This window comes from Rhinoderma darwinii, chromosome 4, assembly GCF_050947455.1.
Source record: "Rhinoderma darwinii isolate aRhiDar2 chromosome 4, aRhiDar2.hap1, whole genome shotgun sequence".
NCBI classification, from domain to species: Eukaryota; Metazoa; Chordata; class Amphibia; order Anura; family Rhinodermatidae; genus Rhinoderma; species Rhinoderma darwinii.
Window position 1 is genome coordinate 379,213,675 of NC_134690.1, and position 288,358 is coordinate 379,502,032.

The following is a 288,358-nucleotide window of genomic DNA, read 5'->3' on the forward strand; positions in this document are numbered from 1 at the left end:
TATGTTACGCTCACACAACGACTCCACCAAAACATAATTGTAATAAAGCCATTTCAAACTTTGATCCACCATGTACATAACAATTATACTACATTTACTGCTAGTGACAACCACTTACAGGTGAACAGAAGGTTGTCACAGCCCCGCCTCTTTCTGAGCTTCAAAGCAGTGGTATCGCTAGGTCCGAGCACTAGGGACAGGTCGTTTGTCATGTCAGATATAACCACTTAATTGTGTTCTTAGGACACCGATACAATTGAGAAGTCGCAGGGAAGCAGCCACGACTAATAGGATGCAGCGGTTTTCCTGTCTGTAAATAACTAACGTAACTGTCTGACATGTGGATGTCAGTGTTGCACATCCGTCAAAAACCCCACTAGGGCCAGCAGGGAAACGTAGGGGTAAGGTAGGTCATGGTTGATGCCTTGGGGAGCATTGTGGCTGCAACGGGGGGAATCAGTGGGGTACGTGTTGTAAAACTGAGGAGATAAAGAAGCTATGGCAGCAAACTGCAGCGGCATGTCATGGCTGGAAGTCCTCTTTATGCTGGTCTGGGACAGATGGAAAGGACAGGGAACGACTACATTAGACAATATGTGAACTTTGAGTCATTGGATTTAATTGTTGTTTATTCTCCCCTCTGACTGCGACTGATCAGTACTATATTTACCGGTCCTGTAAACGGTGGCAATAATTGGTCATGGTATGTAGTTACTATCTATATTTTGATGTACATATTTAGGATAGGGAAAAATATGTGAGGGGGTGGGGAATGTTGTATGTTGCACATTACTAGATAGTGGTCCCTTGCAGCATGACTAACTCAACCGGCGACCCGTACCCCCCCCCCCCTGGTAATCCAGTTCCTGTTTTCAGAGACTAGCAACACCTCTGCTATAAAGGACAACTCCACCCAATACACACATTGCTCAATGATGAGACATCCACATTTGGAGAGAGTAACATTTCGTTATTTCACTACATTCAAAACCAAGAAAGTGGGCGAGTCAAAACGGTCTATAATGACTGGGTTGGGTTTTGCCAATCCTGATGACAAGCTCCTCGGAAGATTGAAGTGTTGACTTAATAAAGTGGGAGTACATTTGTTAATTTTTTTTTTTTTCAAAGTGTGGCATGAGTTTAGAAAAACATGGCTGTTTTCTTCCAAAACCAGCACAACTCTTGTCCACTTAAATGAGGCTGTAATACCAGTTACAGCCTGTAGACAAGAGTGGTGCTGTTTCTGGAAGAAAGTAGCCTTGTTTTTAAAATCTTACACAATTTCTTTAACCCTAGGGTTCAGGCTAGATGTGACTTTAAAATAATACAAGGCAATAATTTGTAGCAGTTTAGAGAGTAACAAATCATAAAAGTACAAAAATATCTTTATTTTTCCCCCTACAGTAGAGATGCACAAAGCATTTTCCGATAATCTGCAGTATTACAAGGAGCTGTGACATCACTTCCCCAGAACCGGAGATTTCCCTTCTGACGTTCAGGACGCTGCCTTTGCGCGGGAAATAACTTCATTAACAAAACGGTTATTCTTCGCCAGAACATCTGCCTTCAGCCGATTCAGTTGGAGTTTTAGGTCTTTCTCAGACATTTCAGTAAGTGGCAGAGTTTTCACTTTGGATACAAAGTCCTGGATGATCTTCTCACCTTCCTGTCAAGAAAGACATGATGCTTTTATTATACCAGCATATATATCCACTGCCTACAACCTGTGGCTCTACAGATGCTGCTAAACTACAACCCCCAGCATGCACCAACAGGTCGATGTATATTTTATTTAAACAGGCTAGATGGAGCTCGCAGCATTTTATACAGAGAATCGGAGAGTGAAGGGTGGACAGAAGAAGCAGGACTCCGACTCATTCTGCGAGTTCAAGCAGCATGGACACAGGTTATTACACTGCACCAAATCCTTATCATGGCCACGCTCAGCCCACATTCTGTGCTGCTCTCACGTCGAATTTTTTCTGTATGTTCATGTATTTTACAGTTTGCATATGGTCATTTTGTACATAAATTGCATCACTTTTCTTGGTACTGATGCAGAGTTACAACCTGTATTATAGCTTAGAGCTACATTCACAATTCTCCAGGCTTCAGAGCTGAAATCTCTCAGTATTCCTTAATGGTTCAATGTCTGCACAGAGCTTGCTCTGTTGATTTGCATTCTGGGAAGTGTTCTGTTTATACCAGACATGAACAGTATACTGACTGTACCACTACATTATAGGAACTCTGCTTAGCTGATAAGGGCCTGTCCTTCAAACAATCTTGTTGCCTCTATCCAAAAATATTCATTATATTATTTAAGGTAATTGGTGAATAGCGTTATAAAAATGTAACAGAGAAAATATACAGTATATTTTTTGCATATCAGTACAAATAAAAATGTATCATTATAGAGTACCTCCATTTTCAGTAAAAAAAACAAACTATTATAGTGCAGGAGGGTGCACTATAATAGTTTATAAATCCCTCGTATTATCAATTTAGCTTCTAGAAGCAGCACGGAGTGTGTAACGTCCATGCTGCCGAACGCTCATAACTCCTCAGTAGGAGACAGTGCATCCTGCTAGTCTCCATATCCAGAACAGCCACCAGCGCTATAGAATCCTCATTTTCATCCCCAGGATGGCACCACTCATTCTTCATCCCCAGCATGCCTCCCCCTTCATTCCTAGTCCCCAGCATGCCTTCCCTCTCATTCCTAGTCCCCAGCATGGCTCTCCCACTTATTCCTAGTCCCCAGCATGGCTCCCTCTCATTCCTAGTCCCCAGCATGGCTCCTCATTCCTAGTCCCCAGAATCGCTCCCCCCTCAGTCTCGCTCCCCAGCATGGTTTCCCTCTCAGTCTTATACAGTACACTAGCATGGTTCCCCTCATTTTTAGATTCCAGACAAGCTCCGCTCTCTCTTCTAACCTTGACACCTCAGTGGCAGAAGGCAGGCTCCCTAACTCAGCAATTACTCAGGCTGTTTAGTGCAGTATGACACGTTCTGCACCCTTCTCTTCTCCGATAGCCTCGTCCTCCTACCCACTGCTCCCTCCTTTCCTATAGCTTGCATAGACTATAATGGTGGGGAAAAATCTGACACAGAACAATCCGGTCTGGGGATTCGGGGGGGGGGGGGGGGGCTGGTCTTTTCAAAGAAATGGTCTTCTGGGGATATTTTGCTGTATTTACAAAGTTGCTTTTCAGGTTTGTCGTAAACTTGCGATTAAACTTCGAGTGGAGCACTAGACAATCTGCAAACATTAGGAAATTGTATCTCCAGTAGAGGAAAGTAATGAACTTAAATATAAACAATGCCACAAACCTCTTTCTCTTCGTAACGTTTCTTACAGGCTGGTTCATCCTCACAGTCCCCACCGGTCCCAACAAACTGGAATTCTTCCAGCTCCAAGGCCTTTGCCTTGGCATTTTCAATCACATGCTTTGGAAAGTTAGCCAGCTCTGCAACATGTATCCCAAAACTCTGGTCGCAAACCCCTACAAAATAAAGAAATTAGAAAATCATACAGGAGAAAAAAGTGCCCATACTCTAATATAACGTCACTATTTCATTCTCTTTTATATTCTGCTTAATACAGTAAACAAACATTTTCAGAGGAAGGCAATGATTGCTAAATGTTAACAAGCCCACGTATGGGTAGATTACACAATATCCAAAAAAATAGTACTGGGCTCGTCCAGCCAACTAGAAATGTCCATGCGTGTGTGGATTTACATGACCCAAAGGCAGAGAATTTCAAATAAATTATTCATATGGCGGCTAGACTACTGAAACACCCACATTTGTGTTCTATTAACAGATTAACACCTCTCCAATCTGTCCTCAGAGGTTGTATAGGATTAGGAATACATGGCTTTTTATCCAGAAACAACGCCACACCTGTTCACAGGATGTGTGTGGCATTGCAGCTCAGTGCTATTTATTTCAATGTACGTACGAGTGCTGCGGCACCTTCAAAACAGCTGATCGGCAGTGGTCCCGGGAGTCGGACCCCGACTCATCTGCTATTGATGGCCTATCCTGAAGATAGGCCATCAATTTTTATTGCCTGGAAAACCATTTAAACACTGTTCCCTCGTTCCTCGGATACCCCCCTCTCCCTGACTCCACTGTCCGCCCATCACATACAGTATCCAAAATTTTCACTTGAACCTGAAAAGTCCAGTCTAATTCTGCTTTAATTCCCAGATAGCAGCCAACGTGCAACCTCTGCTCTGCCAATGACAGCCTCCTCTCTACTACACAAATCACTTTCTAAAACTCAAACTCCCTCGTTCTGTCCGTTATTCTCCAATCGCTCACTGAACTTACCTCTACCGACAAGCGTATATACTGTAAATAATCTGCTACACACTTTTGCAGTTGTTAAAATGTGTTACCCCAGTATTTATTGTGTTTTTGAAGCGGATGGCACTATATACATTTTTTTTTTTTTTTTTTTTTTTAAAGATTTGTATAACGTTTATAGAGAAGAAAGAAAAAAAACAGACCTTACAATTATATAGCCTTATAGTGGGGTATTCATGAACATGGAAACACTCACTGGCTTGTTACCTGTAGGAACTGTGCATTCTCTTTGGTCAATCAGTAAAACAGTCTACACTCCATATAGAAGTACACTTGGTACCACAGATGCTATAACCCTGTGACATTTAATTATATGGCCGGCTAGCTAGTGCCGCAGCAATAAATCATCAATATCATCCTTGGAGTCAGAGGAGACCTGAGACTTGTTCTAATAAAATGCACCTTCCCCACTAGAGCTTGTAATGCTCACCTTCCTGATTTCACTCCACCAAACGTATAAGTTATGAAAACCTTTGAAGACTTTTCTTAAACCGTGTATTTGCATTTAGCGCAGCTTTGTAATTTGTTTTTATTAAATATGTTTTTTACTTTTTCAGATACAGCTTCTAAGTATCCTGGATATCTAGAAGCTGTATCTTGCGCTGAAACCTGAATCCGTCTGTTCAGAGGGACTAACTGCTTCATTGACAAGGGGTCCTGCGTGTTCATAACTTAGATGCGATTGATAACAGGTGGATCCTGCATGTCAGAGACAAGCAGGACCCGCTGTCACCGGAGCAGTCAGTCCCACGGACCTGTATACAGGATGCTTAGAGGCTGTATCTCAAAAGGTAAAAATAATGTAATAAAAACAAAATCACAAAGTTGCACTAAACCCCAAAATACTGATTTTTGTGTTTTTTTTTTGCACATGTAATAACTCACCAGAAATATTCTAGTAGTGTCATTGGTTTCTCCCCAGCTCAGATGCATCTATACATTTTGAACCATTTCATTATGGGCAGCAGTGTCCTGTCAGTCTAACCACCACAATAGTCCATGCTCTCATGTGTAGACAGGAGGGCACTCTCCCCTGTGTAGAGGACTTCCTGTGAACTACAGGAGATCATCAACTATCAAATCCCCCCTGGAATCAGAGAGACACCTTCCCTCCCCACCCAGCTCTACCCTCCTGGTTCCTCTGTATGTTCCCCCATGCATATAGTGTTGCTGAAGAGATTATTTCTGCCCTAAGGGAGCAGAAGTGCAGTGATATAATGAGAGTCCATTCAATGATTAGCTACATACAATCATAAAACTACCCTGCTCACACTCCTTGTCTATAGTATGTGTGTGATGTATGCAGAGCGCTCAGTGTATTTATACGAGATGCTGCTTCTCACCGTCTCCTGTGTAAAAACCGACAGAAAAATCTATCACAAGCAGGAGGCAGAGGAGATCGGCTAAAGCTGCATTGTATAGGAATACACAGACTCTGTATTGTGAGTACAGAAATTCTGTCACTACATATTGCTTGATGCACTTAGATAGGACTCCGAGCAAAGCAAGTACAGTGTGATGAGACTATGCCCACGCTCCAAAGCCAGAAGCTTCATGGGAAATGTAGGCTGTATTAAGGGAACTATATCAGAGGGGAAGGAGGAACCAGGGTGGCAGACAACCCATAAATGGCACATCAACTAAAACAGGTGTCACCAGATATTCACAAGAGCCTCTACAGTACTGTATTCTGTAGTAGCCTATGCTGTACTATATAGGCAAAAAAAAATGCTACGGTGCTGCTTTAAGTCTGAAACATTGTTAGCATTTACCTTGCCTGCAGCTAAGCGATTATGTGTCCCAGATACGCCCCTAGGGCAAACTCTAGGAGAGCCAAACAAATCCATTGGTAGAATTTTATTTTGGTAATTCTATGTAGAAGCAGCAGCAGATCAGCATAAGCCAATAAATAAATAGTCTAGTCACAATGAGATCCAGAACAGACTGTACAAGGAAATAGATATTTTAGGAAAAGTATACTGGAGAGAAATACAGATCGTAGAACAATACAGCTGGGAACACAATACTAAGCATTTAGATACCGATATTGGTCTTAAAGTGTACCACCAGCTATAGCGCCCATCATTGTCACACACCACCTGCTTTCTATGGTGTGTAGAGAGAAATAAAAGCAGAACCCACACTATGCAAGAATGGATACAGCCCCCACACCAAGGCATGCAGGGAAATGTAGTTTTATGGTGATGTCATGGAGGAAGGTCCTGGCATGGCTGTACCTAGATATCTCCTGTTACAACTTCTGGGGGAAATCAGCAAAGCTTACAACGAAATCACGTAAAACACAGGTTAGGCCCACGGGCTCTTATAAACCAATATAAAATACTTTTATTAAAACGGCCTGTTGACCAGATGCCAGTGGACGTCTGCTATAAATCTGTGTATAAGTGCCAATTGGAAATCCTAGACTACACAGCCCTATGCAGCCACAATTTCCCATTACAATAATTGGTATTAGTTTAATGAAGTCAAATTTAATCACAACCATTAGTAACAAAGTTCAAGATTTCGATTAAGGTGTGATAAATAAATAATAATTATTACCTCCTAATATTCAGCGCCTTTGTGATAAAGGATTTCTATTAAGCCATGGCTATCACTGACTGATGTATGTTTGAGATTTGCACTGTTTTACAGGCTGCTGCGGTACTGGGAAAACTCAATTACCAGCAGGTCACTAAACAAACAGATCAATGACCACCGCACCGGCATGACTTTATTTTAATGTCATCAAAACCCTTAACACCAGTAAAATATAACGGAGCAGAACGTAATATACTTATAACAAAGCAAACACTTCAACGCTATTGATATTTCAAGGATCATCATTGCAATATTTCAGTATTACAGCGCAGTTCCAAAGAGAATAAACTACAGCTGAAAGTTTGCAAGACAAGCTTAAGAATAATGGATATCATGTACAAATAACCAAAGAACCCAAATTCCACGGAGGACAAGAAGTTCACAGTTGCCCATAGATAAAAGTTGGCTAAACTGGGCATTTTAGGCTATGTTCACACGGGGTATTTTGCCGAGTTTTTTGACGCGGAAACCGCGTCGCAAAACTCGGCAGAAACGGCCCGAGAACGCCTCCCATTGACTTCAATGGGAGGCGTCGGCGTCTTTTTCCCGCGAGCAGTAAAACTGCCTCGCGGGAAAAAGAAGCGACATGCCCCATCTTCGGGCGCTTCCGCCTCTGACCTCCCATTGACTTCAATGGGAGGCAGGAGAAAGCGTATATCTCGCTGTTTTATGCCCGCGGCGCTCAATGGCCGCGGGCGAAAAACGGCGCGATAATTGCCGCGAAAATCGGCGTGCAGGGAGAGGAATATCTGCCTCAAAGTTCCAAACGGAATTTTGAGGCAGAGATTCCTCCCCCAAAATACTCCGTGTGAACATAGCCTTAGTCCTCTTCAGCTAGCCCTATGTGCCAGACTGCAGTGCTGCTGTATATTTACGGTTATAATGTATTCAAAAAGTTATTCATTTTTGGGTAGTAGAATGGAGAAAAAAAAACCTGCAATTCTGCCATCTTTTTATTGGATTTACCATGAAGTATAAACATAACTTTTCTCGGCGGGTCGGTACGATTACGGCGATAGCAAATTTATATAGTTTTTTGTTTTACTACTTTTGCACAGAATTAATTTTTTTCAAAAACATTCGCCGTTTTCTGAGGACCATCATTTTAATAACGGTGTGAGGGCTTGTTTTTCATCTGTACCCCTTTGGGGGTACATACGACTTTTAGAACCGCAATTTTGGTATAGTTTTGTATTGTGCTTTTGGTTTTCTAGAGTGTTCACCATCCGGTGATAATTTTAAAGTGCAAGTCATTACGTATGCGGCGATTCCAATTAGGTGCATTCTATTATTCTTTTTACATTTTCTTCAATAATAAAGCATTGTGTAAGAGGTATAATTGCGCACAAATGGGTTAAAACTATGTAAAAAAAAAAGAAAAAAATTTAATTCTGTTTGGGTAAGATATTCAAGTTATTTTAGCAGTATCTGTCTCTGCTCCTGCAGCCGAAATCAACAGGGAGGTCGTGAAGGGCTGCAGAAATTAAAAGTTTCCTCCGATATAAATTGAAATGAACGAAATATGTAGCCTGCAAGTGAATGAAGCTACTAAACAGCATTGTGCACCAAATTTTTAATTATCGATTAGAAACTTGAATTTGTACACTGTGGATCACTGCCAGGCCTCATTGGCCCTTCTCTGGCATCAGTTCAGTGGTAGTTCTGCCATAAGCGCAAACCTGAGTAGTCTGAGACAGACTTGTTGCTAGGGATGTGCTACCTGACAACCCATAAGCAGGCTCTTGCTGATAGGCAGTCCCTCCTTAGCAACCAGTCTATAGCAAATGACTCCAAGCTGTTCAGTTCAAAGATTGACTAAACGGACAGCAGTAAAGCAGCCATATCGCCGTTCCCAACCATGGGCTCTATTCCCAGCTGTGTTCGTTATTTTCCTTCATGTTTCCATCGCTTTCTAACACCGCGCTAATCTATCCAGTAAAAAATAAAAATCTGTCATGGAATCCGTTAAAAACAAAGGCCTACATTTATTTAGCAATTTACGACTGTTTTTACCATAAACCGAGGGAAAAAAGTTGCAAACGGTGACATGAAACAAATTTGAGTTAAGACTTGCGACTTTTCTCATCACTCGCCAAATGTTAAAGTAACAAGAAAAGTCGGCATAGACATAGTTTAGGCCACATTTATTAGGTAATCTAAGTGAAAGAACGTGGAAATTTTGGAGCAAATCTGAGCCAGTACATTGCAAATTATTCCAACTAAATAACTCCTTTACTTAGACTGGTGTAAGATATGCCAATCTTCATTAATGAGGGCCAAAGTGTTTAGAGCCGGGACGCATCTCTGTCAAGTCGCCTTGTGGTAGCGGCTGGGCTTACACAATGATTAAAATGAGATCTAGGAAGCTCAGACTTATTAAAGTATAGTAAATATAGCAGTATAAAAATGAAAAAATTCAATGTTTGCACATATCTCCGCTGCTATGTTTGTTTGCCATGGATTCTGTAAAAGAAGCCACGCCGCCTGTGTGGATAGAGCCGAATGCAAATGTACAATTGAGATTTTTGTACAGGCTACAACCTCTTTAATAAACTCCTTACATCGAAAATAGCCCTTTAAATAGCACATTTAACGAACAGTCATCAAATCACTGGATCTGAAGAGGTGAAAAGTGTACCATAAAATTGTTTCCAGTCCGTCTTCATCAATCGTGCACTCCCACAGACCATTAAATGGCGCATTACTGGGTAATATGTACAATATGAAAAGGAAGACAAACAACATATGTCTAAACCAAAATTAAATTGGTAAGAGCATGTCACATAATTTTACTTCCTACCACAGGGGAGGAGAAGACGTCCAGAACATAAAACCAACGTTATTAGATAAATAATGTGTGCGGAGCTGTGACTCAAGCCTATGAAAGAGAATTACACCCTAAAATAAAAAATGAAATCTCTAGTATATATAAGTACTCGAGTCATCCTCCTGTTATGTGAAACGCAATGTTCACCTTTTAAACCATTTTTTAAATTGTTACAAGAATGAAAAACGATGTCGAATGAACTTTGCAAATATTTATCAAAAATCTCCTAGCGTTTTGTGTTTACAGCTTCTATGCAAATGTATGTTTCCATGGTAACAGACTACAAACAGACCATGTGCAGTCTGTCCCTTAATTCTTACTAACTTAACTTCGGTAAGGACAGATGGATAACAATATGACTGCAAGATTAGACTACACACAAAACGATACGAGATTTTTAATTAAGACTATTTGCCAAGTTGCTTGGTTGTGAAGGTTATCCTTTTATTTTACCAGTGTATAAGGTTTTATTGCCATTGCTCCTGGAAACCATTGCATGACAGCCAATATGCCCACCATTACAGCTCCCACAGGGATGGCCATCCAGCTTTTCCATACTGCTATACAGCAAATCTACCTAGTTTTGCAAGGATATACAAAACTGGTGAAGTCTCACTGCGGATCTGCAGTTCAGGAGAGCCGGATGCAAGACCTGTGGGAGATGTACCGGTGGCCGCAGTGGTTGCCGACAAGTTTTCCAAGAAGGAATGGCTGAATACAACTCAGGGATTTCTAAAACCACCAGTAATAATAGAGAAGTTTTGTCACATCATTGTAATATCTAGCTCTCCGCTTTATATTCTATCATTGAGAGATATGACTATTTTGGATGGTCCTGTGCACGCAGCAGAATTTTCACGCAGATTTCGACGTGTTTTCCATGTCGGAATCAGCATGAAAATGCTTGTAAAAAGCCTCCCATTATCATCAATGGGAAACCGGACTAATCTGTGTAGAGCACCGCGGCTGGTCTTACGGCAAAACTAGGGTAAAAAAACGGAGGATCAGCATCGGATTTCTGCCACAAATTCTCGGCCAATTCCACATACAATTATTTCTCAGGAAAAATTTGTCGTGCGTAGATCGCTTATAAAATGCAGGGTAGGCAGTGTCACAGTTTCTGACCTGTCTTGATCTGGTAGAGCATGGTGAGCGTTTCATCGGTCGTAAGAGCCGTAACATGTAGATTGTTCACTGTAGGCACTTGGTCCGCCAATGCAGTCAGTTCATGGAAGTGAGTGGCAAACATACAAAATGCCTGAATTTTAGTAGAGATGTACTCTGAGATAGCCCATGCCAGTCCAAAGCCGTCATAGGTTGAGGTCCCTCTACCCAGTTCATCAATGATAATGAGGGAGTTCTCTGTGGCTGATCTGCAATAAAAAAAGGAATAAAACCAAACTGAACAAAAAAAGCATCTAAGAAGCAGGTCAAAGACAAAAGGTTAAAACAACCCAAGCATGGGGCACGTCATCATGGAAACCTTGATAGCAAAGGGAGATGCATGGAAAAAGCAAGGATGTCTTTCCAGCAATTCTCTGTATACAGCCCTCATCAGTTACCATTACACCACTTATATACAAAGAAATTAAGTGAACAAACAAGAGTCCCTTGAATAAAAAAACTAAAATAAAAAAAATTAAAATAGTTTTTTTTTTACTGGTCCTTGGCCCCTAAGGGCAAGAGCCATATACCAGCAAGACAAAAACAACCTAAACTGAGAAAGTTTTTTTTCTTATAGCTGTAAGTACAATAGACCTTCGGTTAGGGCTACATGGCATTTTGGTTGTGAAACATCAAGTCGCGAAAACAAAAAGTTTATAATCTGCCTGTGACTTGCTGTCCACGACTATTTTAGGATACCATTTGATTGCGAGTTGCATGTGATTTACTGTAGGCTTTGCGACATCCTCAAAAAAAAAAAAAATCACTAACAAGTTGCAAATGAATTGCAGTCATGCAGGACTTCCATTAAAGTCTATGCATTCAAACTCGTGTGAATTGCGATCTGCGGCTAAAGTCCATCAGGTTTGGATTTCTTGCAACTGAGGTTTCGCGTTAAGTCGCATTACTTGCAATGCGGCATTGCGATTTTCATGTCATGCAACCAAAGTCGCCGTGCAGCCTTATAGGCATTAATAAGATCCTATAGGCATTGTAGCTTGGATAGATATGGACATAATGCACAATTATAAAACAGGAAAATCTGAAAATTTTGCTGAAAATGTTATTGATTGAACCAATTATATTATATTGTAAATGTTTCGTTCATATATCTGCACATCTACCTCTAGAACGGTCTTACAAAACGAAAAAAATACCGGTGCTACGATAAAACTCCAACCGTTCCAGAAAGATTTCAGATTTCTTGCGTTTCTGTAGTCGGTCGATGCCAATTGCTTTAATTAAGGCAACGCAATGAACAGCAATAAGGAGGCCGACAAGAAGCTCCAGACAGATGCAAACATTAAAGTGTAATATGAAATGTCAGAGCTTAACGTACACCTATCCCTTTTTCCCTGCAGAAGAAACCAGCAGCATAAACCTAATATACAGTGCTGTGAAAAAGGGTTTGACTCTCATCCGATTTTTTCAAATTTTGCGGATTTGTCACTAAAATTTTTCAGATCCAAGTAATTTTAATATAAGATCAAGACAACACGAGTAAACACAAAATGTAGCTTGTAAAGGATTATTCCATTTATTGAGGATGAAGATGTATTCAAAACCTATATTACCCATGTGAAAAAGTAATTGCCCCCCAAACCTAATAACTGGTTGTGCCACCCTTGGCATTAACTGCAATCGAACATTTGTGATAACTTGTGATAAGTTTTTTACTTCACTGTGGAGAAATCTTGGCCCACTCTTCTTTGCAGCATTGTTGTAATTTGTCTACATGGGGGGGTTTCGAGGATAAACTGTCCGTTTAGGTCTTGCCACAGCATCGCAATGGGATTCAAGTCAGGACTTTGACTCGGCCACTCCAAAACCCTCATTTTGTTTCTTTTGAGCCATTCAGAGGTGGACTTGCTTTTGCGCTTCGGATCATTGTCCTGTGTTTGAGCTTTAGATCACAAACTAATGGGCGGACATTCAACTTCAAGATTTTCTGATAGAGAAGTCATAATTGATGGGACCATAAATTCAAGTCATCCAGGTCCTGCAGAAGCAAAGCAGTCCCAGACCATCACACCACCACCACCACGTTTGACTGTTGGTATGATGTTCTTATGGTGGACTGCAGTGTCCGCTTTACTCCAGATGCACAGAGACATGTCTTCCAAAAAATTCTACCTTTGACTCATCAGTCCACGGATTATTATCCAAAAAGACTTTGAGGTCATCTAGACTGTTTTTGGCAAATGCGAGACGAGCCTGTATGTTCTTTTTGGTCAGCTGTGGTATACGCCTGGCTAAATCTTCCATGGGTGCCATTATTGCCCGGTGTCTTTCTTATTGTGGAATATTGTACAGTAACCTTAACTGAGACAGGTGAGTTCTGCAGTTCTTTAGATGTTTTTCTGGGTTCTTTTGTGAACTCTTGGATGAGTATTTGATGCGCTCCTAGTGAAATTTTAGTAGGTCGGCCACTCCTGGGAAGGTTCACCACTGTTCCAAGTTTTCTCCATTGTGGATAGTGGCTCTCGCCGTTGTTCACTTGAGTCCCGGAGCCTTAGCACTGGCTTTGTAACCCTTTCTAGATGGATAATTTTCAATGGCTTTGTTTGGCACCTGTATTTGAATCTCTTTAGGATGTGGCATTGTGTACTTCTTGAGACTACCTCGCCTACTTCACATTGGCAAACAGCTTCTCTAAGAGGGATGTTAAGATTCAACATGTCCGGCAGGAATCATGCCTGGTTGCGGCTAGTGAAATGGAATTTAGATAACTGATTTAGTAGCGAAGGGGGTAATTTACTTTTTCACATAGGGCCAGGTAGGGTTGAACAGCATTTTTCTTTCAATAAATGAAATAATTCAAAACCAGCATTTTGTGTTTATTTGGGTTATCTTTGTCGAATATTAAAAGTAGTTTGATGATTTGAAACACTCAAGTGTGACAAATATGCAAAAATAGAATAAACGGGGAAGGGGGTAAATACGTTTTCACAGCACTGTGCTGAATATGCTGCCCCGTTTCTATAGTACAGAGCGTTATTCTCTTGTTCCCTCACACATATTCTTATAAAAATAAGCTGCCACTAGGAGGTTGAGGTTAATCTGGCTACTATTGAGCTAAATACGAGCCGCATACAGATCAGCCGCCTAGCGGTGGTAATATGCAGCAGGTTTTTTTTTTTTTTCTCTTTATGGGAAGGGAGACCAGAGCTCCGTATTACAGAAAGAGAGCAGCATAGCCACAAAGCGAATTCACATGACCATTTTTTTTTTTTTATCTCCGTGTAGCATCCTAGTCTACAAACAGCACAATACGGTCTGCACACTGACCCTGCAATAGTAAATGGTTCAATTCCCCATAACATTTTCCTGCACGGACACATGCAGTCGGTTGCTATAGAAAAAAAAAAAAACACATGTATCATCAGATGCCGATTTGCAGACGAGAATTTCCAATAGAAGGCAATGGAGAGAAAAGAATTGCATCCGTTATACAGATCTAAAAAAAAACATCTTATTAAAATGCATATTATGCATTTGGGACAATCGAGAATTGTATTTTTGATGATTTTTAAGAATATGTATGGACGTAAAAAATAGATCCAATACAGACATGCTTACAGAACTCCATACAGATGAAAATATGATGTTTTTTCTGAACGCAATACAGCCGTTTTTCTTACAGATGTGTGAATTGGTGCTTAAAGGGGTTTTCACATAAGACACATTTATGACATATCCACAGGTTATGTCATAAAAGTCAGATAGGTGGGACCCGCACCTATCTCTAGAACGGGGCCCCCTAAACCCTGTTCTACCACTCTGTTGTGGCTGAAGTGAATTTCCTACCATGAATTACGGAAACAGCGTAGCTCGCTGAGCTACGCGGTTTCCGTAACTCCCATAGTAGTGAATAGCAGTTATGGAAGCAACGTAGCATGCGAGCTACGCGGTTTCCGTAACTACCATTCAGTTTTATGGGAGTTACGCGGTTTCCGTAACTCAAGGTCGGACATCACACGCTTCAGCCACTATAAAGCAGTAGAATGGGGTTTAGGTGGCCCCGTTCTAGAGATAGGTGCGGGTCCCAGAGATGGGACCTGCATTTCTCTGACATTTATGACATATCCGGTTTACAGGAGGTCAGTGGCGTGACTGTATAAGCTGATCTCGTGTTACCCAAGTTCGCCTCCCATTTGCTTCAACAGCGCATTTGTGCTCTGACATCATTAGTCCTCGGCTGGGTTCACACTGCATTTTTGTTGTGTTTTTAACAGGCTTTTTTTTTTGTTTTGTTAGATAAATCCCATCTCTCTCAATAGGTGTTAATCAACAAAACAAAATACGCATATTAAAACCGCAAACAAAAAAAACGTGTGACGCCATCCTTATTAAGTCCAGCATTTTACATCACCTCACTTAATTATTGGATTCTGACATGATGCAGGAGTGGGAAGCCGGCACACAATATACTGAGCTGCATAATGCCGAGTATAGATGGAAGCTGCTCGACGGTCGTCTCTGATATGCGGCAGACCTTCCTTCATGCGGAACTGTCTGCTGGTAGAACAACATCAATCATCCATAATTGATACAACTATTGGCCGTGCGGGAGGAACGTCTGCTGTGGCTGGTTATTAACACCGAGTCATGTTTCATCAAAATACAATAGGTAGAGTAACCTAAAGTAATAACCGTTAAAGCTAATGTTATGTTAGGAGCGTCCGTGCAGCAAGTGCAGAGAATCCAGCTTCACCAGTCTGCAGTGATGGCATCTTCCAGCCCCGTGTGCAATAGGAAAGTCACTGGTTCTCCACCTGCGGTTTTATGAGAAGCTTTAGCTGTTAATTCCACTGGGGTTGCCAATGTTTTGTTAATAAAGCTTAATAATTGAAAAGTGAAACGTTATGTAACGCTCTAACACATCGGCGGCTCCAATAATCACTATTTTCAAGCTCTGTTTGCGGTCAGTGAACGTTAACATTTTTTTTTTTTTACATCCAAAAGGTTAAAAACATGTCCTGATCACGTCTAAGTGACACAGGTGAGGGACTCTTACTAGACAGATCTGATACACTAATACCCTGTCCACACGGAGTTTTATGTAGGCGGAAAAATCTGCTTCAAAATTTGAGTCAGATTTTGAGCGGCCTCTACTCTTTGCCGTGTTTTTTGTGGCTTTTTCGGCCACGGCCATTGAGTGCCGCAGGCGAAAACCGCTTACTCTGCCTCCCTTTGATACCAACGGGAAGTCAGAGACGAAAACGCCTGTAGGGCTTGACCTTTTTTTCCGTTCATGGGGAAAAAAACACGCCTCCGCCTCCCATTGAAATCAATGGGAGGCTATTTTTGGCGCGGTTTCCACGTCAAAAACAGTGTGAACTAGGCCTAAAAGGGGTATTCTAGTTTGAGCCAAAAAAATCTCATCAAGGGTCCAGTCACACGTTGCAGTTGAGCTCCAGATTAAACCGCAATATAAAATGCATTCAAAAGCATATGCGTTTTATCGCGGTTTGAATAGTTTTTAAACAGGGCAACGATCAGCGGACGAACGTGCAAACGCTTGATCATCGGCTGATTGTATCGTTTATGCTGCAAGAAATATTATCGTTGTCGGCAGCCCATGATAATGTATGAGGATGAGCGATCGGAGTAACGAGTGCTCTTCTCCATACTAGCTCCTTGTGAAAGGCGCAAACTGGCGCCGATCTCCGAGCTGTCATTGATTGGCGCTCGTTTACACGGCCATGTAAGAAGACCCTTAGTTTACTCCAGCGTTTTCTTCATTCTTCAGCTCACTAACACACAGGTTTTACAAGACACAGGACAAGATTTCACCTTGTACGACTAAAGCATGATACCTGAGAATAGAAGCGGTTTCCAGCATCTCAGCCATGAACGTAGACACTCCTTTAAGTTGACTGTCTCCAGCTCCGACTCGGGCGAGAATGCAGTCCACTACGCTCACTTCTGCAGAGTCACATGGTACAAAGCAGCCAATCTGAGCCATAAGCACAATCACTCCGGTCTGGCGAATATATGTGGACTTACCACCCATGTTTGGACCTGGCAGGAAAATAAAATGAATAGTTATTTTTGCACAATCTTCCTCCACAAGTGACTATGTCTACAGCCAGTATACCAATGATAAACCTGGGTCTATACCCTGAAACCTTATTCCATATGGCACTAACAGGCTAAAATATAGACTACCTGATTGTTATATAAAGCATAGGTTCACCACTGGTTAACTTATATCTGTATACTTACCACAGTTCCCCAATATACTATTTACTATCCGCATTGCGCCGCCTCAAAGGAATCACTTGCCCAGAAAATATTTCCCTGCCCCATTTCAGCCTACAAAATTTTTCACCGATCCACTGGATAGGTGAAAACTGCTAGATTGGTGGGGGTCTGACCGCTGGGATCGGAGTCCCCCGTCTTCCCCAGTTGCAAGTGGAAGCTCGGCTGTTTCCGTCAGTCCAATAAACTTTGAATGGTGCTGCACGGCGCGGGTCCGGCCTCCGCTACATTCAAACTACTACTTGCCGCCATCTAGTGGATAGGTGAGAAATGCTGGAATACACCTTTAAGGAATAGTAATATTAAGAACTGCCTAATATACAAATGTAGGTTATCAGTGGTGAAACGATGCTTTAACCCCTTCAGGACGGAGTCATTTTTTTTTTTTTCACTCCCTTCCTTCAAAGAGCCAAAACATATTTCTTTTTCCGTCAATCGAGTGGTGTGAGTGCTATTTTTTGCGGGAGGATTTTTCGTTTCTATTGGTAGCATTTAAAAGGACCATATAATGTACTGGGAAACTGAAAAAAAAAATATTTGCGGGCTGATATTGGAAGAAACTGATTATGCCATTGTTTTTTGGGTTTCCTTTTAATAGTTCAGATTTTTATGGAGGCAGCGATACCAAATTTACTTTTTGCATTACTTTAGAGGAAAAATGGGAAAAGGTTTTGTTTTTGCACTACTAAAAACTTAATTTCACTTCTTTTTTTTTTTTACAAATTATATTAGTCCCCCTAGGGGACTTGAACCAGTGATCGTTAGATCGCTGGTACAATACGCTGCAATACTAATGTACTGCAGAGTATAGTCATTTTTACAGGCTCCTGTTAAGCCCTGCAATTAGCATTGCACCATGCGACAAAATAGCAATTTCCCCATATATTACATAAATGAACACTTAAAAACAACACAAAGATGCAGAAGTACTGCTGGTGTAGAGGTATCGGGCTATACTATAGACAAACATTGAAAAAGTGTAATAATATTGTAAATTACGTTATAAGAAGTTCACTTGACAGGATATCAGAGTAGAGCGTTTTCAAGTTAAAATCGAATGAGTGACTTTTTTTTTTTTTTTAAACGTACGATACCCCTTTAAAATCCTCCAACACACATCTTTCTGGTTACTCTATTACATTAATATTGTATCCTTGAGATTGCGGACTATATATCGTTCAGCCATAACATAAAACCACCGACAGGTGAAGTGAACATTGATTATCTGGTAACAAAGGCGCCTGAAGAAGATATATTAGGCAGCAAGTGATCAGTCAGGTCTTGATGTTCATGTGATGGAAGCAGGAAAAATGGGTAAGGATCTGAGGGACTTTGGTTTTTATACTAATATGTTTTATATCAATATAGCTAGAGAAATGGAGACTAAGCTAAGGAGTATTTACAGACCTGCATATGTCCGACACCAATGCTTGCCCTCAGACCTACGATATCATCCGTCCTTGTATGAGTAGTGACAATGACTGAACATCACCGATTTTATGTTGGACAATATGTTGGAAGCGAATCTGGTTACAGGAGTACGAATCATAACAAGCACTCATGTCACATGGCCCGATAATAAGGCGATGACACAAGGGCCGTGAATAGCCACTCAGACAAGGGGTAAACATTTTTAGTGGAACCTACGTTTTGAAAATTACAAAACAAAGAGGGTATAAGAGGGAATGTATCATCAGAAAACAATATATAGATTTGTTTTGTATTATTATTATTTGTTTCTATGTAAATTGGTGTGGTTTCTTTTTATAAAGACCATGCAAATAAAAAAATAATCCTTAAATACTCTGGATTTCACACTGACACCGACACACACGGCCTTATTTCTCCAAAAATGTCTAAGGGTATATTCACACGGCATTTGTTGAGGAAATGTCTGCAACGGTCCCATCTATCTGAATAAGGCATGCAGAAATCTATGCACATGCTGCGAAAAAAAACAAAACACCATTCACATGTATTCTAAATAAAGAGAAAAAAGGGAGATGCACGGCGCCACATAGTGAGATAAATCCGGGATAGCTGGACATCTAGGAAGAGAAAAATATATATGCTCACCAATAATGGTTGTGCTCAAACAGACAACTCTGATGTAGGTTTCATTACCTTAAAGGAATAGTGTCACCAAAAATTTTTTTTTTATATCAGTTTGATGTTAGGGTTTTATTAAAAACTTTTATATTTATTTGTGTGTTTGTGTTTTACTTTTTTTACTTTTTCTTCCCTATGGGGGCTGCCATTTTTTTTTCCATTTCTGTATGTGTCGATTAACGACACATACAGACATGGAATACGGCAGCTCCAGTCCCATAGTGAATGCGAACAGGGCCCGTTCCATCCACTATGCTGTACGCCATCTGTGTGGGAACGGCGCATGCGCCGCTCCCACACAGTCCAAGTTGAACTGTGCGCCGTCCGGCGCCATTTTCCTGTGGACCGGAAGTCGCGGCCGGACAGTAAGATTACTACTTCCGGTCGCGGCTTCCGGACTTGTGCACATGGAGCAGCGGCAGCAGACGGAGCGGACGGACCGGAGGGAGCGGCGGCGACTGGAGCAGGTAAGAGATTTCTATGTATGTTCGTGTTTCAGTGTGTGTTTACTAGTGTATGTAAACCTACTACACTGTGTGTTAGCTCAAAAAATGGCGACACACAGTGTAGGAGGTTAGACCGTTCAATCCCCTCGTTTCTCCCGGCACTAGCCAGGATAAAGGAGGGGGGGGATTCTGAGAGCTCACTAGAGCGAGTGAGTTTTTTCCAATTTTGAAGCATAAAGCAATGTGGTTGCTTTAGCACATGCAATTTTGGGAATTGCTCTATCTAGTGACCAGCACTGGGAAATATTATAAATTAGAATCTAATTTATAATATTTCCTGACTCTTGAAAAAAATAAAAAAAATTAGAACAATGTTTAATCACCTACACACTAATTGTTTAACTAAAAAACTCCCTTGATTTCATGTGTAGCAGCGCCGTATATTGTTCATTTTTTCTGTATATTGTTCCATTCACATGTATGGAACGGATTTTTAGTCTCTGAAAAATCTGCCGCGTTTTAACATAACCGAATAGAAAAACGGTCCTTGCTGCTCATAGCATCCAATCACAACGTAGCCATAATTTTTCCAAAGCAAGATAGAAATGAAAGCGGAGCTCTGATAGGCCGCTGCGGTCAGGACAGTTTTTCTACAAGGTAGTTTTGACAAATGGGGACCTTTGTGTTTTTTGCAGCTCACTGATCAGCTTTGCTGTGTAGACTGGTTCAGGGTAAGCAGAGAATTTAATGACAGCTGTATTGTAAAGCTGGAGGCCTAGATAAGGCATATACACTATACACACACAGATAAGGCTCTGTATACAGCTCCCCGGTCTCTCCTTGGTCTTTAGGGGTGGCAGCTGTACTCCATATATTCCTGGAGACTAATTGTCTATTAGATTTCTGCATCAATTGACTTCCATTCATTGCAGCAGCCATAAAGCGCACACACCCTGCTGCACGGCCTATACAGAAAATACAGGAAGAAAATGGGCACCAACAACCCTCCGGGTGAGTTTTTAAACATAAAAAATAGTTCGTTATAAGATTCAATATTAAAAAAAACAACAATCACAAATTAAATATATGCGACATTCCCTTTAAGTTTTAGGGCAAAATTTCTAATATTGGTAGAAAAAATTAATAAAAAATATATATAAAAACGACCACAAAAAACCGGCACAGCTAAAAAAAATAAGCGCTAGTAGCACAGAATAAATTCATTACAACAATGTGAGGGAGGTAAACAAATTAACTTCTCTTTTAAGAAAATAAATAATGAAGACCACTTTGTATCAGGTCATATTGAATCATGTTCACTGCTAATTTGCAGCTCATTGAATTAAAATCCAAAAGACGCCGACAAATTACCAGTAATGATATGGAACATCTGCTTCTCCTTCGCGAACGTTATGTCATTGGGGATGAACGCCACATCATCCTGCATTTCAATACAAGGATGTCTGGCAGATTTCAGCACGATTTTTCCATGTCCCTTTTCCAAGATGACTGGGCGAACATACGGCACTGGTGCTCCATTAGAAACATGAGCAAAGCTGACAACGGCGTCCAACTGAGCAATTACATCGTTCAGCGTCTGCATTGGATCCACGTATCCTGTGTGAAGACGGAGGCCGTAACAAATTTATACGAGGTTGTTTCAATATGCAAAAAAACAGTTCCAGTTTAGGATTTCTATGTAGGTTTATAACGTAACAGTTATAATGAAGACATTTTATCAGATGGTTGTTGGAAACAGATTATCAATGTACAGGTTTATTATTTCACTGTGGACATATTACAGGGGTCTTCCATCCATAAGACTATATTTTTACAGGTTCACAATTTAAAAAAACAAAAACAAACACACAAAAACGTCATAATATAAATTATTTTTAAAGGGTAACTAAACGTTCTCTCGCGCTCAAATTTTAAATAATGCAGTTTGACAAATAATATAAAATAAATGTATCCACTGAACTGTATCAAGATTTGAGAACATGCAAATTAAAAAATGAACCACTTAGAATACTAAAATCAATTTACTCTTTTAAAAATCAGCTGCCTTAGGCCTGTACCGCATAAGAAATAGCCCGAAACCCATCATATATTAAAAGTGCCAAACGATTTTACCCCAATGTATATATGTTCTATTGCATGTGGTAAAGTATTAAGCTTGCGAGTCAGGGCCCCGGGACTTTACTGACATCTTAAGACACAGCTGGAATGAGATCATTAGTGAAACATAACCCACATCTCAATCACTCAGCGCGTCTCCAACAGGGAGACCACAAACCACTTGACAGCAATTTACAGCAAGGATAAAGTCATCGATGGCGCAACCCTATTGGTGATTTGCCCTCATTTAATACCGGCTGCTTTTACCTTTATAATTTGCAACAGACATTGCAACTTTTTAGAATTCCATTTTTCTAATTAGGGAGCAAATTCGAACATGATTGACTGGTGTTTTTTGTTTTTTTTAAAGAAGCCATTTATAAATTGGTCTAATCTTTGGTAAACCAGAACCCAAAATGGTAAATTAAACATTTAAAGGGGTTTCCTGGGCGACAGAAATACATGATTGGCTTCATCTTAAGCTGGCCTTACACTAGGGATTTTTGGCGTCCGTTAGTTGCTATTGGTCAGCCTTATTTTAGTGACACAAATACCTAGTCAGACACCAAAGAAAGATTTCTGTGGAAAAGTTAATCTGTAGTCGTTCGCAATATTGGAAAGTTGTCAGAAGTCTGTTCAGAAGAAATCTCTAGTGTATGGCTAGCTTAAGACCTAGGTAAAATACAAAGACCTAAGTAGATAACCAATAGATTGTGATCTACCGGTAGCTCCCGAATAGATTACGGATGCCTTAACCCCTTAACGCTCCAGGACATACTATTATGTCATGGTAAGTGCATCGTTCGCGCTCCATGACATAATAGTATGTCATGGAGTAAACACGGCGCCGTTCGCGCGGGGCGCGTTCATGAGCTGTGATAGCTGCTGTTTCCGACAGCAGACTATCACTGCTCAATGTGCCGGGATCGATCGCGGTGGTCCCCGCAGATTTAACCCCTCAGAAGCCGCGTTCAATAGCCGATCGCGGCTTCTTAGGGGTTAATCCGCCATCGCCGGCCTGCTACACGATAGCGGCCGGCGATGGTGACTATGGCAACCGGACACCAAAAAATGGCGTCCGGCTATGCCATAGACGGAAGCCTAGTGGGTCCTGACAGAGTCAGGACCCACTATGCTTGCTGTCAGTGAGTAGCTGACAGTTCTAATACACTGCACTACGCATGTAGTGCAGTGTATTAGAATAGCGATCAGGGCCTCCTGCCCTCAAGTCCCCTAATGGGACAAAGTAAAAAAGTTAAAAAAAAGTAAAAAAAAGTTGTGTAAAAATAAGAAAATAAAAGTTTTCAAAGTAATAAAAGTAAAAATCCCCCTTTTTCCCTTGTCAGTCTTTATTATTAAAATAAATAAATAAACAAACAAATAAACTATACATAATTGGTATCGCCGCGTCCGTAACGGCCTGAACTACAAAATTATTTCGTTATTTATCCCGCTCGGTGAACGCCGTAAAAAAAATAATAAACCGCACCACAATCACAATTGTTTGGTCACTTGACCGCCTAAAAAATGGAATAAAAAGAGATCAAAAAGTCGCATGTACCTAAAAATGGTAATGATCAAAACTACAGTTCGTTACGCAAAAAATAAGTCCTTGCACAACTTTCCTGATGGAAAAATAAAACAGTTATGGCTCTTAGAATAAGGTAACACAAAAAGTGAATGATTTATTACAACAAGTATTTTATTGTGCAAACGCCATAAGACATAAAAAAACTATAAACATCTGGTACCGCCGTAATCGTATCGCCCCGCAGAATAAAGTGAATATGTCATTTATAGCGCACGGTGAACGCTGTGAAAAAAATAGAACAAAAAAACAATAGTAGAATTGCGGTTTTTTAGTCACCGCGCCACATAAAAATAGAATAAAAACTGATCAAAAAGTCGCATGCACCCCAAGAAAACTACAATGAATTGCTCAAGGGGTCTAGTTTCCAAATTGGGGGTTTTCCACTGTTTTGGCACCACAAGACCACTTCAAACCGGACATGGTGCCTAATAAAAAAAGAGGCCTCAAAATCCACTAGGTGCTCCTTTGCTTCGGAGGCCGGCACTTCAGTCCATTACCGCCCGAGGGCCACATGTGGGATATTTCTCTAAACTGCAGAATCTGGGCAATACGTATTAAGTTGCGTTTCTCTGATAAATCCTTTTGTGTTATAAAAAAAATGGTATAAAGAGGATTTTCTGACAAAAAAAAAAGAAGAAAATGTCACCTCTACTTTGCTCTAAATTCCTGTGAAACACCTAAATGGTTCATAAACTTTCTAAATGCTGTTGTGAATACTTTGAGGGGTCTAGTTTCTAAAATGGGGTGTTTGATAGGGGTTTCTAATATATGGGCCCCTCAAAGCAACTTCAGAACTGAACTGGAACCTAAAAAAATAAATAAATGAGGCAATACTTCGCTTCTTACATTATACTGATAATGAGCCGTGCCCACCCCGAGATTACCCCAGTTTTGACCGTTTGTATAAACGGAGACCCCTATTAGACCGTTTCAGTGCCCGGTTTTCCCAAGCATACACCCCCGAGAAGTGTATTTCTATTGATGAGTCCCTGGTACATTTTAAAGGGAGGGTTCAATTCCGCCAGTACCTGCCGGGTAAGAGGGCAAGGTATGGCGTGAAGATGTATAAGCTGCGAGAGTGCATCAGGGTATACCTACAGGTTTAGGATATATGAAGGAAAGGCCACCCCCAAACCAGACTGCATCCTGGACTACAATAGGTACATGGGAGGGAAGGACTTGTCAAATCAAGTCCTGAAGCCCTACAGCGCCATGCGGTGTGGTATAAGAAGCTGGCCGTGCACATCATACAGATGGCTTTGTACAATACGTCGATGTGCAGGCCAGAGGGGAACTTTCCTGGAATTTCAAGATCTAATCTTTAGGGACCAGGAAGGGGGGGCACCCAGTACTTCTGGAAGCGAGGCCACACGCATCGTACCAGGGCAACACTTTCCAAGAGAAGTTCCCCAAACCGGTGGAAAGGGAAAGAGTCAAAAGAGGTGCAGAGTCTGCTATAAGAGGGGGATAAGGAAGAACACAATATACCAATGTGACACGTGTCCCGAAAAACCAGGGCTCTGTATAAAAGATTGTTTTAAAATGTATCATACATCCCTTGATTTTTAATTTACCCTGATGCACTCCGCACAGCTTACCACCCTCATCTTTCCCTTCTGAGCCCTGCTGTGTGCCCAGGCAGCTGATAACAGCCACATGTAGGGTATTGCCGTACCCAGGAGAACACACTACAATTTAAGGGGTGTATATCTCCGGTGGCGCATGCTGGGCACACTATATCGGACACTGACATGCCATATATATATATATAAAATTGCAAATCTCACTCTGCACCATCTGCTGCGCATTATCTTTTACACAGTACCTGTGGGGTCAAAATGCTCACTACACCTCTAGATGAATGTCTTAACAGGTGTAGTTTTTAAAATGGGGTCACTTCTCGGGGGTTTCAACTCTACTGGTACCTCAGGGGCTTCTGCATACATGACTTAGCACCAGAAAAGCTCCAGTAGGCCAAATGGTGGTCCTTTCCTTCTGAGCCCTCCCATGGGCCCAAACGGCAGTTTATCACCACAAATGGGGTATTGCCGCACTAAGGACAAATTGGGCAACAAAATGGGGTATGTTGTTCCCTGTGAAAATAAGAAATTTTGATCAAAAATTACATCTTATTGGAAAAAATATCTTTTTTTTCATTTCACAGCCCAATTCAAATAGGTGCTGTGAAAAAACTGTGCGGTCAAAATGATAACAAAAACCATAAATGAATTCCTTGAGGGGTGTAGTTTCCAAAATGGGGTCACTTCTGGTGGGTTTCCATTGCTTTGATACCTCTGGGGCTCTGTAAATGCGACATGGCACCCGAAAACCAATCCAGCAAAATCTGGACTCCAACAAACACATAGCGCTCCTTTCCTTCTGAGCCCTCCCATGGGCCCAAACGGCAGTTTATCACCACAAATGGGGTATTGCCGCACTAAGGACAAATTGGGCAACAAAATGGGGTATGTTGGTCCTTGTGAAAATAAGAAATTTTGATCAAAAATGACATCTTATTGGAAAAAATATCATTTTTTTCATTTCACAGCCCAATTCAAATAGGTGCTGTAAAAAAACTGTGCGGTCAAAATGATAACAAAAACCATAAATGAATTCCTTGAGGGGTGTAGTTTCCAAAATGGGGTCACTTCTGGTGGGTTTCCATTGTTTTGATACCTCAACACCTCTTCAAACCTGGCATGCTGCCTAAAATATATTCTAATAAAAAAGAGGCCTTAAAATGCACTAGGTGCTTCTTTGCTTCTAGGGCTTGTGTTTTAGTCCACGAGCGCAGTAGGGCCACATGTGGGACATTTCTAAAAACTGCAGAATCTGGACAATACATATTTAGTAGTATTTCTCTGGTAAAACCTTCTCTGTTACAGAAAAAAATTGAATAAATTTGAAATTCAGCAGAAAAAATGAAATTTGCAAATTTCATTTCCACTTTGCTTTAATTCCTGTGAAATGCCTGAAGGGTTAAAAAAACTTTCTATATGCTGTTTTGAATACTTTGAGGGGTCTAGTTTTTAAAATGGGGTGTTTTATGGGGGTTTCTAATACATAGGCCCCTCAAATCCACTTCAGAACTGAACTGGTACCTTCAAAAAAAGGCTTTTGAAATTTACTTAAGAATATGAGAAATTGCTGTTTATGTTCTAAACCTTGTAACGTCCAAGAAAAATAAAATAATGTTCAAAAAACGATGCCAATCTTAAGTAGACATATCGGAAATGTGAACTAGTAACTATTTGGGGTGGTATAACCGTCTGTTTTTCAAGCAGATGCATTTAAATTCTGAAAAATGCTATTTTTTGTAAATTTTCTCTAAATTTTGCAATTTTTCACAAATAAAGACTGAATATATCGACCAAATTTTACCACGAACATGAAGCCCAAAGTGTCACGAGAAAACAATCTCAGAATCGCTTGGATAGGTTTAAGCATTCCGACGTTATTACCACATAAAGTGAAATGTCAGATTTGAAAAATGGGCTCTGAGCCTTAAGGCCCAAACTAGGCTGCGTCCTTAAGGGGTTAAGTTCAATGATAAGGAACCTTCTGTCCGATCTTGAACTAAAAGCACCTGTAATTGTTACTATAGTCCATGGACGCATCTGTTTATATATCCATTATCATATAGACTGACACGTCGTCCTCTCCTCTGCTGAAGCGGATATGCTGAAAACATGCGGTGTCCGTGCTGCATTTTAGAAACTATACAGTATGTGAAATAAAATGCATGTGCTTTTTTCTTCATTAAAAAGGCACAGAAATGTATTCTTAAATTATCGGTCAACTGTTTCTTAATTGGTGACCACCTAGTAAAAGATTGTGGCTTCCATTCTGTGTGAACCATAAACCTTCTCTACTATGACAGTAGTTCTGCGGCTCACTATGGTTGTCCATAGCCTAGGTCAAACGCCGGCTATAGATACTAGGTAGTAGTTGGCACTCTCCGGACTCGTCCATATGTCCAGTTTCAGCTTGGTAATACAAATATACCCAGTGTTATCCACATTAGCTATGCATGTATGCATTGTTCCAGTATCCCTTCCCTCCTAAACAATAATCTATAGTAATAATATAACGAAAAATGTCTAATGGACTTCTACCACAATGGCACTGTACTCACCAGAGGAGATGTTGATGATTTCTTTTACAATCGCATTCTGAGCCTCCTCATACTCTTCCCTGTGTCTAACGTACTCCTCGTTAAAAGAGCTCAATTTACTAGAATAAAACAGAAAATAGATCAATATCAAAATAAAATATTTTAGAAATCCAAATCCCTAATGTACAAAACCTAAAAAAAACAAAAACAATTTTTCAGTTTTAATAAAGATCAGAATTAAAAAGTAGAACTCCACTCCAGCTATTTTGCAGAAAATATTTGCGAATATAATGTAACTTCTGTGAACTATTCCTTTCAGCAGTGACAACAAGCAGCATATATATACAAAACGTCATATTCCCTATGGCTTTCCGTCGTGTCAGCAGACAACAGGCTGCTTACAACACTTTGTAAATAGGATTCTCACCAGTCATGATTCTGTAGCCTTCTGATGGACAGCAAGGTAACCTAAGGGTACGAAGCATTTGCCCACACCGTCCTGCAGATTATCACATCCCTGCAGCAGTTAGTAGAGCCAAATTGGACACTCTGTTCACACCTGCCAGAATAGACACAGATTTCTGTATGGATTCTGGACCTATATCCCCTTGAAATCAGACAATCCGCAACCTTGAATGTAATAACCTGTAGATCCCCCTTTAGTAGAAAATCACCTCTACCAATTATTTTCCTGTAGCTGCAAATAAGATTTCCACAACGTTGAGAGGGATTTTGAACCATTGTTCTCTGTAAATGTATTTCAGCAATATTTCTGGGATCCCTGGTCTCCACAGCATCTCCATAGGGTTAAGGTCAGGAATCGGACTTGGCCATTCCGAATAAATAAATGTTTTTTTAACCATTTCTTGTTGATTAACTTGTGTGCTTTGGGTTATCTTGTTACATCACCCAACAGCTCTTCAGATTGAGGTCCTGTAAAATCTTTGAATTTATTGTTCCCTTAATGATCGCAAGGCGTCCTAGGTCTTAACAGCAACAAACCATGATCCTCCCTCCGACAACGCTTCACAGTTGGGATGAGGTTTTGGTGTTGATCTGCTGTGTTCTTTTTCCTCCAGTGTTGTGCATTTGTGCTAAAAAGTTCCACTTTTGTCTCATCGGTCCATAGAGCATTTCCTCAGAAGCATTGTGGAACATCCAGGTGGTTTTAGGTAAACCTGACATGGGCTGCAAAGCTCTTTTTTTGGATAAGTCTTCCTTCGTGGTGTCCTTCCATAAACACCATTCTTATTCAGTGATTTTCTAATAGTGGACACATGAGGATTTTGCCGTTTGCAAATACTTCAGTAGATCATTTGCGGTTACCCTTTGGTTTTTTCTTACCTCTTTCAGGATTGACCATTGTTCTCTTGGAGTGACCTTAACAGGACGCCCACTCCTAGGGAGAGTAGCAACTCCATTTGTAGACCATTTGTCTAACCGTGGATTGATGTACACCGATGTCTTTAGCAATGCTTTTGTAGCCTTTTCCAGCTCCATGTGTGTCTATAACGTGTCTTCTGAAAGTGGTTTGCCTCGAGGAATGGTTTATACTAACCAATCTTTCTTAAGAACAGATTTGTCAGTAACCAGGGTTGCGTGCCTTTATTTAATGGGCAAAGCACCCGTGAAACCCACACTTCCAATATCAACTCAAATGAAACACCTTTTGCCAATTTGCTCTTGGAGAAGTCATTAACAGAGAGGTTCAATTACTTTCTCTTTCTGCACTCTGGATGTTTACTCTGTGCTCAATAAAAGACATGAACAAGACAACTGTTTGTGTGCTTGCTCAGGGGTCCTCAACTGGAGGACCATGGTCCAAACCCGGACCGCAGATGCCAGTTGTCCGGACCCCTGGTACATGGACCGGCAAGCAGCACATCCGGTTTCGTCCTGACAGTACAGCGGTGAAGGAGGGAGGTCCCTTCTCTGGTGCAGCAACAGAACATAAGCGAGCTTTTAGGTCAAAATCACACAAATGCTGCTGGAGCAGGAGGGACGTAGACCACTGCCACAAGCACGGTGAAATCCTCACCGCAGGCAAGGATTGCCTACAACTGTGTCAGTGGCGCGTTCCCACTATGTCTGTGCCTCGGTCAGTGGTCCACTGTGAAGACAGTAAATATTTTAATGGTAATAAAGAAAGTATGACATGTTAAGGCACAAGTGGTTACTAATTTAGTATCTCCATGCGCCGCACATTAGCAAAATAGCAACACGTGTTCTTACTCTGTTTGGTTCTACATAATCTTGTGAATCTGCATTCTCCACTGTGAATCTGGTGAACAACAGATACCGCACTCTGATACAAATGCTGATCTGTGATCCGTCTGTTCGAATGGCAGTCACTCGCCATGTACCTAATTACAAAGGGCTGGTGAAAGAGAAGAGATGCCAGTTTTCCCACTAACAAACAATAAATCTGGATGTAAACAGTTCGACAAATTTGAAAGACAACATCTTTACTACTGGTTCAGCTCGGACCTTCACCTGACGACAGACCCTGGTAAGGGGATCTTTGCTAAAAAGTACTTGGGTACCCCTGGCTTAGTTACATTGTGTTTATTTTATAGAAGTCAAAATGATAAGCAAACAATCACTACACATTTTACTAGTAATCAATGCAGAGATCCAGGTAATTTATTGAAACCGTAAGGACAAAACAATAACACTGTATGTAAATTACCAGAGAAGAGTCCTGAGAGGAGTCTGGGTGTACAAGCCTTGGCTTCATCTGAGCACTGAGCATGTGCAGGATGCCGTTGGACACATCTCAAGACTTCACTGGTATTTTGAATATAGCGCATGTTGTATTAGAGCGTCTTAAAATGCTAAAACGGACAGATGTGAGAGGGCATGTTCAAGATGCTAAAATCCAGGAATACAACATGCTGGAGGTTTAGTTCCCTTACATCTAGTCACAGATTTCCTTTCAAAGGAATTGCCTACTTTGGACAGCTTTTTTTTTTTTTTTTTTTTCATTATTAGAAGGGTCGCGGGGACTTAGAGCTATTTGCAGGGTGTGCCACTGTTGGGACCCTCAGTCATCAGCTGTAACCGGTAGAAGAACTAAGCAGCAGGTGATTAGTTCTTCTGCAGCGCCACCACAGGTGAAAAAGCATTAGACAGTTCTTATTGAACGGTTTACAGCTGCTCTCCACTCTAGCAAATACATGAGGGTCCTGAATGGTGGTACCCGCTCTATTAACTCAGAAATCCCTCAAATTATTTAAAAATGGATTTTCTAAACCAGACAACTCCATTATAAAAGAGACTAGCATAAAATAAAATCAGCTCTCACCAGATAGATCAGATGAGCTGGCCAAATGATATATTTTTAGCCAAAAAGTAACCCTTTACTTTCAGAGTAGCATATGGCCTGCCCCAGTTATTTTTGTACAAGATGATAGTTATATTTAACTAGAAATATACGGTACAATAAAATAACATTTCAATTCACGGATGAGAATTAATTCCGCGCCTTGAATTAAATTTCTCACATGATTATTTATTCATTGTTGTGTCACTCAGATAATTAAATTATATTGGGCCTTAAAAATTATTTTGTCAAATGTGGCGGCTCTGTCTAATTCAGGCCCGATAATTATTGCAAAAATTTAAGCAGCAGCCGGGTAAAAAAAGGACACTTATTTTTCCTCGGAAACTCGTTATTGATAAATATCCGATATCTTAAAGAGCATTAGGACTAATGCACAAGCGCACGGCTCTAGTATGATGGCACATGGAGTCATTATGGGTCATATTACAGGTGCTGACTTACTTGTACGTCCCTATAAATAATAATTACAAGGGACAATACCTTTGTAATAACGCACGTGATCGAGCATTATTATTAAGCTAGAGGCACATGGGATACAGTATGCGCCCACAGCAGCCTATGGGAGTCACATTACAGATCTGTACAACAGCGATCAAGTTAAATTCCCATGTGCACGAGAGTCCTTGGATTATCAAGAACATGGTTTTATTTGGTCAGATGGTAAACTTCATTAGACTTTGTTTTTGTGTGTTCCCATCCTTCCTGCTGGAATCCAAAGATAAAAAAATGAAGTAACATGGCGCAAAATGTCTGTCAAAAAGCCCTATTAGAAAAGTCAGATTGGTGAGGGACTGGTCGCATGGATTCTCACTAGTATCAAGAATAGTGCCATAGTGCCACATTGCCCATATTATATATATATATATATATATATATATATATATAGTGCCAGTGCCCACATAGATAGTGCCCATTGCAAATGGTGCCACAGCGCCGACATAGTGCCACTGTTCTCCCTGTAGGTAGTACAAATATAATGCCACAGTGCCCATGTCGACAGTGCCACACCCCCTGTAGATAGCACCATACCCCCTGTATGTAGTGCCACTCCTTGTAAATAGCGCCAGCCCCTCTGTAGATGGCAACATCAACATCCCCCCTGCAGATAGCGCCACCCCCCCTGTAAATGGCACCCCCTTCTTGTAAGTAGCACCACTGTAGCTCCCTGTAGGAGCGGAATCCCTCTAGCCAGTGACGTCAGGGGTTAAATCAAAAAACGGAATCCCCTGCCAGAGCGAGGGGGGATTCCGATCCTGGAGGGAGCTTAGGTGGTGCTATCTACAAAGGGTTTTGGGTGGCACTATCTATAGTGGGGGGTGTATTCCGGGGCTCTCAAAGCCCCGTCCGACATAAGAGTGCAGCGCTGCTCACACTGAAGCAGCACTGCACTCAAACCCGTTCCAGGGCTGTCAACATCTATACACATGCGAACTGCGCAGAGCATCGGCAGTTGGAACGTATATAGCCGTATGGCAGTTGTGAAGGCGTTCATGACAAGAGGACGTAAAGCCACCTTATAATTACAATTTATTTTTTTAATATTCACTTTCATTACCCTCCACCTCACAGGTCTTGGTATGATGACAAAAGTCTTCAGACAAGAGCGGCAGGTGGGACCAATGCAGTTAGTCAGACTTTCCTGAGGAAAACATGCATTTGTTTCATTTTAATAATTCAGCCATTGCGGTCATCGCTCTGTTCCATTGTTGCGTTACCATAACACCATCTCGTTTCTGCTTTGTGGACATATTGTGTAAATAACTATTGAGATAACACAAGAAGAGCTCAGTAATACACAGCGCACCTGGCATCGGAACAAAGCAAGCATGGTCAGAGCAGGTGGCTGTGCAACGCTTGGGAATAATAACACCAACCTCAATACATGCTCATCTGGAGAGAAATAACCTGAAAAGATACATTAATCAGCTATTTACACATTGTAGAACTATCAGCCTTGTTTTATTTGTAAGCAGACAAATAAGCCTATATATTATATAGTGTTATCCGTAACCATCCTCCACTCCATGGCTAATCCCAACTATTATCAGAGACTCACACAGGAGTAGCTGAAGCAATGAGGAGGAACAGCCGGCTGTCTAGAGACAATCAGAATCCACAAGCAAACAAACTTTTAGGAATGTTTTTGTTTTTTCCACATTATTAAATCTCTGAATCCTCTAAGGCCCTGTTCAGTTTTTTTTGGCAGAAAAAAAAAAAAACTGTCAATTCCTTCAGGAATTTTGAGGCAAAGTTTGAACTACAAGCGTGTTTTTTTTTGCAGCGTTTTTTCACCCATGCCCATTGAAGCTAATGCAAGTACCGCGGGCAAAAAAACGTCACGAAAAACGCTCAGAAAAGAGCACCGTTGTTCTTTCTGCCCCCCATTGATTTTAATGGGAGGTGAGAGGCGGAAGCCATGGCCAGAAAGAACAGGTCGCTTTTTTTTCCCCACTGGGTGACCAAAAGCCGCTAATGGGGAAAAAAACAAAATTCCCGTGTCTCCAATTGAAATCAGTGGGGGACGATTTCCCTGATAAAATACTGACTAGTTTTACAACGGATGTCTGAATACGGCCTAAGGCCTCATGCACACAACCGTGCTTTTGAATCCGCAATTTATCCGCATTATTGCGAATACTTTTGCGGACCCATTAATTTCTAAGGTCCCAAGTATCCGTGCTGGGCTGTGAATCTGGACTGCAAAAACTCACGACAAGTTATTTTACAGTCCGGATTTGCAGGCTTCACGAACTGGTGAAATTAATTTTATTTTTTTGTGAATCCTGAGGAGAGACAGATGCACAACAAAAAGTTTTTTTTAACGGACAAATGGACTGTAAACGAATACGTTGTTTTGCAACCCGCAAAGCACTACGGCAGTGCGCATGAGGGTTAGGGTTTCCATGAAAGCGGTGGCCAAGTTGTCGCATTCCCTGAAAAACCCCTACTTTTTTGTGTCAGTGACTCATCACATCTCGGCCACAATAAGATTGGGGTTAGAAATTGAGGTGTTGCATCAGCAGAAACATGTGCTATGCTCTGAAATCCAGTTGGACAACTTCCCCCATGGCATAACATGAACTGTGCCAATAAACCAAAATCTACCGACAGTGGCCTATCTACATCTTACCTTGCTGAAGAGACACGGACAACACTTATGTTTATTACTATTCTGATGCAACAGTTTCCCTTGCTACTGATAAGCCTAAATTCACACTGGCGTTAGTATACGTTTACCTCGCTTCCGTCAGAGGAAGAGAAGATCGAAACATTAAACGTAAAGCAACGGCTGCGTTAGAATTACCATTGATTTCAATGGTAATTCTTTTGTTTCAGCTGCTTTCCGTTTGTCTCCGTTCTCTAGGTTTCCGTTTATTGGACAGAAGCAAAAGTGCAGTCTGCAGGACTTTTGTTTTAGTGAGAAAAAAAAACGAAAACCTAGCAAACAGACAAATGGAAAGTAAATGAAACAAAAGAATTACCATTTAAATCAATGGTAATTCTAACGAAGCCGTTGCTTTCCATTTAATGTTCGATCCTCTCTTCCTCTGACAGAAGAGAGGTAAACGTATAGAAAGAAGCCTTATCCATAATATATTTTGGGTTTCTGGGACGGGGTGGGAAAAGAAATTGGCTTGGATTGCATGTTGGGGGAGGGGGGGGGGCTCAATAAAAAAAAAGGTACTACATTTAAAAAGAAAAAAAATTCAGTTAAAACTTCAGCGTAGTATTATTTTGTTAGGATAGACTGTCAATATACGATTGTTGGGGGGGGGGTTCGTAGAGTGAAGGGGCAGTGTGTTACGTCCTCTTGTCATGAACACCATCGCAAATCTTCTGACAAGTTTTTTTGATTACCACGGGGATAATGCTACAGTTACCCTGAAGTGTATCCTGTATGTGCCAATTGAACTCTGTGTGCGTATACAATTAATTAGATCCTAGTCTACAGCCAGCATAACCATCCATAAATGATCAAAATAAAGGGGTCTTATTCTGGACATATGATAAGACATTCAAATTCATTGGTAAAGAATTATGCTCAGATGAGATGGAGAAAGAAGAGGATGGTCAGGAACCAGATGGGTGAATGCATCACAGAAATCCTGAGAACATCATTAAGAAGCCTGAAAACCATACACAAGACTGGGGAAAGATTACTTGTTCAGTCTCAGGAGTTGATGGTACTTCTGATTACTACCCTAAAAGCTCCATAACGTACCAAAAGGTGACGTACTGGGGAGTAAGAGGTTGTCAGTAGTGGAGAGTCCAATTTTGTTATAAGGGTCCGCCAAAGATAAGCCCATTTTGAGGTGGCGCGCTGCTGGGGCCTAAGGCCATCAGCGGTGACCATAGGAGACATGGAGAATTACATTGCCTAATAAAAATCAATGGGCTGTCCGTGTATTGCCTGAACAAGCTGGGCGCTCCAGAGCGGTTTGTAGCCAATGGCTAATTGAAGGGGTTTTTGTGTTGTTCTTTCATGACCGAATTCTGCCATTTACACGGTTACATAAAGCAATAAAGGGGTTATTTAGGACTTTCCTAGGGCAGGGAATACTAAAAAATAATAAACTATCCGGCAATCACCCCTGAAATGGCTCCCTCCTCCCATAGCCGCTCCGATACCAGAAGCGGTCAGATGCCGCGGCAGTCAATCACTGTCCTCAGCAGAACCGCCGCTGGAGCTAGGCGGACTCATGTGGCATCCCATTATTTCTAAGCAATATTAGAGATTTTACCATACAAGCGATTAGTTCATGTTTGGAAAGCTATATATACTCTATTCCAGTTTCTCTGCCAGGCAAACCGTTTTGACAACCTGCTCAGTAGATCCTTTAGAAATGTGTAAATGAGATATCAGGTCGGAACGATAGCATGACGCACCAAATGACCTGCGGATGATTCATAAGCAGGAAACAGCCTAGTTACAATTTGTAAAACTAGATCAATGAAACTTCACCCTGTAACGTCTCTTTTTTTTGATTTGTACTACCAATTTCCTACAATGACTCATTTTAGATACAACTCCAAAAAGAGCAAAGTCTACAAAAGCAAGTGGTGGGCTGTGTGAACATCCAGATGCGAAACTTTCAGTAACGCTCACAATCTTTCTATAGAGTGGACATTTCTTAAGAAGTTTGTAAAATCTAAACGTGCCCTGCAACTTGAAACTTGTCAAAACTTGAAGCTTTTATCTTCAGATAAGAGGAAAAAAATTGCTAAAATGAAAAGCGATGCTTGTTATTGAACACAAGGGATGAGGAAAAGGTTATTGTGGTTATTTCCATTGCTTCTTTTATTGTTATCTTCTATATTAGTTGTTGGAGTGCATTGTGCAAAGTTCTACATTTGGATGGAGAGAAAATGATAAAATCGGATAAATCAACATATAAGTCAGATCTATTATTATTGGAGGATAGATTTTTCTGCAGCTGGGGATGAAATTTTACCATTGGTGCAAAAAAAAAAAAAAAAAAAGCCTATAAAAAGAATATTACCAATTTAAAAAGTCTAGTAAAACAACAATCCTCTGCACCCCAGAATTAAAACTCAAGCTTCTAATCTACAATTATAAAATAAAAAAATGTAATGCTGTTAACTAGGTTCAGATACGGAGCCCTTTACTTCCCGCCTGCTGTCAACTGCATGGACAAGAGACAGATTTATGCCTTATTCAGACGAACATTGTATACGTCAGTGTGCGGTCCGTTAAAAATAACCAGATGGTACGTCTGACTTTATCGTAGACTGATACGATTTGCGTAAAATTAAAAAATTTAAAAAAAATTATGAAATCTTGTAAAAAAATTGTCCCTATTTGGAACTGCAATATACCACATGTATATACTCTACATTTTTTTTTAATTAAATAAATATTTCCATCTCTTTACTCTATTTTAGCAGCACTTTTGAACAAATAAAACACATTTTAAGCAATTTAGAAGACTTACAAATGTATTTTTTAAGTACATTTCGTTTTCCTGCACCAAGCCAGGTTTTCAGGGCCTCATATGTGTCAGAATGATGGAAACCCCCAGAAATGACCCCATTTTGAAAACTACACCTCTTAAAAGTTATTTATCTAGGGGTCTAGTGAGTATTTTGACCCCATCGTTTTGTTTGTAAGAATTCATGAAAAGCAGAATTTTGAGACAGAGTTTTCTGCCTGCAAAAAAATCAGTGTGAACACACCCTAACCGGCCCCTGCCCAGCAAGGTAGGAACCGCTATGTGCACAAAACAACCAATCGGTTAAAGTACATGTAGTAAAAAGCCCATTGTGTATGGAGAATTATCGATTATTAGTGACCCTCCATTATTAGTGACCCTCCAAATTTAAAAAATAAAATAAAATAAAATCATGCCCGTATCACCATACAGAAATATTAATAAAAATCACAGCTTTGTTCGACAGGACAGTCATAAAAACAGTCAAAAGAAACAAAATGATCAAAAATATGAAAGGGGTCAAATATTTTTCTGAAAAAATAAACTCTACTACCACTCCCAAAGTAATTCTTCCCCAACTGGAAAGCCCACAAACTAAAATATAAAATTGACTTCCTAAAAAGACTAATAATTGTAAACTGTGCGGTACGTTTCCAAAGATGGGTAGATGGGTAGTTGCAGAGTCCTGGTTGAGATGGGCACATCGGGCAGTAGAAGCGACTATCCCTGCTCCTTCCATGCTTACTGCAAACCCGGCACCTTTTTTGGGGATATCTTGGCGCCTCGGTGGAAGGGACGGGGTGAAGAAAGTGGCGCTCTGCAAGTCTTTGCACATCAGACCCGTAGGGTTGTGCAGGGGCATTGGAGTCAAATAAGAGACTCAATAACCTTCTCCTGGAACTGAGCACTACTTGATTTTTTATTTTTTTTATACAGTACAAACCCATTATAGGTAGCAATCTGAATTAGGTAGATCCTACCTTTTTGTACCATGCCCTGGTCTTACGCTTCACAAAATACGGTTGAAGCCCCCGGTTCCGACAGATCTACACCCCCCATGAACTTATTGTCGTCTGTCTTTAAAATGCATGAAGCGCATTATGGTTTCATATCGGTGTCGGTGACATAACTGCTGCAAATACAGATGCTGACAAATACAGACGCTATCAACAGGCACCAGATGCTTTCTACTGTGTTTACAGCGGATTGTCGGGAGTTCCAGTTGCCGCAATAGACTGGTTAGTGGGGCGCCTTGTCATGCAAAGGGCGAAATCCTTGGGCGAAAATCCATTGCATGCCCTAAAAGATTTTTACCGCTAAATGTGGATGGGGTTTCGAAAACTCTAGTCAAACGTATTGTACTACAATTATGGATTTTTGGTACGGAATCCACACCGAAAGCCACAACAAATCTGCTGGTCTGAGCAGACCGGTCTTAAATCGAAACCTAGCAGATCCCGTTGACTAAGGGCATGACCACACGTGGCGGATTTCCTCCGCAACTGTCCGCATCAATGCCGCACAGAATCTGCGTTGCAGATTCTGCTGCGGATCTGCACAAAATGTGCAGAAAATTGATGCGGACTGCGGGAAAAGTGCTTCCCTTCTCCCTATCAGTGCAGGATAGAGAGAAGGGACAGCACTTTCCCTAGTGAAAGTAAACGAATTTCATACTTACCGGCCGTTGTCTTGGTGACGCGTCCCTCTTTCGGCATCCAGCCCGACCTCCCTGGATGACGCGCCAGTCCATGTGACCGCTGCAGCCTGTGCTTGGCCTGTGATTGGCTGCAGCCGTCACTTACACTGAAACGTCATCCTGGGAGGCCGGACTGGAGACAGACGCAGGGAGTTCTCGGTAAGTATGAACTTATATGGTTTTTTACAGATACATGTATATTGAGATCGGTAGTCACTGTCCCGGGTGCAGAAACAGTTACTGCCGATCGCTTAACTCTTTCAGCACCCTGGACAGTGACTATTTACAGACGTCTCCTAGCAACGCTCCCGTCATTACGGGAGCCCCATTGACTTCCTCAGTCTGGCTGTAGACCTAGAAATACATAGGTCCAGCCAGAATGAAGAAATGTCATGGTAGTAAAACCAATACGCTCCGCAGCACACATAAGATCTGCGGACTTCATTGCGGAATTTTGACTCTCCATTGAAGTCAATGGAGAAATTCCGCCATGAGTCCGCCACTGCTCCGCAACAGACAGAGCATGCTGCGGACACCAAATTCCGCTCCGCAGCCTATGCTCCGCAGCGGAATTGTACGCATCGTCTAAACGAACACTGCTAAATTAAAGTGAAAGTCAATGGAGAAACGGCTCCGCTGCGGATTAACGCTGCGGAGTGTCCGCAGCGGAATTTAAGTGAAATTCCGCCACGTGTGAACCCGCCCTTAAAGACAGATCCATTAGATCAGACATTCTAAACAGAAGCCGTGATGACCATATGAGCACAGCCTAATACATAGAAAAGGACAGAGATAAAACACATCCATACCTGTTTGTGAATCTCACTCCATTCTTCTGAATATCAATTGTAGTGAACTTCTTGTTGTTCCTCAGAGCCTTTTCCTCCTTGCAGGTCACGCGAAAATAGTGACCGAGCTGTGAATTGGATTCCAATTTAATACTTTTTCCAGGGTCCAGGCCTATTTGTGGGAGACAAAAAGAAAGAAAGAATATAAAATCGGGATAAGTTCTTGCCGCTGTCATACAAAGAGCCAGACTTGTTAACGCCGGTTAATGACGTTTCTACCAGACGTATTACCACCATAACTCATTTTTCTCATGTCTTAGGTTTTAAAGAGGCTCTGTCACCAGATGATAAGTGTCCTATCTCCTACATAATCTGATCGGCGCTGGAATGTAGATAACAACAGTGGTTGTTATTTTGAAAAATGATAATTTTTGAGCAAGTTATGAGCAATTTTAGATTTATGCCAATTAGTTTCTTAATAGACAACCGCAATAAGACGGTCTAGAAAGCTACGACAATGCCTGCGCTGACCAGGCAAGCTGATGTACACATATTCATACCCTCTATTAATCGACATTAGTTAGTGGACTATGAAAGCCATAATTCAACTGGATAAGCAGTGAATTCTGAATAGCTACAGAGCAGCTGGCAATGAAAGAGCTTGGGGGGGGGGGGGGGTGAAGCTGGTGTCAATGTGCGAGGCGGCAGATATAGACTCATTAATAGGAAAAGCAGGAGGGGTGGAGTTGGGGTGATGTCCACCACACCCATCGTATTACCAACCCATCAATTAAAAGGTGTTGTCCACCATCAGAACCAATTTGTTAAGTGTATTAAACCCTTTAGATCTTACCCTGCCGGACACTGGAGAGACTGCTTTTTTTTACATAGGCAGCCATCTACATTGAAAGGGAATTGCGATCCCGGTTACTGCTGCGGAAAAGAACGTAGAAAAAAAAATGGGTAATTTTTTTTTCCCCCCATTATACAATGGTTAAGCTTTATTTACATTAGGCTGGAAAAACTCTTTAGTGTTCCGCGGTTCTTGCAGTGGCCAATGAACGCACGTTTTAGTGGTAATAGCGGAAAAATCGCATGCGGACAACACTAAGTGGGATTGTACCATTAAACGATAGGTGGATGTTTTTCTTTTTTTTTTATTACATTTTTATTTTTATTATATCAAATACAACATTCAAAAATTGGTACTATATAAGCCATTTCATTATACATGGTTTATAACCCCATATACCCCAACCAGACTGCGAGGGGAAAAAAAAATTAATTTAAAATGCACCGTCCACGTATACCATATCGCATCAAATTTGAGAACACCGATATCCTTTTTTTTTTTTTTTTTTTCAAACCCTATGTCTTGTATGAGCTTATTTTCCCAGTCAGTTATTGTGGGACCCTCAGATGATACCCGTTGCATGAATAGGATTCTAGCAAAAAAATAGGTCCATATTTACTAGGAAATCACCACTAGAGCTCTCCGCACACTAAGGCCAAGTTCATACATAGCAAATTTACGATGTGGATTCTGCACCGCAAATCTGCAGCACAATACAGTACAATACATGTGAGTAGGGTTTTCAAAACCCCAGCCACTAGTAGCGGAAAAAATCTATGCGGAATGGAGGTGATGAAGCGGATTTAAAAAAAATAACATGTCAATTATGTCATGGATTTTCACCGCGGATTTCAAGTACGAGGTGAAATCCACGAGTCAATTCCACACGTCTATGTTCACAAGTAGCGGAAACACTGCAGATTTTCCGAAACGGATGTCATTGCGGAAAATCCGCAGCGTATCACAGTAGCAGCAGAATGAATGAGATTTACAGAAATCTCATCCACACGTCCGTAAAAAGTCCGACCTGTAGTGCGCTGTTTTTTTGTTTGTTTTTTAATCCATAGCATGTCTATTTATGCTTCGGAATTGCTTCTTTTCTGTTGCGTGTTTTCCCAATTTAATCCAATGGGGTGGTAAAACCCACAACAAATGTAACGATTTTTGCAGCAGAAACGTAATTCAGAAAAAAAATAAATAATTTTTCGTACACAATGAATGAAAAAAAAAAAAAAGGTTTATACTTCCTACCCGGCCATTGTCACATCAGCACTTTCTTCTGTTCTCTGTCCAGGACAGCCTCCTGGGTTAACGTTTCACCCCATGTGACTGCTTCTGCCAATTACAGGCTGCAGCGGTCACATGGGCTACAGCATCATCCGAGGAGGCCACGGATGACAGGGTCGCCATGACTACGGAGAACAGGGTAAGCATAAACTTTTTATTCCCCAACCACTGTTTTCCGCAGTGGACATTCCACCCGAAAAACTGTACCACAATTTGGTGCGGTTATCGGGTAAAGTTCCCTGCCGGTTCCAGGATGGATACGCGGTGTACTTTTTACGCAGCGTATCCACCATGTGTGGCCGTACATAAGATTGCTATTTCTCCAGACTCCACCATAAACACACACGCCAAGCAAACATGATTATTTTTTTTTTTTTAATGTTAAGGCAAATAAGTTGCTGCCAGGTCCCTTTTTTCCACCGACATCTGCCTTTGGGGGAAGAGTTGCTAGACCCCATATACACAAGATAACCAGCCAATTATGCCGGAATAGGCAGGTTTGGCCGACATTTATTGAATGTGTATGGCTACACTATATAGCGGTTAGCCGAACAAGCTAACTGCACCATAATTACGCATGTCTGGAGCGTCTCTCTATGTATAAACCAAATGTGGAGGACAAACGGTAAGTGAACAGAGGTTTAAGCTGCGCTCAGGATTTTCTGTGTCACATTTATATCAATGGACGGAGACTTAACACCTCACCAAGGGGAAAGGAGACCCCGCACTCCACACGTTCTCAACACATGTTGGGGACTAATGGGTCAGGCCGCAAAAAAACGACACTTTTATAGCATGTCTAACTGATATGTCATTAAGGACCATTCCCAGAACAGATACAATTCTATCTTCTGTTGCAAGTGTTGCACACAACCAGGCGGATCTTAAAGACGTTGTCCAGCATTATAAATAAAAGGGTATGTTTTTTTTATTTCCATTAATAGCAGCACTTAAGGTGAACGGATATGAGATGCAATAAAAGACAGCGCCATGGACAGGAGTGGCACTGTTTCTAGAAAACTCCTCCTATGTTAGAGAAGACATGGGTAAATGTGTCACTTCTTGCAGGCACCACTCACCAAGCTCTCTGGCTGCACTGCTCAGAGTAGATTGCATGTTCTTCTCAAGCTCGTCCATCTTCTCTCTCAGTTCTGTCAAGTTGGGATCAAAAGACGCTTTCACAAGAAATTCATGATTTTCTACCTAGGAAAAAAAAGTCAACAGAATAAGCCAAAATAAATCTACATGAAACAAATAAGACAACTGCTTTTGGATGTGAGAGCAGCCGAGATGTTCACCTTTCTAACTAGTGTTATAAATATTACAGTATAAAGGAGAAGCCCCCTAATGACCACAGCATTCACCAGTTCACTACACAGACACATTGCCTTTGTTACATTTATCATCTTTGTTTTAACCAAACTTCTCATTTTCAATCCGCGCACATTCACTTGAATGGGGGAAGAAATAAAGACCTCTTTATTTGGAGGTTGTATTGTTACCTCAGAAAAATTAAATGGGAGGACAATGGAATGAATAAAAAACGGACGGTGAAAAAACAATGAAAAAGAGACGTCAAATTGGTATTTTTCTACCCTTTAAAGTGCACTGGACCTTAAAAGGGAAACGGTTATGTCTTATTCGCCTACCAAACTGGTCCCAGCATTTCGTAGGTCTAGTAACCACTTGTAAACTATATGCTCACATACCTTTTCATTGCTTTGTATTACCTGGTTTGTTCACAAACTATTTTTCAATATGCAAATGACTCTGCGAGTGTCAGTGGGGCGGTCCGTTTCCTCGCAACACTCCTGTTCTCACCATTTAAGCCTGCTCAACTCCACTATCTTGCCATACTGTGCCGACATCAATTCTGGGAAGGGGACGGAGTTGAGAAGGCTAAAATGGCAAAAACAGGAGCGCTTGTGGGGAAACCGACTGAGTGGCACTTGCAGAGTGATTTGCATATGGCGGTAAAGACGTTTTTCTGGACAAACAAGGTAATACAATGCAATCAATAGGTATGCGGCACATAGTTTTACAAGACCTACCAAACGCTGGAACCAGTTTGGTAGGCAATTAGAAGTTGACGGGTTCCTTTTAATTCTGATCTTTTCCTCTATCAGACGTCGGGCACAGAGAGACGCTAGTGAATGTAGGGTGGTACAGTTGCCCAGTCAACCATACAATGCACAGAGTATCGTGCATAGGTCCTATTCTAAATAGTAGGACACAGTGCATGATACTCTCCGGGAATCGTACAGTTGCCTCGTACAGCAGGCAATATCGTCTCTCTACGCTCAACGTCTGATCAGGTGGGAAATCAGAATTGGAGGGACACTTTAGAGTTCAATAGGTGAAATGCTGGTGACCGGTTCCCTTTACTCACCCCTCGCTGGTCAAAAGTTAATAGAAGTTATCCCCTCTCCTAAACTCCTTCTTCGACCGTAAATAAAGGTCTGCAAACATTTTGCACCTTTTATGGTAATATGTCATTCTCGTACGTTCCTCTTCTGCCCGCCCACCACCGAAAACTGGCCCGCGCTGAGTGCCGAAATCTTATCTGAGATCGCGCACATGCGGCCATAAGCTATGGTCTGATACCCTTCCCTGCTTCGTCCGGGTCTCAAATTTAGTTACTGCTCATGCGCCTCTATGGTGTCCCGTTGTGCGCACGCAGCAGAACATCGATGCGCAAGCGTGGGATTTCGTGTGTGCTGGCGGAGGCAAGGAGCGGTCAATCAAAAGTAAGGAGGCGCGGGTTTAACTCGGAAGGGCTTGAGGAATGAAGATACAACCTATGCTCAGTAGTATAAGGTGTGGGATCACTAAAAAAAACGGAATACTAAAAGGTACAGAGACTACCTAGAAGATAATAGGCCACAGAATGATTTTTCACCCACTTCCACCATGTACTGCTGGTTTGATAGGTAAAATGCTGGTGACCGGTTCCCTTTAAGTTGTCGCTTTTTTAACAACCATCATACGTCACTTACAAATGTCCTAATTTTCCTTCAAGTAATGAAACAAAGAAAGTCTACGTTTTTAGTCAGATAAACCTCAATTCAGTATGTAATAACCAGAGGCTAGATATGTAATATAAAGACTTGTTCATTTGTTACAGACCCTCCTGAAATAGTGCAGGGTGTATTTTACAAAAGTAGGCGCACATACAATACATGGTACATATTACAAAGTACAGGATGCCTAACTAAAAAAATTATGTCAGTGACATGTCAGAAGTTTTGATTGGAGGGGGTCTGAGCACTGAGACCCCCCCCAACGATCTCTAAAACAAAGCGGCAGAAGCGCTGAGCCGCTTGGTTTCGGATTGCCTTTTCTCAGAAAGCCGAGCAATTGGTGTACGGGCTCATAGACTGTCGGATTGGGGGCCTCACTGCTCGGACCCCCAACGATCAACTAACTAAACTTTCAGAAATCTTCTGACATGTCATGTGACATGTCAGAAGATTTCTGAAAGTTTAGTTACACTTTAATATATTTTAAAAAGTAGGGTGGGGGGGATTATATTGATAGGAGTTGGGGCGTGACCAATTGGCACCATATAAAAGCCCTAGGTCTCATGAGCATGGCTACATTATGGTTCATTTTTGTACAGTACCACATTAGGTCTTCCATAGAGATGCATGAGCCCCCCCACCATACCTTCGAATGCCTCAGATTTCATATAAAGGAATAAAGGGTTTTACAATGTGTTTTTGGCACACTACCTGCCTTTGATCATACACCTAAAGGCTTTGTTTTCTTAACGACGCACAAGGGTCTATTCACAAAAACTTCAAAACATAGATTTGAAACTCTGTAGAACTCTGCCCAACACCGTTCACCCATTTAAAGTCTCGCCTCCCTCGCTTTATGATAAAAGTTGGTGCTGCAGAGGTCACCTTGGCAGGTGTTGCGATTCCTGAGCGGCGGCTGATTCATGACAAAGCCCCACAGTGTCGTTCGGAAGAAACTACCACATAGTTCTGCTGACACTTGCTAAATAATGGAGAATAAAAAACTGGACATGGCCCCTATGTTACTGTGCCTGCGGCTCGCTGTGACTAAGAAATCCACGCTGTATTCCTCTGGACACTGGCTGAAATACATCAAAAACATAAACAATGGAGAGACACTATATGGGAGCAATATAAAAAAAAAATCTAAAGAGCAAAATTTATTTTCTTGAGTGTTGCTCAGTGGTACTACGAACATCTACATGTACCCAGTGTAACAGTGTAAAACAAGCTATTCCATGAGGCCCCATAGATTGCAGCCACAGCAGCATAGCATCATGATCACATTTTTGTATCACCACCTAGAATGTACCTAGAAGAATTGAAGCGGTTTTGTAGGCAAAGGGTGGTCACACCAAATATTGAAATAGTTTAGATTTCTCTTCTGTTCATTCCCATTGTACTTTGTTAATTGATAAAAGAAAACTTAAAATTTCTATTTTTGAAAGCATTCTTACTTTGCAGCATTTTTCCAAACTGCCTAAAACTTTTGCACAGTACTGTAGATTTTACGTTGACATTTTTTTTTCTTTTTAACAGTTACACGATTATGTACAATGATGCAGCATCTGTATTCCCTTTATTCTCCTTAAGTACGTTCATCAGAAATACATAACATGGAGTGAATTAGTTTGCATATACTTTCGTCTTCTTCCACCGAACTGAGTATTTACATCTCTCCTGAGGTAAACACATTCACATACAGCTTTACAGACACTGCATTAATATTCATTTCAATTGTTTGCGGTTATGAGAAATTGTAGGATTTTGCCATTAGTGGAATAGATTAAGTTGCGAAAACTCGCAGCTTTAATATTATGTACTGGATGGACTGAACGGTTTTATGTGCGGGACGAATGGACTCCGGCTGGAGTTACACGGAGACTAATGCTCAGTAAACCGATAACTTCTATATAACAGAATAACGTACGTGTAAAATGTGACAAATTAGAGTCTGTGATATTTAGGAATCACAAAACTATTGAAAAGGGGTTGGCCCTTGGAATTAAGGCCCGGATTCCAGACGTATACCTCTGACAGAGGGCACCGAAGTATCCCACTGTATAGGCAAACAGTGGGATACGTCACCCGAACTACTCTAAGCGCTGAGACCGGAGAAGCCTCTGACGTCACGGTCCATATATGCGAGCGCTCTGGCCGGGGACTCCTATCTTGGTAAAGCCCTTGACATCACTGTCCATATATGGACAGTAACACCAGGGGATTCTCTAGTCCCCAAGTCCTCGGTCAGAGTGCTACAGATGCTCTGACCAAGTCTCCCTAGTGGAGAGCCCCTGACATCACGGTCCATAAATGGACAGTGGTGTCAGGGGCTTCCCCAGGGCCAGAATCCCAGGGTCAAGCGCTACCTGATGCTCTTCCTGGAGATTCCAGCACCGGAAAAGCTCCCCAAGGTATACACTTAGAGGCTCTGTCACCAGATTTTGCAACCCCTATCTGCTATTGCAGCAGATCGGCGCTGCAATGTAGATTACAGTAACGTTTTTATTTTTAAAAAACGAGTATTTTTGGCCAAGTTATGACCATTTTCGTATTTATGCAAATGAGGCTTGCAAAAGTACAACTGGGCGTGTTGAAAAGTAAAAGTACAACTGGGCGTGTATTATGTGCGTACATCGGGGCGTTTTTACTACTTTTACTAGCTGGGCGTTCTGATGAGAAGTATCATCCACTTCTCTTCACAACGCCCAGCTTCTGGCAGTGAAGACACAGCGTGTTCGAGAGATCACGCTGTGACGTCACTCACAGGTCCTGCATCGTGTCAGACAAGCCGGCACCAGAGGCTACAGATGATTCTGCAGCAGCATCAGCGTTTGCAGGTAAATCGATGTAGCTACTTACCTGCAAACGCTGATGCTGCTGCAGAATCAACTGTAGCCTCTGGTGCCGACACGATGCAGGACCTGTGAGTGACGTCACAGCGTGATCTGGCAGAAGCTGGGCGTTCTGAAGAGAAGTGGATGATACTTCTATACACAACGCCCAGCTAGTAAAAGTAGTAAACACGCCCCGATGTACGCACATAATAAACGCCCACTTGTACTTTTACTTTTCAACACGCCCAGTTGTACTTTTGCAAGCCTCATTTGCATAAATACAAAAATGGCCATAACTTGGCCAAAAATGCTCGTTTTTTAAAAATAAAAACGTTACTGTAATCTACATTGCAGCGCCTATCTGCTGTTAGCAGATAGGGGCTGCAAAATCTGGTGACAGAAAAAAAGGAAAGTATGTCGCGCGTTGAATGCTTTTTTCTTTTGCGGGATCCCTCAGGAAGTAAATCGCATAGTATACCAAAAGGACACTTTTGGACTCAGTCGGCTAATGGAGCCCTATGGACAAGTTTATGTACATAGGGAGCTCTCCCATTGCGCACACTAAAAGTAGGGCCAAAAGGTGATGTGAATATAACCTAAGAATGTTATGGGGCAGGGCACCTTGCTTGGGGCGCATCATATTGCAATATTTAACTTTTCTTTCAGAAAATACTACAAGAACAGCTCTCACACTCTAAGGGCTCAGAGGACAGGCAGATGCTACATGGACCATCTGTTTTTCCCCATATGGCTACAGGAGTAGACCAGTTTAATGAATAAATAGTAATGAACCCTGTATGGTATAGTAGGCTTGTGGATCTGTATTAACTTAGCGCTGAGACGGCTTTGAGCAGTGAGACTTTCGCACAGTGTTACAAAAACCACAATATAGTTTCAAGGGTCAAATCTCAGCAGCGTTATATATAACCACTACACGCTCAGCTGGACAATCCGGAGATCCGTAGCCGCTTAATGAAGGACTTTCTTCTTTCTGGATTTCTGCTTGAGAAAATTTATAAGGCTTCATAATACGGACAAGCGATACAAAGAATCTTCACCATTGTAAAAAATATATATATCATCCTTTTATAAGTCTATGACCTTCCAACACGTTCTAGACGGAAAACCTACATACACTGCATATTTATGAACAGATGCCATGGACTGAATATGGAATTACAGATCTGCTTTATATTCCAATGAATTATAAAATATTACCGCGACAGAAAAATCTCTCATCTCTCCCCCACAAGCCAAATGATGTATTTAACCTATGTAGTAAGCGCTAAAAAAGAGGATTATTAGAATATATCTATAAGAGGAACAGAAATCAAGCTCAGTATTTCAAAGTCACTTATAAGTGTTCTCAGTAGAGCGGTGGCTTCTTAATGTACAGCCAAAGCCCTTATCACTCTACATTAAGTTCCATTAATGGTCCCAAAAAAATAAAGAAGTTCTTTTTCTAATTCATTATTAGTAAGCAATTATAAGAAAAGAAAACCTGAAAAATAAAATACACGATATGGACAAAAGTATTGGGACACCTACACGTTACACCTACACGTTACACCTACACGTTACACCTACACGTTACACCTACACGTTACACCTACACGAGCTTTATGGACATCCCTTCTAAATCCATAGGCATTAAAACATTCCCACTTTGCCGTAATATCACTCACAACTGATCATGTAATATTTAAAAGGAGAGAAATTTCACAAACTGACTTGTCATAACAGTGGCATCCTATTACAGAACCAGGCTCAGATTCAGTGATCTATTAAGAACGCCCCATTCGATAACAAATGTGTGTAAAGCGACACCATGACGAGGTGCTGGATTTTATACACCTGTGGCCATAAGACTGAATGAAACGGCTCAATTCAATGATTAAGAGGTGTGTCCGAATAACTTTTGTCCATATAGTGTATGTCATATTTCACTGGGTGTAATCTTTTATTAGATATCCAACCCTTCAATGACAGAAAAAAAAAGATTTCTACAACAGATGAACACATAGAAACGCATTGTAGGAGCAGATTTTGCATCGGTCATGGAAAACAAGCTTCTATCCATATAGAACCCTACCATACTAAATTGCCTCCATGTATGGAAATATATATATAAAATAATTAAATAATACGGCTAAGTGGGGTTTCCGTGATTCTCGGGGCTTCCATATGGTGAGAAGGGTCTCTCCAGCTACAGATTAACTTTAAAGGTAAACACAGACAGACAGACAGACAGACAAAATTACCCGTGCATGCAATCTGCTCTGGAAAGAACATCTATATTACTTTTTCTGAGGTTTAAAGGGGTATTGTCATTATAGCATACCCCCATAGCCCCACTTAGGTGAATAAGGCCTGCTGCAGTTCCCTGCACAAACGAGGTGGCCAGGAGCGACACTGTGCAGGGAAAACTTAGAAGGGGGTGCCGGATGAAACCAGCGCTGCAACCCCTTCAATTCACAGGATTGTAGGGGTCAGAGTTTGGACCCCTACTGATCATAAAGTGATAGGAATCCCTTTAACACTACAATGGTTAGTTAAGAAGAGAAGGAAAAAAAAAAAAAAAAAAAGAGCCAAATGGAGCAAATAGGACAACTTTCTATAACTGTTCTCCACAGTATACTGCCCCCTTAACTGCTCTTTACACAGTATAATGCCCCCATAGCTGCCTCTACATAGCATAATGCCGCTATAAGTAACTTCCACTCAGTATAATGCCCCTATAGCTGCCCTCACACAGTATAATGCCCCATATATGCACCCAACACCGTATAAAGTACCACATAGCTTCCCCCAATTGTGCCAGATAAAAATAATAAACATACTTACATAACCCCGTTTCAATGACGAGATCCCTCTGGTCTGTGCTGGACGGTGCAGACATGCGCGATGACGTCACTGCCTCACGTCCAGCCATACCTAATGAATAATAGAGCAGGGACCTTATGGTCCCTGCGCTACCATTGGATACATCTGTATCTGCGTCCTGAAGATGTTGATAGTGTTTAAACCGGGAAAAAATTATTGCTAAAACCAAAATTCGCAAGAGGAAGACGATTAAGTGCGCTGAATTTTATTCATTTATTTCGATTATTTTACGATTAATTGTCCAGATCTACCCCTCGGGTACACGAATTACAGGTTGAGATCCTGGGCCCTATGCGATTTGCACAAACTAGTATCAATATAGAAATATCATTTGGATCAACTCTGGAACTGAACTCCCTCCCATATTCATTTATGATTGTGTATCTTTGCCGGGTAATATCGGACTAAAAATGACCAATCTTGATAGCCGAGTGCACAAAAATCTCATCAGAAAAGATGTCCTTTGCTGGACATTATTCAGTCACGCGAGCAACGTACAGTAATAAGTCTGTTTCAGAACAAGTCTTTCTATCCATATTCTGAATTTCCAAATGATTAAAATAAAAATACAGAAACCTCTAAGCTGCAGGTCAGCGAACATTTGCCGATGCGAGTGATTGAGGTCGCACCTTTTACAGAGCAGCTTGTTAAAGCAGTAGAAAACATCCCAATCACTGGAGTCCTGAGAAATATCCAGAAGGGTGCCCTATAAACGTAGCGGCCGTCCAGTGGTAGTGCGGCGGGTGGTCAAGGACCACAAAGCAAAAAACGCACGCATTAATGTGTTTGGACATTCATGTGCTTCACCTGTACAAGTTCCGTGGCCGAAAACCGCATTGCAAAACTACTGCAATTTATGCTAAAACCGTGTGGTTCGCGGCTGTGTGCGACACGAAGGGCTTATTCACAAAGTGCAGTCAAGTTACATTTTTTTGCTGCATTTTTCAAAAAAACCACAGCAGAACCGCAGTGTTCTGCCACAATTTTGCAAAAATCGTGGCAAAAACAAAATTTACTGCATCCTGCAAATCAGCGATGTATGGGGGGGGGGGGGGCATCTGCACCGCAGGTCAATTTCTGAGCAGTTTTTATGCAGTGTGGGGATGAGACTTGTTTTATCTCATCCACTTTGCTGCTACTGTATTATGCTTCAGATTTTCCGCAGCATAATACAGGTACACGCCGTATTTTCGCAATGCGTACTGACGTAAAATACGAATTAATATCCCTTTCCAATTACAAGCAGTCGACATGTGAACCTGGCTCTGGTCAGGGACCAATTAGCTTGTGAGATGGACTGCACAGGGTAAACAGGAAGGCAGCGAGACCAATTCATTACTCGAAAGGCATCGGCTACACTTCTCTGCCATAGCGGGCCAAAATGATCAAACAACAGGGAATAACTACAACTAGGAATAGACAGACCTTATATATTAGGGCAGCTAGAATAGTAATATACTAGACTAATAGCACCCACTAAAAGGACAGGTAATATGCGCTGTATACTACACTGCACACGCTTTACATCTGATTGGTCGATTGGGATCACGAACTGCTTTGCAAGAAAGATGCATTGGTTTGCATATAGTGCGCGCAAACTTCGGAAGTTTTTATAGATTAGTGGGGGTCCGAGAACTGGGGAACCCACAATAACCAAAACGTAGCGGCAGAAGCGCTCCGGTCAGCGCTGTGAAGCTTCATTTTCGATTTGGAAAGCCGAACAGAAACTAAGCAGCACAGCACTCACCCGAGCGCTTCTGCTGCTTCGATCTAGCAGTCGATAGGGGTCTCAGTGCTCGGACCCCCTCAGTCACTATGACTAATGAATGGATCTGTGGTACAAGGAACTGAAGTCCTTTGTTCTACACATCAGTGAAGGTCCCATAGGAGGCCAGACTACGCGCAGAGAAGACGCGCAGGAGGTAAGTATGAACGGCTTTCTTCCACAGCGGAAAACGCATTCGAAAAACCGCACCACAATGTGGTGCGATTTTTCAGACGGACCGTACTCCGGGTTCCAGGTCGGACACGCTGCGTAATTTTTACGCAGCGTATAAGACCCGACCTAACTATACAAGTTGCAATGTATCTCAGACAATCACTGTGCTCACTCTTCAACTACAAGGTTTGTGGTGGGGGATTTATTGGTTCTCAAAATAGGCGATATCCTATATCCTGCCTGGAATGCTGGATACGGGACCTGAAAGTCCTATAACAAGCAAATCACTTCTGCTGCATGAGGATTGGCTTATACAACATGAGTGACAAGGGAGCAGGGAGGAGACTGCAGGAGGGAGGAGCCAAGAAATGTTATGACAGTGCTTGGGACATAAGGGGTGGAGCATGACCCAGCATACCAGGAGAAGAACTGTGGGAATAATGTTGTCATAGACATGACACACAGAGCTATGGGACACTATTACTAGCATAGCCTATCAAAGAAAAAAATATATATAGCGTAACCGACAGAAATAATGAGGAGGTTAGATCGGTCTTGCGGGCACTCGTTAATTGCGCTTTTCCTTGTTTTTTTCTGGAAATTGTTTTCAAGCAGCGCACAACAGCCATGTAAAATGAAAACGTGAAGGGGACACCATTGAAAAAAGTATGTTTCCATGCACAGAGGAGCAATAGTGTAAAAACGACATAGAGGACACACTCAGACAATGGAAAGCGGCCAGAAGCGGACAGATATGATAGACCGGGAGGATGTCCTTCATGATGTAACAGACGGAGAGCAGACAGTCCTCATTGAAATGCTTAGGACAGAACAAAATATATTTCCAGACACGTCGCATTGATTCACATGTTGGCAGCTTAGCATTTCTACAAGTAATACTTTCTGCATGCTCATTTGGGACAGACGCACAATTTCTTACACTAGATATTGTTAAAAGCTTTCCCTGCAGGGGGGATGATCGCTTGTAATGCGCGACATTCAGGGCATAATTACATTGTTTACATCAGGGATTTTCAATCTTTTACCACTGGGGCCTCCCCAGCCACAACCTGGTGGCGCTTGGGCCTCACCATTGGTGGACGTCTAAACCAAAATTAAAAACGTACCTAAATTTCTTATTTATTGCTGTGCTCGGTAGACCATTAACAAACACAAAAGGAGTACATTATGTTGCTAAACCGGAGATTGCTGAAAGTCCTGAGCAGATTATGATCAATTATGTTCAAAGTGCCTCCCCAGCTGCACCTCACTGGTAAGGTCGCCTCACAGCTTGAGCAGCACTGGTGTAAATGACCATACCTCCCATATACCAAGTATTCATGAACAGCTAAATGCCCCACAAGCTTCATTCATAAAAGGAGTAATACGGGTGTTAGTACATGTGGTATGTGCTTTTTAATATCGAGCTATTTTCCTAATTAAAATCAATGGGCAAAAATTAAAACAAAAATTAGGATGTGTAATGCTGCATTTATCCTATGATGGCGCTGCAGAGGAATTACACACGTGCTGCCAGGTTCCTCAATAGATTACAGATTATTTCTGGGGGATCACAGTGGGACACCCTGCGATCAGCTTTTGATTGAGGGGCCCTTTTCAAAGTATTGTAACAAGCACACAACCTTTGTATAGTCACTCTCTGAGACTGTCTTAAATAACTCACGTGTGCTCGTCATACTCCGTGGTAAAATTTGGTCAGTGTGCAGGGACTGAATTATGTCTGTATCTTTAATATCTAGTACCAGTGTGGGTGTCATACGTGAAACTTTTACATACCCTTTACCCCTGATAAAAAGGCAATCACTGGAAATAACGGAATATAGTAAAAAAACAAAAAACAAACAATACTACTGTATAGGATCTCATCAGCACAAATCAATATAGCCATCTGGGAACGTGATCCAGTTCTTTTTCTGAAGATTATCCTCTGGACTGGTTCTCTGTAATGAATCACCAGGTCGCAGTATCACCAGGTTAGGACTTCCACTGTCCACTATAAGGCTATGTTCACACAGAGTATTTTGCAGGAGGAATATCTGCCTCAAAATTCCGTTTGGAAGTTTGAGGCAGATTTTCCTCTCCCTGCACGCAGATTATCGCGCCGTTTTTCGCTCGCGGCCATTGAGCGCCGCGGGCATAAAACACAGCGAAATACGCTTTCTCTGCCTCCCATTGAAGTCAATGGGAGGTCAGAGGCGTAAACGCCCGAAGATCGGGCATGTCGCTTCTTTTTACAGCGAGGCAGTTTTACTGCTCGCGGGAAAAAGACGCCGACGCCTCCCATTGAAATCAATGGGAGGCGTTTTCGGGCCGTTTTTGCCGAGTTTTGCGACGCGTCAAAAAACTCTGCAAAATACTCCGTGTGAACATAGCCTAAGAAAGACATTACCGACTAACTAAAACAAAACCGTGAATCTGTTTTTGTATTGGAATAGCTGGGCTTGTAAGGAGGATGGGGGCACATTAATTGTCTGAACTAGAATATATCATATTATATTATTATATAATATAACATTTCTGTAAGAAGTCCTAAGAATTCCACTAATGGAAGGCTGTTCTATGAGGATGTAACCTGGAGGCTCGAGCCCTGGTGACCGATCAAGACATTTATAAAAGGCAATCCATTTCATTTCTGAACACAGAAGGCTCTATATTAACCCCATTCCTATCAATGTTCTTCTTCTGTAACACGGAGGGTCTATTCACACGGTTTGCGTCAGACGGATTCCACTGTATAGGAATACTGTGGCATCCGTTGCCCATTTAACATGTGGCCATGTTAAAAAAAAAAGTTTAAAACAAAAACAAAAACAAAAAAAAACAGAAGGTAAACTTTTTGTCGAGAATAATCAGTAGCAGTAATCCACGCAGAAAAAAATAAAATAAAGTATACTGATGTATACGACACGAGGACAAAACAGCTCTGTAGAGCTCTTGAGATTGGGGGGGGGGGGGGGGAGGGTGCATGCAGTCCAACCCCCGATGGGCAGACAACATATACTAATAATTGGAAAACCCCTTTAAGGACATCATGTTCAGGATAACCAGAGTTCACACATGCCACTTAGGACTGTCTATTTGCAGTTATCGTCACAATCACCAGAACCGAATAGACCAAAAAATCTTAATGATCCAGATGCCGGTAAGAAATCTGAGTCACGGAGTTGACAAATGACCCAAATTTGCTCAGGGGGTGATTAGATATGCAATTGCTCCTCTTCTCATTCCTTTAGTAAGGGAAAAAAAACAACCCATCTGAACGTGACAATTAGGAGAGCACATACCCGCTCATTTGTAAGAGGGATGAGAACATGTACAAAATTTCCTGTACCAATCAGGGGTCACCCCCCCCCCCCTCGTAGAATCAGTACGGGGGAAATGACAGTAACCGGCTGTGGTCTTCTTGCAGTCGCCTGCAGCTTCCACAATCAGAACCGAGTAGTAAAACTGTTCATCCTGCTCCTCGACTTCAAACATATAAAAGCTCTGATTCTGGGCTTTTCTAGAATACCAAGATCTAAGCTCTAGACCTTATATTGTAGTCACGGCCAGCGTTTAAAGTCATGACGCATTAAATACATTCTTGGCAGTGTAAGGGTTAAAAAGTCCATTGAAAGTGTAGAGAATTGTCCACACGTAACGGAATTGCTGCAGAAACTAGCAGTAATTCCGCTGCAAAAAACCGCACCGTTTCCTGCGGTTTTTACTGCAGAAAATGGTGCATATTTTGCTGCGTTTTTTTCAATGATTGGAGATGGTGACATCTTTGAAAAACGCAGCAATTCAGTCCACTGTCCGCAGCAGGAATCGACATGCTGCGGTATGAAAAATATGCACCGCAGGTGAATTCCTGCTCGCAAATCTTACGCTGCGTGTGGATGAGATTTGTTAAATTGTACCCGCTTTGCTTCTACTGTATTCGGCTGCCACAATTCCGGACAGAAAATATGCAGCAATTCTGCTACATGTGGACAAGCCCTTAGAGAGCCCATAATGTCAAAGTATACAGGTAAAGGTAAAAAAAAAACAGCAGGTTGTTGGTATACAGTTGCCGTAGTAAGGCAGCATAGACTGCAGACCTAAAGTGCGGTCACATCAGTATCGTACATTCTTACTTTATGGCCAGACCTGGTTTCTCCAGGATATAATATAGATCATGATGACAGACAGCAGTCACTCCAATTATCCGCAAGCAGTAAAAATGTCAGATACTCGATCATCCATCATGTACAGTACATTTCAAATCATAGACGGAGATCACATCTTCTGTTAAATAGTCCATAGGTTATTGATGGAGAACATTAGTGACAAATACCTGCTCCATGTCCATGGTGGTTTCAATCATTTCTTGGAACTTTGAAAAGTCTGAATGAAGATCTGTGATCGGGGTGACAAACACAGCCAACAGCAGCATCTGGTGAGTCCCTGGATAGAAAAAACAACATTTATTAATCTAGACCTAGACTGGGCAATAAAAAAAAAAAAAAAAATTGCAGAAATTAGAAATCATTATGTTTAAAGGGGTATCCATCTCGTAGAACATTATGTCATATCGCTAGGATAACATTGTGATCGCTGGAAGTCGAGCGCTGGGACCTCCACCCTTCTGCTTAACAGCAGCGCTCACTATCACCCGCTGTGCAGGGACCTATAAGTAAGCTCAATTTAAATGAATGGGTCTGTGTTGCAGCTCCCTGTATAGTGGGTGGCCAGGAGTACGGTCGTGTAAGGAAACACTATTAAAAAGGTCCGCCAGCTCTTATCTAGCGCTGCCGCCTGTAGATTCTAAGGATCAGAGGGGGTCCCGTCAGTCAGAACTCACTAATCAATAAGTGATGGCATACCCTAGCAATATGACATCACTTACTATGATGGGAGAACCCCTTTAGTCCGGATTTTGGAACACGTTATTGCATGGTTTTCTGTGGTTCTTTATAGATAATTACTTATTATATTATAGTCCGGTAGATAAAAGCTTTGGTTAAAGAGGATCGGTCATTAGGTCATAAAAGTTGAACCGGTTAACGGTCCTGAATAGCGCTGTCTCCATGATTACAGTGCTATTTTCCTTTTTTAACTGAACATCCACCCCCACACCCCAGTTCCAGAGATATGACCCAGTTTTTTTTGCTCCCTCTATGTTAATTTGCTATAGTTAAAGGGGTGGAGATAGCTTCCCTGTCTCTGATGCTGACCAATCAGTGTGAGGCAGTGCACACCCTGTTAGCTAACTTCAGCAAATTAGCATAGTGGGAGCCAACATAACAGTGGGCCATATGTCTGGAATTGGGGGGGGGGGGGGGGGTGTCCAGGCAAAAAGAAATAAGAATGCACTGGAATCAGGGAGGCAGCACTCTACAGGTCAGTAAACCAGTTAAATTTATATAACCTAGTGACAGGTCCTACTGTGTAACCTAGTGTGCAAGAAATCAACAATCATCTATCCACAGAATGGGTGAGAATTGTCCGATTGCTGGGAACCCCACTGTTTGGACCCCTACAACTCGCAAGAACGGGGGTCCCGAACCGGCCAAAGCTTGAATGGAGTGGTACCGCATGCGCACTGCCACTCCATTAAAGGTCTATGGGGACGGACAGAAAAAGCAGAGTGCTATACTTGGCTGTTTCAGTCAGTCCGATAGGCTTTGAATGGAGCGGCAACGCACATGTCTGACCACCGCTGCATTCAAGATTCTCCTGACGGTGGTCTAGCAGTGAGAAGGAACCGGGGGGGGGGGGGGGGGCACCTTGTTCTCACGATCAGGTGGTGGTCGCAGCGATCAGACATTTATCACACAAAATGTAAATTCTGCTACAACCCCTTAAGGCAGCACAAAACTTTCCAACCTTACTACAATAATATAAAATACAATGGTCCATAAAAAGCCACAGAAAACCAAGCAATAACCTAAGATAGTCGGGTTCCAAAATCTCACTAAAGATATTTTGAAGAGGACTCCAGATAAAGGCGACCTGACAGAAGTGTTATAGAAGAACCATTATTGCACGTGAGATGTGTGAACCCCTTCTAGCAGCTCACGTCGTGTTATCAGAGCTTGAACTTCCAGAACTGAATCCTGCAGCATCTGACCTGATGTTTCCCTGTAATCCCAGGACAATACTTCGTACCTGTGCTCTGACCTACAGTCTTGTGTGGATTTGGACCAACTCAGTGACCCTATTACAAGTAAGCCCCATGCACACGGCCATCCCCGTAATCACAGCCCGCGGGCACGGCTGCCCCCATTTTTGGGCAGTGCTCCCATGCAAAGCATGCAGCTCTGCCCACATTCAGACAACACAGCAGCGGTCTATTCAGAATGAGCGAGTATTTTATTACACCATGGTGACGTTCATTTAAATCTACACTAAAAACGATCAATCTTCTGTACCCATCCACGTTATATGTACCAGACTAATGGAAGAAACTGGGATAGATGGTGTTGGGTTTCCCAAACAGATGTTTTCCTGTATGCATACAGCTTTATAATGAAGCGACAACTGCGTGGCGATTCTGGCTGAAAGTCGGCTTTTGTTTTACAGGCACAATCCAGGAAAATGACCATTAAATATTCATAAATAGGATGCACATGAAAAGTAAAGGGGGTGTGAATGAAACCATCAGCGTCGAGATGCTCTCAAGGAGAAACACGGCTATGAAGGCATACACAGCGACGCCGGACAGGAGGGCTGGTGCACACCGAGCTGCAGCCTGAACGCTGCTGCAAAAATCCCATTTATCTGCATCCAAGCAGACGCATCAAAAGACAGGACGGACACCCAGCACAGGAAAGCGACAGACTATTGTAACCCCTGCTAAACGACAACATCCATAGAGAAGATACAGAAGAAGAAGAGCTGTTTACAGGAAGCAGACAATGCGTTCACAGCAAGTCCCAGCAAGACTGGCAAAGGTCCCATTAATATTTCTTATCTAAATTAGCGTAGCGGGTACACTATTACTCCTGAGCGTCAACTGCATTTTACACCGTGGACAATCCAAATATATTAAAATAGAAAAATAGTTTCTACCCTTCACTGCCTTTTTAGTGGAAGCAACGTGAGAAACAAACTCGGACATGTGACCATTCACGTAAAAGGACATTGTGAGGATATATTTTTTTGGGCATATAGATCAGAAGGCGGGGGGTGGATATTAGTGGAGCTGTACATGAGCCCTGTAGGTAAAAATTAATGGGGCCCACCACCTTTTACGGTCTACCACAGGCGTCAGCAACCTTTGGCACGCCAGCTATTGTGAAACTACAATTCCCAGCGTGCACCAACACCCCGTGACTGGAATACTAAAGCCTTGGGCTGTCAGGGCATGCTGAGAGTTGTAGTTTCACAACTGCGGGAGTGCCGAAGGTTGCGGCCTCCTGTTTGCATGCAGGAAATTGTGTCGATTCTGTTCTTGGCCAGAGCCCTTTTTGGTCTGGATCCAAATCGGTCATAAGGGTGGGGGCTAGCAATCCTGGTGCGGAGTCTTCAGAATAAATATTTTCTGGTGTGGGTTCTAATAAAGGATATGACCGTCTACGCTTAGCAACCGATTAAACGAATGGGAAATCTACAGGGGAACCCCTAAACACTCAAATCAGTACAGGTATCTGTACATTAGTGGTGGTCCCAGCTCCTGGACCGCCACCATTGCTACCATCAGAATACCCTTTAAAATAATGTTCCACCCATTATGACCTGCTGCCCATTGAATGCCGTGAAAAAACGGCAATGAAAACCTGTTCTTTAAAGCATAACCCCGCAAAAGTACGTAAAAATATGTAATACGTATACGCTACATCAGCTACAGTTCTAAAATATACATGAATGGTCCCCATAGAAACCTCCATAAACGCTGTGGACATGGAGATATATTGCATCCCATATGACTGCAGCAATGTTATCCAGCAATAAAACCGCAGCCTTATAATATTTAATAAATCATTGTGGTGGTCGAGTGAAAACAATCCAGGTAATGTATGAAAAAAAGAAGCTGGATTCTGCCCACTCCGGAAAAACACCACCACGGGGGTAGATAAATGCAGCCAACAACAGGTATCAGGGCAGGCTGAACTGACCCAATCAAGATCACTTATCGGTAATTTGCGGCAACCCTCAGTCTGCACCATGGGGGGCGCCGCTTAGCAGATGAAATGCTTTATAAACTATCACTTACTCAGCAGCTCATTTAGCAAAACAAAGCATTTCTGTAACGTGCAGTGTAAATGGCTTTCAATGCATCTGACAGGTACCGGCGAGGGAGACACATCAGCCGAGGATGAAGAGGAATATATACGGAGACCGCACTGCGCAGATGGGAAGCTGGCAGACAGCGAAGAGAGAAAATTATACAGAGGAGACCAAGTAATCCAGCAATTGTCTCGGCTTTAAACAAACGACAGTGGTTATTACCGAACAAAACCACGAAATTGACGAAACCCACGATGTCTAATTGCAGAATGGTGGCTGTTCAATGACAGGGAACCTCCAGTGTAATATTCAGCTTCTGTAAGAGTCCTCAGTATTGCAACTACCGGTCAGTCAAAGCGGTTGTCTCGAGATAGACATTGATGGTATATGACTAGGATATGCCACCAATGTCCAATGAGCTAAGAAAACAATGTACAACTTTGTCTCCGCTTCACTTTTTCCAGCGGGCTGCCTGGTCCGTCATTGACTGTTGGGCGGACCATGCGAGAAAGTGAAGCAGAACCAACAGGAGAGAGTGACGGTGCATTCCTAGCACCGAAACTCCATTCTAGACATCAGCGGGGGTCACAGAAGTCAGACCCTGGCGATCAGACATCAGAGATATATTAGAGATCAGTTTTTGCAATAGAGCTCCAAATCCCCTTACACATAGATTTAAGACTTAACATGCTGCCAGCCTGTGAATGTGATGCAGACTGCGAATCCTTTATCTTAAGAGTTGTGGAGAGCACGTTACATGATCCACACACCACCCTCTGTATAAGGGCTTATTCAGACGAACATGGAATACGTCCGGGTGATGGCCTTTAAAACCACGTCCTTCACATGGACACGTGTATTTCAATGGGGCCACTGTTTCAACAGACCGTGAGAAGGGTCCATTGAAGAATAGAACAGGTCCTATTTTCTTCAGTTTTCACGGATCCCTCCATAGACTCAAGTCTATGGGGATCCGTGAAAACGGGAGCCACGCGGGGGCAATGCGGATGTGAAAAACTGCCCTTTTTCTCGTCCGGGTTTCCCTACGTTCTGAATAAGGCCTAACACTCTGGGAGGCTCCTTAGTGAAATTACATTCACTAGTAATGATTTTATAGGGCACTAATCTAATTCAGTGGTTCCCAAAATCCTTCATACCATGGAAGCCCAAACAAGAGACCCCACATTGGAACCCTAACCCGTGCTCCACACAGACTGCATTACACCTAACTGCTGTGGGGATGTCGCTACTGCGGGCTGCGCATGTTCACAGTGGCCAGGTGACGCGTCCTTAGCATGGTCAAATCAACAACACAAAGCCAAAAATCATTGATAGCCCAAACTTTCTACAGATATATGTTGCCCTTTTAGGCCACTAACTGCAAAACAACCCCCTAACAATGCTGGAATAATGCACATGACCCCTTTATCAGACCCCAACCAATTAGATCCACGACCCCTAAAATGAAAAAAAAAAAAACCTGACCCCAATAGACAGCAGTACTGATCTGCGAAAACTGAAGGGGATAGCTAAAGGGTTTGTTTCTTTTATCAAATATATGCTAAGAACAGAAAAGTGGATAAAAAAAAAAAGCAACACAAAAAACAAACAATACTCACCAGTTCAATCAGTCTTTGTTGACTTGTGATGGTGTGCCGTTCATGCACGTGACTGGTGAGGCCAGTGATTTGCTCTAGTAGCATGAACGTCACACCATCACAAGAACTAGCGGGCACCACCGCAGCATCGGGAGGTTGAACAAGGCGAGTATGGAGAGGTTTTTTTAATCCAGGAAGCTGCTTTTTGGTTTTTTTTGCTTTTAGCACTTTTTTTTTTTTTTTTTTTTTAAAGTCCTGGACAACCCCTCTAACATACGCTGCTGTAGAGGAAGCGATGCGTACAGCCCTCTGAGGATGTTAGTCTTGTTTACACAGTTAATGTCGCCGGCAAACACGCAGTTCACATTGGCCTCCATTACCAGGAATCTGCCCGCAGAACCTCAATGTAGCTGCATTTTAATACTGTCCATGCACCTTTATATTAAGTCTCGTCTTCCTTCCTACAATGTCTGACTAAGCTTCCTGATTGTACATCCTGACTATGTTCTCATTCCCTTGACATGATGTATGGGGGGAGGGGGGGTAATTTTATAAGAAAATAGAAAGTCTCTGGGATCCGGGGTCACCAGCGTTGCTAATATTAGCATGCTAGACTGAAAACTGAATAGAAATAACTGAAAACCTGGATATAGGAAATGAGCCACCTAATACATAAAGGAATGCTCATTTTCCCACTTGCCGGCTCATCCAATGCTTCCGAGCGTTTGTGTGCAACGAACCTCAAGGTTACAGAAAACATGACAAGTGTTTTTTCTAAAAAAAAAAATATAATAATTTTTGTAGAGTTGGACGAGTAAAGGACAAAAGCAAAAAAAAATATCATTTCGGTTGGATGCTTGCCTGGTCTAACAACTCAATTTATTATCCATGTCTCTGAGGACGGCACACCCGGCCACACCACGTCAATCCAGGACATGATAGATGATCAGCACTTCCACTTACAATGACTAACTCTTCTTAATGGGCGACATAATGTATCTCATTGAATAATGAACCCGCAGAGAACTCACAAATAATCCAAGGAAAAGGCAGAAACAAGAACAACACTTTGTCTCGGCATCGGGAAGGTTTACTTTTACATCAATGTTAATCATCTTTATGTGCTGGCCATACACAGTAGATAAACGTTAGCCAAATCCGCTGATATCCACAGGATTGACAGGCTAATGTGTATGGGGGTCTGATTTCAACATGCCTGATCCCTTAAGGCCCTATTACACCGGCTGATTTTGGCCGATGCAGAGAGTGCCGATCAACATCACATTGTTGATCGGCGCTCGTTTGCTCCGGTCACACGAAGCTATGGCTGGGGACGAGTGGTCGTTACGCCGATCGCTCGTCCCCATACAGCATCATGTCGGCAGGGCATGTCTCTGTTTACACATGGAGATGTGCGGTCAACGACGATAATATTTTACTTTCGTAAAACGATACGACCAGCAGATGATCGAGAATTTGCGTGTTCATTTGCTGATCGATGTCCTGTTTACACAGAGAAATTATCGTTCCATGAACGCTTGCCTGCCCGATAATCGCCAAGTGTAAAACCCCCTTTAGTCCTGCAGGAGATACGTGGCAGCCAGAGGTCTGTCAGCGTCTTATTCTCCTATTCCACTGAAATAAATGCACGCTTGACAAAGTTAATTGTGGAGTTGTTCGTCCGACAACTATAAGAAGCGTATGGCCAGTTTTGGGGGTACAGAGCAACAACACGATGGAAACATTTATCTTCAACTGTAACAAAAACTTTTAAAAAACTTTTGACATGTCAGAAGAAGGTTTGATCAGTGGGGGTCAGTGTACTGAGACTTCCACCGATCGCTAAAACGGAGCGGGAGAAGTGCTCGGGTGAGTCCTGTGCCTCTTCGGTTCGGCTTTCCTTGGAAAGCCAAGCAAGTGGTGTACGGACTTACATTTTCTAGGATAGAATAACTCCTCATATAAGCTGCCTATTTAGACGAGATATTTTACTTCCATTAGAACTATTTTCCCACTAAAGCAACAAACGCTCGCTGTTCCCATAATGGGGGGGGGGGGGGGGGTCTCTGAGATTACTATATACAAGCACTGTGCTAATAAGAGATTTTTGTTTTTATATATTTTTAATTCTTTAGAGTAGATCAGACAAATATTCTGGCTAGATTGGAATAAGCTATGTATAAACCAAGCCTTAGGCCTAATTTACACGAGCGTAATATACGCGCGTGCGACGCGCGTGCTTTTCACGCGTCGTACACACCTATATTACTCTATGGGGCTGTGCAGACGATGCGTGAACTTTGCGCTGCGCGAGTGCGTGGCGTAAAACTCACGACATGTTCTATAATCGTGCGTTTTTCGAGCATCACGCACCCATTGAGGTCAATGGGTGCGTGAAAACCACGCATGCCGCACGGAAGCACTTCCGTGCGAACTGCGTGATTCGCGCAAGGGCTGTCAAACTGAATGTAAACAGAAAAGCACCACGTGCTTTTCTGTTTACAAACATCCGAACGGAGTGTCTTAGACATGAGCGAACCGAACTTTACCGGGTTCGGCCGAACTCGGCAGGAGACAGTCACTGTGCAGGGTGCTGAAAGAGTTAAACTGGTTCAGCACCCTGGACAGTGCCTTCCGATTCCAATATACGTGAACGTGTCAAAAAAAAAAAAAAAAAAAGTTCTGACTTACCGATAACTCCTGGCTTCTTCCTCCAGTCTGACCTCCCGGGATGACAATTCAGTCCAAGTGACAGCTGCAGCCAATCACAAGCCAAGCACAGGCTGCAGCGGTCACATGGACTGCCACGTCATCCAGGGAGGTGGGGCCAGATGTCAAGAGAGGCGCGTCACCAAGGACGCGTCACCAAGGCAACGGCCGGGAAGTTCTCGGTAAGTACGTACCTCTTTTTTTTTAAACAAGTTACGCGATATTGTGTTCGGCATTCACTGTCGAGGGTGCTGAAAGAGTTACTGCCGATCAGTTAGCTCTTTCAGCACCTTGGACAGTGACGGGCGTCAACTAGCCTCATCTCTATGATGGCGGCTGCGCGAAAATCACGCAGCCGCGCATCATACACGGATGACACACGGAGCTGTCAAGTGCCTTTTGCGCACGCAAAAAGCGGCGTTTTTTGCGCGCGCAAAACGCACACTCGTGTAAATGAGGCCTCAGGATGCACTAAAGATTAAAGTCGGACAAACCATCAGATCTCGGCGGGACAGCATAAGCCATGATTTTTTGGGGACTGAACAACCCCTTTAAAAGGTGTTCAACATTAGAAAAACCTGGCTGCTTTCTTCCACAAACAGAGCCACACCTTATGCACAGGTGGAGTCTGGTATTGCAGCTCAAGCCCATTCACTTATACAACTTCGCTATGGTGAGGAATTGAAACAAACAAGACAAAAATCCCCTTAAAGCCAAGTGGGTGAAGGAAACCTTCTTCCGGCACATATCGTCACGGTCGATAATCTCCATAAACATTGACATTTTCTTTTATGGAGCTACAATAAAAGTTTAGTAAACTACCGGGTGTTTTAAGCGATGCGGATGGGACATTTGTTTTTTTTGCATTTAGCATTCCATTAAATAGTACTTAATACTTCTATATTTATGACCACTTTAAGTGAAGGGAGAAACAAGCCAGCTGTCAAAACGCCAGTCACAGCAGTCGCTGCCAGAGCATTAACATTCATTAAAATCAATGGAAGTTTAAGATCTATCAGCAAGGAACGAATGTCGGTCAGTGTCAACCCTGAAACGCTCAATGATTAAATACGTTCACCCAAGTTGCCACGGTTAAGAAAGGTATCTCTACACAACGTACCAGCCGAAAGCTAAAATATTAGTTCTGCAGGGCGCCTTACAAACTGAATGCTTATATATTCACTATTCCATAATCCTTTTTTACCTGAATTATATAGAATTTTCATCTAAAACAACAAATAATTTAACAAAAACGTATGTCCAAGTATCATTGTTACAGATGAAGCTTTCGTGGTATTGTCCGGTCTCCGCTCACTCCTCCTGGGGCCTATGGATTTTCCAGGACGTGTCACACGGATCTCCAAGCCACTGAGTGGCTACAAAGCAATACAACCATCCCCTCTTAATAAGCAAGCGGGTATTCAGACCGTGCCGTTTTGCCGCGCAGCTGAAAACTACACTGCAAAACAATTGTTTTTACTGCGACTTGCCGCGGTTTTGCAGTTCGCATGGAAACGGCGGCGAAAACGCATATGGTTTTGCAGTGCGGTTTTTGGCTGTGCGGAACGTATAGCTGACCACATCATACATACTAATATATATGTATTTCATCTCAATTCAGAATTACCCATTGACACCTACCTTCATATTTCTCCAGGGTCTGGATGACACTTGGCAGCTGGTTCACAGCCTGGTAGAGTCGGTAACAATCTTGCAGGTTTGCATTTTGTCTTTGGAACTTTTTGGCCAAGCGGTTAAGATCTGGGAAGCGACGAAGTAAATCTTCCTGCAGACACTGCCGGAGCTCAGCATCGGTCACAAACGCTTCCACCAGGTTCAACCTGTGAATGACGGAATATGTCAGCGTTGTGTAATCTTCCCTGCATCATATAATTAGCAGAATGTCCCTATAAGCAGATTTATGGGTAACACCAGTACAACTGAACAGGTTTTGCACCCATTGCCGTCTACCATAAAACCATTCTGCCTCTTCGGCCTCCATCACTCAGGGGATTTGTAAGGTGTTTTTTTCTATGCATTTTTTCTGGCAGTATTTATTTTATTTTGTAACATTTTATACACGCATTTATGGCGTTTTTTAAGTCTTATAAAGAAGTCTACGGAAAAACGCCATATCGAGCATGTTGGGTTGTGAAAGAAAAACGCCAATGACCCCAAGAATGCCACAAACCAAGAACGCTTTGCATGTACGGTGGCGTTGTCTACATTTCACTATAGACTTAAAAATTAAAACATCTGCCCACGGTGTTTAGAACTTAAAAAGAAAAAAAAAAGGCGTGAGAAATACCAAAGAAAACGCTGCAATACTGCGCGAGTCCAGTCTCCAGGTGGACAAACACCTCAGACTTAACGCTCAGTCGACTGACAGCTTTTCCTCCTAGACCCCTCCCCATACACAGTGCATTCAATGGGGAGAGGAGAATAAGCGGCTACCGGACACCCTCTTCTGCGAGGAAAAAAGGATTGAGCATGTTGAAATCCAACATGACCGATCTTTCTTTCCCCCTTACATCTGTTGTCGGGAGAGTCAAAACACCCATTAGATGGTTGGCCGCCCCGCAGAATTCGGCAGGTTCAGCCGACCTTCGTCTGATGTGTATGGGCACCTTACGTGAGCAGCGGGACTATAGATCGCTCTGCTCTGAATATTGAGCCAGTTATTTCAAGCAACAGCGACCAACTAATGGGAGACTGCAATGTGCAGGAAAAACCCTGTGACTCAAGATCGGGAGATTGAGAAATCAGAGCCCGTCTGTCCAGTCATCTAGCGACCTGATAAATGGGGCGAGGATTGGCCGGCACTGCTTCGTATGTCTGTAAATTACTGTCCATGGGCCATCTCCACACTTCTGACTGGTCACGTATCCTCTACATATGGTTGTATGGAGTCCATGCAGCTGAAGACACATGACCTAGTTAAGTGAATTTCTAGATTGGCGCCACCTTAAGAAAGTATTATGTAAAATGGTCTTTAACGCATGGAAGAACCCCACACTACTCATGAGTCAACACATCCTACATATCATTTACAAGCCCATAACCCACCGCTTTTTGGGTACAGTAGCCTCATACATTGCCAACGTTGTGCTATGTCAACATCCACATCAATGTCCACATACTACTACGTCTCAAGCTGGTCAGTGTGTAGACATTGATAGGGATTTTAATCCACACATCATGCAGTTTACAGCAGGTTTTGGTGTAATTGGACAAACATTTCGTTGATGTAAAATGTACGACAAATTTGCAACTTCTCTCGTCACTTGCTAAATTTGGAAAGTGGCGAGAAGACGGCGTGGTCTCCAAGGAGATGCAGTTTTAGTAAAATTTATTAAGTATAAAGCCGGAAAACGGCACAAATCTAAACCTGCTCAATGCGGCAAATATGTTTTGTGCCTCTCAGACCGTGCAAAATGCGTTCTCAAATTCATTAGCAGGCGTGAACCCATTACATCGGTATTCGTAAATGTGGCCCTATGCCCAAATAACACTTCCGCAGCACAGAACAGGAAGCATTGTCATAGGGACACTGGGAAATGCTAATGCAGACTTTGGGCCTCTAGGTTCACTCTATAGAATTTCCCCAGAGGTATTTTTTATTTATTTTTTTAACAGGGGTTCCTCGGAAAATTGCTGCAGCAAACGCGGTCTCTTTTACAGTAAGGATAGACGGATTCCTGCCGGCGTACAGGCGCATGATGTGTAGGTCGGGCAACAAAACTCAGCCAGAGAATTACAAAATGCTTTGCCACACATGGAGAATTTTTTGAGATAGCGGTAAAAGGAAACCGCATGAAAGGAACATTTTGTTTCTTTTTAGGGACTACCCATGTTGGGATTAACACCTTCAGATGTGGATCACAAGGACTTGTAAGGAACCCATTTTTAAATTCCCTGCATTTGCTCTGCATGATCGCCCATTCTCTCAATGCTCTGCACACGCAGACTGATGACATCCACGACAGCTCGTATCTACAGTGCTTCGCTTTTACAGGCCGCCATATATATAGATATATATAGATATATATAGATATATATAGATATATATAGATATATAGGGGTTTCTCATTTCTTTAATTCCAATTAAAAACCTGTCTCCGTTCCGTTTGTCAGTTTGTCATCAGTTATACTTTGTTTTTAACGGATCGATTTTTCTCTTCAAATCCTTCTTGCTTTAGGGCATGTTCACATCACCGTTCGCTTCCCGTTCCGGGGTTCCGTTGGAGGTTTCCGTCGGGTGAACCTCGCAACGGAAAGTGAAACCACAGCTTCCGTTTCAGTCACCATTCCGGCAGGTTTCCATTTTAACGATGGAATCAATAGAGGAGTCAACTGCGGTATGCGTTTTGTCGGAAAACCCAAAACCTGCCGGAATGGTGACGAACGGAAACCATTAGCGATGTTTCCGTCACCATTGATATCAATGGTGACTGAAACGGAAGCTGTGGTTTCAGTTTGACTTTCCGTTGCGGGGTTCACCCGACGGAAACTTCCGACGGAACCCCGGAACGGAAAGCGAATGGTGATGTGAACAGGCCCTTACCGCTCAGGCTCTGTTCACATCTGCGTTGGGATCCCGTTCTGAAGTTTTGTCTGAGGTTTCCGACACAAACGGACACCGTGGGAAGCCAGCGGTTTCCGTTTGTCTCTTGTGCACCGGATCTATCATTTTGCCAGAAGCAACAGCGTAGTCCGTCATTTTTCCGGAAGCAATAGCGTAGTTAACTACGCTATTGCTTCCGGCAAAACGACAGTTTCGGTGCACAAAAGGGACAAACGGAAACCACAGGCACCGGCTCCGTCACCATTGAAATCAAAACGGATCCATTAAACGTAATGCATAACCGATACAAATGGATGGAAAATCAGTTTATATCCTTCATCTATTGACTTCAATGCTTTAAAAAAAAAAAAAAAAAAAAGTAAGTCCCTTCCATCAGGATTCCGTCATTTTTGATGGACACAATAGCGCGGCAGGCTACGCGATTGCTTCAGTCAAAAAAACGTAAACCTGACAAAACGGAGCCGGAGCTTTTACTTCCGTTCTTGTGGTCCTCTGACGGGTCCGCTAGAACGGAAGGCACAACGCAGATGTGAACGAAGCCTAAAACAAAATAAACACGAAGCAGAAAAAGAGGAGACAGGACGGGGATTGTGACAACATTTTACTATTACGGCTTCCCGTCTGTGTCACATAATCCGTACTCCTCGAAGCTTGTGGACGAACCTACAAAATAATACAGTCCTTTTAAGCCCACAAGGACAAAGGTTTCATTCAGCCGGCAGAGCGGATCCGGACGTATCTCATACACACGTCTATTAGGAGACACAGGGCAGAACCTTCCACTAAGAGAATAAACCCCGTAGACAGCTCTGATTCTGTCATTTCTTCCTACACGAGGCTCCACTAAAAACACACTGCAATGCAGAGAGGGAGGGAGCGCGAGGACTGCAGTCACAACACAGAATGGATTTCTAGTAACGAGTCAGAGCCGCACGCCTCTTATATAGTAGTCAGTGCTCACGTACATCATCCTGCAGAAAACACCGGAAAAGTGCTGATAAAAAGAGGTGTATATTAGTGAAGGTGGAAAGGAAAACTCCTCACAAGTAATCCTATATATTTACTGTTACTTTAAGAACGCCAACATAATCCGCTGCGCGTTATATTCATTCCCATTCATTCTAATTTTCAGCTCTCAGACAATAGACGCACAGGGAGTCGTTTTACAGATCAGTATTTTTTTGGGTTTGTGGCAGGAAACAGAACTATAGCGACGCTAAAAAAATCCAGCTAAAAAGCAATTTTCTATTACAGCTCTCCTTATGACGGCCAAATAAAGATATCACACAGCCCCCCCCCCCCCCCCCCCCCGAGGTGGACGGGGGCGGGGTAAAGCGTGTAATTTACGGTAATGAGCACAATGTGATTTTCCGCCCCGCAGTCATCCCTCGGCCATATTCAGCAATGAGAGGGATCACGTGATCCTCTGCGATGGATCACTGACAGGAGCGGATATATCGCACTGCTGGTGCTATAGCAATCACTACATTAGCTGAAGAGTCCGGTCCTAAATGCTAAAGTCTTAAGAGAAGATATTAAAGGGGTTGTCAAGGATTAGAAAAACATGGCGGCTTTTTTTTTCTTCCCAAAAACAGCACCACACCTGTCCATGGGGCAAGTCTGGTATTGCACCTCAGCTCCATTGAAGTGAATGGAGTGGACAGATGTAGTGATGTTTTGTAAGAAAGCAGCCATGTTATCTTGGAAACACCTTCAAAAAGTACACTTCTGGCAAACGCGCGCGCTTATAATAGACACAATACCCCCCCATGTAAACGTCGTTCCGGACAACCTTGGAAAACGTCTGCAGAGAAGAGTCACACTCGTGATTGGTAAGGACGGGTTCTTTTCTACATATCAACCGAAAAGGGCAGATCACGGTCTTGTATTGATCTCCTGTCGGAAGCTTAAAACAAAACACAGGCTATAGAAAAGTCTCCTGCTGGGTCTAACGTGGTGTATCAAGAGCCGCACAGCCCTCCATGGGGTTTCCACTCAGTAATGTCTTAAATCTCAGATCAACCGGATATTCAGAGCACTTTAGTCCATATCTATAATTCCCATAACGTTTAAAAAGGACAGGTGGTCACCTTAAAGGGTAACTAAACGTTTGACAAACTTCTGACGTGTCATAGTGACATGTCAGAAGTTTGGACTGGTGGTGGTCCGAGCACTGAGACCCCCACCAATCGCTAGAACGAAGCAGCTGAAGGTCTCGTGTGAGCGCCGAGTCGCTTCGTGTCTGTTCAGATTTTTTCGGAAAGCCGATGTATCGGAGTACGGGCTTATAGACTTTCTATTGAGTGCGTACACCGATAGATTTATTTCCAGAAAAAGCCAAAACAGACCTTCAGCTGCTTCGTTCTAGAGATTGGTGGGGGTCTCAGTGCTCGGACCACCACCAATCCAAACTTCTGACATGTCACTATGACACGTCAGAAGTTTGTCAAACGTTTAGCTACACTTTAAAGCTACATGCACACGCTGCATATTTTCCGCCGCAAGATACGCATCAAAAGTGCAGGAAATTCGCAGGTAAAAACTGCACCTAATCGCGTGCTTTGATGCGTAAATTGGTGCGTTTTCATGCCGCGGATTTTGGTGCGTTTTTCCTTAGCTTTAGGCAGATACAATTCGCAAGCGGAAACTCAAGATAAATTGACATGTTGCGGATTATAAAATACACACCGCAGGTCAATTTACGTGCCAAAAAAAAAAAAAGAAAACCTCAGCGTGTTCATGAGAATTCCTGAAATCATTTACTTTGCTGGTACTGGATTGTGCTGCAGATTTGCCACACGTAATAACGCATCGTGTGCATTGAGCCTTAGGGTGACTTCACATGAGAGGCGTTCGCTGAAACAGAACACACTACAAACAACTACCACAACAGCGTTTGTTTAGGTGGCATTTTTTCTTTTGACTTGCATTTTCTGGCTCAGTGGCGTAAGTTAGAGGCATTTTTCTACCATAGACCTCCATAGGTTTTTCTTTACTGCATAAAACATTAAACCACATTGACATTTATTTTTCTCCAGGATAAATCATGAATTGCGGCAAAGAGGAATATATTATAGGGAGAGTTGGCGATTGCCTTCCAAATTGTAAACACTAATTATGCCTAAAACCACACAAGGTGTTCACCACCAATCAATGAACAGTATAATGGAAGGGAAACGTGGAAAAGTGTGCGGGTGTCTAACAGGAAGTATCAACATTAAATCTTTATTGATAGTTAAAAAAAAAAAAATCAACAGTTGGTGTGAGTTTGAGAACGCAGAGATCCCTATTTCTGCATTCTATAGGGACAGTTGGCCCTGTTGTCCTATATTTGCCCAACCGTGCTGGACTACAGTCATCACCTTGGCATAAATAGAAGTGCCTTGAATGATAGATTGGGAGTTTGGCACTTGTCCTCACCTAAACTGTAATGGAAAGACCTGTGCTGACACCGGACTATACGGGTATGTTCACACGGCTTATTTTCGGACGTTTTTCGGGCCGATTAATCGGAAGCAGAACGCCTCCAAACATCTGCCCATTGATTTCAATGGGAAAAACAGCGTTCTGTTCCGACAGGACGGTTTTTTTACGCAGCCGTTAAAAAACGCCTGCCAAAAAGTGCATGTCACTTCTCGAGCCATTTTTCGTTTACTATAGAAAAACAGCTCCAAAAACGGCCGTAAAAAATGCAGCGAAAAACGCGAGTTTGGATAAAAAACGGCTGAAAATTAGGCGGTTTTCCCTTGAAAACCGCTCCGTATTTTCAGACGTTTTTTGCTAAGCGTGTGAACATACACTAAAAAGTGTGAGCTGTTGGCCCTGTTGCGGATTTCCTGAGACTATGGTATAGGATATGCGGATTGGGCAACGCTACATGGTATATGTTGATGAGCAATCCAGTGTAGTCAAAAATACAATGCTTGGGTGCTTTATCTAAACCATGCATAAGGAATACAGGGCAAGTAAAGTAGAGGCTTGTAGCGTAAGCCACTCTCCCAGTGTAAACCTGCTGCCACTAGTGGTCCAGCTGTATGGCAGAGCGCTGGACCCTGCTCACCAATACAAATCTTCCTCCGCTCATGTACTGAACGGAGAAAGCAACAGAGCAGTGAAAGGGAGCGGGCTGAATGCGGGCTATATGAAGCACTGAGTGCTGCTCCTCTGCTTTATAGAGACTCCGCTCGTGTGCAGAGCAAGAACGGCCTGGCGGCTTACGTGAAAGCCGGACCGGGAGGAGAGGTGGGACACACTAAAGGTTAGGTCCTAGCTAGGTTTAGGACTTTACATGAATGTTGATTGTTTAAATAACTTTTCGCCCGACACGCGTTTCGCCGGTATTTAGATTTTTTTATCATCTATTAATAAAGATTTAATTTTAATACTTACTGTTATTCCTCTTTATAATGGAAGGGACAGGGAAAAGTGTGTGGGTGTATATTTGCATCACAATCTTTGAATCATATGATTTGCATTGTGAAAAAAATGCATTAAAAAAAACGTAGGTAGTAAAACACTATTTGGAAAATACAGAAATGGCACAAAAAAAAAAAAAAAAAACATGTACGATTTTGAAAAAAAGTTTTTAGCCACCAGATTTTAGTTTGCTTTTCAGAAGCCTTTTGCTAAAATTAAGCAGCGGCCTGAACGGTTACTATGAGCAGCTCCTCCACTTTTTCCTTGACGCAGTTTTGATAATTCTCGTACTCCCAGTAAAATCACTTTAGCTAAAATTGCACTAAAAACACAACAGTATTTAATATATCCATTTTTTTTTCCTCCATAGAGCAGATCATATTTCACTAAACTTGTGCATATCATTGGAATAGTGTCCAGTAGTTGTGGAAGAACAAGGTAAAAAGTATTTGGTGGAATGTTTTTTTTACATGTTTTTTATGCGGAAACCACGTTGGAAAATGCGCCAAAAAAAAGGCTTCCCATTGATTTAAAAAAGCAGTGACATGCCCTATCTTTGGGCGTTTACGTCACATTGGCATCAACGGGAGATAGAGAAAGCGTTTTTCGCTAGGTTTTTGCCGCCTGCAAAAAACTGTGTGAACATAACTCTCATTTCAGGTTAACAGGATTTTCATGGGAAACCAACTGGTCTACTGATGATTTAGAGTTTTATAAGGAAACCAGACTCAAGGAAAATCAACGTAACCACGTGAAGCAGCTGCATGCTGACGCCGCCTGCTTAGAAATTACAACGTGGACTGCGGCCTGTGCCAACGTTCAATTTTAGATTAAACAAATTGATCGCAGCCGATTGACTGATCTTCCTGAGCAATAATTATTATAGAAATCTAAGATTTAACGAAGTTATAGACCCAAGAACGTGTAGGTCACTGAATCTAATTCACTATACTGCAACCTGAACTGAAAAAGCTCTGCTACACACTGGTGGAAAATCTGCACTACTGTGACATCTAGTGGCCAAACACTGACATTGCGGACAACCCCTCTATGGTGAACGCTGGCATCCATGTACCACACAAATAGCATTCTTTTTAACCCCTTAATGACCAGGCCATTTTGCGCGTTAATGACCAAGGATTATTTTTTGTTTTCTCACGGTCGCATTCCAAGTGTCGTAACTTTTTTTTTATTCCGTCGACACAGCCGTATAAGGGCTTGTTTTTTGCGGGACGAGTTGTATTTTGTATTTGCACCAATTTTGGATGCATATAATATATCGATTAACTTTAATTAACTTTATTTTAGGAGAGAATTGAAAATAAGCAGCTATTCCAGCATTTATTTTTACGTTATAAATTTAAGCCGTTTACTATACAGCGTAAATAACATGTTACCTTTGTTCTATGGGTCGGCACGATTACGGGGATACCAAATATGTAGAGGTTTTATATGTTTTCCTACGTTTGCACAATAAAAACCCTTTTAGAAAAAAATTACTTGTTTTTGCATCGCCGCATTCCAAGAGCCGTAATTTTTTTATTTTTCCGTCGATGTGGCCGTATGTGGGCTTGATTTTTGTGGGCCAATGTGTAGTTTTCATTAGTACTATTTTGGGGTACATAAGACTTATAGATTAACTTTTATTTAATTTTTTATGGGGGGAATGGGAGAAAAGAGAATTATGCCGTTGTTTTTTGGACGCCGTTCATCCGGCGGTTTAATTAATGTGTTAATTTTATTGTTCAAGTTCGTACGATCTCGGGGATACCATATATGTGTTATTTGTTTTGACACTTTTACTAAATAAAACCACTTTTTAATTTGATTGTGTCTGTAAATTATTATTATTTTTTTTTCACAAACTTAATTTAACTGCTTTATATTTATTTTTTTTTTAGTCCCACCAGGGGACTTCACTATGCGATGTGCCGATCGCATATATAATGCTTTGGTATACTTAGTATATCAAAGCATTATTGCCTGTCAGTGTAAAACTGACAGGCAATCTATTAGGCCATGCCCCCGGCATGGCCTAATAGGCGGATGTTGAAGGCAGACCTGGGGGTCTTTGTTAGGCCCCTGGCTGCCATGGAAACCCGACGGCGCCCCGCGATTTCTTTGCGGGACGCCGATGGGGTGGTAGAGGGAGCTCCCTCCCTCTGTCAAACACACTAGATGTCGCTGTCGCTATTGAAAGCGGCATTTAATGGGTTAAACTGACGGAATCGGAGCGCGCTTTGATTCCGGCAGTTGCAGCAGGAGCCAGGCTGTGTATAACAGCCGTGCTCCTGCCGCTGATCGCGTGGGTACAGTGACAGTACCCGCGCCATCATCATATATCCGTCCTTCTGCGCGAACTAGCAGCTGCTGACGGAAATATCCGTCCTTCGGCGTTAACAGGTTAAAGAGGACCTGCCACCTCTCCTGACATGTTTGTTCTAGTAAATAATTGTATTCACCATAAAATAATTTTGTAGCATCTTTTCTTGGAACTCTGCGGTGCTGTTATTCTTACTCCTCTTAGAAATTTATGAATAAATCGACAAGTGGGTGTTACCAGTTGGGGGTGTGTCCTTACACAGGCTGACATTATCCAATCAGTGCTGACAGAGTGAGACTGTGCAGGGACACGCCTCCTGACAAGGGGAATGGTAATACCTAGTTGTCAATTTATTCATACATTACTAGGAGGAATAACAGAGGAATGGAAGCACAGAGTTCTAAGAACATATGTTCCAGAATTGTTAGTTCATGAGAAATGCAAGTATTTAGTAAAAAATGAACATGTCAGGATAGGTAACAGGTTCTCTTTAAAGTGAGTGAGTGTTGGTCTATGGCTACATGGCTATGGTTGTTTTTATACAATCTCATTTGGAGGTCGACCCCAAAATACAATGTACATTACAAAGTTATTTGAGAACTGTAAATTGTATGAAACCCCTTTATTACACATGTAGTATGAGAGTATCACTTACTAAGAAACAAAAAGATATTAAATGTCCCCTGTGAGCTCATTGATGTGGATACAAATATCCCAGTCTGGCTTTTCAGACTAGAGGGGACACTCCCTGCTAGACCTATAATCTAGTGATACGCAATACAGCTTGTCGCCAGAGGTCGCTGCTGCCTATTTATTTCCATCGGGCCGTGTATGTGTGTGTATATGTATATATAGCAGAATGCAGCCTGTTCATCCCTGCTCGGTCCCTAATAATATCACTAGGACAACCGTACAGGGAGTAGCACACCAACCAAAACACACAAATAGATACAAGAAAAACTCTTCACTTTATTAGACTACATTTAGTAATATAAAAGAACACAAAAAGCATCTATATAGATAGGGGAAAATAGGGCTTTAAAGTATAGCGAATACACTGCATTACATAGAAAACACAAACGTTGCACATGTAAGGCTTCGTTCACATCTGCGTCAGGGCTCCGTTCATGGATTCCGTGAGACCTTTCCGTCAAGGGTACCCATGAACGGAAACCATAGCATTCCGTTTGCATTACCGTTGATTTCGATGGCGCTGCTTCCGTCGCAATTGGTTTCCCTTTGTCTCCGTTCCACAAGTTTTCCAGGTTTTTTTTTGGTGGAATCAATAGCATAGTCTACTGCGCTATGGATTCAGACAACAAAACTGAAACATTGTGGAACAGAGAAACTCAAACCACTTTCAACGGAAGCAGCGCCATCGAAATTAACGGTAATAACGGAAGCTATGGTTCTCTTTTTCCTTTCCGTTCATGGGTTCCCGACAGAAAGGTCCGACGTTAAACATGAACGGAAGACAGACGCTGATGTGAACGAGGCCTAAAGGTGTAACAGAAAATATATAGGCAAAAAACCTAATGATTGCCTGTCCTCTAATACATCTCATGACAAAGCTGCCATGCCAGTGAAACACGCGTCGAGGACACGTTCTTTTTTTTCTGTCCTTGATGCCACTTATATTGTGAACATGTCTAGGGGTAAGTGATCTAATCCCTTTCGGCCACTATACCTATTGAACATTTTTCAGTTTAGGGCTAAGTAGCCCAGTCACTGTGTTTTTGGCTCTGGTTACTATATTAGAATATTTAGATGCCTCTTATGGCGAATCACATTCTCCATCTTACTTATACTATTTGTATTATAGGTCAGGTATTAAATAGGGAGGGTTGTCATGTATATTTTCTGTTCCACCCTTTATATATGCAACATTTTTATTGGTACTGAGGCGTGTTTTCCGTGTACAGCAGTACGGGCTATCCCACCTGCGCCCTATTTTTTTTATATATTACTTGCTGCGGTCTAATAAAAGTGAAGATTGTTTTCATATCTATTTGGCTATATTGCTTTCAATTGCTTTTTTTGGTTTGCTGTATTTCTTGTTAGGTATCTGGATGATGTGGGCCCCACATTTTGGAAATCAGTGAAGGCCTCAAGTTCATGGATTCCTCCTAAGTGTAGAGAAGGGCTCTGCCCGCTAGGGCTTACAATATAAGCGAGACGGAGACAGTAGGGGCGGGTGGAAGCTGCTCATCCGGTAGTGAAGTTGTGGCGGGGTGATTGCAGGTAGTAAGCTTTTTTGAGGAGAGTTTTCAAGTTGCTTTTGAAGGTTTGGATGGTGGAAGAGTCTGATGTGTTGGGATAGAGACTTTCAAAGTAAAGGGGAAGCACGGGAGAAATCTTTTGAGACGATGATGTGAGGAGCAGATAAAAGGAGAGTGAAGAAAGTGGTCAAGTGAGGAGTGGAGAGTATGTGTGGGTAGGTATTAGGAGATTAGGTCACAAGTATGGTGGGGACAGGTTGTGGAAAGCCTTGTATGACATTGTTAATATTTTGACGTGTAGTGGGTAGCAAGTAAAGGGATTAGCAGAAGGGAAGAGGAACGAGTGGAGAGGTAGATCTGCTGGGCAGCAAAGTTGAGGGTGGATTGGAGGGTTGCAAGTGTTAGGCCTCGCACAGACGAGCGTGTTCGGTCCGTATGTCGGCCACATTTCCTGTACTTACAGTGCAGGGAGCCGGGCTCCTGGCATCATAGTTATGTACGACGCTAGGATAGATAACTATGGTGCCAAGAGCCCAGCTCCCTGCACTGTGTTCGGTCCGGGAAATGGGGCCGACGTACGGACCGTATATCACGGACCGAACACGCTCGTGTGTGAGGCTCCTTAGATGGGAGGCCACAAAGAAGGATGTTGCAATAGTCTAGGCGGGAGATGATCAGGGCATGTATCAGCATTTTTGTTGACTCGAGGTTGATGACAGAGCGGAATCGAGAAGTGAGGTGGCAGGATGTAGTAAGGGTTTGGATGTACGTTATGAAAGACGGGTGGAATAAAAAGGTTTTCTGAGATGACGGATTTAACATATTAAAAAATGTAGTTGTAACTGGGAGGTTCATTTTAACATGATTAGGAATTTTCCAAGGCAGAGCTCGTCTGTATATGAAATGTGTAAGCCCCTTATAGAAGTTGTGTATATTTAAAGCTTTTGTTTCCGCTTACCTAGCAGGTTTATTACCCAGAAATATTCACACAATGAAACTGCCGCACCCATGTCATTCAGAGCAAGGTGTGAAACCAAAGCGCGAATACTAGCCTGAGGATGAAAGAATGATCTCTCATAACACCGCCACTCAACTACTGGAGTAAACAAGATATGGCAAATGATGGGGGTTCTGCTATAAAGCACTTTCAGCCTGGGGATGGTGCCGGTCCATGTCCATCACCGTCAACAAACATTATTATATTAAAAGGGGTATTGGCAACTTAGACGTTACGGCCTACAGATCTAGTTGGGTCATGTTAATAGTTGGGTGGGATGGCAGCTTTACTCACTACAGCCTCTCCAGTCGGTAGTTCTATCCCTTGTTCCCATGATGAATTGATCTTTATTAAGAAAGCGCATAGGGACTTCTAGGGGACAATATAGGGCTAGGCTCCCGGTCGGGTTGCCCTTGTAAGGGTTGTGACCCCATTCCACCTCCTGTCTAGGGGGAGTGACGGGGTGAGAGGAGGGTTTAGTTAGGGGCCCAAAAAGCAGTAGAAACCAGACAATCATAGGAGACTAGTACCAGTGTGAACGGCGCCTAAAAGGCAACTGTGTATTTTACATAAAAGTCACTAAGGGCCCTTCTACACCGGCCAATGAACGGGCAAATGAACATTCACAGAACGCTCACTCTCGATAATTCTCCAGCGTAAGCAGGGCAACAATTAGCCGATGTACGAACAAACACTCGTTCATCGGTTGATCGTATCGTTTTAAATGCCGAAAATATTATCGATGTTGGCAGCACATCTTATGTAAACAGGGAGACGTGCTGCAACATGATGAAAATGTATCGGAACGAGTGATCATAGTAACGAGCGCTAGTCCCCACACATTACTGATAATAGCGGTCTAGTTGATTAGCGCTCGTTCAGGCCGTGTAAAAGTACCCGTATTCAGTACTAGCCACAAAGGTAAGACATTCACCCAAAACTCCCTGCCACCAAAGTGCTGCAAAACACTGTAAAGAGGCTTATAAATTCCACTGCAACATGGGAAGGTAAGTGACTTCTACTGGGGGGATTGAATGGCACTGCTGTGGGCACCGTATGGCACTATTTGTCTGGGTAAAGGATTTCTCCTCTCTTCCTAAAAAGTCTCCCTGAAAGTTTCTACAGAACGCTGGCGACCAGGCCGCCTTCCCTCCGTTTCAAGCCATGAATTTATATCTTTATTGAATATTAGAAAACAAAATTGTGTTTTAAACTCCTGAAGTTGTCAGGGCGTGAAGAAATCAGAAACAAAATATTCGCGGGAAGATATTTTTATCATTGTAATTGCGGTCTGCTAAAATATTTGCTAGAAACTGAAAACCTCCTTTAACCAGCTGCGGACCGCCCATAGACTATAACCGTCCGCGCGCTGCTCACTTTACTCTGCAAGGACGTTCCGGAACGTCCTGCAGATTTAGCTGGTTTGCCGCTCTCCAGTGGCATTTAGCTCCGTGATATCAGCTGTCTCTAGACAGATATATCACGGAGCTTCAACCGGAGACCACTCCGTGTGGTGTCCGGTCATGTGAACGTCGTGACAACCGGTCAACTATCACATTACTCCTCCTAGCTGCGCTTATGCGAGACAGCTGAATCACAGAGATTTCACCCAGGGACCTGGTCTGCGGTCAGGTGATCACTGTGACAGCGATCACATTGCTCCTGGCAGCAGGTCTAGCGTGCCAACGGTAAGGAGCTTCATGATACAGCTGTCTAGAGGCAGCTATATCACGGCGCTCCATCCAGAGACCACTCAGTGTGGTCTCTGGTCATGCGATCACTAAGAGCCTGTCACAGCGATCGCAGAAACGTTTTTTCCCAAATAAACTTTTGGAGGGAGAAGAAGAGTAAGGGTGTATTCACAACGTGTTTTTTGTACTTTTTTTTTTCAAAAATCGCGGTAAAAAACGCATGCGGTTTTTTAATCTATTTTTTGGCCGCACGGGTAAACCGTGGCAAAACCGCACTGTGTGGATAGACCCTAACTTTTTTCCAATAAATATATTTGTCCGTCTGCTACACGGCGACTTTGGCCGCGACACAGATCTCCCAGCCAAAGATTGCGGTGTCCCGTAGCCTACACTGCACGTAATAAAAGTCAACGTGGTTGTCACAACGCACAAGTTGCTGCGACATGACCGTTGCAAGAAATCCAAACTGTCGCGTCGCATTTACTTGCAGGTCGCAACCCGACCACATTGACTTTCATTACTTGCTGTGTAGGCTATGGAACAGCGATCTTTGCCTGTGCGACCTGTTTCGCGGCCAAAGTCACCATGTAGCCCCCCAAGCCAGAGGGTGATTTTACATGTGGTGGATTCGCTGCAGATTTTACCTTCGGATTTGCGCAGGTAAAGTCTGCAGCGGATTACAGTACAAGGCAAGTAGAGGAGTTTACAAATCTCATCCACATGTTGCAGACATTTTACACGGCAGATTTTCAAATCATTGATAGGTCATTAAATGAATAACCTGAGAGGGGGGGTCTAATTTTCATAAAAGTAATTTTGGGGGTATTAAAGGGGTTTTGCAGTCCCCAAAAATGTATGGCCTATCCTCAAAACAGGCCATTAATATACGTTCAGTGGGGGCCGGACACCCACCCACCATCCCCGCCTATAAGCTGTTTTTAAGGGGCCACAGCGCTCGTACGAGTGCCACTTCCCCTTCATTTCCTTTACTGCTCACACGGTGAATCGCTGACACACTCGTAGGGGCGGCTCACAGTATACACTTGAATGGGAGAAGCTGTAATACGGAGAACCACCGCTACAATTGTGTTTGCAATTTAGTGTGAGCAGTAATGGAAATGTAGGGACAGCAGCATTCTTACAAGCTCTGTGGCCCCTTCAAAACAGCTGATCGGTGGGGGTGGCGGTAGTCGAACCCTAAACAATGAGATATTGATGGCCTATCCTGAGGATAGGCCATCAATTTTTTGGGACTGGAAAACCCCTTTAACAGTGTTTTGGGGCTTCACAACATGAACTTGGTCGTATGGTGTCAGCAAACCAGCTTTGGATAATTGCTCTCCAAAAGCCAGTTTGCGCACCAAACGTTGTAAGCTCCGCCTTGCGCCCAGTGTGTAAGAAACGCGCGCGCATTTGGTATCGCTGAAGTTGGCAGACCTTGCAAAATATGTATTCAGGTGTGTTTACCCAGTGGCATGTACCAGACGTCAAAAATCACCACCTAAAATAATATTCACATTTTTTTCCGTAAATATATCAATTTTTTTTTTTTTTTTTTTACACAATATGGAAAGCCAATATGTTCTGAGAAAAACGAGACCAGATACATGTAGCTTGGAAGAGTAATAGAACAACAATTTGCTTTTAAATTGGCACATGGCTAAAACGTGAAAATGGGCCTGGTCAGGAAGCGGTTAATGTACCTTCATTTATAAATGAAAAATCATGCACTACTTACTAGAAGCTTTAAATGGGTTGTCCCTAAATTTGACATTTATCCCCTACCCAAAGGATAGGTGAGAAACGTCCGTTTGCTGGGGCCCCTCTGATAGAACGGGGGTCCTGAGCCCCGTTTCTCCTCACTGCACCACCTGCAGAGAGGAAGACTGACTGGAGCGGCAGCCGAGCATGTGTGATGCCGCTCCATTCAATGTTTATGGGGCTGATGGAAAGAGCTGAGCGCTCTACTCGGCTGTCTCCATCAGACCCATGAACTTTGAGTGTAGTGCTTAGCTACGTAGTTTCCGGTACACGGGAGCTACAGAAACAGCGTAGCCCACTCAGCTACACTTCTTACATAACTCCAATTCACTTCTATGGAATTTACGGAAACAGCGAAGCTCAGCCGTTTCCGTACTCCTGACCACCTCGTCAGTCAGTCAGTGGCTAAAAAGCAGCAAGAGCAAAAAAGTATGACGGGAATCAGGAGGACCAGATCTAGAGATAGGTGCGGCTTCCAGAGGTGGGACCCGCATCCATCTGATATTTATGACATATCCTGTGAACGTGCTATAAACGTCCAAGATGGGAAAACGACTTTTAATTGCGTGCTGCAGCCTATGATTTCTCATTTATAACTAGGAGGTACACCAACTTTCACTTCATTTATAAAAGATGTGTCACCATGACAGATCCTCCTCAATGAGGTCACCGCTCTTGGCGTAGCCATTTGGCTCTCGGGATACAGCACGGCTTTCTTAAAACAGAAGGTCTTTAAGTTTATTTTGGACCACTAGAGGGAGACAATACATAAAGCCTTATGGAAGACAACACTTGTGGTATTTCAGTCTGAAACTGGACCATATTATAAACTAGATATTCATAAATTTTCGGCGTAAGTAAGGCTTCATTCACATCTGCTTTCGTCAGAGGAGAAGAACAACGAAAACGCCAGATCAGTTGCATGATGGCTCCTTAGGAAACATTGACTTTAATGGGTACCATCAGGTTTCCATCATGTCGTCTGTCATTTTACTGGACAAAATAGCACAGCATGCTGCGCTATTTTGTGAAAGCATTTTTTTTTACAGAGGCTCCTGACGGAGTTTCCTACGCAGAAGTGAATGATGCCTGATACAGGCTGCTTACCGCGGCTGTCTACTCAGGGTTTAGCTGCTTGAAAAAAAAAATAAAAATAAAAGTCTCCATTATTCGCATAGACCAAAGATTGGGCTGATTGACAGATTACAAGACTGTTTGGATTATCAAATGCCAGATTGAAGCGATTTCACGGTGAATAGACAAACCCATATATTATGTTACTATATTCCATCCAGATGATATATCGACTAGTAGGAGGGGGGGGGGGATACAGCGTGGACAGCATTTATGAGACGTATATAGCTCTACATAACAGTATATTCCTCAAGCTTAAATATTCTATACAATATGGACCAGAACGCAATTATTTATTAAAAGGAATTATCGTTTGGCACGTTACATAACGCCAGATGATTACTTGGGTTCATGTGCTCTGAAAAGGGCCTAAACCCCTATAAAAGGCGAGACATCGGTCACTGGAGTTCACACAACACTCATTGGGCTGTGTTCACACATTGCGGTAGTTTGCCACGTGGTCCGAAAATGCACTCATTTTGCAATGCGGTCAAAGGCCTGTAGTTTTTACAGCAGAGTCACTGTATAAAAAATGCTCACCTCGAAAAACATTGCGGACAATAACCGCATCGCTAAACAGCAGCAATTCACGGTAAAACGTGGGCAGTTTGTCCGCACGGCACACTAACGTGTAAACCCTGCCTAATGAAGCAATTTAATTAACTATTGGAAATTAATTTAAAAAAAAAGTGTTCCTGGTGCTCTAGAGGAGTCTGACAACTCCAGTCCCCAATCCTCGAACACGTTCTAATAAATTTCCATATAGAGAACTTTTAACACGAAGGGTATAATTTACACAGGGCAGTAATAGTGTGGCGGGGAGCCCCACCAACACCAAACTGCAGCAACACAATACATGAGGTTTGTGCCATGGTTTTTACTACGCAGCTCACTGCTGCACCATTGCAGCCCCCCTGTTTGTATATACCCTAATGAAGACACTTCTGCAGTATTGAAGGGGTTAAATGGATGTCATCGATGGGGTTCCAATACGCCAGACCCTCCTCCATGAGCAAGAAATCTGGCAAACTCAGTCGTCTATGTATCACATGGACGCCATTCATCAGAACGACCACCATGTAAACCTCCGCTGCAGGAGAAACGTATGGCAGGACAAATCTCTTCCCAGCCAAAACGGCTGTTTGCCAGGGATCTCGGGAAGAGACTTCAACTGACACATTTAACGGGTTGTCGGAGACGTCCTCTTTAGAGGATCATCAATATATGACCTGTTGGGTGTGATTGACGACCGGAGTTATGAAACATTGCTCTACAGAACACGACTCTCTCCACTATACAATAATTAGATCTGCAAAGCAAAATGAGGGATGACAAAGCAAGTTTTATAATTGGAAATCGAGTTCCATCTTTAAATAACAAGCAAACCAATGCCATATGACCCAGGTGAACTTCAAAGCTTCGAGAAGCGTCACAGCGCGCTCATTATATACACAAGACTTCAGAGAATTCCTGCACAACGCTTCATAAAGCCGATGCTTGCAACTAGGTGTGATGCCAAGCATGATGGCTAGGAAGCAGAGAGGAAAAAAATCCAAGCTGTGTCACACATAAAACAAGCGTTAAGGTGGCCATAAACTTAAGAAAGCGGTCGCTCATTCAGCTGACAGCTATTCCTCCAGGCTGCTTCATACACTTGCACGCTTGGCCAAGCGTGCATGTGTCTTCAATGGGTAGATGGAAATTAGCCGCTGTCAGACACCTCTGGTGGTCTCTCTTTCTTTTCTCCGAACACCTGCCGCTGGGGGGCGGGAGCAGGGGAGTCAGGACACATTAGATAGCCGGGGTGTGTCGCCAAAACTGGCAGGTTCAGCAGACTCATCTACCGTGTACGGGCACATTTTGACTCTAAATCAACACATCCGGGGACTTTAAAGGGGTGGCCTGGCGAAATAAAATTGATGGCATTGTAATGGCAGGAAGGAGGTGAAGGGAAAGTGAGCCCTAATCTACCCACCGCCCTGTCCCTGCCTACTTGCAACGACCCGCCCTAGGCGACGAGGTACAACTGGGCGGCGGTCCCTACGCTGGCTAAGTGCACAGGAAGACAAACAGGGAACACGCAAGGGAAGGGGCAGTAGCCACGGAACGCCACGAGGAAACGGGGCGGCGAACGAACAGTCAGGACCAGGACGAAGTGAGTACACCCGAGCAGGCACGGAGACAGAAGCAAGCCAGGGCAAGCAAGCAGGTCAAGCAGAACTGCAGCAAGGCAGAAGCACGGCAGAAGCAGGCTGGAGCAAGCAGCAGTGGGGCCAGGAATCCAAAAGAATTACAAGCACTGAGGGAGAGCACAGGGCAGGTAATAAAGGGCAGGGGGCGGAGCTAACTCCGAGAGACCAGGCCGCGATAGGCTCTCCCACTCCTGAGCCTGCCACCCTGGTTGGTGGGAGATGGTGTCAGTCGAGCAGGTCTGGCCTCAGGTGTGGATTGATTAATCCCAGGAGTATAGCTAGATGAAGTACCTGGCAGATCCCTAACAGGCATATCCTTAGAAAGGGTGGTCAGTTTTAGAAAATCCATTTTCATAAATCCTATTAGGGAATTCGGAGTTGATAGTGGTGGATCCTCTGTTCAGGATACTCATCTCTTGGCCAGAGTGGTTACAAAGAGCGTCTCTCTCTCTTTGGAGGACCTGTCCTGTATTACAGTGTCAACGTATTTATTTGAATGGGCACGGTGTAATGCTTTATTTGCCCTGAGGGGGCACTGCAGGGAAATTGAACACTAATTGCCAGTTTTCCACAATAAATAAATATTTACTTCCACAGAAACCACTTGCAGAAATCAGACACAAAAGAATAAATGGAGTTAGTGAGGTCAGGTACAAAACTCCACATTTATGGACAGGCTGCTCATTTACCTCTCTTCAATCCTGTTCTTGTCCATTAGGGGTTGTTTTATCCACTGGTTGATCAACCTTTGCCCCTGGGGGGTTTTACACTTATTTAACAATCCGGCCAGCGACTGCGTTCCACTAGTGTCCTCAGCTGAGCTCTAAGAGAGAATTGGAAGGAAACGTAAATGCACAGGCGTCACCACGATTTTTACCACCGTAAAAACTAAATTAGGGGGGAAGAGAAATCCATTCTGCAAAGCAGCTGGCGATCACCGATGTGTCTGACGTGCATAACAGATTAACAATTAGAGTTGCCAATGATTCTGCAAATTAACTTTGCATTGTCAAGGTTTTCATGCCGGTAATGGAGGTGGGGGTCTGTGATGGATGGTGGTGTGATGCCGAGCTACCATATTAGATAGCACATGGTAAAAAACAGAGCTTTTGTTGTGGTGATCTGTGGGGCTTTTTCATGTATTTTTACTAGTTTCCAACATAAATATAAATTACATAGCACATAAAATATGTAAGACAACCCATTCCAGAGAGAAAAAGAAAGAAAAATGATTGAATAGATGTACATACACTGAATCACCACTATGAGACACCTGTCCTTACACGATTGGAGATTTCCTGTATGTAAACCAGACACGTGACCCCAGAGCGCAAGATAAAATCAAGTGAGCTCGTTTTCCGTGGATCAGTTTCCATGTAAATCCACAATAGAATGGGTAAATCTAGCAATTTCAAACAAGTCATGGTCACCAAGGCTAGACAGCCGAATACAATGGTGGTGATACAACCAACATAGAACAATTCCTCATTCCTTAAAGAAGCTCTGTCACCACATTATAAGTGCCCTGTCTCCTACATAAGGAGATGGGCGCTGTAATGTAGGTGACAGTAATGCTTTTTAGTTTAAAAAAAAAACGATTTTTACCACTTTATTAGCGATTTTAGATTTATGCTACTGAGTTGCTCAATGCCCAAGTGGGCGTGTTTTTACTTTAGACCAAGTGGACGTTGTACAGAGGAGTGTATGACACTGACCAATCAGCCTCATGCACTCCTCTCCATTCATTTACTCAGCGCATAGGTATCCTGCTAGATCCTTATGTGCTGTCTAATACTAACACATTAACAATACTGAAGTGTTTAGACAGTGAATAGACATTCCACGGGATGTCTATTCACAATCTCTGCACTTCGTTACTGTTTCTATGGTAGTTACAGCAGAGGAAGCGTGATCTCGTTGTAACCGGTCATTTACAGCGAGATCTTGCGAGGTCACGCTTCCTCTGCTGTAACTACCACAGAGTAACGAAGTGCAGGGATTGTGAATAGACATCCCGTGGAATGTCTATTCACTGTCTAAACACTTCAGTATTGGTAATGTGTTAGTATAAGACAGCACATAAGGATCTAGCAGGATCCCTATGCGCTGAGTAAATGAATGGAGAGGAGTGCATGACGCTGATTGCTCACTGATTGGTCAGCGTCATACACTCCTCTGTACAACGCCCACTTGGTCTAAAGTAAAAATACGCCCACTTGGGGATTAAGCAACTCATTAGCATAAATCGAAAATCGCTACTAAAGTGGTAAAAATAGATCGTTTTTTTAAATAAAAAGCATTACTGTCACCTACATTACAGCGCCGATCTCCTTCTTTAAAGAGGCTCTGTCACCAGATTATAAGTGCCCTGTCTCCTACATAATCTGATCGGCGCTGTAATGTAGATAACAGCAGTGGTTTTTATTTTGAAAAACTTTTTTTGAGCAAGTTATGAGCAATTTAAAATTTATGCTAATTCGTTTCTTAAGACAACTGGGCGTGTTTTTACTTTTTACCAACTGGGTGTTGTACAGAGGAGTGTATGAGGCTGACCAATCAGTGACCAATCAGCGTCATACACTTCATTGTTCCAGCCCAGCTTCTTTCACTGCACAATCACACTGGAACAATAAGTGTATGACACTGATTGGTCTGCGTCATACACTCCTCTGTACAACGCCCAGTTGGTAAAAAGTAAAAACACGCCCAGTTGTCCATTAACCTCTTCACGCCGCAACCCTTTTTCAGATTTTAATTTTTTCCTCCCCACCTTCCAAAAGCCATAACTTTTTAATTTTTCCGTCGATATAGTCCTATGACGGCTTGATTTTTGTGGGACGAGTTGTAGTTATTGTGCCATATAATGTACTAGGAAACGGGGAAAAAATTATTTGTGGGGTAGAAAATGAAAAAAACTGCGATTCCTCCATTGTTTTTTGCGCGCCGTTTTTACGGAATTCACTGTGCAATTAAAACAACATGTTAACTTTATTCTGTGGGTCAATACGATTACGGCGATACCAAATACATCGTTTTTTTCTATATTTTATTGCTTTTACAAGTAAAAACCTAAGTGTCAAAAAGAAAATGTATTTTGTGTCGCCAAATCCCGAGAGCCATAACTTTTTTATTTTTCCGTCGATTAAGTGGTATGAGGGCTTATTTTAGGCGGGATAAGCTGTCGTTTTTAATAATATCATTTTGGTGTAAATGCGACGTTCTGATCACTTATTTAATTTTTTTGTAGGAGATGAGGTGACCAAAAAAAATAGATCCTGGCGTTGACATTTTTATGGCGTTCACCGTGCGGGTTAATTATATATTGTAATAGTTCAGAGTTTTACGGGCGTGGCGATACCAATTAGGTTTATTTATAAAAAAAAAATTACTATGCTCTAAGGGGAAAATGGGAAAAGGTTTTTTTTTTTTGAACTTAAGTTTTTTTTTTTACACAAAAAAAAAACAAAAAAAAATAAGAGGAAAAGTAAAGCGGAGCATATACAAGATAGAAGTCAGACGCAGTGGCTGATTTCAGACATATTTGGTAAATCATAGTTTTAAAATTTCACGCAATCATTCGCGCCAGACCGCTGTCTGTAAGACAAGTAATTGGTCACGTTGGATTTGTTTCGCCCAGTCTTTGGCTTAAACTATTCGTCTATGACCACTTTCCGCAAGAGAATTTAGTTTTTTTTACAATATGGCCCTGAACTGCCGGGTTGATGGTCAGATCATTTGTCAGATTGTTTATCGGAATGGCCGCCACATAATACTAGTACCAGGGAGCCAAATCTACTACCTGGAAGTCTGAACAGCCAGGCCCACGGAGGTCAGCTGATCGCCATAGCGGCTCTCATATTAAGGAGGTCGTCTGTGATGAGACAATCCTCAGTAGTATCTGTAAACCTCACAGATTGGATATGCGCTGTTCATCAAAGCATACATTTTAGGCAACATTCACACGAGCGTATCCGATTTGCGCGCGTAACAAAACGCAGCGCATTTCATGTCCGTGTGCCATCAGTGTGCGTTGCGTGTGGTTTTCATGTCCGTGCAAGCAATTGTTTTTATTTTTTACATTTCTCTGCATTTCTTTGTAACGGATGCGTGAAACATGGACAGCACACAGAGGTCGTCCGTGTGTCGTCCATGGTTTTCATGCACCCATTCACTTCAATGGGCGACCAGGTGTGCAAAAACGCACCAATATAGGACACGATGAGTGAAAACTCACGCATGTCTGAATAGCCCCATTGAAATGAATGGGTCCGTGTGCGGTTATTTCAACTAACTGCACACGAGTAGAACGCTCGTGTGAATGAGCACTAAGTAAAGACAATGCAGGTGAAAGTGGGAGAGTTTGTGCAGTCGTCACAGACAATGGCAGCAGACGTCAGGTCAGGTTTCTTTATTTACTCCTATAACAAGAATTCCTCCAAAAAACGTCAATGAGGAGTGTGAATACCAGAGCAGATAAATACCTTCTGTATATTCACCAATATCCCGCCCATGGTCTAATCACGAAGGAAATGAATTCCGCTAGAGAGGACTTGAGCCTTGTCTGAACATGTGAGCAGAGGCAATAGTGAGAAAGAAAAATGCAAGAAGTCCACATACAAAATGTGGATAGAAACCGTTCATCACGTACGGAGACGCCGCATATAGCAGTGAATTATTGTATTCTGACTATAACGATGGGGCTAAACAACGATCCGCAGTCTCAGTCACACGACTTGTGACGATTTGTTTTTAAAGGAACACTCCAGGCAAAACTGATAGTTTTGCCTCGTGCAGAGCATGACTTTTTGAATCGCCCCCCTCCCCTTGGTCCTGCACGAGGCATAACAGTATGGGGCAGATTTACTAAGACGTCTAAGATAGACAGCATAAACATAGACCAGGCAGTCTGAAGATACGACAAAATCATCACACTGGCGCACGCTGTACGTTAGTATTAAAGCATCTTGCTAGACATTTTTCTCTTCCTAATTCCAAGTCTTGGATAGTTTTGTTTTCGTTTGATGCACTTTTGCGTATTTTAAGCCACGCCTCCTTTTCTGGACACTTTACACTGCGCAAACATAGTCTTTAGTCGAATATGAAATGTGCCAAAATTTGGCACATTTTTATCAGAGTCTAAACCGCAAACAGTAGCAAAATTGCCCCAGTATTTTTTTTTTACCTCGACTACTTTATTAAAGGTAAAAGCATTGTAATGTGTCACTGTTCTATACTGATGAGGGGCAAGAACCCCCCGAAACCCTACAGATGGGGTTCTCTTCCTCTTGGAGGAGTCTCTGGTTTGGCTTATAAGACCTCATTTGAATACTTTTTTCCCATAAAGCATTGCCTGTAAACAAGTCTCCCTACACCAGGTGGATCTCTTCAATGAAAGACAGTTCCCCGTGAGCCAGTATGCTCCTCGAGTACAGTATAAATGTTCCATAGCTATTGGCTTGATGACGTGATCCCAAGACCTACTACCTAATTTCACCCCTTTAAAGCAAACATTATTATATTTGACCTGACAAACAAAGGTGGGGCTCCAACATTTATAAGCTGCTTCCGCTGCAACTGTTATACATGTTGCAATGGCGAAAATCATGAACAAACCAATTTGACTCCTACTTTACAATAAAAACAAAACAAGACAAAGCAAAACCCTCTTGTAAGTTCTTGCTCAGTATACAAGGGAAAGAAGCGGCGGGCATTCCTGTGTGTATATGTATACCTCCCACATAATAGTCAGGCCTGCTATAACTCGTGCTGGAACTTGGTCTACACATAGGAGCTCAGTTCAAAGCATTCTTTTCTGTAGATGCTGCCCTATACAAACAGCACGGAAGAACTGCACCCACAGAGTCTATGGGATACAACCCTAGAACTGTACCAGCATTGTGCAGTACAATGTATACAGTTATCGCTAGCAGTCAGGTTAATGGGGTCGCGTTAACTTTCTGTATAATGAGCTGATGGCCATTGTATGTGATCATATTAGGATTCATCGGTGGCATCATCACTCATTTTTACAGTCATGACGCACATTACAAATTAGTTACAATCTGTATTGGTGAGTTCCATATTTTTAATAGAGCGATCCTGGACATCATAGAGCAGCGGAAATCTGACGGAAAATAACTAATGAAGTGTGAACAGGGCATGGGCTGAGGCCGAGGTGCAGTATCAAAAACAACAGTTTTTGGAGGATGTCACTATGACAGTACTGCAGACCCTCCAGGGGATGGACCACCAGCACACACTGATGGATTATCTTTAGGATAGGCTATTAGTGTCAATTCTGGTGAACCCCTTAAAGGTCAGGCCTCTAAGATGACATATTTTACGTGTTGTGATGCAAACTTTAATGCCATATGCTGCCGAGACTGTAGTAAGTGGGTGAAAGGTTGTCGATTTCTTCCGACTTTATTCCACACATATGTATTTAAAAGGGTAGGGGAAGATCGTTCACCCAGAATTTTATGCTAGGGCTAAATGCGACTAAAGCCGTGACACAGGTCGCACAATCAATCCAGCAGGTTCTAATTGTTTGCAACGGTCGTGTCGGGGTAACCTGTGGGTGGCAACGCGGGCGCATTCACTTTTATTACCTGCGATGCAGGCAGGGCGACACAGCGATCTTTGGTCGTGCGACCCGTGACATGGTCAAAGTCTCTGTGTTCCTAGGCGTGATAAGGCTAGGGCTACAAAGTATAGGGCATGTTAACCCCTTAGTGACCACTAATACGCCTTTTTACGTCGGTCACTAATGGGCTTTAGGCTAGGCTGACGCCTTTTCACGTCAGCCTAGTCTAAGTCCTGCACGGGTCTCCCGTGCAGGCAGGAGCCGGGGCTCTGCTGTCTGATGACAGCTGAGCTCCTGCTCCAACGCCCGCGATCGAAGTTTACTTCGATCGCGGCCGTTTAACCTGTTAAATGCCGCCGTCAATAGCGACCGCGGCAGTTAACTTTGTTTACAGAGGGAGTGAGCTCCCTCTGTCACCCATCGGCGGCCCGCGAATGCAATCGCGGGTCTCCGATGGGGTGTCATGGCAGCCGGGGGCCTGATAAAAGCCCCCAGGTCTGCCCTGGACATATGCCTGTTAGGACGCGCCGGAGGCACGTCCTAACAGATTGCCTGTCAGATTTACACTGACAGGCAATAATGCTCTGGTATACGAAGTATACCAAAGCATTATAGCAGCGATCGGAACATCGCACAGTAAAGTCCCCTAGTGGGACTAATGAAATCAGTTATCAAAGTGAAATAAAGATTATGAATAAAAAGTACAGTAAAAAAAATAAAACCATTTTTTCCCATAAAAAGTGGTTTTATTTAGTACAAGTGTAAAAAAAAAAAAAAAAAGTACACCTATATGGTATCGCCGCGACCGTAATGACTCCATTAATAAAGTTAATATGTAATTTAAACCACAAAGTGAACACCGTAAAAAAAAAAAACGCAAAAAACCATGGCGAAATTGCAATTTTTTTCCATTGCCTCCCAAAAAAGTCATAATAAAAATGAATCAATAAGTCCCATGCACCCCAAAACAGTACCATTCAAAACGACGTCTTGTCCCGCAGAAAACAAGCCCAAAAAATCACTACATTGATGGAAAAATAAAAAAAATTACGGCTCTTGGAAAGCGACGCTGCAAAAACAAATAATTTTAGTTCAAAAGTGTTTTTATTGTGCAAAAGTCGTAAAACATAAAAATCCTCTACATATGTGGTATCGCCGTAATCGTACCGACCCATAGAATAAAGGTAACATGTTATTTACGTCGCACAGTGAACGGCGTCAATTTAAAAACGCATAGAACAATGGCGGAATTTCAGGTTTTTTTTATAATCCCCCCAAAAAAGGTTAATAAAAGTTAATATAAAAATTATATGTACCCAAAAATGGTGCTATTAAAAAGCACAACTAATCCCGCAAAAAACAAGTCCTCATACAGCTATGTAGACGAAAAAATGAAAAGGTTATAGCTCTTTGAATGCGACTATAGAAAAACAAATAAAATAGCTTGGTCATTAGGGCCTAAAATGGGCTGGTCACTAAGGGGTTAATGCCCAACATTTCCGATCTATATTTCCTCCAACTTCTGCTATCAGAGGAGTTTGAAAACAAAATAATTAAAAGTACTTAAAGAAGTTTTTAAACTTTATGCAATAAAAGCTCAATAGCCTTTTTTATTTCGATCCAAAGATTCAGACATAAAAAGGATTTTCCATCATTAGAAGTAATGGCACATCGCTTAAATTCCCAGTGATCATAATAAAAGGGGCCACCGATCTAGTTGAAGTTGTTCTTCCCATCTCAAAATAATGCCATATTACTACGATATGCCATCATTTTCTGATTGGTGGAGGTTCGACCTCTGAGACCCCCACCAACCCTGAGAATGAAGGGGCCGCAGTGCTGGTTTAATGCTGTGGCCCCTGCAATGTTTTGCCCTGCACAGTATAGTTCCTGACCACCGGCTGTGCAGGGAAATACAGCAGGGCCCCATTCACTTTAAGAATTAGATGTAGACATGTCAATAAGTGCTCATGATAAATGTACAAGAAAATCCTAGTGAAATATAAAATGTAGAAAACGGCAGAACAGCGCCGGATGAAGATTTATGGTGCCCGCCTTAAAAGACCAGATTCATGGCTCCTTAATAACAACACTTTTCACCCTTGCAATGTTTCAGCTCATAAAGAGCCGCTCTCAAGCTTGAAACGTTGCAAGTGTGAAAATAAAAGGATCATTCACAAGCAGCGCTGCCCTCATCTCCATTTATTGTGAAATACAAAGCCACTCCCCGATCATAAACGGCTACCAGGACAATCTCATAAAAGTAGTGACATGTCTAGTATTACTCCGGTTAAGATGTTTTGCTGCAGAGACTTCTCTCTACGAGGCGGCTTTACGCTCCTTTGAGGTGATACGCGATGTGTGAATCCAGTCTTGTTGCAGATTCTGATTCAGATTTTTAAACCAAAGCCAGAAGTGGATCCAGGAGGACGGAGAAGTACAAGTTATTACATTATATTTTCCATTCCCTCTGGTTCGAAGTAAAAAATCTGCCCCCATACAAGATGGTGAATTAACCTTATACACAAAAGTTGATAACTTACGTGAACCCCTCCCAAATCTCCAGTTGAGAATAGACACTTGCTTCACCATACACTCCGTTCTATGGACTGTACTCTCCCTAAACCGGTCATCCGCACCTTCCCGGTATGACGTTTCCTCATTTCTTTTAATAAGACAATTGTTTAGTAGTAAAATATCACAGCCACCCATAGCTCGTAATAGAAATGTCAATCAGACCCTCGCTAATGATTTTTCAGATCACTGACCCTTAGTACTCAGTACTTTGATAGACCGTTTTATAAAAATGGGCTCTTGAAAAACCCCTTTACTGTCCTGGTTACAGGGAAATAAAATGTTTTTAATATATTTAGTCTCAAAAATCATTAGAAGTCTGCCGTACTCCTGAGCCCAGCACTTACCCTGCCACCCGCTACATCTTCTCACTCCCCAATTATTGACAGCCATTGTGTTCAGGAATATACATTAGCGCCCATCAAACACTGGTGGGGGGAGCGGTAGGTCAGAAATATAGCGAACTTATAACAATGAGTCCGCTGTTTTTATCCACGGCTGCTATTCAAGTCGCACAATATTTTGTGTTTGGTATAATAAATAAATGGACCGGTCATGACCATTTGCTACCCATAAATATGGCAGAATATATTCATGATTTATCTGCTTTAACAGTGGAAATGATCTGAGTCAATGACAAACCGTTCTGATAGTAGGGAGCAGCGTGATTACACAAGGGTCAGTCCATCCTTTCAATGTAACTGTAAATCAAGTTCCAGTATTGTTTACTTATCTCGGGTGTTACTCACCAGGAAGAGGTTCAATGCGCCAACTGCAGCGTTATCTAATCTCATATACTGATTCAGGTCAAAGCTGGTCATCACAAACTGACCGAAGTTACACTCATCTGATAACAGCTCCAGATACTTCATGACTGCAGACAGGGCGGACATTGCGACCTACAATGACAGGAGGTGGTAGTTAACCAAGAAGTATTACATATGAAAAGTCAAATGGGGAAAAGAATGTGAGACAAGTTTATAACGAGCTCCACTATTAGCCGTGTGGTCTCGCTTTACACAACTGCATTTTATATCTGCTTGGCAACTGTATTCTTTTTTGCAAAAAATAGTAGGAACTAAAAGAGGTTGAATTCTGGGCTTCAACCCTATTAGAGGAGTTTAAAAAACAGGAAGATGTGCTAAAACAAAATAAGTAATACTCACCTGGTATAATTTACTATAGGGGGTACATAGGTGTTTTTTTTTTTTATGTAAATATATATATATATATATATATATATATATATATATATATATATATATATATATATATATATAAACAACTGCAGATCTAAACAGGGACTATAGACAGTGGACGCACATACATCCACTACACTAGATCAACTGGAAAATACCATATTACGCAAATATTTTTTATTGTAGCTCAAAAAAATAAAAATAAATTATCTGTCAATCTATAGAATCTTTGTTATCAAGTATGTCTAAATTGTCACAACGCACACACTGATAATATACACCAACCTCAGGCCATATCGTGGCTCCATGTTGTAGGGAGTAATAATAAAGCACCCATAGAGAGGATTAGGGTCTCACTGCACCTCTGCAAGTCTCCGATTTTATACGCAAAAATAAAAACGTGGCACGTTCCGTCACATACAATAAAATGCAAAGAATAACCAACATACAATATGAGGTGGAGCAACATACAGCGACACATGGGGTCCCTGCAGTTCCTTAGTACAAAACCGCAGGAGACTCCATGGGCTGCCACGAAGCCTCCTGCTAGGGCTGGGCAATTAATCGGGAAAAAAAAGCACGAAATTTAGGGCAAATAATCTACATCATCTCGCGCATTTTGGTTTTTATTATTTTTTTTCCTGGTTTAAAGAGGCTCTGTCACCAGATTTTCAAACCCCCATCTCGTATTGCAGCAGATCGGCGCTGCAATGTAGATAAGAGTAACGTTTTTGTTTTTTTTAAAACGAGCATTTTTGGCCAAGTTATGACCATTTTTATATTTATGCAAATGAGGCTTTCTAAAGTACAACTGGGCGTATTTAAAGTTATGTCCAAGTGGGCGTGTATTGTGTGTGTAACATTGGGGCGTTTACTTGTTTTACTAGCTGGGCATTGTGAATGGAAGTGTATGATGCTGACGAATCAGCATCATCCACTTCTCTTCATTACCACCCAGCTTCTGGCAGTTCAGACACACAGCGTGTCCTCGCGAAATCACGCTGTGACGTCACTCACTTCCTCCCACAGGAACTTCATCGCTTCGGATGAGCGAGGACACGCTGTGTGTCTGAACTGCCAGAAGCTGGGTGGTAACTTAGAGAAGTGATTGATGCGGATTCGTCAGCATCATACACTTCTAGTCACAACGCCCAGCTAGTAAAACAAGTAAAACCGCCCAGATGTTGCACACACAATACACGCCCAGTTGTACATAAGAAAGGCTAATTTGCATAAATATAAAAATGCTCATAACTTGGCCAAAAATGCTCGTTTTTGAAAAAAAACAAAAAACGTTACTGTAATCTACATTGCAGCGCCGATCTGCTGCAATAGGAGATAGGGGTTTGAAAATCTGGTGACAGAGCCTCTTTAAACTGTATCTGCATCTTCAGCACACAGACACAGTTGAATCAAATGGTAGAGTGGGGGCCTTAAGGTTCCTGCGCTACTATTCACTATGTATCGCCGGACGTGAGGCAGTGACGTCATCGCGCCTGTCTGTGCTGAGCTGCACAGACTGGAGGAGCAGAGGGATCACCTCCACTCATCGTTGGAATGGGGGTAGGGGAGTACGTATATAATTTTTATTAGGCACTATGTGGGCTGTGTGAGGGCAGCTGAGTGGGCATTATACTGTGTGGGGAGCACTATGGGGGCAGTATATTGTGTTGGGGCAGTGTCAGGGGGTATATTATATACAGCAGGCTGAGGGGATAAATATTAATTCAATGGAGTAGCATGCAAATAGGGGGCGTGGCATGCAAAAGCATGTGACCTAAATAATAGTCGATTAATTGTAATCGAGGTTACATGTTCGGTTAATTGTGATTTAGGTCATAATCGCACAGCCCTACCTCCTGCACAAGGCTTTGCAATGTCCATGAGGCTTTAAAAAGAGGCTCTCCGCTTTGGATAATCCCTACTTGTTAAAAAGATCCCTTGACAATAAACAGATCACACAGAGTACCCCAGGTGGGACCCCCAGTAATCAGCTGCAATCTTTGGCTAAACATGACGGTAAGGCTTTGTTCATATCTGCGCTGGGGCTCCGTTCCGTCTGAGCTTTCGGTCGAAACGGGACCCTGACTGACACAAACGGAAACCAAAGGGTTTCCGTTTCCATCACCAATGATTACAATGGTGACGGTTCCGGTGCCAAAGTTTTCATTTTGACGGAATCAATAGTATAGTCGACTACGCTATTGATTCCGTCAAAACGAAACAACGGAGACAAACGGAAACCATTGGCACTGGATCCATTAACATTGAAATCAATAGTGATGGAAACCTATGCTTTCCGTTTGTGCATGTCAGGGCTCCGTTCCAATGGAAAGCTCAGACAGAACGTCGGAACGCAGCGCAGATGTGAACGAAGCCTAAGTGCTCAGTTCCCCTGTAGCGACACCACAGGTGAATTACACAGGGTCTAATAAAATCAATGGATTGTCTGTGCAATGTAGGACACAAGAGGTCCTCCCAAGCGAGACGCTCTTTGTAACCGGTCTCCACTCTGGCCAAGATAACTCTCTAGTGACTACGAATGACCTAATAGGTTGTATCAAAATGGATTTTCTAATTTAGACAGCCCCTTTAAGGTGTGGGCATACCTGCTTCTCCATCTCTGGTAAAGCTGCACTGGTAACTTGCTCTCCTTTCTTTGTTTTAAGCAGACGGTTAAGATCTTGTACACAATCCTTTGTGGTAAACTCAGCTTTTTTCCTCTCAGTGATGAGAATCCCACCTCGCTGAACAATCTGCGAAAAGAAATACAAAAAGGTCAAAACTAAAACTCATAACATAAAAAACAAGACAGATAATCCCCCAATCTAGTACCACAACCGCACCAAGTATGCAGCGTGTACAAAAACGACAAAATCCCCCATCGCTTCTAAAATTAAATTGTTTATTATTTACATTTTTAAGTGGATCTAAGGGCCTGTTCACATCAGCATTGGCTTTGCGTTCCGGGGGTGAACCCCGCAACGGAAAGTGAAACTGAAACCACAGCTTCCGCTTCCATCACGATTGATGTGAATGGTGACGGAAACATTGCTAATGGTTTCCGCTCGTCACCATTCCGGAAGGTATCCGGTTTTCCGACGGAATCAATAGCTTAGTCGACTCTGCTATTGATTCCGTCGTTACTGATCATAGCTCCTTGTGAAAGGAGCAAACGAGAGCCTACCAATGAGTTGTCTCGATCGGTGCCACGGCCAAAATTGTCCGGTGTAAAAGGACCCTTATGTAGCCGTCACCAGCTCCGTTTCTAGTACATGTTGCTTACACACATCACTGACTTACCTGTCTCACTTTCCCCAGGTCTCCACCAGCATCTCCTCCAGGCATCACACACTCCTTCGGTCCAATCTGAACCAGTAAAGCTTCAAGATTCGAAAACTGGTCATTATCTGGAAATTCGCACACTCCCAACTTTCTGAATGTGGAATCTACATAACCAACGCCAACCAATCTCTGCCCCTCAGAGCTGACCAACCGGACACCGACCACTCCAACCGCAGAGGACATATCACTATTGCCAAACAGAATCTCCTCAAACTGTGTTAGGTTTCCTGGTGAGGCCTGAGAAAAGAAAGTAGAACATGCAATGACAAAAAATCCATAATGCAATCATTCTAGATCTAACACATACCACATGGATTTTATTTAGTGCTGGACACGTGCTTGCTAAACGACAGACAACTTCCTATATCCCGAAGTGAACGGTATGCTGCAAAGATTTCTGCGACTGTCCCAAGTATCTCAATGGGGTTTGCAGGATTCCATGTTGCAAAAACAAATTCTGATGTATAGAATGGATTTTTCAGTATTCAAAATGATTTCTGCAGGTCAACTGCAGTGTGTGAACATACCATAGGAATGACAAACAAAAATATATAAGAAAATATTCATTAGAAAATTGGCTGCCTAAAGCCGGCCTTACACATGGTCAGCAGATACAGTGGAAATCTAAAATCAATGTGGCCACACCAACTATCATAAGAGGAAAACTGTTCAAATGAGCTGGATATTACCCATCTAGTCCTACGTTTCCCTAGAAAGAAGGGGTTCAAGAGGTGCGAGGCAGCTTCACATCCCCATCCACTATATAAATAGTATGCATGCTTGGCCTGAATATAGCGGTCAGACAACATTTCTCTTATGTGTATGGTAAATATGGTCTTAAAGAGGCTCTGTCACCAGATTATAAGTGCCCTGTCTCCTACATAATCTGATCGGCGCTGTAATGTAGACGACGGCAGTGGTTTTTATTTTGAAAAACGATCATTTTTGAGCAAGTTATGAGCTAGTTTAGATTTATGCTAATGAGTTTAACCCCTTCCCGCCGGATCACGTATATAAACGTCATTAAAATCGGTGGCTTACCGCCTTTTCACGTAAATGTACGTCATGGAGATGAAGCTGGCTCAGGAGCTGAGCCAGCGACATCACCACCGGGTGACAGCTGTATGTTACAGCTGGCACCCTAAGGTATCGGCCAGGACCGGAGCTAGCCTCCGATCCGACCGATTAACCCCTCACATGCTGCGTTCAATAGAGATCGCAGCATGTGAGGAGTTTATAGCCACCGGCACCCCAGCAACGTGATCGCTGGGTTGCCGGTGGCTGCAAAGGTGATCGGAGGGCTAATGCTTCCCTCCCGATCAGCCTGTAACGGAATCCTCCTATGCCCCGTCGTCGGCGGGGCCCATGAGGCTTCCGGTAACATCGGCAAGATGGCGCCGGCTCAGCTTCCGGCTCAGAAGCTGAGCCGGCGTCATCAGCAGTGGGTGTCCGCTGTATGTTACAGCGGACACCCCGATCTATCGCGAGGAACGGGAGCTAGCTCCGATTCCTGGCATTAACCCCTTCGATGCAGCGATCCATTGTGATCGCTGCATCCTAGAGGTTTGTAGAAAATCGGCAGCCTTGCCATGCGATGGCAAGGCTGGCGACTGCTACCATGGCAACAGGAGCCCTAACAATGTACTCCTGTCTGCAATTACGTAAGCTGATTAGGCCCCGCCCAGAGGCGGAGCCTGACTGGCTTGCTGTCAGTGAACAACTGACAGTTCCAATACATTGCACTACATAGGTAGTGCAATGTATTAGAACATCAAACAAACAGTTGGACATTCAAGTCCCCTAGTGGGACTAAAGAAAAGTGTAAAAAAAGTAAAAATAAAAGTTGGAAAACATACAATAAAAGTTTCAAATAATAACACAAAACACAATCGCCCTTTGTCCCTTATAAGTCATTTATTATTGAAAAAAATAATAAAGCCATACATATTTGGTATTGCAGCGACCGTAACGACCTGAACTATAAAAATATTATGTTATTTATCCAGCGCAGTGAACGCCGTAAAAAAAAACCTCAAAAACACTGCCATAATTACTGTTTATTTGGTCACTGTCTTCCAAAAATTGAAATAAAAAGTTATCAAAAAGTCGCATGTATCCAAAAATGGTACCGATAAAATCTATACCTCGTCTCGCAAAAAAACAAGCCCTCACACAGCTCCATCGATGAAAAAATGTAAAAGTTATGGCTCTCACAACTGACAGAAAAAATACATTCTCTTTCCAAAAGTAATTTTATTGTGCAAAAAGTTATAAAAAAGTTGTATAAATTTGGTATCGCCGGAATCGTACTGACCCTCAGAATAAAAGGTAACATGTAGTTTATAACGTACGGTGAACGGTGTATATAAAAAAAAAAAAGTGGCACAAGCTGGGCACGACATATTTGACACTGAATTGGCATATCAAGGGAAACATTTTAATTTGTACCTTCCGCAGCGCAATCATTTATGGAAAAGACACGTGGGGTGAAAATGCTCACTACACCTCTTAATAAATGCCTTGAGGGGTGCAGTTTCCAAAATGGGGTCACTTCTCAGGGGTTTCTTTTATTATTTCACATCAAAGCCTCTGCAATTGTGAACCAATACTTTATAAGTCGCCAAATTAGGCCTCAATTTTACATGGTACTCTTTCACTCCTGAGCCCTGTCGAATGTCCAGGCAAAAGATTAGGGCCACATGTAGGGTGATTCTAAAACAGGGAAACACCGCATAATAATTGAGAGCTGTCTTGTTATGGTGGCACAAGCCGGGCACCACATATTGGCGTATCTAAGGAAAAATTCCCATTTTCATTCTCCCACATCGTGTGCACACGAATTTCTGCAAAACACCTGTGGGGTTAACATGCTCACTACACCCCTAGGTGAATACCTTGAGGGTGTTGTTTCCAAAATGGGGTCACTTCTGGGGGGGGATAACCTGTTTTGGTCCCACAGGGACTTTGCAAATGCAACATAGCGACCAGAAACCAAATGCAGCAAAATCTGTACACCAAAAGCAAATGGCGCTCCTTCCCTTCTGAGCCCTGCCGTGTGCCCAAACAGCATTTTACGACCACGTGTGGGGTATTGCCGTACTCCAGAGAAGTTGCTTTACAAGCGTTGGGGTTCTTTTTTTCCTTTATTTGTTGAGAAAATTAAAATTTGGAGCTAAAGCTACGTCTTATTGAAGAAAAAGGATTTTTTTTATTTTCACTGCCCAATTCTAATAAAATCTATGAAACACCTGTGGGGGCAAAATGCTCACTACACCCCTAGATGGATTCCTCAAGGGGTGTAGTTTTCTCAATGGAGTCACTTTTTTGGCGTTTTCACTGTTTTGGTACCTCAGGGGTTTGCAAAATGCGACATGGCCTGCGCAAACCATTCCTGCTAAATTTGAGCTCCAAAAGCCAAATTGCGCTCTTTCCCTTCTAAGCTCCGCCGTTTGTCCAAACATCCGTTTATAACCACATGTGGGGTATTGTTTTACTCGGGAGAAATTGCTTTACAAATGTTGTGGTGCTTTTTCTCCTTTAGTCCTCGTGGAAATTAGAAAAAATTAGCTAAACCTACATAATCTGTGAAAGAATGACGATTTTCATTTTCTCGGCCTACTTCCAATAATTTCTGCAAAAAACCTGCGGGGTCAAAATGCTCACTATACCCCTAGATAATTTCCTCAAGGGGTGTAGTTTCCAAAATGGGGTCACTTTTGGTGGATTTCCACTGTTTTGGCACCGAAAGAGCCCTTCAAACCTGACATGGTGCCTAAAATATTTTCTAATAAAAAGGAGGCCCAAAATCCACTGGGTGCTCCTTCGCTTCTGAGGCCGGTGCTTCATTCCATTACCACACTAGGGCCACATGTGGGATATTTCTAAAAACTGCAGAATCTGGGCAATAAATATTGAGTTGCGTTTCTCTGGTAAAAACTTCTGTGTTACAAAAAAAATAGAATAAAAATGAATTTCTGCAAAAAAAACTGAAATTTGAAAATTTCACCTCTACGTTGCTTTAATTCCTGTGAAACGTTTAAAGGGTTAAGAAACTTTCTAAATGCTGTTTTGAATACTTTGAGGGGTGAAGATTTTAAAATGTGGTGACTTTTTGGCGGTTTCTAATATATAAGGCCCTAAAAGCCGCTTCACAACTGAACTGGCCCCTGTAAAAATAGCCTTTTGAAATTTTCTTGAAAATGTGAGAAATTGCTGCTAAAGTTCTAAGCCTTGTAACGTCCTAGAAAAATAAAAGGATGTTCAAAAAACGATGCCAATCTAAAGTAGACATATGGGGGATGTTAATTAGCAACAATTTTGTGTGGTATAAATGCCTGTCTTACAAGCAGATACATTTACATTTAGAAAAATGCTAATTTTTGCAATTTTTCACCAAATTTTGGTGTTTTTCACTGGTAAATATTGAATTTATCGACCACATTTTTCCACTATCATAAAGTCCAATGTGTCACGAGAAAACAATCTCAGAATCGCTTTGATAGGTAAAAGCGTTCGAGTTATTACCACATAAAGTGAAATATGTCAGATTTGAAAAAATGGGTCTGGTCCTGAAGGCCAAAATGAGCTTGGTCCTGAAGGGGTTAATGGACAACTGGGCGTGTTTTTACTTTTTACCAACTGGGTGTTATACAGAGGAGTGTATGAGGCTGACCAATCAGTGACCAATCAGCGTCATACACTTCTCATTGTTCCAGCCCAGCATGATCCACAGCACAGTGTGATTGTGCAGTGAAAGAAGCTGGGCTGGAACAGCATTTTCATTAATTAAATGGATTCTGCGCTGAAAAGCTGCGGATTAGCTTCATTGACTAGGGGCTAATGCGCAAATCTGTGCCGTTTGACCATGGCCTTTGGGGGAGCGACATTGATCAAGATGGTCAACTGTTTAGAATAGCAAGAAGCAGAATTGTGAATGCAGCTCTAGACTATAACCGGCTGTACCAGGATCAGTACAAAGCAAATAATGCAACGCATCTAGTTACGCAAATTAAAAAATATATATCCATATTACTGGTTAATACGGTTCAAATCCAGCAGCACCAGATAGGAAAATTCCCTAGGTGTTCGCCTTCAAGGGCCCCAATCAATACATAAAAATTGAAAGTAGAGGCAGAACTCCGTTATATTGAAGAGTATGGGGAGTAAACATTTTATTCACTGTAATGGAGTGCTGCCTCCACGCTTTATTTCCACTTATTCGTCCGTATTCCGGATTGTGATTAATGTTTCGGTTGTTGCAATAGATTTTACTATAATGAACCACAATCCATTGCAGAGGACACAAGTGCACTTGGCGGATAACCTCAGAGTGTAAATACAAACCAAATTAACCCCTTGAGGACACAGCCTGTTTTCGCCTTATGGACCAGGCCATTTTTTTTTCAAATCTGACATGTGTCACTTTATGTGGTAATAACTCCGGAATGCTTTTACCTATCCAAGCGATTCTGAGACAGTTTTCTCGTGACACATTGGACTTTAAGTTAGTGGTAAAATTTGGTCGATACATTGTGTTTATTTGTGGAAAAACAACATTTACAGAAAATGTTTACAAATTTGCATTTTTCTAAATTTGAATGTATCTGCTTATAAGACAGATAGTAATACCACACAAAATACTTACTAATTAACATTTCCCATATGTCTACTTTATGTTGGCATCGTTTTTTGAACATTTTTATTTTTCGAAGACATTACAAGGCTTTGAACTTTAGCAGCAATTTCTCACATTTTCAAGAAAATTTCAAAAGGCTATTTTTATAGAGACCAGTTCAGTTCTAAAGTGACTTAGAGGGCCTTATATATTAGAAACCCCCATAAATCATCCCATTTTAAAAATGGCAGCCCTCAAAATATTAACAGCTTTTAGAAAATGTATTAACCCTTTAGGTGCTTCACAGGAATTACAGCAAAGTGGAGGTGAAATTTACAAATGTCATTTTTTTTGCAGAAAATCTGTTTTAATCCATTTTTTTCTTTAACAGGTTTTACCAGAGAAATGCAACTCAATATTTATTGCCCAGGTTCTGCTGTTTTAAAAAAATATCGAACATGTGGTCCTAGTGTGCTTCTGGACTGAAGCACCCGCCTCAGAATCAAAAGGAGCACCTAGAGGATTTTGGGCCTCCTTTTTATTGGAATATATTTTAGGCACCATGTCAGGTTTGAAGGGCTCTTGTGGTGCCAAAACAGTGGAAATCCCCCACAAGTGACCCCATTTTGGAAACTACACCCCTCAAGGAACTTATCTAAGGGTATAATTAGCATTTTGACCCCACAGGTTTTTTGTCTGAATTTCTTTGAATTAGGCCATATTTAATGGTATTTCAGTAAATAATGTGGGGGCGTGTGTAAATTGTGAAAAGCAAAATCAGAGTATAATAAAAGGGTACATAAATAACAAAATTAACGGTTCATAGATGTGTGGTAAGCCTTGAAGCAATCCTTTATGCACAGGCCAGGTGTCGCACTGATAAGTGGTGTCCCTTCAAATCCCCCTTTTGCTACACACTCTGCACCTTTTTTGGGATCTTCCCTTCTTTGCAGTTTGGGGAACGATACCGGCAAAGTGTTGCCCTGGTACAATACGGGCGCCCTCGCTTTCAAACACAAGCACCTTGATAATCTTCTCCTGAAAATTAAGGAATGTCCCTGTCCGGCCTGCACATTTGGATAGCACGTAAGCGTTATACAAAGCCATCTGTACGGCCACCTTTTTGTACCACACCCTTGTATTTCTCATCGCACTATAGCTACGCTATGTATTTAGTGAATGAACTTCAGTAAAAAAATTTAAAAAAATATGTCCGTCACTAACTGTCGCTAAATCTGTAAATCTATATATTAGTGCTAAAAAAAAGTAGTATAAAAATTATACTGCAGTAAATTTAAACTATAAAGCTACAGTAACCAGGCGCTAAACGTAACACTATATTTTAGAAAAAACTGTAATATAAGAAATACACTACAGTAAATTGACACTAACCTTAGAAAAATTGTATAGCTAAAACTACCTAGAGCGCTACGTAATTTTTTTTAATTATAAAACGGACACTAACCAATACGTCCGCTACCCTAACGCCCTACCTATGCAGGTACTAGCTACCCCTAAACTACCGCTACCCTAACGTCCTACCTATGCAGGTACTAGCTACCCCTAAACTACCGCTACCCTAACGTCCTACCTATGCAGGTACTAGCTACCCCTAAACTACCGCTACCCTAACGTCCTACCTATGCAGGTACTAGCTACCCCTAAACTACCGCTACCCTAACGTCCTACCTATGCAGGTACTAGCTACCCCTAAACTACCGCTACCCTAACGTCCTACCTATGCAGGTACTAGCTACCCCTAAACTACCGCTACCCTAACGTCCTACCTATGCAGGTACTAGCTACCCCTAAACTACCGCTACCCTAACGTCCTACCTATGCAGGTACTAGCTACCCCTAAACTACCGCTACCCTAACGTCCTACCTATGCAGGTACTAGCTACCCCTAAACTACCGCTACCCTAACGTCCTACCTATGCAGGTACTAGCTACACCTAACTATATTTTATTTTACTTTTTTGTTTTATATATTAAAAAAGGCCCAAAAAAACTTGCGCCAACAAATTACCACCGAGGTGGATTATAGACGCAGCACTCAGTGGCCACAGGGCGCACACAAAAAGATGGTGCAGTAAAAATAGGCCAAAAAACGAGTACAGATGCCGATCGGTGATGGTGGTCACTGATCAGCGCTCAAGGGGTGCAGGGCGCACACCCACGGGGGGACTTGGAAAGGGAAATTTAGGAATCACTAGTGCTGCAAAAAAAACAAAAAAAAAACAGCACAGTTGATCATAATGATCACACAGAAAGATGCAGAAGAGGACGATCGCAGCACAGAAGGCCTCAGCAAGGGTAAGTATTCGGTTCACAGACTATCACCCCAGCTCTGCTCACTGTTCCTAACCGGAATGAGGTGGGAAGAGCTGGTGCAGGGTGTTTGAAACGCCCGCCATAGCTATGATTGGTCGATCTATGCAGACCGATCAATGGTAGCGATCGAGAGAGTGGCACCATCATCACTGCCTCACAAGCACATGGCAGGGATTGGTGCCGTCCTAGACAGCACCAATCCCCACCGTATCACTGTGCCCTGCAGTACATAGCCGCAAAAAGCCACGATTGGCCGGTATGAACTGACCGACTAATCGCAGCGATCGGTGTCCACTTAACGCTCCAAAGTACCCATACGTTGGATGTCAAGGGGTTAAAAAGAAAGATTTCACCCGTATAACAAGCCCTAACAATATTCTCAGAGACCTCAACGAGCCATAAAAGGAGTATATGTAGACCCGTCTTCTACCATCTTGCAGAACTGGCAGCAATTGGGGGCTCACATGGAGGAGCGAGGTTGGAGCTTACTCACAATCCTAAAAGTTACTACATCCCAATAATTACCTCACACTATGATCAGGTAAAAGTGAGCGCACCAACCTCTCCGCTGCTGTGGAGTCAGATCTCAGGACGCATAAACTCACTCAATGAGGGTCAATACATGAAATGTACAAGTCTGCAGAGCAGGTTATAACTACAGAAAGATGAGAACTGTAATAAGAACAGGATATTACCAGGTAAAATGTACAGACCCCGCTGATATCCTTAATGTGAAAACATGAAGTCCGTACCTTAAAAGCCAGATGCCAGTCATTGTCCTTTGAGGATTTCCCTCCAGACTTGTTTTTATAAACTTCTACGCGATACTGACGAACAAGAAGAAGATCCCTCACTACGGATTCAAAGTTCATCTTACTGAGCACCACGCTCTCCAATTTCTTGCTTCCTGAAATTATAGAAATAACAGTATACATTACATACCACCCTCCTATCAGACCGCAGCAAGTCAACATTTTCTTCTGAGAAATTCTATTTTTGTATGTTTTTAACTAATTGGCACCATAACACCGGTTTTTTTTCCGTCTTTTCAACTCCGCCTTCCAAGAGCCATAAGTTTTTTTTTTTCATTTTTCTGTCGACATAGCCACATAAGGGCTTGTTTTTTGTGTTTCCAGTCGAAGTTTTAAACTTTCATATATGGTAAGAAAAAAACGCGTTTTTTAGCTTTCGACCATGTGGGCGTTGTGGAGAGAAGTATATGATGCTGACCAATCAGTGACCAATCAGCGTCATACACTTCTCTCCATTCATGTACTCAGCACATAGTGAACTCGCGAGATCACGCTTGCGGTAATTAATTCCCACACAAACGTTACCGAAGTGTCGGGAATGTCAATAGACATCGAGTCCTGGCTGGAAGCGACGTCTATTCACTCTCAAGACACTTCAGTAACGTTGATGGATGAGTAAGTGACAGCAAGTGTGATACGTATTGCCCAGATTCTGCAGTTTTTAGAAATATCCCACGTGGCCCTAGTGCGGTAATGGACTGAAACACCGGCCTCAGAAGCAAAGGCGCACCTAGTGGATTTTGAGGCCTCCTTTTTATTAGAATATATTATATGCACCATGTCAGGTTTGAAGGGGTCTTGTGATGCCAAAACAGCGGAGACCCCCCAAAAGTGACCCTAATTGGAAAACTACACGCCTCAAGGAACTTATCGAGGGGTTTGGTGGGCGTTTAGACCCCACAGGTTTTTTTGCTGCATTTTGTAGAATTAGGCTGTGAAATTGAAAATCTAATTTTTCCGATAAAAGATACAAATTTTAAATTTTGACAAGGAATAAAGGAGAAAAAGCACCCCAACATTTGAAAAGCAGTTTCTCCCGATTATGTCCATGCCCCATATGTGGTCATAAACTGCTGGTTGGACAAACGCCAGGGCTCAGAATCGAAGGAGCGCTATTTGGCCTGTAGATTTTGCTGGATTGGTTTTTGGGCACCATGTCGCATTTGCAGAGCTTCTGAGGTACCAGTACAGGGAAACCCCTTAAAAGTGACCCCATTTTGGAAACTAGACCCCTTGAGGAATTCATTGTAGTTTTCATGGGGTGCATGCAACTTTTTGATCAGTTTTTATTCTATTTTATAAGAGGCGTGGTCACTAAAAAACAGCAATGATACTATAGTTTTTTATTACAAAATTTTTTACAGCGCTATAAGTGACAGTCACTTTATTCTGCGGGGCGATACGATTACGGCGGTACCAGATGTTTATGTTTTTTTTTTAGGTCTTATGGCGTTTGCACAATAAAATTAATTTTATAAAAAATAATCTACTTTTTGTGTTGCCTTATTCAGAGCCATAACTTTTTTATTTTTCCATCAAGAATGCCGTGTGAGGACTTATTTTTTGCGTAAAACGAACTGTAGTTTAGATCAGAACCAATTTTAGGTACATGCGATTTTTTAGATCACTTTTTATTCAATTTTTTTGGGAGGTGAAGTGACCAAAAAAATTGTGATTCTGGTACGGTTTATTATTTTCTTTTACGGTGTTCACCGCGCAGGATAACTAACAAAATATTTTTGTAATTCAGCCCGTTACTAACGCGACTATTCCAATTATGTATCGTTTATTTATTTTAATAATAAAAGGACTGATGAGGGAAAAGGGGGATTTTTACTTTCATTACTCAAACTTATTTTTTTTATTTTTAGTCCCACTAGGGGACTTGAGGGTAGGAGGCCGTGATCTCAATTCTAATACCCTGAACTACATGCGTCAGATACTCACTGCAGCAAGCACAGTGGGTCCTGACTTTGTCAGGCCACACAAGGCTTTGGTAGATGGCATAGCTGGAGGCAATTGTTAGGCCTCCGGTTGCCAGAGCAACCATCGGCACCCGCCTACTCCGGGACGTCGATGGTGTTTTAACCCCTAAGAAGCGACGATCGCTATTGAAAGCGGCTTCTAAGGGGTTAATCAGCGGAGACCACTGCGATCGGTCCCTGCTGAAGGAGCTGCGGCAACTGCTGTATGAGACAGCAGTCGTCACATCTCCCGTATGTGGCGGGAGGGGGATCAGAATGGGCGTATGACCCGTGACGTATTATTAGGTCTTATAGCGCAAACTACGCACTTATGACCTAATAGTAGGTCAAGGGGCGAGAAGGGGTTAAAGGGAACCTGTCACCAGCATTTCACTTATTAAACCAGCAATACCTGGTGGAAGTGGGTGAAAAATCATTTTTATGTAACCTAGAATTGTCTTCTAAGTGGTATCCCATACTTTATATGGGAGCAGGGCCCGTAAATGTGGTCGGCTGTCCGCGGCCGGCCTTAGGCGTATACACCAGGAATCTCCCAGCACATACGCCGAACTTATCCATAGGCCCTGATTTACCATCTGCTGGGCAGGTATGTCAGTATACGTTTTTTTTCTTAATTGTACAGTAGTGCTGTCTAATGTATAGGCATACACGCAAAAAAAAAAAAAAAAAGAATACCGTGCGTCATACGTTTTCTCTTATAGGCCGAGTCTGAGTGACGTATTACTAAACAGCGGCTTATGACAGAACCCTGACTGACAACCATAGGTTTCCGTTTGCATCACTGTTTTCACATCTGCGTCAGGACTTCGTTCACGGGTTCCGTCTGAGCTTTCCGTCAGGTGAACCCATGAACGGAACCCTGACAAACGGAAACCGTAGCTTTCCGTTTGCATCACCATTGATTTCAATGGTGACTGATCCGGTGCAAATGGTTTCTGTTCGTCTCCGCTCTTTAAAGGTTCCGACATATTGACGGAACACCATAGTCGACCGCGCTATTCATTCCGTCAGAACAACGGAACCCTTACACAACGGTGACAAACGGAAACCATTTGCACCGGATCCGTCACTATGGTTGCCATTTGTTTCAGTCAGGTTTCCGTTCTGACGGAAAGCTCCAATGGAACCCTGACGCAGATGTGAAGGAAGCCAAGTCCTACAGGCGCTGGACGGGGCTTTACACAGACATATTATAGTGGGACGTTTATATAAGACATGGTATAAAAAAAGTTGTAAGGACCGCGGGTAAATACACACCACCATATACAGCATGGTATACAGCTCAATAGACACCGGCTCTGTAGTCAGTACTGATACTGTACCGCACTCCAGCTCTGAAAACTACTGTTTAACTCTTTGTATGCCAAGATGAAAGCGAATGGTGGCACAAAGTGAAAAGACAGGAGGTGGGGGGGAGGGGGGTGATCAGCTTTGTGCAATGGAAAGCCGCGTACACACTATAAGAAGCAAATATAAGACTTGTCTCCACCTGATCCCAGGTACTTGATAACACCATTGGTCTTGAACACTTCCTTGGCAGCAAATATCGCATCGCTGCCGTGCACCGTGTAGTAATCGTTCCTGTCAAACACTCGCACTGTGGTGTCCGGCTTTTCCGGCATTGTGTAGTAGAAGCTGAGAAAGCCGCTCTCCGCCCCGCTGTCCATAGACAGCTTCTCTTTAGGCTGAACGGCCATGCTGGAATCTCCCGCCAACACAGTACAGCAGCAACACAGATTGAAATGCAGTAGGAGGCGCCACGTCGCACGGACACGGCGTCATTACTATCCGCGCAAAGTACACGCACATAGATGCTGTGGGTGCCATCTTGGACGAGGGCACCTGCCAGTGTCTATAAGCTAAAGTCTCTTTCTCTCTTTCTCTCTTTCTCTCTTTCTCTCTTTCTCTCTTTCTCTCTTTCTCTCTTTCTCTCTTTCTCTCTTTCTCTCTTTCTCTCTTTCTCTCTTTCTCTCTTTCTCTCTTTCTCTCTTTCTCTCTTTCTCTCTTTCTCTCTTTCTCTCTTTCTCTCTTTCTCTCTTTCTCTCTTTCTCCTCTCTCGTTTCCGTCTCCATCACCATTGATTTTAATGGTGATGGAGCCGGTGCCCCTGGTTTCCGTTTGCCTCTTTTGTGGACCGGACCCGTCGTTTTGCCGGAAGCAGTAGCGTAGTCGACTATTGCTTCAGGCAAAACGACTGATCCGGTGCACAAAAGAGACAAACGGAAACCAGGGGCACCGGCTCCCCTAAATCAATGGTGATGGAGACGGTCGGAGTCAGTTTTTAGTCACCATTCCTGTAGGTTTCCGTTTATTCGACGGAATCAATAGCGCAGTCGGCTGCGCTATTGAGGGCCGGTTCATATCGGCGTTCGCTTTCCGTTGAGGGGTTTCCGTCGTGGAACCCCGCAACGGAAAGGCAAACGGAAACCACAGCTTCCGTTTGCATCTCCATTGATACCAATGGTGACGGAAACACTGCTAATGGTTTCCGTTTTTTCGACAATCAATAGCGCAGTCGACGTTCCGTTTGACTTTACATTGCGGGGTTCCACGACGGAAATCTCAGACGGAACCCTTGAACAGAAAGGGCAAAAAAACTGAAACCTGCCGGAATGGTGACAAACGGAAACCATTAGCAATGTTTCCGTCACCATCGATATCAATGGTAATGCAAACGGAAGCTAAGGCTTCCCTTTGACTTTCCGTTGAGGGGTTCACCCGACGGAAACCTCAGACGGAACCCCTGAACGGAAAGTGAACGCTGATGTGAACCGGCCGACGTACATTGGTATTTGTCAGTATACCTTTTTATTGGAGGATGGAATAACGTAGTAGACTCCCGCAAAAAAAAACAACATTTATACTGCACGTCAGGGGCTGTGACTAGGAAAGACTATGCTCCGTAGCAAACTTTTGACCCCCCCCCATTTCAAAAGGTGTACATAGCCTCTTGAGACTCAAAAATCTAGTTGTGCCGATTTGTTCCCCTTATGTGTTTTGGACCCACTCCGGGTCTTGGCTCTCAAATTACTGCCGTGTGAAAGTGGCCTAAAGGTGGATTTACATGCACCAGATTTTATTGCAGAAATTTCTGCGACTTAAAATCACTTCTATTCATTTGAATGGGCTTGTGCCTGCAGTACGTGTATGGTTTTCTGCAAGTTCCATTAAAATTAATGGAACTGATGTTAAGTTGCAGAAATTTCTGTAACAAAATCTCCAGTGTGTGAACGAACCCTTTAGTCTCCTGCATACGTTTGCGTATTTGCTGTGAAAATTCCGCAACATATTACAGTAGTATCAAAGTTGATGATATGAACAAATGTCATCCACACGCTGCAGAAAACGTGTAGAAATGGACCTGTGGTGCGGATCAATCTACAGCACGTCAATTTATCCCGCATAAATGCTGCAGACTTCGGGTCTGTTCACATCAGTGTTCGTTTCCGTTCATGGGCTGACTACATTGTTTCTGCTAAAAACGTAAACCTTACGGAGCGGAGACAAGCTGAAACTATTTTAAACGGAAGCATTACCATTGAAATCAATGGTAATGCAAATGGAAGCTATGGATTTCACTCATGGGTTCCTCCGACTGAAAGCTGCAACGGAACCCATGAACGGAAACCAACACCGATGTGAACAGACCCTTACCAGATGGAAATTCTGCAGTATCTATACCGTGTGTGGAGGGGAGGCCTTAGGGTGTCCTTACAGGAGTCATTATTTGTCATGCTATTTGCAAGCACAACCCACAAAAACAACTCAGAAATACACCTTAAGGCATCGTTCACATCTGCGTTGGGACTTCGTTCATGGGTTCCGTCCGAGCTTTCCATCAGAGGAACCCACAAACGGAAACCATAGCTTTGTTTGCATCACCATTGATTTCAATGGTAACGGATTTAATGCAAATGGTTTCAGTTGGTCTTTGTTGTGCAAGGGTTCTGTCGCTTTGACGGAATCAATAGCGTAGTCGACTGCATTAGTCATTCCGTCAAAACGACGGAACCCTTGCACAACGGAGCCAAACTGAAACCATTTGCACCGGATCAGTCACCATTGAAATCAATGGTGTTGCAAACTGAAAACTACGGTTTCCGTTTGATTCAGTCAGGGTTCCGCTGACGGAAAGCTCAGACGGAATGCCCAAATGGCGCCTTAGGCTGGGATCACATGCCTCTGTAAAAAAAAAAAAAAGAATTGCAATTTGTGAACAAGGCCTTAGGCTAGGTTCACACAGCGCAGGCTGAGTGGGCATCTTTTAAAATAAAACCAAAATTGGATATAGGAGAGCAGACCTATAAGGACTTTTCTTTATGGTCTTCGGTTTATGTTCCATTTCGGTTGGCTTGAAAAATCAAAAACTGCATTGTGTGAACGCCTTCGGGCCTGTTCACATCACCGTTCGCTTTCCGTTCCGGGGTTCCGTCTGGTGAATCGCGCAACGGAAAGTGAAACCACAGCTTCCGTTTCAGTCACCATTGATATCAATGGTGACAAAAACATCGCTGATGGTTTCCGTTCGTCACCATTCCGGCAGGTTTCCGTTTTAACACCGGAATCAATAGCGGAGTAGACTGCGCTATTGATTGTCGGAAAACCGTAAACCATTAGCGATGTTTCCGTCACCATTGAGATCAATGGTGACAAACTGAAGCTGTGGTTTCACTTTCCGTTGCAGGGTTCACCCGACGGAAAAATCCGACGGAACCCCGGACCGGAAAGCGAACGTTGATGTGAACAAGCCCTTAGAGAGTTTAACCGTTCTGTTTCAATTATCCATTTAGACCGATCTCTTCCTCATACAACCAATTCTGCTTATTTTTGGCCAGTTTCTGCCCTGCCAAACCCCTTTATCAGACACTAGCGTCTGAGGTGCAAACAAAGGGGTGTCAAAATTTGGCTCAGGACACCAGTAAAATCTGCCCCGTTATTTTAATATGCTTCACTTGTACCACAACTCTGTCGTATTGTTTACAGGCATCTTAAGGATCCATTCACACGTTGAGGTGGTTCTAACTGTATTGAAAACCACATCTGAAAAATGCATGCATCCTAAGGGTATGTTCACATGGAGTGCTCTCCGGTGTATTTTGGGGCGTTTAAGCCTCAAAAAACAAAAGCAGAACGCATCCAAACATCTGCCCACTGATATCAATGGGAAATACAGCATTCTTTTCCGACGGGGCTTTGTTTTTTTTTTTACATTTTTCCAAAAACAGCACTTAAAAAGACGCCCGAGAAAAAGTGCATGTCACTTCTTGGGAGCAGTTTTTCATGGACCAGAAAAACCCCTAAAATAAAAAAAGTTTGATTAAAAAAAAAAAAAAAAAAAAAAAAAACTTCTGAAAATCAGGAGCAGTTCTCTTGAAAGCAGCTCCGTATTTTCAGACATTTGATTGTGTGTGCACATACCCTTACTGCGATGGTGTTTCAAACTCAGAGTGTGAATGGACCCTTACCTAGACAAGTAACCGCCACCGAACAATCTTAATAAGGGACCAGGTCAGATCTCAGCCGGTCTTCACCAATTTGAGCTTTGTCTCCAAAGTTGAAATACAAAGCTTCCCCCTCCTCCCCATATCAGGCATTTATGGTGGTGAAACCTCTCCAAAGAAGCACCCTTTATCTAGACCAGATCTCCTGTGACTAATATTCAGGGCCATAATTTTTTGCATGCTGGCCATCTTCTTTGAACCACTCCACTAGACCATAGTCACTGCAATTCTGGGTGGTTGTCTTAAAGGCTATGTAAACCTTTAAATGGCATTTTTTCAGGTGGTGTTTTGTGCAACATAATTTAATAGTCAAAACAATTTTTACTCTAGAGATACAGCTGCTCTGTATCCTGTATATGGAGCAGCCGTATAGTTTGCCAAATCCTGTACCGTTCATAACAGATGTGATAGATTACAGGTGGATCCAGCGTGTCAGACACTCAGGACTTCACACTGAACCCTACAGATCCACAGGACTGACCGATTCAGGTCCTAGTGAAAGATAAACCTGCTCTGTATACAGACCACAAAGCAGCTGTATCTCAAAAAGCAACAATTTTTATTAAAGTGTCACACTAAGACATTTAGAAAAAAAAATAAGTCAAAGATTTACATAGCCTCTGAAGGTTTCACTGTAGTATATCCTGCATAAATCCCTAAATTCATCATTTTGACAATGAGTCTCTTGCTTCTGTAAATAAAGTTTTGATATTTAAATTGATAGTTTTCCAATTTATTCTGTAGGTTGATCCCCAGAGTTCTGTGCTTGTCTTTATTTACAAGAGATTGATACTTTAAGTCGCATGGTGATCACACAGGAGAACAGCTGGTTAAGTTCTAGTATAAAGTAGTTGAGCATCTGGACCACCACATGATTGGGCCAGATTATCCTCGATCAATGAAGGTTCCCAATTAATGACAGCAAGCGGAGTTCTTGATTAATTGATAGATCAAAAAATAAAAATAAAAAAAGCACATCGCTTTTAACCACACAATAAGATTTACTTGTGGAAACAGTAATACTTCGTTTAATAGCACATCCACTGTGCCAATTGGCTGCTCCGCAAATGGGCAGTTGCTTAGGGCATCTGTTTGGGTAATAGCTGTGGAGTAAATATGTGATAGTAAATGTACTAGTAGGTAGAAGTTTTTGTAACTTACGAACCTTTGCTTTTATCATAGCAAATCAACCCAAGTTGAGGCTTTTGCATTAGATCAAAGTTAGAGATAGTTTAAGGTTTGCGAAAGGTTTTTATAGTTTGACAGCAAACAGAAACAGCAAAGTAAACCAGTACTTTTCCATTGTTTATTTAGTTGTTTACATTAAAAAAAACAAACAAAAAAACAAAAAAAAAAAAACAGTCATTCAAATAGGATATTTACAAACAAAAATAATTTTATTTAGTTTCCAGGCAAACCATAAACCCTTCCCCACGCTCCCTCCCTCCCTACAAAAACTTGGGCTGTAGCATCCTCAGCAAGTGGCTTGACAATAAAACCTGAGAAAAGCTCCCTATTTAAAGGGTATTTAAAGACCCTACAAAATTTAAAAACAAAAAACTTCCACTAACTCACTGTTGAAGGCTCAAAAAAAAAAAACAAAAAAAAACAAAAACACAAAAACAAGGTATAAAGGTCATGTACAAGAAGGTTCTGTGTAGGATTCGCCAAGATAAATATTAAGAACATGCCTCAGCACAACATGCTCAGAGAACATCGCGCCAGTCAGAGATCGTACAACTTCATGATCAGCACGTTAGTATTTGACACTGACAGCCACGGACTCTGCCGTCTTTCCAGTTCCTTGCCCTTGCGTCACATTTACGAGTTGAGTTCTTTCTGCATTTCATTCATCTCCTTCATCTGCCAAAAAAACAGGATGTTAGACAATGTACCTCAAATCGTAAACTTTCAAAACACGTGACATGTGGGGTGTTTTGATTGGTGAGGGTCTGAGCACGGAGACCCCCACCAATCTCTAAAACTAAGTGGCAGAAGTGCTCAGGTGAGAGCGGTCCTGCTTAGCCTCTGGCTTTTCTCAGGAAGCAGAGTTGTGTACAGACTCATTGTGCAGTATCAATAGAAAGTCTAAGGAAAGCCAATCCGAAACTAAGCAGCACAGCGCTCACCCGAGCACTTCTGCCTCTTAGTTTTAGCAAATGGGGGGGGGGGGGTCCGTGCACTGACTCCCACATTTAAAATTTTAGTTATCTTTTAAAATGAGAACATTATGTGCAATGCCATCCGAGGACCGGGTTCCCAAGTAATGTAAACGCTACAGAATTATCACAATTGAATTCTGTAGTGTTTGCAGTAGCTGCAAAGTGGATGAGATTTAGGAAATCTCATGTCCGCTGGATTTCTGGATTTTCAGTTGCGGGTTTTCCCCATTGGATTCAATTGGGATGCAAGTCCTGCAACGGATGTCCAAGAGTTGCGACTTATTCGCAACAATTACAGTGCAAAAACGGGAAGAAAAAAATATATATACTTACAGAGAACGCCCACCTTCCTGCAGTCTGGCCTCCTGGGATGAAGTTTCATCCCATGTGACCGCTAAAGCCAATCACACGACCTGGAATGTCATCATATGAGGCCAGACTACGCGCAGAGAAGAAAGACGGAGGGGGTAAGTATGAACGGCTTTCTTCCGCAGTGGAAACTGTTCGTAAAATCTCACCACATTGTGGTGCGGTTTCTCAGACAGAACGTACTGCAGGCTCCAGGTTGGACATGCTGTGTGACTTATGCAGCGTATCTGACCTATGGGAACCCGGCCTTAAACTAGGATTACATGCAGTTTGAGCTAAAGCCATGAGTGGGTCAAACAGTAAGACCCCATGTACACGACCGTGATTACGGGGCCGTCCGCGCACAGCAGTTCGCATTTGCGGGCAGTGCTCCCATTATAAAGAATGGACGCACAGTACGTGAAAAAAATAAATAAAAAACTGCATCAAAAACTGTGCGATTCCGGTCCAAGGCCCCGTGCACACGACTAATTTCTATCTGCAATTGTGAATTAGGAATTGCGGATCAAAATACTGAGATCTTAAGGCCTTAATTTCTTGCAAATCAATCTATTTGGTCAATATATTGCATGTTGTCCATGGAGAGCAGAAACCGGGAGTGGCTCTTGGTGTCCATCCAGAAACAAGAAGCACGATTTAGTTTAAAACCTATTTTCTTTAACTGTGATCTAGCCAGTTCTTGCACAATGAGACAGCTGCAGTCCACAGTAGGAGTAACACCTCTAGACTGCAGCTTGTGTCACTACAAGGAGTCACTGGAGCTCTAGCCCTATAGACAAAGTCACTAAGGTGGGGTTAAACTGCCTAAAAGCAAAAGACTGTATATTACACCTGCAAACAATTTTGCCAAAGTAAAAAATTGTATGCTGGGGGGGGGGGGAATTGAACCTGGCATCTATTCCTTACCTCAGCCTTTTCGTATCTGCCCCTCTTTCTTCGTGTGAGTACCTGTTAGAAACATACATGGACATGTCAATCATAAGAATCAGCAACAGTTACTACTCATCCAATATACATGTAGCATGATAATCTACATGCCTAATACCAAATCTATGGAGATTAGTAATCTCAGAGGTCGTACAAGTATAGATATGGGTTTCCAGGAACGTGCATGCTGCAGAGTATTCTTGGTACGTCACTCATACTGAGCTTTTAACCACATCTATGTTTATGCAGATGGTACACCATCACTCCCGTTGAAATAAACCAGAATCTGTAAATTTCCCCATTCATAGACAATACTCACCAAGACCACTATTCCTGCAACAATAGCAACAACCACCACCACGATGACAGCGATCACACCTGCAGTCAGACGTTTCATGGACAATTCATGAGGCTTCTCGTCTATGTACATGATGAGAGGCTCCTGAACCAAGAAGTTCTTGCCATTGACTGGTATTGCAAACTTCAGGTCAGCGTGCATGAGGTAGTCTCCCTTAATCTGCAGAAGAAAGTCTACTTTTAGCACTGCTCATTAGAAAATTAGAAGACCGTGAAGTCTTACATTGCCCTGGGCACTTACATCCTTTTCCATGTAGTAACCAACATCTGTAATGTCCACTTTATCTTGAGCTTTTTGTGAAGAATTCTGCTTCAAATCAATATAGATGTAAGGGCCATCAAACTAGAAAGTAAGACAGGGAGAGTTTTAATGCTGGTTTATATCACCTGCCAAATAACCTTGACCATGTTTCCCCTTACTTCCTGATCTGACAGATAAGGGGGGGGGGTCTCACACAACAGACCTTATGGCATAAACGGACAAGGTGTGAAAGTTATCAGTGGGGGTCCTCAAGTCAGAGCCATATTCTGGAGGTATGGAATACGTAGTCAATATGCATTAAAGACAATCTTCGTAAAAACCCTCTATGGATGTTTTACACGCTACTATTGGTGCTCCAATGTGGTCAAATTATGTTAATTACCAACAGTTATATTTTAGTTGGATCTGAATGGTTTCTTCATAGCACAGACTCATCAGCGTGTAAACCGTTTTTCAGAGTAACATGTTAAATTATTTTATTGCCAGCAATAAACAAACTATCATTGGGTCATTTACAGGAACACACGTCCTGGCAGCACCTGTAACACTGGCATTTTTAATATAGGGGCTTATTCACACCAGGAGTCATCCATTGGCTAAATGAGTTAGATCGAATAATGCAAATACAAAAAAAAAACATGAAAGCGGCAGGTTCAGCAGTTATCGAATGTATATCTTGAACCTGATACACCGTCATGTAGTATTAAATCGGAAGCACATCTTACCTCGATTAGGGTAATGCGCTCAACAGGCAGCTTATACCGGGTTGTAATCAAGTTTTTTAGTGCCCTGTTACAGAAAATGATATAAATGTTAGCGTTAGAACAAAAAACACGCCTATAATCTGCAGTATAGGTATACATAGTAAAGTTACTTACATTTCCAGATCTGGGTCAGACACACTGTCCGTGTTATTGCGCTTCATTTGAACAATTACCCAGCTGTGAAAAAAAATAAAAAGTATCTTAAACAATCGGTCTGCCTGCTAGTATGCGCTCCATTAGTAGAGTGGAAATGAAATACGCTTCAAGGCTGAGTCAGGTTCTATGTGTGGGGAATGTAATAACTCAAAATAATTGCACACACACCAGATACCCGGTCCAAGATCAATTAATTTTTATTGCTGTAACAAACATTAGGACAGATTCACTAATGTGGTCTAATATTAAGAAGTCGTAAACTTAGACCAGATCATCAGAGAATGTGCCAAATTTATCAAAGTGGCGCATGCCGTATGATCTATCTAATATGGTTGGATTAGTTTACGCTAGTTTGGCAAAAAGTTGGCGCATGGGTGTGCTTTAAAAGCCACACCCCTTCCTACTAGCTCACGCTCTCCCGTTAAGCTATACCCCTTCCTACTAGCTCACTCTCCTGCTAAGCCACACCCCTTCCTACTAGCTCACTCTCCTGCTAAGCCACAACCCTTCCTACTAGCTCTCCTGCTAAGCCACACCCCTTCCTACTAGCTCACGCTCCTGCTAAGCCACAACCCTTCCTACTAGCTCACGCTCCTGCTAAGCCACAACCCTTCCTACTAGCTCTCTCCTGCTAAGCCACACCTTCCTACTAGCTCACGCTCTGCCACTAAGCCACACCCCTGTCAAGCGAGTCACAAAGGGTCTAAAACAGTTGATAAATGTGGTGTATTTTGAATAGTAAATGACCCCATTCTGTTCATATACTTTGAGGCAACTCTGCCTAATCAAGCACTTTGTTTAACAATTTACATCTATACATTGGAGGCTTATGTTGGGAGTATTCTGACATACCACTATGTAGCCATACATTGGCCACAGTTTATACCTTGTGGCAAGACTGCGCATACCACCTTGAGAGGCCGGAAGTACACTTTGCTTCTGCCGAGTAAACGGGGGTATATGGCTACGTTCGCGTATACGCCTGGAGCTTTCCTATCGCACACACGGAACATGTTAACATAAGCTGTGAAGAGCGCCTAAGTGAAGGCATGAACTTTGAGATGTACAGCAGGCTAATACTTACTAAGTCCTAACAAGCTCGGGGCACTTCTTGCTTTGTTTGTCTCCCTTTTCAGTTCTTCTAACTCCAGCCGAGTTGACACACCAACAAGTGTCTGTGCCATTGCATTGCCTGGCTTTAAAGGTACCATCAGCTTCACAGTCAGCATTGTAGAGGCCATCGTTGTCAATAAGGGCACCTGCAGGTCGCGGCCTTTTTCCGCTTTTTGTGCCAAAGCTTTCTTTCCTCATTAGCCAACATTTTGGAATCACTGCGAAAAATAAAAAGCTGAATTCTGGTACATAATTGTCAATCTGTGACCGATATCTATCAGGATGTTAGATAAGTCCTTGACAAAATGAGTGGTGACTTGAATCTCAGGGCTAGAGCTTTGATTCTGGTGTCATTTTAACCACCAGACCAAAACTTTAAAACGACACCAAACACATTTGCTTCCATGTGGGGGTGGGTAAAGCTAAATCATGATCAGTCTATATAGCCTTCCAGTGAACCCAGGGATAGGCTACATAAACCTCTGGTTAGCGGGTATAAGTCTCTATTCACACCTGCGTTGCACAACGAACACCGGTTGCCAATGAAACCCATTGACTTTAAGGGCGGGTTCACACATGGCGGAATTCCACTTAAATTCCGCTGCGGACACTCCGCAGCGTTAATCCGCAGCGGAGCCGTTTCTCCATTGACTTTCACTTTAATTTAGCAGTGTTCGTTTACACGATGCGTACAATTCCGCTGCGGAGCATAGGCTGCGGAGCGGAATTTGGTGTCCGCAGCATGCTCTGTCTGTTGCGGAGCAGTGGCGGACTCATGGCGGAATTTCTCCATTGACTTCAATGGAGATTCTAAGTTCCGCAATGAAGTCCGCAGCTGTCATGCACATGTCATGTGTGCTGCGGATGCGTCTTGCTTTTTTAACTTGACATTTCTTCATTCTGGCTGGACCTAGGTATTTCTAGGTCTACAGCCAGACTGAGGAAGTCAATGGGGCTCCCGTAATGACGGGAGCGTTGCTAGGAGACGTCTGTAAATAGTCACTGTCCAGGGTGCTGAAAGAGTTAAGCGATCGGCAGTAACTGTTTCTGCACCCGGGACAGTGACTACCGATCCCAATATACATGTATCTGTAAAAAAACATATAAGTTCATACTTACCGAGAACTCCCTTCGTCTGTCTCCAGTCCGGCCTCCCAGGATGACGTTTCAGTGTAAGTGACGGCTGCAGCCAATCACAGGCCAAGCACAGGCTGCAGCGGTCACATGGACTGGCGCGTCATCCAGGGAGGTCGGGCTGGATGCCGAAAGAGGGACGCGTCACCAAGACAACGGCCGGTAAGTATGAAAATCGTTTACTTTCACTAGGGAAAGTGCTGTCCCTTCTCTCTATCCTGCACTGATAGGGAGAAGGGAAGCACTTTTCCCGCAGTCTGCAGCAGCTAGTCCGCATCAATGTACTGCACATTTTGTGCAGATCCGCTGCAGAATCTGCAACGCAGATTCTGTGCGGCATCGATGCGGACAGTTGCGGAGGAATTCCGCCATGTGTGGTCATGCCCTAATAGGTTCCATCTGGGTGTCTGATTTTACCAGACCAAAAAAAAAAGCACAGCATGCTGCGCTGTGGTCTCCAGTAAACCCTACCAGATCTGTGACGGAGGCCCTTAACTGAGCCTCGGACGCAGATGTGAACAGAGCCTAATACATGAACTATCAGTGCATATGTGCTGTGCTTTTGACTTAGAACCAAATATTTACTAAACATGCCAAAAACAAAAAACGCACTACTTACATGTATTGCAGTCAACCTTCTGGACTTCTGGACCTATTGCAAGGCTGCAGTCACAGGTCTGGCCCCCTCCAGCAGCAGCGTTACATTTGCCATCATAATGGGTGTCACATTTGCAATCTGTAGAAGAAACGCATTGTACTGTAAGTTTACGTCAGAACTTCTGGTAGATTCAGAACTCCATATTTCAATTAAAGATATTGTATTCAATAGAAATACCAGGAACTGCTCACATCTGAGCCAAAAATATCAAGTAATTATCCAGTGTGAACAGTTAGGACATTATGAAGCTGCCAGCTTCTGCTTAATCACTTACTGAAACTTAAGCCATGTTCACACGGTGGATTTTTCAGGTTGAAAAACCTGATGGTTTCTGACCCCTGGATTTCTGCCAGAGATTGTTTTTTAGTTTTATCTGCCATGTATCTGCATGCAGGTTAGCCGCATTCAATGGGGCTAATCCTTATGTGGCTACTAGACACTGCGTGGAAGCCTTGTCAAGTAGCAACAGGGTTTCAATTCCACACAGAAAATGCATATTATGGGGCAGTTTACCATTAAAATAAATCCTCACCATTTTCAAGATCTCTGCTAGCTGAACTGTACTGATAAGTTGCTACTCACAGGTGCACAGCAAGTTACAGCAGAAAACCAATACAACAGCAGTTATATTATAAAGTTGCACAATTCGTCAGTTCAGAAGACCTCGGCTGACATCAGTGAATCACTATTGGAGCTCTCCTGTCTGAGCAGCCCATTACCAAGGAAGGCTTTCAGCCCCTTAACGCAAGTCATAACATCAATGCTTTATTCACAGACAGCAGAGATCTTGAAAATGGTGAGGAAAATAAAATACAACAAGTTGCAGACTATCATTTTGCAGTGTATAAGATTCATTAAATGTAAAACCAGAAAATTCTTTTAGGGTATTTGCCCCCCACACACATACAATGCCCGTTCACAATCATGCACAAGGAGCATATACAGATGTTATCAGTGCCCATATTGTTTTGTGTGCTTCACTGACATGAATTTGCTGGATTTAGCTCAACCTTTAATATCTTCGCAATGAATATCTGGAGAACTTTCTAAATAAAACATTAAAACGTAAACTTAATTGATCTACTGAGATTAGAGGCATTCAATAGAGAGTAATTTATCAAACTCGCGAGCGCGGATCAAAGACAGCTAGCTTGTTGATCAGCATTCATTTGCTCCTTTCACAAGGAGGTATGTATCGGGACGAGCACTCGTTACTACAATCGCATGATGTTGGCAGCACATCTTCCTGTTTACAGAGGGAGCGTTTTCTTGTTGATTGGCTGATAGTGGTCCTGTTTACACAGGGCAAAGATCAGGAACAATCATTCTGTGAACAATCTTTTGCCCGATAACTGGCCGGTGTGAAGTGGCCTTAAGGAGGCTCGGTCACCAGATTATAAGTGTCATATCTCCTATATAATGTGATTGACGCTGTAATGTAGATAACCGTGGTTTTTATTTTGAAAAACGATCATTTTTGATCAATTTTAGATTTATGCTAATTAGTTTTAGACAACTGGGTGTGTTTTTACTTTTTACCAACTGGACGTTGTACAGAGGAGTGTATGAGGCTGACCAATCACCGTCATACACTTCTCTCGATTCATGTCCATTTGTACTCTGCACAGTGTGTGCTGTCACATACACCCACATTAAATTTACTGGTGTCTTGACAGTGAATAGGCCACCTCCAGCCAGGATGCGATGTCTATTCACACTCCCAACACTTCGGTAAAGTTTGTATGGGACTTAATTGCTGCACAGCGTGATCTTGCGAGATCACGCTGCGGACATTCATAGCGTGATCAAGCTGTGCAGAGATTAAGTCCCACACAAACTTTACCGAAGTGTCGGGATTGTGAATAGACATCGCACCCTGGCTTGATCTCATGTGTCCCTTTCAAGCAAGGGAAACGAAATCTCGTTTACCTCGTAATCTCGCGAGATTACGCGTGGCTTGCTGGAATCTCACAGAAAAGATTCAGAAGTGTCAGGATTCTGAATACACGACGTCCAGGCTGGATCTCATGTGTATTCATTATCAGGACACTTGTGTATGTGGCTGCACATCGTTCTAGTAAGAACACTATGTGCTGTGTAAATGAATGGACAGGAGTGCATGATGCTGATTGGTCACCAATTCATCAGCGTCATACACGTAAACACGCCCAGTTAAAAACACAATACACACCCAGTTGGACATACAAAAAAAAAAACGCCCAGTTGTCCATTTCAAAGCTCATTTGCATATATATAATAGCTCATAACTTGGCCAAAAATGAACGTTTTTTTTTTTTTAAAAAACACGTTACTGTTATCTACATTGCAGCGCCGATCACATGCAATAGGAGATAGGGATTTGAGAATCTGGTGACAGAGCCTCTAAGTGTGTTGAGCTTTCCCATCGTACAGTGCAAAAGGGGCCTTAGGCCCAGTTTACACTGTTTCTTTGGCACAGATTTTGATGCGGAAACAATGTCAGAATCAGCACCAAAAAATAGCCTCCCATTGATTTCAATGAAAGGCAGAGACTTCTGTTCCCCCCCCCCAGAGCGGCTATTAGCCGCTCGTAAAAAGAAAAAGAGACATGTCTGCTCTTGCCATGGTTCCACCTCTGACCTACCATTGAAACAAAATGGGAGACAGAAAAAGTTGGCTTTTTTTGCCCGCGGCACTCAATGGCCACAGGTGAAAAATACTGAAAACCACAGCAAGGAAGTACAGGCAGATTTTTTTCTTCCTGCAAAACGGTGTGAACAGGGCCTTAAGGTTACTGAAAAATTGTACGTTTATGTCACAGATAACTAGATTGTCTCGTCTTGCAACAAAGTAGCCACAAACTGCCATTTAACCCAAGCATTAACCTCATGGTCACTGCTACAACCCATTCCTCCGGGCACCAAAATCACTTTACATAGCACCGGATGAGGACTCACTGCTCATAGGCATCAATCTACAACCTATTGAGATTAGGTTTTAGTGCGGCATACACTGAATACAGCCAGAAGGGTGCACAGATTCTCATTACCGGGAAAGTCATAAGAAAACTGGCAAACATGCAGATATCCGAAACCATTATTTCTATTACCTCATATGCATTTCAACCACTAGTCTTAGGCCTCATGCACACAAACTTATTTTTTCCCCCTTGTAAACACGGGTCCTTTGTCCCACATATTCAACCCGTATTCCACCAGTATTTACGGACCCGTGCCTGTAAATACGGGTCCGGTGTCACCAGTAATCCACCCATATTTACGGACCAGTTTTCTCTGCACTAATCGGCAGCCCCTTCTATCAGCGCTGGAAAGAGAGAAGGGGCAGCCGTGTCGGGCAGTTTCCGCAGCGATTTAAAGTAAAAGAAGTTCATACGTACCGTTGTCTTGGTGACGCGTTGCCCTTTTGACATCCAGTCCGACCTCCCTGGAGGACATAAGTCCATGTGACCGCTGCAGCCTGTGATTGGTTGCAGCGGTCACATGGGATGAAACGTCACCCCGGGAGGCCGGACTGGAGGAAGAAGTAGGTAAGTTAACTTTTAATACTATTCACTCCATCGGTAGTCACTGTCCCAGGTGCTGAAAGAGTCACAGCCAATCAGTTAACTCTTTCAGCACCCTGGACAGTGACTACCCCCTGACGTCACCTAGCAATGCTCCCGTAATTACGGGTGCACACACGTAGCCACCCGTAATTACGGGAGCCCCATAGACTTCTATGGGCCTGCCTGTGCCGTAATTACGGCCTGAAATAGGGCATGTTCTATATTTTAACGGCACGGGCACCTACCTGTAAGCATACGGGAAGGTACCCGTGGCCAATAGATGTCTATGGGCTCGTTTTTACATTCATCTGCATGAGGCCTTAGGCTGGGTTCATACATGCGGTCAAAGTGTGTTTTTTGCTGCGACTTGCAAAACCGAGCTGTTGTGCCGTGATATTGCAGAAAGTGGCACGGTTTTGCCGCAGAAAACTAATTTGACTGCACCAAGTGGTTAACAGGTGTCCATCATATAGAAGCAATTATTTTAGAGTCATAGGCCTAACATTCATCACTACTACTGGGGTGGAAGATAGCATTACCATCTATTTGCTAACCAGGGTGTCATGGTACTCGTGCTTTGTAGGAACAGCGCTTACGGCTCTTGAGAATGGCTATAATGAGTTAACTTGCGGAGAGCAGACTGGATGGGAATCTGCGCAGCCCTGTGTGTACAATAGCACCATATAAGCCATTGTTGTTTTTAAGGGTATGTTCACACGGCCAAATTTCAGACGTATACGAGGCGTATTATGCCTCGTTTTACGTCTGAAAATAGGGCTGCAATACGTCGGCAAACATCTGCCCATTCATTTGAATGGGTTTGCCGACGTACTGTGCAGACGACCTGTAATTTACGCGTCGTCGTTTGACAGCTGTCAAACGACGACGCGTAAATTTACTGCCTCGGCAAAGAAGTGCAGGGCACTTCTTTGCCACGTAATTTGACCCGTTCTTCATTGAAATCAATGAAGCACGGCTCAAGGTTTACGAGCGTCTCAGACGCCTCGTAAATTACGAGGAGGAGCATTTACGTGTGAAACGAGGCAGCTGTTAACAGTCTGTCTTTTCACACGTAACTGCCTCTCAGCGTGTGAACATACCCTTATGGTGATCAGAAGCCAAATAAAAGGTGAGCTAAAAAGGATCCATCATCATGTATGTAGTGGAGGGACGTTTATTAGAGTAATGTCTCCTTTACACCGTCCGGTGGATGGAACGCCAACGTTGTGTTTTTAGCTACATTTTGTACATTTCAGGAAAAACTAAAAACCTCAATGCTGTGCGTAATCAGCACCAAAACCTTCTCTCCAACACCACTTTGGCGACTACTTGGACAATTCCTTAAACGGTCAGAAGAAATTGGTCAGTGGAAAAACAAAAACACTGGTGTATAAAATTGTTTTTCAGGCGGAAAATGCTTCTAATTATACGATTGTCCGGTTCCAGCAAACTGATATTTTTTGGATGATTAAAGTTACATAATTTTCCAGTATGCTTTCTGTATTGGTTTCTCACGATTTTCAAGATCTCCGCTTGTTATTCAGTAGGAACATTCATTATTTTCTTCCAGTGGATAAAATTCTGCCCATGGTCATGTGATGGACACAGGTGCACAGCTCGTTAGTCGGGCCTAGTTCACACGGAGTGTCATGTAGGCAGAAAAATCTGCCTCAAACTTCCTTTGACCTGCCTGGGTTCGGCCCCGGCCAGTGAGTGCCGTGGGCAAAAAAAAAAAAAAATAAAAAAAAAACGCAGCGAAAAATGCTTTCTCCGTCTCGGACATCAACGGGAGGCAAATGCCTGAGGAAAGAACAAGGTGCTTTTTCCTGCAAGTTTTTTTTTTTACCCAACCATTGAAATCAATTGAAGTTGTTTTTGGCGTGGTTTCCACATTAAAATAAACTTAAGTGAACATAGCCTTACAGTATGTTTATCAGCTGAGTCTTCTAATGCTCCAAGCACACCTGGGGGGTCCATTACAAGACCATTAACAGAATCTTCTCCACTGGAAGTAAATAATGAATGTCTCTACTGAATGACAACAAGCAGAGATCTTGACAACCATGAGAAATTTAAAAAAAATAAAAAATAGTGTATATCTTCTAAATTATACAAGATAAACAACATTTATACTTGCCGAAACGAGACAATCGCTTTAAGTGCCATTTTAATCAAATTGTTCCAAAGGCCGAAACCTATTTTTCTAACATTAGTCAGATTTAATATAGAGATTATTAATATTCCCTCCACTTGTCTGCAGGTACCAGTCACTGTGTAAGCAATTCCCTCCCCCCTTCACCTCAGCCCCTAGTCTCAGCCAGGAACCGCACTGAGTCATAACAAAAGACAAGTCTACACGATACCACAGCCCCAGGTACAGTCACAGCCGCTCCCAGTCACGTCACAGGTGCAGGCAGTGGTGAATATGGCCACCATGCCTCCCTCCCCCCGCAGGGAGCACAACCTGGCGCCATTTTGCCAGAGAGCCGCGCCTCATGCAGTGCAACCTGAGCGGGAAGATGACCCCATGCCAGGCAGCACCTAGGACCTGATCAGAAACCACGCAGAACCATTGTAACTAGACAATGAAGGAGCTAACGGTATACAGCTCCTATCTTATCAGCAGCAGATACACTAGTTACACATAATCACACCTATCTTATCAGTCATTATAGATTACCAGGAAGACTAAGTCACAACTAGGAAGAAAAAAAAAGTGGAATACAATTATAAGCTTCACCTTTGTCTGTATAATAGACCATTACATAAGTAAGCAAACCAGTGAAACGAGGACAAGGTGAGCAAGCAGCAGGAATGCCTGGTGAGCTGGGACCCACAACTCCCAGCAGGTCATGCTGAGGGTTGTAGTTCCCAACAGCTAGAGAGCCGCAGGTGGCAAACCACTGATCTAAGCAAGTAGAGAACATTTGATTGGCCACATTCTGCAGTCCATTCCCACGGGAAAACATTTGGCAAATCCATCGGCTATTCATTTCGGTCACAAATAGTCAGTCAACCATTGTATTCAATAGTCTGGAAAACGCGAACAGCAAGTCAGTGACCTAGACAATAGCAGCTCTGTTAGAACTATTCTAGAAGTTAGGAAAATCCTAGATCGGAACTAAAACACCCATCAGATAACACTGGCGGGTGTGATGGAGTCGCATAGGTTGGGCTGATCTCCAGGAGAACAGAATAGATCGTTAGAATCTCACTCGATACATTGTATCATTCCAACGTTCCAGGTCAATCAGAGCGCGACACTACACACCTGAGCCCACCACGTGAGCGCACTAAACAGAATTGGGGAAAATAATCCAGAGTCCGGGACTCACCTTGGCTTTGAGCCTGAGTGATGAGAATACAACAGAGCAGAGCAGCTCCCAGCCTCAGCATAGTGGAGGTCTTCATGTTTCTGGACACTGCCTTGATGGAGTCCTTTAGGGTCTGATCCCCCAGTTAGTTTAAGAGTCTTCACCTAAGTCACTTCCTACTCCACCTCCTTATACCAGGTCAGACCGGTCCGACAGGTCCCTCCCTGAATCACAAACAAGGACGAAACTTGCGAGCAACTGTTCTCCGGTTACACCTGGATACTCTGCAGAAGTCCCCTCCTCCACCGAAACCAGTGCCCTGAGGGGTTCAATACAGATCCTTGGAACTCGAGGCAGCTCAAACTCCGGGATCCAGTTGTAAGCCCCAGCAGCCGAGAGAGGTCTTGTCGTCAAAAGATGAGTGCAAGCCCCAGGTTCTCCTGCAGGTGTTATATAGAAGAGTGCAGTGACGTCACGGATCACCTGGATGAAACTAGGAGTGGTGACTCACCTGGAGCAGGAAGGTGGGAAGTCTTCTGCGTGTCTCATCGGGACACATTGCCTGCTCTGTGATCTCATGATCCTCCCACCGAGAGGGAAACTGTCTGTAGGTTCTCTCCAGGGACTGCTGAAACGTATTACTCACCTGTACTGTCCGAAATGAGTAAATACCCGTACAACTGAGGCTGCAAAGGTTACCATGACTTGTGTGTTTCACATAAGTAAACAAAGTCTCATGTATGTGTATATTGATATATGTATACATATTTACAAACACTATATATATATATATATATATATATATATATATATATATATATATATATATATTTATTCCCATTAGTATATCCCCCTTACATGCAAGATAAATTACCTATACAGTTTAGCAAAATGTTGTTAGTTATGTATCAGAAACCGCTGGGCTCAGTTCACACTTGCAGTTTTCTATATATTTTTTTTTTTTTTACATTTTGGATTTTAATCAGAAGCTGCACAAACAATTCATCAAGCATAATGATACTCAAAATAGGGGCTGAAATCTCAATTTTATGCCCGTTCTCATCTATCTGCCTTTTGAGTTTGACAAAAAATTAAGCGGAAATCTGTTATTAACTCTTCCTTTAGATTGCATCTTATCTTTAAGATCAGGGGTAAGTGGTAGTCTATTATTAGACCATTCCGGTCAAAGTTTATTACCACCTAGATCCAGAAATAAATCTCCATGACCCTCACGGAGTTACCTCCATTTGATCAGCTCCGTCTTTGCATTTATTTGCAAGTTCCTCACCTTCAAAGACTCAGAGGCAGCCGAGAGACCACACGGGGAGAGGCAGAATCCAATAGGAGGCACAGTCCACCAAATAGGCGAATATGTATTGTATAGTACCGTTATCCTTGTACTTTCAACCCCGCTAGAGATGTAAATTGTAAAGGACTTACGCTGGGTTCACACGACCTATTTTCAGGCGTAAACGAGGCGTATTATGCCTCGATTTACGCCTGATAATAGGGCTACAATACGTCGGCAAACATCTGCCCATTCATTTGAATGGGTTTGCCGACGTACTGTGCAGACGACCTGTCATTTACACGTCGTCGTTTGACAGCTGTCAAACGACGACGCGTAAATTGACTGCCTCGGCAAAGAAGTGCAGGGCACTTCTTTGCAATGTAATTTGAGCCGTTCTTCATTGAACTCAATGAAGAGCAGCTCAAGATTTACGAGCGTCTCAGACGCCTCGCATAATACGAGGAGCAGCATTTACGTGTGAAACGAGGCAGCTGTTTTCTCTTGAAAACAGTCTGTCTTTTCACACGTAAATGCCTGCTATCGTGTGCACATACCCTAAGGGTATGTTCACACGGCGGGGGTCCGTAACGGCTGAAATTACGGGGATGTTTCAGCCTGAAAACATCCCCGTAATTTCAGCCGTACCGGCATGTGCAGGCGCTTGAACGCCGCGTCAATTACGGCCGTAATTAGCGCTGCTATTCATTGGAGTCAATGAATAGCGGCTCCAATTACGGCCAAAGAAGTGACAGGTCACTTCTTTGACGCGGGCGTCTATTTGCGCGCCGTCATTTGACAGCGGCGCGTAAATATACGCCTCGTGTGAACAGACAAACGTCTGCCCATTGCTTTCAATGGGCAGATGTTTGTCAGCGCTATTGAGGCGCTATTTTCGGGCGTAATTCGGGGCAAAAACGCCCGATTTACGTCCGTAAATAGGCCGTGTGAACATACCCTAACTCTCGAGTACTCAGAGGCGGCCAAGAAGACACACGGAGAGATGCAAGGTCCAGGAGATAGCGCACATATACAATTTTTCTTAGCCAAAAACTCTCCAGCTAGTTGCTGGCTTTTAAAGAGGCTCTGTCACCAGATTATCAAATCCCTATCTCCTATTGCATGTGATCGGCGCTGCAATGTAGATAACAGTAACGTGTTTGTTTTTTTTGAAAAACGATCATTTTTGCCCAAGTTATGAGCAATTTAAATTTTTTGCAAATGAGCCTATCTAATGGACAACTGGGCGTGTTTTCTCGTATTTCCAACTGGGCGTGTATTGTGTTTTTACCAACTGGGCGTGTTTACTTGTTTTACCAACTGGGCGTTGTGAATAGAAGTGTATGACGCTGACGAATCAGCATCATACACTTCTCATCATTCCCAGCCAGCTTCTTTCACTGCAGACACAGCGTGACGTCACCCACAGGTCCTTCAACCTTGTCGTCGGACAAAGAAGATACATCGGCTCCAGGCGTCCAAAAGGTTAATATGCTCGTCTCTAGGGAGTTTGCTATGCTTACCTGCACATGGTGATGCTGCTGCAAATTCAACTGTACTCTGACGCCTGGAGCGGATGTGTCTTCTCTCTTCCGACGCCAAGGTTGAAGGACCTGTGGGTGATGTCACGCTGTGTCTGCAGTAAAAGAAGCTGGCTGGGAATGATGACGTCACTCACAGGTACTTCAACCTTGGCGTCAGAGAGTACAGTGCAGGGTATGTGCAGGTAAGCATAGCAAACTCCCAAGAGACGAGCATACTAACCTTTTGGACGCCTGGAGCCGATGTATCTTCTTTGTACGACGACAAGGTTGAAGGACCTGTGGGTGACGTCACGCTGTGTCTGCTGTGAAAGAAGCTGGGTGGGAACGATGAGAAGTGTATGATGCTGATTTGTCAGCGTCATACACTTCTATTCACAACGCCCAGTTGGTAAAAACACAATACACGCCCCGTTGGTAAAACGAGAAAACACGCCCAGTTGTCCATTGAAAAGCTAATTTGCATAAATATAAAATTGCTCATAATTTGGGCAAAAATGATCGCTTTAAAAAAAACAAACAACTTTGCTGTTCTCTACATTGCAGCGCCGATCACATTCAATAGGAGATAGGGATTTGATAATCTGGTGACAGAGCCTCTTTAAGTCTATGACGTTCTCATCACACATTGGGGAAGATTTAGCAAAGTAGTTACCATTTCACTGATATAAATACATTGATAAATAAGGGGTTCAGGCCAAACACCATATTTATGAAGCCCCAGCGCCACTTTTATGGACACAATATTTGATTTGTTTTTTTACCATGCAGCTAAAAATGTATCTAAATGCACCAGAAAGCATATACAAGGTAATGAGTAACATTTCTTTTTTTATAGAGACGTACCTTCTCTGAAAGGTCCCCATAGTTGGCAGTCACATGACATAATATAATCAACAACACGTTATTGTTAACCTTAACCCACCCCTGACTTCCAGTAATATTAGTACGATAGCATTCCTTTAATCTAGCATTATTGGGGCTTGTTAATGGCAGATTATCATATATTCTGGATTTTCTGAAAGGTCATAGAAGAGTATACACAAATGCCGTAACTGGTATGCAGGGACCGCTCTCCTTTTGTCTCATTGTTTCTTCATTTGTTTGGGTCAGGCTTCGTTGACATCTACGTCAGGACTCCGATTAGGGGTTCCGTCGGAGCTTTCGTCAGGGGAACCCATAAACGGACGCCCTGACGAGACAAACGGAAACCATAGGTTTGTCACCGTTGTGTAAGGGTTCCGTCGTTTTGACGGAATAAATAGCGCAGTCGACTATGGTATTGATTCCGCCAAAACGACGGAATCCTTAAACAGTGACAAATGGAAACCATTTGCATCGAATCCGTCACCATTGAAACCAATGGTGATGCAAACGGAAACCTATGGTTTCCGTTTGTCTCAGTCAGTGTTCCGTTCATGGGTTCCCCTGACGGAAAGCTCAGACGGAACGCCTGAATGGAGCCCTGACGCAGATGTGAACAAAGCCTGACTTGTGGTTTTACTTGTTTGTAACTTCACTAATTGTAAAGCGCCACAGAATGTGTGAAGAACAATTAAAACAACAGCCGTCACACGGATGCATGTATTTCAATGGGGCCGTTGTTTCAACGGACCGTGTGAATGGTCTGTTGAAGAATAGAACATGTCCTATTTTTTTTCCATTTTCACGGGTTCCCTTGATAGACTCAAGTCTTTGGGGATCCGTGAAAACGGGACCCGCACGGATGCAACTCGGACGTGAAACACGTCCGTTTTTCAAGTACGAGTTTGCACTCGTTCGTGTGAATCTGGCCTTATTCTGACTAATTACATTTATGTTAACACATGTCTGATAGGTGGGGATCCTACCTCTGAGACCCCAAGTATTGGGAGAATGGGGGTCCTGTGTTGCAATCCAAGGGGACAGGCGGCTACTGAAAATAGGAGCGGGGTACACTAGGAGATCTGGCCATACATATGCACAACCCCCTCTATTATAAAGGGGTTATCCCAAGAATCAACATTATCCTAACCATAGGATAGGTGATAATATGCTGATCGGTTGGGGTCCGACCGCTGGGACCCCCACTGATCATGAGAACGGGCGTCTCGTTCCTCTGAATGAATGGAGTGTCAGGTCTGCCGCACTTTTGCCTCGTGAAAAACGGAAACCTAGCAGAAAGGAGTCAAACGGAATCCAACTGAAACAATAGAATTACCATTGAAATCAATGGCAATTCAAACGGAAGCGATACTTTCCGTTTGGATTTTCGGTCATCTCTTCCTCTGATGGAAGAGAACTAAGCGGGAGACAACACTAGTGTGAACTTAGACTAAGCAATCTGTTATCTGCCGACTGATATGTTTTATAACCTATTTCACTTCTCGTGGAAAATATATTGCCGTCTTACTGTGATAATAAATATTGATTTATAACTGTGTGTACAGTAGTTAACCTGCTGGAGCCATTGATCACTGTAGATTCTCTCTCGCATTCAGGAGACTTTCCACAGGGTCATCGTAGATGTGGATCCAGTTGAAGTGTTCGAAATTTAAGAACATCTCATAATAAGAACTAATTTCCAATAAAGGGTAGTTCAGTATTGTTCAAGGACTATTGTCAATCCTTTGATATTCAAATCTCAAGTCACGAAACCGGCAATCCAAATAATTCACTGTTCAGACCTATGTTCAGGGGAAAACAATGAATGTGTTTCTAGAGTATAATGTGGCCAACATATGCCAAAACAGTGACAACTGCGCTTTTCAATACCAGGGGATTACGCAAAAAAAATATTTTTTACAATGGGGCTCAATGGGCCATGTGTGCAACTGCATGGCATACAGTTGCATGCTTTGAGGCCATACATTTTGGCATATATGTTCGGAGATTTGTATACGCCGAATGTGCACTTCAAATATGGTGTGACTAGAGTCTTAAAGGCTATGTAAATATTTGAAGGGGAAATTTTTTTTCTTTAATAAACAGATCAGTCTGTGTGATTGGTGTAATTTTATAATTCGTTTTTATTAAACATTCTTTTTACTTTATGAGATACAGCTGCTTTGTATTCTGTATACAGAGCAGCTGTATCTAGTACTAAATCCTGTTCCCGTCAGGTCCGCGGGACTGACGGGTTCAGTGAAAGCGGGTCCTGCATGTCTCTGACAGGCAGGATCGAGATGTTACCGATCACATCTAGGTTCAGAACTTAGATGTGATAGATTACAGGAGGATCCTGCGTTTTAGAGACATGCAGGACCCGCTTTTACTGAAGCTGTCAGGCCGGTGGGACTGACAGATTCAGGTCTTAGCGAATGATACAGCTGCTCTGTATACAGAATACAGAGCAGCTGTATCTCAAAAAGTAAAAATAATTTTTAATAAAAACTAATTCTAAAGTTACACCAATCACACTGATTGAACTTTTTATGAAAAAAATAAATGCCTTTCAAAGGTTTACATAGCCTCTAAACATCTATGTCATATGTGATCGAAATCACGCAAAGCATGCAGAGCTACATTTAAGTGGTTACAAAAATAAATGAAGAAACTACACACAGGAAGACATATTTTGCATATCTCAAGCATAGGGACTTTCAATGTCGAATTTTTGAGTTATGCAAAATATTAGTATCTGCTTGTCAATGCAATAAAATCCTTAAGGGGATGTTCACACGGGCTATTTTCAGCCGTTTTTGGGTTGTAAACACCACGAAAAACAGCTAAAAATGCAGGTGCTGAACGCCTTCAAACATCTGCCCATTGATTTCAATGGCAAAAACAGCGTTCCATCCCCACGGGGTGTTATTTACGCTACCTTTTTAAAAAACTTTTCCCTATGAAACAGCTCCATATTTTCAGCCGTTTTTTATTAAGCATGTGAATATGCCCTAAAGGAACCTTTAGGTTATGTTCACACGTTTAACCAAAAAGGGCTGAAAATACGGAGCTGTTTTCAAGCGAAAACAGCCTCTGATTTTCAGCCGTTTTTTGCAGCGTTTTTTATGGATTTTTTGGAGCTGTTTTTCTATTGAGTCAAGGAAAAACGGCTCAAGAAGTGACATGCACTTGTTTTTACGAGGCGTTTTTTTTACGCGGCCGTTTTTAAACATGTCGGACACCCGCTGCGTAAAAATCACGGACTGTCTGCATGGCCCCATAGACTAACATAGGTCCGTGCGAGGCGGAAAATCACGCGTGTTGCACGGACGTATATCACGTTCGTGTAAATCCGCCCTAAGGGTATATTCACACGGTTAACAAAATACGGCTGAAAATACAGAGCTGTTTTGAAGGAAAAACAGCTTCTGATTTTCAGCCGTTTTTTAATCAAACTAGTGTTTTTCACTGCGTTTTTTACGGCCGTTTTTGGAGCTGTTTTCCTATTGAGTCAATGAAAAACAGCTCAAGAAGTGACATGCACTTCTTTTTAGGGGCCGTTTTATTTAATTTTTTTTTTTTAAATGAGGCGTAAAAGAACGCCCCGTCAGAACAGAACGACGTATTTGCCATTGAAATCAATGGGCAGATGTTTGTAGGCGTTCTGCTTCCAATTTTTTAAAAACGGCTGAAAATAGCCAGTGTGAACATACCCTAACAGAGGATCATTGCAAGTTTATGAAATATGAAAACATTGTTTAAATACACTGAAACCTCTTCCATCTCTTCGACCACCCAAAAAGTGCAGTGAAAAATGGTCTTTAGGGTCAAAGAAGATGGCCAATATATAGGATATAAGGGAACTGAAAATCTGTCACAGAAAAATTTGGTCTGGTGCTGTCTTCTCAAAAAGCTGCTCTTATGGAGAAGTTTCATTGTATCGATGCGCAGACATCGAGCCAGAAGGAGATGCTGGGAGATTGTGAATGCAGACTCTAAATCAGGACAAGGACAAGATAAATAATGCAGTAGATTAATTCTATATGTTAGCTGTATCATGGTGATTAAGGGTATGTTCACACGATGAGAGGCATTTACGCGTGAAAAGACAGACTGTTAACAGCTGCCTCGTTTCACACGTAAATGCTCCTCCTCGCATTTTGCGAGCCGTCTGAGACGCTCGTAAATCTTGAGCTGCTCTTCATTGAGTTCAATGAAGAACAGCTCAAATTACGTGGCAAAGAAGTACCCTGCACTTCTTTGCCGAGGCAGTCCATTTACGCGTTGTCGTTTGACAGCTGTCAAACGACGACGCGTAAATTACAGGTCATCTGCACAATACGTCGGCAAACCCATTCAAATGAATGGGCAGATGTTTGCCGACGTATTGTAGCCCTATTTTCAGGCGTAAAACGAGGCATAATACGCCTCGTTCTACGCCTGAAAATAGGTAGTGTGAACCCAGCCTAAAGGTGGACATAGGCTCATGCTTCAACATTTACTTCACATTTTATTTCCACTGCAACAAGTGTGTAAATGAAAATTGAATCTGCATCATCCTACATGAGAAATTCACGACAGTCTGTTGTTAGGCTGGGTTCACACGAGCATGTTCGGTCCGTAAAGGACGGAACATATTTTGGCTGCAAGTCCCGGACCGAACACAGTGCAGGGAGCCGGGCTCCTAGCATCATAGTTATGTACGATGCTAGGAGTCCCTGCCTCGCTGCGGGACAACTGTCCCGTACTGTAATCCTGTTTTCAGTACGGGACAGTAGTTCCACGGAGAGGCAGGGACTCCTAGCGTCGTACATAACTATGATGCTAGGAGCCCGGCTCCCTGCACTGTGTTCGGTCCGGGACTTGCGGCCGAAATACGTTCCGTCCATTATGGACGTAACATGCTCGTGTGAACCCAGCCTTACTCTAGAATAGTATTGATCCCTGATACATTTTCTGACTAGTATAACGGCCAATTATTGTTTGAGACAGACAGATTTCTGGGGCATCTACAGTATCAAAATTGTGGTCTTGTAATCGCTCTACTCAGAGTTTTTTGGCAAATTTTTTTACTCGTAAACCGCGCCAAAAAACGGTGGAGACCGCCTCCCGGGAAAAAGAAGCATCATGCTCTTACTTCAGGCGTTTCCATCTCTGACCTCACATTGACATAAATGGGAGGCAGAGAAACCAGTTTCCACTGCGTTTTTTGTGCGCGGCGCTCAATGGCTGCGGCCGAAAAACGCCTGCAAAAAACTCTGTGTGAACAGGGCTTTACCGTTATGATGGAAACCTTAATGAAAACTCTGACCCTATTAAAAATCAATGCAGTCCGTCGGTCACCGCGTGGATTTGTTGTAAGACTAAACGGGCACAGCGTCATCAATTCTGTTATAAACTGAAGCCATGACACTAAAGTGAACAGAACATTATTAGGGTATGTTCACACGGCTTATTTACGGACGTAATTCGGGCGTTTTACGCCTGGAATTACATCCGAAAATACGGCTTGAAAGCGTTGACAAACATCTGCCCATTAAAAGCAATGGGCTGACGTTTGTCTGTTCACACGAGGCGTATATTTACGCGTCGCTGTCAAAAGACGGCGCGTAAATAGACGCCTGCGCCAAAGAAGTGTCATGTCACTTCTTCAGACGTAAATGGAGCCATTTCCATGGACTCCATGGAAAACCAGCTCCAGTTACGTCCGTAATGGACGCGGCGTTCAAGCGCCTGCACATGCCGTTACGGCTGAAATGACGGGGCTGTTTTCTCCAGGAAACAGCTCCGTAATTTCGGTCGTTACGGACGCTGCCGTGTGAACATACCCTTAGACATCTTGACAAATGATCTCTGCAAAGCGTCATTATCAGGTATCAAAATATAGCACTTATCATAACTCTGGCATGGATCCCATGCATTTCGATCGACAGATATTTCTGTGGCTCGCATACTAGAATGGAATAATTTTTAAACACAACTAAGGCCGTGTTCACATCACGTTTGTGATATCTGTTTAGTGTGTCCATCTGGAAAGCCCTAAACATACACTTTAAACTTCTCCATAGGGCTTCATTAGCCCGATGCAGGCCAAAAGAGTGTCCTTCTGTTCCGTTGGGCTAGTAAACATCAGTATACATTTGTTTTTGAAGGATGGAATAGTATAGCAGATTATGCTTTTCCATCCTGCAAGAAAACGTATAGAGCAGTATTCTTTTTTTTTTTCATGGGAGCCTATAGTTGACGTATGTACTGTATAAGTCACAGGCATACGTTTAACGTATATGTCATGTCATAACTTTTTAATGCGGTCTACCTTAAAGGGGTTGACCTAGTATTAAATGTTATTGCAGTATTAACAATTAATTTGTTTTGTAATTTACCTTATGTTAGATAAATGTTCCATCTGCGGGATATTCCCTTAGGGGTTTTCCAGGGAGACACAATGTTTGCGGCGGGCAGTGCACGAGCACTGAGTTATATGAAGGAACACGAAGAAAATGGGGCGGGCATTGAGGTATAATCAAAGAATGAACGGGGCAGGCATTGAGGAGGCTGTGGACCAATAGAATGCCTCAATCCCGGGTTTACGTCAGAAGTCCCGGTTTTTGAGGCATCCTATTGGTCCACAGCCTCCTCAATACCCCGCGCCGTTCATTCTCTGCTTATGCTCCAATGACAGACCTGTGTCGATACTTAGTGACGTACCGACACAGGTCTGTCTGCATAATAACGCTCATGCACGAGCGTGTGGCGATGCAAAAAAACACTAGAATGAAAAGCAGATGTTCCGGCCGGCCAGAGGTAGGGGGAATAGGAACAAATGTATTCCGATTTTTTTACACAATACATATTAGGAACTTTATTTAATTTTGACATAGAGTATTAGTGCAAAAATGTTGCATCCCTGGAAAACTTCGCTTTACTATAACGGCGCCCCCTTGTGTTTAATCTGTATAGTAATGTGCACGTCTTCCTACTGAGCTGGTTGAGGGAGGGCTCAGTTACACTCCCCAACTGCCATCAGTCAGTAGAAAATGCCTTTTAGTTAATAAAGAAGTAGAGAAGAAACTTGTATTCAGAAATACAGCCTGTAGTGTGGATGGAGAGCCAGCAGTTTGCTTAGATGAAGAGAGCTTACATATAGCGCTGCTTACATAAGCCTTCAGCTCTCCCCTCTCCTGCTCATCCTCTCACTGTGTGTAAGCTGCAGGTTCTCCCTCTTCTTCAGTCATATAAGGCTGGGCTCTCCCTCTAAAAAAGCCATGTGATGGGGCATTTGTAAAGCTCCTAAAGAGGAGGTAGAGTCAGTGAAACAGAATGATCTGCCTATACAAGTTATGACAGGTAGGGGGAGGAGCTGTAGTAGAAAGGACACGCCCCCTGAGCTGCCAGCCTGAAGAGCAATGAATGGGGATATCTCTGGATCCATGTAAGATACAGGGTTGGTTCTAGCTTTGTTAGAAAGAGATTGTCATGCACTATATTGTCTGATTTTCTTTTTTTTTCATTAATTCTGGGAAAAACCCTTTAACTGTAATAGTTTTTTACCAGCAGAAAGTAGTTCCCGCACAGCAAGATCCATTTATCACAGCTCTAGGGTCACGCAGTCACAGAGGTTGTGTCCATATAGTCAGAAGCACAGCTACCTAAGGCCCTGTTCACACCGAGGATTTTGCAGGCACAAATAACCTGCCTCAAAATTCCTACGAGAATCTTGAGGCAGATTTTGACCTGTCTGCGCTTTCGTGCCGCAGTTTTCATGGCATTTTTCACTCGCGGCTACTGAGTGTTGCGGGCAAAAAGTGCAGTGAAAAGCGATTTTTCTGCCTCCCATTGATTTCAATTGGAGGTCAGTGGCGGATCCGCGGCAAGAAAGAACATGCCGCTTTTTTATGGCACGAGTGGTTAAATGCCGTAGTGGAAAAAAAACACCTCCACCCTCCTCCCCCCCCCCCCCCCATTAAAAACAATGGGAGGTGGTTTTGGCCATTTTTGGGCGCTTATTCCGTCGCGTCAGAATCAGTGCCAAAAAACTCTGTGTCAACTGGGCCAAACGGTGGAAGTTCCAGAAATCCCGACTCTCCGCAAGTAACCCCCTATGCACCATAATCAGAGTTCTAAATGTAAGATGTAAAGAGAGTAATGTTGCACAACACAAGTAGTAGTCTAGCTGCAGTCTGAAGCTGCCAAACACACAGGATAGCTGTGGCTGGAACCCTATTATCACCTATCTTCCCTATCTTCCTATAAACATATACGCTCGCCTTGGCCAAGCATGTATATTTATATCAAAGGGGAGAGGTAGACAAGCTGCTACCAGACACTTACCTCCTGGCACAAGAAAACATCAGGCATGTTGAATTCCACTGTGCCCGATCCTACCCGTCAACAATAGGTTACAGTTTGGGGGCCTCCGCCCATACCTTCAAATCATACTGATAGATTAATTGACTTCCTATTAAATGGGCCCAAGTGTGTGTCTGAGATAGGGAAATTAGATTGGAATCTCCATTGGGGACAAAGACTGGTGTGCTTGTTCTTCACATAGCCGTGGTAGGCCTTTGTTAGTCCCCTAGCTGCCATGGCAACTCGTTGGCTCCATATCATTACTTTACTATAATAGTGCAACCGTTTGCGGGAATGATCTGCTTACCATGACCTACTATTACACAGTGCACTCCAGTCAACTGCGCTATTGTTTCCGCAAAAAAACCTGAAACCTTACGGAACAGAGACAAACAGAAACCATTTGCAACGGGAGCATTACCATTAAAATCATTGGTAATGCAAATTGAAGCTATGGTTTCCGTTTGCCTTTCTTTCATGGATCCCTCCGACGGGGAGGTCTGACAAAACCCATCAACGGAAACCATAGCTTGTGTGAACAGGCCCTTACACATAACCGTCTTAGTCAACCTTAAAACTATTCACCAGATACAGCGAGTATGAACTGCTGCCAAGGGCTCATTTTTAGGGTGGAGCAAGACAAAGAATGTGAACTATGTGGTAAGAGACTATGGGGTGTGTATACAATATTGTGATGTCACATGTTTTCTTTTGCTGTGTGGCTCTTCTTTTCCGTAAATGCGTTGTTATGTAGTATGTCATATACTTACTGTAACTTTGTACTGGGTTATTCCTTGATGTCAAGGGTTAGAAGGACTGAACCGTTTTAGATGAAATTCTCTTTTATCCATACATATCAGGGGTTGAGTGAAACTGGCCTGACACCCAGGCTCAAACAAGTGTCATATTGTGGGACGCTCAGACAATTGATCAGTTGGGAACAGTCCCAATTTCTATATGGGACAGCCTAATATTATAGTACTGAACCTCTATAGCATGTCTATGGGACTACTCCGCTGCCAGGCATGGGCACTGACAAGATTTATTATTGTTCATGCAAATAGCTTAAGAGTTTACTAACTACTTAACTTAGTGATGAACCCAACATTTTGTTCAGAAAACTAGCAATACGTGATAAACTGGTATAATTGTATATACTATTCCAAGTCCAAAGCTGAACCAGTGGTATAGTCTGTGCCCAGCAGGAGCATATCTAGGGGGGAGGCTCATGGGGCATTTACCTGGGTGCTGAGTGCCAGGGGGAAGAGGCCAAAAAGCTTCTCTTGTTAGCCAGAATAATTAGATAAGGGGCCCGGGCAGCTAACAGAATATTTTATATCTATAATGCTCAATTCCAATGTGCCAAATTAGTGTGATAGTAAACCAGAGGAGGCACACACAGAGGAGGCACACACAGAGGAGGCACACACAGAGGAGGCACACACATGAAGCAGACTAGGAAAATTTTAACAGACCATGCACTTTTGCAAGGTTTCAGTGTTAACCACAAATTTAGGCTCTGTTCCCATCTGTGTCGTAGGCTCCGTTAGGGGCCTCCATTTCAGTTCCAGTGAAAAACGCTGGAAGAAGTACCGCTATTTCTTCTAGTAAATAGACAGAAATCTTTAAGGATATCTGATGGACCCCATTAAAGTCAATGGATTCCATTGGGCGCTGTTGGTGTCCATGATGCTGTCAAGAAATCAATACTTGAGCAATTCCCCAGAGTGCAAGTTTATGGAATTGCTATACGATCAATTCCACAAAGATAGCTGGAGACTGTCTGGATCAAGCGTGCATGTAAATCAGCTACCTCAAGTCCGTCAAGGCTACTCTATGGTCTTCACCAGAGCCCACCACCATGCAGGCTGGATTTAGCTGCATAGAACTCAGGCTGCTTCTACAGAATACAGTGTTGGACAAGAGGTGCAATGCAGGCAATACCAGAACAGATAACCAACCAAGCCAGAGAGGTAAACAGCAAGCAGAGTTCAAAACGAGGAGATACTAAAAGTCCAAATCGCAAAACAGACGAATACCAGGAGTTGCAGAGGTCAAAACCAGCCGAGAGCAGAATGTCCAAATCAGTGAGCAGAGGGAAAATCCAAAGACAAAGCCGAGGTCCATTTCAAAGAGTCCAAACAGTCAAGGTGATACAGGGTGTAACCAGGAGCTTGATCAGACCCATGCATACACAAGAAATCACATGCAATAATGAGAAAACTGACCGGACTCAAATACTCCACCCTTGGCCTTGATAGGACGCAGACAGAGAAATGAGATGGCTCTGCATCAAAAACCAGGGCCACCCAGAAGCTTGACTAGTAGTCATGACAACCTTAGTGACAGACATTTCCTAATAGATGCAATGGCTCTGGCACCTCTACTTTTTTGGTTCTTCTTTTCCTTTGACGGGACAGAATTAACGAAAATTTTAGCGCAGAAGTGATAAGAGCCTAAACGTGCTGTCCATTTAATGAAAACACTTCGCTTACCAGAACAGGGAAATTATAATTCTAGCAGTTCTGGTGGTTGGCTGAGACCCTGGAGAGAAGGCAGAAGCTGTATATTAACACTATGTCTTCTCTTATATAAATTCCTCAATGAGCAACAACACAAGTGTTCCAAGAAAAGATTCTTCAGAATTGTTATTTCATGGGGAATAAAATTATGAACTATAATAGTATAGTATATGGGAGCTGACAGGTACTATTTATGTGTCATGTATGTCTATACAAGAGCAAGTTTCTATAAAAAAAAAAAAAGAGAATTAAATGAGTCTTGCAACAGAGAATTTTTTACTTCTTGCCTTTATGAATAAGGTGACACCAAAGGCAAATGAATCCAACAGACGTCTGTAATGTTCTCTATTCGTCATCTGTAAAAACACCAACTTAGAGTTCAGTTCACTATTCAGGCTGAGATACACACAGCTATATATTCGTTATATATTAGACAATTCATTGTCATTGATTTTCATAGATTATTAAGATTCTCTGTCTCAATTTTCATTAGTGTCAGCCTAGTCGATGCCTACAGTAGCTGATTATGATCACATGGGGTCAAAGGCTCGGTAGCAGTAACTCCCCAACAATGAAATATATCACATATCCCCATTATAGAAGTGATGCCAACTGTCCACTACACATTTTCTGGGGGTAGTTTTTTTATTTTTTGAAAGACTCCTATTCCAAGTTATATATAAAATAAGTATTCGGCACACAAGATTGAAGTCTTTGAAATAAATCTTGATTTTTATTACAAGCAGTAGTGAATGCCAGAGGCTTAGTGGGACGTTTCGGTCATAACACGACCTTCATCAGGCACTGTGCCGTTCTCGTTACTTGTATATCCAGTCGTTGGCGCTATGTTTGGAATGGCGGCTGACCGCTGCATTTGGCGCTGTATAGTAAGTTATAGTTTGTACGAAATGTTAATATCCCTTCCTGGCTCCTTTTATATATCAGGGACAACCAACCAGCTGCCTTTTAGGAGCCACAATAATGGATAGCTGTTGTTCTGGAGTACAGAATCATATGCTGCAGCAACTCAGATGTAAGCTCTACCCCTCCAAAAACTGCCCTGATGGTGCAGTTTCTAGGACTGAGTGCACCCAGACCTAGAAATGCCAATTACCCCTCAATTATACCAAATTGTTCCAGACTGTGTAAACACTCGGACACATGCTACATACAAAGTAGTGCCACCTTTTGGATATTCCACGTTGCAATGTCCATACAGTAGGACAGGCAAAATAGTAGTGCCAGCTCAATAATAACATCAAACAGAATAGCCCATAATATTATGCCCACCATTATGCCTTCACATAGCAGTGACCAGAAAATAATCGAGAGTCTACAGTAATTACTGCTACAGCAAAGTCCACACAAGTGTGCCAGGCACAGTGCCCCAATAATACAACACTTATACCTCATCCATGGTCCTGCACTGCTCTGTACTTTACTAAGAAGTACTTACATTACTGAGATTTTGACTTTTTTCTGTTTTGTTGCATCGGCCATTTTTGCCAACAGGACAAAAAAAGTGCAGCCATATTGGTTGTCAACTTTGAATTAGCTTCCAATAATTTCCGAAACTGACAGTAATTCTGTAAATAAGTAAAATAGAACTCTTTTAATTTACTAATAAATGGGGAATTTAATTTTGTCTAATTTATTCTATCACAGTCACATTTACAACTGCAGTTGTGCGCATGTGATCATCAGATGTGATCGGCTTTTGTCACCTGATCATCAGACCCTGTCATAGCAATTGCTATAATGTGCCTGGCTGGCCTCTGTGCCACCCCTCCCTCGCTGGTGGGTTGGCTCCGGGGTGAGACGTGGGGCAGTGGAAGTATGTGACCATCGCCATGTAAGTCTAAATTTTGGCATAAGTATGTGGTATTATATTATTGGTAGATTATTTTCAGCTGCTATTAGTTCCTCCCATGTCCCCTTTCCTGATTGGCCCAGTTTCATTTAAATAATAGCATAATATCCAAGCTAATTTACCCCCGGACGAAGCACAATTGGTGCGAAACATATGTCGGCTCGGTGGATCTCCTGGTACTTATCTTTCTCCTTTCCCCCATTGTCCTTACTTTTTGGCATATACTTAGCCTGGACATTACTGTTTCCTGTGGAATAAATTTTTTCACCTCGGCTACGACTATTAGTAATATTCCTGTGGGGGTTGTTCTCTGATATGTTTCTTCTTAACCGGTGTATGCATAACTCTTTGGTATTTTATGTACCCTGACTATATTATTGTTTCATTCATATACTGTCTATATCCTACCAGGGTGATCCATCCCTCTATGTATTTGTGGGTCCGTGCTTTTCTTCTTTTCAACTATTCTATTTCACCGTGTGTGTTTTATTAATGAATACCCATAAAAAAAAAAATTGTCTTTTTAGTGAATATTTTTGTAGTTTTCCTGCATGACCTTTATTGGTTTGGCAATTGCTATAATGGTTTAAAGGAACATCCCCGCGCCTAACAAAGAATCGTAAAGCCTGAGGTATAAATTAAACGCTATTATACATGTACCACTAAATAATGGAACAAAAAAATAATAATCTTAACCTCACAAAGCAACATCAATGGAATTGTACAAAAAATATATGGCTCTCAGAATGCAAAAATAAAGGCCAAAATTGGTGCAATCCCAGGGTTATGCCAATGAGAAACCTCTCGATCTCTCCCACCTGTAAAGCTCTGTGTAATAGCCAGAACACAAAGGAGGCAATACTTCTGCCCTTGTATACAGTGGTGAAGGGGTTATCAGTCCGACTTCTGGTGATCCAGGGATAAGAACACATGATTTTGAGTTTCATGTAATATATAATAAATTATAAAATTGTCACGGACGTTGTAATTGTGTATTGATTCTTCCGTTTTGCTGACTAACTGCATCTTTATAGGGTTAATCATTATTCATAGTTCACCAGCACACCCATTTTAGTTACTTGATAACCCTACACGGGTCTCACTTTAAAAACACCACGGTCAGTGGGCTCAGGTTACTGACTGGCCATATTGTCAGGTAGCGTTCGGTGGGGCCCTGAATAAACGAACCCTCTTCAAACAAGCCGTCTGTTTTGTATTGCAAATTTGTTCTTACATGCTGGAGGTTTATCCTCGCTCCGGTGATAATGTTTATTAGGCAGTTTCACACATAGCCTGGGGTAAGTTATTACTGTTTGTAAGATATTAGAGACTGGGGCAGTTTCCACATCGACGTAGAATGAATTATGTAGTACAACTTAATTTATCTCATACAGGATCTGGTCCGGAGATTTAGGCAACTGGACCCAGTGGATAGCCATAGGGGATGCAGAAATAGCTCCTGCACTTAAAGAGACTCTGTCACCAGATTATAAGTGCCCTATCTCCTACATAATGTGATCGGTGCTGTAATGTAGATAATAACAGTGGTTTTTATTTTGAAAAACGATGATTTTTGAGCAAGTTATGAGCAATTTTAGATTTATGCTAAGTAGTTTCTTAATGACCAACTGGGCGTGTTTTTACTTTTTACCAACTGGGCGTTGTACAGAGGAGTGTATGAGGCTGACCAATCAGTGACCAATCAGTGACCAATCAGCATCATACACTTCTCATTGCTTCAGCCCAATGTTACAGTGTGATTGTGCAGTGAAAGAAGCTGGGTTGGAACAATGAGAAGTGTATGACGCTGATTGGTCAGCGTCATACACTGCTTTGATCCTTTGATCCAAATAATGTAGTAGATTTCATGTGCAGCCCTATGTAACACCACAGATAACACACAGTAATAACTGAGTACAGATAATGTAGTAGACGTTACCTGCAGTCCTATGTAACACCACAGATAACAAAGTGATAACTCTCTGAGCACAGATAATGTAGTAGATGATACCTGCAGTCCTATGTAACACCACAGATAAGACAGTGACAACTCTCTGAGTACAGATAATGTAGTAGCATTACCTGCAGTCCTATGTAACACCACAGATAACACAGTGATAACTCTCTGAGTACAGATAATGTCGTAGATGATAACTATACTCACAGATACATATAATCACACACAGAGGCATGTATATATATATATATATATATATATATATATATGTATATAAGGGGCAGCAGGGTATATAAGGGGCAGCAGAGTATATAAGGGACAGCATGGTATATAAGGGGCAGCAGGGTATTTATGGGGAAGTAGGGTATATAAGGGGCTGCAGGGTATATAAGGGGCAGCATAGTATATAGGGGTCAGCAGGGTATATCAGGGGCAGCAAGGTATATATGGGGCAGCAGGGTATATAAGAGGCAGGAGGATATATAGGAGGCAGCAGGCTATATAAGGGGCAGTAGGTTATATAGGGCAGCAGGGTCTATAAGGGCCAGCAGGGTATATAGGGGCAGCAGGATATATAGGGGTAAGCAGGGTATACATGGGCAACAGGGTATATAGGAGGCAGCAGGGTATATAGGGGCAGCAGTGTATATAGGGGGCAGCAGGCTATATAGGGGCAGCACAGATATCTTCGTTTTATCTGTTCTACTTTAATATTGAACACACACTTTTACAGAGACATAAACACATGCAGTGACAGCCACACACACACACACACTGTAACATATATAGATACAAACACAGAGACGCATACTGTATACACACACAGACACACATAGATACTCACCATCTTTCCTTGCTGACAGGATCACAGGCTTCGTGCAGGACGGGCTGTGGGTGGAGCTTCCTCCTCGGCTCTTATTTACTCCGTGTGTGTAACTAAGAACAGAGCACAGAGTAGAGGCAGAGCCCAGTGGCGCCCTCTACATGCTGGGAGGGTGCAGCGCCCTGTGACCTCGCACACCCCTAAGGCCGGCCCTGTCCATGAGCCCGTTTGGGCTCCTTACACTATTAGGGTATGTTCACACGGCTTGTTTTCGGCCATTTTTCAGGCACTAAACGGACGGAAAACGGCTGAAAAATCAGAAGCAGAAGGCCTCCAAACATCTGCCCATTGATTTCAATGGGAAATACGGCATTGTGTTCCGACGTTCTGTTCTGCTGAAAAACGGTCGCGTAAAAAAACGCCTGCGAAAAAGAAGTGCATGTCACTTCTTGAGCCATTTTTGGAACCGAGTGGCTTAAAAAACTTCTGAAAATCAGGAGCTGTTTTCCCTTGAAAACAGCTCTGCATTTTCAGAAGTTTTTGAGTTTGCGTGTGAACATACCCTAAGGCCTCAGGCTTCCTTCACAGATACACTAGGCATTTTTTTTAATTCAGCAGCGTAAAAATAATCCTCATGTGAACAGCACAGTGTATTTCCCATTGAAATCAATGGTAAACTGTTTGCAGGCTTATTTCAAGTGTATTTTGGAGCGTCAAAACGTTCTGTTTGAAACTGGCCTTACAAATTAAAGAACAATCGACAGCTTTCTAAAGTGTACGGCCAACTTTAGTCTCTGGGTTGTCCATATAAGACCACCAGACTCAGCCACTCCAATGCTTGGGCTAGCAAACAAGTAACTATTTGAATCCCCCATTTTCTCAGCAACATGATGAAGGGGTTAATGATGGTGATCACAAGTTGGTAACTAGCTCCGTTATTACTTCTGTCGGCATCAAGAAGTGGAACACGACGACTGTTATTCAAGTACTAGTGGAAAGTGGCGCAGTCTTTTAGGACGTGAATAGCCAGCGCTGTGATGGGAAGTGGTTAATAATCATTATATACCGGTCTAGGTTATTATAAGTATGCTGCGATAGTTTCATCACACAATTGATACATAGCTGCTTATATAAGAATGTCCTATTTATAATCATTATACATTCAGGTTCTCGGGCGCACACCCTGGAAGAGTACACAGAGATTCTAGGATGTAAAGAATTCTTCTGAAGCTGGTGCTTTCCCTGTCTCTCCTCCACATTGTTGTAAGTGTATGAATGCACAGTGCCAGGGGATAGTTCTGTCGCCTCAACAGAACATCTTCATATCCATATCTATGATATTATATAATTAAATACTGGTATCTCCAAATCTGAACATTTAGTGCTACATGAGCACCTCCCGCCCCAGGACTTCCAGAGAACATGTAACAACAGCACCCGACAGAATTTCATCAATAAGTTTGTGTTAAAAAAATGCCTTTGTAGTCTCCTCCTCATTTGTAATATTATAATAAAAATATTTTTTTACACTTTGTGAGGTTTCTTTTTTTTTCGATAACTTGCATTGCAGTCATAGGCTTCATGACCATAGCAAGGGCCATTTTCCTAAAAGTATAATTCCGCTTTTAACAATGTTTTTATACCAACTATTTTCACTTTGTTTTCTCCATTTATTTCTGTTTATTTTATAGACTAGACATATTCCACAGCGCTGTACAGAGATTGTCGCATTCTTATCAGTCACTGTCCCCAGTAGGGCTCACAATATAATTGTACAAAATTTCTCAGACATACACACTAGGGTCAATTTCATAGGAAGTCCATTAACCTATTAGTATGTTTTTTTTAAGTGTGGAAGAAAAATTGAGAAATCCTCAGAAACATGGGGAGAAAATTCAAAACCTGTGCAGATGTTGCTCTTGTTCAGATTGAAACCCAGGGACCTAGCGCTGCAAGACAACAATCTAAGCACTGAGCCACCCTGCTGCCCAAATAGACATCATTGCCTTCAAATTTCTGCATGTTTCCTTTGGCTGTCAGACATATGACCTAATAACTTTGCTCTAAGGCCCCATGCACACGTTCACAATTACAGACCCATTCAGTTCTATTGGCCGCAGACACCTTTCCGTATCGCTATAGATGGGTGTCCATGCCGTAGAAATTTTCCGAAAATTATGGAACATGTCCATTCTTTTGCATTTTGAGGGCCGTGCTCCAAAACGTTGTATTTTAGCACGGACCGAAAATGCAGGCGGCAGTCGATGGCCGGCCGTGCCCGCAATCGCGGGCCGTTATTACGGGCACGGCCGTGTGCATGGGGCCTTACTGTGTAACTGTCAATTGAGTTCCCACAGTGCACTGCACACTCTGCTAACAGTTATCTAACAGAATTTACATTTTTTGTCCTTAAGACATAACTAGAGATCAAAATCATGATCATTATCAGTACAAAACAAGCACAGCAAAGTATTTACATCGTTACTCAACATTTTTTTAAATATATTTTGAGATGTTTCCGAAAAGTAGAATTTTCTTTTAATCAAAAGAAAGGATTATAAATATTCATTAGACTTTTTTGCCCTAGTGCCGCCTGCTTAAAGAAGATCTCCAGTGCCTTTACGATTATCTTTCTGGACCTGTTATGGGCCTGTAGTCCTCCTATGGGGTGCTGATGACTGTCTTCGGGAGGTTTGCCTGATTTGGAATGGTTTATATATTACTTTAATTCCTGATTACGTCCTTGGCATGATACTTGTAATATCTGTTTCATCTTTACAGGCCATGCACTGTTGTACAGGAATGCTAACTGTACAAGAATCTCATTTAAATCTAAGGTTGTTATGTTACCTTCAGCTTTTGTACAATGTACAAATATTTTGTTATGTTTGATGTTAATTTGGAACCTTTCAATAAAAATCTATTGATTTAAAAAAAAACATCTCCAGTGGTAACACAACTTTCTATGTCTGCACCCCCACCTGACTATATACCACACTCTACATTTATTTTATGTATACTCTACTTACTTTTTGAACTGCTGCCTTGTCTGTGATTTAAAACAGCCTCCATCTTGATTCTGAGATTTCCGCAGCTTTCTCTTCCTCTCTGCTTTGCTATCAATCCTGTCGTGGAAGTCAATGGCTCAAAATATATTAGACTGAAATTTAGACGAGTGTTCCAACAGACACTCACGCCAGGCACTTCATCCAGCATCCTAATCAGGAAAGTTCATACCGATAGATATCGTGAGAGGAGAAATAACAGACAGACGCTGCTTATATGCTCAAAATACTCCTCTGGTGGTTTATTACCAAACTCAATTATAATAATATCATTCAAATGGGGTGTAGACTTGAGGTTAACCAATCAGAGGCAATGTGACATTAACTCTTATTCAGTCAATAGCAGACCATAAGAATATTTCAAGTACATAATTCTAATTCTTCATTAAAATGCTGGCATCAGGTAACACCTGGAGACAAACATATAATGGGCAGTTGTTAGTGGTTCGTTCTCATAGGGGAATTTGTTGCAATAATGAGAAATAGTTGCACTTTATGTCTGGGGGTTCAGCCAACCTGCTACAATGGGCTATGAAGGCCACACGATGAACGCATGAAGATAAGATATTTCTTTGAGTACAAAATGGAGAATACATATCTTAGTAATTCGGCATCCTGCTTGATAATTCATAATGTAATTTCATACAGAGAATATAAGCAAATAAACCATCCTTCACAATCCCATAATGCCTCAGCACAGCATCAGATGACCAGCTAAAGAACATACCATTTCTGCATGCTGGGGACACTGTGATTATCATTCTCTATATATTCTCCTGAATAAGCTGAGAAACCATAAGTATACAGACAGGGAGGCTGCACTATATTCTTCTACATTATACCTATGTGACAGGAACCTGTCTAAGTATCAGTCGCAGCTGATGATAGAAGTTTCTCCCCCCCTGTGTATAACTAGTGTGGTACAGGAACTGCTGAAGCCTGTGATGGGTGACACATAGATCTCCATAGAATCAAGTAGGGACAGAGTGTCACCGAGCCTGATTCACACTGCTGCTAAGCAACCATCCCAGTCTGATATATAGAGATAGAAGCAGCAAGAAAAGTAACAGGTGAGAGACTGACACATGGAATACTGTAATGGAGCACATGGGAAAGTATAGTTTTGGCCGGAGTGTCCCTTTAAGGTGGCCACAGACATAATTGTTGACCTAACAAGCTACAGTGCCCAATAATATCCTGTCCAACCTGTCCATTCTTTCTTTCCCCGGATGGCAGAAATTGAGGACTATTGGACAACCACCATTGACTACAAAAATATGGCCACCTTTTAGAATACATTATTTACCAGTTTCTGTATTTATCATGTGACCTCAAGTTTACTGCTTACAACATGATTGATCAGGGTCCTTTGAACAAGCTCCTCCCCATAGACTTGTTAGGACTTATGTGCTCAATTTAGACTTATTTGCAGCTCTTAAAAATGTCTTAAAAGATAAAAAAGGTGCAAAAACGAGACAGCATTTAATTGAATACTTTTTTTTTCTCAACAAATTTAAAGAGGCTCTGTCACCAGATTTTGCAACCCCTATCTGCTATTGCAGCAGATAGGCGCTGCAATGTAGATTACAGTAACGTTTTTATTTTAAAAAAACGAGCATTTTTGGCCAAGTTATGACCATTTTTGTAGTTATGCAAATGAGGCTTGCAAAAGTCCAAGTGGGTGTGTTTAAAAGTAAAAGTCCAAGTGGGTGTGTATTATGTGCGTACATCGGGGCGTTTTTAATACTTTCACTAGCTGGGCGCTCTGATGAGAAGTAACATCCTCTTCTCTTCAGAACGCCCAGCTTGTGACAGTGCAGATCTGTGACGTCACTCACAGGTCCTGCATCGTGACGGCCACATCGGCACCAGAGGCTACAGTTGATTCTGCAGCAGCAACAGCGTTTGCAGGTAAGTCGATCTTACCTGCAAACGCTGATGCTGCTGCAGAATCAACTGTAGCCTCTGCTGCCGATGTGGCCGTCACGATGCAGGACCTGTGAGTGACGTCACAGATCTGCACTGTCACAAGCTGGGCGTTCTGAAGAGAAGAGGATGTTACTTCTCATCAGAGCGCCCAGCTAGTGAAAGTATTAAAAACGCCCCGATGTACGCACATAATACACACCCACTTGGACTTTTACTTTTAAACACACCCACTTGGACTTTTGCAAGCCTCATTTGCATAATTACAAAAATGGTCATAACTTGGCCAAAAATGCTCGTTTTTTAAAAATAAAAACGTTACTGTAATCTACATTGCAGCGCCTATCTGCTGCAATAGCAGATAGGGGTTGCAAAATCTGGTGACAGAGCCTCTTTAAAGTAACAGTGCAAAAGAACATATAAAGACTCTAAAAAATATTACTGCCTTTATTACTTTACCCGACATTGCTGAAGTGACATCACCATTTTCTTTTATATGATCAGATCCTGCCATAGCAAGGTGTGTCATGCTCAACAAATCACCCCAGGATTGTATGACAACAAAGTACAACTTCATCATCATCATCATCATCATCATCATCATCATCATCATCATCATCATCATCATAATCATCAGGGCTTATTCAGACAAACGGGATATACGTCCTTGCAACGCGCTTGATTTTCACGCGCGTCGCACGGACCTATATTAGTCTATGGGGCAGTGCAGACAGGTGCGTGATTTTTACGCTGCGTGAGTCAGCAGCGAAAAAGTCACGACATGTTCGTTCTTTGGACGATTTTCGTGCATCACACACCCATTGAAGTCAATGGGTGCGTGAAAACCACGCATGCCGCACGGAAGCACTTCCGTGGGACGCACGTGATTCGTGCAACAGCTGTGAACAGGATGAATGAAAACAGAAAAGCACCACGTGCTTCACGTGCTTTTCTGTTTACAAACATCCAAACCGAGTGTCATAATGATGGCGGCTGCGCGAAAATCTCGCATCATACGGGGCTGACACACGGAGCTGTCAAGTGCCTTTTGCGCGCACAAAACGCCGCATTTTTTGCGCGTGCAAAACGCACACGCTCGTGTGAATCCGGCCTCAGACTCACATAGCAAATGCTTACAACTTTAAAGTAGAACCTTTATTATTTGTAAATCTGCTGAGCTGAAAATGCATCTTGCCCCGTCATCAATAAATCCCTATGAGAAAAAAAAAGTTGAGAGCGACCTCAAAGGCATTGCAGAAAATCCAAATAAATAAAGTTTACATTTTTTGTGATGGTCCGAGTGTCGCGGCCCGTAATACAAATACAATACCCAACCCTGCCACATACAACTTTGTGGACAATTAGGGTATGTTCACACGATTAACAAAATATGTCTAAAAATACGGAGCTGTTTTCAAGGGAAAACAGCTCCTAATTTTCAGACGTTTTTTGAGCAACTCGCGTTTTTCGCTGCGTTTTTTATGCCCGTTTTTGGAGCTGTTTTCAATAAAGTCTATGAGAAAATGGCTCCAAAAAAGTCCCAAGAAGTGTCCTTCTTTTGCACAAACAGTCTCATTTGAAATTATTTTCCTATCTTCCTCCGTTATTTGCATATCGGTGCCGTTATATCTGGCGCCCGATATGTAAATCAGCCCCATAACTGTCAATGGGGCATTTTATCTAACTAAATGGCAAGGGGGCGTTATACTGTTCGCTCTGACACTGTCCAATCAGCTACGGATAGTGTCAGGGCGGCTTGCGCTGTGTTCTCGCAGGAGGGAACACAGCGCAAGCCGCCCTGACACTGTCCGTAGCTGATTGGACAGTGTCAGAATGAAAAGATCACGCCCCCTTGCCATTTAGTTAGATAGAAACGCCCCTTTGACAGTTCAGGGGCTTATTTACATATCGGGCGCCAGATATAACGGCACCGATATGTAAATAACGGAGGAAAGTAGGAAAATAATTTCAAGTGAGACTGTGTTTGTGCAGCCCGGCCTGTATGGGCAGGTGAAAGGTTCTCTTTAACACCGTCTTGAGGGACAGAAGGGTCTGGCATTTGTGCCTTTCCTAAATCATTTGGAAGAGGAACCACCTGAGGAAATGTTTGAATGACGTTCCAGAGTTTCTTGGAGCATTTAAGGCAATATTTTAGATTTTTTTTTAATCTACACTAAAGTATGTGTTCACCTACAATAATTAGACAGTTTATGTATAGATACAATCTACATATAAAGTTTAGTAATGTTGAAAATCCTTTCTCTACATTCAAGTGTAAGGGTATGTTCACACGCAGTGACCAAAAACGTCTGAAAATACAGAGCTGTTTTTAGGCGAAAACTGCTCCTGATTTTCAGACGTTTTTGTAGCAACTCGCGTTTTTCGTGGCGTATTTTACGGCCATTGTTGGAGCTGTTTTTCAATGGAGTCAATGAAAAACGGTTCCAAAAACATCCCAAGAACTGACATGCACGTCTTTTTACGTGCCGTCTTTTGACAGCAACGAGTAAAATTACACCTCGTGGGAACAGAACATCGTAAAACCCACTGCAAGCAATGGGCAGATGTTTGTAGGCATAATGGAGCCGTTTTTTCAGGCGTAAAACGTTCGAATTACGTCTGAAAGCAGTGCGTGTGAACATAACCTAAGGGTATGTGCACACACACTAATTACGTCCGTAATTGACGGACGTATTTCGGCCGCAAGTCCCGGACCGAACTCAGTGCTGGGAGCCGGGCTCCTAGCATCATACTTATGTACGACGCTAGGAGTCCCTGCCTCGCTGCCGGACAACTGTCCCATACTGTAATCATATTTTCAGTACGGGACAGTTGTCCTGCAGCGAGGCAGGGACTCCTAGCATCGTACATAAGTATGATGCTAGGAGCCCGGCTCCCAGCACTGAGTTCGGTCCGGGACTTGCGGCCGAAATACGTCCGTCAATTACGGACGTAATTAGTGTGTGTGCACATACCCTAATTTTTTTCACCGTCAACAGTTTCTAAAAGATCTGGTCTTGTTCTATTCTTCTTAATCATAGGCCCCCTGGTGGCTAATTGGGATTACTACAGCAGATTGTCAAAAGTTTTCTGAAAGTTTAATTACACTTTAAAAGGGGGTTGCCAGAATGCCTGTCCCCGCTGTATACACATATCTGACTTTGTTTACACATCTACACTTCTAAACAGCCGAGATTAAAGACATGCTGCGTTCATAGACTTCAATTTACACAGAAAGTCCTTATCTGGACGTCAGGGACTGAATTCAAACTGACTGGAACACAATTAAAGGAACCCTCCAGACAAGTCTATTACACTGTGTTATTTCTAGTGTCTGCCCTTAGGGGGCAGTGGATGACATAGAGATTCTTTTTTTAATACCCTGTGTCATGCACTGCCCCCTCAGGCTCTGCACTAGTTTGAGTTTTGCCTGGAGTGTTCCTTTAAAAACCATTGTTACTTCAATGTCAGCATTACTTTATATAAAACAATGCAACTATCTAATATAGGAAATGCTCAAAAGTGGCTAAAAGTGGAGCGATAATATAGGTCTGCTCGCCTGAATCCAATTCTAGTTTTGGCTTAAAAGTTGCATGCAAAATCTGCAGCAATTCTGCACTGTGTGAACAACGCCTTATAGCGTAAAACATCTGCAGTGGATTCTGGACATGTTGCAAAGGTTTAATTCCACATCATGCCCTATCTGTTGTGGAAATGCTGAAGATTTTATTCATTGCAGTGCAAAGAGTAAAATGCGCAGCTATATCTGTGCTAAAATCGTTGCCAATTTTGGTGTGGATTTGTAGGCTGAACCCAACCTAAAAAACACCTTGTTAATGTCCCTCTTTATACTGCTCCTGTCTGAGTAATAAGTATGTGTCACCCGCTTCCTCTTTTATCTTTATGACTTTTACTATACGGCAGGTGTGAGCTATAAATTCACTTATTCCAGAGGAGGAACTTTGCTCTTCTTCCAGTTCACATATTGTACGGTACTAAAAAAAATAAAATTTAAAATGTACCTAAAATACCTTCTATTCTGTATGTGACAAGTAAAATGTGTAGTTCATGTGCCAATAGTCATATTGTCATTGGAGAAACGATATAAACCCGGGTATTGAGAGCTGCACTGTTTCATAAGTCCCATAGAACTGAATTGTAGTTACGGACACAGTGCAGCTCAGTGAGTTACGGTGTTTCCGTAATTCATGGTTAGAAATCACACTTTTCAGCTACAACACAGGGAGGCAGAAGGGGGTTTAGGGGGTCCCATTCTAGAGATAGGTGCAGGTCCCAGAGGTGGGACCTGCATCTATCTGAGGGCAGATACACACGAACGTTGCGTTTTTGCGCGCGCAAAAACCATTTGACAGCTGCGTGTGTCATCCGTGTCTGATGCGCGGCTGCGTGATTTTCGCGCAGCCGCCATCATAGAGATGAGGCTAGTCGACGGCCGTCACTGTCCAAGGTGCTGAAAGAGCTAACTCTTTCAGCACCCTCGACAGTGAATGCCGAACACAATATCGAAAAACCTGTAGAAAAAAAAGAAAAAGTTCGTACTTACCGAGAACTTCCCGGCCGTTGCCTTGGTGACGCGTCCTTGGTGACGCGCCTTTCTTGACATCGGGCCCCACCTCCCTGGATGACGCGCCAGTCCATGTGACCGCTGCAGCCTGTGCTTGGCCTGTGATTTGCTGGAGCTGTCACTTGGACTGAATTGTCATCCCGGGAGGTCAGACTGGAGGAAGACGCCGGGAGTTATCGGTAAGTCAGAACTTCGTTTTTTTTTCTACAGGTTCATGTATATTGGGATCGGAAGTCACGGTCCATGGTGCTGAAACAGTTTAACTCTTTCAGCACCATGGACAGTGACTATCTCCTGACGTCGCATACCGATAATTTTTTTGCCGGGTTCGGCCAAATCGAGTTCGGCCGAACCCGGTGAAGTTCGGTTCGCTTGTCCGGCTTCGCTCATCGCAAAGACACTCCGTTTGGATGTTCGGAAACAGAAAAGCACGTGGTGCTTTTCTGTTTTCATTCATCCTTTTGACAGCTGGTGCGCGAATCACGCTCGTCCCACGGAAGTGCTTCCGTGTGGTGCGCGTGATTTTCACGCACCCATTGACTTCAATGGGTGCGTGATGCGCGAAATACGCAGAGTTATTGAACCTGTCGCGCTTTTTGCGCAGCAGACAAACGCTGTGCAAAAAGCACGGACTGTCTGTACTTCCCCATAGACTTGTATTGGTCCATGCGTGCCGCGTGAAAACCACGCGGTCCGCACGGACCGAATACACGCTCGTGTGAATCCCCCCTGACATTTATGACATATCCTGTGGATATTTCCCAAATGTCCCTGATGGGAAAACCCCTTTAATGCAGCTACATAGGTCTTGTGTAATGCGGGATGAGTTGTACTTTCTGTACATATAATTCTGAGGTCCACATACATGTACATGACCAAATATGTGGTATTATTGTATATTGTTTCTATTGAATAAAATTAAATTTAAGTAAAAACAACGTTGTTTTGATACATTTTATTAACTTATAATAAAAAAAACTCCCTCCCTTGACATACTATTATGTTAGGATGCAAAATAAAAGGGATAAGAAAAAAACCCCACTGTCAATGTCCTATCAGTAAGGGTAAGTTCACACGTAGCGCAAATACTGCAGATTTTCTGCAACAGATGTTGTTGTGGAAAATCCGCAGCATAATACAGTAGCAGCAAAGTGGATGAGATTTGAACAAATCTCATCCACACGCAGCGTAAATGATAAGCGAAAAAACGCACGTAAATTTACCTGCAGTGCATTTTTTTAATTCGCAGCATGTCAATTGTAGTTGCGTAATCGCTGCTTTTTTGTTGCGGGTTTTCCTCATTGAATTCAATGGGGAGGTAAAACCTGTAAACAAATAGCAGATGTTTTTGATCTTTTGTAGCGGAAAAGCTGCAATTCCGCCACAAAAATCGGAATTTAGAAAAAAAAAACTTTCTACTTACCCAATTTACAATTTGGAGCATTTTTTCGGCTGCTAATCCCTGCGGCGCCCAGGGCGGATATGGTGTTTGCTTTTACGAAGCATCTCCACCCTGTGTGAACATACCCTCAGAAGGCTTCAATGATAGATCTTTTGTTGGATGTTGGTTCAGTGTCAGACTGGCCCATGAGCTTACTAGGGGATCTCTGAGTAGGCCCGTGTTCTGACACAATAATGGGCCCCAATGATCCAGCAGAAGAAAATGCTATTTGGAAGTGACTTTGGAGCCAATTACCTGCCACTAGTGTCTATTTCTTATGGGATGACTGACAAATAACCTATTGATGATATGTTCTATGTGTACAATGACAAGAACAAAGATAACTATGGAATTAAAAGTGGACGTGTAAATTTTCTGTATGGGTAGAGGGTATAATTTCCTCTGGTGAGCCCAAGTTACCCCAGTACGATACTCTATTGGTCTATGAGCCCGTACACCGCTACATCGGCTTTCCAAGAAAAGCCGAACAGAAATGAGGCGGCTCACACGAGCGCTTCTTCCGCTTCGTTTTAGCAATTGGTGGGGGTCTCAGTGCTCGGACCCCCACAGATCAAAACTTCTGACATGTCACTATGACCTGTGAGAGGTTTGTTGAACGTTTAGTTACCCTATAAGTTTCGATATTCGGCTGAGTTTTGTGGTCATGCGTAAATTTAAAAACATAAGCAGGAAAGTTTCCCTCTTTGACCATCTGACGGATGTACCATGATCCTGCACCAGCTATACTGAAGATCTGAACTTTGAGCCTATAATAAAAAGTTTTTTACAATGTGTATGACCAGCCATCATCTATAGCTCAGCAGTGACATCTGCTGGTGATATTGCAAAGTGAAGATACTATTTACTGTAGTTGGCCTCTTGCCAAGAGAATTCTTACATGGGATATATTTATGGCCATGCATTAAGTAGAGCTAAATTGTCAAACTTGAAATATCATAGCAATAAAAAAAAGTATAAGCTCAACTTTATTGCAAGGTTTAAATAAGCCCCAAGTTGCAACTTCCTAATATAATATTAATAGCTGAACTGCTTCCATTAGCTGTGAGAAGCATCTATAAGGCAGTTAGGATTTTCAGTTACTATATTTCCCTGCATTTCTTTCTGCAGACTATAAGGCACACTCAGAAAAACAGCCTGAATTCTGTTGATGGAATTGTGGGGCAACCATTATGAATTCTAAGCGTCACTGCAGGTTACAGTCAGGATGCCGCTAAAGTGACAAAATTGTATTAGGGAATTTAGTTTATTCAGTTGCGTAATATGTCCTATAAAGCAGCTCCAGAGATGAACCTTACACTTTTACCCTCCTTTTTCTCTTCCCCATATTTGACTACTAAGACTATACTGTGTGAACCTGAAAACAAAGATGATATTGGAGTCACAATGTCCTTAGGGTCTCGGCTAGAGTAACAAATATACAAAAGGCTGGATTCTCAGATTTAAGGACGTTCTGTATTGTGTATGACAATGAAACCTACCTAAAAGGTCACAAGACAGATTCACTCCTCAGTCGGAGATGAGACATGAACCCATTACAGCCCCTCCGTCCTCCGCTGCTGGTACACATACTGCTACAGCACTCAACTAATTGTAATGGTAAGTTGACTTTACTTATGTCTATATTTGTGTGTCCATCTCTTAGCCAGGACAGATTTGTATCCCCTAGAAGTAAACAAGGAAGTTTCCTATTGAATGACAGCAAGCAGAGATCATAAAGACAAATCATCAGATGTTTGGATCGGTGCTGAGACCCCCAATGTCGCTGAAACGAAGGTGCAAAAGTGCTCAACTGAGCACCCTGCAACTTCGTCTGATCGGCGCTCCCTGTTAGGCTGAAGACGGCTCACATAAAAAACACAGATCACAGGCGATGATGCAGGGCGCTCAGCTGAGCGCTTCTGCGCCTTCGTTTCAGTGACATTGGGGTCTCAGCACCCAAACCCCCACCGATCCAGAATTTTGATATGTCTCTATGTTATATTAAAACTTTGAAGAAAGTGCAGTCACTTTCTAAAAAATTATGAGGAATTGATATAGAAAGTATATGGTGAAATTTTTCTTGGCACATGGTGTAAATGGGTCTTAAAGGGGTTTTCCTATGAGAGACATTTATGACATATCCACAGGATATAATCCAAAAAATAAAGTATTTGAAGCAGCACAAATCCCGATATCAGGAGCGGTGTCACGCTGGAAAATCAGACAAACCCAGTCTGACGTAACGTAATCCTCAGAAAAAGGCTTGAGAAAGACCCTCCACTTGTCACGGGTCGAAACGTTGCCAGTTTTTACTGGATGTTTGACCAATACAAGAACATATTGATTGAAATTTGGAAGACGTGTGCTGCTTTTTATGAGGATTATATCCACAGGATATGTCATAAATGTCAGATAGATGCGGGTCCCACCTTTAGGACCCACACCTATCTCCAGAACGGGGCCCCCTAAACCCCGTTCAGTCGCTCTGTGTTGCGACTGAATGAGGGGAATTACGACCATGAAAAGGGTTATATGGTCGTGAGTTACAAACACAGTGTAACTCGCTGAGCTACGCTGTTTCCGTAAGTCCCATATAACTGAATGGTAGTTACAGAAACCTGCATCTATCTGACATTTATGACATATCCTGTAGATAACCTCAGAAAAAGCAGCACGTCTCCCAAATTTCAATCAATATGTTATTTTATTGGTCAAACATCCAGTAAAAAATGGCAACGTTTCGACCCGTGACAAGTGGAGGGTCTTTCTCAAGCCTTTTTCTGAGGATTACGTTACGTCAGACTGGGTTTGTCTGATCTTACAGCGTGACACCGCTCCTGATATCGGGATTTGTGCTGCTTCAAATACTTTATTTTTTGGATTATATCCTGTGGATATGTCATAAATGTCTCTCATAGGAAAACCCCTTTAAGTTTCTTATTTCACAGATCTACAGTTCTTAGAACCTCTAGACACATTTACATACAGAAATGTGAATGATATTATCAGCTCTTTTAAATAACTTTATGTTAAATCGTGGCTGTTGTTTCAGGTAACTTTTCAGAATAAGCTGTCATATGTGTGTACATGAGGAATAACACTACAGTATATCTGACCATTATATGACTTGTATGTGGCATTTTCCACCAGTTTTCTCCTATGTAGGCTCTATCTCTAGTTGTCAGTTTTCCTGAAAGTCAGCTCAGGGAGGAGACTAGCTGCTGTGATGTCTCCCATACGCAGCACACAGAGAGCAGAGATCCTGCTCTGCTATCTCTCTGTAGCACACCCTCAGAAACAACAGCAGCATGGGGGACATTATACAGCAGTAATGAGCAGTGTATCTGTGAATGCAGCACTGGGAGGAGACAATTAGGGTATGTTCACATAAAATTTTTGACACGCGGATTACGACACTTTTTCTGTCTTGGAATCAGAGTAGAAAGCACCTCTTTTTTGCCTTCCATTGTTTTCAATGGGAATCAGTGGCGTAGGCACAGATTTTTCCACGCTGTGAATCAATATTAGCGGCATCCTGATCTATCTAGGCACAGAATCCGGCTCAAAAATTCCTATTGAAACTAATGAGAAGCAGAAAAAGTGCCAATAAACGCAAGCTTATTTTACTGTTCAAAATCAGAACCTCCAGTGGATTGTGTTTAAAAAAGCGTGCCAAAAAACCCCAAAACCGGTTAAAATCGGCATGTATTTTGAAATCAGCGTCCAAAATCAGAGTGGAAAGTGTGCTTCTTTTGAAGGCAGATTCAGTGTCTGATTTTTCTGCCTCAACTTAATGCCATGTGTACATATCCTAAAACACTTAATAGAAGCTGCAGCAGTGTCTCTGTGTGTCTCTCTGCCTCTATCTCCCTTCGGCAGGTCTTCCCTCTCTATAGACTTCTATGGGCAGCATGTAACCTTAATTCCTCAGTGAGCTGATAATCTGTCTCATCTTTCAAGACTGTAGCAGTGAATTGAGAGTGAATGATCAGTGCAGGAGGAAGAGAAGTGGCTCATGAGTGGAGAAAGGCATTTTTCTTTAATAAGATATAATACAAAGTTTCTTATATTCGCTTGTACTATTGATTTATGCAAAAAAATGTAAATGGACAGTGACTATTTAGTACTCTAATAGAAATGTTCAGTTTGTTTTTTTGTATACTGGTTTGTTTGCACATAATTTTATGATATTTTTCATATTTATTAACACAAAAAGTAAGTATGTGGGTAATTGCAGGTAATAGTGGTGATAAATAAATTAAAGGTTGTCTTATCACAAATGGGTCCAGCTCCCAAGACCCCTGGCAAACAGCTGACTTTGCCAGGGGGAGTTACCTTCAGCTGCTGATCTTCACTGCAGCGGCCTCTTCAGGGGAAATGTAGTATTACATAAGGACATTCAAATGAAAAGACGCGGCCTGCCGGAGCGAGAGTCACCGCTAAATCATAAAGTGGGTAGTTTCCATTTTAAGGGGTTGTCTAGATAAGACAATCCCTTTTAATCCATAGCTAACATATTATCTGAAAGATAAAAAAAAGCATTAATGTGTTCACGAAATCCTGACTACACTTCATATACCTATCTATACATATCTATACCCATATAGTATATCATCCTCTGATTTTACAGGAGTTTAACAGTTGTTGAATGCGGTCTAAGGATCACTCCGACTACGGTAACTGAACTCCCTTTATGATGGGCGACATCAATAATAACAGGGCTCTGCTGTAATTGTTGGATTATAATGTTGCACAAAGTTACATTGCAACACATCACACTCCACAGAGGTTAATGAAGTTGTTAAAAACAGGCCAGGAATGTTTGTCATAATCCCAAATTGCATTTTGTGTTTCAAGTCTCCACCATTTTCAGTATCCTTTTACTATCAGTGAATCCGAACATTGTTGTTTACATCCATAGTTACATAGTTACATAGTTAGTACGGCTGAAAAAAGACACATGTCCATCAAGTTCAACCAAGGGAAGGGAAAAGGGAAGGAAAAATGTCTACACATAGGAGCTAATATTTTTTTGTTCTAGGAAATTATCTAACCCTTTTTTAAAGCCATCTACTGTCCCTGTTGTGACGGCTCCTGCGGTAGGCTATTCCATAGATTCACAGTTCTCACGGTAAAGAAGCCTTGTCGCCTCTGCAGCTTGAACCTTTTTTTCTCCAGACGGAGGGAGTGCCCCCTTGTTTTTTGAGGGGGTTTTACAAGGAACAGGATTTCACCATATTTTTTGTATGTGCCATTAATATATTTATATAAGTTAATCATGTCCCCCCTTAGTCGTCTTTTTTCAAGGCTAAATAGGTTTAATTCTTTCAATCTTTCCTCATAACTTAAATTCTCCATGCCCCTTATTAGCTTCGTTGCTCTTCTTTGTATTTTTTCCAACTCCAGGGCATCCTTTCTATGAACTGGAGCCCAGAACTGAACTGCATATTCTAGATGAGGCCTCACTAATGCTTTGTAAAGTGGTAATATTACATCCCTGTCCGGTGAGTCCATGCCTCTTTTAATACACGACAGTATCCTGCTGGCCTTTGAAGCAGCTGATTGACACTGCATGCTGTTATTGAGTTTATGATTTACAAGTACACCCAGATCCTTCTCAACAAGTGAATCCGCCAGTGTAGCTCCCCCTAGGACATATGATGCATGCAGGTTGTTGGTACCCAAATGCATAACTTTACATTTATCTACATTAAACTTCATCTGCCAAGTGGACGCCCAAACACTTAGTTTGTTTAAATCTGCTTGCAATTCATGAACATCTTCCATAGTCTGAACTAAATTACATAGCTTGGTGTCATCTGCAAAAATAGAAATAGTGCTATTAATCCCATCCTCTATATCATTAATAAATAAGTTGAATAATAGTGGTCCCAGCACTGAACCCTGGGGTACACCACTTATAACTGGGGACCATTCAGAGTAGGAATCATTGACCACAACCCTCTGGATACGGTCCTTGAGCCAATTCTCAATCCAATTACAAACTATATTTTCGGCCCTATAGTCCTTAATTTACCCATTAGGCGTCTATGGGGGACAGTGTCAAATGCCTTTGCAAAGTCCAAAAACACTAAATCCACAGCGGCCCCTCTGTCTAGACTTCTGCTCACCTCTTCATAAAAACAGATTAGGTTAGTTTGACAACTTCTGTCCTTAGTAAAACCGTGCTGGCGGTCACTTAGAATACTATTTTTTGTCACATAATCCTGTATATAGTCCCTCAATAGCCCCTCAAACATTTTCCCCACGATGGATGTTAAGCTTACTGGTCTATAATTACCTGGGGAAGACCTAGAGCCCTTTTTGAAAATAGGCACCACATTTGCGCTGCGCCAGTCCCTTGGCACTATACCAGTCACTAGAGATTCTCTGAATATTATGAAAAGGGGGACAGAAATAACTGAACTAAGCTCTTTAAGAATTCTAGGGTGTAACCTATCTGGTCCCTGGGCCTTGTGCACATTTATTTTATTTAATTTAGCTTGGACCATCTCTACATTCACCCAATTCAGTATATCAACTGATATATTAACAGCACTGGCACCGGCTACATCAGCTGCTCTTTCTTCAGTTGTATATACAGAGCTAAAGAACCCATTTAGTAACTCTGCCTTCTCTTGATCCCCTGTGATCAACTCCCCATTACCATTATCTAGGGGTCCTACATGTTCAGACCTTGGCTTTTTAGCATTTATATACTTGAAGAATTTTTTGGGAGTTGTTTTACTATCCTTGGCCATCTGCCTTTCATTTTGTATTTTTGCTAATTTTATTACATTCTTACAGATTTTATTAAGCTCTTTATATTTTACAAAGGCTACAGCTGTACCCTCAGATTTGTATTTTTTAAATGCCCTTTTTTTGTCATGTATTGCCCCTTTCACAGAAGGTGTAAGCCATGTGGGGTTTAATTTGAGTCGTTTATACTTGTTACCTATAGGAATAAATTTTGCACTATAATTACCCAAAGTAGATTTGAAAATCTCCCATTTATCATTTGTCCCATTATTTGACATTAGTTCTTCCCAGTCTATATCCTGAATTGCCGCCCTCATCCTGGGAAAATTGGCTTTCTTAAAATTAAATGTTTTTGCCCTCCCAGCCTGCGTTTGTTTTTTACAGTATAGGTAAAATATAACTATATTATGATCACTGTTACCGAGGTTTTCACGAACATTGACATTCCCAACAAGATCTGCATTATTAGAAATGACCAGATCCAACAGAGCTTCACCTCTAGTCGGGTCTTCCACAAACTGGCCCATAAAATTTTCCTGCAACAGGTTGAGGAAATGTCTCCCCTTTGCAGTTGAAGCTGAACCATGACACCAATTAATATCCCGGAAATTAAAATCTCCCATTATCACTACAGTACCCGCCTGTGCAGCCCGCTCCATCTGTTTATATAGCTGAACATCCATCTCCTCAGTTATATTGGGGGGTCTATAGATTACACCAAAAGTAATTTTTTCAGTGTTTACTTCCCTTTCTAGTTCCACCCACAAGGTTTCAACCTCCTCACAGTCTTCACCCACTACTGTCTCTTTCACACTCGCCTTCATATCATTTCTCACATACAGACATACACCACCACCTTTCCTATTTGTCCTGTCTTTCCGAAAAAGTGTAAAACCCTGTAGATTTACAGCCCAGTCATGTGAAGAGTCCAGCCATGTTTCAGCAACACCAACTATATCTATATTTTCTTCCAGTATCAAGGCCTCCAGCTCCCACATTTTGCTTGCTAGACTTCTGGCATTTGTGAACATACACTTTAACTTGCCTGTCAGTTTTTCACTTTTATTATCAGAAATGTGATTTGACATTAATCGGGCCTTTTTATTTACACTGATGTTTTGTAACGAAAGGATCTCCTTATCTTGTTGTCTAGTCCTCTCCCCACATTCTGTTTCTCCCCCCACCAATATAGTCTGACCCCTCTCTAACCTGGCTACCCCTTTTTTTTCTACATTGACCTCCCTCCTCAGCCCTAGTTTAAATACTCCGCCACCCCAGCTAGAATTCTCTCCCCCAGCACAGCGGACCCCCTTCCATTTAGGTGCAAATCATCTGCAGAATACAGTTTGTACCCCAATGAAAAGTCAGCCCAGTGCTCTAGGAACCCAAATCCTTCTCCTCTACACCAAGACTTCAGCCATGCATTTAACTCCCTGAGCTCCCGCTGCCTTTCCTGTGATGCGCATGGCACAGGCAGTATTCCTGAGAATACTACTTTGGAGGTCCTTCCCTTCAGCTTGTAGCCTAGTTCTTTAAAATTATTCTTAAGGCTCCTCCACCTACCATTTATTCTGTCGTTGGTACCGACATGGACCACGACAGCTGGATCATCACCAGCCCCTCCCAGCAATTTGTCCACCCGTTCCACCACATGCCGAACCCTGGCACCAGGGAGACAGCAAACCATTCGGTTGAGGTGGTCTTGGCGACAAATTATTCTATCCGTCTTCCTGATTATAGAATCCCCTACGACTATCAATTGTCTTGGCTTACCTGCATTACCATCCCGCCGACTACTAGCTGGGCTGTTCTCCTGGCTGTTAGGGAGATCAGTATCCACTAGGGCTGCCATTTCTGAGACTGACACCCTCGCATCATCACCCAACTTGGCAATTTTGCCTGGAATGTCAGAAACCGGATCGGCCTTCCTTTTCTTTGACCCCTTTCTACTGCCCCTAACTACATTAACCCAGCTACTTACCTGATCCTGCTCACCCATGTCTTAACCCTCCAGTTGTAACCCACTAACTGCATGCTCCGTGAGCAGCAAGCTCAGCTCAAGATTGTCTATCCTCCTCAGTGTTGCATTCTGCTCCTCCAGATCTCTAATACGAGCTTCCAGGTGAACAACATGCTCACATCTGCCACAGAGATATTCACCCTGGAACTCCGGCTCCAGTCGTGCATACATATGGCAAACTGTGCACTGAAGAAAACCTCCAATCTTGCTATCCATTATCCAAGTTACAAAAAAAACAGCGAACAGGTGTTAATTAAAAAGAAAAAGAAGTAGAAGAGTACTTACTGGGACTTTAACTCCTCTTTTCGGAACTCCGGTTTTTGGAACTCCACTTGATCTACAAACCACTTGTTGTTTCAAGCCACAGAGCAGGCTCTACAGAGTACTGAGGCCTGATTTATAGCACCTGGTACCAGCTAACCCCTCCCCCTTACTCAGCTACTCAGGAAGGAAACTGCAAGGGAAAAATGGTTTTAAATAATGTCACTTTTGCAAACTTTGTAGCAAGCAAGCAATCAATACATATATCACATACAATGGCCCCCCACTTTGTCACACACAACACAGTAAATCAATCCGGTTTTTGGAACTCCACTTGATCTACAAACCACTTGTTGTTTCAAGCCACAGAGCAGTGAGAAAAACAGCCTGGACTCGTCTCATATACTTTACTTAGGGCTCATGCACATGGCCATATTACACCTCAGTGCAAGAAATGTTGGCACTTCTTATCTCTGTCAGTTGTGTTGGGGTGACACACACAGGAGTCCACAAACAGTTAATAACCGTTTCAAGACCAAGGCCTTTCCGATGCCTGAATGTCCATTGTAAAACTTCACCTGGGTGAATGTTTTTTCTGTTTCTTTTATAATTTGGCCATATGTTTGTTTTTCTTTTTTGGGGCACATATAGAGGCTTTAATGTGATACTACACACAATCAGTGTCTTCATATTTTAACATTTTCTATAGGGGATAAATAGGGTGAAAATGCTAATTTCCTTCTTTTTTCCTTTTCTAATTTAAAGGCTATGTACACCTTTGAACCCAATTTCTCTAAATAAATCAATGTTTTAGGTTCTTTAAAGGGGTTGTCTAGGTTGGGGGCTGTTTTTTATACTAATGACTTATTCACAGAATCAGTACATGATCGGTGGGGGTCTGACACCCAGACCCCGCACCGATCAGAAGCACCAGCTGCCTCCGGGCGCCGGAAACTATGCAGGGGTCGGTGCCGGAAGCAGAAGTTTTCGACCACTATATAGCAACTGTGTTGCAGTACTGCAGCTCTGCTCCTGTTCAATGACTAGGAGCAGAGCTGCAGTAATATAGCACGGCTGCTATGCAGTGGTCGGAGCAATCTACTTCCGGCACTGACCACTGGATAGCTTTTGGTACCCAGAGGCAGCCGAAACAGCTGATCGGTGCAGGTTCCAGGTGTCGGACCCCCACTGATCATATATTGATGACCTATACTGTGAAGAGGTCGTCAGTATAAAAAAACAGCCCCAAACCCGCACAACCCATTTAAAACAACTAAAAAGGCTAAATGCACACACAAACTCAAAAACATCTGAAAATACAGATCTGTTTTCAAGGGAAAACAGCTCCTGATTTTCGGACGTTTTTTAAGCCAGTCGCGATTTTCGCTCCGTTTTTTACGGTCGTTTTTGGAGCTGTTTTTCTATAGAGTCAATGAAAAACGCCTCCAAAAACGGCTCAAGAAGTGACATGCACTTCTTTTTCGCAGGCGTTTTTTAAGCAGCCGTTTTTCAAACCATTTACGGCCCGAAAAACTGTGAAAAATAAGCTGTGTGAACATACCCTAACGATCACACCTAAGTTGATGAACATAGATGTGATAGTTTTTAGCTGGATACGCAATACAAATTGATATGATGCAGATTTTAAAATCCTCACCGCCGTTCATTTTTCGTATGGAAAAATTCTGCAGAATGTAGATGAGAATTGTTCAAATCCCATCTTCATGGCAGGTACTGTATTCCGCTTACACACAACATGTGCATGGGTCCTTACTGTAGGGCCACATGGAACGTGTAACATACCCTAATTGCAAATCAGCTCCGTTTTCAGTTGTTTGTTAAAGGCCGCAAAGTTTTCATGCAGCTATTAACAATCAATTTAAAAACCGTGCAAATTTGCCGCATGCTGGAGAAGATTTAGGCCGCATCATGTCCATGTCTTGGCTACCAGGCGGCCGCTCATTGTGGCCTCGACCCTTTGGTCCTGAACCACAGACATAATTTCCTGACTTACGTTTGAGCGCCTAGTAGTTAGGGTATGTTCACACGGGCTAATTTCAGCCGTTTTTCAGCCTGTAAACGTCCTGAAAAACGGCTGAAAAATCGGAAGCAGAACGCCTACAAACATCTGCCCATTGATTTCAATGGGAAATAGGGTGTTCTGTTCCGACGGGTAATTTTCTACGCCTCATTTTCAAAGAAAGGCGCGTAAAAAGACGCCCCGTAAAAAGAAGTGCATGTCGCTTCTTGAACCATTTTTGGAGCCATTTTTCATTGACACGATAGAAAAACAGCACCACAAATGGCCATAAAAACGCTAGTTTGAATAAAAAACGGCTGAAAATCAGATGTTTTCGCTTGAAAACAGCTCCGTATTTACAGCCCTTTTTTGTTAAGCGTGTGAACATAGCCTTACACTTGATCCCAGACAGCTGCTTGTGTGTGTTAGGGAGAGAAATTGCCCCCTGCCGGGCCAGACATATTGCGTGTTTGTTTTTGCTTCATATACAGTACAGGCCATACAAAGGGTATGAAACCCAAATAAAATAGAAGAGTAGTTCTGATAGGTCCACCATATGGATACCCGATAGAATATATTAAATATATAGAAATGCAAACAAATATAACCTTATTGGACATTGAAACAAATATTGTATTGTCTCTCTTTTCTTTTTTCAACCTGTTTCTACTATATGATAATGACAGGTTTAGGAAGGACGTGCAGTGCTCGGCCACTGGATATATACTTCTTGAAACTTCTTCCATAAAATCAAAAGCTTTTATTGCAGCCAGAAAATCTTAAAATAACGTGGTTCCAAATTTCCCAGAGATATAATTCCTGTCAAGCATGATGTGTTGGTAAGTGTACCCTGCTAAATTATTTTTGTGTATTCTCTCTTAGGCCCATTCGCATCGCGTTTGTGCTATCCGCCCGGCGTATACGGTTTGCGGAATCGCAGCTCTTCTGTTTTCCCCTTTTAATTCAATGGGGTGCTTAAACCCGCAACAAAGTTGTGCATGTTGCGACATTTGCAGCGGAATCACAGCGATTCCGCAGCAAAAATCGCAAGTAAGAAAGAAATAAATAAAGTTATACTTACCAACAGTTCCCTGCTTCTTCTCCAGTCCGGCCTCCTGGGATGACATTTCATCCCATGTGACCGCTGCAGCCAATCACAGGCTGCAGTGGACACATGGCCTGCAATGTCATCCCAGGAGGCCGGACTGCGCTCAGAGAAGAGGGAGTGGGTAAGTATGAAAGTTTTTTTTAATTTTTCAGGCGCTGCTTTACGCAGTGGCAATTCCGCCGGAAAAACGCACCACAATGTGGTGCGATTTTTCGGATATCATTCCCTGCGGTGTTCAGGGTGGATACGCTGCTCAGCTTGATGCAGCGTATCCGCCCTGAACACGCCGTGTGTGTGTTCGTACCCTTATAGTTGCAAAATTCAGGACCATGATGCATTGTAAATTTAAACCTTTTCTAGCCTGGACCGGTGTAGGACTCGGAAACAGCTCAAAAGTCGCGAAGTTGCAACGATTGGGCCGTTTTACTCAGTGGCGCATGGACAGTTGAAGATGGGACAAATTTATTAAGGGGCGTGTGCTTCTTAATAAATTTGGCACATCTAATTCCAGCTTGTTTCATTTTAAGACTGGTGTATGAAAACCCAGTCCTTATATATTTCTCCTATGTGTTTTTATGAATTAAGGACATTGTAGAAACCAGGTGAATTTCTAAATTTTTTGCAATTCAATCGAGCTGTCCAGGCTTCTCTACATTAAAATCCGTGCTGGACTCATTTGTCCCCAGCATTGATGGAGTCCTGATAAAAGGGGTTCTTACTTGTTAGAAGGATCTCTTGACAATAAGCTGATCACAAAGTTTCCCCCTGATAGCACCACCAGCGATCATTTGCAATCAGTGGGGACACCTGGCAGTAAGTGTTATATTTACGTGCAGCGCCACCTAAGAGGAAATTAAGCATTACACAGTGCCCATTGAAATTAATGGGTTATCTGTATAATGCAGGACAGGACAAGTCCCCCGGAGAAAGAGACGCTCTTTGTAACCACTCTCCATTCTGGCCAAGAGATAAGGATCCTGAACAGAGGACCCCCCTCTATTAACTCAGAATCCCCTAATGGGGTGTATGAAAATGTGTTTCTATACTGGAAAACCATTTTAATCTTTCATTCAACTTGTGATCAGGAAACCCTTTTAACCTATTTGACTGAAATTTCCTTCATTTTCATCTGGGCAGAGACAAAACTAGTTGTAGTCAAATCATATTTGGAGTCTTTCTAAGGTTTTTTTTATATTGATAGATGAAAACTGGTTTATCTATCTGATGCCCTTGTCTTTATATATCCACCTTGTTTATACCATATTTAATAATGATCCTTTCTTTTTCTGAGGATTTCATTGGTCCTGTTGACTTGGACGTCAATGACTGGACTTTACGTCTCAGCAGGTAAGCACACCATTTATTGTATTCATTGTAATTAAGATAAACAGTATAATACCTGAAATATTTATTATGTATAAGACTTTTTATTACCTAGATCAGCGTTTCCCAGCAATGTTTTAATTCCAGTTATTGTATATGTTTTTCTACTCATCCAGAACAGTATATTGTAGTGTCTGCCTTAGGAGTTACTACAAACAGTAGCAGCCATAGCTTGGCCAGGACGAAGAAGCTATGGAGACATAGGGTTAAAGGGGTTGTCCCACGACAAATTTTTACTCTCAAACAGTCAATCAGACCAGAGGAGTGAAGTGGTCGCAATTGTACCCGCTGCAGAGTTCGGACAAGGGGTAGGGGTAGTAGGTGAGTGCTTAGCTATCTAAGACAGGTGACGGATGGAGCCTATGGATGGTTGAAACAAAATATCTGTCCATGACGATCAACCAGAGGAAGGGAGAAGATGTGGATGAAGGGACAGGGAGGAGAGTACATTTTAGAACCCTTTCCCCCTCTATTTATTCAGTGGAAGGCAATAATAAACCCATAATGCATGAACCAATCTGCCCTAAAAGGGATCATGAACTTGGTTGGTATCATTGGTTTGTATCACACTATTTACTTTTTGCATTATGTTTCAGCAAATGACGTGTGCGCATCAAAAGGTCTTCAGTGTCACAAAGACGCAGACTGCTTGAGCACCATCAATGGGGACTTATTCTGCATTTGCAAAGCTGGATATTCGGGCAATGGAGAAGCATGTGCGGACATTAATGAATGCTCCACTTCACTGCATCAGTGTCACCAACAAGCCACATGTATGAACACTATTGGAAGCTACTCATGCCAATGCAAGTCCGGCTATACTGGAAACGGCTTTAATTGCTTAGACATTAATGAATGTGCCAGTGATAATGGCGGGTGCCACTTTGATGCAGTTTGTACCAACACACCTAGAGATAGGACTTGTCAATGCAAGACGGGATATACAGGGACTGGAGTAAATTGTACAGATATTGATGAGTGCAGAAAAGCCAATTTATGTCACTGGAATGCCACTTGTATCAATAATCATGGGTCATATGTTTGTACTTGTAATTCTGGGTTCAAAGGCAATGGTAACTATCTCTGCCTAGATATAGATGAATGCACTGAAACCCCTGGGGTTTGCTCACGAGCTTTTGGATTCACTGGGTGCAAAAACCTACCAGGATCATACCAATGTACGTGTTCATCGGGGTATGAAAATATAGGCAACAGGTGTATGGATATTGACGAATGTGCCAACCACATATGCAGTCCATTTTCTACTTGTACTAATACCCCAGGGTCTTATAGTTGCATTTGCAGGGAAGGTTTTAATGGAAATGGCTTGACTTGCGTAGACATTAATGAATGTGTGACGAGCAACAAATGCCACTCACAGGCCACCTGCAGCAATTTCCTGGGCAGTTATGACTGTACTTGCCGGCAGGGTTTCTTTGGTGATGGACTGGTCTGCACCGATATAAATGAATGCCTACAAGATAACACATGTCCTAGTGAGTCCACCTGTCGGAATACAGAAGGATCATTCCAGTGTCAATGTACTTCAGGCTACATGTTAAATCAGAGCCGTTGTGTTGATATAGACGAATGCAATATTGGGCTTTGTAGTCCATATGCTTTTTGCCAGAATTTCGCAGGAGGCTTTAGATGTTCATGTAAAAATGGTTTTACGGGAGATGGAATAACCTGTACAGATATAAATGAATGTGGGCAAAACAATGGTGCGTGCCATGCCAATGCAATATGTACCAACCTCCCTGGATCTTTCTCTTGTGCATGTTCAAGTGGATATTCTGGTGATGGAGTCAAACAGTGCATGGATATTGATGAATGCGTGGGCAACAATGGCAACTGCCTGTACGGAGCAGCTTGTCTGAACACTCCTGGCTCTTATCGCTGTCTTTGTGCCACTGGTTTTCAAGCTATTAACAATACGTCATGCCAAGATGTCGATGAATGCAAGGCAGTGGCTGGAGTCTGTCAACTCAATGCCAAATGCTTTAATACCTTTGGGTCGTTCTACTGCGAATGCAGATCTGGATTCAGTAATAACAATGGACTTAGTTGTAATGACATCGATGAGTGTCTCAGCCGCCCTTGCCATGCACAGGCTACATGTACGAACACATTTGGATCATATGATTGCAACTGCAACAAAGGGTTTAATGGAAACGGGTTTAACTGTTCGGATATTGATGAATGCCGGGACCCATTGACTTGCCATGGAAATGCCCAGTGTTCTAATTTTCCAGGGAGTTATAAATGTCAGTGTTTACTCGGGTTTAGCGGTGATGGCTTTCTTTGTGAAGACGTCAATGAATGTTCACTAAGCAATCATACCTGTATAGAAGGCACCATATGCATCAACTCAGTGGGTTCCTATGTTTGCTCGTGCTTGAACGGAACTCTAGCCCTTAATGCCAGTTGTGTTTACCCATCTTCTGCCTGCAAGCCATCTTGCCACTCCAAAGCCCTTTGTCATGACACAGCCAAAGGACACAAGTGCGTATGTGATGTTGGATTTCAAGGCAATGGTGAAGAATGTAAAGACATTGATGAATGCCAAGAAGACATGTGCAAAGATAACACAACAATTTGTGTGAACATCGTGGGCTCTTATATATGTATATGTAAGCCAGGCTACAACCTCAACAACTCTCAATGTTCAGGTAAGACATATGGGCTTCAGGATATACATTTATGGGGTTTTCCCCCTATAATAATAAATGTAACCCATAATGATAAGTCTTTAATATGCCCTCCATTGTGGATTTATTACTAATTCTATTTAGTCGAGGTTGACACCATGGGCATTACTTTCGTTTGGCCACATACTGCCCCAGATGTACAACACTGTACACTATACAACTGCATGTCTGACATTGACTCTTATCTAAAAAAAATTTTGTATTGAAAAGCATAGCTGACCGCTTTTCAACACAAATGAATACAAAGGTATACTAAACAAATGTATGCCAAAAGGACACACTTTGGCATACCTCTGGCATCTATGGGCATGTGAGATGTATACGTCTGAAGCAAACCTAGTGCCGAAATGTAGTATGATTTTAGCTTTAGTTGTTTTGGCTATATCTATTCCTGGGAAAGCTTTGTAACAACCAATAAAGCCGACAAAGGGATTGTTACTCAGCTGCCCTAGAGTATTGTCCTGCAATTCTGCGTAGCTGTACAGCGATATGGTAGACGGTAATGGCTATATAGTTGTGCTTATGCAATCATTTGCAGGAACAAGACTGTAATAGAAAAAAAACGTCAATTTTTTCCAATGTGGTTGCACCAGAAAACAGCTTTAAATTAAAAATACTAAGAAATATCCCCTATAGTTATAAGTGTGGAAGATAAAGTAACTTGCATTTTTACTATGTATATTGCACATGTAAATATTATATAACATGATACTCTGATCTCACAGACATTGATGAATGTACCACTGACAACCACAACTGCCACACTATGGCTGACTGTTACAATACATTTGGGAGTTACGATTGCAAGTGTAAAAGTGGATATCAAGGAAATGGAGTAAATTGTACAGGTGAGTACCGGATAAATGTAAGGGTAAGGCCACACGGAGCGGCCCTGACACGGTCGCAACGCGGCCAACAACCGCGCTGGCACTATGTAGGAGCGGCTGTCAAATACCTCGTTAAGGAGTATTCCAGTTACATGCGCATGCGCCCTGCCGCTCCATTCATTCTCTATGGGAGCGCCAGAGATAGCCGAGTGCAGTGTTCCGCTTTTTCCGGCGCTGCCATAGAGAATGAATAGGGGGTAAGTTGTTGTAATTTGCAAAATCGTGCGGCCTTAAAGGGTGTATTAATTCTTGGCTGAATGATTTTGCAGATAAAGGGACGTTTACCCGCGTTAACATGCGGCCACTAACAGGCTGTTTGACAGCCGCACCGAACATAGTGACGGCATGGTTGTTAGCCACGTTGCGACCGTGTCAGGGCCGCTCCGTGTGGCCTTACCCTAATAAATGTAATATACTTTAACTATAACTTTTGCAAAGTCTAGTCTACCCCAGCAGGGGTGGGAGAAAGGGGCAGTCCAATTAGGCAGCTGCCTAGGGCACCATTGGGGGCAGGCACAATTAATAAAAAAAATAAATAAGTTAGGTGAAAGATGCAACAAGGAGAGGAACTGGGCCAGTGGGCACTACTACATATAACCAAGACCAGCTGGCCCTGCATTGAGAACTGTGAATGTGTGAAGGGGTCAGGGGTGGAGGGAAATATGGAATATCTATTTTAAATAAGAAAACTAGGAAATTGTAGGGCGAAGACATGGGGCAATTAAAGGATTGATTGTCCATCCAACAGCTATACCAAATCTTAGGAACCAAGGGAGTGGGAGGGCACATTTTGAAAACCCCTGCCTTGGGAACAAAGAGAGCTTATAACAGTCCTAGTACCCCACTTTTGTGCCCTGAATAATTTTACAGGTCTTAGATTAGATCTGATCCTAGTGAGAACACTTTACCTTATCAGTCAGTTGTCATATATTTAGTGCGTGTTACTTAATGGACCCTGTCTTGAAATTCTTTACAGTTCAAGAGACGTTCTTAAAGTAGAGCTACCAAGAGAAATATTGAAAAGCCTTAATGTACATTAGATATATGAAAATCATTATATAATATCCTATGTTTAGATATGATTCTATTACCTTACAGGCCCAAAGTGTATTGTATTAAGAGGTTCTGATGATAAGATCTCCTGTTATGATTTATTTAAAGGTTGACTTCTCACATACTGTAAATCCAAATTACCCTCCACATTAATATTCACATCCTACCTACTAGGGGCTCAAGTGCTGTATAGTAGAACTCAAGTGCTGTATAGTAGAAATCTAAGCCTGTTTTTCTTGTCATATCCAACTTTTTAGCCAATCCCATGATAAGTAGAGTTGTTTCCTTGTCATTTGATTGGCTAAAAATTTGTACTGCAGTGGATTTCGGGACAGAACAAATTCTCAGAATCCACCCTTGGGAACAGTGTTCTCCTACTAATTATCTATTATGCCTATAGTAGAACAGAGGAATAATACAGTTTATTTGCAATCTAACAAGAAATCAGTGTATAGTACATTTCTATATGCTTTATATGAACTATATCACAGTTTTTTGTCTTCCATGATTATATCCTGTATCTATATCCTGTGATTTTCTGATGTGGCATGTTCTGAGGAGTGTACTGAAAGACATACTCTTTATAACAACATCATTCTACTATAGTATTAGTCCTACATCTGCACTATACTAACTTATTTTCTGGCTAGGCTATTGTAAAGTGGAAGCCTTAAAGGGAACCTGTTACGTTGAACATGCTGTATAAACTGCAGGCAGCATGTTATGGAATAGGAGGAGTTGAGCAGATTGATATATAGTTTTGTTGGAAAAGATTCAGTATAACTTGTAATTTAACTATTTAAATCCCTGCTCATTGTGGATTTAATAGTCCAGTGGGTGGTCCTACTGATTGGCAGCCTTCCCTGTGCATACAAAAATAGGTGTCAATTACAGAGTAGGACTGCCCACTGGACTATTAAACCAGAATGTGCAGGGATTTCAATTATTAAGTTAGAAGTAATACTACATTTTTTCACACAAAACTATATATTAATTTGCTCATCGCCACCTGCTCTATAACATACTGCCTGCATGTGGGACCGATTGTTCAACGTTACACGTTCACTTTAAATTTCCATTTTTAGATTTGATATTTAAGACATAACCCATTTCTGATATTTTTCTAATATTATGCAAACTACATTACCTAATGAACAGGGTATTGTACTGTGCCCATTACAGTACCCTATTTTCTTATATACAAAACAGTATCCTCCTAGAGTCTGCTATATCTGCATCCTAATAACCCACTTTTTAGTTGGCTAGTATTAATTGCAATCCTCATTTCCTAGAAGTTAATATTCAAAACAGAATCTATTCTTTCATATTATATAGATGCCATTTTCTGGTGACCAGGTTAATAGACCGTGCCCATTACAGTGCCTATAAGTTAGCCAATCCCATGACTGCTACATCCTGAAATCTAAGTGATAAAGCCTAAATTTGTCTTTTGGTTAGGGATTGCTTTGTTAGCTGCTTATTGAAATCTGTTATCTCATGTTATTCATGAACAGTTTGTATTATAAGGAGCATGTCACTATGTGCTGACACTTATTTTAATAACAAATTATAGACATTGATGAATGCCAGACACATAATGGAGGATGTCACCTGACAGCTGCCTGCACAAACACGCCTGGAGGCTACAACTGCTCATGTCCGAAAGGTTTCATGGGAGATGGCATGGAGTGCTGGGACATTGATGAGTGCCAGGACTATTTGAGCTTCTGCAGTAATAATTCAGATTGTGCCAACTTTGCAGGTTCCTACAGCTGTACCTGTATAAAAGGATTTCAGGGGGATGGCCACACCTGCTCTGATATAAATGAATGCTTGAATAGACATGTTTGTGGTAACAACTCCTACTGCGCAAACACTTTTGGCTCTTATATGTGCAGTTGCCAAGAAGGATTTGCACTAGCAAATGGCATCTGTACAGACGTGGATGAATGCCTCAACCAGACCCTATGCCATGCCAATGCCAGCTGCATTAATACAGATGGTTCATTTCTATGTGGGTGTAAATCAGGCTTTAGTGGAAATGGCACAGCCTGTGAAGATATCAGTGAGTGTGAACTTCAACCGCCTGTCTGTCCAGAGAATTCCACCTGCTTTAACAGTGCTGGTTCTTACCATTGCGTATGCTGGGAAGGGTATGAAAGCAATGGAACCAACTGCAATGACGTTGACGAATGCTTAAATCCTGACAGTTGCCCTCTGTATAGCTCATGTATCAATAACCTTGGCTCATATTCCTGTCTCTGTGCTGATGGCTACACCGGAAATGGCTCATATTGTGAAGATGTAGACGAATGCAAACAGGAGAATGCAACAGGCATTTGTCGCAATGGTTCTCAGTGCATCAACACAATAGGGTCATACATATGTCAATGTGATGTGGGTTTTCACTATAGGGACGATATCTGCATAGACATTGATGAGTGTGCTCCGGATATATCAAATTGCAGTATAAATTACATATGTATCAATACTGTTGGGTCCTACATTTGCCAGTGTGAAGAAGGCTTCATCAGTGATGGTGAAAGTTGTATGGACATTGATGAATGTCTGTCCAACAACTCTCTATGTGATAAACAGGCTTCCTGCAATAACACATTGGGGTCATATATGTGTACATGTCATCCTGGATTTACTGGGAATGGCGAGAGATGTCAAGATGTTGACGAGTGTCTTAGTGGCTCGTTTTGTCCCAATCCCATGGTGTGTAGTAACTCACCAGGTTCTTTCTATTGCCTATGTGACAAAGGATACACATCCCAAGGCGATTCCTGTGTAGATATCAATGAATGCCTAAAGGAAACGCTCTATTGTGACTCCTCGGCCATTTGTGTAAATGTTCCCGGATCATATTTTTGCACCTGTCCCCCAGGATACATTCAGAAAGCCAACAAATGCCTTGACCTAGATGAATGTACTATGGCTGCAAGTATTTGTCCCAGGCAAGCTCTATGTGTGAATACCCCAGGATCCTACATCTGTAGGTGTGCAGAAGGTTTTGTGTCAAGTGGAGACATTTGCACAGATATTAATGAGTGCATGGTAGCAAACAGTGGTTGCCATCCACAAGCCATCTGCAAAAACACAATAGGAAGTTTTCAATGCAAATGCAAGCCTGGGTTTTATGGTAATGGACAGAATTGTGAGGACATTAATGAATGTGGCTCTTCTGATGTTTGCGGGGAAAAATCTTTCTGCTTCAACCTCCCAGGATCGTATGAGTGCAGATGTCAAAGAAGCAGCTGTCTGAACAGTATAAACAATGGTGTGTGCTTCTAATCTTCCTTATTTAAGATATTCACATTCAAATGACTAGGATTAGGATCATCTACATAATGTCTGTAGGTAGATATTCTGTACTGGAACAAGTCTGTTCAAATCTTTGACTTAAAGGGGATCTGTCACCTCTCTCTGTTTTAGACAATAACTGTATTCCCCATGAAATAACAAGTCTGGATCATATTTTCTTAGAACTCTATATTGTGCTGTTCCTCTGTTATTCCTCCTAGAAATTTATAAATACATGCTGACAGAGTGAGACTGTTTAGGGACACGCCCCTTTGACAACGGAAATGGTAACACCCAGTTGTAATTAATTAAGAAAATCCTAGGAGGAATAACAGAGGAGTGGCATAATGCAGAGTTCGAAGAAAATATGTTCCAGAATTATTATTTCATGGGGATTACAAGTATTTACTAAAATAGACATGTCAGGAGAGGTGAGAAGTCCTCTTTAAAGGGCTTCCATGTATTTATACATATGGGGAGAGGCTACAAAGTGTATCTCTTGCTCTGTAGAACCAGGCATGTCATTACTTGGACAGCCCAATGATTTTAATGGGTAATACTACATTTCTCCTGTGGTGGCACTGCAGGGAAATTTAACATTTATTGCCGGATTCACTCGCAGATTACAGCTGATCACTGCGAAGATGCGCACAGATAGACATGATAATAATTATGTCCGACCCGTACAAATAATTTCTTTTAGAAAATATATTAGATATATCTAAAATGTTTTCTTGGTAGATTATTATAGAGAATATTAAGAATTGTCCCAGAATTTTCAAGGAAACAATGCAAATGTTGTATAAAATCTGTACATGCATGATGTTTAGAAAGGCTCCAGGTACATGTATTCCTAAAGATATCCATTGGATATGCTATAAATGTCTGATAAATGTGGCACCAGCATCTCCCCCGACCCCACCCAGCCTGTAGATTTGGACAGGAATTATGGAAATAGCCGAGTTTGCTGTGCTATTCTGTTTCCGTAATTCCCATATAAATGAATGGGAGTTACGGAAACAGGAAGATGAGAAAAATGTGTCTCGCATACTATCTAACCTCCTTGCTGTTTCTCTGCCATTGGCTCAGTGCCAGTTTGGGCTTCAAATGACGGCCTGAGTTATCTGAGACAGACTGGTTGCTAGAAACATGCTGCCTGACAACCCATGTAAAAAGCTGTAGCTATTAAACCGAGTATCCCTAGCAAATAGACTGTCTTAAATGACTCAGAAGTAAAAAAAAAGTTTAAAAAAAAGGTCACAATTGGGGCTGTCCAAACACAAACAACCCCCTTAATATGGGAGCCACAGATCCGGCTCCCAAGACACTTGACAAACAGCTGAGTAGAGTTGTCATCGGCCGTTCATTTCAAAGTATTATTAGCCAATATTTCAAATGAATGGCCGTCCATGTAATACGTGGATGGACTGTGTCTGCTAGAGTGGGAATCCCTTTTATGATATCCAAATGTTTACTGAGCAATTCTGGACCCCAACACGATGAAAGAGAGCACAACAGTCCCTGACGGAGCCCTGCTGGTTGATTAGCTGTTTTTTTGAGAACGATGGGACATGAAGATGCTCTGAGGGGCCCCTCAGAGTCCAAATTAATTATTATTAGAAAATATGTGGGATTATTTTGAGCCGCAAGAATATCTACAAAATATCCAACCTTTGGACTCCAGCTTAATTGCATAACCAGTTAGTGGAGGAATAAGTTAATATTAACTATCTAAAAGCACTGTGGATCCTTACCTGACAGAACTACTGCTCTCATTAAGGGGAGGAAACGTGTAACTAAGTATTAGATAAAAAATGAAGTGACCTATTTTTTATCCAGAGAAATTAAAGGAGTAGTCTGACATTAAAAAAAAAGGGTCTGCTTTTTTTTCTTCTTCTAGAAACTCTGCCACTCCTGTCCATGAGTTGTGTCTGGTATTGCAGCTTAGCACCAATCAATTAAATGCTGTAATACCAGACAAAGCCCATGGGCAGAAGTGGCGCTATTTCTGGTAAAAAAAAATCGGACCCTTTATTTATAATCTCAAAATGATTAAAACTAATTAACCAAACTGTGGCGGCCCTTAATATGTTTTAATATCACTTATAAACACTGAATTATATCTGAATTTTAGGAATTAATTTGTTTTACTTTTTTATCTTCATTGTTTAACAGAAAAGTTACTGTATCCGTTTGGAATCGATGTTGGTGACAAAAAAGTTGATGCAATAGGCAAAGATGTGAATTCTCCATATATCCTACCATCTATTGGATTCCCCTTTCTTGGTCAGACATATCACAAAATCTATGTAAGTATTGTGAACTCACAATATATTGGTATGATATAAATTTTTTCACTATCTGTACTTTATCTAAACTATACAGCTGTATTAACACTTCCTAAAAATGTACCCGACTTTGTACCTATTATATCCTTATTATTTCCATTGTTTTTGCCTGAAAAAACATACCTGCGATTACATATTAAAAACTGAGAAAAACTGCAGATAAAGTGCCCATATCAAAACTCACAATGGGCCCACCTTCAAAAAGACAAAAAAAGAGCAAGAAGAAAATGTGCTATAGCAACTAATAGTAGATATAATATATATTTATATATAGATATATATTGTATACATAGATATATATATGTGTGTGTATATATATATATATATATATATGAATATAGTATATATACATATATATATATATATATATATATATATATATATTATTATTTTTTAAGAGGCCATAGCTCTTTTTTCCTGACACAAATCTCAAAATCTCCTGCTGTCATTCCTACCACAAATTAAATAAAACTCAATACATAAAAGCATTTAGATATGATAGAGGTTGAGTTGTCACTCAGATCCAACACCAGAGTAGGGAGCAATACTACTTTATGTGCCAATAAATGATTGTTGGTGCTGGACAGGATAGATTAGCTATATCAGAAATAGTCTTCTTGGATTTTTAAGGGCCTTTTACACCGGCCGACAATCGGCCGCTGCAGCGAATGCCGATAAACGAGACATCGTTGATCGACGCTCGTTTGCTCCTGTCACTCGGAGATGGGGATGAGCAGTCGTTACTCCGATCGCTCGTCCCCATACATTATCATCATGTCGGCAGCACATAATAGCGCTGTCAGCGCTGCCGACAACGATAATATTTCTCTTTTTTAAAACGATACGATGATGATCGAGCGTTTGCTCTTTCATCTGCTGATCGCTGCCCTGTTTACACAGGGCAATTATCGGCAGCGAGCGTTATATGAAAGCTCGTCTGCACGATAATCGGCCAGTGAAAAACCCACTTTACTCTCAAAAATCTCTAGCGTTTACAAAGAACAGGGCGTAAAACAAAGAATATCCAGTTATGAGGATTAAATAGAGACATTATTGGGAGAAGTCATAGGAGAATGTCCAGATTGGTGCAACCTAACAGGAAGGTGACAGGAACTCAAATAACCATGTATTACAAGAGTGGTATACAGGACATCTCTGGATGGGAAGTGGATGGGTTACATCAGCAGAAGACCACACAAGTTCTACTCACGCCAGATAAGAATGGGAAACTCAGGCTTTAGTGGTCAAAAGATCACCAAATCTGGTCAGCTAAAGGTTGGAAAAACACCTGGTCTAATTAACTACTTTCTGGTATATCATGCAGATAGTAGGGTCGAAACCGGATGGTACCATCTTGTGTTGTATCATTGGTTCAGGCTGGTGGTGTTATAATGAGGTGGGGAATGTTTTCTTGACAAACATCAGAATTGAGCATAGTCACGTATATTATGAGGTTAAATCTTCAACGGCGCCAAGTCTTCTTTACAGTTAGAGCTGTGAAGCTGTGGAATAGTCACTAGTTTTAGCAGAATCAGCAGATTTCTTCAAGAAAGGCTCATGTCTTATGAGTTCTTTTCTTTCCTCTGAATCAATAGGGGGATACTAAGATTTAAGATCTACCCTCCCACTTCCATTTCTCCAACTCCTGTCCTTTCCCCTGGTTGAATTTGATGAACATATGTCTCAGGGGCGGCCGCGTAGCTATAGGAGGTAAAGAGCTTGTCAGTCACAACCGGGCCCCTCTTACACATAATAAGAAACCAGTATTATAGATGGCACATGGTAATTGGGGGGGGGGGGCCTTACAGATTTTCATTTGGGCCCAAGATCTTCAAGTTACGGCTCTGATATGTCTTTTTTAAACCATACTCACTATGTAACTATTATTACAAGACCCGAGAACTGGTCCCTTCTGGACAGAATGTTTTCTTTGTGTGGCAATAATCTCCCGAAACCTGTACATACATATTTGCGACTGGTATCTGTGGCTCTTTTACGCCAGTCTAAGTTGGTTTTATGTCTAAATTCTATTACTGTTGTTTTCTAGAAAAATTTAGTCTACAATTCTGTCCCTGGTGCACTTAGCCTAATGGAGAAAAGAGCTGCTCAGATGACTGCGACTATTACATATAAAACTATTTAAATGATACAAAAATACCAGAATTTTCGTCATAGGAAAAATATCAATACCAAATCATTAGGGACGATTTAATAAAGGTTGCAATTTCAGTTGTTTTTCTCGGAGTTAAGTAGCATGTTTTAGTGGCTATGACATTATTGCCTTGTTGCTAATGTATTCCATAATGGATGTAAATGTGTTTAGAATTGCAGTCTTTTCCTTCAATATGACTTACGGCTTGTTCGGCTGTAAGTAATGGACTGGATGGTGAACGTGCTGTCATCTTGTTATCTGACAAGATTAAGTACAGAGGAACTTAAGACAACTGCTGTCTATATTACAGTGGAAATGTATTACATTGTACAGATAGGCAATTGTAGAAAACATTGGTTTCATGAAATTCTCTAATTACGTCTTCATATTGTTAAGCGCTGGTTTAGAGCCACACTGAAGACTATGTCCACCAGATGTTAATTTATTTATTTTTATTGCTCCAAAGCATCTACAATAAAAAAAATTAAGCAACTTAAACGTAAATAATCCTAGTTAATAATATCCCAAAATTTTGTGTATACAGCTCCTGTGCAGACCGATGAATCTCCAGAAAACAGACAAGCTCTGAGCAGTTTGATCCTGTACTTATACTCTCAGTGGCAAAGCTATAGGGGTCTCGGCGGTCACGGTTGTGACTGAGCCCTGAAGCTAGGGGGTGCCCATAGCCCTCGCACCGTTTCTGTCAACAGAAAGTGTAGTAACTGGGACCTATGTCGTTTCCAATAGGTGAAACTTTACAAGCCCCTGTTACTACAGTAACTCCTCCATATACTTTCCCTCCTCGCTTCTTAGTCAGGTCCTTTTGAGCTACGGGCGCAGTACTGACACCGTTTAGAAACATTGTATACTCAGCGTCAGGACCCAGCGCTAAAGAGGACCCGAATCAGGAGCGAGGAGGTGATGTATATATGGATACTGCTTGTGGTGCAGCTATATCTAAGCCTCTCATGTCATACTGCCTGTGGAGCCGCTAAATCTAAACCTCTCTTGTGATACTGTCTACTGAGACACTGTATCTAAGCATATCATGTGATTCTCTCTGCTGAGGCCCTGTATCTAAGCCTATCATGCGGGATACTGTCTGCTGAACCAATGTATCTAAGCCTATTATGTGTAATACTGTCTGATGAGGCCCTGTATCTAAGGGCCTGTTCACATCAGAGTTGGCTTTCCGTTCAGGGGTTCCGTCTGAGATTTCCGTTGTGGAACCCCTCAACGGAAAGTCAATCGGAAACCTTAGTTTCCGTTTGCATCACCATTGATATCAATGGTGACGGAAACATTGCTAATGGTTTCTGTTTGTCACCGTTCCGGCAGGTTTCCGTTTTTTCGACGGAATCAATAGCGCAGTCGACCTCTGACGGAACCCCTCAACAGAAAGCGAATGCTGATGTGAACCGGCCCTAAGCCTATCATATGTGATACTATCTGCTGGGGCCCTGTATCTAAGCCTATCTTGTGTGATACTGTCTACTGGGCCTCTGTACCTAAGCCTATCATGTGTGATGCTATCTGCTAAACTACTGTCTCTATTCCTATCCATTGGCATAGCTATAGGTGTCACAGTCTTATAAATATACTGTATCCGCTGGAGATTTTTGTGGGAAGGGGGTAAAACATACGCTTTGAGGCTTATACCCCAGATCTTTTAAGACTCTGGTAACGTCCCCATATGCTAGTGCTGCATCGATGATTCACTTAAGTCAACCATCGATGCAGTTGAAAGTTACCGGTGGGACATGGCCATCGGCTGTGAAGAGAAGTTGCACGGGGAAAAGGGGGCCCAAACGGAACTTTTCCACTGGTACCCATACCACTTTAGCTATGCCCCTGCATCTTTACTTTAATCTATCCCCTACTTTTTGCTAACGGTTATTTGGTAGGTTATTAAAAAGTATGGTACAGATGGAAGAAAGTATGATTGCAGAATCAGACTGCACAGGGTTTGTAGTCTGTTACATGCAACCGGTGCATGGGGAAGTGTGTGGCTGGAAATATAATGTCACAGAAGCTTACCCGATTGGAACCCACTTGTGATGTCACAGTGCTTACCTGACGTAAATACGCTTGTGATGTGATAGCAGCTTACCTGACTGAAACAGTTGTGATGTCACAGCAGCTTACCTGACTGAAACGCACTTCAGTGTCAGCAATTCCCTGACACTTGTGATGTACAGCAGTTACCAGAAGGAAACACACTTGTGATGTCACAGTAGCTTACTAGACTGAGACCTACTTGTGAAGTCACAGCAATTACCTGATGGAAACCCCCTTGTGATGTTACAAAAGCTTCCCTGACTGAAACCCACTTGTTATGTCATAGTGGCTTATCTAAGTGAAACCCACTTGTGATATCACAAAAGCTTATCTGACTGAAACGCACTTGTAATGTCACAGAAGCATATCTGAGTGAAGCCCAGCAGCTTAGCTAACTGAAACCCACTTAAAGAGGCTCTGTCACCAGATTTTGCAACCCCTATCTGCTATTGCAGCAGATCGGCGCTGCAATGTAGATTACAGTAATGTTTTTATTTTTAAAAAACGAGCATTTTTGGCCAAGTTATGACCATTTTTGTATTTATGCAAATGAGGCTTGCAAAAGTACAACTGGGCGTGTTGAAAAGTAAAAGTACAACTGGGCGTGTATTATGTGCGTACATCGGGGCGTTTTTACTTCTTTTACTAGCTGGGCGTTCTGACGAGAAGTATCATCCACTTCTCTTCAGAACGCCCAGCTTCTGGCAGATCACGCTGTGATGTCACTTCCCCAGGTCCTGCATCGTGTCAGACGAGCGAGGACACATCGGCACCAGAGGCTACAGTTGATTCTGCAGCAGCATCAGCGTTTGCAGGTAAGTAGCTACATCGACTTACCTGCAAACGCCGATGCTGCTGCAGAATCATCTGTAGCCTCTGGTGCCGATGTGTCCTCGCTCGTCCGACACGATGCAGGACCTGTGAGTGACGTCACAGCGTGATCTCTCGAGAACACGCTGTCTGCACTGCCAGAAGCTGGGCGTTCTGAAGAGAAGTGGATGATACTTCTCGTCAGAACGCCCAGCTAGTAAAAGAAGTAAAAACGCCCCGATGTACGCACATAATACACGCCCAGTTGTACTTTTACTTTTCAACACGCCCAGTTGTACTTTTGCAAGCCTCATTTGCATAAATACAAAAATGGTCATAACTTGGCCAAAAATGCTCGTTTTTAAAAAATAAAAACGTTACTGTAATCTACATTGCAGCGCCGATCTGCTGCAATAGCAGATAGGGGTTGCAAAATCTGGTGACAGAGCCTCTTTAACTGAAAGCTTACCTGATTAAAACTCACGTGTGATGTCTCAGATCTTACCTGACTGAAACAGTTGTGATGTCACAGCAGCTTACCTGTCTGAAACCCACTTGTGATGTCACAGCAGTTTACCTGACGGAAACCCACTTGTGATGTCATAGCAGTTTACCTGACGGAAACACACTTGTTGGGTCATCGTAGGTTACCTGACTGAAACACACTTGTGATGTCACATCTGTTACATGACCGAAACCCACTTGTGATGTCACAAAAACTTACCTGACTGAAAAGCACTTGTGATGTCACATCTGTTAGCTGAGTAAAACCCACTTGTGATGTCTTAAAAGTTTTAAAAGTGACCATCAATCATAATTTTATGTATATCAATACAATCGGAAGAAAATGTTACAATAATAAAAAGTGCTGTATATACAAAATTATTAAATGAGTAATTGTGAATTCCTATCTAGTTTTCAGACAATGGATTGGTCCAATTTCAGCCTGTGAACCTCAATGAGAAATATTTATTTCCAAATCCCTTTCAAAAGAGGTTTGGAGGAAATGAGAAGGTAGCCATGCTTGCTGTCTTCTGGGACGATGCTGACCTCACGCTGGGAAATGGGGCTCTGTGGTACCAGGTTTGCGGTGTCTTCTGTTTTGCAGCTTAATGTTTTTACAATGATCTGATCATGAGAACAGGGAAGTGTCTGTGCATGAATACAGGTGGGTGACTGGGTGACCAAAAACAGTTTTCCATAGAATCCAAAATGGCTGACTATGTATCCAACTACATGTTCCAAGTAACAGTAATGCAGCTCTGGACCACAAGCAGCTGTAAATGGAATAATTAGAATACCAGTAAACCATTAGATAACACTTTATGTTTGTTTTTTATTAAGGTATATTCTGAGATAGATCAGAGAAACTTCTACTCACAAATAGTATTCAACAGAACCGATGATGAAATAAACCGTTATTTCCATAACAATCTTACTGCCAACTTTACATCAAAATGGATCCTGAAGATAACATGGGATCAAGTGTTACCAGTGTCCTTCCAAAATGTCGCCTTCAATGAGGTAAAACTGTTAGCAGTCAAGTATCATATAACAAACCGGCAGGATATAGATTACATGATATGGTATGTACAACTTTGCAACCATTTTTTCATTGCTCCATTGCAGCTAAACTACTGTAACACAAAGCAGGATTGATTAAAAATATCTTACCATTCTGTGTATACAGCTCCTAAGGAACTAAAAAAACAACCGTGTTGTAGTCTGATTCTACAGTCATACTCCTTCCCATCTGCACCCTACTTCTTGGCATTCCAATGTAGCCCTTGAAATTTGAAAAAGTCAGGATGGGGGCAAGTATTGATAAGACATCACCAATAATTTCACACCCAGCAGCTGAAGCAGAAAGACAGTTGCAGGTCCTCAGTGCTGGATGATAGATTTCTAAGCAAGTACAATGCTTCTATTTTTGCATATTTCTCACACTTGAATATTTCAGATCATAAAACTTTTTTTAATATTAGACAAAGATAACCCAAGTAAACGCAAAACGCTGTTTTTTTAAATAATGATTTAATTTACTGAATGGGGAATGCAAGTAGTTGCTACTAAGGTTTCGCTCACATCTGCGTCGGGATTCCGTTTGTTTCAGTTTGGATTCCGTTCATGGCCTCCCCTGATGGAAAGCTCAGACGGAACCCATGAAAGTAGTCCCGACGCAGATGTGAACGAAGCCTGAATCAATCAATTGAATAAATTCAATTGACAATTTTGTTCAATTTCACTAGGCACAAACAGGCATGAGACCTGTTGAATCTAATCATCACGTAAATAGAACCTGTCTGGCAATGTGAAGCCGGCTTGAAGGTCTCAAAAAGCAGCACATAATGCCACATTCTAAAGATATTCAAATACAGATGCCAAACAAAGTCATTGAAACCTACCAGTCTGGAAAGGGTTACAGTCATTGCTAAGGCTCTGGGACTCCAGTGAACAACAGCGAGGGCCATTATGGAGAAAACTTGGTACCAATATTTCACCAAGAGCTCATCAACAACTCCAGGAGGTCACAGCCGAACCCAGAAGAACATCTAAAGAACTGCAGACCTCGCTTGTCTCAGTTAAGATCCATGGGATAGTTCCAAGCACAAAACAATGCTGACCAAAAAAAACACAAAGGATTGTCTAGCAGTTGCCAACCAACATGTAAACGATCCCTAAGACTTTTGTGATAATATTCTGTGGACTGAGGAGACTGGTGGATCTTTTTGAAAGACATGGGTTTTGTTATATCTGGCCTAAAGCTAACACCGCATTCCACCATAAGAACATTACACCAGCAGTCAAATATGGTGGTGGAGGATCATGGTCGTGGGCTGCTCTGCTTCTGCTGGACCTGGATGACTTGTCATAATTGGTGGAACCTTGAATTCTGCTCTTCGTCAGAAAATCTTGAAGAAGAATGTCCGCCTGTCAGTTTGTGACTTAAAGCTTAAGCACCGTTGGGTGATGCAGCAGGACAATGATCCAAAGCACACAAACAAGTCCACCTCTGAATGGCTCAAAAGAAACAACATTAAGGTATTGGAGTGCCCGAGTCAAAGTCCTGACTTGAATCCCATTGAGAGGCTGTGGCAAGACCTTAAATAGGCAGTTGATCCTCAAAAACCCTCCAATGTAAATTGGAATTAAACAATTAAAACAATTCTGCGAAAAAGACTGGGCCAAAATTCCTCCAGAGCGATGTGAAAATATGCATTTTGTGTTTACTCGTCCTGTTTTTATCTTATATTAAAATTAGTTGGATGATCTGAAGCATTGATAAAGAGAACAGGGGTCCCAAGTCCCCAGTTTGAACGGAGCACCAGTCACTCATGGTAGGTGCCACTCCATTCATTCTCATTTTTACTCACGGAGATAGCTGAATACAGTGAGCGTGAGCACCATAAAGAATGAATGAAGCGGCAGTGCGCCTGTTCAAACTATCCTGTGGATAGGTGATAAATTGTTTTATGACGCATGACTGAACCAGCTGCGCTCAACGGAACCCATTGACTTTCCATCACGGCTTCCATAATTTTGCCGACGCAGATGTGAACAGACTTATGCATACAATAATGTGATAAAACAGTGATTATTTCTCCAGCAAAATTAAGATATATAAAAAAACATCCCCCACACATCACATTATCTCTTGAGAAGGTGATAATTGTGCCTCTACTGTCTGCACCTTCATAGTTGAATGCATCCCCTGCCACTGAACAAAATGCTCTCCTCATCATCAAACTATGTTAATATCAACAAAAATATGTATTACATCATACATGGCCAAGCATTTTCGGTATGGGATTTACTTTTTGTGAAGCTTAAGTTCTACTAGACTAGAGTTGGACCCATGTGGCGCGCACAGAACACTGCTGCACATTTTTTAATTGAGCCTTTAGGTCCCTTTATGATTAGTCAATGGGCATTTCATTAGAAAAAGGGGGTGACGTGAAACACAAAAACAATATTCCCACTTGTGTATTGAAGCTAGTGAGAGAACAGCTTGATGTTAGACCAGCTTGGTGGCCTAACATCAAGGTCTACTGGTTCCCATTCTTAGGTATACTGAAAAATCTACTATTTGGCTTGGATGATCTTGTAAATATAGTTATATTTTCTTTTAATTCTTGCTAATATAGATTTTTTGTGTGTCTTTCTTTTATATATTGTACATGCAGACAAATACATTCCAGTGTATACTGACCACTGATGGGACATTGTCCTTTGCATTAATGAAGTATTACAACATGTCATGGGGTCCTGGACTAAGAGTATATCACAGAGCATTGATTGGATACACCAGTGGAGAAGGCATCTACTTCAATGATCCCCAGGCACTGAAGAACAATACTTATGGGTCAGGAGGGATATATCGTCCTCACAAGGTTCTGGGAAACACAAACAAAACTGGTGTGTGGGCCTACTGGTTAACCAGCCTCAACATAACCAACTACCGCAGTAAGTGCTGGAATTGGTATTATTCTGAACCAGACAGTTCATTGTGGGACGTTGGCTTGCCATCATGTCCATGTCTCAAATCTCAAGCTGCTAAAGATTACACATTTACTCCTGAGATCCTTCCATCCACCAGCAAAGATCTTGTGACATATCGGAGATTGCAAAGTAACGGAACAACGTTTCAGTCTACGCTACCCAACCAACACGCTGCTGGACGAAGGTGTGTGTACGATACAGATGGCTACTTAAGAAGTGGCTTCACTGACCGATACTTTGTATTTGACTCCTATGTTAATGGAATTCAAGAACACATAAGTAAGTATAATTTTATATTAGTTCTCAAATTGATGTTATGTCAGATAACAAGGAAATCATAGACCAAAGGAGATCGATCGATAGATAGGCAATTCGGCAGGAGTGTGGACCCACTGTGCCAATATTAGATTTGGTGTAGGACTGAAGGGATTTTGTGATTGTCACCTTAAATCGCTCTTCATGGTGGTATGGACTTTGTGGAGGGAATCCCAATATTACCTCCGCGGAGTAGTCTCCGATAACAACTGTCGATGACCTGCAGATGGCATTTCCAAAGCAAGGTACCAAAATCGATAAGCAGAAGTTTGGTCGTACAAATCCAAGGTCAGGGCTTACAGGCAGAAAATCGGGTTAAAGCCAAAATAGCAAACAACACAGACCTTCATAAATAGACAGGATCCAAAGAACCTTGCTGCTCAGGCAAAGTGTGGTGGTTCTGAGCAGGAAAAAATATTCAGCGGTAATCATCCACAAGCCGAGCAGTAACAGCTGACGTGCGCTGGTACCTTTATGGTGTCGTATGCCGCACATGCTGCTATAGAGAGGCCCATAGCAGTAATGAGACAAGGAAAGGGACATTGGGCGCACAGGCAGGAGCAGTGGCCAGCAGCCCATTATACAGTTAGGTCCAGAATTATTTGGACAGTGGCACAATCTTCATGATTTGGGCTCTGCTGCCACCACATTGGATTTGAAATGAAACAACTGAGATGCAATTGAAGTGTAGACTTTCAGGTTTAATTCAAGGGGTTGAAGAAAAATATCCTGTGAAAAGTTTAGGAATAGCAACCATTTTTCTACACAGCCTCCTCATTTCTGGGGCTCAAAAGTAATTGGACACATTAACATTACCATAAATAAAATGTTTTTTTTTTAATACTTTGTAGCGAATCCTTTGCAGACAATGACTGCCTGAAATCTGGAACCCATGGACATCACCAAACGCTGGGTTTCCTCCTTTGTGATGCTTTGCCCGGTCTTTACTGCAGCGTCTTCAGTTGTTGTTTGTGGGTCTTTCTGCCTTAAATTTTGTCTTAAGCAAGTAAAAAGCAGCTCGATCGGGTTGAGATCTGGTGATTGACTCGGCCATTGCAGAATATTCCACTTCTTTGCCTTATAAACTCCTGGGCTGCTTTCACAGTATGTTTTGGGTCGATGCCCATCTGTACTGTGAAGCGACGTCCAATCAACCTTGCTGCATTTGGTTGAATCTGAGCAGAAAGTAAATCCCTGAACACTTCAGAATACATCCGGCTGCTTCTGTCTTCAGTCACATCATCAATAAACACTAGTGACCCAGTGCCTTTGGCAGCCATGCATGCCCATGCCATCACACTGCCTCCACCATGCCATCACACTGCCCCCACCATGCCATCACACTGCCTCCACCATGTTTTACAGAGGATGTGGTGTGCTTTGGATCATGAGACGTTCCAAGCCTTCTCCCTACTTTCTTCCTCCCATCATTCTGGTACAGGTTAATCTTAGTTTCATGCTGTTCCAGAACTGGGCGGCTTCTTTACATGTTGTTTGGCAAAGTCTAATCTGGCCTTTCTATTTTTGAGGCTGATTAATGGTTTGCACCTTGTGGTGAACTCTCTGTATTTACTCTCATGAAGTCTTCCCTTTATGGTAGACATAGATACTGATACACCTACTTCCAGGAGAGTGTTCTTCACTGGGGTAGATGTTGTGAAGAGGTTTTTTTCTTCACCATAGAAAGGATTTGCAATCATCCACCACTGTTGTCTTCCGTGGACGTCCAGGCCTTTTGTAGTTCACGAGATCAACAGTGCGCTCGTTTTTTTCAAGAATGTACCAAACTGTTGATTTGGCCACTCCTAACATTTGTGCTGACTCTCTGATGGATTTCTTCATTTTTTTCAGCCTAACGATGGTCTGTTTCACTTGCATTGAGAGCTCCTTTGACCTCATGTTGTGGGTTCACAGCAACAGCTTCCAAATGCAAATGCCACACCTGGAATCAACTCCAGACCTTTTACCTGCTTAATTGATGATGGATTAACGAGGGAATAGCCAATGCAGCCCATTAAATAGCTTTTGTGATAATTGTCCAATTACCTTTGGTCCCTTGAAAAAGAGGCAGTTACATATTAAAGAGCTGTAATTCCTAAACCCTTCCCAAAATTAGGATGTGAATACCCTCAAATTAAAGCCGAGAATCTGCACTTTAAGCCAATGTTGATTATATAACTCTATATTTAATATGTTTTGGTAAACAGCTAAAATGCCAAAACTTGTGTCACTGTCCAAATAATTCTGGACCTAACTGTATATTGATAGATATTTAGATAAATATAAGATAGATAGATGGATAAATAAATAGATAGATAGACAGACAGACAGACAGACAGACAGACAGACAGACAGACAGATAGATAGATAGATAGATAGATAGATAGATAGATAGATAGGTAGGTAGGTAGATAGATAGATAGATAGATAGATAGATAGATAGATAGATAGATAGATAGATAGATAGATAGATAGATAGATAGATAGATAGATAGATAGATAGATAGATATGAGAGATAGATAGATATGAGAGATAGATAGATATGAGATAGATAGATAGATAGATAGATAGATAGATAGATAGATAGATAGATAGATAGATAGATAGATAGATAGATCGATCTGGTAAATGTGTTCTTGTCATTACAGATAAAGATCTGCTGCCTTTCCAGTGGTGTTGTATGAAATCTCCGCTGTGCCATGTGTATTATGAGAAAAGGCCTTCTGATACTTGCACTGAGTATTCTTCTCCAGGGCAGGGTGAGTCTCTGTTACTCTTACATGTAAGATTATTAATAGATTTATATGGGGATTTTATAGGGGGATCAGATATTAAAGTGAAGCTCCAAATAACACTGACGGTTTATTCAGTAAATGTAAAATGTATTATGTTTTTTCTTAACTTTCCATTTATTTTTACTCTTTGTAATGTAGATGAAAATATCCTCCCGCCACCTGGAAACAATCAACAAGCTGCTGCTAATAGATTCTATGATATGATATTTAAATACTTTGGCTCAAACAGTAATAGATGTTGAAGCTGGGAAACCATTACTACCATTAATCCCCTCATTAACGCAAATAACATGATTAACATTGAAATATACACTTTTTGCATTGAGTATTTAGGTCTTAATGAACCGGGCTGCAGCCGTATTAGGTTGGTGCTACATGGAATTTTTTTGCAGCATGATTTTCCCGTTTTAATTTTTGCGCTGATGACTGCAGCTGTAACTTGATATTAAATTTGCTGCACTACAAAAATATTGCATGAAGCCTCAAACTGTGTAAATTAGGCAATTAGACCTGTCCATTCACAGCGGCCACTATGTAATATAGAAACACACAAAAAGAATCTGTAAACAGCAGCTTGTTGATGGTTTCCATATGGCAGAAGAAGATATTTTTTACACTGCAGTGATTGCACACAGTAAAAACAAACAATTAAGTGAAAACGGCAAACATTTTTTACAATTCTTCAACCATATATTACAAATATACGTTAGATTTGCTGACTATAGAGCCAATGGAGCTTGACTTTAACTTCAGATTCAACATTATAAAATAGTATTTACATTATTCTATGTGTTTGCCATTAAAAAAAAAAAGAATACAGTTTCTCCTGCCATTGAAGATTTGAGCATTGGAGTGAAATTACAATTGCAGTCAAATGCTGATAATCCAGATTTTCCAGATTATTAGATGCTTTAAATATCCAATAAAAATTCAGTGAAAGCTTTCTTACCTGGAAGTCCATTGACTATCACTTCCAGAGGCTCCAAATAAACCATACCTCACTTACAACTTCATAAATAGTTAATAAGCTCTTATTATAGTCCGGTAGAACAAACAAAGTCATTTATATATTGCAATATTCAAACTCCACCTGCAACTTTTATTATCTGCTTTGGCTACTTTATAAATAAATCACTTGCAACTTCAAGATCATCAGTAACTCTAGAATCTATAATAAAATGGCTTTTTTTTTTTTTTAAAACAAGTTCTGGGTGAACATAAAATCAATTTGCAGTTTTTATATTGACCACTAGAGGTCAGCACAATAGACTATACTCCTGTCCAAGACCATGTGCCAAATCTCTAAATGAGGTGAAACATTTTCTACACCAAAACGTTATATGGGAACCTACCCTTATGCTGGATTCACACCGTGTGCTTTTGTTGTGTTTTTATTATGCATTTTTTTGTTTTGGTAGCTATATCTCAATGTCTCTCAACAGAAGTTCATCAATCAAAACAAAAAAAAGCATGTTAAAATCGCATAGTGTGAATCCGGTCTTATTGTAAGATTGAATTAAGGCTGAGTTTTTACAACGGTTTGCGTTTTTTTTGTCCCAATTTTATGGCAATTGCAGAAAAAAAAACCTCACCAATACTGCCACGTGAACTTAGATTAAACAGGGCTGGCTGCAATAAACCCTATGGCTATGTTCAAACATCTGAATCTTATTATTAATTAAGGTTGTTGACTTGGTTAATTTAATAATTAAGGGGCAATTACTTTTTACATGGATAATATGGGATAATATAGGTGTTTATTTCCCAACACGATACCCAGGGGCATGCACATAGCCTAGATAAGCAGTTATTTTACCTTAAAGTCAATGTCCACCCTTGAGCACCATTTTTTTTTAATGAAAATACATCCAAAATGCTGCGCTGACTATTTCTTTATATCTTTTTTACAGTCACAGCTGCATTTTTCTAATACAGGCTCCAAATTCTCTCCATAAACATGAAGTTACTGTAAATGACAAAATTCTGACTGCCTGACGCCACCACTAGGGGGAGTTTAAGAGTTAACTGGACATACATTTTACATTGAACTGAACGGTTTGTAGTAAGCTTCTAAGCTCCCCCTGGTGGAGACTTTTATCATTTAACTCAACCACTATGGGGGGGATTTGGGGCTCTGATTCTGACTCTGAAGAATTGCGTTAGGGGAACAATCCTTTCAGTCTGAATCTGGTATGAGGGCTCTTCGCAGGCTATAATTTCCTTACAGCTATGTTTGTGTATTTGGGCTTTACCATGGCTTTGTATTGTAAGTTTAGAGAGAATGAAGACTTCCTATATGATGTGTTTTATGTTTTTAGGCCTGGTTTATGGAACTTTACATTTCTCTATGTTTGATGGACAAGATTATACATTTAAAGGTCTTGGAGAATTTGTCATTGTCAGGCTCTCGTCTGCCATGGGAGCCAACGTGTTCACTCTTCAGGGTCAGACAGAGAGAAAGCAAACAGAAAATGTAAATGCTGAAACCACAGCACTTGTCCGAGTGGCGGCATTTTATCAGGGCACCCTTAAGGTATGTGACTGGGTGCTAGACCGGGCAGAACAATTCTGAATGAGATTACTCATATCATTAATACTTATGTCCTATTCTCTTACAGGTTCAATGGAGAATATCGGACAATAGGAAAGATTTAAATGTCTTTGTGGATGAAAGATTAGTGGAATTCCAGAGAGGTAAATCGTGTTGTCGTAATCAGTAACAGGGCCCCTGTCATTTCTAGTACTAGTCTCCTCGTATGGGAAAGAGGGACCATTTGGAACCCCTCAGACTCCAGGGCCTGGGTTAAAGCCCAAAGTCTACACCCCCAACATTAAACCCTTGGCGATATTTGCCATATATTTACGCCGCTAGCGCTATGTAGTGATTGTAAAGAGACGAAAGTGTACGGAACATGTGCAATTGCCGGGATTAGAGACAACTCCGATCCCAAAGGTTTAATCCCTCTATAGTAACCGCGGCATCTTAATTGTTAGACAAAGAAAAGGGACTCCCTCTGTCATCCCATCAGTGTTCCCACGACAGGATCACAGGGTGTCGATGTGTTGCTATGGCAGTAGGGGGCTGAAGAAGGCCCCCAGGTCTACCATGTGTGTATGCCTGGGTCTAATAGGATGCTTGTCAGTTTTATACTAACAGACATAATACACTGCAAGTCAAATGGAACTAAAAAAAAAAGGTAAAATTAAATGTTCCGAAATAACCCCCAAAAACCTAAAAAGTAAAATGCTTTATTATGTAAAACGTAAAAATTAAAAAAGTATACAAAATTGGTGTCTCATTATTTATCCCACATGGTGAACGTTGTAAAAAAAAACAATGGCGGAATTGCATTTTTTTGGTCCTCCACCCTTCTCCCAAAAAAGAAATAAAAGTTAATACGACCGGTCAAAAGTTTTAGAACACCTCAATTTTTCCATTTTTTTTTTACATTAACACAGTTCTAGCGTAGCAAATAACGTGAAATGGTTCAAAGGTTCAAGAGTAAGTTGAAAACATAAAAATAATATGAATTTATGACCTCAAACGCAACAATAGTCTGAATTTCTGATTTTAACCAAAGGGCTTTTTTCAGAGAAGACATCAAGGACAGATGCAGTGCAGTATAAAAAGCAAATTATGGTTTGAAATTGGATGCAAACTATTCATACAGGTGTCTCAACTTTTGGAGATTACTTTCAAACCCTCTGATTCTATATAACCAGTGTTAGGAAGCATGATGGATAGCTCCCAACCGTCCCGGATTTTGTGCGGTGTCCCGCTGTCCCAGGTGGCCAGTGGTATGTCCCGGATGTCGATCTAGGGGTATGTGTACCCACTAGGCCACTCCGTAGGCGTGACAGATGACACCAGACGTGGTGTATTACAGCAGGCGTGGCAGATAGCACAACATGATTCCAACACTAGATCAGGCTGAAGAACAAACACAGCACGGGATACAGGTAGCGGGGCACGGGAACACTAGGAGCAGGATACAACTAGGGGACCATTTGCAGTATGAACATGAGTAGACAACAACAATGCTTAGGCAAGGAGAGGTAGGGTGGAGCCCTTTTTATAGTCCAGGGTGATCTGGGGATAGGTTAGGGAAACTTTTTGTAAGTGCGCGTGCTGGCCCTTTAAGACCGGAGACGAGCGCTCGCGCACACCCTAATACTTAGTCTAGGATGGGAAGGCCGCGCGAGCGAGCTGGTGTCTCCAGACAGCCAGGAGACTGCGGTCGTGGCCGTCCGACAATGGGGAGCTGCGGCGGTCCGCGGCCGCAATCATTACATCGAACTCCTGGTGTCAACTGTATCTGCATCCTCAGGATGGAGATAGTTGAACCCAATTCTGAAGCAGGGAACCGTCAGCTCCCTGCTTCAGCAATAGTACAGAGGACGAGCATAGTGTTACTTTAAGCGCTGAGACCGGGGAAGCCCTTGATATGACTGTCCATATATGGAGAGTGATGTCAGTAGCTTCTCCTGGAGTGGAATCACTTTAATTTCAAAGTGTATTGGAGACATTAAATTGTAAATATCAATAAAAACTGGAAAAATTTAGGTGTTATAAAACTTTTTACCAGTAATGTATATGTAACCAAAATGGTATAATTGAAAACTACCATTCTCCTGCAAATAACCAGAATGTGGTGAAACAAAAACAAACTATTTTTTTCTTTATTGTTTTTACTGTGAAATAGTGAAACATAAAAATTTGGTATTGCCGGAATTGTAACGACCCAAGGCATAAAGTTAACATGTAATTTATACCGCACAGTGAATGCCGTAAAAACGAAATCCAAAGTACAAAGATTTTTAATACATTACATGTTCTTCAAAATTGTGCCATTATAAAAAAACAACTCGTTCCATTAACTTACAATATAAATCTATTGTAGAGCTAGAATTTAGAACACAGACATACACGTAAGTAAGTGGTATGTTGGAGATTGTCCTTCTCATGCTAGATCCAGGCAGTGCAATCTCCCCCACAGAGCCCTGATCTCAACATCGAGTCTGTCTGGGATTACATAAAGAGACAGAAAGATTTGAGGAAGCGACATCCAAAGAAGATCTGTGGTTAGTTCTCCAAGATGTTTGGAACAACCTCCCTGCTGAGTTCTTTCAAAAACTTTGTGCAAGTGTACCTAGAAGAATTGATGCTGTTTTGAGGGCAAAGGGTGGTCACACCAAATATTGATTTGATCTAGAGTTCTCTTCTGTTCATTCACTTTGTATTTCTAAAAAAAAACTATTAACACTTAAATTTTTTAAAGCATTCTTACTTCGCGGCATTTTTTCAAAACTGCCTAAAACATTTGCGCAGTACTATATATTATACCTAAGTTTTATGTCATTACTGGAATAGTGGTTTTTGTGGTACAGAGACTAAAGAATATCCTATTGTTTTGTAGATGTAATGTACTTCAGCCAAAACAGCTTTGCCGTACTCAAACTGGAGGACAAGAGGATAGGGGTCGTATACAGTTGCGGGCTGCAGGTGTCCGTGGGTATGGGAGAAAGTGCGATTTTACAAATACTGGTGAACTTACCTCAGACATTTCTTTACAAAACACTTGGCCTTCTGGGTCTATGGAGCACCAAGAAATCAGATGACTTTATACAATCAAATGGATATGCATTGTCTTACCAAGAGGGAAATGTGCCAGCGGAAGAAATCCTGTATAATTTTGGACTGTCATGTAAGTTTTGAGAGAGAGCGCCAACGGTGAACATGCTGAGGAACGTAACAGGATAACACAGCTGTGTAAGGCATTATCATAGCTGTCAGCTAGGGAAATAAAAAATCATTCGCCACTTCATGTGTAAATATGTAATTACTGCATCGCTTTTCAGAATAGCTGAACTGTATTTGACAAATTATATGTTTTTATTACATTGGGCGTCTTAAAGATTTACATTTATGTAAGAAAAAATGTCCCATACCATAACAAGTATGTCAGATGTAGACTGAAAATTTGTCCTTGTGATGTGATGATCACACAGGTGCAGGGCTCGTTACAGTTACAGTACAGTTATTACACCTGTGTCTTCTAATGATTAGAACAGATTTAGGATGGATTTATACGAATCTGTCACGTTTGACATGTGGATTTTGATTCGGATTTGCCGTGGAAAGCTGCGGATTTCTCCCTTTGCAATTACAGCCAGTGGAAGTAATTAATGAAGGTTTCTATTGAATGACTGCAATCAGAGATCTTGCAAATACTTAGAAATCGATACAGAAAATATGTTGGAATAATTGGTAGAACTTTTAAGTAAATAGAGATTAAATACTGTGGCATATCTATGGCCGGTTGATATCATATTATAATTGAAACTCATTTTATTTGCAGGGATTGTACCATCTCCAGAAAGTCTTTTTGGATCCAGACAAAGTGTAGACACTTGGAAAGCGTTTAAACCTACCTTCACTTCAGCCTTACTGGCCTCAGCTTCACAGACACTTTTACTTGCAGCTAATGAGACCTGTGTGGGGTTGCTGCAGTGCATGCATGACTACCTCCTGTCCAATAGTAGCGCTGTGGGACGCCAGACCAGAAAAGACTTTAATGACTTCAAGCAGTTGTCTACTCTCTATGGTAAAAGATGAAGTACTGCCTGTGTCTAAAAAAAATTCTGAACAGAATTATTTAAGCGCCCCCTGTTGATAATACATTTAATAGCAGGGTATTGTTTTATAAGTAGTTTGGGGTTTGCATTTATGTCTATCGTATGCTGTGTTATGGGTAACCCCCAGGGCTGACTACTGGTACTTTGATCAAGCTGTGTTTTGTAGATAATTACTAATGATACAACCAGAAAAAAAATTATATGGGTGTTATGGAAGCAGAAAGCGCTGCCCATCTGTTTCCGTAACTCACATAGAGCAGAATGGAGAGGGCCGCGAGCGTGCATTTCCACCTCTCCACTTAGAGCCTACCTGGAATTCGCGCCTAGCCTCCTCACCAGGTGGGGCGTGGTCAAGGGAGCCCCATTCTTGTTATAGGTGCGGGTCCCAGCTCGATCAGATATTTGGACGTCATAGAGGGGGGGTACCCTGCTCGGGACCCCTTCTATGTTTCAGAATTGAGGGCCGCTCTGTAAGAGGACCTATGTGTGTTCATACATTACACACATTGATTTTGATGAGATCTGTGTAATGCTTTTTCTCTCCTGTGGTGGCGCTGCAGGGGATTGAAACACTTGCCGCCAGGTACTCCAACATTTTAGAGCTGATTGCTGGGCTCCCAGCAGCAGGACACCAGATGATTAGCTTAACATTGAGAAACTCTTCTAACAAATAGGGATTGTCCAAATCACATTAGATTTACTACCTGTATGTTCACATAACCTCTATATGTTTTTTTCTTGGACGGAGCCGTGTTTGATCAGATCTCATAAATACCGTATATTCAGAACAGTCTCTCTCAATATCTATTATTTTTGCATGCAGGGAATGGTGCCCCATGGATACTCGGACCAGTGGTGCTACAGCTAAAAGTAAATACTACCTTCAAAACTACCTTTGAGGCACTTGATCCAAATAATGACACCATTTATTTTTCACTTGTGAAGCCTATTCCAGCAGGAGCCTTCATCACATTAAGTAAGTCATCTATGTACAGTTTCTACAAGTAGAATATTTGGAAAGTGTTAAATGATTGACAGTAAATATAGCAGATCTACAGGGTAGGCCATTTATATGGATACACCTAAATAAAATGGGAATGGTTGGTGATATTAACTTCCTGTTTGTGGCACATTAGTATATGGGAGGGGGGAAACTTTTCAAGCTGGGTGTTGACCATGGCGGCCATTTTGAAGTCGGCCATTTTGTATCCAACTTTAGTTTTTTCAATGGGAAGAGGGTCATGTGACACATCAAACTTATCGAGAATTTCACAAGAAAAGCAATGGTGTGCTTGGTTTTAACGTTACTTTATTCTTTCATGAGTTATTTACAAGTTTCTGACCACTTATAAAATGTGTTCAAAGTGCTGCCCATTGTGTTGGATTGTCAATGCTACCCTCTTCTCCCACTCTTCACACACTGATAGCAACACCGCAGAATAATGGCCCCCTAGGTCTCCCGATCTGACCCCCTTAGACTTTTATCTTTGGGGTCATCTGAAGGCAATTGTCTATGCTGTGAAGATACGAGATGTGCAGCAACTGAAACTACGGATACTGGAAGCCTGTGCTAGCATTTCTTCTGCGGTGTTGCTATCAGTGTGTGAAGAGTGGGAGAAGAGGGTTGCATTGACAATCCAACACAATGGGCAGCACTTTGAACACATTTTATAAGTGGTCAGAAACTTGTAAATAACTCATGAGAAGCTCTCTGACTGGGGACACCGACCATGTGGAAGCTTTACAATGTCAGATTCGACGGGCAGAGCATGGGAAGAGCTTTGCCCCAGGACACTGGCCTTAGAGAAACTCCTGAAGTCACTGTCCATATGTGAACAGTCACGTCTGAAGCTTCCCCAGGACCAGAATCCCCAGGCAGAGCGACACCTGATGCGCTACCTGACTCTGGCCCTGGGGAAGCTCCTCGAAGCCTGTAACTAATTCCATACTGTACCATCTATCACACATAGGCTTCCGTGTTAATAAACCTATACAGCTTTGAACTATGCCTTACATATACATATCCAAAATGTTCCATATGAATACATACTTTCCAGTGAACTCATATGTAAATTTTTCCTTCAGCAGACACCCTTTGCCGAGGGCTGCCTATAGACAGAGGCCTGCTGTGCCTGTTGGTAAATCTTTTCCTGAGTATTGCGTACATCCTTGCAACATTGCATAAAGTCAGAAGCAGTCTAAATGCCACAATTTTATTGTGTGGTGTAGCTACAGCCTAAAACAAATGTTATACCTCAAATTCAGGTTATGTGAAGAGAAGAAACATGTAGTATAGTTTCCTTATGTCAGTTACTATATAAGGACTCATGCTCATGACTGTATTCGGGATGTGTATCACACAGATCCCAGATCTGGCGCAAGATACCAGATATGGCACCAATAGGCTGCTATAGCCCTATGCTCTACCATGGTTTTACACCATATTATAGTAGTATTCTCCAATAGAAGCAATATGGTGCCTCATGGAGTCGCCATACATTGGCACATGCCAATCCCCGTTGCTGTGTTCATGAGTCCTTAGGCCACTTCTCCGTTTCTCTCATTGTGTGTCCTCAAGTTGTTGATGAACTCTCCGGGTTGAAGTTCTTTCTGACGTTCCCATGAAATATCATATAGAAATGGACATTAACTGATACACCTCTATCAACAGATGGTCAGTTTACATGGACTGTGCAGGATGTGAGCCCGGTGCAGCTGATACTGCAGGTGAATGATCAACTCTCTGGGTCTATATTCATCCCAACGCTGCAAGTATGCAAATGTGCCAATGGCGGAACATGTGATAACAGCATCATCATTGAAAGCTATTTTGAAAGCAAATATCAGGTACAAATATCAGCACTGGGATTATGGTCTTCCTGTAGTTTCAAGCAAGCTGGTAATGTGCTATTATAAAGAAATTCCAGATGCAATTTATATTAGTATCAAAGGTAAAATATATCTACTTACTTTACATCGTTAACAAATGTTTTGCTAAATGTCTAATCAGCAATATGTCTCCCATCATGCCTCAGGACGAACCATAGATTTTAATTTTTTAAAGAGCTTTCTCGTGTGCTCACTATTGCTTTCCTGCTGAGTAATGCACTTTATATGAGCTACTTAAAGTGAATCAGTCAGCAGAAAATTGCCTAACAAAGGAGCTCCAGTGTTTTATGCTGCAATTCCAAGTAGTTTTTGACAATATTGTGTTTTTCATTATATGTAAATTAACTGCAAGTGCTCCTCTTTTCGCTAGCAAACACGTCCCATCCTCCAGACTGATGTCACCAGGCTATGGCGACCTCAGAGTACTATTCACCCTGATCTCGCTCTTGCACCATTATCTCTCACTGTGGCACATTTCGCAGTATGCTCCCTGCTCTAGCACAATATGATTACTATCCGCATGGAGCGTACTGGACATGGGGCGTAGTGAGAGATAATGGCGCAAATACGAGATTAGTGTGAATAGTACTTTGAGGTCAGTCCGGAGGAGGGGAGTGTGCTTGCCAGCAAAAAAAGGAGCATTTGCGGTGGAATCGCCCACCCAAGTGGCACTTACGGCTAATTTGAATACAGGAAAAACGAGATTTTCTCAAGAACTACTTGGAATTGCAGCATAAAATAGGTATGTGGGCAAAGGGTTTTTGATTGGTAGGCAATTTGCTGACAGATTCCCTTTTACAGGGGCCACTGATTGAGCTTTCATACGAACATGCGTTTCCGATCACTGCCCTGTGTAAACAGGTCAAAGTTCAGCTAACAATCATCGGCTGATCGCATCTTTTGTGCAGACATAAAAATGGTCGACAGTCGAAGATCGGATTCCGACATTATGCAAATGTATGTGGATGGATGATTGTATTAACGATCATTCATCCACATACATTACGACCATTGCTCCTAGTAAATGGATGTAAAAAAACGCCAATTGACGTGTTGAATCGTCGATCATTGCTCTTTTTACCTGCCAGGAATCAATTAGTTCAACGGTGATGTAGCAATTGCACAATTGCAGAGTATATTTCTAGCTCATACAGTCTACACCACAAGTCTCTTACTGCTCTAACTGCTTTAACTAACTTACTATTCCTCTAAATGCATTGTCCAAATATCCTTTTTAGGGGACTGAGTGAGTGGCTTACAACACTCCAAACTTCTAACTAGCCTTAAGGCCCTTTTACACCGGCCGACACTTGGCCGGTGCGCTCGCTTGCTCCTGTCACCTGGAGCTATGGTTGGGGACGAGCGGTCATTACTCCGATCGCTCGTCCCCATACATTATTATCATGTCGGCAGCGCGTCTACCTGTTTACACAAGATGTGCTGCCGACAACTATAATATTTAACTTTTTTTAAACGATACAACCAGCGTTTTCTCGTTCATCTGCTGATCGCTGCCCTTTTTACACAAGGCAATTATCTGCAATGAGCGTTATATTAATGCTCGTCTGCCTGATAATCGTCCTATGTAAAACCCCCTTTAGGCATCTTACAGGTACCTGAATCAAAAGTGCCAGTGCCTTATCTCTGCTACTCCTTGAAATGGGCTGGACTTTGCACACTGCATGTGACATGAATGCTGCTGCACAGGGCACATTCTGCAGCCTCTCCTGTGCCCTAAACATGCATCTGTGTCTTCATGCATCAGTGATTTCTACAATAAAGATGGTGGACAGAAGCCCGATTATGCTCTTCTAAAATGCAAGACAGAAGACACATGGGGAAAATGGATGAATACAGCTTTAATGTGGGTTAGGTCTGCAGGAATTTCTTATTAAACAAATATCCACTTCATTCTAGAGTTCATTGTGGATTTTAGGCAAATCTGATGCAGGGAGTATAGTAAACCTCAAGATCACGTGACAAATAAACAGTCTTTATTATATGAAAATGTAAGTTCCCCCAATAATGGGACATAATAGATTTACACGCAACAGTTAATAATATTCTCTGCTCAGGTCACTGGCTGTATATGTCCAGACGGCTCCTCGGGGCCATTTTGCCTCAATCAGTCAAAATCTTGTCAAGGAGAACCATGTTTCCCCGATGTAGCCTGTCTAAATCAAAAGATGGGATCCCAATATGCGTGCAGCACATGCCCGTCTGGAACCGTCGCCAGTGGTATAGATGGCGAGAAGTGCTTTCTATATGGTAAGTTATGTACACACACAAGATAAGGCGAGCTGTATCCCTTCAGTGCATTACATAGATCAGCTATATCCCTAATCATTATTTATATGGTGCCATCATCTTCTTTGGCACAGTACAATGTAGTACCATTCAGATATCTAATATTTCACGTGTGCACGTGTTTACAAGCATTCTTTACAATATTTTACCTGCAGATCTTTGTTTGCCTCCTTATCCTTTCCCTTGCCATGAAAATGCTAATTGTGTCAGATCCAACAATTCATACACGTGCCGTTGCCAAGTAGGATTTGCTGGAGATGGCAGAAATTGTTCAGGTATGCAAAAATGATAAGCACCTATCAAACTGTATTATTGTAAAGAACATATGTGTAAATATACAACAAAACCAACTCTGGGAAAATCACAGAGTTAATACAAAGCTACTATATGGCAAGGATGGAGTCTCTTTATACTACCCTTCACGTGGCACCAGGATGTACTGTGAAGAATTGAACAATCGTTAAAGGGGTGGTAAGAAAGCTCATTAAAGGGGTTCTCACTGCTAGGTGACCCCATAAAAGCTGTTTCTCGTGGGGAAGTCCATAGGCTAATAGATAGGATCCAGAACAGGACAGCCGTATTTTTTCTATAAGTATGCACTGAAAGGGTTATTTAAAAAGTGGTTGTCAAGATGCAGACAACCCCTTTATATTTTAGTATGTATTCTTGTAAACCATGGCGCTGTGGAGGAGGGTTTAGCCAGCGATCAGACAGGACAACTTACACTTTTATGAGATGCGTATAGTAAAATTAAATTCACCAAAAAGTCCTTCTATTCCCTGTCACGATCTGTGGGTATGTGGACCCACTAGGCCGCACCGCCGTAGCGGGGAGGCAGCTGGCCAAACAACAGAGTACCCAATTAATACAAAGTCCAGCACAAGGGTACCTGAATAGTCCAGACAGTCGCAGTGGCTAGGCACAGATGGAACTTCAGACGGCAGATGATGCAAAGCGTGGCAGATGACACCAGACGTGGTGTAACACAGCAGACGTGGTAAACGGCATAACAAGACTCTAACACTATAGAAGGCACAGGAACAAATACAACACGGGACGCGGGATACAGGTAGCAGGGCACAGGAACACTGGGAACATTTGCAAGACTAACAGAGGAATACAAGCAACACTTAGGCAAGGAGTGAAAGGGCTCTGGGACGAATTAGTTCATTCTTAACATGTGCGCGCACTGGCCCTTTAAGACCGGGAATAAGCTCGTGCACGCACCCTAGTGTTCACTGCAGGACGGAAGCATGTGCTGGCATCTCCGGAGAGGAAGACGTCGGCAGGATGAAAGGGGTCTGCGACCGTGGCCGTTACATTCCCAAGTCCTGCTCCATAGAGCCAAGGTTTCCATACAGGGCCAAATTATAGGGAAGGCAGAATAGACGATTGCCAAGGGGCCTCTACCACCTAGTGCCCTCCAGCCATTCCCATATACTCCCAGGAAAAGGTGTACTTCCTACAATATAAAAGTTTTGATGTTTGGCAGAAGCTTTTGCTCATATTTATATGTTTTGGAGCTCCATTCTACGGCCTTTATTGTTAACTGGAAGAAGTATGGTGGCGGAGGATACATGTTTATTGCAATAAGAAGAGAGGGATAGCTCAGGCAGAGCCTTATCTCTTGCTTCATCAAAGAATTGTGCATGTTTTAATCCAATATGTCAACCCTGTCCCCCGACAGCAGATGTTGGGGTCAGTGGGGCCAGCTTAAAAAATATAAAATTTTTGCCAGATTCTCCAACATTGGTGGGATCTGCATACAATTATTTTATGTGTATGACCAGCTTAAGCTGCTATTATTTGAGACTGTTACAGAAGGGATAGCCTTCACCAAAAGTCTTCAACAACCTTGATCTGGCCCTGTTTCCATATTTTGTACGTATTATGACTAACAATCCAGAATCAACAGGAAGAAGGCTGTACAATAGGCTTTATCTGGTTTTAGGTGACTAATTAGCCACAGAGATGAAAAGGAATTATTTAAAGGGTTCCATCTACCATCCCCAAATGGGGAATAAACCCCATGGCCTAGAGGTTGCTGATGGATGTTATTTAGAACAAATACATTTGCTGCATTAAGAATGTATTGCTCTACTACACAGTGCTTCAGTGGCCTTTTAGTTCTTTTTATCCTACACCACCACAACCTCACGGGTCATCATGTCTCGTTACATAAAACAGCTTAATAGACAAGTACATGGCCTGACATATTGATTCTTATGAAACATGCCGATATTTCCCACTGCATGTTTCCCACTGGTGTTGGACACTGCTTGCATTCATTGGTGCGGAGCATAGTTCTGTCCCCAATGTACCCTCGGGCATTACACAGGTATGTAATAGGCATTGTATATACTAATGTAAAAACATACATATTTGTTTTTTTCATTAATATTTTTTACTCTAAATTCTAGATATTGATGAGTGCCTAAGTTTATATGCATGTCCAAACGCCAAATTTGAATGTATCAATACCCCTGGCTCATACAGATGCTCGTGTCTCTACAAAGGTGTTGAGGACTCACAATGTGGTAAGTTACAGTAAGGTTTACAAAAATGTACCCAATAACTCTTTAGACTATCAGTCCCCCAAGATAGAAATAAATCAGCACTGCCGCCCACTGTTAACCCCTTCAGGACTGAAGCAAAAATGATGTGTAGAAAAGGCAGATCCAGCACTCAAATAATTAAAATTCCAGTTTTATTTAGGTCATGTTTAAAACCAAGGATAAAACAAAAATCCCGAGACCACGCTTACGCGTTTCAGACCACTAGGGTCCTTAAAGAGGCTCTGTCACCAGATTTTGCAACCCCTATCTGCTATTGCAGCAGATCGGCGCTGCAATGTAGACAAGAGTAACGTTTTTATTTTTAAAAAACGAGCATTTTTGGCCAAGTTATGACCATTTTTGTATTTATGCAAATGAGGCTTGCAAAAGTCCAACTGGGCGTGTTTAAAGTAAAAGTCCAACTGGGCGTGTATTATGTGCATACATCGGGGCGTGTTTACTACTTTTACTAGCTGGGCGTTCTGACGAGAAGTATCATCCACTTCTCTTCAGAACGCCCAGCTTCTGGCAGTGCAGACACACAGCGTGTTCTCGAGAGATCACGCTGTGTCGTCACTCACTTCCTGCCCCAGGTCCTGCATCGTGTCGGACGAGCGAGGACACATCGGCACCAGAGGCTACAGTTGATTCTGCAGCAGCATCAGCGTTTGCAGGTAAGTCGATCTTACCTGCAAACGCTGATGCTGCTGCAGAATCAACTGTAGCCTCTGGTGCCGATGTGGCCGACACGATGCAGGACCTGGGGCAGGAAGTGAGTGACGTCACAGCGTGATCTCTCGAGAACACGCTGTGTGTCTGCACTGCCAGAAGCTGGGTGTTAACGAACAGAAGTGGATGATGCTGATTCGTCAGCATCATACACTCCCATTCCTAACGCCCAGCTAGTAAAAGAAGTAAAAACGCCCCGATGTAACACACATAATACACGCCCAGTTGTACTTTTACTTTTCAACACGCCCAGTTGTACTTTTGCAAGCCTCATTTGCATAAATACAAAAATGGTCATAACTTAGCCAAAAATGCTCATTTTTTAAAAATAAAAACGTTACTGTAATCTACATTGCAGCGCCGATCTGCTGAAATAGCAGATAGGGGTTGCAAAATCTGGTGACAGAGCCTCTTTAATCATAGCTTACCTTCAGGACTGAGCCTGTTTTGGCCTTGTGGACACAGACAATTTTTTCAAATCTGACATTTGTTACTTTATGTGGTAAGAACTTGGGAATGCTTTTACTTATTCAAGCGATTCTGAGATTGTTTTCTCGTGACATATTGTACTTTATGTTAGAGAAAAAATTTGGTCGATAAATTCAATATTTATTTGTGAAAAATAGCAACATTTTGAGAAAATTTGCAAAAATTTGCCTTTTCTAAATTTAAATGTATCTGCTTGTAAAACAGATAGTAATACCACACAAAAAATTTACCAACTAACATTTCCCATATGTCTACTTTATATTTGCATCGCTTTTTGGACATCCTTTTACTTTTCTAGGACGTTACAAGGTTTAGAACTTTAGCAGCAATTTCTCATATTTTCAAGAAAATTTCAAAAGGCTATTTTTTCAGGGACCAGTTCTGGAGTGACTTTGAGGGGCCTATATATTAGAAACCCCCCAATAACTCGCCCCATTTTAAAAACGGCACCCCTGAATGTATTTAAAACAGTATTCAGAAAGCTTTTTAACCCTTTAGGCGTTTCACAGGAATAAAAGCAATGTAGAGGTGAAATGTTACAAATTAGAATATTTTTTTTGCCGAAATTCATTTGTAATACAATTTTTTGTGTAACATAGAATGTTTTACCAGAGAAACGTAGCTCAATATTTATTGCCCAGATTCTGCAGTTTTTAGAAATATCCCACATGTGGCCCTAGTTTGGTAATGGACTGAAACACCGGCCTCAGAAGCAATATATTTTAGGCACCATGTCAGGTTTGAAGAGGTCTTGTGGTGCCAAAACAGTGGAAACCCCCCAAAAGTGACCCCATTTTGGAAACTAGACCCCTTTAAGGAATTTTTCTAGGGGTATAGTTAGCATTTTGACACCAAAGGTTTTTTGAAGAATTTAGTGGAATTAGGCTGTGAAAATGAATATTAACATTTTTTCCACTAAAATGTTGACATTTTCAGTTTCACAAAGGATAAAGGAGAAAAAGCACCCCAGTAGTTTGTAAAGCAATTTCTCCGGATTACAGCAATACCCCATATGTGGTCATAAATGTTTTTTCATTAGAATTCATTTCTATTTTCACTCTCCGCCTTCTAAGAGCCATAACCATTTAAAGTACCATATAATGTACTGGGAAACTGAAAATAAAATTCTTTGTGCGCTGAAACTGGAAAAATCTGTGAATACTCCATAGTTTTTTGGGTTTCATTTTTACAGCTTTCACCGTTCGGTAAAAACGACAACTTAACTTTATTCTGCAGCTAAATACGATTACGGTGATACCAACTTTATGTGTTTTTTTAAATATATTTTACTAGTTTTACAAAGAAAAACCTATTTGTTTTGTTTTACCACATTCTGAGAGCCATAACTTTTTTATTTTTTTGGTTGATTGAGCGGTGTGAGGGCTTATTTTTGACGGGACGAGCGGTAGTTTTTATTGGTACAAATTTTTGGTCCATACAACTTCTTGATCACTATTATTACATATTTTTTAAGAGCTAAGGTGACCAAAAAAAAAGGCTTTATTTTTTACGCCATTTACTGTGCGCTATAAATGACAATTTTCATTTATTGTGCAGGTTGATACGATTATGTTGATACCATATGTATATAGTTTATTTTAATTTATTTTTTGCAGCGTTTAAAAAGAAAATAATAAAATCACTTTATTATAAAATAATAAATTTCTTGTGTCACCATATTCTGAGAAATAAGTTTTTTATTTTTCGGTCAAAAAAGCTGTTTAAGTTGCTTGTTTTCTGCAGGACGGGTTGTCGTTTTTATTGGTACTATTTCAGGGGAAATGTGGCTTTTTGATCACTTTTTATTCTATATTTTGTGAGGGGCGGTGACCAAAAAATAACGATTCTGGTATTATTATTTTTTTTTTGCAATGTTCACCGTGTGGGAAAAATAACATTATAGTTTTATAGATTGGGTCTTTACGAACGCTGTGATAACAAATATGTGTACTTTTTTAAACGTTTTAATTTTTTTCCTATAATAAAATACATATTATAGGAAAAAAAACTGTTTTTGTTTTTTTACTTTATAACTTTTATTTTTACACTTTTATAAAACATTTTTATGAACTTTTTTTTTTGTCCCACTATGCTCTGATCGCTGCTATAATACATTACACTACCCATGTAGTGTAATGTATTATAACTGTCAGTGTGACGCTGATAGTCACTCTGACAGGAAGCCTATGAGGACCAGCCACTGGCTGGTCCTCATAGCTTTCATGCATGGCAGTCCCGGAGGGCATTGTATGGCGTCTGGTTGCCGTGACAACCAGTGCCAACACCCGCGATTAATCCCAGGAAAGTTTGTTGTTACAACAAACTTTCCCTGCAATGTCACATGATCGGGACCTGAACCAATCAGGTTCCCGATCATGTCTCCAGGACCAGAGGCAGGTGTTAAAAGCGCGATCCGAGTGTCAGCGCCACTCTGAGACACCCGATCGCTGTGTTAACACCCATTGTGAATTCCCGTCGGCGCTGCACAGAGCCCAGCAAGTGCCGACGTGAATTTACAGTGAGCTCTCGGCACGTAAAAGTTAATTGGATCAGTAATCATAATACGACCAGTGGTTTTTCATTTCCCGCTCGGGACCCCTCTTTGAGCTTTAGTAGAGAGTTGCTATGTAAGTGTGGCTACTACTTTGTCAGCCATTTGTTTTAAATGTACAGACAGAAAAAGATTCCCCCAGCGATAAAAGCTGGACATCGGGGGGTTAGAGAAGCTGGACCCACAACAATCAGATGATCACCGGCCAGCTTCTATTTAAAAGGGTGTTGTTTTCATGAGATAAACCCTTTAAAGGAGAATTCAATCTTTAAGGGAGGTGTAATCAATACTTCTATACTGTTTTCCTTGTGATTCACCTCACTTGTCAGCTCTCAGTACGTGAGAATTTGTCTGTTTATTGTAAACATTAGCGATCCATATTGTTATAGTATCCCATTAAATTGGATCTCTAGTCCTCTAGACTGGAGATCTTCTTTGTTCTGAAGATATAATTACTCAGTGAAAGCACCAAGTCTTCCTGACCCAATGCCTTTCTTAATCCCTGGCACGGCAGTGTGAAGTTGAGCGTTTAGTCACATGTCAATGACGTCATATGTCTCATCCCATCCACTCACTAGACTCTGATGATATCAATAAGAACCATCAGAGTCTATAGCAGGGGTGGGCAAACTTTTTGACTCGCGGGCCACAATGGGTTCTAAAATTTGACAGGGGCCGGGCCAGGAGCATTTGGAGGGAGTGTTTGGGCCGGATATACTAAAGCATTAAATGTAGTGTGTGCAAACCTCATAGCACAGTAAGAACACTACAACCCAATTTATTAACTGTCTTTCAAATGTGAAAAATAGCCCTTATCAGTTAATAAATTTGTCTCAAGGAATATGCAAGATATGGCATTTACATACTATTTCGCAGATACTGGGAGGAGGAAATGTAAATAGATTAAAATAACATACGCACTGTGATTTATCAAGAAAAAAGTTCTGTTGACTCTGTAAATTAGCTGCCAACCTCTGAGCAGTAGCCGCCCGTTCTTGTGTTGACTGCTTGCTAGCATAGTTTGCATGCTTCGTGGCAAAGTGACGGCTGATATTGTACTCTTTGAAAACCGAAGGGCTTAATGGTGACGTGAAACGAAGTGAAAATTAAAGTGAAATAAAGAGAAATACGCGCCACATTAACCCCTTAATGACCGGGCCATTTTGCACGTTAATGACCAAGGATTATTTTTTGTTTTTTCATGGTCGCATTCCAAGAGTCGTAACTTTTTTTTTATTACGTCGACATAGCCGTATAAGGGCTTGTTTTTTGCGGGACGAGTTGTATTTTGTAATTGCACCATTTTTAGATGCTTACAATATATTGATTCACTTTTATTAACTTTATTTTAGGAGAGAATTGAAAATAAGCAGCTATTCCAGCATTAATTTTCACGTTATAAATTTATGCCCTTTACTATGCAGCATAAATAACATGTTACCTTTATTCTACGGGTCGGCACGATTACGAGGATACCAAATATGTAAAGGTTTTATATGTTTTCCTATGTTTGCACAATAAAAACCCTTTTAGAAAAAAATTACTTGTTTTTGCATCGCTGCGTTCCAAGAGCCGTCATTTTTTTATTTTTCCGTCGATGTGACCGTATGTGGGCTTGATTTTTGCGGGCCAATGCGTAGTTTTCATTAGTACTATTTTGGGGTACATAGGACTTATAGATTAACTTTTATTTTATTTTTTATGGGGGGAATGGGAGAAAAGAGAGAATTTTGCCGTTGTTATTTGCGGGTTTTTTGGACGCCGTACATCCGGCGGTTTCATTAATGTGTTCATTTTATTGGTCAAGTTGTTACGATCGCGGGGATACCATATATGTGTATGAGTGATTTGTTTTGACACTTTTACTGAATAAAACCACTTTTTGGGCAAAAAAAGTAGTTTTATTTGATTTTGACTGTAATTATTTTATTTTTTTTCAACAAACTTTATTTAACTGATTGACATTTTTTTTTTAAGTCCCACCAGGGGACTTCACTATGCGATGTGCCGATCGCATATATAATGCTTTGGTATACTTAGTATACCAAAGCATTATTGCCTGTCAGTGTAAAACTGACAGGCAACCTGTTAGGTCATGCCTCCGGCATCGCCAAACAGGCAGTTGCGGAAGACAGACCTGGGGGTCTTTGTTAGACCCCCGGCTGTCATGGAAACCCGACGGCGACCCGCGATTTGTTTGCGGGGGCGCCGATCGGGTGACAGAGGGAGCTCCCTCCCTCTGTCAAACACATTAGATGCCGCTGTCACTATTGACAGCGGCATTTAATGGGTTAAACTGCCGGAATCGGAGCGCGCTTCGATTCCGGCAGTTGCAGCAGGAGCCAGGCTGTGTATAACAGCCGTGCTCCTGCCGCTGATCGCGTGGGTACACTTGCAGTACCCGCGCCATCACAGGACGGATATATCCGTCCTCCTGCGCGAACTAGCAGCTGCTGAGGACGGATATATCCGTCCTTCGGCGTAACAACGGTCAATGTGTTTTGAGTGCGCCATCTATTGGGAAAACGTGGGCATTGCAGGGAAAGGGGAAAAAAAAGGAGGTTTTTACTATGATTTGGACAAGTTCGGCGGGCCGGATTAAAAAGCCTAACGGGCCGTATGTGGCCCGCGGGCCGTAGTTTGCCCATGTCTGGTCTATAGGGAGTATAGCTTTCCCCTACAGCCAGGCCTAAGCAAGGGGGCCCCATAGCAAAGATCAAAATGGACCCCTTAATATGGTGACTGGTTTTGTTCTACCAGGACAAAAGGGCCTAGTGTTTGTTTCCCCCTTAAGGTCCTTTAACACCGGTCAATATGGGCCATGAAAGCTAGCGCAGATCAACGAGACAGCTTTTTGATCGGCGCTCTATTGCTCCTTTTGTCAAGGAGCAATGATTGGTTATGTATGGGGATGAGTGATCATTACTACATTCGTTCGTCCCCATATATCTCCATCATGTTGGCAGCACATCTCCCTGTTTACTGCCGACAACGATAATGTTTAGTGCTGCATTAACGATGCGATCAGCCGATGAACAAGCGTTTGCTCATTTATCGGCTGGTCGTTGCCCTGTTTGCTAATCATTGGCCTGTGTAAAAGGACCTTTAATCTCATGACCCTTGCCCACTTACCCACCCGTTGTATGCTAACAATGAAGTTCCTTGTTTGTTAACAAAGTTTCTCACCAACCAGTAGCAAAGGGGAGGGGACCAACCAGGACTGGACCCTTTTCTCCAAGGGCCCTATATCAGCCACGTGTACTGCCCCTATGGCATGTATGCCCTTTGCCTGAGGTTCAAGCTAAAAAATATAAAGTGCGAGTTTTGCTTTGGGGTTATCAATGGGAGGGGTATGAGACACAGGTTGACAGAAACGTACAAATAAAAATGTGAGCCCCTCCCCCACCGGAATCATTTAGCTTTATTGCAGAATGAACCCACAAATAAGCGGGAAATAACGCAATCTTTATCCATCTCCTGGGCTGTTTGTGATCCATTTCTCCTGCTTTCCATCTTTGCAGTACATAATTTTTCCGCAGGAGACAGCATTTAGTGAAACAATATAATTAACGAGCGCAGAGCTAATCAGGCTGCGAATTGTCATTTGTTCCCACATTTAGGTATATTTAACAAGCATAGCGACAGGTAATACACCTAGAGCTTGGAGCTTACAAGTGCTATATAGTGCTCATTAAATATTGTTGAATTGTTCCAACATGTCACTCACAGGCAGATCGCTCCCGCAGTAAGTGGCTTGTGCTCGCTGTCATTGCTTGTTTTAATCTATTCTGTGGTGTTCCTGTATAAAGATCCATATAGAAAATGGGATTTTCGGGACACAATACGTTTTTCGCAGTGTGAGATATAACAGTACTGGGAGCTAGTGCTATTTTAAGGACCGTAATTGCAGTGTTTAGCTACATTAGTTTAACATTCTGCTCAGCAAGTGATGTGTTCTGACAGTGAGCAGTAGCAGCTAAAGGGTAGAATGGGCACAACTCACACGCTGCTGGTTTGCAGGGCATTGCATGCTTATAATAGGATCATTCAGGTACGAAAGTGCCACAAAACAAAGTTCCTCACCATTATTCTGCAAATCCATTAGCAGAATACAGGCTGTATCTAAAGGGAAAGATTTCAAAAATGAAAATGATTGACATTCCATCCATAAAAGCAGACCACACAAATACATTTGGGCCAGCGGTGGTAGGGGTGTAATGTCGGGGTCTGGGTGGTGCATGACCCTGACAGAAGTGTTGCTGAAAAGATGAAAAAGATTCAAGTAGATTTTGTGACAAATAAACTTTACTTGGCCAACTAGGCCACAACCGGTGGACTGCACTGCCGGCTTGCTGACTGACTGCACCGCTGACACATGTGGGGAGACTCTTGCCCGTAACCACCACTGTCCACATGACACTTGCGCGCTCACAGGGAGGCTCCTTCCCGCCACCTGCAACATGCTTCAGGACCCAGACTTAGGGTCAATGTCGGTGCCTGTCACTTTTATGGCTTCCAAACAGAATATGTAAGGATGCTGTAATGTCGGGGTAGGGAAACAGACAAGTGAGCCCTAATCTACCCGCCACTCAGTCCCTGCCTACTTGCAACAACCCGCCCTAGGCGACGGGGTACAACTTGGCGACGGTCCTTACACTCAATAGGTGCACGACAGAAAAACAGACAAGGGTACAAAGAAGCCAGGGAAATGGGGAAGTTGCCCACGGGAACACCGTGAGCAACAAGCGAGGTGAACGAGCCGAGTCAAACCAGGAGATGAGCGAGGTACAAAAACGCAGAGCAGAAGAATGGTCAGTAAAGCCAAGGTCAATCACAAGCAGAGGATCAGTATTTCAAGAAGCTGCAGCAGGGCCAGGAAACCAACAGAGAAGAATCACAAGCAAAGGAGGAACAGGAAAGGCAGGTATAAATAGACAGAGGGCGGGGGGAGCTAGCTCCGTCTGGCCAGGCTGTGATAGGCTCTCCCACTCCTAAGCCTGCCATCCTGGATGGTGGAAGATGGAGTCAGTCTCACAGACATAGCAGCAGGTGCAGACTGATTACCTATGGGCGTCGACACAGAAGTTGTGTCTGGCAGATCCTTTACAGTACCCCCCCCTTTTATGAGGGGCCACCGGACCCTTTCTAGGTGGATCTGGTTAATTGGGGAAACAAAGGTGGAACCTCCTGAGCAATACCCCAGCGTGGACATCCCGGGCGGGTACCCAAGTCCTCTCCTCAGGCCCGTATCCCCTCCAATGGACCAGGTACTGGAGGGAGCCTTGGACCATCCTGCTGTCCACAATCTTGGCCACCTCGAATTCTACCCCCTCAGGGGTGAGAACAGGGACCGGAGGTTTCCTCGAGGGAGCCAAGGACGGGGAGCAGCGTTTAAGGAGGGAGGCATGAAACACGTCGTGTACTCGAAAAGACGGGGGCAACTCCAGTCGGAAGGAGACAGGGTTAAGGACTTCAATGACCTTGTATGGACCTATAAACCGGGGAGCAAACTTCTTGGACGGGACTTTAAGGCGCAAATTTTTTGACGACACCAGATCCCCGACCACAAACAAGGGGTTAGCAGAACGTCTTCTATCTGCCTGAGTCTTTTGTATGCTCTGGGACACCTCTAGGTTCTTCTGAACCTGGGCCCAGACTGTGCACAGTTCCCGATGAACGACATCTACCTCGGGATTGTTGGAACTACCAGGTGAAACGGAAGAGAACCGTGGATTAAACCCAAAATTACAGAAAAAGGGGGAGACCCCTGACGAGTTACTGACCCGGTTATTAAGGGAAAATTCGGCGAGGGGAATGAATGAGACCCAATCATATTGACAGTCAGAGATCAAACACCTTAAATATTGTTCTAGAGACTGATTAGTCCTCTCAGTTTGGCCATTAGTTTCAGGATGGAAGGCAGAGGAGAAGGACAGATCAATTTCCAACTTTTTACAGAAGGCTCTCCAAAACAATGAAACAAATTGTACCCCTCTGTCAGAAACAATATTGACAGGAACCCCATGGAGACGCAGGATGTGTTTGACAAACAAGGTAGCTAACGTCTTAGCATTGGGTAGTTTCTTAAGGGGCACAAAGTGGCACATCTTACTGAAGCGGTCTACTACAACCTACACCACCGACTTGCCTTGAGATGGAGGCAAATCGGTGATGAAATCCATGGAGATATGGGTCCAAGGTCCCTGGGGAACGGGCAAATAACATAGTAAGCCCGCTGGTCGGGACCTGGGAGTCTTGGACCTAGCACAAACTTCACAAGCGGCGACGTAGGCCTTAACGTCTTTGAGCAACTAAGGCCACCAATAGTTTCTGGAAATGAGGTGCTTGGTACCCAGGATGCCTGGATGGCCAGATAGTGCAGAGTCATGATTTTCCCTAAGTACCCTTAGCCGGAATTGCAGGGGAACAAACGGCTTGTTCTCAGGAAGGTTCCCGGGAGCTGAACCTTGATCAGCCGCAATTTCAGAGACTAAATCAGAATCAATAGAGGAAATGATTATACCTGGAGGCAAAACACAAGCAGGATCTTCCTCCGAAGGAGGGCTGGCCATGAAGCTACGCGACAGTGCATCAGCCTTAATATATTTAGACCCAGCCCTATAGGTGACCAAAAAGTTGAATCTGGTAAAAAATAACGCCCATCGAGCTTGTCTCGGGTTTAGCCTCCGGGCAGATTCTAGGAAAACCAGATTCTTGTGGTCTGTAAGGACCGTTACCTGGTGCCTAGCCCCCTCCAGGAAGTGGCGCCACTCTTCAAATGCCCATTTAATGGCTAAGAGTTCGCGGTTGCCAATATCATAGTTACTCTCAGTGGGCGAAAACTTCCTGGAGAAGTAGGCAGCCCCCACTCCCACCTCGGATGCGTCAACCTCTACGATAAATGGCTCCATTTGGTTGGGCTGAACCAGCACTGGGGCCAAGCTAAAGCACTTCTTAAGGACCTCAAAAGCCTGGACAGCCTCAGGAGGCCAGTGGAGGAGATCAGCACCTTTGCGAGTGAGATCCGTAAGAGGCTTAGCGATGACCGAAAAGTTAGCAATAAATCTCCTGTAATAATTAGCGAACCCCAGGAAGCACTGTAACGCCTTCAGGGAGGCAGGTTGGACCCATTCCGCTACAGCCTGGACCTTGGCGGGGTCCATGCGGAATTCATGAGGAGTGAGGATTTGACCTAAAAACGGTATCTCCTGCACCCCAAACACACATTTTTCGGTCTTAGCAAACAGTTTGTTTTCCCGAAGGGCCTGGAGCACCTTCCTGACATGCTCAATGTGGGAGGACCAGTCCTTGGAAAACACAAGTATGTCATCAAGGTACACTACAAGAAATACCCCCAGATAGTCTCTTAAAACCTCATTTATGAAATTCTGGAAGACCGCGGGAGCATTACACAACCCAAAGGGCATGACGAGGTATTCGAAATGACCTTCGGGCGTGTTAAATGCAGTCTTCCACTCATCCCCCTCTTTGATGCAGATAAGGTTATAAGCCCCCCGTAGATCAAACTTAGAGAACCATTGGGCCCCCTGAACCTGATTGAAGAGATCAGGAATCAAAGGAAGGGGATACTGGTTCCCTACAGTGACCTTATTCAAGTTTCGGTAGTCAATGCATGGCCTAAGACCACCATCCTTCTTCCCTACGAAGAAGAAGCCAGCACCTACCGGAGAAGTAGAGGGGCGAATGTAACCCTTGGTCAGGCATTCCTGGATATACTCTCTCATGGCTACACGTTCGGGACAAAGGAGATTAAATATCCTACCCTTAGGGAGCTTAGCTCCTGGTACCAAATGAATTGCGCAATCGTATTCTCTATGAGGTGGTAACACTTCGGAGGCCTCTTTAGTGAAAACATCAGCGAAGTCCTGAACAAACTCAGGTAGAGTGTTCACCTCCTCAGGGAGAGAAATAGAATTAACAGGAAAACATGACGTCATGCATTTATTACCCCATTTGGTAAGATCCCCAGTATTCCAGTCAAAAGTGGGATTATGCAACTGCAGCCAGGGAAGGCCTAAAACTAAATCGGACGATAATCCCTGCATCACCAGTACAGAGCACTGCTCCAAATGCATGGAGCCCACAAGGAGTTCAAAAACAGGGGTATGCTGTGTAAAATAACCATTAGCAAGAGGAGTGGAGTCGATACCCACTACCGGGACAGGTTTAGGCAAATCAATAAATGGCATAGCTAGAGACATAGCAAATTCCACAGACGTAATATTAGCAGAAGACCCTGAATCCACGAAGGCACTGCCGGTAGCAGACCTACCACCAAAAGAGACCTGAAAGGGAAGCAAGATTTTATTACGTTTCATATTTACGGGAAATACCTGTGCGCCCAAGTGACCTCCCCCATGGTCACTTAGGCGCGGAAGTTCTTCCGGCTGCTTATTCTTATGCCTAGGACAGTTGTTCACTTGATGCTTGTCATCCCCACAGTAGAAGCAGAGACCATTCTTCCTGCGGAACTCTCTACGTTGTTGGGGGGACACGGAGGCCCCGAGTTGCATAGGTACCTCCGAGTCTTCCGTGGAAGAACGAAGCAACGGAACCTCGGGAGGCATCATGGGGGAGTCAGAGGAGAAAACACAAACGCGTTCAAGTCGTCGTTCCCTGAGACGTCGGTCAAGTCGTACCGCAAAGCCATAACCTGGTCTAGGGAGTCAGAAGAGGGATAGCTAACTAGCAGGTCTTTCAGGGCGTTCGACAGACCCAATCTAAACTGGCACCTTAAGGCAGGGTCATTCCACCGAGAAGCTACGCACCACTTCCTAAAGTCAGAACAATACTCCTCAACAGGTCTCTTACTCTGACGTAAGGTCACCAGCTGACTCTCGGCAAAGGCAGTCTTGTCAGTCTCGTCATAAATGAGCCCGAGAGCAGAAAAGAAAAGATCAACGGCGGAAAGTTCAGGGGCGTCAGGAGCCAAGGAGAAGGCCCATTCTTGGGGCCCGTCCTGGAGCCGGGACATAATTCTACCCACCTGCTGGCTATCAGAACCAGAGGAGTGGGGCTTTAAGCGAAAATAGAGCCTACAACTCTCCCGAAAGGAGAAAAAAGTCTTCCGGTCCCCTGAGAACCGGTCAGGCAACTTGAGGTGGGGTTCAAGAGGTGAGGTGAGGGGCACTACCAGGGTAGCATCAGGCTGGTTGTCCCTCTGAGCCAGGGCCTGGACCTGTAGGGAGAGGCCCTGCATTTGCTGAGCCAGGGTCTCAAGGGGGTCCATAGTAGTGTCAGGGTAGACTAGGTATATGGGCTTATGATTATGTAATGTCGGGGTAGGGAAACAGACAAGTGAGCCCTAATCTACCCGCTACTCAGTCCCTGCCTACTTGCAACGACCCGCCCTAGGCGACGGGGTACAACTGGGCGATGGTCCCTACACTCAATAGGTGCACGACAGAAAAACAGACAAGGGTACAAAGAAGCCAGGGAAATGGGGAAGTTGCCCACGGGAACACCGTGAGCAACGAGAGGTGAACGAGCCGAGTCAAACCAGGAGATGAGCGAGGTACAAAAACGCAGAGCAGAAGAATGGTCAGTAAAGCCAAGGTCAATCACAAGCAGAGGATCAGTAGTTCAAGAAGCTGCAGCAGGGCCAGGAAACCAACAGAGAAGAATCACAAGCAAAGGAGGAACAGGAAAGGCAGGTATAAATAGACAGAGGGCGGGAGCTAGCTCCGTCTGGCCAGGCTGTGATAGGCTCTAAAAACTCCTAAGCCTGCCATCCTGGATGGTGGAAGATGGAGTCAGTCTCACAGACATAAAAGCAGGTGCAGACTGATTACCTATGGGCGTCGACACAGAAGTTGTGTCTGGCAGATCCTTTAGGGTATGTGCACACACACTAATTACGTCAGTAATTGACGGACGTATTTCGGCCGCAAGTACCGGACCGAACACAGTGCAGGGAGCCGGGTTCCTAGCATCATAGTTATGTACGATGCTAGGAGTCCCTGCCTCGCTGCAGGACAACTGTCCCGTACTGTAATCATGTTTTCAGTACGGGACAGTTGTCCTGCAGCGAGGCAGGGACTCCTAGCATCGTACATAAGTATGATGCTAGGAGCCCGGCTCCCTGCACTGTGTTCGGTCCGGTACTTGCGGCCGAAATACGTCCGTCAATTACGGACGTAATTAGTGTGTGTGCACATACCCTTACAGATTCACTCCAAATTGACTCTGTGTTGGTGCTATATAGGTTCGGGTTTGGAAACCCACACTATAAGTACGTAGAAGAAACCTAAAGAACTCTATGAACACTTGGGATTGATTTTCAAAATTATTTTATTTTATTCCAAACAGTGTTTTTTGGAAAAAACTTTATCGCTTTTCCAAAAAACAGTGTTTGGAATAAAATAAAATAATTTTGAAAATCAATCCCAAGTGTTCCTAGAGTGCTTTAGGTTTCTTCTACGTACTTTTATGTCTTCAGCAGCTCTTCTCACACAGTCCTACTCGCAGCAGCTCACACACTAGCCAGGTTCATACGCTTCCACCTGAACACACAATAGTCAGTCCACTGTCATTTTATGAAGTAAGCACCGCCCCCAGCGTCGGGACGCGGCACAGACATGCTGCAATATGCTGTTGCTGTTGTGACGTGGCGGTACACTATCTAAGATGGCGTACAGAACGTTCATCGCAGCACATCGCTACATAAGTATAACACTCTTCTTGTGGAACGCCGTCTAGAGGATGAAAAACATAAACAGCACACACTAAAAGCCCAGTGCAAAGTCCCCTTTAAGAGTTGGAAATTCTCCCACGCACTCTTACTGGGGGTCCGACACTGAACTGTCATGGGAAGGGCCGCTTCTGGACATCTCCCTGTTAGTCACATTCTTTAGAGATCAGCAGTTTCTGAGACAATCCACCTCATCTAGCACCTACAATCATTCCAAGTCGCTCAAATCACAACTCTTTTCCCAGGCGGGGTTTGGTCTGAACAACAACTGAACTGTCATGGCGCGGGGTGTGGACCCACTGGGCCGTACCGCATAGCAGGATAGCAGCTGGCCAACTAGGTACGAAACAATGTCTATAGTCCAGAATGGGTACCTGAGGATATGTAGCGGTGACACAACTTGACTTTCACTGTAGATGGCACAGTAGATGCTGTGGAAGACACGACTTGACTTTCACTGTAGATGGCACAGAGGCACGGTAGCATGGGATACAGGATACAGGCAGCAGGAACGAGTAACACTGGGAACTGGAAAACACTGGGAGACCATTTGCAAGACAAACTTTAGGTAGACAACAACGCTCAGGTAAGGATCAAGTGGGCAGAGTCCTTTTTAGAGTCCAGCAGCATTCTGGGCTAATTACTGATTAATGACAACTGGACGTGTACTGGCCTTTTAAGGCCGTGCACGTGCAGGTGCGCGCGCCCTGCGGGAAACAGTCCCAGAACCCGGAAGTGAGTGTCGGCGTCTCCCTGGAGGGAGATGCCGCCGAGAACACAGACATCCATGGCCAGGGCAGTCAGAGGGTAAGTCTGAACGACGGCCCTCGGCCATAGACGTTACATGAACTTCTTCACCATGTCTCTAGCTCTTATGTATTGAGTTGCTGCCGCATAATTGGCTGTTTAAATACATGCATTAATAAATAGGTGAAGTGGGTATCTAATATAGTACCCCGCAATGTGCATATAATACATATCTTTATGGATATAAACTAAAATTCCCTAATAACAAATGCCATTTAAAGGGTCCCGGTGTTTTAACAATCTACCCTTTTGTTTAAGGCATCTATGGGTGTCCCAGCTTATGAAGAAGCACCCAAGTTATCACCTTAGTGGTCTCAGGTTTAATTGTTTTTATTAAGTTACATTAAGATATTAAGATTACATCTGAAATATTTCATTTTTTTCAGGTAATTCCGCAAATCCACCAGGTAAGAATAAAAACTATTTTTTATTATTTTTACTTGTTTTACACTATAACTATAGGCATAAGTTTCAGCAATAAAGATGTGAAAAGAAAACGAATGATCGATAGATAGATAGATAGATAGATAGATAGATAGATAGATAGATAGATAGATAGATAGATAGATAGATAGATAGATAGATAGATAGATATGAGATAGATAGATAGATATGAGATAGATAGATAGATATGAGATAGATAGATAGATATGAGATAGATAGATAGATAGATAGATAGATAGATAGATAGATAGATAGATAGATAGATAGATAGATAGATAGATAGATAGATAGATAGATAGATAGATAGATAGATAGATAGATAGATAGATGATAGATATGAGATAGATAGATAGATATGAGATAGATAGATAGATAGATAGATAGATAGATAGATAGATAGATAGATAGATAGATAGATAGATAGATAGATAGATAGATAGATAGATAGATAGATAGATAGATATGGTGGGGAAATGCATAGTGCTTTATGTGAATACAACAAGGTATATATTACGTAGTTTCAGCATGGGGATAAGGTATTAGGATAAAGGCTACCCATATTCCATTTGTTTTCTATTTTAACATATACCAATAAAATAGAATTAGTATTTTTTTGTATAGAATTGTATAATATGTAGGGATATATGTGCTTTTTCCTTTACTGTATTTTCTTTGATGGATGATCCTGAGGGATTTTATATTTATAGGCTGGAATATATTTAATTGCACTATGAACTGGCTGACACGGATCGTTACTTCATTTCAAGAAATTTCCAAGCAGCAAGAAAAAAGGGTAAGTTGTTTTTTATAGTGTTATAACGGCACATGTGTGCCATTGACTCCCATTAAACAAGTGTATACTGTGTGGTGTATAATTTCCTGGTGAATACAAATCATATGGATAGGCAAAACGTGGTGTGAACTCAGCCTAATCCTAACATCAGAATTCTAGTGTAAAGGCCCTATTACACGGCTGATTTTGGCCGATGCAGCGAGTGCCGATCAACGAGAGAGCTCGTGCATCGGCGCTCATTTTCTCCTGTCACAAGGAGCTGTGTATGGGGACGAGCGGTCGTTACTATGGTCGCTCGTCCCCATACATTATTATCATGTCGGCAGTGCATGTCCCTGTTTACACAGGGAGATGTGCTGCCGACAATGATAATATTTGAGTTTTTAAAACGATACGATCAGCAGATGAACAATCATTTGCCTGATAATTTCCCAGTGTAAAACCCCCTTAACAACTGATGACAGTGTTGTCATAGTTATGATATCAGCAGTGTTATTACACAACAATTGTAACATCATAAGGGAGACCATGATAAAACTGATACCATAACACTGATATCAGCGCACTGACCTCAAGGTCTTTTTCCATATTAGACCTTTATGGTGTAGGCATTACATGGGGGGCCCAGAAGTGGGTATGCCATGAATCGGAAAAGATAGGAAAACCCCTTTAACACTGGTAATAATGGTAACCGTGACAATGATGACATAATAATGGTGTCATGTCCAAACTTTAAAAATGCTTCCTGTGACAATAATGTCATCATACGGAGTCGGTGATAATGACAACATTACATCTTAGTCCCCATGCACACGGCTATGCCCGTAACCACGGCCCGCAATTGTGGGCACGGCTGGCCGCCGCCGGCCGCCCGCATTTTCGCGCCATGCTCCTATACAAAGTATGGGAGCACGGCCCATAAAGTACGAAAAATAGGACATGCTCCATAATTCCCGGCACAGTTCTACGGCACGGACACGTCTGCCGGCCGCCCACATTTTTGGGCCATGCTCCTATACAAAGTATGGGAGCACGGCCCATAAAGTACGAAAAATAGGACATGCTTCATAATTCCCGGCACAGTTCTACGGCACAGACACCCATCCGTAGTGATACGGAAAGGTGTCCGCGGCCAATAGAACTGAATGGGTCCGTAATTGCGGACTGTATTACGGTCCGCAATTACAGAGAATTTTTAAGTTCATGTGCATGGGGCCTAAATATATATCATAATTAACATGACATGAAATACTGATTATGACAATTCTGATATCCTCATGCTATGACAGCATAATGCTGACATCATAGTAGATGCGCTGACAACACTGACATCATTAACATAACAATTACAACACTGACATAAAGCTGCCACTGTTATCAGTCTGTTGGCATGGTCGGTGTTGTCTTGTTTAGCATCATGATATCAACATTATGATGTCATAATGCCTAATACGGCAACACTGACATAATATGGGATTCCATGATAACAATGACATCACAGCAGTCACTATGACCACAATGAGATCATACTGGTGACTATGACAACAATGACATCAAAAGGGCGACCACGATAACATTGATACCAGATTGATAACATAGTAAAGTTTAAAAAAAAACACATGTCCATCTAGTTCAACCTACTATGCTGTAGTGTTGATCCGGGTGAGGTGAGCTGTAGGTGAGGACCAAACTGCACATTAGGTCTCATAAGTGCAGAAAAATATGGTTTGGGTGGATTATATAGCCTATTGCCCAGATTGTTAAGTTAAAGAATTACTATCTTCAGTGAAAATTGCTTCAAAACCATCAACTACCCAGTGCCGCTCAGTGGGCGCTGTTATTTGCAGGTGAAAGCAAAAAAAGATCAATTGCTTTCATAGTTGTAATAGCACAAGAAAATGCAGTTCACTGTGTGATCAACTGCTTAAAAGCAACCAAGGGAATTTTAAGAATTTTACCTACCTGTGCAGGAAATGTCTCTGAAGGTTGGGGCTTCTTGTAAAAAATACATTAGGCCTCATGCATGATGAATTGTAAAGAGTTATAATCTGGAACCCATGGAAATGTATGGGCCCATACTGTATCTATGTATGCCTTCAATTCCATATTGAGGCATACGGAGGGTGTTACAGATTTATGGAGAATTTTTGAGAAAAACAAATTTGCTATGTTTCATTGGTTTTCCTCCCTAGAAGCATTGTTTTTAGGGAAAAATACCTCTATAATACGGCACCATTCAGTGGCAATCAAAGTGTCTATGGCTCTGTAATACAGGACCTTAAAGCGTACCTAACTTTTCAGGGGACTTTTCAGAATAAGCTGTCATATGTGTGTACATGAGCAATAACACTATTTCTGGCTATTATATGACTTGTATTCTGCATTTTTAGCAGTTTTCCCCTCAGCAGGCTCTGTCTAATTCTCAGTTGTCTCTGAGCTAGTGGGTGGAGCCTAATGGAATGGCTAATATGTATTTTATACACTGCACACATAGAGATAGGAGAGCAAAATTCTCCTCTTCCATCCATCACATATCTAGAAGCAGCAGCATGAAGGAAATTATACAGCAGTAATGAGCAGTGTAGCTGAGAATCCAGCACTGGGGTGAGACAATAACACTTATCAGAAGCTGCAGCACTTCTGTGTATTTTTTTTTACTCTGCTCCTGCTTCCTGCTTTCCTCTCCATAGACTTGTATGGGCAGTGTGTCTGTGTATCTCTGCTTTTGCACCCTCCTCCTGCTACCCCTTCCACTCTCCATAGACATGTATAGTCAGGCAGTGAAGAGACACGCCCCAACTTCCTACAGTCTGTCAATTCTGCTCTGTAACTAGGGATGGATTTTGCTTGACAACAGGGTGTGGACAGCAGATTACAGGAAGGGAGACACCTAGTGGCAGTAACTTCACACAGAATTTGTATGGATAAAAAACGAAATTTTAACAGTAAATAAATTACAAAGTTGATCTATATTAGGTATACTATTAGATTAGCATAAGTTGTTTGAAAAGTTACTGTCCATTTAAGTCCTCCATGTGCTTCTATACAGGCTCGTATACAGAGCACTGCTGTGGGCATGAGTCTATACGGGTATCACCAGTTAGGGGGCAATGTAACAATTTTACTTCTCCCTGGTATAATCCCTTAAATCCATTGGTCAAAACGGTGACTTTATAAACTTGTGGGTAATCACAAAACTATGAAAATGTGGCCTATTGCCGTTTCGTCGATAGGCAAATTCCCAAATTGTGAGCCATATTTTCCACTTTAAGGGCAATGGAGGCTGAAATACATATCCATGTATCAGCATTTTAGCTTTACTTGTCTTATATAAGGGAAATTAGTTCTGTGATAGGAAAGTCGCCCATCAGCGAACCAGATTCACCCTTCTCTTCTTCATTCCTCGCTCTCATTCCTTTAATGCAGTGGATCATTTGGTACGGGCCGTGGATCATTTGGTAACAGGCCGCGGTATCTGGCCCGGTGACCGCAGTGAATTCCGGGCAAAAAAACGCACCAAATTGTGGTGCAGTTTTTTGCTTGGAATGTCCGCTGCAGAAAACTGCTGAGCATTCAGCCGGCGTTCTGGGATGACGTTTTATCCCAGGAGACCGCTGCAGCCTGTGATTGGCTGCAGCGGCGGTCACATTGGATGAATTGTCTTCACAGGAGGCTGGCCTGGGGGAAGAAACAGACTTCTGAGTAAGTATAAGATTTATTTTTTTCTGAGTTGCGTTTTTTGAGGCGGAATTGCTGCGATTCTGCTGTAATAAACACAACAACTGCTATTTGTTGTGGGTTTTATCTCCCATTGAATTCAATGAAAACCCGCAACAAATAAGCAGTGTTTACGCAAATACAATTTACATGCTGCAAAATAAAACTGCACTGCATGTCAATTTCTGAGCGTTTTTTCCGCTCACTATTTACGCACTATCTCATCCACTTTGCTGCTACTGTACTATGCTGCGGATTTAAAGAGGCTCTGTCACCAGATTTTGCAGCCCCTATCTGCTATTGCATGTGATCGGCGCTGCAATGTAGATTACAGTAACGTTTTTATTTTTAAAAAACGAGCATTTTTGGCCAAGTTATGACCATTTTTGTAGTTATGCAAATGAGGCGTGCAAAAGTCCAAGTGGGTGTGTTTAAAAGTAAAAGTCCAAGTGGGCGTGTATTATGTGCGTACATCGGGGCGTTTTTAATACTTTTACTAGCTGGGCGCTTTGATGAGAAGTAACATCCTCTTCTCTTCAGAACGCCCAGCTTCTGGCAGTGCAGATCTGTGACGTCACTCACAGGTCCTGCATCATGTCAGACGAGCGAGGACACCGGCAGCAGAGGCTACAGTTGATTCTGCAGCAGCATCGGCGTTTGCAGGTAAGTAGCTACATCGACTTACCTGCTAACGCCGATGCTGCTGCAGAATCAACTGAAGCCTCTGGTGCCGATGTGTCCTCGCTCGTCTGATACGATGCAGGACCTGTGAGTGACGTCACAGCGTGATCTCTCGAGAACACGCTGTGTGTCTGCACTGCCAGAAGCTGGGCGTTCTGAAGAGAAGTGGATGATACTTCTCATCAAAGCGCCCAGCTGGTAAAAGTATTAAAAACGCCCCGATGTACGCACATAATACACGCCCACTTGGACTTTTACTTTTAAACACACCCACTTGGACTTTTGCACGCCTCATTTGCATAAATACAAAAATGGTCATAACTTGGCCAAAAATGCTCGTTTTTTAAAAATAAAAACGTTACTGTAATCTCCATTGCAGCGCCTATCTGTTGCAATAGCAGATAGGGGTTGCAAAATCTGGTGACAGAGCCTCTTTAAGCAACGTGTAAACTGACCCTAAATCCCGAAACCCCCCCCCCCCCCTCCCCGCCCGTCCGTGGAAAAATTTTCTTGCATGAAACTGGTCCTTGGTTAAAAAAAGATTTGGAACCGCTGCTTTAATGTGTCATCAGTTTCCTTTATTGTGTTCCTGTACATTCGAATTGAGAAAAAGTTTAGACTACAATTGGTAGCTAATAATATGCGAATAATTCTTTTCTGATATCTTCTTTATAAAAGCTTAAGGATATGTTATCACTTGGGTTCGACAACAAGTTCTACGATCTACAGTTCAAGAATTTAACCAAACGAGGATTATTTGAGTATCGGATCAATGTCTCCAGCGACACGCCGCATTGGTTTCTAAAGGATTATTTAACCCGGGTGCAAACTTACTATCAGTTCAACTTGTCGTCAGTAGAAGGTATAGTCTCATGTTGTTTTGCTTTATTGGTGTGATACTTTCCTTTATTTTATGGACATCCAATACTTAGGTGTTCCATTAAAATTATGTCATTACCATGTTTCCTGAAGAAGACTTAGTCCGTGGACAGAAGAGATGAGGGCATGTGGCTATGGACCTTTCCAAGGGAGGTAAGGAAAAAAATGGAAATCCAGCCAAAAAAGATCCTATGACGTCATAGTTACGCGTCAGAAGATTATATGGAGGGAATCCGTGAGCTGCGACTGCCACCAGTTTCCATAGAGCATTATAGCCGTATTACTAGTAATGTAAGGCTCCAACAGCACCAAAGGGGTTTGGGCACTCTATAATTTTGGGATATTGACTCTCCTTAATGAGAATCATTAGGAGGAAGGGAAACTTCTGGCAATGGCGCCTGGGAAAAATATACTAGAGATACCCATGTGTTTTGGGCTTTCGGGCCTCGTCAGAACTGAACAGGTATTTTGGTTAGACTTGTAAGGTATTTTTTAGCTAATACTTGAGTCATGTTCTTAGATGCTGAGCGGTGCATACGGAGTTCGCACTGCCGCTCAGCCAATCACACCATATTTAACTGCCTATGCTACCTGTTTGACCCCTACGTAACTTTATTGGATTTCTACGTCTACATTTATCGACCATGGTGCTCCCTGTAATGCATTTGCCTTCTGACTACTCCTTGGATTTAACCTCTTAACAACCAGAATGTTTTGGTTCTAAATGACCGCACATTTATTTAGTAAGTTTGTGCACATGGTCGTTTAGTAGCTCTAAATTTGTATTTTATAAATTCACAGAAAGAAGGAGTCATATACTATTACCGGTATTGAAAAAGTAGAAAAAGTCAACATTTTATTGAATCACAATATTTATATTTGAGGTGATTTACATGCCACATAGATATTGATATTATTCATACAGTTTGTTCATAGAGATGTTACTATTTACATTTATTTTTAAGAATTTATTATAATCACCTTAATATAATTCTTGTTTGTATTTTCCACGAAGGACGGGGTTCCCTTTTAGGTTTGGGACGTGGATTTTATACATTTTTATTGGTCTTTTTGACCGCAATCTTTAGCCATATACAACCGCCTTGCCCCTATAACACTGAATTACCTGGGGTTGTGCATGGAGTGTTACCGGACTTTCAATGTCTCCGCTCTGGCCGTTATCTGTGACTCTCTGTGCCTGCGCGGTCTCCCTAGTAACGCGTTCTGGAAGCCGCGCATGCACGGTATAGTCCTGACGGCCTGGGACGGTGTTCCAGCGTTCTTTCGGGTTGCATGCATGCACCGTGGACCAGGCACTTCATCGGTTCCTTAAACATCATCGGACTCATCTCGCACCGTATTTAACTGTCTTATGAACATCGTTGTAGTACCCCTTGATAAAGCTAACCACACGAAACGCGCGGCGGGGCATCTCCTGGGCATACAAGACATGCCATCCTTATGGGTAAGACACTTGATCTTTATTTGCCTTTGGGTCACTATCTTTATTGATTGAGCTTAGAAGGTTAGTTTCCTCTATATGATAGTTCTCATATTAGTCCATGTTATGTTAGTTCACTACATGGTCTACTGACAAGCGCCTAGGATATATAATATCACTCTATCTCCTCCTCCTGCGGATTTATTTAGAACCAATGTTTTACCATTGTGTATTAGGCAAACACTGCATTTGTGACTTAGTGTCCATGATTAGGTCTTTATACCCATTTTTGTCTGGCATTCAACCTCATAGCTCTCCTCCTGATATGGTTATATAACTTGTCAAATGTAAGACTCGTTTTGCTATTTGATGTAGATGATTCTGTATGTAGCCCATATGGAGTTATTGATTTGAATCCTCTGTGTACAGTTTAAATATTTGTTGTGATTCAATAAAATTTAGACTTTTTCAACTTTTTCAATACCTGTAATAGTATATGACTCCTTTGTTCTGTGAATATATATGATATCGTGGAGTTCCTATTTGTTATTTGGGAGGTGGTAATTTGAATATAGGGATTGCCTAGCCGATCAATTATTTGCCCTGTGAGACTTGTATTTACTAAATTTGTATTTGTTTGATTACCAAAATAAATTTTTTATATTTTTTTTTGTGACACATAGGACTGTTTTTTCATTTACTTTCTGTCATCTTGATATATAATATGTATAGTCTTATGTGATTAAGGTGACGCGGGCTGTGTTATGGTTTTACTTTATGTGTATTTTTTTAAAATATTTTTCTTACTTATTTTTGTATATATAGTTTTTGTACATAATATGGCCCCCAAAAGGTCATAAAAGAGAATTTTTTTTTAATCATAAGGCTATATTCACACCTAGTGGTTTTGCTGCAGACTTTCCTTTCCAGATTTGAGAATGGAAAATCCACAGCGGAGTACAGTAGCAGCAAAGTGGATGAGATTTGAACAAATCTCATCCACATGCTGCAGGAATGTTTAGCACAGAAAATGCGTATGTCAATTTCTGATGTGGAGAGTGCACAAATTTGTTGCGGATTTTCCCCATTGAATTCAATAGGATTTGCTTGGGAATTTTGCTGTGGATTACTTGTGGATCTTCAGGAAAATCTGTAAGTCCAGATAGTTTAAAATAAGTTTAAATACGTTTCAAATAAAAAAAAAACACTATACTCTCCTCCCGTAGCTCTTTCGTGCCAAACTCTGTGCTGGGGCTCAAGTGATGACACCCAAACTACTCCTGCTAAATCGCAGGAACAGAAGCTTTAAACCCGTGCCGTACATTTACATAGGCTTCTCTATAGGACTTGAAAAACTTGGAAAAATGCACGTTCAAAATGGAATAAAATATAAAAAAGTCAAGCTTTAAAAACTGCTGAAAAAATAAGTAAAATATTGTGTGTGAACGTAGTTTTCTTATTTTCATAAAATTGTCTAGTTTCCCTATTTGCCTGTTTATTCTTGAAAACGACGTAACTAACTAGATTCTGAGTCCCATGGAGTGATAGCAAGCAGAGATCTTAAAAATGGTGAGGAATACATACACAAAGAGGGAATTTATTAAGACTGGCTTCTCATATGCCAGTCTTAATATAAAGAGTGTTGGAGTAAAATGCGTCTAACTTAATAAGAGGCGCACGCTTTTGAATAAATTAGGCGCGGCTTTGGCTGTCTGTGTGCCAGAAAACGAAATCTATGCTAGCTACGGGCTAAATTATAGTAAATGTGCCGGGCTGTGGATAACTACGCCGTTTTTGCTAAGCCCCACCCACTTTTTAAAGTGGCAGAGGTAAAACATCAAAAGTCAATTTCAACTTGTTCAAATTGCGGCTTTTGATGCATTTGCGGCTTTTTGTACCCAAGAAAACCGCCATATCAATGTTAATAAATTGACCCCAAAGTGTATTGCAAAATTGTATAACTTTTCATTACCCAATTAATAAGCTTTATTTGCGTTGCATAAAATCTGGTGTCATTTCCACACAAATTATTGAAAAAATAATCACAAAAATGTAATGAAATTCGTTTTTCTGCTTAACTTTTACACAGAATAAAATAATATTGAGCAGTAATGTATATTTATATGTTCTTTACATTTAGATGTGGATGAATGTTCTGCCAATGAGAATAAGTGCAGCAACACCTCGCTGTGTGAGAATACATACGGAGGATACAAGTGCGTCTGTAATTCCAGCATAAAGCTGGAAGGGAACAACTGTGCGCCTGGTAAGAGTTTCTTCTTTGGTAAAAGACGAAATCTTTATCTGTTTTGTCACATTTACCTCCTAGCCTACCTAACCCCCAGGTTTTATGTCTAAGTTGGCGCCATTTAACTCGATGTGAGGAAAGTATGGCACCTTCTAGACACTTATCTGATACAATGTGGACACAATATGGCACTATACGGGCAAATCATTATGTGGGTACATTTTGGCACTATGTGGGTAATGTTTAGCTTTGTTTGGCAGAAATTTAAGAGGTATGGCATTATGCCAATTAGTTATGGCTGTAGAGAGGGTCTGTTTATGTGTGGTGTGGGCTTTGGATTCTCTCATGCAGTTGGATCTTGGATGAAATAGCCCCCTAAGATTCCACATTAAGGCCAATTTCGGATGGGTGTATTGTACCCGTATTTCACTATCTGTATTCCGGATATAACACCCAGACCCTTCGCGGTTCTACTGAGCTGAACTTACAGCAATGTAGGGATTTAGGGTGCACTCTGCTGCTACGGGTGTGGGCAACCCTATATACAGTTAGATCGTCGATTGTTAAAGCCATAAGTCAAGTAATTATTGTAAATTGGGATTGAAGGAGTCCTCGTCAAAGATGAGTCTATTTGTCTTTACTTTTTACTTGCCCGTTTATAGACAAAGGGATGCAAGGGAATCTGTCCTCTGCCCTATGTTCATTCCTTTTTAGGGCATGCCCACACGTGGCGGATTTCCTCCGCAACTGTCCGCATCAATGCCGCACAGAATCTGCATTGCAGATTCTGCGGCGGATCTGCCAAAAATGTGCAGTAAATTGATGCGGACTAGCTCCTGCGAACTGCGGTAAAAGTGCTTCCCTTCTCTCTATCAGTGCAGGATAGAGAGAAGGGACAGCACTTTCCCTAGTGAAAGTAAAATAATTTCATACTTACCGGCCGTTGTCTTGGTGACGCGTCCCTCTTTCGGCATCCAGCCCGACCTCCCTGGATGACGCGGCAGTCCATGTGACCGCTGCAGCCTGTGATTGGCTGCAGCCGTCACTTAGACTGAAACGTCATCCTGGGAAGCCGGACTGGAGACAGAAGCAGGGAGTTCTCGGTAAGTATGAACTTCTATTTTTTTTACAGGTTGCTGTATATTGGGATCGGTAGTCACTGTCCAGGGTGCAGAAACAGTTACTGCCGATCGCTTAACTCTTTCAGCACCCTGGACAGTGACTATTTACTGACGTCTCCTAGCAACGCTCCCGTAATTTACGGGAGCCCCATTGACTTCCTCAGTCTGGCTGTAGACCTAGAAATACATAGGTCCAGCCAGAATGAAGAAATGTCATGTCAAAAAAGCAAGACGCATCCGCAGCACACATAACATGTGCATGACAGCTGCGGACTTCATTGCGGAAATTAGAATCTCCATTGAAGTCAATGGAGAAATTCCGCCATGAGTCCGCAACCGGTCCGCCACAACTCCGCAACATCCATTGCATGCTGCGGACACCAAATTCCGCAGCCTATGCTCCGCAGCGGAATTTTCCGCTTCGTCTAAACGAACCCTACTAAATAGAAGTGGAAGTCAATGGAGAAACGGCTCCGCTGCGGATTAACGCTGCGGAGTGTCCGCAGCGGAATTCAAGAGCAATTCCGGTACGTGTGGCTTTGCCCTTATTGTTCATAATCTAGTGTTAAGCTAGTGCACATTAAAATTATTATCTCTTTTTTAGGAAAAGTTACTTGCACAAAGTACATACCAGAAAAGTAATGTATATATACATGCAGCAGAGGTGAATATGTTTGTATCAGGTTTTTTTTGTAGTTTTTTTGGGCACAACTCATGGTTATATTATCATATTTTCTGTGACTTTCCACAGGACTGCAGGTAAACTTATTCAGCTATCTCAATTTAGAGACCTACAATTAAGCACATAAGAAACTGTTAACTGACAAATCCAGCTCTACTACATCCAGGGGTGGACATATAGCCTGACCAGCTGCACAGTGGTCCAAACGGGGGCAGGGGTCAACTCTGGCTTCAGAGGATTTTAAAACAAATCTCCTGCTCCTCTCGCCCCTTCTGCTGCTCATACTCTTCACGAAACTCTCATAGACTACACAGACACTGCATCATCCGTCAGCCAATCACAGGGTCTCTGTGATTGTTTGAGCTGACCTATGATTGGCTGATCGCGCAGTGTCTGAGTCTTCTACAGCCACACATGGAGAAGCAAGAAGAAGGAGTTTTGCAGCCTTCAGTACAGGGAGTTAACCCTTTACCACATTCCCCTAGACCACCAGGGATGTTACCATCAATAGCTACACTGCCCTAGACCACATGGATATGACCCGCCACTGCAGGGGAAATGTAGACTTTTTGGAAATTTTTCAGAAAGATAAAACCAATTGTGACGGTCATTATTTATTTCAAATATGCAAACACAAAAGTTGCGGGTATGCTGGCTTAAGTGGGGTCCATACACTGTATTTGCACAGGGGTCCTTAGTCGTCTGTGTCCGCCCTTGGTTACATCCTCATGTCATTGCATTGCTACTTTTTCTCGGTTTTTGGAAGAGGTTGGGGTTTATTTTTGTCTGCATCTGGATAACTACGATAACTTAAGTAATTCTTGTTTTTTACTTGAAAAGTCTCTAGGACTGATGAAGCGGTGACTGAAATAAGAGATTCCTATGAAAGAAACAACCTTATCCTGGGGTTAGTCCTGGGGTTCGGAATACCACTTCTCCTTCTCTTACTGCTTTTTATCTACTGCCTCTGTTTTAAGAAGAAAAATGGAAAAGTCACGTACGTACTCAGCAAATCACCTATAAATAAGTATGGTACAGATGTTATATGGTAGCTCTTTGTTAGGCCTTATTCACATCTGCTTTAGAGGCTCTGTTAGGGGTCTCCGTCGCAGATCCGGTGTCGATTATGGAACATAATAGCACAGCATGCTGCGCTATTGTCTCCGGTGAAAAATCACGGACACCCCGAAGGAAAGCCGACGGAACCCATTAAAGTCAATGGCTTCCATCGGCTGACGTCGGTGTCTGTTGTGCAACGGAAATGTTGCTTCCGTCAGTCCCTTGTTCTGCTCCTCTGACAGAGCAGAACAACAGAACACACCGACGCAGGTGTGAACAGAGCCTTAATAACAGGAAAGGTAATACGCCCAGAATGTATCCAACGTAATTATGTTTATAACAATCTAAATGTACAGACCAATAAAACAAGGAAGAGAAAATAAAGGGCTAAAATGACACGGCCATTCACTACAAGAATTGTACAAACTACCATGATACTGACCAAACCAGCACATATATATATATATATATATATATATATATATATATATATATATACACATGTACCAGGGTATAGTGACCAGTCTCAGAATGGCAAAAGTGCCACCGTACCACTGACCTGCTACTGCACAGTACAAAAAATATAATGCCAAGTCGGATATAGGTGAGGGGTGAATGAATATAAAATGCTCATTCCGTAAATCCAGGTAGGCTACACTCAATCCCACAAAACAAGTAAATAGTACATATACGGGTCAATAGGATTAAAAAGAAATGGGGTGCAAATGTTTTTGTTTTTTTGTCCAAAGTGGACATCACCGTTACCGGGAGATTTTGCCTCGTGAATCATCTGAATTTCTACACCCAAATGGCACTTATCGGAGATTTATCACAATATCATAAAGTATGGATACGAGCTGAAGACACGTAAACAGCTCCATGTTGTTTGTTTTACAGAATTGCCTCGGCACCAGATGAAAGTATAATCCCGGACCATAACGTCTGCTCAGAACCAATGTATTTCTACAAGGTCCACTTCTTGCCTCCAGTTTCTCCATCAGCCGATTAAAAGTAAAGGGAGAACAATCCAATGAATGGTTATGAGAAGACCTCCAGGTGACTGAAGAAAAGGAACAACTTTACTCAGACATTTCATGTGTAGATCATATGGCCCCCTGCAGATGTAGCGGATTTGTTGCAGATTTTCCGTCTGGATTTGCGGGTGAAAAATCTGCAGTGAAAGACTGTTGCAGGCAAGTGGATAAGATTTAAAAAATCTCATCCACATGTTGCTGAACATTATCCGCATGGAAATCGTCAGCATAGTTAATGTGTTCTGGACGTTCACTGTGGATTTCTTCCTATTCAATCAAGAAGAGGTGAAATCCACAGCCAAATCCACAACAAAATCAGCACATAACGCGTGATGCGGGATTGCTGCGAATATGCTTCGGAAAATCTGCAACATTTCCGTCCCGCATGTATCCAGCCTTTTATTTAACAACGTTAAACGTTAAATATTCACTAGTTTGATATAAATTCCCGGTTGATTTGAATATTGGTCCGGTAAAATGCTGGCACAAACTGCACAAAAGTGATTGAATATTGTTTGTCAGAAACGATAATATAGACCTTAAAAGGTTTTTCCTGTTTCAGCAAATAAAGCTTATGCATTGTATAATAAAAAAAATATACGCAATTTTCTAATATACTTTGTGTATCAATTCCTCATTTTTTCCATGTTTGCTTGCTGTCATTGAATGGGAACGTTCATTGTTTACTTCTAGAAGATGAAAATCTGTCCTGGTCATGTGATTTTCACACAGATAAAGGGGTCTCAAAACAAGAGAGGGCTCTGATCCCCTGCACAAGTTCTGCACCTGTGTGATCATTACATGACCAAAATGTCACTCATGGGCCCGCTGCACACAGGACGGAAAGGCTGCAGATATTCTATGCGGAAAATCTGCAGCGGATTACAGTCCCAGCCAAGTGGATGATATATAAACAAATCTTATCCACATGGTGCAGGACATTTTCTGCACGGAAATCAGGAAATGCTGTGGAATTTCAAATCTGCACATGCAATGTAAAAGGCGTGAAATCCGCTGTAAATCCGCTGCAAAATCTGCACGTAACACATGCAAATTTTGCTGTGGAAATAATCCCACACACACGACAGATTTTTCTGCGGATTTCACCCTTTCTATATTGAAAAGATTGAATTTCATTGTGAACATCCATAACAGAATGAGCATTATATCTGATTTCCATGCTGAAATTGTTCCATAGTACGTTTGTTCAAATCTCATCCACATGGCTAGTGCTGTTATCCGCTGCGGTTGTTTTATGACAGCCTGCGTCTGCTGCATCATACGCAGAAAATGTGTGTTCTCCCAGGGGGTTTTCCAAAATTTTATATTGATAGCATAATCCCACACTGATAGGTCAGGGACTCCTACTGATCACCAGAATGACGGTGCCAGAATTACAGACTGTGTGCATACCACTGATCAGTGGCGGATTATCATATGGGCGATTCGGGCGGCCGCCCGGGGCCCGAGGCTCCCAGGGGGCCCATGGCAGCCCGAACCGCACATCATCTTGCAAAGTTACTTATTCAGCGCGCTAGCGCTGCTAACTAACGAAGATGAGGGGAGGAGCAGGGAATTGGCCGGGAAAGGGGTAGGACACGCCTCCCTGACAAGTGCGGGCCGCCGCCATTGAGTAACAGAACAGCGAGGGACGGCTGTTCTGTTACTCCGAATCTGCAAGACGGTCGGTCACCGGCGCTGAGGTCAGTACAGCAGGCTTATCCTCCTTCCCAACTGGTTCCCGACCGCTGGCTGTATTTTTACGGCCAGCGGTCAGGGACGGGTCCTTAAAACCCGAGCCATAGACTTTCTACGGCTCGGGTTTTAACTTGCTGCCCGCGCGATCGGGTCTCCGGCTGTCAGTGACTGCCGGGGACCCTGAGGAAAAGACAGAAGCAGCTTTCGCTGCTTCTGTCTTCTCCGATGTCTTCTTACACAGCGTTCAATGAACGCTGTGTATAGGAATAGAGACAGCAGCAGCGGCGCTGTCTCTATTCCTCCCGGTGATCATGTGACTGTTCACATGATCGCCGGGTGCCGTTAGTGGCAGGCTGCTGCTGGGTCTAACTAGACCCAGCACAGCCCTATTAGTGACAATCGTCACTATGAGAGGGCTGATTTCCCCTGTAACTGGGGCTGCTGTGCAGCTCCAGTTACAGTGGAAAAACATGGTGTAAAAGAAAGAAAAAATATATATAAAGTTCCCCAAAGGTCTTTTTTGACCTTTGAGGAACAGACCACAGTAATAAAAAAATAGGAAAGTAAAGTGCAAAAAAAATGAAATAATAAATACACATAAAATACCCACCCCAATAAAAACCGTCCCCCCCCCCCCGCCAATCATTGTTGTAACGCTAGCGCTGACCCAATTACCCTAATATAGACATGTAATATATTAACATTTACGGTAAACAATGACGATTACAAATAAAAGGTCTATTTTAGGGTAAAACTATGTTATTACCAAAAAAAATAGCTGAAACGTAAAAAAGCTTATTTTTTTACTATTATTTTCAAACTTTATGAATAAAAATTCTAAAATAGCAAAAAAGGTGTGTATAAAAACGATAAAAAAATAAACCTGCATTGTCTACGGAAAAAACGTCGCAAAAATCACGTCGTTTTTATTTCTTTTTTATAAAAATGTGTGTTTGGTGCAACTTTGTAATTACGTTTTATTAAAAAATATTTTCACTTTTTGAGATACAGCTGCTTTGTATCCTGTATACGTCAGGTCAGCAGGACTGACGGGATCAGTGAAACGGGCCCTGCGCTAAATTATAATCTTCGATGTGATAGATTTGAGGTGGATCCTGCGTGTCACTGATCCTGTCAGTCCTGCTGACCTGACGGATACAGGATACAAAGCAGCTGTATCTCAAAAAGTGAAAATATTTTTTAATAAAACGTAATTACAAAGTTGCACCAAACACACATTTTTATAAAAAAGAAATAAAAACGACGTGATTTTTGCGACGTTTTTTCCGTAGACAATGCAGGGTTCGTTTTTTATCGTTTTTATACACACCTTTTTTGCTATTTTACAATTTTTATTCATAAAGTTTATCTATATGGGGCTGTGTGTAACGCTCTCTACGAGGGGGATGTGTGATATATAGAGTGGGCTGTGTATGGCGATATCTATGGGGGTGTGTAATATCTACAGGGGCTGTGTGGCACTATGTACAGGGGGCTGTGTGTATGTGGTGTTTTACAGTGTGTGGTATTATTATATTCAGGCACGCAGTGTTTGGTGCTATTATATTTAGGGGTACAGTATGTGGCACCATGATAACTTTATTTTCGTTTATAGGTGTGGAAATGTTGGAAAAGTGAGGAGACGTCTGAGTGGCAAATTCTGCAGAAATGAGTCATGGCCAGGAGAAGTCGTCATGAGCGCTGGACCGGATGGAGAAGAAAAGAGGAAAAAAACTACTAGAATCTGAGACGTCGTCACCTGTGAGTCACTAGATTTATAGAGAATCTGTCACCTCTCCTGACATGTTTATTATAGGAATCCTTGTATTTCACAAAAAGTCTTTCTGCAGTCCAGGACTGATAGACAATTCCCCTTGTCAGGAGGTTGTGTCCCTGCACAGTGTGATCCTGTCAGTATGTAGGGACACCGCGCTGTGACAAGGGGAATCGTAACACTGTTAATGCTTGCCCAAAAAAGTAGTGTCAAAAATAGTTACGGCGCGGCAGGGCGGCGGTGAGGAAGGGGGGCCCAAGTTTGGGTAACAGCCCAGGGCCCATGGTCTACTTAATCCGCCACTGCCACTGATACCCTCCATTTGGCTAGGGAGGAAATACATAGCCCTATAACAATAAATCAAACGAGGCTTTCTTTATTTTATAACGTGGGTTGACACGAGGGTCGGCCACAGCTTTATTATATTTATATTTGTTTATTTTTTCGCTTTTATTTATAACAATAACTGATTGCAACAATGTATACCATAACTTAATTACCCGAATGCCAGCCTGCCTAAGGCAGGGCATGTAGGTCAGATCTCTACCCAACACCGCCACGAGGAGGGTGTGCACTCACCACTGCATACACCTACTCCCCACGACCCCTGGTCAACCTCATCATGGCCTCCTCCATACCATCCTGGAGCCGGACTAAAATATGTCAAAACCGATATCGGTCAGGTGCACCTGTTGTCTCCCTCAAGCTGCCTGTGCCTGATCACCACGCCGCCACCAGCTCTAACAAACCTCGAGACCCTTGTGTTCAAGAGGCGCCTGCCCTGCTCAATGGCATGCACGTCCCTGGCCCCTTGCCATACCGCTCTAGGTATTACCTCTGACCAGACCAAAACCAAGTCCTGGAAAAACTATGTGAACCTCTCCAGGTCAGACTGGATGAGAGCAATCAGCTCCCCCAAAAGGACGGAACATAAATCGTTACCCCCAACGTGGATCACCAACACCGTAGAAATGGAACGATTCCTGCTGATAGCAACCACCTCTGGCAAAACGTCCAGCCATCTCAGGCCTCTGAGACCCCTCCAGCGAACATCGGCCCCCATCAAACCCAGCGAGAGACCTCCTGGTCATATGGCCGCTCTCCGCTCTGCCCAGAAAACATACTAGTGCCCGAGGATCCATATTGTGGGGCGTGAACCTGAAACAAGAAACAAACTTTAATGCAAAACCAAATCAGGCCAGATAGATCTGGCAAAGCAATCACACCGCCAACGACCAATACGGCGGACTTCGTCGTCGGGCAAGCCCAGGCCGCTAGCAGTGGTAGCTGCGCCAATGCGGAACGAATGCGTCCCAAATTCTTTGGGCGGGAAGCCCGAACCCGCTAGTGCCGATCTAAACACTGACAAAAATTGAAACCTAGTAAGGGGTTTCCCATCGATGTCTGACAGGAATTGTGAACCTGACAACCGGCAGCGTAGGTAACCGGACACGGCCTCCACTGGGCATGCGGGACCGGGTACAGGCCGCAGGGAAACCCAACAACCTCTGCCAAATATATCCATTTTAGATTTGCGTATGCGAAAACGGACCCACGAGTTGGACATCGCTACATCTTCAAACAGCAAACCCCCAGGGCATGAAGAGCTAATAGCTATTAGTTTAGAAATGTGCAACGCCCCAAAAAAGGCTAAGACGAAGGCTGCAGTAAACAGGGAAACCTCGAACGGGGAAAAACATGTGTCCGGGAGGACCGCTAACAACTTAAGAAGTATGGGATAAGAAACTGGCCGCCTGTCTTCCCGCCTTGCTTCAGACTTCTTCCACCCCTTTAAAGCCTGAGTTATGAAAAAGGATTTTGTGACGTCTGGCCAGGAGCGCAATTTAAAGAAAAAGGCCAAGCCGGCGAGATGGCACTGGGCGCACAAACCAGACACGCCACGGGCTAACAAAAGAGGCAGATATTCCATGACATACGTTGACAAGAGACCTGCGGCCGGACCTAAATCGCGGAACCCCACAACATCCAGCCATTCATTCCACGCTTTACCATATGCCGCCAAGGTAGACGGGGCAAGAGATGACCTCACGAGGGGGACCAGCTGAGATCCAGCATTCTCAACAACATGCGGGCAGCTGGCCCATTCCACATCCGCCTGAGGGCAAAGCCAGCGAAACACCTGCCAATTGAAACGTGACAAAGCATCAGCTATTTTATTTTGAACACCCTGAATGTGGCGAGCCCTGAACTATATATTGTGCTGAAGATACCTCAGCACCAAGCGTCTAATCAACACAACCACCGGCCCTGAGGAAGAAGATAAATGGTGCATGAACCACACTAGCGTTATCAGACCAGAACACAACAGAAGAATTAGACATAGCCTCCCCCCATAGTTCAATAGCCACTATAATGGGGAACAGTTTGAGAAGCGTTAAATTGCTACACCACCCTCGCAAGCGCCACGAGTGGGGCCATGGGGCCGCGCACCACACTGAGCCCAGAAGTGCGCTGAAACCGATGCTACCAGCAGCATTGGTGAACAGCTGTATGCCCTTGTTGGCGGCCGGGGGTGACCTCCAGCAAGTACGCCCATTGTAATCTGACAGGAATGTAAGCCATACCTGAAAATCACACCACAAGGCTGAAGTGATCCACACATAATGCAACAGGGAACAAACACCGGCGGTGGCCAAGGACAAACGGCGGGAAAAGATTCTGCCCATGGGCATGACCCTGCTGGCAAACACCAACAGGCCCTTAAGCGATTGGACCTGTCGGAGCTGCAGCTTTTTAACCGACATAGCAGCCGCTAAATGGGAACGCAATTTTACCACTTTATCCTCTGGTAATCGAAAAACCATCTGACGCGAATCAATTTCAATGCCCAGGAAAGACAAGACCGTAGTGGGCCCCTCAGACTTGGGACGCCGAAACGACTGGCTATCCTTCGAAAAGAGTCTAACAAAATCTGACAACGTGGAGAGGAGGCGGGGCCAACAAAAAGAAAGTCATCTAAGTAGTGTGACGTGGAAGACGATCCTGTGACATCCCTTAACACCCACTCAAGGAATTAACTAAATACCTCGAAGTAGAAAAAAGAGATCGAACACCCCATGGGAAGGCACATATCATAATAATAAAGACCATCCACCTGACAACCAAGAAGGTGGTAACAATCGGGGTGGACTGGTAACAAACGAAAAGCGGATTCTATATCTGACTTGGCCATAAGGGCCCCCCGGCCAGCGTGACAAACTAAATCACCTGCACTGTCAAATGACACATAAGACACTGCGGCAAGGTCTTTATCAATCCCATCATTCACGGAAGTGCCTTTCGGGTAGGACAGGTGATGGATTAGCCGAAAATTGCCAGTCTCTTTTTTGGGAACAACTCCTAGGGGAGAAACGTGCATGTTAGGGAATGGTAAATCCACGAAGGGGCCAGCCATCCAGCCTAGCTCCAATTCCTTGCCTATTTTTTCCGCGATCACCGATGGAAATTCTGTGGCCGATTTTTAAATTGCCCAAGAACGTGGGCAAGGAGCTATAAACAAACGGAATAAAGAAACCAAAAGAAAAACTCGTCCTAAGCAATGCGGCCTCCCCCATCTTGGGGTACCTGTCTAACCATGTTAGCATCTCTAACACGCGGACTGGGGTCCTCGATCCTACCCGTATTATTGGGACGGGGGGCTGCAGAGGTACGGCGGCTGCAACGAACTGCGGGGTGGGGGCCACCGCAGGAGGAGCACTCGTGTTTACACTTGCTGAAACCTTAAAACTTGCAGTGGCCCTCGTTGAAAAGCAAGCAAGTCCCGGTTCGCCTGCTGCCGAGGCCCCTAGCCCCAGCAGCCAAGCCGCGGGACACGGGAGGGGGCCCCGGCTGAAAGGGGCGCAGCAACATCATAAGCCGAAGCCACATGTCCGTCGCTTTGGTATCCCACCCCACCTCAGGTTTTTGTGCCATTCATCTGCGGAACTCTTCGTCATACCACCACCACGCCGTTCCCCCATGGGACTTATACGCGCTGAAGATGGTGTCCAGGTAGACCAAGAGCTGAAAGGACTTACCTGGGAAATTTTGGGATACTACACAGCCTAAAACTGCAAACGCCTGTAGCTAATTATTAAAAGATTTAGCTACCCTAGGTTTAGAGGGAACGCCTCTTTCAAAGCGGCACTCCTTGTCGATTATCGCCGAATCCACCGATACCAAGAACCAGATATCAATATATTCATTCCTTGCTATCGTTTCCTTGGTATCTTCAGACAAGTGAGTACGGAGAGGGGCTATACTGCAAAAATACGTATCCCTGAAGGCGGGCAGAGAAGGAGTAGAAGTGGACGTGCATGCTTCCACTAAAATCTTACCGGCCTCCGCCTGCAAGGCCGGTGCAACTGAAACTGATGGGGCGCCCGCCAACAGGGAACGTAACATAGACAACAATTCAGAATCAGACGACCATGATATAAGCGGTGGCTATGGTGCAGCCTGTCGCGGCTGCCCCGCGGACTGCCATGGGTAGATGAACCAGTGCGCGAGCTTGCGGAGCTTGAACTCGAAGAAGGCGATCTCCTGTGTCGTGTATGACGACGCCTTTACCGACACGAAGAACCACGTCTAAAAGAACGCCGTAAGCGAGAGTGAACTGTATGGCTAGTTCCCCTGGAGCTCACGGATGAAGCACGTTCGACATGCTCAGCCAGCACATAAGCAGGGCCCAAACCTGAAGGTATGACCACTGCAGCATGGGGAACAGAGGAAGGGTTTTGCCTCACCTAGCTACCCTAGGTTTAGAGGGAACGCCTCTTTCAAAGCGGCACTCCTTGTCGATTGTCGCCGAATCCACCGTTACCAAGAACCAGATTCCCCTTCAAATGGGTGGAAGACGCCCTGCCTTATCTAGGGGTTAATCTAACATTTCCAGTCTCAAAATTGTTTGACCAAAATTATATTCCTCTCCACAAGAAAATCATTGAGGACCTACATAACTATAAACACCACGGTGTTTCTTGGTTAGGTAGAATAGCTGCCATCAAAATGTTAACTCTTCCTAAGATTCTCTACACTTTTAGGAATGTTCCCATATTTGTGACAAACGCTTTCATAAATAAACTGCAATCCATCTTAATGAGATTCGTATGGGGGAAAACCAAATCAAGAGTTAAAGCAGATATTCTTTACAGACCCATGCGTGAGGGGGGATTGGGATGCCCCACTTTATTACAATACTATAGAGCCGCTATATTCGACCAATTAAAATCGTTATGGTCACAGGATGCTTCTAAACATTGGGTTTCCATTGAATCATCTGTATTGGGAAGGCACTCATTAGCAATATCCCTATCTGCTTCCTCTTTATTTGGGAACCATATGAGGTCCACACATCCTACAATAAGGGCAATCACTGAGTTATGGCACCACCTAGTTATTAAACATAGCCTGTATTCTACGGATTATGAGAAATCTAGTATTGCACTACTGATGGCTCTCATTCCAGATCTTGACATCTCTACTTGGATGGCTAATGGATTACTCCACATGTCCGATTTATGGGAAAATGACATCCTGATACCCTTCCAAACTCTGGCCCAAATGTACAATATTCAGAAACATGACTTTTATAAATATCTACAAATTAGGCATGCACTGACATCCATACCCAAACCTCTCCCAACATCAGAATCCAAATTAAGCAAATGGTTAGCAAATAACTCATCCTCCAGAGGTAATATCTCCCAATGTTATAAATTTTTACTAAACTCCTTCCCAAATGACTTGCATATATACAAACAAAAGTGGGAACATGATCTTGAGGTCACTATATCTGAAGATCAATGGAACTCGGCCTTCTATGCTGTCTCATCGATCTCCAGATGTACGAATCATATTGAAACAGCCAGAAAACTCTTGTATAGATGGTACCTCACCCCGGAGAAACTTCATAAATTTTACGAAGAATCAAAAGAGTGTTGGAGATGTAGTAATACAGGCACTATGTTGCACATCTGGTGGAAGTGTCCACATATCCTGGAAGTGTGGAGAAAAATGGGTCGTTTTCTGTCAAATATATGTGGATACCCAATTATCCTAGATGCCCCATTATGCTTGTTGGCAATTGGTGCCGACAAGTATGATCGCACTCACAGAGCAGTTATCCTACACACTATTATAGTGACTAGATTCAAAATAGCAAAATACTGGAAAACCAATAAAATCCCATCCTTGTCAGAAATTATTCAGGGAATAAACAACAACTGCTGGTTTGAATCTATGATCGCCTCTTCCTTAAATAAAAAAAGCTCATTTGACAACATGTGGGATGTTTGGACCTCCAGCCAGTATTGTAATGCGATACACTAGATTTATGGATATTCACACATACAAACCATATATTATTGTGCAAAAATACCATTGAGACTCCCTGATGTATTCCCTTACATATTGTTTTATTGTTCATAATGATTTATTGTACACAAAGCTATGATATTGTACTGATACCTTTGTTATGTTAAAGAGGCTCTGTCACCAGATTTTGCAACCCCTATCTGCTATTGCAGCAGATAGGCGCTGCAATGTAGATTACAGTAACGTTTTTATTTTTAAAAAACAAGCATTTTTGGCCAAGTTATGACCATTTTCGTATTTATGCAAATGAGGCTTGCAAAAGTACAACTGGGCGTGTTGAAAAGTAAAAGTACAACTGGGCGTGTATTATGTGCGTACATCGGGGCGTGTTTACTACTTTTACTAGCTGGGCGTTGTGTATAGAAGTGTCATCCACTTCTCTTCACAACGCCCAGCTTCTGGCAGTGCAGCACTGTGACGTCACTCACAGGTCCTGCATCGTGTCGGCACCAGAGGCTACAGATGATTCTGCAGCAGCATCGGCGTTTGCAGGTAAGTCGATGTAGCTACTTACCTGCAAATGCTGATGCTGCTGCAGAATCAACTGTAGCCTCTGGTGCCGACACGATGCAGGACCTGTGAGTGACGTCACAGTGCTGCACTGCCAGAAGCTGGGCGTTGTGAAGAGAAGTGGATGACACTTCTATACACAACGCCCAGCTAGTAATAGTAGTAAACACGCCCCGATGTACGCACATAATACACACCCAGTTGTACTTTTACTTTTCAACACGCCCAGTTGTACTTTTGCAAGCCTCATTTGCATAAATACGAAAATGGTCATTACTTGGCCAAAAATGCTCGTTTTTTAAAAATAAAAACGTTACTGTAATCTACATTGCAGCGCCGATCTGCTGCAATAGCAGATAGGGGCTGCAAAATCTGGTGACAGAGCCTCTTTAAGTTATGTAAATTTATTTCTATTTTTACTATGTTAAGTTTTGTAAGTAAGCTTAGTTCCTGCTTACTTGTATGTTCGATTTGAAAAACTCAATAAAAACAAATGTGATAAAAAAAAAAAAAAGAACCAGATATCAATGTATTCATTCCTTGCTATCTTTTCCTTGGTATCTTCAGACAAGTGAGTACCGAGAGGGGCTATACCGCAAAAATACGTATCCCTGAAGGCAGGCAGAGAAGGAGTGTATGACGAAGCCTTGACCGACGCGAAGAACCACGCCTAGAAGAACGCCGTGAGCGGGAGCGAACCGTATGGCTAGTGTCCCTGGAGCTCACGGATGAAGCACGTTCGAAATGCTCAGCCAGCACATAAGCAGTGCCCAAACCGGAAGGTATGATCACTGCAGCATGGGGAACAGGGGATGGGTTTTGCCTCACCATTGGCAGTTCCTGCTCGCAGGGGAAGAATTCATTGCCGCTGTTCATCAATGATCCATCATCTTTGTCCCCCAGCGGGGGAGGGGAGGTGTCATGCCAGCCTCCACTGGCAGGTGCTTGCGGTTGGAGCCATGGACCCCATCCCAATTGTTCACTACCCGGAGCTGATCGGAAAGCTGGGGGCAGCGGCGCCCCGCTTGGAAGATCCACAGTGGTGGCAGCAGTAAACGCCGCCTGCATCCTAGCCTGCAAGGCCGTACTCTGCACGGGCACTGGGCGAGCTCTAGTGGACCCAGGCCAGGGGAAGTCATTAGGCCCGGTGACGGAGGAATGACATCCTCGTCCTCATCGGCCGCCAAGTCTCGCGAGTTTTGCGGCAAGACTGGAGGCCGGGATCCCGACTGCGCATGCGCCGGCGGTCTAGCCGACACGGAGCCAGCTCTATGGTTGCCGGAGGGGGACAAGCGCACTAGCGGCCTCGAGCGGCGAGAGGAACGCCGTGCAGGGAGTGTGCTCTGGAGAGAGGACGCCGGTGCCACAGTCTCGTTGAGGAGAGACTGCAACCAGACGGAGCCCTAATCCTGGAGACAAATCTGGATAATCTCTTCTAACTCCTGCCGGTCCAACGAGGTAAGTAAACTCACTGTGGTACTGACGACAAGTAACGACCAAAGAGGACGATGCCCTCCCACTCTTGCCTTATAAACCCAGGCAAGGAGGAGGGGATAAAACCCGCCCCCAAAACCCCTAATGCCGCCCTGTAGGAGGGGACCTTAAATCCCTATAGGCTACCTATCCTTATAGAAAAGTGAAGGGGAGGAACTAACTTTTTTTTTTAACTGTTAACCCATACCATGCCTACAGTCATAGTCCCTACCACCAGTAACCCTGAGGGCCTGTAAGACACAGATCTGCTCTTCTTCAAGTGATGGGGGTCACAGTGATTGTTGGACCCTTTATATACGTGATGGTGGAGGTCCCAGTAGTCAGAACCCGACGGATCCACACTTTTGATGGCATCCAAGGAATATGGCAATAATTTTTAAATCTAAGAAAAAAACCTTAAGGAGATCCTGCCATCAGTTTTCACCATATGTAGTAAACATAGAACTTTGTAGAGATTTTAAGATTCCCTTTTTTTCTATATAAAAAATTGCTAAAAAATTCAGCAGTAGACAAATCTCTCAGTAAGGCGTCCCCGAAGCTAAAAAGTCTTCTCATGCACGGTCACATCGCAAGTGGGATTTTCAAACTATCCGACTTATCATCTAAATGGCTTATACCATAATATACTTATTACATAAGGGGAAAACAACAGCATTCTGCTGAAGGTCTCACCAGTCAGACGAGGGGAATTTGATCTCCCTGCCCCTGATCTGTTCTATTATCTATTACCTCCTACTTGGGAGTGAGATTAAGGAATTACATGTACAGTGATCACCTAGTATAAGTAAACCTAATTTATATTTTAAGCCAGAGAACCTCTGTAATGTTTTGTTATAATCCACACACCACGTTCATCTTATCCCAGCGTGCACCGTCATGTACAATACAGAGTAGACAGCAGATTGTAAATAGCATTTCCATTAGACTCGTGCCCTTGGTTTGAAAACCAGAAGTTAATGTAACATTCACGATAACATAATGAAGCCATTTTTATATACACTTTTAGCGGAATAGTGCAATAAGCCAACACAATAGAGGAATGTAGCAGAATAATAAGATAGGCCGGTCCATACGGTAAACATTGAAATAACAGATTCCATGTAGAGGTGCATAAAAATACTGTAACAATGTCATGAACTGTTATGTAACCAGCTCTGATATAAAAGACACAAATCATATACAAATATAATGCTAAAACAGCTTCGTAGTCATATTATAAGCCCTCTTACATACAACCGAGTGCCACTCGGGCCGTTTTTCACGGCATCCAAGGGGCACCCGATGGTTTTCACGGACCCATCCACTTCAGTGGTCGTGTGTAAGAGCCCTATGTGTTCTCTATGACAGTGGCTCAACACTCGGGATAATAGAGGGGGTACTAATAGGGCAGCCGGCGGTCATTTTTGTAAAATTGACAACAGGAAGTGCCGCCATATTGGTTGTCACTTTTGAATTATCTTCTCAGAAACTGATGTCAAAATTGTCATTCTATCAACATGTTCTATCAATAACAAAGTGACAGTTTTACCATCAGTTTCTACAAAGATCATTCATAATTCATAATTGACAACCAATATGGCTGCACTTCCTTGTCACTTTAGCAAAATATGGCCGATGCTACAAAACAGAAAATGGAAATATCTGTAAGTAAAAATCCCACCCAATAGTAGTTAATGATGACCACAATAAACTTGCAAAATTTGCCATGTACTGCAATTGGAGTGTGACATGGGGTTTATCTCGCACAAATTCATCATATTTAGCTTGTGGAACCTGTACGCACAGTTTTTATTGGATGAGAACCATATTTACATATACAGTTCAGTGAATTATGTATTAGTGTTCATCTGGCCTTAAATCAAACTCAATTTTAATAATCAATCTGGGAAGTGCAGTCCACCCATTCTATTTATTACTTTGGTTGCTCTATGTTTTCATCATGTGCATTAATACCCCCTTTGCTGCATCCTATGATCTTATGTGCCTTAGCTGCAGCTGCCTGGCACTGGTTGCCACAATTCACTTTGCTGTCCACTCCCCAAGTCTTTGTCCATGCCAGTTTTACCCAGTGCATTCTTCCTATTAACTCTATGTTATTTTTATAACTATGTAACATGGCCCTCTTAAAATTGTAAACTGTCATATCCGATAAGTGTGAGCTTTTTCATGTATATGACACTGTTTACTGCATATTGGTTTAATAACCAGCAAGGTAAGTGGAATAGGAAAGTGCGGATATTGTACCCAGATTACTATGTAGATTCTAGCGCTGTATCAGGGTCTCCGTATACACATGTAACAATATGATTAGGTTTCCTTTGGCAGTCAGCTACAGTGACCATGGCTTTCCAGCAATATGAGCCAAATCAGTCACTGCATTGCATCCCCTCCCCCTCCCATCCTGTTTTCCCATTTTCTTATGGAAAGTGCCACAGTGATAAGTGTTTCCTTACTAGTGTCAGGGTTCGGACTACACAATGCTACAATTCTCTATCAACATCTATTAAAATGCAACAGTAATGTTAGATTATTAGTATAGTCCATGTCCAAATGTTTTGTTAAAAGCAAGTTCTACCTTCACAACTATTTATTATTTATTATGTTATTGCTCCATTGCATCTATGATGAAAAATGCAGCAAATACTCTTTTTATGACCAGGGATGTTTTGGACCTTAAAGGGGTTTTCCCATGAAGGACATTTATGAGATATCCACAGGACATGTCATAAATGTCAGATAGATGCCAGTCCCACCTCTGGGACCCGCACTTATCTCTAGAACGGGGCCCCCTAAGCCCTGTTCTAGCTTTCTGTGCTCATGCTGACACCCGGCCACTTCCTGATTACATGGTCGGGAGTTACTGAAACAGCATAATTCGCTGAGCTATGCTGTTTCCGTAACTCCCGGGTCTAGGGGGCCCCGTTCTAGAGATCGGTGTGGAAGGGAAAGGGAACCCACCAACAGCCCCAAACCCTGGGCAATCACTGGTGACTATGGCGGAGCTGAGAGCCATTATTTTTTAGATCAATTTGCTTTTAGTGTTTTATTATACATTTTTTTATTTATTTGTGTGTTTGTGTTTTACTTTTTTTTATTTTTCACTTTTTCTTGTCCATGGGGGCTGCCATTTTTTTTCCATCTCTGTATGTGTCGATTAACGACACACACAGACATGGAATACGGCACATACAGTCCCATAGTGAATATGAACGGGGCCCGTTCCATCCACTATGCTGTACGCCATCTGTGTGCGAACGGCGCATGCGCCGCTCCCACACAGTCCAAATTGAACTGTGCGACGTCCGGCGTCATTTTCTTGTGGACCGGAAGTCGCGGCCGGACAGTAAGATTACTACTTCCGGTCGCGGCTTCCGGACTTGTGCACTTGGAGCGGAGGTAGCAGACGAAGCGGACGGACCGGAGGGAGCGGCGGCGGCAGGAGCAGGTAAGTTAGGTCTGTGTATGTAAGTGTTTTAGTGTGTGATTACTACTGTATCTAAACCTACTACACTGTGTGTTAGCTCAAAAAATGGCGACACACAGTGTAGGAGGTTTGACCGTTCAATCCCCTCCTTTCTCCTGGCACTAGCCAGGATAAAGGAGGGGGGATTCTGAGAGCTCACTAGAGCGAGTGAGTTTTCTCAAATTTTGCAGCATAAAGCAATGTGGTTGCTTTACCACATGCAATGCTGCAATTTTGGGAATTGCTCCATCTAGTGACCAGCGCTGGGAAATGTTATAAATTAGAATCTAATTTATAATATTTCCTGACTCGTGAAAAAATTAAAAAAATTAGAACAATGTTTAATCACCTATACACTGTTTAACTAAAAAAAAAAAAAAAAAAAATTCTAGCGACACATTCCCTTTAAAGGGGAACTATTGATGGGGGGCTGACTACTACATGGGGCACAAACAGGGACTTAACTATTATAATTGGGCACAAAGGGGACCTACCTACTTAATGGGGCACAAAGAGGACCTCATTACTATATTTGGGACAGAAACAGGAACCTATATACTATATGGGGGTACAAAGGAGAACCTAAATAATACTATATGGGGGCACAAAGGGGAACCTAAATAATACTATATGGGGGCACAAAGGGGGCCTAACTACTATATGGAGGCATAAAAGAGGACAACTACTATATGAGGGCACAAAAGAGGACTACTACTGTGTGGGGAAACAAAAGTTGGACTTTTAGATTAAATATAGCATTTCTAGCTATTTTGGGTACAGATTATGATTTGGGTTTTGCCTGAAATCTTCCTAGCAACAATCTATTTACCGCACTCGTCAGGAATCTCTTCTATGTTGCAGCCATAGCAACTGTAAAAATAAGAAAAATCTAGGGTCCTATAGTGCTTGCTGCTTATGGGCGCCCCCATTAACTATTTACATACAACATTTCTATCTAATATTCTATAACATGCAATATAACAAGTCTGAGCACTAGCAGAGTAATACAGACGTTATACTGGGGGTAGTGATTAATGTGTTAAATATAATCAGGATTTCAGTCCATTTACATGAATCATTTAAGATACCAGCAGGATTTATGCTTAGTCATATGCAGGGTAGGAGCAATTTTCTGGGGCTGAAATAACGGCCCTGGCAATCTCTATTTACAGTGTGTCATAAAGGAATTGGCTAAATTTGAAAAAAAAAGTTGACGATAAAGTAGCTTGTGTGGTCACTTTTTTTGTAGATCTTTGCAGGTTCATTTTTTAGATAAATGTCATATGTGTCAATGTGGCCACTAGAGGGCAGCCATAAAAGTAAGATGGCAAGTATATCATCATTACAACAGGCCAAAAGGCATCTTGGCATTTGGCATTTCCAGACACCAAAATGAACTACAGCTCACAATGATGTTAGAAAACAAAAAAGAACCCCTAATTTGGAAGGATTTTTTTTTTTTTAATCTTCTGATGGGGTACAGGACCATCCTTCAGACATAGATTATTTCTGCTGTTTTAAAATGCATTAAAAAAAATGCATATTTTAAAACGCCAGCGTTGTTAAAAAAAATGTATCAGTGTTTTTTATGGCATTGTTAGTGGGGTTTTTGGTGCCATTTTGTACAAGCTTTATTTCTGGCGTTTCTGAAGTCCGATAGAGAAACCTATGAGAAAAAAGACACCAGAGGAAAACAGCATAACCAGAGCATGCAATGTTAGGAAAAAAACGACACTGACTGCAAAAATTTCATAAAATCGCAACAAGCAAAATCACAGTGTAGGACTATAGACTTTAATTTAACATCTTGCTGCACAATAAAGTACCAAAAATTGCTGTTAAAAACACCAATAGAAATGCAGAAAAATGCTGCAATAGCTATGAGTGAATCCAGCCTTACAAGGATGGCATGGAATAATAAAATTAATCATTAGGTAAAATAGTCTGTTGAAGCTGAACACTAGGTGGCAGTAGACACTAAAGGGGTTATCCCATGAAAAACATTTATTTTGGGCTGTGCCCTTATTGTCATGTTCTTTTTATTATGGGGACACATTTTTTCCAATTGTGTGTGTAATTGTTTGTATTAAAATAAATAAAAAAAATTGAATATGAAAAAATAAAAACATTTCTTACCTATCCATGTGGATGTTTTTTGTGGGATAACCCCTTTAAAGAGGCTCTGCCACCAGTTTCATACTTCCCTATCCCCTACCTAATCTAATAGGCGCTTTGTTGTAGATAACTACTGTGTTAAAACGTAAAAACGTTTATTAGTGACAAAGTTATGATCATTTTACCATTTATGCACATTTTTTGTAAAAGCCCAACTGGGCGTTTTTTTTTTACTTTAACCAAGTGGGCATGGTAAAGAAAAGTGTATGATGCTGACCAATCAGCATCATACACTTCTCTTCATTCATGTCCAGCTTTAGTCACAGCACAGCTTGATCTCGCGAGATCACGCTGTGCCGTCACTTACTTCCGCAGTTTCTTCACCGGAACGTCGGGAGAATGACCAGACATCGCCTCCAGCCAGGAGATCACGCTCTGCTGTGAATAAAGCTGGACATGAATGAAGAGAAGTGTATGATGCTGATTGGTCAGCGTTATACACTTTTCTTTACAACGCCCACTTGGTTAAAGTAAAAAAAAAAAACGCCCACTTAGGCTTTTACTAAAAATTAGCATAAATGTTAAAATGATCAGAACTTTGTCACTAATAAACGGTTTAAAAAAAAACAAAAAAAAAAACAAAGTAGTTAACTACAACATAGCGCCTATTAGATTAGGTAGGAGATAGGGAAGTATGGAACTGGTGACAGAGCCTCTTTAAAGTATACCTCCGGATTGTAATAGAATATTCCGTTTTGTTGCATTGACCCCGTCGAAATCTGGCTTACATGGATACTTTCCAACTTTTGAGAAGGGACATCAGACAGATTCTGAATATGAGGTATGAAAAAGAATAAAAAAGTATGCAAAATGTTTTTATCTTATGCCCTGCCCATTTATATAGGAAACACCCCCAATTTACAGCATTTAAATCGCAAATAGTGCATATGGCCTCCCTTTATCACACTCCAAATAAATACAGACTCCGGATCAGACCCCCTAAATAAACACAGAACCTAGACCAAACCCACTAAATAAATATAGATCCAGAGCCAGATCCCTTAAATAAATACAGACCCCTTAAACAAATAGAGACCCCCTTACTCGAGTTTGTGGTGGCGTTCTTCACAGCATCTTTTTTGCACCTTTTTTTTTTTTCTCAAAAATGCTATGATCAGATGTGACTTGTTACTATGGTAAAATATGAAATACTCTACATACGGAGTATTTGGGTTTGTAGAGTTTTGGGGGTCTGTGGCGCTGTTTTAGAAATGCAGCATGCTCTAGGTATACCGTTTTTCCCACATAGGACTCCAAAAACTTCAGAAACGCAAGTTCAAAATGACACTAAATTTTAAAAAAAACACAAAAAAGTTTTTAAAAACGTCAAGTTTTTTTTTACAGACAAAACTCTAGTGTCTAATCCTGGTGCCGCACAATTCACCCATCAGCGATACTAGTTGCTCACTGATCAATTTTCTGAATTTCAAAATTTAATAAATCAATAAATCCCATTATGTAAGACTTGAAATCCATGCAGCTTTGCAAATACAACTAAATCTGTGTATTATGGTGGGCTGGAATCCCTGCTTTACTTTTTGCTTAGCGCCCCATTTTCTCTAAAACCGACCTTGGGGCTCTTAATGTATCAGGCGAAACACACATTTTGTAAATGTAGGTAAATATGTATAAAAAACAAAAAAACATAAAAAAAATTCAGCCACGAAACAGTAATACACAGCAACCACCAGCAGATGGCAGTATTAGTAAAAAGGAAACAAAATGATCCCAGCAGAAGCCATATGGCTCCCAGTATTTATTCACTAGAGATTTTCTATTTATTTAGGTATTTTGTGTAATGTTATATAATATGAATCATAAACTAGGAGTATTGTGTTTCAATGTATCGTAGCAGCTTCTGTAATCATACTGAGATACAGACAGAATTGACATGATCTCTGCAGACACGTGGCACACATCATTCATAACACTCATCTCTCACATATAATATGTTTCTATAGGATATAATTGCGTCTTGCCGGCTGATAATAAGACCCTACCGCGCAGCCAATGCAATGCCAGTGATCCTGATAATCTTACAATAAAGGGTGTTGTTGCCAAGGCAACTTGCATTTAAACGGCTCGGAAAAAGATGCTGGATTTAATTGTGATGATTAGAGAAGATCCACACTACGACAAGCTGAGTCACCATGACATCAGATATTGAGAAAACAGTTTTACAATTCACCAAAAGACAAAGTTAATAAATTCCGTTCAAAGTGATTTACAAACAAGCAGTAATAGGCAGAGCGAGATGTCAGGCACGAAGCAAAGGAAGCCCAATATACTGCGCAAGAAGATGTGGTCTACGTCCAAAGGAGCGGAAAAATAAGAGAGATTTTCTACCGATAAACTGAGGAAACACCGGGTAGATGCTTCCTAGGGATATAGGGGCCGATTTTTAAAGACTGGCGTTAAATACCCTAGTCCTAAAAAACAAGCTGGAGTAAGATGCAAAAAAGGTATTCAGAGGCGCATGTCGCATCTTCGCCACTAAATGCTATCAGTTACGCCAGTTTTTGTCCAAAATTATAGTATTTTAAATGGGCCATGGATGACCACGCCCTTTCAGCTAAGCTCCACCTTCTTTTTAAAGTAACTAGAGCAGTGTGAATTACACACAAATAGCAATTTTTGCATCATTTGGGCCGTTTGTGACTTTTCAAGCCAGAAAACTGGCATAGAAAATTCGCCCATATTAAGGCTTCGTTCACATCTCCGTCCTGACGTTCTGTCTGAGCTTTCCGTCAGATGGAACCCTGACAGAAACAAACGGAAACCACGCAGATATGAATGTAGCCTTAACTCTATTCAGCTAGTCTAATACGGATTCAGTGTACTGGTTTATTGCTTATATTAAAGCAGACAAATAGGATCTTCTCTAGAAGAAGGAAAATAATCTCTCTAGTGTCACCTATTAAAGGAGCTTTCCTGTAAGTCAACGTCCGATACATAGATGAGTTTTAAAACACAACTAGTGATTTTAGCCAAGGCAGAGTTTCTTTCAACAGGAAGAACAACCCATCGGTCGACAACTGTTTTGGGGTTTTTGGCCCCATCAAGTACAGAGCAGGGTGCTGGCTGGCTGGCTGAGAGGCTTTTCATGTTGTGGTCAGGGAGAGCTGGTTATCATTGAAGAGACTCGTCTGGTATGGAGTCCATCTGTGCATCATGGGAAAAAGTATGCAAATTAGGTCTACTCCAGGAGACAGAAAATCATCTCTCTAGTGCCACCTATTGAAGGCAGCATTGCCATATAGGCTGGTGTAGGCTGCTATGTTACTACTATGATGTAACTTATGTACATATACTGTTTTAAAGTATATTACTTGTATATTATAGTTGTTACATTGAATGGTTTCTGAACTTTAAAGAAAATTTTATATTACACAAACAAAAAGCTGAGTAAGCACAAAACAGGCACAAAACACGCCGGACCTGCACTAAGCTCCTCTTCATGTTGAACACCAATTCAATAGTGCCCACTTTCTGTATGACATTTCCCCCAAGATAGATAATAATGACATCAGGGTCTGGGCACGCATCACTCATGTGCAGAAGTACATCAATCAGACCTCCACATGCCAGTCCAGAAGATTCGGACACCTTTGGGATTCATTGTCAGGTTCACACCATAAGATCTTTCTACAGTTCTGCTCTTTGCCCAGTGGAGGAATGAGTGGCCCAGTGAAAAACAAAACACGGTTAGGGTATACTTGGATGTGGCGAAAAGCCAGACGGGATTTTCCCAGCCAGTTTGTGGCAGAAACTTCCCAATTCTGAAAGCCCCAAAAAATATGCAACAAAAAAAAACAACTGAAAATAAAAGGGCTTCAAAATGATTAACACAAACAGCAAAGCAGAAACAACAAGTTAAGAGAAATAGGGCACCTGCCATCCGGTAAATGATTATGTTTCTTAGAAGATTTTAACATTTGTTTAATGAGAAAGTAATCCATTGAAAAGTTTCAGGAAAAAGGACACACCAGCCAGCACTTTTACAGCGGAAGTATACACCAGGCGCTGCCTAAACAGGTATAGGCAAAAAGCGAGTGCACAATGATCTGAGCCAACCTATCAGCAAAAATACAACATTTTAACCATGCAGTGACATAGCTAGACCAAATGCAAGGGGCTACTGACCGTTTTAAGAATTCGATCCCTAAGACCAAATTATGACCCAGGGGTGATCTGGGCACTCATCCCCTTCCATATCTGTCCATGGCGACAATTCCCAAAACCTCATGAACTGAAACCGGGAAAAAGAATCGGCATTATTAGTAGTTCCCGGAATATGCTTATCCAACTATAAAGGTTCAAACACAAAAAAAAATGCCTAAGCAACTTCACAACCAGATCGCACTTAGAGGAGAGACAGTTAACTGCAAACATGGTGCCCGTGTTATTCATATGCAACAAAATATCCCTGTTAGCAAAATTTCTCACCCAAAGGGCTAATGCCACTAGTACTGGGAATAATTCCAACAAGACCAGAGTGGAGGTGGCCTTTTTACTAACTGAAGAAGTAATCTAGCTGCCCACCAGTGAGACTCCCATAGAGCCCGAAAAACCGCATGATCCTGTGGCATCAGTAAATAAGTAGAGCTGATCAGCTGCTAGAAGGTCCTGCTGCCGAAATGACCTATCATTGTACTGCTCAAAAAATACTAACCAAAAACTCAAATCTTCCTTAATATCTGCACATAAACGCACATGGAAAGAAGGGTTCTTATTCCAGAAATACGGGCCGAAAGCTTCATCCAAAAATCCTACCCATAGGCATTATCCTAGCATTATCCTGGATCTCTTTAACACATGCCTTACGCCTCTTGCACACGACCGTGTGTGCCGTCCAAGTCCCGTCAGTGATCCGAGGAAAGATAGGACATGTTCTATCTTTCCTCGGATCACAGACCCGATTCACCCGCTAAAGTGAATGAGTCCATGAAGACTATCGGGTGCCACTCGGATGCCGTCAAAAACGGCTTGAGTGGCACAATGGTTGTCTGCAAGAGACCTTACGCTTACCTAACAAAACCACAATAGCCAAACAAACTTTATTAAACCTCATCTGAAGAAAGACGAAGTTCACCGGCATAGAATCAATAGTATTCAAGTAGGGAGAACAGTTTTATCTACAGCTAAAGGAATACTAAACAACTCAGAAGTGGAGAAAACAGATTCAACAAACAGTGGTATTTTGGGTGCCAATAAACAGAAAATCGTCAAGATAATGGATAACAGCCCCCTGCATTGCTACCACTGAGACGACCCATTCCATAAAAGTGGAAAAGGCATCAAAGTAAATGCCAGACACAGAGCAGCCCATAGTCAGGCATTCGTCAAAATAAAATTGATCAGCAAAATGAAACCCAAGTGAACTAAAGCCAGACGGGTGAATAGGTAACAAATGGAAAACTGCCTGGATATCAACTTTAGCCATAAGGGCACCAACACCAAGACTACAACACCTAATAAACCACCTGATCAAAACTTATGCCAGTGAATTTCATCATTAAGAGACTCCCAATAAAGGGAATGATAAATAATTAATTCATCTGAATGCATCGGGTTCCTTCTTTGGAGCTACCGCCAATGGAGATAAACGGAAATCTGCAAAAGGGGTACCCAAATAGGACAGGCGATCCTATCAAGAGACAATTCTTTCTCAATCTTCTGTCTTACCACATATGTAAACATTTTTGCTTATGAGAAATTGTTCACCCATTTACAGCCAGAGCCAGTAAATGGTGAAATTAAAAAAGAACATTACAAAAGCCCTTGTGAGAAGTTCCTCCATCTCTGTTGGGATATTTGTCTAGCCAAGGACGCATTTTCTCCAGACTTACCGGAGTCAATGCGTTTGGAAATTAACTCCTTGGTAGAGGGTTGATTTGGCAAATTATATTTTTTGAAATACCTGGACATAGGGTGGATCCCACTACCAAAGGAGCACTCATTCTTAGGGTATGTTCACACGGCAAACTAAAAAACTAACAGCGCTGTTTTCTAGGGAACACAGCCCCTGATTTTTAGCCATTTTTAAAGCATCAAGCGTTTTTTGATGCGTTTTATACGGCCGTTTTTGAAGCAGTTTTTCTATTGACCCAATGAAAAATGGCTCCAAAAACGGCTCAAGAAAAAAACGCCCCGTTGGAACGTTCCGCCGTTTTTTCCCATTGAAATCAATGGGCAGATGTTTGGAGGCATTCAGCCTAAGTATTTTTAGACGTTTTCGGGCCGTTTATGGCCCGAAATACGGCTGAAAATAGGCCGTGTGAACATACCCTTATACTTGCACGTATAGCGTGATTTACACTGAGATTCATTATATGCAAAACAGGTGCCCTTTTCCAATAGACTAGATGTTGAAGACGGACCCTGATATTTGTTAGCTGACATAGGAGGTTTCTGCAGCAACATTGGATTCAGCCGCAGACCGACATCCATAACACCCCAACGGAAACAAAGAAAACCAGAATTTGAGAAAAAAATTCTCATCATAGTAAAACCAACCCAAAACACTATAATTTTTTGTAAGCTTCTAACGCAATGTCCATATGTTGAAACAAACCTGAACATTTCTCATGGAAATTCTCACCCAATATGCTACTAAAAAATAAAATAAAAGATCTGCTGCTGGATCCGGTACACCTGGGCACATCTTCAGCTGATGGTTCTAATGATGCAGGACATCCAAAGACTGGAGAGGTGAGTCCGCTGCAGGAGGATTCTGGACTATGGTCGTAAGAGAATCCAAAGGCACTGGGACACTGAGGCTATTCAGGCAGTCTTTCAGCCAGGCAGATGTCTCTTCTTCACCCGCTCTCCGGTGGAGTTCGGCAACCAGAGCCTGCATGGCAAATAGTATCCACAATGATAGGTCCGGTGGGAGAGCAGGGAAACAGGAACCAAGAGCACAGTATCTAGTTGTCCTGAAAGTTTGGGAGATGACAGCTCCCAGCGCCAGAACTCTTCTTTAAGAGGCTCGGTCACCAGTTTATAACTGCCTTATCTCCTACCTAATCTAATGGGCGCTTTAATGTAGATAAATACCGTTGTTTTTTGTTTTGTTTTTTTTAAAACGTTTATCTCACGAGATCATATTGTGCTGTGAATCATGCTGGGCTGGAATGAAGAGAAGTGTATGACGCTGATTGGTCACTTTTCTATTCAACGCCCACTCGGTGAATAGAAAAAAGATTCCCAGTTGGGCATTTAGAAAAAAATGCCATAAATCGAATAATGTTCATAACTTGGTCAATAATAAATGTGTGTTTTTAAAAAAAAACAATAGCAGTTATCTACATTAAAGTGCCTATTAGATTAGGTAGGAGATAGGGAAGTTAGAAACTGGTGACAGAGCCTCTTTAAATACTAAAATAGGTGGGTCACAAGGATTTACCAATCCAATTTCCCACCCATAACTGGGCAGAGGATAAAATATTCCTCAGCAACCCAATCACATGGGTCAAGGTTCTATTGTTGCCAGCTGGACCATAACTTTTTCCATTTTCAGGTAGGAAAACAGCTAACTTTAGGCTGGAAAATTTCCAACAAATCTATACATGCGCCTAAGGAAAGATGTATATAGGAAGATTATAATCCCATGTGCCTCCCTCCTTGGTCTGGAATGGTCTGGAATCTTTACATACTGTACACATAACTAATTCTACCATACAGTACAAATAAATAACACTGCCACATGTACAAACTATACACTATACAGTGCACAAATAACACATGTAACAACAGCCAATGATGACAGGGCCATCAAAATACCCCCATTAATAGCACCTTCATAGCCCCTAAATAGTGTCAGCTGAGTACCACCTGTCACGATCTGTGGGTATGTGGACACACTGGGCTGTACCGCCGTAGCGGGATAGCAGCTGGCCAACAGGATACTAAGTCAATGTCTATAGTTCGAATAAGGGTACCTGTGGTAATTCAAACAGTAGCGATGGTAGGCTCGGATGGGACCTTGGCAGCAGGCAGACACCAGGCGCGGTGTAACACAGAAGGCGTAGTATACGGCACAACACGACTCCAACTCTCTATGGCACAGGAACAAGGTAGCACGGGATATAGGATACAGGTCGCAGGTACAGGAACACTGGGAACTGGAAAACACTAAGGGACATTTGCAAAGACTAACACAGGTAAACACAACAACGCTCAGGCAATGAGGGAAGAGGCAGGGCCCTTCATATAGTCCAGACTGAGTATGGGCTAATTACATATTAAATTCATGTGCACGTACTGGCCCTTTAAGGCCGGGCATGAGCGTGCGCGCGCACCCTATGGGACACCGCAGAATGAAGCAGAAGTGAGCGCTGTCGTCTCCATACACAGTAGTACCGGCAGAATGTAGCGGTGTAATGTCCGTGGCTGCGGGCTGTCAGCTCCAACCTCCCCCTGACAGCCGCAGCCACGAGTCGGCAAGCGCTGGCCCCAGCCTCCTCCTCAGGAAACGCCAGTGCTCTCTTCCACTCACCTCAGCCGGATCCCGAGGTCCGGTGCGCGCGCTGCCCCTTTAAGATCGGGCACGATCGCGCGCGTACCGTACCTCGGTGATGAACTTTGACCTGTAAGTACCCTGGACTATAAGAGGGGTCCAGCCCCCTAGTTCTATGCCTGAGCGTTGTTGTGTTCCCTAGTTTGTTTATGTGATGGCCTCCTAGTGTGTTTTCTGTTCCAGTCCCTGTCCCTGTACCTATACCTGTTTCCAGTTGCTGTTCCTAGCAATCCATACATTCCTGGTCTAGCACTGAGCTGTGCCAGAGTCGTGCCGTGCTGTATCCACGTCTGACCTGCGTCACCACGCCTGACGTCCGCCTGCTATCTAGTCCCAGCCGAGCTTGCCCTGCTGCTGTCTGAGCTGCCACAGGTACCTATAGACCTATAGATTCTCACCTGTTCCCTGTTGGCAAGCTGCCTTACCGCCAAGGCGGTACGGCCCAGTGGGTCCACAGACCCTTCGTGACAAGCGGTATAATCTGTGGTGCTTTTGGGCATTAAAGTGCTTTTTGTGTACATCCCTGGTGGTCTAGGGTAGTGAAGTGGTTAGTATCACTGTCATTGTTCATTTATACAAATAAATACAAAATTATGTGCAAACTAATTTTATAATATATCTTTATGGGGGGCAGAGCTATGTGGAGGGCCGTTTTATTTCCTCAACCCCATCTATTTGTGTATGCCCTTGTGTATGAGAACAAAAGGAATTGGAGAGTAAAACTCGGTGGTTGAACCCTCTATAGTCATTTGTAGGGTTTTCAAAACAAAAATAAATGTACTTATTACGGCTGACCCTCTAAAGTACGTCAAAAACAGCTGTTATTCAAATGGGTCAATACGACAGAGAAAATCTCATAGATTGTCTATCTAAACAGGAAGACTGGGAGATAGACGGACTACAGGATGCTAAACAATGGCCTACAAATGATAAGATGGCTAGAAATCTTGAGAAAGCAAAAAGTTGAGCTTGGTATCTTGACTCCTAGTAGAGGTCACGTTGGAATTGCCTCGTCTTAATCTACTCCCAGTTTTTGGATATAATCCAGGACTATAAAATAATTGACCATTTGCAGTTTTTCTTTATCTTGAAATTATTGACATTAAAACATTTAGACAATCGAAATTATCTGTACAAACATATTGTAGTATTTGAAAGTGAAATTCTCCTCCATCCAGTTTGCCGTAGGGCTGAGTCATTTGAAAGCTCTTACTTTTTTTTGTCCGGACTGACCTTGCAGAAAACACAATGTACAATGCAAGCGGAGCCGTCTGATTGGGTCCGGCAGTTGTGTACACATGACATGCTGTATGCAGAGCAGCAGTTACTGGGGTCTGTTTAGGAAACCTGCAGAGCAGTAATGGATTTCAGCACAATGTTCAGGCTGGAACTGGTTGGCCAAGCGCAAAATTGATTGCCATTATAAATTTAGAACTGCCATTCAAACACTTTAATTTGTGTAATGCTGCACTGTATATTCCATCTAAAAGCCCTGCACCAGCACAAATACGGCTCTGCCATTACATTATTAGAAAGTGGCGCCCATCTGCAAATGTTTCCTTCACAAAAACTCATGCCTGGGCATTAACTGCTTCTCTGCCAAGGGGGTGCACTCTAATACAGCTGGTGTATGGTCAATGAAACTCAAGAGAGTTTAGTATATTGGAACTCTGTAGAGTTGGAGTGACAACCCATGATTACAACCTCTTTCCTTTTCAGGCCGCAGCATGGTACATGTAAGTGTAATGGCGGGTGTAATGGCGGGGTAGGGAGACAGACAGGTGAGCCCTAATCTACCCGCCACTCAGTCCCTGCCTACTTGCAATGGCCCGTCCTAAGCGACGGCGTACAACTGGGCGACGGTCCCTACGCTCACTAAGTGCACGACAGACAAACAGACAAGGGTACAAAGAAGCTAAGGGAAATGGGGCTGTTGCCCACGGCAACACCGTGAGCAACGAGAGTAGTGAACGAGCCGAGTCAAACCAGGAGTGGACGAGGTACCAAACGCAGAGCAGTAGAATAGTGAACGAGTCGAGTCAAACCAGGAGTGGACGAGGTACAAAACGCAGAGCAGGAGAATAGTGAACGAGCCGAGTCAAACCAGGAGTGGACGAGGTACAAAACGCAGAGCAGGAGAATAGTCAGTCAAGCCAGGGTCAATACGAAGCACAAGACAAGTAGTAAGCAGCAGCAGCAGAGCCAGGAAACAGACTGAAAGAGTTACAGGCAAAGGAGGAGCAGGAAGTGAAGGTATAAATAGACAGAGGGCGGGAGCTAGCTCTGTCTGGCCAGGCTGTGATAGGCTCTCCCACTCCTCAGCCTCCCAGGCTGATTGGTAGAAGAAGGGGTCACTCGACCAGACTTAGGAGCAGGTGCAGAGTGACTAACCACGGGCGTCGACACAGAAGCTGTGTCTGGCAGATCCTTTACAGTAAGACCACAGGTGGCTTCCCCTGGCGATAACAGCTGACCACCGGGGAATGGAGAAGCTGCTCGCAAGTCTGGCTTCTATTTATGTGGGCGATTGGCCCACCAGTCTGCCCGTTTACGATAGATGTTCACACTGTGGTCAATGTGTTTGTAGGATATACAGGGTAAGAAGATGTTAAAAGTATTTTTTTTAAATACATTTTATTTAAATTTTGTGTTTCTATAAATTTTTGGAGAATGGGTCCAATTATTTGTCCCTCTCCTAAGGTCAGTAACCCAGAAAACATGGAGTTAAAAGGCCAATCCACTGAGGACTCAGGACATTTTTCATCTACAATATGCAGGAATTGGATAACATTGAATAGAACAAGTTTGTAGGTTCCCCCATGAGAAATTAATCACCAAGGCTCCCTACTGAAAGATCCCGCAATTAAAGGGGTTGTACAAGATTACAAAAGCCATGGCTGCTTTCGCCCAGACCTGTCCATGAGTTGTGTCTGGGTATTGCAGCTTAGCTCCATTAAAGTGAATGGGACTGATTTGTAATACCACACACAATTTGGGGACAGGGCTGGCCCTGTTTTTGGAAATAAGCAGACGTGGGAGGCCTGTAGGATGAATTTTGTGTTTCCAAATGAGTAAATAGTGTAGGAGAGCACACAAGCCAAAAATAAAAATGGGCCAACCCACCCATTTCTGGGATTCTATCAACAAACCCTTTGTTCTGGGGCCAAGCACTTTTTTTCCACTGTAGGAGAAAGGGTGAGAATGACCCTCAGGCTGGTTTTCTATTCCCTTGCTATCACTGTAATGCCTATGAAAAGGGGGAGACTGTCAGAGGTAAATATTGCCCAGGGAATAGGGCCAACCTAAGCTAGGGTTCTCCTCTCCGTGGACTCTACAGCAGTCATGGTGGGTGTATCTTTATTAAATAGCACCATGTATGAACCAATGCTCCTTCTCTGAAAGCTCCTTAAACTTTCTGATGAGAGAACATTTGGCCATAAAGACATACATACATATATACATACCTACCTACGCTCTTAAGCAACTATCAACAAGTGTCCTCAAAATCACCTGGGTCAGTCTAAGGTTTTAAGGACTGTGCTTGGAAATGTCCATGATTTTGTAGTATCACCCAATATCACAGCAATGTGTAAGATAAATTCGATCACTACCATCTGTTTCTATCCATTTCATGTTTCTGTTACTATTTATTGAAAAGCACTGTTCCAAATTCCAGCATTTTATAATGAGCTTTCATAATGACGTCTATAATTCTGCATGGTTCTCTGAGAAGACATCAAACATGATAGACTGATGAATTGACTCAGCAGCAAAGTGTCCATAGGAATTATTTAGAAATGTTGGCAACTATGGGAAATACTTGGGCAGCATTTCAGTATCAGAAATAGAGGTGATCAGCCTCCAGATGAGATTTACAGAAAGATCAAGATAATTGGCCCGCAGGTCTGCCCTTTTATGACCGATGTTCACCCTGTGGTCAATGCATTTGGTCAGTGCAGAATGAGTAGAGCAGTTTTGATGTATGAAGTAGCAACTGAAATGGCATCTATTTAATAACTGATATCAGCTGTTATACTGTATGGGCACATGCATGAGTTGTGTGCACCAAGTACTCTAATGGTTACCAATATTAGGTTATAGAACCTGGGTACAGATTTTCAAAAGGACTCGAGTGTTAAAAATTATTGTCTCCATTGCCTTAATGTAGACACATTCATGCTGCACAACAGCACCTACACAACCAATAAATTGCTACCCAACACCACCTACACAACACAAACACAACCTATACAACACTACCCAACACCACCTACACAACCCAAACACAACCAATACAACGCTACCCAACACCACCTACACAACCAAAACACAACTCATACAATGCTAGCGAACACCACCTACACAACCCAAACACAACCTATACAATGCTATCCAACACCACCTACACAACCCAAACACAACCTATACAATGCTACCCAACACCACCCAATACAACCTACACAAAACAACCCACACAATCCCAAAATAACTTAAAGAGGCTCTGTCACCACATTATAAGTGCCCTATTTCCTACATAATGTGATCGGCGCTGTAATGTAGATAACAGCAGTGGTATTTATTTAGAAAAGCGATCAATTTTGACCAAGTTATGACCTATTTTAGATTTATGCTAATGGATTTCTTAATGCCCAACTGGGCGTTTTTAGCTTTTGACCAAGTGGGCGTTGTAAAGAGAAGTGCATGACGCTGACCAATCAGTGACCAATCAGCGTCATACACTTCTCTCTATTCATGTATTCAGCACATAGTGATCTTGTGAGATCACGATGTGCTGTCACTTACTCACACATTAACTTTACTGAAGTGTCTTGAGAGTGAATAGACATCGCTTCCAGCCAGGACACGATGTCTAATCACAATCCCGACACTTTGGTAACGTTTGTGTGTGACTTACTCACACAGCACATCGAGATCACGCTGTGCTGTCATTAAGTCCCACACAAACTCCAAAGATCACTATGTGCTGAGTACATGAATAGAGAGAAGTGTATGATGCTGATTGGTCAGCGTCATACACTTCTCTCCACAACGCCCACTTGGTCAAAAGCTAAAAAACGCCCAGTTGGGCATTAAGAAAGTCATTAGCATAAATCTAAAATAGGTCATAACCGTCAAAATTGATCGTTTTTCGAAATAAAAAAACACTGTTGTTATCTACATTACAGCGCCAATCAGATTATGTAGGAGATAGGCAGTTATAATGTGGTGACAGAGCCTCTTTAAACAACAATAACACAATCTGTACAACGGAACCCAACCTATATAATTCCAAACAGTCTTATCTATATGTACAGTGTTGCTGTCCTGTCTTATCTAGGCTTCTAGCAGTACAATGTATCTGTCAACTCTCATTAAATCCACTGCCCTCTAATGATAATGAGATGATTCTGCCAATTCTGTCCCAGTCTAAAAAAGTTGACAATTCAGTTGCGGAACACATATCAGCCTGTTGTGTCTGCTGGCCAGTGTTGAAACTGGAATATATTTTTTAAATATGTTTATCATATAAACCGGACTTAAATAATATGTTTTTTTTAGATAGTGACTGTGCCTAGTACTGCAGCTCTTTGCAGCTTAGTCGTATTCAAGGAAATGGGACAGAGCTGCAGTACCAGGCACAGTCACTACAGAATGTATGGAGCTGTGCCTGGTAAGGAATGAAGAGGCAGCAGCGCTCACTGAAGTGCCGTGGCCCCTTTAATCAACTGATCCGTGGGCGTGCTGGTAGTCAGACCTCCACCGATCTGATATTGATGACCTATACTAAGGATAGGCCATCAATATTAAAGACCCGGAAAACACCTTTAATAGAGAGTTTACTGAATTAGGGAATGCAAATTCCTAATATATTCCAAAGTGATCTAACTCTTTAATTCTTTACATGACAATCCCCATAGATTAAGTAATACTCGTCCAATATCTCTATTCCCATATAATAAACGATACCATTAGAATTGCAATAAATGAATTAACATGACGGCCTAAATTTACTGCATATGACATGATGAAACTGGACATTGTTCTAGCTAAAATTGTGTGGTTTTGTTTAATTTGCTATTCTCATTTCTTACAGTAGTTATCAATACATGACCTCTTAGGGTATGTTCACACGGCAGCCTCCGTTACGTCTGAAATTACGGAGCTGTTTTCAGGAGAAAACAGCTCCGTAATTTCAGACGTAATGGCATGTGCAGGCGCTTTTCGCTGAGTCCATTACGGACGTAATTGGAGCTGTTTTTCCATGGAGTCAAGGGAAAACAGCTCCAATTACGTCTCAAGAAGTGACAGGCACTTCCTTGACGCGGGCGTCTTTTTGACGTGCCGTCTTTTGACAGCGGCGCGTAAAAAAAATGACCGTCGGCACAGAACATCGTAAAGCCCATTCAAATGAATGGGCAGATGTTTGCTGCCGCTTTGGAGCTGTATTTTCGGACGTAATTCGGGGCTAAAACGCCCGAATTACGTCCGTAAATAGTGTGTGAACCCAGCCTTAGTGTTAATACTTCAATGACCGAAAGCAGGAGGTTCAATAAATCTGCAAGTCATGTCTGCACTTGCAGGAAAGGATAAAAACAGCAGTATTACACTCAGTCAGGTGTCCTTGCTGTAGATTGCTCTTATATTACGTTCCCTGCAATGGTTTTCTAGGAGACGCTGCACCTGCCTTGCTCATTCCACCCAGCTTGCTGCATTGCACCACTTATATAGTGCAGGCATCATCCTCCTAAGGACGCACTGTTAACCCATCACCACGATCTGCCTGCATGTCTCCTATGACAATTAGACTTAAAATGTTCCGCAGTACACTGCTCATTTACCAGACAGCAATGAGCTAATGAAGTCTCCGGCTTTTCTTTGTCAGCAGTGCAGTGATGCTACAATGGTGGACAGCAGATTTATAGTCACTAAACCATTTATTCTCTGAAAAATGTAAAACTAGAATAACAAAGTAAAAGAAACAAAACCTGCATGGGATAATTTGCAATTCTCTTTTATCTACGTTTAGTAGTTGTATCTATTTCTAATTTCCATGGTCACTATGCTGCTTAGATGGTACTTGTGACCAGTGGTATACATATAAAAGGGGGCCCCATAGCAAATATCAAAATGGGGCTCCCCATTACGGTGCTAGTTTCTGCCACCCAGGACAGAAGTTTGTTTTTGCCACCCTCTTGTTTGCTAACAATGCAGTTTCTCTAGAGAGAGGATACATGCAGAGGGTCTTTTTACCCACTAGCAAGGGGAAATGGGACTCATCAGGTCTGGACCCCCACTCTCCAAAGACCCCATAGCAGCCACATGCCCTTTGATATGCACACCCTTTTAACATGGGGCTTGATATCAATGTGAACCTTGGTGAATTATAATATCTATATGATGTTTTGTCATGTGACACTGTCACGGGACCCATATAAGTTGTGACTGTCACTGGGCCAACAGGAGATATTTTGGACCCACTGTGTTGCTATGGGATTTGGCGTAGGGCTAAAGTAGAGAGCGGGGTCTAAGGACTAGCTAGGTGTTCCCACTTTAACCTCCGTATGGAGATGTGAACTTGGCTGTTAGTATCCCAAGGGCCCGATCCCTGGAGTAGTCTCCCTTAGCAACGACATGGACAGGCGAGGTGTAATAACAGCAGAAAGTATGCAAAGTCAGGTAAAGCAAAAGGTCAGGGCAGGCAGCAGATGTACACTCATGGTAAGCAGAGTCAAAAGTCAGGACAGGTGGCAGAGGGTTGTCACGGTAAACAAGAAAGAGGTCAAGAATGGTCAGCGTGCATGCACACCCTAGCAGCAGCAGTAGTCAAGCCAGAAGGTGAGCGTTGGTGGCGTAGGAAGCCGCCAGCAATTGAGACCAGAGGAGAGGAACGGCGCCAGCCAGGAGGTGAGCGTTGGTGGCGTAGGAGGCCGCCAGCAGTCAAGACCAGAGGAGATGCCGGGAATGAGTGAGTATACAAAGCTGGCCAATGGTGGCCGCTACATACACTCATTTTTAATCTGTACTGGCTGACAAGAAAATTCTATAAAATTTGATGAATCTCTATGGAAAGCAGATCCATAATAAAATGACCATTGAGTTACAGGTCAATGTTCATTCATAATGTATTGATAGGTGCCCCAGCTGGTTGAATATTTAAAAAAAAAAATTCTGCTTTTATATGCATTTATATTAATAATAGATTTACAATTTTACAACTAATTTTACAATTTTTTTATAGAAACATTATTGTTTCATATAGAGGAGTTCATTTGACACAATGACCTTTGTGAAACAATTACATAATAATTACACATTCTACTACTTCTACATTACTAATATTCCCTTTCTGATATCATTTGTCACATGCAGCCCTTTCCTCATTTACATTATTAAATTAGTGGACAGATCACTGCCCTCCTCAAGATCAGCACACTCCTCTCCTGCTACTGCCATCATCCCTAAATGCTGACTGGTTACAGGTTTTTCACACCGGCCAACTTCCTTATACTGTTTGTGTCACCTACAGCCCTTTCCTTATTAACATCATCACATGAAGTGGACCGGTCACTGCCTCGCACAAGATCAGCAAACCCTTCTCTAGCTGCTTACATTATTATTGTGATCTAATTGGTTGCAGGGTGTTCTATCCAAACTAGCTTCATGACATTGCTCAGATTAGCCTTGTCTTCAGATATGAATGGACAGGTCACTGTCCCCTACAAGATAAGCACAGTCCTTTCCTGCTGTTTGTTATCATCACTGCGATCTGATTGGCTAAATGACGTTCTTTCTCCACCTACTTTATGATTCTGGTTCTGTCACATGCAACCTTGTCCTCATTCATGTAATTAATAAGGACAAGCCACTCTCCTGCTGTTGCCATATTTTTTCCACGATCTGACTGTCTGTAGTTTGTTTTATCTCATTTGCTTCATGGCACGTTACCCTGTCCTCACTAACATAATGCTATGAGTGGAAAGATCACTGTGTCCCACACAATCAGCACACTCCTGTCCCGCTGCTGTCATAACTGACAATATAGAAGGAGATGGAGAAAAAAAGCAAGTCAACATAGGCCCACTAAAATAGTGGATCTTTATTAATGGAGTATTCTCATTTTAGACATTTATGGCATAAATGCTTGGTAGGCGCAGGTCTTAGCTCTGGGACCCGCACCTATCTCAAGAACGGGGTTCCGTTACCAGTCCTCGTCTGGTGAGGCCGCCACTAGTGGAGACTCAGAGGAGAGGTGGCCAGGATTACAGAAACAGCCCAGCTCATTGAGCTTATTCTTTTTCAGTAAACTCCCTTAGAACTGAATGGGAGTTACAGACACAGCATAGCTCAACAAGCTACATTGTTTCCGTAACTCAGAGTACAGAAACAACATAGCTCCTTGTGCTAGACTATTTCCATAATCCCGGCCACCTCTCCAATGAGTCTCCAACTGGATGCGGTGGCCAGTGGGAGCTCCCTTCTGAAGATAGGTGAGGGTCCCAGAGCTGGGACCCAGATCTGTCAGGCATTTATGGCACATCTTATGCCATAAATGTCTAAAATGGGAATACCCATTTAACAAAGGTGGCTACATAAAATAAAACATTTCTTTACAGTTCTTATTTTTTAGGCTTATATACTACATGCGACTAAAGCATACTGAGACCATCAGTACATGCAGTCACAAGGATACTCAATGGTCAGCAATGATTGGACTGGGCAATAGTTGTAAATTTTTTTTCATAGTTTTCCGGAAGGAATAACAGTAGGAACGGCTCAATGCAGAGTTCTAACAAAATATGCTCCAGACTTGTGGGGGATGTTAGTATTTACTAAAACAAAAAGAGAAGAGAACTGACAAGTTCTCTTTAAGGGTTTCATGGTATTGTCCTGGAGCACATGCTTCACTGGTGGTAAAGCAGGGTTTCTTGTGATATGGAGAAGAAAGTTTTTTTTTCTCCAATATGGAAAGCTTAGATTTGTAAGGGTCCGAGAAAACATGAGGTCAGTGGTTAATGTGAGCTGAGATAGTGAGAAAGAAGTATAGCCCACCCCTCCGAGCACCAGTGTTCCCTATAAGGTGCGCGGCTACACGGATTGCTGTGTGGCAGTATATACAAGGGGGGGGGGATTGCTGTGTGGCAGTATATACAAGAGGAGGAGTGCTGTGTAGCACTATATACAAGGGGAGAGGGGGGCAGTGTAGCGCTATATACAGGGGGATTGCTGTGTGGCAGTATATACAAGGGGAGGGGGGCTGTGTGGCACTATATACAAGGGGAGGGGGATTGCTGTGTGGCTGTATATACAGGGGGATTGCTGTGTAGCACTATATGCAAGGCGAGAGGGGCTGTGTGGCAGTATATACAAGGGCAGGGGGGATTGCTGTGTGTCAGAATATACAAGGGGAGGGGGGATTGCTGTGTGGCTGTATATACAAGAGGGGTTGTGTGTGGCAGTATCTACAGGGGGGTTGTGTGTGGCACTATCTACAGGGGGCTGTGTGACACTATCTACAGGGGGCTGCATGGCGCTATCTACAGGGAGGGCTGTATGTCACTATCTACAGGGGGCTATGTGGCTCTATCTACAGGGGGATTGTGTGGCACTATCTACAAGGGGGTTGTGTGGCGCTATCTACAGGGGGTCTGTGTGTGACGCTATCTACAGGGGGCCTGTGTAACGCTATCTACAGGGGGTCTGTGTGGCGCTATCTACAGGGGGTCTGTGTGACGCTATCTACAGGGGGTCTGTGTGACGCTATCTATAGGGGGTCTGTGTGACGCTATCTATAGGGACATTGGTGTAATGAGGGATTATTTCATTGATGCCTATAATTGGTGTTTATAACTGTGTATTTTACTGCTGTACTTGTAACATTTTAGTATTTAAAAATGGAATTAAAACTAATTTAAAATAAGTTTTCTTATTCTCTTATTTACTACGCTATATTAGCATTTACTGGGGGTATTACTTTAGGTCATCAGATCGCCCACCATTGATGGAGTTTCACCCTGCTCCCTAACTGCTCCGCTCAGGAGCTTCCGAGACTTAGAGGGAAAATTGCCAAGCACCCCATGAGCAGTGAGGAGGGGACCAAGCTAACAGACTGCTCTAAATGTACTCATTATTTCAGTGTGACCCCATTGAAGAAGTCCAAAAGCAAAGAGAGTTGGTGGAAACTAGAAAACATAATTAATAATCAGAGAGCTCTGGACCCCCTCTATAAAACTCTTTAAGATAAGTTCTTTGCAGGTGCATAGCTATAAGGGGGTGAAGAGGTAGAAGTCCCACCAAGGCCCTAGTGCCTGAGGGGGTGCAAAGGATTTTCTGACATAAGAAAACACCAGTATATGAATGGCAGGTGAGGGACCTGGTACAGACTTTGCATTGGGGCCTAAGAGCTTCAACTTACGCCTTTGATTCTTTAAAGAGGCTCTGTCACCACATTATAAGTGCCCTATCTACTACATAAGGAGATCGGCGCTGTAATGTAGGTGACAGCAGTGTTTTTTATTTAGAAAAACGATCTATTTTACATGTAGTGGTTCAGACAGTAGTAACGGCTAGGAACAGATTGGAACTTGACAGCAGACAACAGACATGGTGTAACACAGCAGGTGGAACCGGTGGCACAACACGACTCCAACAGGTTTAAGGCACAGGAACAAATAGCACGGGATACAGGGTACAGGTAGCAGTGCACGGGAACAATGAGAACGGAACAGGATAACACTAAGGGACCATTTGCAAGACTAACATAGGAAAACACAACTACACTCAGGTAATGAACAAAGGGGCAGGGCCCTTCTTATAGTCCAGGGTGATCATGGGCTAATTAATGATAATTCCCATGTGCGCGCACTGGCCCTTTAAGGCTGGGCACGAGTGTGCATGCCCACCCTAAGGGACATAGCGGACCGGAGCGGAAGTGAGCGCTGGCATCTCCTGGGGAGGAGATGCGGGCCAGAGCTCACAGATCCACCGGTGGGTGAGTAATCCCGAAAGTCCGTGGCCATGGACGCTACAATGGACTCATGAATATTAACATTAGCTAATAATAGAAAGGCCTTTAGTAGCTTAAAGGTTACATTGGGTTTTATTGTGACCTCACGGACTATTATACGCCTTGCTCTTGGCTTGACTTGGCCCTACAGTATCCCCCCTCTTACGCCCCCTCTTCTTGGGGCCAGAGCGAAAGAGGAACTTCTTAATGAGGGCAGGGGCATTGAGGTTCGCTTCTGGCTCCCAGGACCTCTCCTCTGGACCAAACCCCTTCCAATCCACCAAATAAAAAGGTCTTTCTCCAACTTTTTTGAAGTTCAGGATCTCCTTAACCTCAAATACATCGGAAGTACCGCTGGGAGCAACTGCAGAGCTAGGCGTTTTTGTGTAGCGGTTGAGGATCACAGGCTTCAGGAGGGACACGTGAAAGGAGTTGGGGATCCTGAGGGTAGGAGGCAACCGAAGCTTGTAGGAGACAAGGTTGATTTGCTGTTGGATCTCAAAGGGTCTGAAAGAATCTGGGAGCAAACTTGTACGAAGGTACCTTTAGACGGATATTCCTTGAGGACAGCCAGACTTTGGTACCCGGAAGATACTGAGGCGGCTCTATTCTTCTAGCATCCGCCTTTCGCTTCATGCGGTCGACCGCCAGCAGAATAGAGGACAGGGTTTGCTGCCAGATCTGTAGAAAATCCCTGAATGCAAAGAGTCAGCTGCGGGCACCTGGGACGTAGCTGAAACAGGAAGAGGAATTTGTGGATACTGGCCGTAGACAATGAAGAACAATGTGTGGTTGTTGTATGAGAACTCGGCCCAAGGAAGAAGCTGTACCCAGTCATCCTGCTGCATGGAGTTGAAGTGTCGTAGATAATTCTCCATGATTTGGTTAATCCTCTCGAATTGACCATTGTACTGGGGATGGTAGGCAGAGGGAAAAGTCCAACTTCACATCTAGGAGTTTACAGAGGGCTTTCCAGAATCTCGAGGTAAACTGAACCCCCTGATCAGACATGATATGAAGAGGCAAGCTATGCAAGCGGAAGATGTGTTGGATTAAGAGATTAGCCAGTTGAGAAGCAGAAGGTAGGCCGGTCAGCGGAACAAATTGAGCCATTTTTGAGAACCGATCCACCACCCCCCAGACCGTATTGCATCCAGCGGAGGAAGGAAGGTCTGTGACAAAGTCCATTGCTATATGCTGCCAGGGAGCATTGGGCACAGGCAGAGGTGGAGCAGACCAGCAGGCTTGGAGTGAGCAACCTTGTTGGCAGCGCACACAGTGCAGGACGAGACAAAGTCCACAATATCTTTGGGCAGTGTGGGCCACCAGAAATGACAGGCAATCAGATCTCGGGTTTTACGAGCACCTGCTTGCCAAGCCAGTTTGGAGCTGTGCCCCCAGTGAAGGATTCTCCTCCTGTCTGCCAGGCGCACAAAAGTCCTCGCCGGAGGGATGTCTCTAACTTGCAGAGGATTAACAGAAATAATACAGGACGGATCAATGATACTTTGGAGACTCCACGGTGTCCCCTGTTTCGAACGACCTGGACAAGGCATCGGCCCTCACATTTTTGTCAGCAGGATGGTGGTGGAGCACAAACTGGAACCGGGCGAAGAACAGCGACCACCTGGCTTGACGGGGGCTCAGCTGTTGGGCCGACTGGAGATAGGTGAGGTTCTTGTGGTCGGTATATACCTGGATGGGGTGAACTACGCCCTCTAGTAGATGTCTCCACTCCTCCAGAGCCAATTTGATGGCCAGTAACTCCCGATCCCCAATAGAGTAATTGTGCTCTGCGGGAGAAAAAAGTCTAGAATAATAGCCACATACCACTGCCTTCCCTTTGGAACTTCTCTGGAACAGAAGTGCACCTGCACCAACAGAGGAGGCGTCCACCTCCAACTAAAACTATTGAGTTACATCAGGATGATGGAGGATTGAGGCTGACGTGAAGGCGCTCTTAACGCTATTAAATGCAAATTCTGCCTCTGGAGTCCACACCTTGGCGTTCATACCTTTTTGGTGAGAGTAGAGATGGGAGCTGTCAGTGAAGAGAAGTTTGGGGTAAACTGCCGGTAGAAGTTGGCGAATCCCAAAAAACGCTGTATGGACCTCAAGCCTTGAGGACATGGCCATTCCAGGACAGACTTTAGCTTCTCAGGATCCATCTTGAGGCCTTGATCCGAGATGATGTAGCCCAGGAAGGGTAGAGAATTCTTCTCAAACACACACTTCTCCAGTTTAGCATACAGGCGATTCTCCCTTAATCGCAGCAGAACTTGACTCTCTGATGAGTCGTCGGATCTGGAGAAAAAATCAAAATGTCATTGAGATAGAACACAACACAGACATAGAGGAGATCTCGGAAGATGTCATTGATGAACTCTTGTAAGACACAGCGGACCGGAGCGGAAGTGAGCGCTGGCGTCTCCTGGGGAGGAGATGCGGGCCAGTGCTCAAAGATCCATGGCTGTGGCCACCGGGGGGTGTGTAATCCCGACGTCTGCGGCCATGGACGCTACATATATACTGATTTTAAAAGATCTATCTGTATACAGTACGCTTGTTTTATTCGAATTCCATACAAGGTTTCACTACATCAGTGTATGTTACTGTAATTATGTCACATATCCCTTCATCTCTGTTCGGTGGGCTGAGAGAATGGAACCGCTTGAGACTTCCCTTAAAAACCACAATCTACATAATTTCCACATTGTCTGACAGAAACAAAACAAAAACTGCATATCATCGTTGCTTACTCAAGTCGCTCACGTGTTGCCTAGCAACTGCACAGGGCAGAAGATTAAACCTTTCTACCAGATAAAGCAAGAAATACAGCTCACAGATGCACCCTACGTCTAACAGAGAGGTATATATTCCAAGATGATAGCCACTTTAAAGGGATATAAAACACGTTATTAACCATTGAGGAGGTGTTTATTGGCCTATGCCTTTGCCTTTATTGCAATTCCAATATAACTTGCTAAGCAGGACTGGTGCTTGAATCATTAATGCGATGGGGCATAGTGACAGTTTTACTGTGTAGCCAAGGACAGTGCTATGTCTAATGATCCAATTCTGATATAAACATATCCTCTTCTGTCTCTTAGGCCTCATAGATGGTGGACATTTAGGAATCTGTGAATTTTGCTTGCAAAGTAATTTTAAAGTTGTTGTACAAGATTAGACAAAAAGGGTCTGTTTTTTCATCTAGAAACAGCGCCACTCTTGTCTATGGGCTGGGTCTGATATTGCAGCTTTGCGCAATTCAAATGAACGAACAACACTTTTAAATATGGTGCTGCACTGAACTGCTGACCTATATAGCATGGTGCACTGCAATTAATGGAGCAGGGCAATTTATGTCATTAAAAGGTATCTTGGTCAAACCTGGTGAAGAAAAAGCACAGGTTGATTTTACTGAATACATGTCATCCATATTCAGATTCAGTATTTTTTTTATTGCAAATTATTAGGTCTGAAGTGTTGTGACTTTAAGTCATAAGCGTTACTTCACCCAGGGAAAAGATTCCCTTGCTGGCAAAGATTTCCTCCTGGCTTGATAGGGCCCCTCTGTGTAGAGAAAGGGCAATTCAAATATTTAATTAGTAAAGGGTTCTTTACAGTTACAGCAGTCAAACTTTGTAATGCTCTACCCTAAGAGGTGGTAATGGCAGATGCAATAACGGCTTTTAAAACAAAAGCTAGTAAATGTATCTCATGACTAATAGCATAGAGAGTTATCATTAATGTAGCGATGAATGATGTTTCATTGATTCAGAAAAATTATCTAAATGCCATGTGGGGTCAAGAAGGAATTTATTTTTTCCTCGTGAAGCAAAATTTGTCGAACAGTTGGGTCTGAGAACGGTTGAACTTACTGGACATGTGTCTTTTTTCAACCCAATTGTGTAGAATAGGCAAAACACATGATCTGAACCCCTTCTTTATTTTATTTCCAGTTGCTTATATAGCGTCATGATATTCAACAGCACTGTACAGAGATTTCTTAGGAAGCCAATAAACATACCAGCCTGCTTATTGGAGAATTGGAGGAAACCAGAGAACTCAGAGGACACCCACGCAAATACGGGGGGAACAAACAAACTTGCAGATATTGCTCTAGCACCCCAGTTCTGCAAGGCTCTTGAATATGTTATGAGGGTAGATGCTACGTGTTCAGGTTCTAGTAGAAGCAAAACTTCAAGCCAAGGATTTGCATAAGTAGATTAATAAATAATGTCGTCCTGAACAGACTGCTGATCTCCAGCTTCTTCTACAGATGGAAAGGTCCATGAACCATCCAACATGGAGATAACAATACTAGCTGGTGGTGGGCTTTGTGTAATGATGTTGTGAATGTTCTTGACACATATTAGGTCCCATAATACCATTTGAGACATTAATTAATGGCTACTATTATCTGGTCTGCACTGGATACTTCCATCAGGACAATGCACCATGCCACAAGGGTGGTATTGTCAGGGAATGGCTTCAGGAAGGGAGAAGGAATGAGCGGTGTGCAGTATGGCGGTATGATTATCTACTGTAACTTCTAGGAGTTCTTTTTTCTCTGTTACTAAAATGAAGAAAATTTTGTCCCCGTATGACTTTTCTGCTATTGGAATAACGTGGATAAAAAATCCAATTCATCTCTTGCTCTGCAATGACTCCAGAGAGCATTTCTTGAAGTTGCTACACAGACAAATCTTATTGTTCACTCCCAAGTTTTGCTGACAGCTTTATTATCCGTGTACCATGAAGATATAAAGAATATATTATTTGTCAATTTTCCTCATCCCAATGGACCTTATAATCTTGCTTCCCTATGACAAATGCCTACATTAGGGCCAATTTTCACAAAAGCCAATTTCTTTGTGGGAGGAATGGCCTTCAAAGAATGGCATTTATGAAATGCTTAGTTAGGGGCCATCATGCCCAATACCAAAACATAGTGAATTATAATTAAATATATTGACTCCATATAGAGGAAGTTAGACCCAATGTCCCGAAATTAACAATCAGTTTTGATTTTGAGCTAAATATCATACTACAATGTTACTATTACCACCAAAATTGCCCAATCAATACTCCCATACAGTACTAAATTCCACCATATAATCCCGTCATGGAGTGCTGAATTAATACACCGATACATTGCTCATTTAGTGCCACAATACAGCGTTCACAACCCCCCATAGTGCTCAATCTATTACCACTATGGATTTAGGGTAGGATTTTCAAAACCTTATTGACCTGACTTCAGATATCAGATGAAGAGGGTGATATGGTCTGAGAAAAGAAGGCCAGTTGATACCCATGAGCACTATGTCACAGCGATCGGAGTAACGAGCGCTTGTCCCCATACATACAACAAGCTGTCTCGTCGGTCAGGCCACGTAATATCACCTCAAGTATGACTTCAGAAGATTAGAAATTGACCTTTTTTTAATTTTCACCCCAATTTTTTTATTCTTTTTACAGTTTCCCTTGTCTTATCTGCTATACATCCAACTAGGATTACAAACATCAATTATAGGCATTGCATAAGTGCGAAGCAATGTAGGTAACAAGAATACTATCACCATATGCATAATAACAAAAAATCATTGCAACGTAATGCGAAATTTCTATAAATAAAGCTTTTCCTCTGCTGCTTAACCCTGCCATATCTTGTGCGGTCCATGAATTGATCTACTAATTGCAGAAAAGAAATGCTCTGCATAGCCTGGTGACAATACTCTATTAAGTTGTCCGTTTATACACGATAATAATTATCTGCTCATGTCTTGGAGCTTTATAATGCCCAGAACTCCTGGCGGCTGGTTAGAAGCCTTCAACTAAGTCTCTGGTCAATATGTTAGGATGGATAATAAACTTGGCTAATCAGACCGATAAAAAAAATTGGATGGTGACACATTAAAAGAAAATCTGTTCTCTTGATAAAATGTATTATTATTGGACAGGTTTTAAAGTGTTGAATCAATTTCACGTTATTATTGCTAAAACTGTAACATTAACAACAATTAGGTGAACATGTCCTATTTAGAGCAATTAAAAAATAAAACAGGAAATTAATATGTTAAAATTGTTTCAATTAAAGCAAAATATTTTCAAATGCATGGAGATATAGGACCATTCTTCCTGTCTATGGATTACTTAAAGTAGTTCTCCGCTTTGGACAATTTGTACTTGTTAGAAGAGGCCTTTGACAATAAGCAGATCACAAAGTGTCCCACTGCTGGAACCCCCAGCGTTCAACTGTTATCTGTGGGGGAAAATGGAACTAAGTGTTCAATTTCCCTGCAGCACCACCACAGGGGAAATTAAGCATTACACAGTTTCCATTCAGATCAATGGGTTTTCTGTGAAATACAGGACAGGACAGGTCCTCCAGAGCGAGAGACACTCTTTCTTACTGCTCTCCACTCTGGTCATGAGATGACAATACTGAACATAGGACTAAGAATTCCCTAATAGGGTATATGAAAATGGGTTTTCTAAAGTAGACAACCCCTTAAAGGCATTGATGATCGGACACAGTTTAGCAATGTCTGATATGTTATAATTAAATTTTTTACTATGGGCTGATTTAATGTTTTTTTTCCATGACATATACAGATTTGTTTTATATTATATTATCATCCTTAAGCATTCCAAAATTAAATTGTACCCCAAAGTCTTAAGGTTTACATAAAGGGGACTTGCCAAAAGGTCCCATACTCTATTGTAGGTTTGTCACGATACCAGAATTTGGACTTCGATACCGATACTTAGAGTAGTATTGCGATACTCGATACCAAAAAGATACTTTGCCAACAATAAAAATCTCACAAAAATGTCCTTCCGTTTTTTGATGTGCGGCACAGGGCGTTATCAATTTTGAACCTCCATGTGCCTCACATTAATTGTAATTAACCCCATCATGTACCTCACACATTAACCCAACGTTGCCCATTATGAGTGAGCGAGGTACTTGATGGGATCTCTTACTATAATTATAATGGGCAACATTGGGTTAATCTGTAAGGGACATTATGGGGTTAATTAATTTTAGGCCATATTCACATGGCTGTGTTTGATATATGGACCGTATGTCGCCCGCAATTCCTGGACCGCACACAGTTCAGAAAGGCCGGGCTCCTAGCATCAGCTATCTATAATGCTAGGTGTCCCTGCCTCCTCATGGGCCTACGGTCCTGTAATCATGTCTTCAGTACAGGACAGTATTCCCACGAGGAGGCAGTGACTCCTAGCGTCACTGATAACTGATGGTAGGAGCCCGGCTTCCTGAACTGTGTTCAGTCCAGGAAATGCGGGTGACATACGGTCCATATATCAAACACAACCATGTGAATAACACCTAATAGTAATTAACCTCATAATTTCCCTCACAGATTAAGCCAATATTGCCCATTATAGTAAGAGATCACATCAAGTACCTCGCTCACAGTACCTCGCGTTTTTTTTATGCGCCTATTTTTTTTAAAACGGACACGTAAAAAACGCCCCGTGGGAACGGAATGTCGTTTTTCCCATTGGAATCAATGGGCAGATCTTTGGAGGCGTTCAGCCCCAGCATTTTTAGCCATTTTTTGGGGCGTTTACAGCCTCTAAGAAAAACCAGGTTGCTTTACTGCCTGTGAATTGCGATCGTCAGGTCAATCGCGATTGTTAGGTCGATCACCGAGAGATCCCAATGGCTCCCTGCCCTGCTGTTCACCCTCATATGCCACAGGTCACCTTAGGCCTGTAGCCTCTGACATGGTGGACCTGCCGCGCAGGCAGTGCGATAATGTCATTGGATGATGCAAAATAGGACCTCTTATTTGTGCATGTTAATACCAACATCCTTCCTTCCCTTCTTCTCTTTGCTCGATGCCTTATAGGAGTGATGGGTGGTGTGACCTTTGGGCCATTTACTTCTTCCTTAGTTTGCCAACACTGACAAGGTTCACTGTCAAGGAGGATGGGGTCAACGTGACCCAGCCTCTGCCCAGGCCCCAAAGCAGCTGAAGCATTGTACTCTATGGTATATGCATCCTTTAACTCTAATTGAATGCAGTGTATTTCGGGAACATTACATTTAATATAACTGCATGCTCAGATAATGTGGAGCTTACAATCAACAGAGCCACAAGTAAATATGAAATCAAGTTATATGTTGCAGATCAATGATCCTACAAGAAGATGGTAAAGACTGGATGTTATTGGATTAATTATGCAATTTGAACCTCACCCTTTATTTCATATGCATCCTTGTAATCACACCCTTGACACCAAGCCTACTAACTTAGTTATCTTTAATGAAGACATTTTATTGACCCATGTAATTCAATGGTACTACTCACACATCCGTTTTTTTTCCACGGAGCGTGTGTCATTTGTAACAAACTCCCAGCATGTCTTAATCTGGTCTGTTTTTGCGGACCGATTAAAGTCAATGGGTGTGTGACATCCGTGTGCTGTCCATTTTATTATGGATCAGTTGCTAAAGAAATGCAGAAAATAAAAATTTAAACCAGGTAGTGTTTGCAGCATTGTTATGTTATGAGAAATGCACGTATTTAGTCAAATAGAAACGTTAGGAGAGTTGACAGGTTCTCTTTCAAAATCCCATTCACTACCATATATTATCTACGTAAACACCAAAATGTGAACTTGGCCTTGTGTTCCAGATTGCAGTAAAGCACATGTCAAAGTCGTGCTGTGGTGTAATATATATTCAACAACATGTCCCAGATGGCGAGGCTTCCTCAATAACGCAGCTCTGCATTGTCAATCTATTATAATAGCTCATATTCAGATAATTTGATTTGTTACGGGATTGGGAGTTTATGCACCTGCGAACCCTCAATCTCATGAGCTCATTAGCATGTTTCAGGTTACAAATGCAGCTGAATGTAAAACGGATGCGGGATGATGCCTGCCTTTAACCGCAATGACTTGGAAACAATTTACATCACTATGGGTTTAACTGTGCAAATGGAAAATGTAATCTGCAACAGTTAGCACCGATTAAGATTTTATGTTGTAAATCTAATTTTGAGAATTATTTGTAACGTCTGTATCGATGCCGCTTCACGAGTTTGATGTTGATGTGTA

At 42.4% G+C, this 288,358-nt stretch overlaps 3 protein-coding genes across 5 annotated transcripts; 1 reads left to right on the top strand and 2 right to left on the bottom strand.

Moving 5' to 3' along the window:
- Window positions 1-1,367: 1,367 nt before the first annotated feature.
- MSH2 (mutS homolog 2) lies at window positions 1,368-112,232 on the bottom strand. Its single transcript, XM_075863200.1, has 16 exons — window positions 111,980-112,232; window positions 108,446-108,600; window positions 99,704-99,982; window positions 99,010-99,156; window positions 95,951-96,100; window positions 86,734-86,867; window positions 66,368-66,567; window positions 56,545-56,654; window positions 42,609-42,732; window positions 39,411-39,561; window positions 27,633-27,730; window positions 21,160-21,405; window positions 16,789-16,993; window positions 10,931-11,178; window positions 3,334-3,506; window positions 1,368-1,666 (listed from the first exon to the last, which is right to left on the bottom strand). The coding sequence occupies exons 1-16, from the start codon at window positions 112,185-112,187 to the stop codon at window positions 1,496-1,498; spliced, it is 2,799 nt and encodes a 932-aa protein (XP_075719315.1). The 5' UTR covers window positions 112,188-112,232; the 3' UTR covers window positions 1,368-1,495.
- A 5,209-nt stretch (window positions 112,233-117,441) lies between these two features.
- EPCAM (epithelial cell adhesion molecule) lies at window positions 117,442-131,203 on the bottom strand. 3 transcript variants are annotated; one of them, XM_075864565.1, is made up of 9 exons: window positions 130,773-131,203; window positions 123,855-123,971; window positions 122,073-122,319; window positions 120,947-121,009; window positions 120,794-120,857; window positions 120,048-120,149; window positions 119,769-119,966; window positions 119,429-119,470; window positions 117,442-117,854 (listed from the first exon to the last, which is right to left on the bottom strand). In XM_075864565.1, the coding sequence occupies exons 1-9, from the start codon at window positions 130,846-130,848 to the stop codon at window positions 117,813-117,815; spliced, it is 951 nt and encodes a 316-aa protein (XP_075720680.1). In that variant the 5' UTR covers window positions 130,849-131,203; the 3' UTR covers window positions 117,442-117,812. The 3 variants fall into 3 exon arrangements, with proteins under 3 accessions (XP_075720680.1, XP_075720679.1, XP_075720681.1); XM_075864564.1 differs by lacking the exon at window positions 130,773-131,203 and adding an exon at window positions 130,178-130,573; XM_075864566.1 differs by lacking the exon at window positions 130,773-131,203 and adding an exon at window positions 129,801-129,901.
- Window positions 131,204-175,068: 43,865 nt separating this feature from the next.
- On the top strand, window positions 175,069-241,823 carry LOC142760569 (uncharacterized). The gene is made up of 23 exons (XM_075863758.1): window positions 175,069-177,205; window positions 177,970-178,092; window positions 180,758-182,467; window positions 184,666-184,799; window positions 190,774-190,941; window positions 191,203-191,382; window positions 194,043-194,637; window positions 197,323-197,433; window positions 199,788-200,002; window positions 200,088-200,163; window positions 202,887-203,174; window positions 203,829-204,074; window positions 204,929-205,081; window positions 206,777-206,952; window positions 209,070-209,262; window positions 209,457-209,576; window positions 211,722-211,838; window positions 227,530-227,550; window positions 228,295-228,380; window positions 233,457-233,640; window positions 237,239-237,364; window positions 239,990-240,146; window positions 241,106-241,823. The coding sequence occupies exons 1-23, from the start codon at window positions 175,069-175,071 to the stop codon at window positions 241,215-241,217; spliced, it is 7,428 nt and encodes a 2,475-aa protein (XP_075719873.1). The 3' UTR covers window positions 241,218-241,823.
- The last annotated feature ends 46,535 nt before the right edge of the window (window positions 241,824-288,358 follow it).

Bases quoted from the DNA above. Each gene is read 5' to 3' on its own strand.
- MSH2 (XM_075863200.1), bottom strand. From the start codon at position 112,187: ATGGCCGTTCAGCCTAAAGAGAAGCTGTCTATGGACAGCGGGGCGGAG. The intron at 99,983-108,445 runs GTACGGACTTCA...TTCTTTTCTCAG, and splicing joins ACTGGCATCTGGCTTTTAAG to GCCTCACCAGGAAACCTAAC. The intron at 56,655-66,367 runs GTAGGTGTCAAT...TTTTCTATCCAG, and splicing joins GACCCTGGAGAAATATGAAG to GGACTCACCAGATGCTGCTG.
- EPCAM (XM_075864564.1), bottom strand. From the start codon at position 130,430: ATGAATAGCCGATGGATTTGCCAAATGTTTTCCCGTGGGAATGGACTG. The intron at 121,010-122,072 runs GTAAGTATTAGC...TTTTTTTCACAG, and splicing joins CCCGAGCTTGTTAGGACTTA to CTGGGTAATTGTTCAAATGA. The intron at 119,967-120,047 runs GTAAGTGCCCAG...TTTCTTCTGCAG, and splicing joins GTTACTACATGGAAAAGGAT to ATTAAGGGAGACTACCTCAT.
- LOC142760569 (XM_075863758.1), top strand. From the start codon at position 175,069: ATGAACTTGGTTGGTATCATTGGTTTGTATCACACTATTTACTTTTTG. The intron at 204,075-204,928 runs GTAAAAGATGAA...TTTTGCATGCAG, and splicing joins GCAGTTGTCTACTCTCTATG to GGAATGGTGCCCCATGGATA. The intron at 233,641-237,238 runs GTATAGTCTCAT...CTTTACATTTAG, and splicing joins CAACTTGTCGTCAGTAGAAG to ATGTGGATGAATGTTCTGCC.